This window comes from Phyllobates terribilis, unplaced genomic scaffold (assembly GCF_046119375.1).
Source record: "Phyllobates terribilis strain yellow unplaced genomic scaffold, ASM4611937v1 Scaffold_11__3_contigs__length_659146591, whole genome shotgun sequence".
Lineage (NCBI taxonomy): Eukaryota > Metazoa > Chordata > Amphibia > Anura > Dendrobatidae > Phyllobates > Phyllobates terribilis.
This window is the reverse complement of record NW_027362771.1, coordinates 194,991,033-195,279,390: the sequence shown is the minus strand read 5'-3', so window position 1 is coordinate 195,279,390 and position 288,358 is coordinate 194,991,033. Positions and strand designations below refer to the sequence as shown.

The window sequence follows — 288,358 nt, the reverse complement described above, 5'->3', positions numbered from 1 at the left end:
CTGTGCAGTGAACCCTCTGTATTTACTTTCATGCAGTCTTCTCTTTATGGTAGATTTGGATATTGATACGCCTACCTCCTGGAGAGTGTTGTTCACTTGGTTGGCTGTTGTGAAGGGTTTCTCTTCACCATGGAGATTATTCTGCCATCAACCACCACTGTTGGCTTCCGTGGGCGTACAGGTCTTTTTGCATTGATGAGTTCACCAGTGCTTTCTTTCTTTCTCAGGATGTACCAAACTGTAGATTTTGCCACTCCTAATATTGTAGCAATTTCTCGGATAGGTTTTTTCTGTTTTTGCAGCTTAAGGTTGGCTTGTTTCACCTGCATGGAGAGCTCCTTTGACCGCATGTTTACTTCAAAGCAAAACCTTCCAAATGCAAGCACCACACCTCAAATCAACTCCAGGCCTTTTATTTGCTTAATTGAGAATGACATAACAAAGGGATTGCCCACACCTGTCCATGAAATAGCCTTGGAGTCAATTGTCCAATTACTTTTGGTCCCTTTAAAAACAGGGTGGCACATGTTAAGGAGCTGAAACTCCTAAACCCTTCATCCAATTTTAATGTGGATAGCCTCAAATGAAAGCTGAAAGTCTGAACTTCAACTGCATCTGAATTGCTTTGTTTAAAATTCATTGTGGTAATGTCTAGAACCAAATTGGAAAAATGTTGTCTCTGTCCAAATATATATTGACCTAACTGTATGCTTCTGTCAGCTTTCCTGGGGACTCTTAGCCATTGCTTATGGAAAATGGCTTCCAGTTCACTATTATTCTTGGGTTTGCATGCTGCAACTGCCTTCTTTAAATCCCATCAAAGAATTTCTATGAGGGTCTAGTTTAGGCGACTGCGAAGGCCACATTAGAATCTTCTGGGACTTTGAGGTATACTTGGGTTCATTATTCTGTTGGAAGGTCCAATGACGCCAAGGTTTCAGGTTCTTTGAAGAAGGTATGATATTTTCTCCTATGATTTTCTGATGCTTGATTGAATCCATTTTCCCATATACATGTCATGTACATTTCAAGTGTCAGAGAAGCAAAATGTCATGCTAGGTATGGGAAGGACCCAGCATAAAATGAGGGGAAAAGAGGGGAAGCCCAGCAACTAGGGAAAGAGGGAGTGAAGACCCCTAGGTAGATCTTACAACACACTGACTCCCCTATTGTCCCTAAATAGGTTCCTCACCTATCACCAAGCAGCATACCTAATCCCTACTGACCCTAGAGCTAGGCCCTAGGTAGGGAGAGGAAGGGGTGAGCACTAGTCAGCCCCATTGCAACTAAAGACAAACAAGGTAAACAGACAAGGGGATACACTTAGCTTTGAGAAGACACCAGAGCAATCACAACAACGATCACAAAGGTACTTCAAAAAGAAACTAGCTGACTGCTAGAACTCCAGTCCTGAACAGAGGAAAATGCTTCTATCATCAGCGATTCTCTGGAGAAACTGGGTGTTTTTTAAGGTCCAGCAAGGGTGTGTTAATTAGCAACAGAAAGTAGAGCTCAACGCTGGGTCCTAGAGAGGGAAGGATGGTGAAAGGATCAAGAAAGTGTCTGCAAAGCCAAGCGCATCGACCTTCTACAGCCGGATCCAGAATGACTGTCTGTCACACCCGAAACACCCGTGACACAAAGTTGTCCCGGAGCATCACCGAGCCACTACAATTCTTCCATGTAAGCAATGTGTTTTTTTTCAGCATATACTTCATTCCTCCTCCAGCCATACCACTGATCCATATAGCTGAAAAGTTCCAGTTCGCTTTACATCTTACTTATATACTTTTGATCATGTTACAGACAGCGTTTCCTTTGCTTTTGGGACAATAGAAGTAGATGTTATGGAGTTTGGACATACTGTAGAATCCCTCAGAATTCAGTATGCGCTTTACTGTGCAAACTGAAATGTCAGTGTCTGCTGCAATCAAATTTGGCTGCAGGTTTTTACAGTCACTCGAGTGGTTTGGACCACCTGTCTCCACGGGAATCTGGTGGAAGCCAGTGACAGTTTTTTCTTTCTGTCATGTTTTAGTAGTGTAGCCAGTGTTTCTTTTACTTTGAATGTAGGACCTATTCTTCTAACCAGAGGTGCCCAAGCTCCAAGTCATATATTTTTCTGCCCTCCTCCTTCCAAAAAAGAAAATGTAAACAATACATGAATACCACAGATAACACAGTGATATCTCTCTGAGTATAGATAATGTAGAAGATGTTACTTGTAGTGTTGAGCGAGCATGCTAGACACTGCTCGGTACTCACCCGAGCATCTCACTACTCGGGATGTTCGGTGAGCACCGAACATTTTCGGGTTACTCGGGCGGGAGCTCGGGTCTCCACCCTGCACGTTTGGCGCTCTTTACAGAGCCAATGAACATGCAAGGATTGCCAGCCAGCCACTGTAATGCCGCAGCCATTTTGGTTGTGGGCATTACAGTGACTTGACTGGCCGGACAGCGTCACCTCGAGTATTTAAAACCGGGCGCCCCCATCTTGGACAGTGTCGCTCCGGATCAGACAGTGTAGGGAGAGTGCTGCTGAGATAGGGAGAGATTTATACTGCAAAATAGGTAGTGTAGGGTCTCTAAAGCCTGCAAAATCAAACAAACAGTCCTTCTGAGGACTAATATCCATCCCAGACATCAGGCAGGCAGGCTGTATAGGAGATGCAGTGGTTATACCAGGGGTCTTAAAACACGTGGCCCGCGGGCCGCATGCGGCCCCTCTGGCTGCTTCTTGCGGCCTGCAGGCACAGACCCCGTAACTATCGTGGCTCTCTCCAGCAGCCGCCGACATCAGCGCTGTAATGCAGTGTATTGCCGCGCAAGGACCGGCTCTCTGCATAGCAATACCAGTGTCAGCCGCCGGCCTATCAGAGGCCAGCAGCTGACCTCTGCGTCGCAGCGGCGTAGGACGTCACTGCCATGCGCAGATGTCAGCTGCTGGCCTCTGATAGGCCGGCGGCTGACACTGGTATTGCTGTGCAGAGAGCCGGTCTCTGCGCGGCAATACTCTGCATTACAGCGCTGATATCCGCGACTGCTGGAGAGAGCCACGATAGTTACGGGGTCTGTGCCTGCGGGCCGCACAGGTGCAGAAAGGATGCCGAGGGAACGTAAGACAGGTGAAAATCTTTTTTTTCTTTTTCTGTCATGCGAAATACAGCACAAGGTACCTGTGCACAGTATGGGGGGGGACGGGGACCCTGAGTGCTGTATGGGGGGACGGAGACCCTGAGCGCTGTATGGGGGAGGACGGGGACCGTGACCGCAGTATGGGGGGGGGACGGGGACCCTGAGCGCAGTATGGGGGGGACGGCCCTGTGCGCAGTATGGGGGGGGGGACCTGGATGGGGGACATGTCTGCAACATGGGGACCTGGATGGAGGACATGTCTGCAACATAAGGACCAGGATGGGGGATCATGTCTGCAATATGGGGGACCATGTCTGCAATATGGGGGACCTGGAAGGGGGACCATGTCTGCAATATGGGGGACCTGGATGGGGGACCATGTCTGCAATATTGGGGACCTGGATGGGGGGACCATGTCTGCAATATGAAGACCATGTCTGCAATATGGGGGACCTGGATGGGGGACCATGTCTGCAAAATGGGGGATCTGGATGGGGGACCATGTCGACCATGTCTGCAAAATGGGGGATCTGGATGGGGGACCATGTCGACCATGTCTGCAATATGGGGGACCATGTCTGCAATACTGGGGACCTAGATGGGGGGACCATGTCTGCAATATGAAGACCATGTCTGCAATATGAAGACCATGTCTGCAATATGGGGGACCTGGAGGGGGGACCATGTCTGCAATATGGGGGACTATGTCTGCCATATGGGGGACCTGGACGGGAGACCATGTCTGCAATATGGGGGACCTGGATGGGAGGCCATGTCTGCAATATGGGGGACCTGGACGGGAGCCCATGTCTGCAATATGGGGGACCTGGACGGGAGCCCATGTCTGCAATATGGGGGACCTGGATGGGGGACCGTGTCTGCAATATGGGGGACCTGGACGGGAGACCGTGTCTGCAATATGGGGGACCTGGAGGGGAGACCATGTCTTCAATATGGGGGACCTGGAGTGGAGAACATGTCTGCAATATGGGGGACCTGGAGGGGAGACCATTTCTGCAATATGGGGGACCTGGAGGGGAGACCATGTCTAGAAGATGAGGACCAGTTCAAAAGGTGTATAGAAAATAAAATGGTATCACTAAAAATGTCACTTTGTCATGCAAATAATGCGGCCCCCCAAATTAAATGTTTTTCCGTGTGCGGCCCATATGCCCAGCTGAGTTTGAGACCCCTGGGTTATACCAACAAACACTGCATTACAGTCCTGTGTGCTGCTGCTGCTCAAATTGCTAGACTTAGCACCAGGTCTCAGGGGCCAGGAAAAATCCTTTTTTTTTCATCTAAATACTCTTTTTTTTTTCCCCTCAGTCAGACTGTACAAATACCCATCTTATTAACCTTTTGGTATTTCCCCCCTCCCCCCCAAAAAATTGAGCGTGTCTGTGAGTGTTCAGACACAAATATATATGTTTAAAAAAAGAGAGTCTGGTTTCAGCCAGATAACTAGAACTGTGGTTTTGCAGTTCCACGGTTCAAATCTCTGTAATATCCACTTTTTTGCCTTTTTTCCATAAAAAAAACAGCGAGTGTCTCGCTGACTGTTCAGACACAAATATATCTGTTTAAAAGATTCTTGTGTAGGACAGAGAAATAGAACTGTGGTTTTCCTCTTCCACAGTTCTAATCTCCTTTTTCATTACCCTTTTGCCATTGATAGTGTGAGTGTAAGCTATTTTACTTCATTTACAATGGGCAAGGTGCGTGGCAAGGGCCGTGGAATTGGACGTTCTGGTGATTGTGCGTGCAGAGGACGGGGCTGTGGCCAAGGTGAAAATGTGCCACAACCAACAGCCACATCTTCTCGCTTCCAGTTCTTGACCGAATTACTAGGGAAGCACACAACAGCACCATTATTACCAACTGATCAGTGTGAACAGGTTATTAATTGGATAGCAGATAATATTTCCAGTTACCTGGGCACCACCACCTCCGGTCTGTCTTCCACACGGTCAACTCTTAGTAGCCATGAGTCTCGACCGCATACTCCTCCTCACCCTGATGCTCCTCCCTCTCACCATGCCGAGTGTTGTCAGACAGCAACTGATCCCACAGTTGGACACTCTGAAGAGCTGTTCATTGCTCCATTTCCATATTTGTGCCCCTCGCCTGCTCCGCTTGAAGTGGTGGAAGAGGAGATCCCATGTAGCGATGGCCAAATATTTGAACAGCCACGGCCACAGGAAGGCGACGCTGGCAATTTGTCACAAGAGGTGGATGATGATGAGACAATTGCCACGAAGTGAGGAGGAGGACCGTGGTGCGGAAGTGGAAGAGGAGGTGGTGGATGATCAAGTAACTGACCCAACATGGCAGGAGGACATGCAGAGCGAGGCCAGCAGCACACAGGGGGAGGGAGGCAGAGTACCCCAACAAGCAGTAAGCAGTGTGGTGGCCGCAGACAGAAGGCGGGCAACTGTTCCCCGTAACACCAACACGAGGGACATTGTCAGTACAACCGGTAGGTCTTCCAGAGTCTGGAATTTTTTTAAAGACTCTGCTGATAACACCAAAAAGGCCATTTGTACCACCTGCCAGGCCAGCATCAGCAGGGGTGACAAAACTACCAGCCTGACCACCACCAGCATGATCAGGCACATGTCAGCAAAGCACCCAACTTTGTGGGGCGAACACTGCTTCTTCCGCTGTTGTGCGCGCAAGAGAACCCCCTGTTGTGCGAGCAAGGCAATCCCCTGTCCATACTGCATGCAAAGATGCCCCCTCCTCTCAGTCTTCACTTGTTATGGCAGTTTCTCAAGAAACAGAATCAACGTCCAAGTCCACGTCCCACCCCAGGCCTTTGAACGAAAGCGTAAATTTGCAGCCAATGCCCCACAGGCCACAGTCCTAAATTCGCACATTTCACAACTGCTTGCGTTGGAAATGCTGCCTTTTAGGCTGGTGGAGAAGGAATCCTTCCGCAACCTTATGGCGGTGGCCGTCCCTCAGTGCTCGGTCCCCAGCCGACACTATTTTGCCCGGTGTGCCATCCCCGAACTACACAAACACGTGTCCCAAAACATCTGCCGTGCCCTCAGCAACGCAGTTACTGGGAGAGTCCACCTGACAACGGACACGTGGACAAGTGCTTGTGGCCAGGGACGGTACATCTCCCTGACGGCACACTGGGTAAACATAGTGAAAGCCGGGACCCAGTCAGACCTTGGGACGGAACACATCCTCCCCACACCGAGGATTGCGGGCCCTATGTCAGTCAGAGTTGCCACCACAGTGTACAGCTCCTGTGTATCATCCTCCTTCTCCTCATATTCAGCCTCCACCTCAGATATCACCACATCAGTTACAAGCTGGAAGCACTGCAGTACTGCCTCAGCCAAGCGGCAACAGACTGTGATAAACCTCACACTGCTTTTGAGTTGTGGACTGCTGTGAAAGAGAAGGCAGATCTGTGGCGGAGACCGCTGAACCTACATCCAGGCATGGTCGTGTGTGACGATGGCCGTAACCTGGAGGCGGCTCTGAGGCGAGGCGTGATCACACACGTACCATGCCTGGCTCATGTGCTTAACCTCGTGGTTCAGCGGTTTCTTAAATCGTACCCCGAGTTGCCAGAACTGCTCGTCAAAGTACGCCGCCTGTCAGCTCATTTTCGGAAGTAGTCTACAGCTTCTGCCGCCCCTGCTGTGTTGCAGCAGCGTTTGCAGCTTCCGGCACACCGACTGGTGTGTGATGTCCCCACACATTGGAACGCTACCCTCCACATGTTGCAAAGGATTTGTGAGCAGAAGAGAGCAGTTGTGGAGTACCAGCTGCAACAAGGCCATCGATATTCAGGTCAGACTCCACACATAAGACCTCAGGTGTGGACCTGGATGTCTGACATATGTACCATCCTGACAAACTTTGAGGAGTCCACCAAGATGGTGAGTGGTGATGACGCCATCATTAGCGTCAGCATCCCACTTGTCTGTCTTTTGCAATGCTCTCTGCAGAGAATTAAAGAGGAGGAATTGCAGCCAGAGTATGATGAGATGGATCAAGAAGCCGTAGCGGGCGATTACACACAGCCCAGCTTCATTTCATCCCAATGTGCATTGGAGGACAATGAGGGAGAGGAGGAGGAGGAAGAACAGGAGCTGGTATCATGCTCTGTAGACGGTAGTACCTGTACAACTGTCATACCGTCGGTTCAGCGTGGGTGGCCTGAGGACAGGGGGGAGGAGGAGGACGAGGAGGAGGAGAGCATGGTCAGTCGTCATCTTGGTGAGGACACGGAAGTCTTGCCTGTTACCAGTCTGGCACGCATAGCTGACTTTATGTAACGCTGCGTTAACCCTCGCGTTGTCAAAATGTTGGGTGACAGTCTTTACTGGTTGGTGACACTTTTAGACCCCCACTACAAGGAGAGCTTTCACTCTCTTATTCCTGTGGTGGAGAGGTCTACAAATATGGGGCAGTACCAGAAGGCCCTTGCTGCAGAACAATTAAAAAAATTCCCATCTGAACACGCTAGCAGCAGAGGTTACAGTTCGTTGCCCAACCAAGGCATACAGGTGAGAGAGACGCAACTCCAATCCAGCAGAGGCAGGGGAACACTGTCAACATTCTGGGACAGTTTTCTGAGACCCGCCCAAATTACAGGCCCTGAGACGCGGGGTACTCTCACAAGGAGTGGAAAGTTTCAAAAGATGGTGAGGGAGTACCTTGTTGACCGTACCAGCATCCTCCGTGATTCCTCTGTGCCTTTTAATTATTGGGTATCCAAGCTGGACACCTGGAATGAACTTGCTCTGTATGCCTTGGAGGTTCTGGCCTGCCCTGCCGCTAGCATGTTATCGTAGTGTGATTTTAGTGCCGCTGGGGGAATTATAACGGATAAGTGTTATGATCTGCAACATAAACTAAGGAAAGAATGGGAAAAGCTGTCCCTACAGTAAGACTAAGCTGGATCCCTATGATGTAGCGGGCAGCCTGTTCCTTGTGAACAGACCCGCCTTCGTCCTCGGCTAGTCTGAACGGAGACCTATAGAATAAAGGGAGGGGTCCCTAAAAGAACTAAGGACTGGGACAAAAATGGGACACCTCCTAACAGATGTTGCAGAGCAAAAAGACAAACTGACAAAAAGAGCTAGAGGTCCCAGAGGACCAAGCAAACTAGACAGAGATAGGCACCGAAGCACCTGGCTAGAGAGACAGGCAAAAAACACTGAAGTCCAGCAAAGCCAGAAGGGCGGAGCTGGAATATATAGGCAGCTGGTCACGTGACCGCAAAACACAAGATAGCAAAAACTAAAAGAAGGGTTCTAACAGTACCCCCTCTTCTATGAGGATCCTCCAGGCCCATGCCTATCCGGAAACCTCCTGTGGAAAGCTTTAACAAGCCTAGAAGTAGAGACATCATCCGTCCTAACCCAGGAGTTGTCTTCGGGACCGAAACCCTTCGAGGAGACAAGATACTGTAATATTCCTCTATGCCATCTTGAATTCAAAATACGAGAAATTTCATATTCACCGTCTTCCACCACAGGAGGAACTGTGACAGTGGCGTCCCTATTAGAAAAGTCAGCCTTTTCAACAAGGAAATATGAAACACAGAATTAATCTTCCAGGAAGTAGGGACATCCAACCTGACAGCAGACGAGTTAACAACCTGAAGCACTTTAAATGGACACAAACTTAGGACCCAGTTTTTTAGAGGGAATCCTCAACCGCAAGTTCTTCGAGGACAACCAAACCATGTTACCCACAGTAAAAAAAAAACTCTTTACGTTTCCTGTCAAAATACTTCTTGGACTTCTTGTTAGCCTCTTGCAGGTTACAACGTACATTAGTCCAAACTCTCTCCAAATCACTGGAAAAATTCTCCTCCTCCAGCACCACCGACCCCAATTTGGAGAACGAACCAAAAGACGGATGTCTCCCAGTGCAAAAAAAAAAAGGAGAACACCCAGCAGAGGAGGAAGTATGATTGTTAAGAGCAAATTCTGCGAGAGGCAGAAACTCAGACCACACCTCTTTATTGTCCGCCACAAAACAACGCAAAAACTGTTCTACATCCTGGTTCTTTCTTTCAATCTGTCCATTAGACTCAGGATGATAACCAGACGAAAATGACAAATAAACTCCCAACCTGTCACAAAAAGCATGCCAAAAGCGAGCCACAAACTGAGGTCCTCTATCAGAAACAATATCCGTGGGAACGCCATGGAGCGTGACAATCTCCTTAACAAACGCCTTAGTGAGAGTCTTGAAGCAGGGCAACTTAATGAATGGAACCAAATGACACATCTTACTAAACCGGTCTACGACCAGCCAGATGACAGTAAAACCCTCAGACACAGGAAGATCAGTAATAAAATCCATAGAGAGATGCGTCCAAGGCGCACTAGGAACCTCCAGAGGGCAAAGCAACCCCGCAGCAGGAGTATTTGAAGCCTTTGACCTAGCACACACAGTACACTGAGGCACCCACTTGATGACTTCCTTCTGCCATCCAGGCCACCAAAAACTGTGACTGATAAGTCTCTTAGTCTCCGAAACTCCTGGATGACCTGCCAACCGAGACTCATGACACTCCACAAACAAATCTCTCCTAAAGGCTCTAGGCACGAACAACCTCCCATGGGGAGTGTTAGATGGAGCATCATCTTGAGCATTCAGGATCCCATTCTCCAAATCGGAGTCCAATGCCGCCACCACAACTCCTTTCTGTAAAATGCTCTCCTCCTCCTCAGCACCGACCATAAGAGAGAAGCTGCGAGATAAAGCATCGGCTTTAACATTCTTAGTACCAGGGATATAGGTAACAGAAAAATGACACAGAGAAAAAAAAAGTGCCCACCTAGCTTGACGGGCATTCAAGCGCATGGCAGCATCCAGATAGATCAAATTCTTATGATCTGTGAAAACCTGAATAGGAAGTGTAGCGCCTTCCAAAAAATTACGCCAATGTTCAAACGCAAGTTTAATAGCCAGCAACTCCCGATTTCCAACATCATAATTCAGTTCGGTTTCCGAAATTTTTTTCGAAAAGAAGGCACAAGGATGTACTCCACCCTTGTTCTCCTGAGACAAAACTGCTCCGACCCCCACCGGTGAAGCATCGACCTCGACCGAAAAAGGTTTGGTCTCCTCAGGCTGTATAAGGATAGGGGCAGAACTGAACCTCTCCTTGAGATACTCAAATGCTTCAATGGCCTCAGTAGTCCACTGGGTCGTATTCGCACCTTTCCTGGTGAGATCGGTTAGAGGTTTAACAATTACAGAAAAATTCTTAATGAATTTCTTGTAATAATTGGCAAAACCCAAAAACCTCTGTATAGATTTCAAACCAATAGGCCTAGGCCATTCCTGCACAGCCTGAACCTTCACAGGGTCCATCTCAAAGCCCTCGCTGGAGACAATGTAGCCCAAAAACCTAATTTTCTGCACAGCGAACTCACATTTCTCCAGCTTAGCAAAGAGTGAATTGTCACTCAATAACTGCAAAACTTCACATACACTCTGCCAATGGGACTCTAGATCTGGTGAATAAATCAAAATGTCATCCAACTACACAACCACATTCTTACCAATCAAAGGTCTCAGGATGTCATTAATAAGGTTCTGAAAAAATGCAGGTGCATTGGTAAGACCAAAAGGCATCACCAGATTCTCAAAATGACCTACTGGAGTGTTAAAAGCAGTTTTCCATTCATCACCCTCCTTCACACGTAACAAATTGTATGCCCCTCGGAGATCAATTTTTGAGAACCACTTGGCTCCCACTAACTGGTTAAACAAGTCAGGAATTAACGGCAATGGGTAGGAATTGCGTACGGTAATCTTATTAATTTCACGAAAATCCAGACATGGACGTAAACCGCCGTCCTTTTTTTTAGCAAAGAAGAATCCGACTGCGACAGGCGACTTAGAAGGCCTAATGTGACCAGCAGCCAGGCTAGTCTATGTACTCCTCCAAGGCCTTTCTTTCAGGGATAGTAAGATTAAACAAGCGACTTTTGGGAAGAGTAGCACCTGGAACAAACTCAATGGTGCAATCATAATCCCTATGAGGAGGTAAAACTTGCGACTCCTCCTCCGAAAAAACCCTCCAAAAATCTTGAATATGTACAGGTAATTCACCTTTTTCCACAGCCGCAATGCGACCATTACAACATTTATCATAGCACTTCGGACTCCAAGACTTAATCACATTAGTAGACCAGTCCAACAAAGGATTGTGCAGTTTTAACCAAGGCAATCCTAGAACATCTGGAGAGGGCAAATTATCCAAAACAACCAAGTCCAAAATTTCTTGGTGAACACCATTGATAGTGAGAGGAAATGCAGCAACCTTATGAGTAATACATTTCAAGGGAGTGTTATCAATTGCAACCACAGAAATAGGAGATGACAAAGGTTTGGATTTCAATTTAAGTTTTTCCAAAAACCCTTTATCAATCACATTAAGTGTTGAACCACAATCCACAAATACCTGAAATTCAATCAAATCTCCCTGCAGAGCGTAAACAAGCTATACGGGCGTAACTGACCTTTTTTTTTCTTTACCTAAACGACGCTCCCAATATTTAATCAAATGATCAGCTTTACCACAATAAAGACACAAACCTTCGGCGAATCTCCGATCTCTTTCTTGAGAGCGGAGTGACATCGACCCAACCTGCATTGGTTCTCCACTGTCAGAGCAGATTTTCTGGAAACTAGGACCTGAAGTTACAGGAGTTTTTACATCATTGACCCTGGACCTTATTCTCCTGTCCACACAAACAGCTAACTGCATAGCTTCCTGCAGAGTCTCAGGTGCAGGGAATGCAATTAGCAAATCCTTAACCCTTTCACTCAGACCAGCAAGAAATAAACTTTTCAGCGCAAGATCATTTCATTTGACTTCTGAAGCCCATCTCCTGAAGTGTGTGCAATAAATTTCAACATAATCTGACCCCTGATTCAAACGTCTAAGTTCTGATTCAGCAGATGAGATTCGATCAGAATCGCCATATAATAGCCCTATAGCAGAAAAAAATTCCTCAACAGAACTTAAACATGGATCATTAGGTTGGAGAGAAAAGGCCCACCCCTGTGGTTCTTTGCGCAAAAGTGACATAATAAAACCAATGCGCTGTGATTCATTCCCAGAGGACCTCGGTCTCAAACAAAAATATAACAAACAAGCATTTTTAAAGGAAAAAAAATTTTGCTGTTTACCATAAAAAATATCAGGCAGTCCTACCTTCGGTTCCACAAAGTGCGCTCCAGGACTCACGTGTTACTGAAGCTCAGCCACCTCCAGAGACAATCCCTGCAGGCGTCGAGCCAACTCCTTTACGGAAACCATATTGATCCCCGAATTTCTTTCCTTTTAGTTTTTTTTTTGGGGGCTGGACTTACTGTTATGATCTGCAACATAAACTAAGCAAAGAATGGGAAAAGCTGTCCCTACAGTAAAACTAAGCTGGATCCCTAAGATGTAGCGGGCAGCCTGTTCCTTGTGAACAGACCCACTTTCGTCCTCGGCTAGTCTGAACGGAGACCTATAGAATAAAGGGAGGGGTCCCTAAAAGAACTAAGGACTGCGACAAAAATGGGACACCTCCTTACAGAAGTTGTTGCAGAGCAAAAAGACAAACTGATAAAAAGAGCTAGAGGTCCCAGAGGACCAAGCAAACTAGACAGAGATAGGCACCGAAGCACCTGGCTAGAGAGACAGGCAAAAAACACTGAAGTCCAGCAAAGCCAGAAGGGCGGAGCTGGAATATAGAGGCAGCTGGTCACGTGACCGCAAAACACAAGATAGCAAAAACTAACAGGAGGGTTCTAACTAGTGTTGAGCCACCCCCGTAGTGTTTGAGTTCGGTTCGGTTCGTCGAACACCCGTGTGTTCGCCGAACACCTTCGAACACCGTTAAAACCAATGGCAGGCAAACAAAAACACATAGAAACACATAGAAAACACCTTCAAAAGGTGTCCAAAAGCTGACAAACTGCTCAGAAGACATAACTAACACATGGAAAAGTGACAAGTACATATAGTCATGCGAAAATAAAAGAGGTGGAGGAGTATAAGGAGGGGCAGACACAGATATAGGCATGTCATGCCCTTCTAAAATCCAAAAAGTGAGAAGCCGACACGGCCAGTCCGTTCCTGCCCGTGCCACCTCCGTGTCGCCGGGTTTGTGCCAGAGCCGCGGTGAACCTTGACGGCCAGCCCCCCTCTCCCAATACTGGTGCCTGTCCGCTGGTGAGTCGAGCGAGCCCCCCTGTGGTGGAGGCAGCTCTAAGCTTTTTAATTTAAATTGTCTCTCTAATTTGAATGAATACATTTTAAATCCATTTACAAGGATCTATTGGAGGGCAAGTCTCATGCCAGCAGCCGCGTAATTCCAGCTCCAGTAGCGTCCACTAAAGCTGCTGCAGTTAAAAAGCTTTTATAAGGATCGAGCTCGGCTGTCCACCGCAAGGCATCCTACTGCCAGTCCCAGCCCCTATGCCTTGGGGTGCCTCCTGATGCTCTTCACTGAGTATCCCGTGGTCCCGAAGCATTTCCTTTGAAAAAATTAACTGTTCAAACTACAGGTGGTGTAGCTTGCTTAACAGCCGGGATAATCCGCTGACTAGCAGACACTGCTACTAGGCACAAAGTATTTCCTGGGCTCGATGCAGTTAAAAATTTGTAATTAGATACTCTCGTTGGATGCTGAGAAAGCATTCCATAGAGTCTCCTGGCACGCCATATATTATTCTCTTAAAGAGCTTGGGGTAGGGGTCTAGGGGACCCTTTTATAGCCAAAATCACGGCCCTGTATCGCAATACGTCACCTAGGCTGAAGATAAATGGAACTGAAGCACCCTGAGGGCTCGGTTGCTACAGAGGTATTGCACCTCACCCAGAGGTGTGATATCTCACTCTCAGGTAAGGATGGAGTGTGGATCAGGACCCGACACCTGCATGCATTACACCACATTGCCGTGGGGCAGGGCAACCAATATGCCCCTGAGATGGGCACGACAGTCCCTGTCCCTGGCTGGAGTGGGGGGAGGGAACACTGAGGAAGGGGAACCCTGTAGTGCAGGAGCAGGGAGGAAGCAGTTCCTGGGTGCATTGAGAAGGGAGTAGAAAAGGTGGGCACCATCTTAGTTCAGTGCAGAGAAGTCTGAGCAGAAGTGACAGGGAGCAGGGGCTCTGCATGAGCTCTGCTCCGGAGGCGGGCCTAGTAACAGAGGCCCAGGCCTGGAAGAGGGAGAAGGAAGGAAGAGGAGCGGAGAAGGCTCCAGGAACAAGGAACAAAGGGATCCCAGGGGTGCGGAAGGGCGAGTCGCCACCGCACGCCCGAATCCACCTGCGTGGAGGGGTCAGGCCAAAGGGGGAGACCGGTCCCCGAAACTAGTGGAGGCGGGAAACGACCCTCAACTAGAAACCGGAGGCTGTGACATTTTATGTGGCGCAGCCCCTCGCTACACCCGCTAGGAAGGCACCACATAGGGTCAGGGAAACTGGCGCCAAGTTTACCAAGAGGAGGCCCGAGGCAGCCGGACAGAAGGGTTGGTAAGAAAGGCCAGACAAAGGACACACAAAGGGGGTCCTGTGAAGCGCTCCAAAGTTATCTGGAAGTTGTCCGAGCCCCTCACCTGGTGAGCACAGTCCGACGTGGGCAGCCGTTACCTGCAGACGTGGTCTGGATAATAAGAACTGTGAGTAAAGGCCCTGAACTGCATCACTGACTCCGTGTCGTTACTGCTGCTTCCCTGCACCATCACCCCCATCCTCCGCATACACTGCCCTGAGGCTATACTTCTCCCGTGGGGAGTTATGCTACGCTCTGCTGCACCCACAACACCAGCCTCAGCGGTCTGCCCTGCAGCGGCGGTTCACTCTGACCGCAATCCACGGGTGACGTAGTCGGACATTTAAACATCAAAACCACATAAATAGTTCCGCCACTGGTTTGACCGCCCTGAGCCACGGAACCGGGTCGCCGCCACGGAGACTACAACCACCAGCATCCACCAAAAAGGGTCGGGTTCCGGGTGTCCCAAGGCCCAGGGGGCGCGTCAGAACATTTTCATCACCTTTCATAATCACCAATGGGACAAGGCAGGGATGTCCTCTGTCCCCTCTCTTATACATCCTAGTGACGGAGCACCTGCCCTCATCAATTCGCCATAACCCCAATATTAGGTGGATTGAGGTGGGAGGCACCGAGTACAAGTGCCCTCTATTTGCTGATGATGTCCTAGTATATATCACTCAATCACATATATCCATCCCTGCTGTTATGGCTGAAATAGATCACTTTGTTACATGGTCAAATTTTAAAATCAATGCAGCGAAGTCTGAGGCCCTCGATGTCTCCCTCCCCAAATCCATATAGGATTCCATCCAGTCCAACTTTCCCTTTGCCTGGCCCTCACAGGGTATCAAATACTTAGGAATTCCTATTCATAGAGACCTCTCCCATCTATGTTATCTTAATTTTGGGCCCCTTATTGAACAACTCCATACAGACCACGGTTGGCAAGTTAGAACTGTAAGATTCATTACTGGTGTTTTGTGGAAAAACACATGTACACTGTGTTCCAAATTATTATGCAAAAAGTGTTTAGGAGTGATAAGGGAAGAATTTGTTTGTTTGTCAGTTAAACTCATTGATGGTGATGTGTGTCAGGGCTCTTTATATCACTGTAAGCAATTGCAGACACCTGTGCTAATTAGTTTGGCAGGTGTGTCCAATGAAAGGCAAGACTACTTAAGAAGGCTGTCCCACATTATTAAGCAGCCTACATTTTCTGCCAAAATGGGAAAGAAAAAGGATGTGTCGGCTGCTGAGAAGCAACAAATTGTGGAGTGTTTAGGTCAAGGCATGACTACAATCAACATTGTGCGATGATCAGGATGAAGTGTCTTGGCAATCAAGAAGTATGTAGCTGATTCACAGTACACACGTGTGCGTGCTGATAAGGGCAAATTGAGGACTCTTTCCTACAGGCAATTACATCAGGTTAAAAGAGCAGCAGCAAAAAAGCCGTGTCATAGCAGCAGACAAGTTTTTGAAGCTGCTGTTGCCTCCAATGTCCCCCGAACAACAAGATGCAGGGTCCTTCAGAGGTTTGCAGCTGTGCATACGCCATCCTGTCGACCTCCTCTATCCACTTCACACAAGCAGAAACGGCTCCAGTGGGCCAAACATTACATGAAGACTGATTTCAAAACTGTTTTGTTCACGGATGAGTGCCGTGCAACGCTCGATGGTCCAGATGGATGGAGTGGAGGATGGCTGGTTGATGGACACCCCACACAAACACGGCTACAGTGCCAACAAGGAGGAGGTGGAGTAATGTTTTGGGCTGGAATCATGGGGAGAGAGATTGTCGGCCCCTTTAGGATCCCTGAAGGGGTAAAGATGAACTCCATAATGTATGTGGAGTTTCTCAAACAGCACTTCCTGCCATGGTTCAAGAAGAAGAACCGTGTATTCCACAGCAAGATCATTTTTCTGCATGATAATGCACCGTCTCATGCTGCACATAAAACATCTGCATCTCTGGCTGATATGGGCATAAAAGGGGACAAACTTATCGTGTGACCCCCATGCTCCCCTGACCTCTACCCCATTCAGAACCTCTGAAGCATCATCAAAAGGAGTGTCTATGATGGCGGGAGGCAGTTCACATCTAAGCAACAGCTCTGGGAGGGTATTCTGTCCTCATGCAAAATAATTGAAGCAGAAACCATCCAAAACCTGACAAATTCAATGGACGAGAGAGTTCAGAAGCTCCTTTCGAACAAGGGTTCCTATGTGCAAATGTAACATCACCTAGAATAAAGTTTAGAGTTGAAAACTGTTTGATTTCAGTTTCTAATAACCTGCTAATGCTTATAATTTCAAAAATGACCATTTTTTTGGTCTTTATTAAAATTGAAAGGTTGATCGAAGAGTGTGGGGGATCTAAGAGTGTGGCAACCCAGTAGTCAGGATTACTTCGAATTCTGACAATCTGAGGGTCATGTTGCAGGTAGTGCAGCAAGAAGGCACTTATGTGTCTTGCGCATCTCGGAGCCCCAAAATTATTTTCCAGGCTAGATGCAGCTAAAAATTATTATTAATTTTAAATCTGGTGGAGCTTAGTATAGATGGCCTAATAGAATCCGTACTGCACACTGCTACAAAGCCTAAATAATTTTCCATCCAAGATACAGATAAACATGATTAGTAATTTGAAAGCTTAAAATGGTTGGTGAGGTGAATTTAACCAATCATCAAGCTTTTACTCTCCCCAGGATGACAAGGGTAGAAAAGTCGTTTCGGATCCATGATTTGTTCATCTTTATAAACGTGAGTCTGTCTACTTTATCAGTGGAGAGCCGCGTGCGCTTATCTGTCAGCACACCACCAGCAGCGCTGAACACACGTTCAGACAGAACGCTGGCTGCGGGGCATGACAAGATCTCCAAGGCGTAAGTGGCTAGCTCCGGCCATTTATCCAGATTGGAAGCCCAAAAAGAGCAAGGGTCCAGTGACACAGTCATGGCTTCAATGTTTACTTGGAGATACTCCTGTACCATCGTCTCTAGGCGTTGACTATGTGTCAGACTTCTTGTCTCCTGTGGCCTTGCAAAGGATGGGCTAAAAAAGTGGTGAAATGATTCCGCAAAATTGATGTTACCAGCAGATACTGTGTTTCTGTTACGGTTTAAGTGCTGAACACTCGACGGTCACAAGGTTGGCAAGTTGGAACTGTGAGATTCACTACGTGCACCACTGGTATTTTGTGAAAAAGCACATGTAAGATTCTGCAACAGTCTCTGCTGATACTCCTGCATGCGTGCATCCCTTTCTATGGCAGGAATAATTTCTGCAAATTTACTTTTGTACCGGGGATCTAACAGTGTGGCAACCCAGTAGTCAGGATTATTTCTAATTCTCACAAGTCGAGGGTCATGTTGCAGGCAGTGCAGCAAGAAGGCACTCATGTGTGTTGCGCATCCAGGAGCACCAAGTCCCTGTTGTGTTGGTGGCGAGGTAACAATCATGCTTCCTTCCTCTGTCCTCTCCCCCCAACCTCGCACAACAGAAATGTGATCAAGGTCTCCCTCATCTGATGAGTCTTCCATCAGTTCTTCCTCCACTTCTTCCTGGGCTCCTGCACCTTCCTCACTAGTTTGGCTGCTACCATGCGCCCTGGTAAAACCATCTCCCCCACCCTCACATGCCTGCAGCCTTGGTGCTGCCGACCGTCTGGACCTTGCAGATGTTAGCCCTTCCGCATACAACTCCTCCTCCTCTACTTCCTCCACCTCCTCTTGTGCCACCACCTGACTCCGAATTCTGTTTAACATGTGCTCCAGCATGTAAATCACCGGAATAGTCATGCTGATAATGGCATCGTCAGCACTAAACATCTTCGTCGCCATTTCAAAACTGTGCAGAAGGGTGCATAGGTCCCTGATCTGAGACCACTCCTCCAGCGTGATTTGCCCCACCTCTGGATCTCGTTGGCCCAGGCTATACGTCAGAACGTATTGCACCAGGGCTTGTCGGTGCTGCCACAGTCGCTGCAACATGTGCAGAGTTGAATTCCACCGGGTAGGCACATCGCATTTTAGCCGGTGAAGTGGCAGGCCCAACGACTTCTGTAGAGATATAAGTCGCTGAGCTGCGGGATGCGAACGGCGGAAGTAAGCACACAGCGACCATGCCCTCTGCAGAAGGCCATCTAGTCCGGGAGAGTGGGCTAAAAATTGCTGGACAACCAGGTTCAACACGTGAGCCATACAAGGCACGTGTGTGACATTGCCCCGGCGAAGGGCCGCACCCAGGTTTGCAGCATTGTCGCACACGGCCTTCCCTGGTTTCAGGTCCAGTGGAGACAACCATTCATGAAATTGTTTCTCCAGAGCTGACCACAACTCCTCAGCTGTGTGACTCACATTTCCCAGATATTTCAAAGTAAAAACCGCCTGATGATGTTGAGCCCTACTGCCAGCATAGTAAGGAGGTGTGCAGGATCCCTTCTCAACAGTTAGAAAGCTTGTGGCATGACCAGACAGGCTTTGGGTGCAGGTGGAGGACCGAGAGGAGGTTGAGGAGGCAGAAGCAGTGGAGGAACTTTGAGATAAAGAGGATTGACGCACAACTCGTGGGGACGGCAAGACTTGGACAGCAGCCCCTTGTCCTGCTGTCACCATACTTACCCAGTGCCCAGTCAGAGACATGTAACGCCCCTGTCCATGCCTAGTCGTCCAAGTGTCTGTGGTGAAATGCACCCTGTCACACACAGAGTTTCTCAAAGAAGCGGTGATGTTGTGTGCGACATGCTGGTGGAGCGCAGGCACACCTTTCTTTGAGAAGTAGTGCCGACTGGGCATCTGGTACTGGGGCACTGCGACGGACATAAGGTCTCGAAAATCCTCTGTGTCCACCAGGCAGAAAGGCAGCATTTCTGTAGCCAAGAGCTTGCAGATGGTGAAATTCAACCTCTTAGCTTTCTCATGGCTAGGAGGAAATGGTCTTGTCCACATCTGAGGGACCGAGGGCTGGCTATTGTGCTTAGACGGGGTTGATAAGGGTGTCCCCGGCAAACTGCCAGTCTGAGGAAGATGCAGGCGGACATGTTAGGTTGCCTTGATCCAAAGGTGGTGCTATCGATGTCGGACAGCTCTCAACACCAGCTGGTGTTACCACCTCCAAAGAAAATTATGACCTGCCAATCACGCTGGCTGTTGCGGGTAAAGAGGTGGCAGGTCTGCGCCCCAAAATAGGTGTGACTGCTGTCCCCCCAGTCACAGAGGATGAAGAGGCCGCGGATGCACAAGATATGGCAGACGGTGGTTGGCCCGGCCGGCTAGGCCGCATTGTAGCACAGTGAGCTTCCAACTGCAACTTATGCTTCATGTCCATGTGCCGGTTCATGCATGAAGTACTCAAACTATGTATTTTTTGGCCTCTACTTAGCTTTTGCTGACAAATGTTACAGATAACACGAGTTGGGTCATCTTTATCGATCTGAAAAAATGCCCAGGCTATGCAAGGCTTAGCACCCATGCGACCTGAAGAGCCACCACGACTTGTGGTGAGAGGCAGAGTTGTGTTTGAGGATGCAGTTGTTGACGTGCTTCCAGTACTACGTCTCTGTCCAGGAAGGCGCAACCTGACCTCGTCGTCACTAGCATTCTCCTCCACCTCCTCTGCTGACCTCATCTCTTGGCTGACTGTGGGTTGACAGTAAGTGGGATCTCCAACCTAATCATCATCACCCTGTGTGTTATCACACCCGTCGTCCTCAGAGCCAACCTGTTCCTGTCCTGACAAAAAACAAAAGTTGTCGCTCCAATCAGGTATTTGAGTCTCATCATCGTCTTCCTCATTGTCTCCACCAACAGGAGTTACAGTTTGGGAATGAGGGTCTACATTATGGTCAGAACCTTCAGCGTCTGGTCCTGGATCCGACTCATAGATTCTGGGCATCAGTGCAGATCATTTTCTCGTCTGGATCCACAGAAGCAATGGAGCCGACCTCTGATTCCCAGGCTATAGTATGAGTAAACAGCTCTGCAGACTCAACCATCTGTTCTACCTCATACTCAGACGGGCAGCTGGAGATTTGGGAGCTGTGAGGAAGCAAGTGCGATTGGGGTGACACCTTTGAGGACTGGAGTATTTGTGATGTTGAAGTTGATGTGGAGGAGAGCCCACTTAAAGGAACACTTGATATCCGTTGAAGCACCTGCTGTTTTTGTGCCTCATCTGGAATTTGTAGCGATTGGCGTGGCAGTAAGAAAGGGATCTTATCACATTGTCCGCTAAAAGAAGTAGACATTTTTGTTTGGCTGGAAGATGGTCTTTCTTCTGCAGATGTTACTGTTGCTTTAACACCTACCCCATGGACACAACCTTTTTTCCCCTTCCCAACACGCCTATTCCCCTTTCCACCAGCAGCAGGCCTTTTTCCACTCATTTTGGTGGTTAACTAATTCACAACTCTGGAGTTGTTTGCACAAAAAAACAATGGATGGGAACCGAGCAGAGCGGAGTGGCCAAACTGTGGTATTAGGCCAAAACTATTGGCAGGGTTAGATGCAGAAAAAAATTATATTCAATTTGCAACCTGATGGAGGTCAGTATAGATGGACTAATAGAACAAGTCCCACACACTGCTAGAAGGACAAATATTTTTTCAGAGCTAGATGCAGACAAAAATTATATTCAGTTTGCAACCTAATGGAGGTCAGATTAGATGGACTAATAGAACAAGTCCCACACACTGCTAGAAAGCCAAATATTTTTTCAGAGCTAGATGCAGATAAAAATTATATTCAGTTTGCAACCTGATGGAGGTCAGTATAGAAGGACTAATAGAACAAGTCCCACACACTGCTAGAAGCCCAAATATTTTTTCAGAGCTAGATGCAGACAAAAAATTATTTTATATTTGCAACCTGATGGAGGTCAGTATAGATGGACTAGTAGAACAAGTCCCACACACTGCTAGAAGGACAAATATTTTTTCAGAGCTAGATGCAGAAAAAAATTATATTCAATTTGCAACCTTATGGAGGTCAGTATAGAACCTTATGGAGGTCAATAATATGATGCTATGCCCAAAAGGTTTTACTTCACTAGGTGCAGTAAAAAAATTGGTATTCTATACACAGGTGGTATATCTTGCAACACAGATCGGCTACTCCACTGACTAACACACTCTGCAATAGGCCAAAAAGGATTAGCTTTGCTAGATTCAGCCAAATGCTGTGAAAAAAAACTTGCACAGCACTGGCACAGACCTGCCTGGCAAAAACTGATAGGAACTGATGTAACTTAGTCCTGAAAAGGACTGCAATTACAATTAGTCTTTACTCCCACAACCAAATCTATTTAAGAGCACAGACCAGCCTGATAAAAGTCTTAGGAAATGCCGTAACCTAGTCCTTAAAAGGTCTGCAATCACAACTATTCCCTACTCCCAAGCTATCTGTAGATTTGTGCGAAAATTGGCTTGAAATTAACAAGGTATAGCACACACAGCAACAGCGGTGCCATCTAACATGCAGCTGCAGCAGTGAGAAAATGGTGGCGACGGGGAAAATGGCTGGGTCTAATAGGGCAAGGACATGTGACATACACTGCCAATGACACATGCCCTTGCTTGTGTGAAAAAAAGCACTTCGCTCCGTGTGTGCGCTGCTGATAGGCTGACAGATTGCACCTCCCCACTGTAAATGCGGGAAAGAGAAAAAAAAATGGAGATCTTCATTATTTCTGCAGAGATCCATCCCCTGCCCCTCCCCCCCCCCCGCTGTACACTCAAACTGTGTATTAACATTAATTTTCATCATTACTGAGAAAAAATCCAGTTATGATTTTGGTGCACGAACAGTTATCGAACATAACCTCGAACAGCCGAATTTTTCTCAAATCGTTCGTGTTCGCCGAACGGCTCGAACACCGCCCAAAACAGCTCGAATTTGAGATTGGCTAACAGTTCGAGTCGAACAACGCTCATCTCTAGTTTTAACAATAAGCGCACTCGCCTGTCAACTGACAATGCTGACAAGCTGATCCTTATCAAAATGAACAAGGGCTGGATTGGGCCAGACCGCTCATCACCACCAAATGACAGCAGAGTAACAAAGTCAAATCCACTGTGTTATTTCGGGAGGTGTATTCCCATGCACCACTTCACACCCACACACGGGTATATGCTTCCTCATTTCGGCTGTTTTTTGCTCTGGTCTTTATCCTCAACCTCCAACACCACTATACCACCAGGGTGACCGTGGTCTGTGTTGCCAGCATTGCAAGTTCCTCAGTCCTAATTTTTGGCAGCTTTTGCTTGGATGGCATAGGCAAAGACTATGGGAGACCCACTCCCAAAAAATGGGAATAATGTTTTTAATATGCAGTACTGCATGGCTCTTGTAAGGGGCATTAAAATCGTCTTGTTAAGCTACTGTGACCTCCACGTCTCTTCCAAGGAGCATTAAAACCGTATTGTTAAGCTACTTTGACCTCCACGTCTCTTCCAAGGGGCATTAAAACAGTCTTGTTAAGCTAATGTTACCTCCATGTCTCTTCCAAGGGTCATTGATATTGTCTTTTTCGTCCACTGGGACCTCCACCATTCTTCCAAGGGGCATTTATATTTTCTTTTTATTCCACTGGGACCTCCACGTCTCTTCCAAGGGGCATTAAAACCGTCTTGTTAAGCTACTGTGACCTCCATGTGTCTTCCAAGGGGCATTAAAACTGTCTTGTTAAACCACTCTGAACTCCACAGCTCTTCCAAGGGGCATTGAAATGTTGCTTTTAACTACCTCTAACCTCCACGACTCTTCCAACGGGCATTGCATTTCCTCCTAATTTTAGTCAGCTTTTGCTTTTCAATGCATAGGCGAACACTAAGGGAGACCCACTCCCCAATAATGGGTAGAAGGTTTTAGTACGCTGTAATCTACGTCTGTTTCAAGGGGCATTGCAGTTCCTCATAATTTTTGGAAAGCCTTCCATTCACTGCTTAGGCCAACAGTGTACAGGAGACCCAGTTGCTATAAAAGGAAAAAACGGTTTAGTTAAGGCCCTCTGACCTCCATGTCACTTCCAAGGGGAATTGGAGTGCCTCGAATTTTTGGTAGACATTGCACTCACTGTATGCCCTATAACTGTGTAGCCGAACCGCTCCTTTTGGTACAGAAACATATCCTACAAGACGTGTGGTTGACTGACCTGATATTGATGTGAATGGTCCCTGTTCCTCTTGCTCTTTCTGTTACGCTCGCGCTCGGACTGACTGGCGTGAGCGTGATTAGTGATCCCACTGTACCATGAACCGAGGAGTGCCTGGAGGGGCGTAACTAAGTATCAACCCGATCCGACCAAGGTCGCATGGCCGCTCAGTCGAATCCGTGAACCAAGGACGAACTGAGCAGAGGGACCAGGTGCTACTCCAGGTCAGACCCCAGTCACAGCTATTGACCCACACCGGGGAATACAGGAACAGGCAGGTTAGACTGGCATACAGACAGGTGGGTATTGGCAGGCACGGCTGGTATGCAGACAGGTGGATACTGATAAGCACGGCTGGTATGCAGACAGGTGGGTACTGGCAAGCACGGCTGGTATGCAGACAGGTGGGTACTGGCAAGCACGGCTGGAGTGCAGACAGGGAGATACTGGCAAGCACAACTGGGGAGCAGACAGGGAGGTACTAGCAGGTTGGAGCGTAGGCTGGATAGGGTCCAGTACAGACTGGGAGACAGGAACAGAGCCACAGATGCGGTAGACAAGCAGAGTAAAGCGAAACCGCCGGAGCGGAGAACAAGGCAGAGCAGAGCCGCCGGAGCAGTGAGCAAGCAGAGCAGAGCGAAACCACAGGTGCGGTGGACAAGGCAGAGCAGAGAGGAACTGCTGGTGCGGTGAGAAAGACAGAGCAGAGGGAAACCGCTGACGCAGTGAGCAAGCAGAGCGGATCGAAACCGCAGGTGCAGTGGACAAGGCAGAGCAGAGAGGAACCGCCGAAGCAGTGGGCAAGACAGGGCAGAGGGAAACCGCTGACGCGGTGAGCAAGCAGAGCGGAGGGAAGCCGCAGGTGCGGTGGACAAGGCAGAGCAGAGAGGAACCGCTGGAACGGTGGGCAAGACCGAGCAGATGGAAACCGCTGACGCGGTGAGCAAGCAGAGCAGAGCGAAACCGCAGGTTCTTTGGACAAGGCACAGCAGAGAGAAACCACCGGAGTGGTGGGCAAGACAGAGCAGAGGGAAATCGGTGATGCGGTGAGCAAGCAGAGAGGAGCGAAACCACAGTTGCGGTAGACAAGGCAGAGCAGAACAGGGCTGAAGGTGCAGGCAGAGAGGACAGGGCTCTGTTCACATGGAACAGACTGGAAAATGCAGGAAGATGGCTAGAACACAGGAGGTAGATACGGAGGAAGGGAAAAGGGACAAGCAGAATCAGATACACACAAGGTACTTACTATGAAGTAGCGAGTGGACACAAAGCTCACAAACAGAAGTACAGAGACAATGAGTTGGAGTTAGATGCAGGTTCAGATACTGCAGGAAAATGGAAGGTACAGATATAGAGACAAACAGGTAACAGGCTAGGATACAGTTCAGACAGGAACTGCTGCTGCAACGAGATACAAGAACGAGCCTGGGTATACAGCCCCCAGAGTGGCGGAAACAGACTAGAAGTCAGAGATAACAGGTCTGGGTATGCAGCCCCCAGAGTGGCGGAAACAGACAAGATACAGGACAGGACCTGGCAATTCATTTGCAAAGACTAACTGAGTGATGGTGTTGCTCAGGCACCTCCTTCTGGGTGGAGGGGGTTTAAATATCCAGTGACTCACAGCAATAGGCTGGGGACGCATTAGGAGCACGCCCAAAGCAGCTATAAGAATCAGGAAGTAACCGGGCCGCCGCCCTAAGCAATCAGACAAGAGACATGCACACAGCATGAACTGGAGCAAGGTTTGCAGGCTGGACTGACAGGTAAGATTGCGGTCTTGCACAGTGGGAGGTGGTGCACTATGCAAGCATGCCGCAAGGGATGTTACACTTTCTCTTTTGCCATCACCTCATCCATCATTCATCACCTGAAGATGGGAACTGGGATAGTAGCAAGAAAACATCCAGCAATCCTCGGAGGAGGTAGGATATGCGCCAAAATGCCAGTTGCACTGAATTGGGTTCTTAGTGTTGAATTTGGAGAACCCGCTTATTATATCAGTTGTGTTGAGTAATTAAAATTGTATTTGTTTGATTGCTTTATTAGATAGTTTGTAAATTTTGCTAATTAACCCCTTCACCCCTCAAACTGTTTTCACCTTCCTGACCAGGACAAATTTTACAATTTTGACCAGTGTCGATTTATGAGATGACTCTGGAACATTTCAACGTATCCCAATGATTATGAGACTGTTTTTTTAGTGACACATTGTACTTCATGTTAGTGGTAAATTTAGGGTGATATTTTTTGCGTTTGTGAAAATATCAGAATTTTGATGAAAATTTAGAAAATTTCACAATTTTAAACCTTTCTAATTTTTATGCCCTTAAAATGGATAGTTATATCACACAAAATAGTTCATAATTAACATTTACCACATATTTTTTTTTTGTTAGGAAGTTAGAAGTGTTAAAAGATTATCAGCAATTTCTCATTTTTCCAACAAAATTTACAAAACCATTTTTTTAGGGACATCACATTTGAAGTGACTGAGTGGCCAATATAACAGAAAATACCCCACCATTTTAAAAGCAGCACCCCTCATTCAAGAAGTTTATTAACCCTTCAGGCGCTTCACATGAATTAAAGCAATGTGCAAGGGAAAAATGAAAATTTTCACATTTTGCATTTTCAAGGGTAACAAGAGAAAATAGACAGTGCAATTTCTCCTGAGTACACCGATTCCCCAAATGTGGTGGAAAACTAGTGTTTGGGCACACGGCAGAGCTTGGAAGGGAAGGAGCACAAAATTCGCTGGAATAGATAGTGGATGCCATCTCGCTTTTGCAGAGCCCCTGATGTGCCTAAACAGTAGAAATTCCCCATATGTGACCCCATTTTGGAAACTACACCTCTCAAGGAATTCATCTAAAGGTATAGTGAGCACTTCGAACCCACAGGTGCTTCATAGGATTTTATATTGTTGAGCTATGAAAATAAAAAATCATGTTTCCCACAAAAATGTGGCTTTAGCCCCAAATTTTTCATTTTCACAAGGGTAACAAAAGAAAATGGACCAAAATTGTTGTGCAATATTTCCTGAGTACATTGATACTCCATATGTGTTGGTAAACAACTGTTTGGGCATATGGCAGGGCTCGGATCGAACAGAGCACCATTTGACTTTTGTAGCGCTAAGTTGGCTAGAATAGATAGTGGACGTCATGTTGTGTTTGCAGAGCCCCTGATGTGCCTAAACAGTGGAAACCCCGCACAAGTGACCCCAATTTAGAAACGACACCTCTTAAAGAATTTATCAAGAGCACATTGAACCCAAGCACCTTGCACAGATTGAGAGCTTCAAGTGCTGAGCACTGGTGGGCGGCACTTGCGCAGATTGAGAACATCATTGCCGATAGATGCTACTGCGCATGCACCGCCACCATTTTGTTGGAGCAACATTTTTTTTAAGATCACAATATTAACCCCTTTCTGATGTGGAGCGTAATAGATCCTCCTCTTTGGTGCGCTGAGCCCACTCCTTTCCGGGCACATGTCAGCTGATCTATACATACATGTGCCCGCAACAGCTGCGGGTGGAATCGCGATCCACCTGTGGCTGTTAACTAGTTAAATGCTGCTGTCAATCTCTGACAGCGGCATTTAATTTGCGCTTCAGGGAAGCGAGTCATTGGGCCCACCCATCGGCGACCCCGTCACATGATAGCGGGTCGCCGATGGGTCGGTATGACAACCCGGGGTCTGCAGGAGACCCCTGTGGTTGTCACTGCCAGATTGCTATGAGCGCCACCCAGCAGTCGGCATTCATAGCAAGTGAGCAAATCTGCTACACACAGGTGATCTGATCATCGCTAGTGTGTAGCAGAGGAGATCAGACAAGAGCAGCTTCAAGTCTCCCATGAAGACTACTGAAGCATGCAAAAAGTGTAAAAAAATGTTTTAGATTTTTTTTAACCACTTAAATAAAAAAGAACCTATACATGTTTGGTGACTACAAACCCGTAATGACCTAGAGAATAATAATGGCAGGTCAATTTTAGCATTCAGTGAACGTGGTGAAAAAAAAAAAAAAAAAAAAAAACACACAACTGTGCAATTGCACTTTTTATGCAATTTCACCGCACTTGGATTTTTTTCCTGTTTTCCAGTACACGATATGGTAAAACCAGTGATGTCGTTCAAAAGTACAACTTGTCCCTCACATGGCCATATTGACGAAAAAATAAAAAAGTTATGACTCTGGGAAGAAGGGGAGCAAAAAACGAAAACGCAAAAACGGAAAATGCTCTGGGCATGAAGGGGATAATGCGCAGACACAGTATGCGCAGTTCAGTGATCTGTCATTTAAGCCCAGAATGATGACGATGAGGCTATAGCACCAAAAAAAGACCCTCCCACAGGCACGCCCGAGCATCTCATTAACCACAAGACGGATTTCTTCAACCCAGGTATCATTTTAAATCAGTGTAACAGCACCAACCTGACAATGCTTGTAGTTTACTTAGCAAAAGTTGAGCCGTGAAAATAAAAAAAAAAACATTTTTCCCCAAAAAATGTTGCTCTAGCCCCAAAATTGTTCATTTTCACAAGGGTAACAGCAAAAAAATAGAAAAGAACAATTTGTTATGCAAATTTTTCCTGAGTACGCTGATACCCCATGCAGTATGTGATGGAAAACTACTGTTTGGGTGCACGGCAGGGCTTGGAAGGGAAGGAGCACCATTTGACTTAAATGGCTGGAATAGACAGCGAAGTCCCTGATGTATATAAACAGTGGAAATCCCCCACACGTGACTCCATTTAGGAAACTACACTCCTCAAGGAATTTATCTAGAGGTGTGGTGAGTACCTTGAACCCACAGGTGCTTCTCTGAATTTTATTTAATTGAGGCGCAAAAATAAAAAAGTCTTATTTTGCCCCCCAAAAATTGGTAATTTTCACAAGAGTAAGATGAGAAAATGAACCATATAATTTGTTGTGCAATTTATCCTGAGTATGCTAATGCCCCATATGTGGGGGGAAACAACTGCTCTAACCCTAAATTGGTAATTTTCACAAGAGTAAGATGAGAAAATGAACCATATAATTTGTTGTGCAATTTATCCTGAGTATGCTAATGCCCCATATGTGGGGGGAAACAACTGTTTGGACACATGTCAGGGGTCGGAAGTGAAGGAGAGCTATTTCACTTACCCCCCCTCCCCCCGAGTTCACCAATATTCTATATGTGGTAGTAAACGTTTTTTCAGACACAGTGCAAAGCTCAGAAGGGAAGGCACACCATATTGAAATGCAGATTTTGCTGGAATGGTTTGCAGGTGTTATGTCACATTGGCAGAGCCCAGGGCCGGCTCCAGCTTTTCGTAGGTCCCGAGCGAAAGAGTCTTAGTGGGTTCCTTTAACACGTACCACAATTCATGATGCAAAGACACAGCAGAGAAATATATATATAGTACAATGCCAAAGATTTCACTGACTTCTTACATTACATGAGTGATATCTATTGTAAATTCTACAATAGCTCAGAAACCGGTGAGTCCTCGCAGTGCACAGTGCAGACCAGACAGTATAGTCCTCCATACAGTATTGTGGGCACCACATAGTCCTCCATACAGAATTGTGGGCACCACATAGTCCTCCATACAGAATTGTGGGCACCACATAGTCCTCCATACAGAATTGTGGGCACCACATAGTCCTCCATACAGAATTGTGGGCACCACATAGTCCTCCATACAGAATTGTGGGCACCACATAGTCCTCCATACAGAATTGTGGGCACCACATAGTCCTCCATACAGAATTGTGGGCACCACATAGTCCTCCATACAGAATTGTGGGCACCACATAGTCCTCCATACAGAATTGTGGGCACCACATAGTCCTCCATACAGAATTGTGGGCACCACATAGTCCTCCATACAGAATTGTGGGCACCACATAGTCCTCCATACAGAATTGTGGGCACCACATAGTCCTCCATACAGAATTGTGGGCACCACATAGTCCTCCATACAGAATTGTGGGCACCACATAGTCCTCCATACAGAATTATGGGCACCACATAGTCCTCCATACAGAATTATGGGCACCACATAGTCCTCCATACAGAATTATGGGCACCACATAGTCCTCCATACAGAATTATGGGCACCACATAGTCCTCCATACAGTATTATGGGCACCACATAGTCCTCCATACAGTATTATGGGCACCACATAGTCCTCCATACAGTATTATGGGCACCACATAGTCCTCCATACAGTATTATGGGCACCACAGTCCTTTATACAGAATACTGGCCCCCATATAATGCTCCATGCAGAATACTGGCCCCCATATAATGCTCCATGCAGAATACTGGCCCCCATATAATACTCCATGCAGAATACTGGCCCCCAAATAATGCTATATGCTGTATGGGCCCCATATAAATGTTCCATGCAGGATGGGCCCCATATAAATGTTCCATTTAGGATGTCCCCATACAAATGCTCGATGCAAGAAGAGCCCCATATAAATGTTCCATGCAGGATGGCCCCATATACAGTACAGACCAAAAGTTTGGACACACCTTCTCATTTAAAGATTTTTCCGTATTTTCAGGACTATGAAAATTGTACATTCACACTGAAGGAATCAAAACTATGAATTAACACATGTGGAACTATATACTTAACAAAAAAGTGTGAAACAACTGAAAACATGTCTTATATTCTAGGTTCTTCAAAGTAGCCACCTTTTGCTTTGATGACTGCTTTGCACACTCTTGGCATTCTCTTGATGAGCTTCAAGAGGTAGTCACTGGAAATGGTCTTCCAACAATCTTGAAGAAGTTCCCAGAGATGCTTAGTACTTGTTGGCCCTTTTGCCTTCACTCTGCGGTCCAGTTCACCCCAAACCATCTCGATTGGGTTCAGGTCTGGTGACTATGTAGGCTAGGTCATCTGGCGTAGCACCCCATCACTCACCCTCTTGGTCAAATAGCCCTTACACAGCCTGGAGGCGTGTTTGGGGTCATTGTCCTGTTGAAAAATAAATGATGGTCCAACTAAATGCAAACCGGATGGAATAGCATGCCGCTGCAAGATGCTGTGGTAGCCATGCTGGTTCAGTACGCCTTCAATTTTGAATAAATCCCCAACAGTGTCACCAGCAAACCACCCCCACACCATCACACCTCCTCCATGCTTCACGTTGGGAACCAGGCATGTAGAGTCCATCCGTTCACCTTTTCTGCGTCGCACAAAGACACGGTGGTTGGAACCAAAGATCTCAAATTTGGACTCATCAGACAAAAGCACAGATTTCCACTGGTCTAATGTCCATTCCTTGTGTTCTTTAGCTCAAACAAGTCTCTTCTGCTTGTTGCCTGTCCTTAGCAGTGGTTTCCTAGCAGCTATTTTACCATGAAGGCCAGCTGCACAAAGTCTCCTCTTAACAGTTGTTGAAGAGATGTGTCTGCTGCTAGAACTCTGTGTGGAATTGACCTGGTCTCTAATCTGAGCTGCTGTTAACCTGCGATTTCTGAGGCTGGTGACTCGGATAAACTTATCCTCAGAAGCAGAGGTGACTCTTGGTCTTCCTTTCCTGGGGCGGTCATCATGTGAGCCAGTTTCTTTGTAGCGCTTGATGGTTTTTGCAACTGCACTTGGGGATACTTTCAAAAGTTTGCCCAATTTTTCGCACTGACTGACCTTCATTTCTTAAAGTAATGATAGCCACTCATTTTTCTTTACTTAGCTGCTTTTTTCTTGCCATAATACAAATTCTAACAGTCTATTCAGTAGGACTATCAGACTTCTGCACAACACAACTGATAGTCCCAACCCCATTTATAAGGCAAGAAATCCCACTTATTAAACCTGACAGGGCACACCTGTGAAGTGAAAACCATTTCCGGTGACTACCTCTTGAAGCTCATCAAGAGAATGCCAAGAGTGTGCAAAGCAGTCATCAAAGCAAAAGGTGGCTACTTTGAAGAACCTAGAATATAAGACATATTTTCAGTTGTTTCACACTTTTTTTGTTAAGTATATAATTCCACATGTGTTAATTCATAGTTTTGATGCCTTCAGTGTGAATGTACAATTTTCATAGTCATGAAAATACAGAAAAATCTTTAAATGAGAAGGTGTGTCCAAACTTTTGGTCTGTACTGTATATATGTATTATATATACAGTCATGGCCAAAAGTATTGAGAATGAGACAAATAGTAATTTTTCCAAAGTTTACTGCTTCATTTTTTGTAATGGCAATTTGCATATACTCCTGAATGTCAAAGAGTGATCAGCTTAGCAGAAATTACTGTACTTGCAAAGTCAATATTTGCCCAGAAAATGAACTTTAACCCCCAAAACACATTTCAACATCATTGCAGTCCTGCCTTAAAAGGAGCAGCTAACATCGTTTTAGTGATTGATCCATTAACACAGGTGTGGGTGTTGATGAGGACAGGGCTGGCGATCAATCAGTCATGATTATGTAAGAATGACATCACTGGACACTTTAAAAAGGAGGCTGGTTCTTGGTATCATTGTTTCTCTTCAGTTAACCATGGTTATCTCTAAAGAAACACGTGCAGCCATCATTGCACTGCACAAAAATGGCCTAACAGGGAAGAGTATCGCAGCTACAAAGATTGCACCTCAGTCAACAATCTATCGCATCATCAAGAACTTCAAGGAGAGAGCTTCCATTGTTGTCAAAAAGGCTCCAGGGCGCCCAAGAAAGACCAGCAAGCGCTAGGACCGTATCTTAAAACTGTTTCAGCTGCGGGATCGGACTACCAGCAGTGCCGAGCGTGCTCAGGAATGGCAGCAGGCTGGTGTGAGTGCTTCTGCACGCACTGTGAGGCGGAGACTCTTTGAGCAAGGGCTGGTTTCAAGGAGGGCAGCAAAGAAGCCACTTCTCTCCAGAAAAAACATCAGGGACCGACTGATATTCTTCAAAAGGTACAGGGAGTGGACTGCTGAGGACTGGGGCAAAGTCATTTTCTCTGATGAATCCCCTTTTCGATTGTTTGGGACATCTGGAAAACAGCTTATTCGGAGAAGAAGAGGTGAGCGCTACCACCAGTCTTGTCTCATGCCAACTGTAAAGCATCCTGAAACCATTCATGTGTGGGGTTGCTTCTCAGCCAAGGGAATTTGCTCACTCACAGTCTTGCCTAAAAACACAACCATGAATAAAGAATGGTACCAGAATGTCCTCCAAGAGCAACTTCTTCCAACCGTCCAAGAGCAGTTTGGCGCCCAACAATGCCTTTTCCAGCATGATGGAGCACCTTGCCATAAAGCAAAGGTGATAACTAAATGGCTCATGGAACAAAACATAGAGATTTTGGGTCCATGGCCTGGAAACTCCCCAGATCTTAAGCCCATTGAGAACTTGTGGTCAATCATCAAGAGACGGGTGGACAAACAAAAACCAACAAATTCTGGCAAAATGCAAGCATTGATTATGCAAGAATGGACTGCTATCAGTCAGGATTTGGTCCAAAAGTTGATTGAGAGCATGCCAGGGAGAATTACAGAGGTCTTGAAGAAGAAGGGGCAGCACTGCAAATATTGACTTGCTGCATTAACTCATTCTAACTGTCAATATAACCTATTGGTACTCATAATATGATTGCAATTATATTTCTGTATGTGATATAAACATCAGACAAACACTAATAAAAACCAGAGGCCAGCAGATCATGTGAAAATATAATTTTGGTGTCATTCTCAAAACTTTTGGCCATGACTATATACAGTACAGACCAAAAGTTTGGACACACCTTCTCATTTAAAGATTTTTCTGTATTTTCATGACTATGAAAATTGTACATTCACACTGAAGGCATCAAAACTATGAATTAACACATGTGGAATTATATACTTAACAAAAAAGTGTGAAACAACTGAAAATATGTCTTATATTCTAGGTTCTTCAAAGTAGCCACCTTTTGCTTTGATAACTGTTTTGCACACTCTTGGCATTCTCTTGATGAGCTTCAAGAGGTAGTCACCGGAAATGGTTTTCACTTCACAGGTGTGCCCTGTCAGGTTTAATAAGTAGGATTTCTTCCCTTATAAATGGGGTTGGGACCATCAGTTGTGTTGTGCAGAAGACAGGTGGATACACAGCTGAGAGTCCTACTGAATAGACTGTTAGAATTTGTATTATGGCAAGAAAAAAGGAACTAAGTAAAGAAAAACGAGTAGCCATCATTACTTTAAGAAATGAAGGTCAGTCAGTGCGAAAAATTCTGAAAACTTCAGTTGCAAAAACCATCAAGCGCTACAAAGAAACTGGCTCACATGAGGACCGCCCCAAGAAAGGAAGACCAAGAGTCACCTCTGTTTCTGAGGATAAGTTTATCCAAGTCACCAGCCTCAGAAATCGCAGGTTAACAGCAGCTCAGATTAGAGACCAGGTCAATGCCACACAGCGTTCTAGCAGCAGACACATCTCTTCAACAACTGTTAAGAGGAGACTTTGTGCAGCAGGCTTTCATGGTAAAATAGCTGCTAGGAAACCACTGCTAAGGACAGGCAACAAGCAGAAGAGACTTGTTTGAGCTAAAGAACACAAGGAATGGACATTAGACCAGTGAAAATCTGTGCTTTGGTCTGATGAGTCCAAATTTGAGATCTTTGGTTCCAACCACCGTGTCTTTGTGCGACTCAGAAAAGGTGAACGGATGGACTCTACATGCCTGGTTCCCACAGTGAAGCATGGAGGAGGAGGTGTGATGGTGTGGGGGTGCTTTGCTGGTGACACTGTTGGGGATTTATTCAAAATTGAAGGCATACTGAACCAGCATGGCTATCACAGCATCTTGCAGCGGCATGCTATTCCATCCGCTTTGCGTTTAGTTGTACCATCATTCATTTTTCAACAGGACAATGACCCCAAACACACCTCCAGGCTGTGTAAGGGCTATTTGACCAAGAAGGAGAGTGATGGGGTGCTACGCCAGATGACCTGGCCTCCACTGTCACCAGACCTAAACCCAATCGAGATGGTTTGGGGTGAGCTGGACAGCAGAGTGAAGGCAAAAGGGCCAACAAGTGCCAAGCATCTCTGGGAACTCCTCATGATTGTTGGAAGACCATTTCCGGTGACTGCCTCTTGAAGCTCATCAAGAGAATGCCAAGAGTGTGCAAAGCAGTCATCAAAGCAAAAGGTGGCTACTTTGAAGAACCTAGAATATAAGACATATTTTCAGTTGTTTCACGCTTTTTTGTTAAGTATATAATTCCACATGTGTTAATTCATAGTTTTGATGCCTTCAGTGTGAATGTACAATTTTCATAGTCATGAAAATACAGAAAAATCTTTAAATGAGAAGGTGTGTCCAAACTTTTGGTCTGTACTGTATATATATAATATTTTTTTAACTTTTTACTGTATTTAATAGTCCCCTTAGGGGACTTGAAGCTGCAATCGTCTGATCGCTAGTGCTATGTAGAGAAAATCATAATCTCCTTTCAACACCAGCCATGGACTGGCTTTCACAGAAGGATCGTTATGATAGGAACAGGGGCCATCAGCAGACCCTTGGCTGTCATGCCAACTCATTATATCACGGGTGCGTAGATGGGCACGTGCAACATTGTGCCCCAGCCGCTGTCAGAGATTGACAGCAGAATTTAATAGTTTAACAGCTGAGTGCTCCGCTCCGCTCCTCCCGTTGCTGTTAAAGGCACATGATGGCTGATTAAATAAAGTTATTCTGGGAAAGATGTGGGTTTGGTGTGCAAGCCCGTATCAAAGGCAGGGATATGACATATGATGTACATATACGTCGTGCCGTGAACGGGTTAACAATGTCATCCACATGCTACATAAAAAATCCACACTGAAATTTTTCCATGATGCATGGTAATTTATGTTGCAAATTTTTACCACAGATTTAACCCTTTGCAATTCATAGAGTAAAATCAGTGGTAATTCTGCTGCAAAGTGTGTGAAAAATTCATGTGTAACCCATAGAGATGAGCAAATTAATTGGCAGGGGTTTGATTTTGTGTCAAATTTTCTCAAATTCTCAGGACCTCATAAATTCGAACACTTTGCGATTCGATTCACAAGGATTAAAAAGAAAAATGTCCACCGCCATTTCACGCTGTACTGAAAACTCAAAACAAAAAGTTTAATGATATCAGGCGTGGCACTCCCTATAATGCCTTGAAGCAATCTCATCACATAATCTAGTGCCGATAATCAGAGGGAACTATGACAGTCAGTACAAAATATGAGGGTTGGCCAAGCAGTGCCATTTTAATATTTGAGGATAGGAGGACAGTGCGCACAGTTCATTCCACATAGGGATAGAAAAAAAACTACATTTTTTTTGTGGTGTGTGACTGCAGTGCTGAGGCACATAGAAAATAGGATTGGTTGACTCGGTCTGTGAATAATAATTCAAAGATTTAAGTGATATAGGGAGGAGCCATACATGTATAGCCGTTCAGTGTGACTGAATTGATTGACCTGTGATATACTGCAATAACAGCACTTTAAAAATACCATTTTGTTATTCTTTACACACTGCAAACATAGAGGGCAGTTTAATACCGCTTTGTCCTAATTTTGCTATAAACAAAAATCCTAAAACTAAGGCTTGTGCGTCACAGAAATTGTGATTATTGGTCATCTCCAAAATCCAGAAATTGAAACACAATTGTCTTCCTTGCAAAGCGTGCATTGTAAAAATTTTTTTTTGCACAATTCCTTATTGTACTAATCTAATATTAGACTCATATACCCAAATACAGCATTCTCTTGGATGTGCTTGCTTTTACGACATGAACCTACCTAGCGTTTCTTGTACTGTCCATTTTTCTAAAGAGCTGGGAGTGTTATATTTTAATTTAAATCTTGCAAAGAAATGCCACATTTTAATTTTTGAATACCTGTTTTAATAGTCCAATTAGCCATACACAAACAACTATACTACATTCTGGTGCCATATGTTCATAAAAATGTTCATTTCTGGAAGTGAATCTAAGCGTAGCTACTTAGCAACATAGAATTTTATGGTTACTTTGCATTTTTGTTCGAGGAGGAATAATTAAATAAAATACAAAAAAAAAGATTTGCAACTGTTTCACTAGTTCAATTTAACAACCATATACACCACAACTGGCTGTTGCCGCAAATTAAATTCTGTTACATGTTTTGAATTTTCATCAAAGGAGGGGCTATTTAACCAAAAAATCTATATTTAACCCATTTACGACCTTGGACATATAGATACGTCTGGATGGGAAGGGGTTCCTGACCTTGGACGTATGGATACATCCTGGCGATCGGGCGGGCACAGGAGCTGTGCCCGCATGGTTGCAGCTAACATAACAGCTGACATACGGCTCCTACAGCTAGGAGCGGTACCCGCACCGCCGACTGTTTAGCACCCTAAGTGCTAAAATTGTTTGCAAATATTTAGGAGGCTAGGAGGAGGAGGGGATTCTCTCTTCTGTCCGATCGGTGCACCCGCAACATCATCGCGAGGGTCGATTGTTGCCATGGTGACCCGAGGTTATCATGATGATATCCGTGTCACCAGACTATGGAAAGCCTGTTAGACTATGCTCAGAGCATGGTCTAATAGGCTTCTGTCAGTGCAGCACTGACAGGTATACCAGCTTTCAGAGAGCTAAAAGTTAAAGTCCCATAGAGGAACTAAGTAAAAAACAAGTAAAAGCAAATTGTAAAAATATTTTTTAAAAAATCCCAAAAATAATGAAAAAAAATTATACCCATAAATTTGTATTTTTATGTAAAAAATACAAACAAAAAATGTACACATATTTGGTATTACTGCGTCCAGAATGACCCGACCTACAAAACTATCACACTAATTAACCCCTTCAGTGAACAATGTAAAAAAAAGAGGCAAAAACTATGCTTATCATACCGCCGAGCGACAAGTGAAATAAAATGCGATGAAACAGACGAATGTAAATAAAAATGGTATTTCTGAGAACAACATCTCGTCCTGCAACAAAAAGCCGCCATACAGCTCCATTAGTGAAAAAATAAAAAAATTATAGCTCACAGAATACAGCGATGAAAAAATAATAATTTTTTATATAAAATAGTTTTTATTGTGTAAAAGCACCGAGACATAAAAAAGCTATATAAATCTGTAATCGCACCATCCTGAATAATAAAGTCATCTAATCATTATACAGCACGAGGAATGGAGCAAAAAATAAAAAAATAATTCTTCACCTGCTATTGATTTGTTCTTTCTGTCTCCCAAAGATCGCAGTAAGGTTCGGCTCCCATTTATCCTGTGCTCTATGCTGAGAGCTTACACCAGGATTTCCATGTAAATCTCTGAAATATATGATTCAGATGGAATCCCCAGCGGAAGATTCCCTATAATGAGGCAGATGAAGGCACTGTAGACTCTGCCTGGCGTATGTACTGTACAGCCTCATATGCGTATTGTCACGTTCAGCAGAAATTGTGTGACACTGCCCAATTTTATAAAATTCTGTGACACTAATATCAATATCAATGTGTCAATATGATCATTTCACCCTTTGATAAATTAATTGAGAGGTGTAACTTGTAAAATGGATTCACTTATGGGGGGGGGGGGGATTCTGCTGTTCTGGCAGCTCAGGGGTTCTTCACGTGGGTTCTGGCACCCGCAAACCATAACAGTAAAATCTGCACTATAATATAACGCTCCTACCCTTTTGAGTTTTCCACTGTGTATGAAAAGTAGTTCTCTATTACATGTAGCATATTGGCGCACTCACAACAAATTGTATAGCACGCTGTGAGGTCCATTTTTTCCTATTAGCCCTTATAAAAATTAAAAATGTAGGGCTAAAAAAACACTTTAGTGGTAAAAATGTAATTATTCTTTCTTCACAACCCAATGGTGTAAAATTCTGTGAGGCATACAGTGGTGGCCAAAAGTATTGGCACCCCTGCAATTCTGTCAGATAATACTCAGTTTCTTCCTGAAAATGATTGCAATCACAAATTCTTTGGTATTATCTTCATTTAATTTGTCTTCAATAAAAAAAAACACAAAAAGAATTGTCCTAAAGCCAAATTGGATACAATTCCACACCAAACCTAAAAAAAGGGGGTGGACAAAAGTATTGGCACTGTTTGAAAAATCATGTCATGCTTCTCTAATTCGTGTAATTAACAGCACCTGTAACTTACCTGTGGCACCTAACAGGTGTTGGCAATAACTAAATCACACTTGCAGCCAGTTAACATGGATTAAAGTTGACTCAACCTCTGTCCTGTGTCCTTGTGTGTACCACATTGAGCATGGAGAAAAGAAAGAAGACCAAAGAACTGTCTGAGGACTTGAGAAACCAAATTGTGAGGAAGCATGAGCAATCTCAAGGCTACAAGTCCTTCTCCAAATACCTGAATGTTCCTGTGTCTTCCGTGCGCAGTGTCATCAAGAAGTTTAAAGCCCATGGCACTGTGGCTAACCTCCCTAGATGTGGACGGAAAAGAAAAATTGACGAGAGATTTCAACGCAAGATTGTGCAGATGGTGGATAAAGAACCTCGACTAACATCCAAACAAGTTCAAGCTGCCCTGCAGTCCGAGGGTACAACAGTGTCAACCCGTACTATCCGTCGGCGTCTGAATGAAAAGGGACTATATGGTAGGATACCCAGGAAGACCCCACTTCTTACCTCGAGATATAAAAAAGCCAGGCTGGAGTTTGCCAAAACTTACCTGAGAAAGCCTAAAACGTTTTGGAAGAATGTTCTCTGGTCAGATGAGACAAAAGTAGAGCTTTTTGGGAAATAGCATCAACATAGAATGTACAGGAAAAAAAAAGAGGCATTCAAAGAAAAGAACACTATCCCTACAGTCAAACATGGCAGAGGTTCCCTAATGTTTTGGTGTTGCTTTGCTGCCTCTGGCACTGGACTGCTTGACCGTGTGCATGGCATTATGAAGTCTGAAGACTATCAACAAATTTTGCAGCATAATGTAGGGCCCAGTGTGAGAAAGCTGGGTCTCCCTCAGAGGTCATGGGTCTTCCAGCAGGACAATGACCCAAAACACACTTCCAAAAGCACTATAAAATGGTTTGAGAAAACACTGGAGATTTCTAAGGTGGCCAGCAATGAGTACAGACCTGAATCCCATAGAACACCTGTGGAGAGATCTCAAAATGGCAGTTTGCAGAAGGCACCCTTCAAATATCAGGGACCTGGAGCAGTTTGCCAAAGAAGAATGGTCTACAATTCCAGCAGAGCATTGTAAGAAACTCATTGATGGTTACCGGAAGCGGTTGTTCGCAGTTATTTTGGCTAAAGGTTGTGCAACCAAGTATTAGGCTGAGGGTGCCAATACTTTTGTCTGGCCCATTATTGGAGTTTTGTGTGAAATGATCAATGATTTGATTTTTGCTTCATTCTCTTTTGTGTTTTTTCCTTACAAGCAAATTAAATGAAGATAATACCAAAAAATTTGTGATTGCAATCATTTTCAGGAAGAAACTGAGTATTATCTGACAGAATTGCAGGGGTGCCAATACTTTTGGCCACCACTGTATGTGGTGTCAACATGCTCACTACACTCCTCCCTCATTGTGATGTGCAGTTTGAAAAATGATGTCAATTATGGGGAATGTCTGCAGTTCTGGCACCTCAGGGGCTTGGCCAATATGACATGGCACCCTCAAACCATTCCAGCAAAATCTGAACTCCAATAGGGTGCTTCTTCCCTTCTGAGCTTTGCACTGTGCCTCAAAAGTAGTTTTCAACCACATATGGGCTAGCGGTGTACTCAGGAGAAATTGCACAACAAATTTGTATGGTTCATTTTGTTCCTCTTACCCTTGTGAAAATAAAAAATTTGGGGCTAAAACAACATTTTGTGGGAAAAATGAGATTTTTTTATTTTCATGGCTCAATGTTATTTTACATAATGCATCTAGTAGTGCGGGACTAGATTAAATAGGAGGCAGGTCAGTGAAGGCACAGTGACCTGTCATAAGAGCATACAGATGAATATGTAAGCAGAGCACAAGATAGAGCCCACCCCACAGTTCCTCCCTGAAGCACGAGCATATCATTATCTCCAAACTGAAAGTAAAGATTACACAAGAATCACAGGACGGATTTAAATCAACCAAGGTATCATTTTAAACCGTGTAATGTCGCCCACCTGACAGTATATGTAGTTTACTGAACACAATCCTGCTGACAGGTGCGATTTAATATTCCAGTTTGGACACTGTGGGTATGCTCGACTGTGGGTAGAGTTATATCTTGGTGCTCCGGCACTACATCTGCCTCCTGTTTTTAAATGACAGGTCACTGATCCATTAGTGACCTGCCTCATAATAAAATGGCGCCGATTGCTCTGTCACATCCATATCGGTCGAATCCACATCATGATTTGTGAAAGTGGCTGCAGATGTGCTGCCAATGGCACTATTTTATTGCAGACCGATATGGATGTGACCTTGCATGTGCCGACGCTGGTGCAATTTTGCTGGAGACCTATTGTAGGCAACAGCGTCATGTTGAAAATTGGAGGCTGGTCACTGACTTATCAGTGACCTGTCATTCAAAAACAGGAACAAGATGAAGGGTCAGAGCACCAAGATACGACTCTACCCACAGTCTTACCCCGATTCACAAATATATCATTACAAGAAAACTTCAAACAATGATTACACAAAAACCATAAAACAGATTTCTTAATCACAGATATCACTTAAATCATTATGTTACCGCCAATATGGCCATGTCTATGCCATTACAAGGGCTCTGATTATATTGTGATGAACAGGATCACTCTCACACAAACTGTCACAAACTGTAGGCCAAACAGGGAAACTTCAGACCCTAGGCGAGGAGGGAGGTATCACCCTGGGGGTATCTATGTCCTCCACTAAAGATAAATTACTCATGCCTATGTCTGTTTTCTTTGGTTTCTCCGTGTTCACAAGTCAAGAATTCATTGATTCTGGAGCAGTAAAGAATTTTATGGATTTCCCTTTAGCCAAAAGACTGAACATTCCTTTTGCTTCCTTGCAGATGCTTCTAAAACTAATCTCCGCAAATGGCCCTGCAATTGCCGGTGATCGTATCTAATGTCAAACAGAGAAGCTAACTCTTCAGATTGGTGCACTTCACGTTGAGAACATTTATTTTTTTTGATTTTGCCACTTTCTGATAAACCAGTGCTTTTGGGACTTCTGTGGCTACAGCTTCATTCTCCGGTCATTGACTGATCGATGGACCAAATTACCCAGTGGGGTCAATCTCATTTTTGCAATTGCCTCAAAGCTCCACCCCAGCCACTTCCTCTGAAACTTTGTTCTGAATCAGCTGCCTCCAATTTGCCGGCTTCCAACCAGTACTTTGCAGATGTCATCTCCAAACAGGACACAGATGCTACCTCCTCATCAGCATGACTGACATGACAATGTGCATTTCCCTTCTTCCAGGTACGGAATCACACAGAGGGAGATTTTATCCTCTACGTCTCTCAAAGACTGAGGCAACATTTGCCTACATTAAAAAGAATATAGAGAAGGGATTCATTCTAAAATTTTCATCAACAACTTGCAAGTTTCTTCTTTGTTAAAAAGAAAGAGAGATCTCTGAGACCATGCAAAGACTATCGGGGGCTTGAATAAAATCACTCTGAAAGACCATTGTCCATTGCCTCTAATATCTACCGAATTAAAGGTGCTAGCATCTTCACTAAGTTAGACCTGCATGGGACTTATAACATAATCCGCATCAAGGAAGGCGATGAATGGAAGATGGCGTTCAACACTCATAATGGTCACTATGAACATCTAGTGATACCTTTTGGATTGTGTAATGTTCCAGCTGTGTTCCACCACTTTGTAAATGAGATCTTTTGTGATGTCCTGTAGTAGTATATCCAGTCAATCTGGCTCTTCCCAGAGTCCAGAGACTTGGACTCTCATTGCCTTCATGTCTGCTCCGTGCTAATGAGACTGCAACAAAAGCACTTCTATGCCAAGTTTGAGAAATGTCTGTTTGAGCGATAATAATTGCCATTTGTCAGTCACATCATCTTTTCCGGTGGTCTTTGTATGGACCCAGAAAAAATTTCTGGCATATTGGAGTGGCCACAGCCAGTCGGTCTCAAGGCTCTCCAAAGGTTCCTCAGCTTTGCTAATCATTACTGTTTGATGCTAGTCATTACTTACAGACAGACTGTGAGGCAGAGAAGTCAGACGTTCCCAGGTCAGTACCAAGAGAGCACATAGAAAACCAAGGGGATAGACAAAGGCATAAGTCAGGTCTTGATCCGGGGTCAATATACCAGGAAATAGTGGATCAATCCAAAAGGATAAGATGAAGGGATAGTCAGAACATGGTCCAAAGGGTCAGGCAGCAGAACATCAGAACTCAGCACAACAGAATCAGGCAAACACTCACTAGGAAGCAGAAAAAAAAAGCCCAGCACCTCCCAGTCACAGATTGGACAGTCGAGCTGTCAAAGTACTGACAGTTCAGCACGCCCATCACAAGATTGGACGGCCGAGCTGTCAATCAAAACACCAACAACTCAGCATGACCCAGATTTTATAGGGCAGCAAAACAGTCATTCACTGAACGGAGGAATCGTGACATACTGCCAGTTTTATAAAAAAAAAATAGTCTCCAATGATTGCCCTACTGACAGTCCTAACTTGAAAGGGTACTAATTCCCAGAATTGGTCAGAATCTGCTGTTCAAACCTTTCAAGAACTCAAGTCTCATTTTTTTTACTGCTCCAGTCCTGCACAATACTGATGTAGACAGACTGTTCTTCCTTGAAAGGGATGACTCTGCCTTTGGTGTAGGAGCAGTTCTCTCACAAAATTCCTCTAGAAGAAGAAATCAACCCAGTGGATTTTTCTCCAGGAAATTTTCTCCAGCAAAGCAGAATTATTCCATTGGTGATCGTGAACTCTTAGCCTTAAAATTTGGGCCTTCAGGAATGGTGGCATCTTTTTGAAGGAGCTACGTTCCTGGTGACTATCTATACTAACCTCAAAAACTTGCAGGACCTTCAGTCTGCTCATAGGCTGAATCCTCGCCAAACTCAATGGTCGGTCTTTTTGATTTGATTTCATCCTCACCTATTGTCCTGCTGGGAAAAACTGCAGGACTGATACCCTATCCAGGTCATTTGATCCATCTGATGCTGATGCTGATAAACCCTCACATGTAATTGAACATGAATGTATTGTTGCTGCCATCTCTTCTTCCTCAAATTCACCACCTAAGCGATGTTCTCTCGTTTCAATAGCATTCTGCCATAAATCTCTTATCCTGGGCTCATTCATTTCTCCTCTCTGATCACCCAATAGTTAAACATACTGCTGAACTGCTCTCGCGCTTCTACTACTGACCCAAATGGAGACAAGACGTCAAGGAGTTTGTAGCATTCTGCCATCAGTGTGCGCAGTTAAAACCCTCTCGTTAAGTGCTTCTTGGTCTTCTTCAGTCTCTTCCTATTCCACAAGAGACTTGAGATCGGATCTTTATGAACTTTGTTACTGAACTTCCCGAAGCTCAGGGGTTCATTACTATAAGTGGAATGATTTTCTAGAATGTCTTGTTTTGTGCTGTTACCAAGACTTCCATTTGCTCCAGACTTGGCTGAAGTGTTTTTTAAAGACATTTTCAGGTTTCATAGTCTTTCAGTTTGTCTACTCTCTGATTGATTTGTGCAATGTGTTACCAGGTCCTGAAAGGCGCTCTGTAAGAACTTAAAATTTTCCCTGGACATCTCCTAGCAAACATGCACAAAACAATGGGCAGACCGAAACATTTAATCAGTGCATCGAGCAGTATTTATGAATATTCTTCAACTCCCACCAAGATAAATGGCCAGAATTGCTTCCTTCGGCTGAATTAGCCCACAATAATTCTGTTTCAGATTCTTCTGGGTAATCTCCATTTATTACAGTGTTCGACCGAGAACTTCATCTCCCTCTGCCTAGCCCATCTAAAAGACTACTTCCTGCTGTGATCAGCGTCTATCAGTATGTAGCATCGGCGTCTCTGCCCACTGCTAGGCAGAGACGCCGTCCCTCTCAACTTCCCGCTCCTGGTGCGGCATCATCCTGCGCTCCCTTCATCGCTGCTGCTGGCGCGCGCTCCTTCCCGGGCTCTGTGCTTAGGGCGCGCGCGTGCTCCCCCTCTCTTAAAGGGACCGCGCGCGCCGTCCTAAGGAGTCCCCGGCCAATGGCAGGAGGACCTCCCATATATAAAGCACCTCCTCCAAAATGGAGGTGCCCGAGCAAAGTTGTTGCAAAGCATACTCACCTCTGCTTCAGCCCTCAGGTCCCATTGCCAGCCTGACTACCAGTCCTGTCTGCCAGCTTGTCTTCTCTCCAGCCCGACAGTCTGTCTCCAATCATCCACCAGTCTGTCTATGGGCGAGCCCACCTGCATACCAGGAAGCACCTGCCAGTTAACTGCCTGCTACCTGCCGTACCTATTAGCCCGCTCACCTGGGAGTGCACGTCTGCTACTCGCCTGCTGGCCTACCTGGAGGATCTGCCGTCACATGCTGTGACCTCCTGCCTGCTAGCCAAGAGACTTCTACCTGTTCTGCCGTCACATGCTGTGACCACCTGCCTGCTAGCCAAGAGACTTCTTCCGTCACGTACCGTGACCACCCGTCAGCTAACCCAGAGACTGCTGCCTGCCTGTTGTGTCCACCCGCTATACCGGTCAGTCCCAGCTATCTGACCCGTGGGAGCCACCTGCTCTTTTACAAGGCCGTCCCCAGAGTAGCACCTGCCCCTCTGGCTTCCTCCTTGTTCCAAGGCACAGAGGTTCCACCACCCGGACCCGTTACAGTTTGCTCAGGCCATGGAACCCGGTGGCACCCATGCTCCCTTGCTCTCTGACCTGTTCCACGAAGTCTCCCGTCAGAGATCCCAACAGGATTCCATCCTGAACCACCTGCGCAATGTCAACTCCCACCTGGACACACTGACTGCTCCACCAGGACCTGCCTCCAGTCGTACGACTCATGCCCCGGCAGCGCCGCTGCCCATCAATACCATGGTACCCGGTCCGGGTCCCCGGCTCTCTGCACCGCCTCGTTTTGGTGGAGACCCCGCCTTGGCTCGAGGCTTCATTAACCAGTGCACCCTGCACTTTGAACTCTTGGCACATCACTTTACCACCGACCGGGCCAAAGTGGCCTTCATCATGTCCCATCTCACTGGGGAAGCACTGGCTTGGCTAAATCCCCTGTGGGAGAGAGGGGATCCCCTGGTATCCAACTTGTCAGCTTTCCTCACTGCTTTCCGTAAAGTCTTCGATGAACCGGGACGAAAGACCTTGTCAGCCTCCTCTCTGCTACGTCTCCGCCAAGGGAGTCTCACCGTGGGCCAATATGTCATACGGTTCCGTACCCTCGCTTCTGAGCTTGCCTGGGATAACGAGGCCCTGGTGTCTGTCTTCTGGGAGGCCCTCTCCGGTCGGATTAAAGACGAACTTGCCGGTCGGGACATTCCAACCACCCTGGATGACTTGGTGACACTAGCTACCCGGATTGACATCCGGTTCCAGGAACGTACCAAAGAGACCACCAGTGAGAGGAGGTTTCCCCGCCTTGCTCCTACTTTCCAGAGACCTGTCTCTTCATCCGTCACTTCCCGGGTGCACTCACCCGAGCCCATGCAGATCGACCAGACCAAGATGGTCAAATCTCGCCAAGAGTCACGCCGAGCTGAGGGGAGCTGTTTCTATTGTGGCAGTAAAAAGCACCTGATCCGTTCCTGCCCGGAGAAGCCGGAAAACTCCAGTGTCTAGGTCCGCTTGGAGAGGTCGTCCTAGACAAAAGTAAGCCCTCTCCATCTCTAACCTTGTCTGTCTCTATCTCCTGGGGAGAGAATTGCCACTTTGAAATCGCCCATCAGGACTCTGGAGCTGCTGGAAACCTCATCTCCCAGTCTTTGGTAGAGAGATACCGTATTCCCACCAAGCCCCTGGCTGAACCATTGTCAGTCGCCTCCGTGGATGGAAGGCTTCTCCCGGTGACCATCCTGCTCATCACTGAACCCATAACTCTGCAGGTGGGAATGCTGCACTCTGAGGAAATCTCATTCCATGTGCTGTCCGGACTCTCTCACTCCCTATTGCTTGGTCTACCCTGGCTACAGATACATGAACCCATATTAAACTGGCGATCCGGTGAAGTACTCCGGTGGGGACCAGACTGCCATAAGACCTGCATGGTTCCGGTCCGCCCAGCTCGCCCTCAGCCTACTCCAGCTAATCTACCCGGTCTCCCGGCTCCATACTGGCCCTATGCGGACGTCTTCGGTAAAAAGGAAGCAGAGACGTTGCCACCCCATAGGCCATATGATTGCCCGATCGACCTGGTACCTGACGCCACTCCGCCCCGTGGGCGTATCTACCCATTGTCTGCGGCTGAAACCTGGGCCATGTCTGAATATATTGAAGAGAATCTGGCTAGGGGATTTATTCGAAAATCTACGTCCCCGGCTGGAGCCGGATTCTTCTTTGTCAAAAAGAAAGACGGCTCGCTACGTCCCTGTATTGACTATAGAGGACTCAATCAAATCACGGTAAAAAACAAATATCCCCTGCCGCTCATCTCCGAGTTGTTTGATTGCCTCAAAGGCACCAGGATCTTCTCCAAGCTGGATCTTCGGGGAGTATATAACCTGGTCCGTATCAGTCAAGGAGACGAGTGGAAGACAGCATTCAATACGCGGGACGGTCACTATGAGTACCGTGTGATGCCCTTCGGTCTCTGCAATGCTCCCGCCGTCTTTCAAGAACTGGTCAACGACATCTTCCGCGATCTCTTGTACTCCTGCGTGGTGGTATACCTGGACGATATCTTGGTCTTCTCTCCGGATCTCTCCACACACCGGAGGGATGTTCGTCAGGTCCTGCTTAGGCTCAGGCAGAACCTCCTCTATGCCAAGTACGAGAAGTGCTTCTTCGACCAGACCTCCCTTCCATTCTTGGGCTATGTTATCTCCCAGACAGGCTTGCGAATGGATCCCGAGAAGCTCTCTGCTGTCCTGAGGTGGCCCCGTCCGGAGCGGTTGAAAGCGATACAGCGATTCATGGGCTTCACCAATTACTATTGTCTCTTCATCCCACACTTCTTGTCCCGCACTACTCCCATATCTGCGCTCACCCGTAAGGGGGCTAATCCCAAGGTATGGTCGCCCGAAGCCGAGGAGGCCTTTCTTTCCTTAAAGAAAGCCTTCGCCTCTGCCCCAGTCCTGCACAATCCGGACTGTAATAAACAATTCTAAATGGAGGTTGATGCCTCCTCCTCCAGAGCCAGAGCGGTACTCACCCAAAAATCTTCTACCGGGAGAATGGTAACCTGCGGCTTCTTCTCCAAAATCTTCTCCTCGTCTGAGCGCAACTACTCCATAGGAGACCAAGAATTGCTAGCCGTCAAATTAGCGCTGGAGGAGCGGCGCTACCTGCTTGAAGGGGCTCTATACACGGTGATCATCTACACGGATCACAAAAATCTGGCATATCTCCAAAATGCCCAGAGACTTAATCCGCGTCAGGCCCGGTGGTCTTTGTTTTTTGCCCGCTTCGACTTCATCTTACATTTCCGCCTGGCGGACAAGAATGTCAAAGCTGATGCCTTGTCCCGATCCTTCCTGTCCTCCGATCAAGAGGAGGAGCCTATGCACATCATCGACCCCTCCAAGGTGATGAATGTGGCCCCCTTGGATCTGACTCGTCTTCCACCCGATAAGACGTTTGTAGCTGTACCAGATAATGAGAAGGTTCTTCGCTGGGGTCATTCTTCTAAACTAGCTGGCCATGCTGGCCAAAAGAAGACCTTCCTGCTCATTACCCGGCATTACTGGTGGCCTACCCTGCGTAAGGATGTTGTAGACTTCATCACGGCCTGTTCGTCTTGTGCCCGCAACAAAGTTCCCAGACATCTACCAGCCGGTCATCTTCTGCCCCTTCCCGTACCCGCTGCTCCATGGCAGCACATTGCTATGGACTTTATCACCGACCTTCCTGTTTCTGCCGGGTGTACAGTTATTTGGGTGGTCGCTGACCGCTTTTCTAAAATGGCCCACTTCATTCCCCTGCCTGGTCTCCCATCTGCACCCGAGCTGGCTAAGGACTTTATCCGCCACATTTTCCGTCTCCATGGCCTACCCCTCCACCTTGTGTCGGATCGAGGGGTTCAGTTCACCTCACGCTTCTGGAGAGCCACATGTAAGTTGCTGGACGTCACCCTAAATTTCTCCTCCGCTTACCACCCACAGTGCAATGGTCAAGTGGAGCGGATCAATCAGATTCTTACCAGCTACCTCCGGCACTTTGTTAATGCCCACCATTCCGATTGGGTGGACCTCCTACCATGGGCAGAGTTCTCTTATAATAACCATGAGAGCGAATCCTCTTCCAAGTCCCCGTTCTATATAGTTTGTGGCTAACATCCCCGGATATCGGTTCCCGTCTCCGCTTCTGTGGACAACCCTGCTGCGGAGTCTCTTGTCAGCAAATTTTCTACCATTTGGGAGAGTACTAGGTCGGCTCTTCTTCTGTCTTCCGAGCGGATGAAGAGATATGCTGATAAGAGACGTCTGGATCCGCCTCTATTTCGTCCAGGAGACAAGGTCTGGCTCTCCTCCTAACATGTGCGGCTCAAAGTACCCTCCAACAAGTTGGGCCCTTCGAAGTCCTCAGGCAAATTAATCCAGTAGCCTGCAAATTAAAACTCACAGCCACCCTACGCATTCCCAACTCCTTCCACGTATCTCTCCTCAAACCAGTTATCCTTAACACTTTTTCCAACAATCCAGGTACTCCTCCTGCTCCGGTTTCTGCTGAGGACGTCTTTGAGGTAGAGAGTATTCTAGCCACCAAAAGGGTAAGTGGGAGAACTTTTTTTCTGGTGGATTGGAAGGGGTTTGGTCCTGAGGAGAGAACGTGGGAACCCAGGGAGAACATCAACGCCCCGCTTCTTCTTGAGAAATTTCTCTCTGGCCTAAAAAAGGGGGGGCCTAAAGGGGGGGATACTGTAGCATCGGCGTCTCTGCCCACTGCTAGGCAGAGACGCCGTCCCTCTCACCTTCCTGCTCCTGGCGCGGCGTCCTCCTGCGCTCCCTCCCTCACTGCTGCTGGCGCGCGCTCCTTCCCGGGCTCTGTGCTTAGGGCGCGCGCGCGCCGTCCTAAGGAGTCCCCGGCCAATGGCCGGAGGACCTCCCATATATAAAGCACCTCCTCCAAAATGGAGGTGCCCGAGCAAAGTTATTGCAAAGCATACTCACCTCTGCTTCAGCTCTCAGGTCCCGCAGCCAGCCTGACTACCAGTCCTGTCTGCCAGCTCATCTTCTCTCCAGCCCGACAGTCTGTCTCCAATCATCCACCAGTCTGTCTATGGGCGAGCCCACCTGCATACCAGGAAGCACCTGCCAGTTACCTGCCTGCTACCTGCCGTACCTGTTAGCCCGCTCACTTGGGAGCGCACGTCTGCTACTCACCTGCTGGCCTACCTGGAGGCTCTGCCATCACATGCTGTGACCACCTGCCTGCTAGCCAAGAGACTTCTACCTGTTCTGCCGTCACATGCTGTGACCACCTGCCTGTTAGCCAAGAGACTTCTACCTGTTCTGTCGTCACATGCTGTGACCACCTGCCTGCTAGTCAAGAGACTTCTTCCGTCACGTACCGTGACCACCCGTCAGCTAACCCAGAGACTGCTGCCTGCCTGTTGTGTCCACCCGCTATACCGGTCAGTCCCAGCTATCTGACCCGTGGGAGCCACCTGCTCTTTTACAAGGCCGTCCCCAGAGTAGCACCTGCCCCTCTGGTTCCCTCCTTGTTCCAAGGCACAGAGGTTCCACCACCCGGACCCGTTACACAGTACACCTATAACGTCTGGTGTAAGGTACAAGCTAATTTAGCTGCAGCCACAGCAAGTCTTAAGAAGAGTACAGATAAATCTAAAAGCCCTCCCGAAGGTAAGGTATGGCTCTCCACTAAAAAACATCTGTTTGAAGACTCATTGCAAAAAACTTGCATGCAAGTTCATTGTCCCATTCAAAATTATTGAGCAAATAAACCTGGTCATCTTCAGTCTTAAATTATCCTCTACTCTGAAAATTCCTAATGCCTTTCATGTTTCTCTAAGACAGGTGCTTCTCACAAAATTAGAATATCAAAAAGTTAATTTATTTCAGTTCTTCAATACAAAAAGTAAAACTCATTTATTATATAGAGTCATTACAAACAGTGATCTATTTCAAGTATTTATTTCTGCTAATGTTGTTGATTATGGCTTATAGACAATGAAAACACAAAAGTCATTATCTCAGTAAATTAGAATACTTTATAACAGCTTGAAGTATGGAGTGTGTCAATGACTCCCAAATTTTTGAATGGTTTTTCTTAACAATCCTTTTAAGGCTGCAGTTATCCCGTTTGCTTGTGTACCTTTTTCTACCACACTTTTTTCCTTCCACTTAACTTTCCATTAATATGCTTGGATACAGCACTCTGTGAACAGCCAGCTTCTTTAGCAATGACCTTTTGTGGCTTACACTCCTTGTAGAGTATGTCAATGACTGCCTTCTGGACATCTCTCAAATCAGAAGCCTTCCCCATGATTGTAGAGCCTACTGAAACAGACTAAGGGACGTTTTTAAACGCTTCGGAAGCCTTTGCAGGTGTTTTTTGTTAATTATTCTAATTTACTTAGATAATGACTTTTGTGTTTTCATTGGCTGTAAGCCATAAATCATCAACAATAACAGAGATAAACACTTGAAATAGATCACTCTGCTTGTAATTACTCTATATAATATATGAGTTTCGCTTTTTGAATTGAAGAACTGAAATAAACTAACTTTCATGATATTCTAATTTTGTGAGAAGCACCTGTATATCCTCTGGTCCTCAATAGATTTGATTCTATGGTCAAGATTTTTCCTGCTTCTCCCTCTGATTCAGACAAGGAGTTTGAAATCAACCAAATTCTGGACTTCAAGAAGGTTTGTGGGAATCTCTTCTGCTTGTTAGACTGGAAGGGATACGGTCCTGAAGGGAGATGCTGGATGCCAAAAACTGACAAATGCTGTAATCTTGTTCAAAAGTGCAACGGGCTGGGTGATGAAACCATTGTGCTGAGGACCGGAGAGTGTCAGGAGGGGCGTGACTAGGGACCTGACCAAGTCCGACCTCAGATATACAGTGGCTTGACAACTCCGTGATCTGAGGAGAGAGATGAGGGAGGCGGGATCAGGTGCTACTCCGGGACTTACCTCAGGTAGATGGCAGCTGACCCCCAAGGAACAGGAGGCAGCGAACGGTAGAATTGGCAGGCACCGGCAGACACAGCTGATGGACAGGCAGGCTGGCAGACGCCGGTGTTATTAAAAGATTTCACGCTAGGCATTCACTTTCAGTGATCGTTGACTCAACTGGTAGAGAATCTAAGGGGGAAGTTTATTTCACACCTGTCACAGGTATCTCAGGCCCTGCTTCCTTCACTTTGGTCCACAGCCTTCTGTTGTGCTGTACTTTGGATTTTGCAGATTGCCTGGAGTGGCTCAGTGTCATCATTTACGTAATCCTATTTAAGACCCATTAGAATGAATCATAGAATCATAGAATGGTAGAGTTGGAAGGGACATCCTGGGTCATCTGGTCCAACCCCCTGCTCAAAGCAGGATTCACTAAATCATCTCAGACATTTGTCTGTCCAGCCTCTGTTTGAAGACGTCCATTGAAGGGGAACTCACCACCTCTCGTGGCAGCCTGTTCCACTCATTAATCACCCTAACTGTCAAAAAGTTTTTTCTAATATCTAATCTGTGTCTCCTCCCATTTAGTTTCATCCCATTGCTTCTAGTCTTTCCTTGTGCAAATGAGAATAAAGATGATCCTTCTACAATGTGACAGCCCTTGACATATTTGTAGACAGCTATTAAGTCTCCTCTCAGTCTTCTTTTTTGCAAGCTAAACATTCCCAAATCCTGCAACCGTTCCTCATAGGACATGGTTTGCAGACCAGTCACCATTCTGGTCGCTCTTCTCTGAACTTGCTCCAGTTTGTCTATGTCTTTTTTAAAATGTGGTGCCCAAAACTGTACACAGTATTCCAGATGAGGTCTGACCAAAGAGGAGTAAAGACCGATAATGACTTCACGTGATCTAGACTGTATGCTTCTGTTAATACATCCCAGAATTGTATTTGCCTTTTTTGCTGCTGCATCACACTGTTGACTCATGTTTAGTCTATGATCTATTAGTATACCTAAGTCTTTTTCACTTGTACTGTTGCTTAGCTCTATTCCTCCCATTCTGTATATGCTTTTTTCATTTTTATTGCCCAGATGTAGTACTTTGCATTTTTCCCTGTTAAAAACCATTCTGTTGGTTGCTACCCACTGCTCCAGTTTATTTAGGTCTTTTTGAATCCTCTCTCTCTCTTCTCTAGTATTAGCTATCCCTCCTAGCTTTGTGTCATCAGCAAATTTAATCAGTTTACCCTCAATTCCTTCATCTAAATCATTGATAAAGATGTTGAACAATACAGGTCCCAGGACGGAGCCCTGTGGTACCCCACTTGAGACATTCATCCAGCTGGATGTGAAGCCATTTACAACCACCCTTTGAGTCCGATCACTAAGCCAGTTATGAATCCACCTAACAGTTGCCTGGTCCATTGCATACTTGGTCATTTTTTCAATAAGGATGGTGTGAGATACTTTGTCAAATGCTTTGCTGAAGTCAAGATATACTATATCTACAGCATTTCCCTGATCCACCCAGTCAGTGATTCTGTCATAGAAGGAAATTAAGTTAGTCTGACATGACTTGTTAGTTACAAACCCATGCTGACTCTGGTTAATCACTTCATTCTTATCCATGTACTTACATACATGTTGTTTAATAATTTGTTCAAAGATCTTTCCTGGTATAGAAGTCAGACTCACCGGCCTATAGTTCCCTGGGTCCACCTTCTTCCCCTTTTTGAAAATAGGAACAACATTTGCTCTTCTCCAGTCTTCTGGGACTTCTCCTGTTCTCCAAGAATTTTCAAAGATTATGGAGAGTGGTTCTAAAATTTCTTCTACGATCTCCTTCAGTACTCTGGGGTGTAATTCATCTGGACCTGGAGACTTGAACTCATTTATGTAAGCTAAATATTCCCTCACAATCTTTCTGTTTACAGATAACTTGGATTATTCTATTCCTTTGAAAGGACAGTGAAGATCAGTTGATATTACATTTCCTTTCTGAGAGAAAACAGATGCAAAATAGGAATTAAAAAGTTCGGCCTTCTCAACATCCTCTCTTATCATTTCTCCATTTTCATCCTGTAAAAATCCTATAGCATCTTTGACTTTTCTTTTACTTTTGACATACCCCCAAAATTCTTTATTGCTTTTGACATCTCTTGCAAGCCTTAATTCATTGTCAGCTTTAGCTAACCTGATACGTGCCCTGCAGGATCTGCAGACTGCATTATAATCTTCTTTAGATATGCCTCCCTCTTTCCATTTAATAAACATTTCTTTCTTTTTAGCATGTGTTTAAGTTCTGTGTTCATCCATCCTGGTTTCCTTAAATGCTTCCCATTCTTCCTACTTTTCGGGATTGTTAACGATTGTGCTTTGAGAATCTCATTTTTAAAAATTTCCCATCCTTCCTGGACATTTTTGTCCTTAAGGACATCCAGCCATTGGATCCCTCCTATTCTCTGAGTCTCTTAAAATCTGCCTTTCTAAAATCTAACCTTAAAGTTTGAGTCTTCACATGTCTTCCTCCTCTAGTTATCCAAAATTCTATAATAGCATGATCGCTGCCTCCTAGGGTCCCAGCCACCTTTACCTCCTCAACCATTTCCTCCCTGTTTATAAGGATTAGATCCAAAGTAGCAGATCCCCTTGTTTTCTCCCCTACCTTTTGGAAGATAAAGTTGTCAGCAAGAGAGGATAAGAATTTGCTTGACCTGTTAGTTTTACTTGAGAGAGATTCCCAACAAATGTCTGGATAATTGAAATCTCCCATGACCACTACGTCATATTTTTTGGAGAACTTGGTCATTTGATACATAAAGAGTTCATCCATATCTTCAGCTTGCCCAGGTGGCCTGTAGTAAATGCCTACAATGGTGTCCTTTCCGTTGTTCTCTCCTCGTATTCTTACCCAAACAGTTTCCACAGAACTCCCAGTCTCTGAAGCTTCAATCTCTGTGCAGATATACGCTTTTCTAACATACAAAGCGACACCTCCTCCTCGTTTATCAAGTCTGTTTCTTGCAAATAAGTTGTATCCTTTTAGCCTTTTATTCCAATCATGTGTATCGTCCCACCAAGTTTCAGTGATTCCAATGACATCATATTTCTTTTCCTGCATTAGTAGTTCCAATTCTCCTTGTTTGTTGCCCATGCTTTGTGCATTTGTATAAAAACATTTTAGTTTGTGATTGGTTTCTCTTCCTCCCATATTTTTATTATTTAAATTGTTTTGTCTTTGTTCTTCCTTTCCACTTCCAGTAGCAGAGATCTCAATAGTATTTGTCAGCTGTATGGCTTTTTCTGGCCTTTTGCTTCCCTTCCCACATTGTTCTAGTTTAAAGCTCTCCTGATGAGTGTAGCAAGGCGACTTCCAAATACATGTTTTCCAGTCTTCGTAAGGTGCACCCCATCTCTAGCAAGTAGTCCATCGTATAGGTAATTCATTCCGTGATCCAGAAATCCAAATCCTTGTTGACGGCACCATCGACGTAGCCAGTTGTTCACCTGTAGAATCTTATTCCACCTCATTGTTCCATGGCCATCCACTGGGAGGATGGATGAGAAGACCACCTGCGCTCCCAATTCTTTCACTTTCTTGCCTAAGTCTTCAAAGTCACTGCAGATGGTTTCCAGGTCCTTTCTTGCGGTGTCATTTGTCCCCACATGTATTAGCAGGAATGGGTAGTGATCTGTAGGTCTGAAGAGTCTTGATATCCTGTCAGACACATCTTTAATTTTTGCTCCTGGAAGACAGCACATTTCTCTTGAGGTTATGTCTGGTCTGCAGATAGCGGCCTCTGTTCCTCTTAACAGGGAATCCCCCATGACCACCACTCTCCGTTTTTTCTTCACAACATTCTTCTTTCTCCATCCAGGAGGATTCTGAGGGCTTACAAGGTTATTCATTGCTGGCAAAGTCTTATCTTGCTGTATTTCTTCATGGTGCTCCTGCGAGAGAGCCTGGTACTGGTTCCTGAGCAGTATGGGTGCTGACTGCCTCTCGATCCTCCTGCTTCTGTGGGTCACATGCTTCCATTCCTCTGTTTCCTCAGGTGCAATTCGAATTTCTTCTCTTTCTGAATCATGAAGAGATAATTCTGCTCTGTCTAAGAACTCTTCACCTTCCTTAATGATTTTCAAGGTAGTTAACCTCTCTTCTAGATTTCGCAACTTTTCCTCCAACAGGGACACAAGCTTGCATTTCTGGCATGTGAAGTTTGGCTTTTCCACTGGCAAGTCTGTGAACATGTAGCAGGATATGCAGCTCACCAAATGGCTCCTGGACTCTTCCATGATCTTACTGTTAATGTTCTGAAAAAAGCTTCAAAATGCGCGCGCCTACCGGTGCGCGGTTTACCGATGTCCTATTTTCAGCTCCAACAGCCAAAATCCAGTGTTCTTTGAGCTCGCAGAGACTCTTCACTTACCCCAAAATGCAGTGGGAATATGCAAATTATCTCCTCAGGAGTCCTCCCCTGGTTTACCGATGTCCTCTTTTCAGCTCCAACAGCCAAAATCCAGTGTTCTTTGAGCTCGCGGAGACTCTTCACTTACCCCAAAATGCAGTGGGAATATGCAAATTATCTCCTCAGGACTCCTCCCCTGGTTTGAACATCTGTGCTTTTTCGATTTTTTTGTCTGTGATTGTTATGCAAATTTTCATCTGTGAGTTGCAGTACCAGCAAAGTGTATGAGAAACCAGAATTCTCTGTTCACACATTTTGCTTTTTGTTTGCTGCATATTTTCTGCCTTGCTTGTGTTTTTTGGAAAATAGAGCATGTCACTTCTTTCAGTGTTTTTTCAGCGTTTTTACACCCATAGGAAGTAATGGTTGGTGAAAAAAATGCTTAAAAAGGCATAAAAAAACGCAGCAAAATTTTTTTCAGTGTTTTTTTCAGAGTTTTTGATGGCAAAATATGGGTTCTATTTTGTGATTTAACCATCTTGTCTTGGTCACTGAGATGGTTGTTTGTATTAGGACAGTTTAAATAAATTAGCGATGTGTAAAGTGTAAACATTAGCTGACCTACATGTGAGATTGAACAATACATTTGGCCCAGTGAGGTGTGAAATTGAACAATGCCTGTGCAAACTGAATAGCAGACCCCATAGTGTGAAAGCAAATAGTGTCATACAAACTCAATGCATTGCCAGTGTCTAAACTATTCCTGAGCAATTCACATCCCCCACTTTGCCAAAACCAAAGTGATATTTTTTTTCATAGAACTTTATGTACATACATGAATAGAGACAGAAGAACAGTAAAAAAAAACAAAAAAAAAACGCATCAAAAATACACAAAAATGCAGCAAAACCTGTGTAGCAACTCACTCATAGGTAAAGCTAAAAACTGCAACTGACCCTGCTGGTTCCTGTACAGACTAGAGATCCAGACCCTGCGGTCCCTAGTGGTGCCTGCGTGACCTGAGATAGCCCTAACCATAGTACAGAGGATGGTAACTTGGATCTATGCAGCCTGAAAGGCTGTCGAGAGCTTCAGGTTCCTCCTAAAGGGAGCCGAAGGGCAGAGAAGAGTGTAAATTATCTGCAAAAGGGAAAGTGTGCTGAAGAAAGTAGAGATCCCAGAGTGAGTAAAATAAAACCACTAAATACAAAATTAAGTATAAAATACGTTCAGTTAGATAATATACCACCTAGTTCACAAAAAGGAAGCAAAGCTAGGTGCAGAGGAAAGAAACAGAAGCAGCAAAGAGACAAACCCTAGCTCAAATCTCAGACTGGTTTTAAAAGGAATGGCTGAACATCCAAATCAAACTATCACTAGCAAGTAATGCCAGCAGGGGAAAAGAATATAAAGCCGCACCCGAAAAGGTGATAGGGCAGACAAATGAAAACACCTTTGTCATGCTAAACAGAATACAGCCAAGATAACAGAACCTAAACTCCCAGAGAAAAGGGTGTATCTGCTGTGGCTCAGCAGGCAGAGAAGTCGACCACAAAACACAGGCTCAAGGGTTTGAACGCAGAAGCATGAGAGACTCTAGGGTTCCATGTTAGGTTTGCTCCATTACCTGTACTCGCTGTATTTTCCACTTGCTTCTGTCCCTTGTGGGTTCCACTCCATCTGTCTGAGTGCTCCTGAAATTTTAGACAGTTCAAGTCCTCGATTCTACATGTCCTCTGGGAAGCACCAACAATGCCTGGAGTCAGTGTACCACCTCCGGATCAAAGGCTTAGCGGACCTCTCAAAATAAGCCTTACAATAAGTCATGGATATCTCTGCTCATATAGACAATGAACTATAGCTCTCCATCAGCACATTAAGTGACTTGCTCGTTTGGGGAAAGCAAGCTGGCCAGCAGTCAGAGCAAGCCTCTAGCGGTCCTCCTCCACCTCATTCTCATCTTCCTATCTGTTCCAGCAGTTTTTCATTTGGATTTTACGCTCTAATCTGTGCACTGCTCCATAGACAAACTGGAGCTACAACCATTTATGAGAAAGGACAATGCACGAGGTTCACAGCACACTAGGTGAATGTTTGATTTGCATCATTGTAACTGGGATAGGTGGTGAAGCTTCCGCTAATGAGCAACAACTGTTTCGACCACTAGGTGGCAATTATGTCCCTGCTTATAACTCCTAGATCCTTCTCAACAGAAATGAACCCACCCTCGACAGCCACAGGGGACAGCATTGATTCCAAATACCAAACTCAATCTTTTTGCTCATGCAGGGTAAAGTGCTGTCAAGCAGTTTTAAAATATGGCAGCATAGGGAGGTAAAAGCCATACAGCAGATGAGTTGCTGATATTCATCAAGTGGCAGCTCCTATGTTGGCTGGCTACCCATAAAATGCAGCTGGGAATTGTCATGTCACAATGCCAGGAACATTCTGAGTGACCTACGGCTGAGTAAAGTAGCTCATGTTCCCTTCATGGTACATATCCTGAATTTAATTGTGCAAAATTTCTCTTGAGGAAGGAGTTGACTGTGGCTAGCAAAATATCAATTGTTCTTATGTGGTAAAGCAGGCCCTTCTGACTTTGAAAGAACAGATAAGCTGCGTTACCTGCTCTGTGAAGTTTTCATGGATTGGACGATGGCCAAAGGCACGTCTGACCAGGAGACTCCATTTTGGTCTCCGCAGACCCAATTCTTACTGCCTGTGCTAGCATTAGGGGTAGAACAAGCAGCTGAAGCAGCAGCATCTTCAGAATATTTGACATAATGGACTAGATATTTTATCTGCAATTGCAGCAATCTGCATTGCTTCTGTCAGAGCTGCTGTTGCTGGCCATTCACTGCGATACATCTTTTGCCTACTTTTACTTTGCATCTTTTGCCACAGTTACTGCATCACATTACTTGGCTGCCCACAGAGCTTTACAGACATCATGGGCACTGTCCCCATTGCGGCTCACAATCTAAATTCAGTATGTCTTTGGAGTGTGGGAGGAGACCCACAGAAACACGGAGAGAACATACAAACTCCTTGCAAATGTTGTCCTTGGTGGGATTTAAATCCAGGACCCCAGCGCTGCAAGGCTGCAGTGCTAACCACTGAGCCACCATTCTGCCCCATATATGACACGTTCTTATCCTACACAGCTCTCCAGTCTGTAAAATGGCTGCTAGTGTGACCTGCCCATCAGTCTCCTCCAATAGAAAGCAGTTTTCTCATGTGAAGTTTTCAATTGGACAAGGCTGATGGACAGGGCTGGTCACATGCTCTTTCACCAGCAGCCAATTTATGAACTGGAGAGCTAGGCAGTCTATGAGGTAAGCTGGACTGACAAGTGCAAGAGACGAACCTATGTAATAGTGCCACAAAATCATGTCCCCTACACATCTGATTATCTTTATCTTATGTGCCAACCTGAAGCTAATGGGGCAAAATTTTACTTAAAAAAATGATTTTAAGCCCAATTTGCATGCAATTAAGTAAGAAAAAAAATATATCCAAAGGTGAACTACACTTTTCGTAAGATTACAGGCTTGTACCAGTGTTTTGGACATCAGTCTAAACTATTCAACCCAAGAGATGATATACAATAGTATATCCAGTCCCAAATCTATCAATGGGCACCACTGTGATAGATTTGGTGCATCTTCGAACTGCCTCCACTAAGTTTCTGCTGTCTGAATGTTGACAATAGTAAATATTCTCAAATATTTTAAATCTCAGATACCTGAACCTTTTGATTATTTCAAATAAAAACTTTGGATAGTAGTTCCAATATGTATTAAAGTGATATTTCTCTGTTGTATTCAACAACTTTTTAAAATTCATGAAATTATTAGATGAGCTAAAGAACAATGATTAAACTGTAAGCTTTACTGAACATATAGTCGGGTAGCAACTTGAAAAACCAAGCAGTTCCTTCAAGTCTTAATGTGTACCATTAGTGGTTGAATCAGAAACATTCCCTTTAAGTTAACAGCTGGCTTCCAGCCCTTAAAGAACTACTCATTACAGAACAGTATAGAGAACTGTATTAAATGCTCCTCTGTATTATAGCCAACTTCTACAGCTGCCAAATTTCTGTGATGTGAAAGCAAGCTTTCAGAATAACTTTGCTTCAGTTGCTAATGGTGCTTAGATACCATTTGAGTAAATAACTTTGGAAAAAATGCCAATTTAAGTTGAAATGCTAAAGTTACGATTCTATTTAAGCATAAAAAGAATGCAAGTGCACACTTTATGTTCACCCATATACTGTAACAGATTTTATCAAAATGTTCAACATGTCCCTTCATGTTATGTAAAAGCCTCACACAGTGCCTTCATTATAATACAGAATGTAAAGTTTATTAGCATATACACCTTTTAGAATAAAAAAATGCTTCTTAGCTGGCAGCTGATATCCAACTGCTGATGTCATATGAAATGGAATATACAGATATTTTCCTATGAAACTAACAATTGGTTAATTGAATCATTTGCAGAATTAGACTGTTATGGCTTTGGGATAATATGATTTGAATCTATAAGGTAAAGACATGATCATTTCCCTTTGACACCAAGTTAATAATGTGATCCAGATGCTTGGCTAAGAGGTTAGAGGTAGTGATGTGTCACTCTCTGCATGATCTCCATGACCAGCTCAGTCACTACTTCAGATATAAAACTGTGTTCACATCAGCATTGGGGGTTCCATTCAAAAAATCTGTTGCAGATTCCATCATATTTGCTGGAACAACTAGTATAGCATGCTGCAATATTTTTTCCTAAGTATCACAATGCAGGGGGATAAACCAAATCATTAACCACTTCGCACCAGAGCCTGTTTTTGCCTTCGTGACCGGGCCAATTTTTTCAATTCTGACCACTGTCACTTTATGAAGCAATTACTCTGGAACGCTTCAACGGATCCCCCTGATTCTGAGACTGTTTTTTCGTGACATATTGTACTTCATGATAGTGGGAAAATTTCTTTGATATCACATGCGTTTATTTGTGAAAAAAATCGGAAATTTGGCAAAAATTTTGAAAATTTTGCAATTTTCAAACTTTGAATTTTCATACCCTTAAATCAGAGAGATATGTCACACAAAATAGTTAATAAATAACATTTCCCACATGTCTACTTTACATCAGCACAATTTTGGAACCAAAATTTTTTTTTGTTAGGGAGCTATAAGGGTTAAAAGTTGACCAGCGATTTCTCATTTTTCCAACAAAATTTACAAAAACATTTTTTTAGGGACCACATCACATTTGAAGTCACTTTGAGGGGTCTTTATGACAGAAAATACCCCAAAGTGACACCATTCTAAAAACTGCACCCCTCAAGGTGCTCAAAACCACATTGAAGAACTTTATTAACCCTTCAGGTGCTTCACAGGAATTTTTGGAATGTGGAAGAAAAAAAATTAACGTTTAACTTTTTTCACAAAAATGTTACTTTAGACCTAATTTTTTTTATTTTCACAGGGGTAACAGGAAAAAATGGACCCCAAAATTTTTTGTGCAATTTCTCTTGAGCGTGCCGATACCCCATATGTGAGGGAAAACCACTGTTTGGGCGCACGGCAGGGCTCGGAAAGGAAGGAGCGCCATTAGACTTTTTGAATGTAAAATTTGTCTGAATAATTAGCAGACACCATGTTGCGTTTGGAGAGCTCCTGATGTGACTAAACAGTGGAAACCCCCCACAAGTGACACCATTTTGGAAACTAGACCCCTTAGGGAACATATCTAGATGTGTGGTGAGCACCTTGAACCCCAAGGTGCTTCACAGAAGTTTATAATATTGAGCTGTAAAAATAAAATTTTCACATTTTTCCCACAAAAACGTTTTTCATCCCTTAATTTTGCATTATCATAATGGTAATAGGATAAATTGCACCATGAAATTTGTTGTGCAATTTCTCCTGAACACGCCGATACCCCATATGTGGGGAAAACCACTATTTGGGCGCACGGCAGGGTTTGGAAGGGAAGGAGCGCCATTTGACTTTTTGAATGTAAAATTTGTCTGAATAATTAGCAGACGCCATGTTGCGTTTGGAGAGTCCCTGATGTTCCTAAACAGTGGAAACCCCCCACAAGTGACACCATTTTGGAAACTAGACCCCTTAGGGAACTTATCTAGATATGTGGTGAGCACCTTGCACCCCCAGCTGCTTCACAGAAGTTTATAATATTGAGCCTTAAAAATAAAATTTTCACATTTTTCCCACAAAAAATGTTTTCCTTTCCCTAATTTTGTACTATCATAAGGGTAACAGGATAAATTGCACCATGAAATTTGTTGTACAATTTCTCCTGAACACGCCGATACCCCATATGTGGGGGAAAACCACTGTTTTGGTGTACGGCAGGGTTCGGAAGAGAAAGGAGCGCTATGTTGGCTGGGATAGTCAGCAGACACCATGTCACATTTGAAGAGTCGCTGACATGCAGAAACAGCAGAAACCCCCACAAATGACCCCATTTTGTAAACTACACCTCTCAAGGAATTCATCTAGGGAAGTAGTGAGTATTTTTTAATTTTTAAATTTATACCATTGGGCAGTGAAAAAAGCATAATTATATTTTTACCACAAAAAAATGTTTTACCCTCAGATTTTACATTTTCACACAGGACAATATGTAAAAATGGTGCCGAAATGTGTCACACAATTTCTTCTAAAAGTGCCAATACCCCATATGTGGCTGTATCGTACCGCTCAGCCATATGGCGAGATCTGGGGGGGACGGAGTGCTATTTGACAATTGGAGAACAAATTATTGTAGAATAGGCATTTGGATTTGGGAGCACAAAATTTTTTGAATTTCTTTTTGGGGGCAAGGGCCATTTCGCTTTTCCAGAGCCTTTCTGCTACCAGTAACTTGGAAGTCCCTTATATTTTTAACAGATGATGGACCTGAGTGGGGACTAGCTTTTTTTGAGGACTGAGTTGAAGCTTTTATTGGGAACATTTTACGTAACATTTCTCCGGCGCTCTAGGCTGAGCACTTACATCGGGGTTTCCATCTAAATTTCCAAGTGATGTAATTCAGATGAAACCCCTGCGGGATCCATTCACTGTAATGAGGCAGCAGAGTTACTCGGGACTCCGTCTGGCCTCTGTTTAGTGGTGTCCTTTTTTTCAGAAGTGCACAAAACTGTGGCCAACCGCACTTTTATGCACGCCTAAAACAAATGACACCGTGGGATCACAGGCCAGACGGCATCCACAGTGGCCTATATCTGCCTCATTACAGGGAATCTTCCGTCATGGGTTCCGGCTGAAACACATATTTCAGAGATTTACATGGAAACTCTGGCGTAAGTGCTCAGCGCAGAGCGCAGGATAAATGTGTGCCGAGCCATACTGCGATCTTTGGGAGACATAATAAACAAATCAGTAGCAGGTGAAGAATTGGTTTTATTTATTTTTTTACGCCATTCCTCGTGTGATATAACTGATTAGATTACTTTATTCTTCGGGTCGGTGCGATTACAGAGATAACAGATTTATATCGGGTTTTTATGACTGACAGCTGTCACACACTAAGAGACGCTTTTTTTTTTGCAAAATCTAGTTTTTGCATCGCCATATTTTGAGAGCTATAATTTTTCCATATTTCGGCCGACAGAGTCATGTGAAGGCTTGTTTTTTGCGGGACGAGTTGACATTTTTATTGGTACCATTTGTGGGTACGTGACATTTTTTGATCGCTTTCTATTCCGTTTTTTTGGGAGGTAAAATTAACAAAAACCAACAATTCAGGAATTGTTTTTTGAGTTTTTTTTTTATGCCGTTCCTCGTGTGGTAAAAGTGATCAGGCAGCGTTATTCTTCGGGTCGGTACATTTACAGCGATACTACACTTACTGTATATTTTTTTATGTTTTGGTGCTTTTACACAATAAAACAATTTTATAGAAAAAATATTTTTTTTGCATTGCTTTATTCTGAGAGGTATAACTTTTTTATTTTTTGGCTGATGGAGCTGTATAGCGGCTTGATTTTTGCGGAACAAGATGACGTTTTCAGCGGTACCATTTCTATTTCCATTTTGCTTTTTGATCGCATTTTTTTCCACTTTTTGTTTGGCGATATGAGGAAAAAGCATAGTTTTTTGCTCCGTTTTTTATTTATTTTTATTACGGTGTACACATAAGGAGTTAATTAGTGTGACAGTTTTATAGCTCGGGTTGTTTCGGACGCGGCAATACCAAATATGTGTACTTTTTTTATTTTTGCATAACTATATGGATTTATCGGTTTAATATTTTATTTATTTATTTTTATTCATCAGTTTCAAAACATTTTTTTTGACATTTTTCCTTAGTCCCTGTATGGGACATTAATTTTTATTTTTCTGATCCCTGATCTCATGTAATGTAATAGACATATATTACATTATATGAGATCTTCACTGACTGTTTCACAGTCTCTTGTCTGGCATCAGCTACAGGCTGAAGCCAGACAGGAAGGACACCATATATGGCAGAGCTGGAGGCGGTCATGTGACCTCCAGCTGCCATAGCAATGCCAGGTCCTGAAAGCAATCAAGGGGTCGTCAGAGAGGTAAGTGGACGACCCCCTCTCCTCCTGCTGTCTCCTATATGCCGCGATCACTATAGATCGCAGCATATAGAAGACAGCAAAGGGTTAACATCACTGGGACCTGATCTAATCAGGTCCCGATGATGTTCCCTGTCAGAGCTAATGCTCTGCACCGCTCTCACAGCGCTTGCAGGACCCAGGGGGTCCTGAGCACTGCGAGACCACCCACCGTTTTTAAACGTCCGCGCTGCACAGAGCCCAGGCAGCGCGGACGTTTATCTACAGTGGGCGGTCGGGAAGCGGTTAAATGTGTTGTTTCATATGCTCTTGGTGTCTGACGTGATGTATCCTGTTCTACATCATTTTTATTCTTCTGCTTCTGGAACAGAAAACTGGAAATATGAGAGAATCTGAATAAAGTCCATTTCCTGATTTTATGTGATAAATTTGATAAGAGCAAATTGTTCACAAATACCAAATTTGCTATATACAAAGAATGCTCACATTACTGTAATTTAGCTCATGAGAATGAGAGATCACACAGTACTTATGTAGCTATAGGGTATGTGCACACGTTGAGTATCTTGTGTGCAGAAATTTCTGCATCTCTTTGCAGAAAAACGCAGCCTCAAAAAATGTGCATTTTTCGTGCGGTTTTGGTGCATTTTTGCCTACGCGTCTCCAACCATGTGTTTGTTTTTTTTTCTTTAAATGCAAGCAATAAAGCAGCAAATCCGCAATCATTTTTTTTAGACCTGCGTTTTTCTAGCATTTTCGACTGACTTCATTGAAGTCAATGGGTGAAAAACACTAGCAAAAACGCACACAGAATTCACATGCTGCAGATTTTTTTCTGCACCAAATCTGCAAATCAAATAAACGCAACGTGTGCATGAGACTTCAGGTTTCTCATTCACTGTGCTGGCATCAGGTTTTGCTTCGGATTTAGTTAACAAATCCGCTCGGGAAAAAAAATAAATGTAAAAACGCAACATGTGCACATGCCCTTAATTGGATGACCTATTTTTGTGTTTACCTGACGGACATTACTTCTGAACAGGAATCGTGATTTTTTTCCTGCATGCTATACTAGGCATAATCCTTATTTTTATAAATGACTCAAAGTGAAAAAAAAAAAGTTTTCTAGTACAAATGTTATTGTGATGAATTAATGGGTGCTGCCCCTGGCAATTGTTTGGATGAAATATTGAGAAAACCACTTCATTTGTTGTCAACTTGTTCTTTCAAACTGAACTTTATCTTCTGAAAAGTTATGTATGTGCTGTGAAGCACTAGATGGCGTGTGATGGTATGTGTGTGGGGGTGTTGGTAAGCTTTACAGTATGTAGACTTCTGAGCAGAGTTGTGTAATGGCTGCTAACTTCGAGAGTACAGCAGCCCTATGTATCTGTATATTTGTCCTCTGATGAAGAAAACTGCATATTGAACTGCAAAATACCCATGACCTGCTGTGATGTGCTTCTGCGATTCACCCTGTGGGAACAGACGTTTAAGTATGCAAGGCAAGATATAACAGAGCAGAAGACCTGAAGAAAGTTTTCGTCTTGCAACAGATGAAATAACGTTTGTGTGGCATCGGTACAGTATAATTATATACATACATTCGGAGCTACAGGAAACTTGCAACGCCGAACTTTGCTGGACATCGAGAGAATTGTGCAGTAAGTACGGTACTTTGTTATAAGTCTGTGATACCTAGGAGTATGAAATGTATATCTTCAGAGGCATAACGCTGCTCGCTCTGGCTGGTTATCTCTAAGAATACTGGCGTCAGCATATATTCACTTAAAGTGAAAATACCTCACGCAAAAAGGAACAATTTATTGTGAAAAAGGAAGACAACAAAATGACGACTATATATTTATTCATATATATATTTTTTCAGGAAAACAGCAATAATCGATAAATTCATGATGTTAAATGTAGGAGGTTCTCCAGGGCCACATAATGGCTTTTACTGGTTACCGCTCATATGTTGCTAAAATGTTCCTCTATGACTATTCGGTACACAGACTCCTATGGACACGTGTGTATGTAAACATACATTCTTCCCTAGATTCCAGTTCCTGAGATCTGAGCTGCCACATGAATTGCAATAGAAAGCTACAGCACTTTGCGTGCTAGGATAAAACAGAGCCGTTCTAAAATCCCGTTTGTGCTCCAGTGCTGGACAGAGAATGTATTTAATGACGTTGACCCTGTTCCCTGTGGGATTCATCAGTAATAGATTTCAATTAATTTCTACTAATGTAAAACACACCTATTTGTCTAACTGCATTTACCGTATCGTATGACATAGGCCTTCACACTTTGGGACATAATTTACGAAAAAAAACATACAGAGCCTTACAAACTCCACCAGTATTACATTACCAAACCACATCTGAATTCTTGTACCTGGAAAGCTGAGTGCATAATTATATTGGGCAACTATTAAATGACGCAGGCGATGTTATAGGCATAATTAACTGAATGATACAGCTTTTGACCGTAATGGAAAGTGGAAGCAAAAAAAGGAACTATTAGTCTCAGATGCACAACAAAAACGTAAAAGTAATATGTTAGGAATTATGGAAATGACAGAGGTTTTCTATTTTGATAATTTGCACTTATTCCATTGCTCATTTTTCTTTACTTGTAGTAAGATATGCAATGTGTGTCTGAACGCTGCAAAACAAAACAGGGAGCAATCAGATGAAATACATGGACACTTCCCAAAACATAGTGCCATAATTACATGAGTACAGGCACACATAAATGATGTCTTCATTAAACCCAAAAGCTCAATAAAATGCTTATACCTCTACAGACAAGATCCGACACCAACTTTTCTGTGGAAATGTTACCATGGGGTTTTCTTAACAAGATAAGATCAAGTAACAAAATGAAAAACATAATAAAAATGAATATTATTAGAGCGGTTTTCCAGGTCCATGAAGTGTTTGATCACATACAATGCTATGAACATACTCATCCCCTATCACTCCCATGCTGATATTTTCCTGGTCCCCCGCTGATCTTTTTTCACCCAAGTCAAGCCATGTCATGTCATCTTCACACGTGATTGCTGGAGCCTATCACTGGTCAGAGTGGTGACCTCAGTGGTGTTGGTTGCAGGTATCATGTGTCGACACACCATGTCATCACTGGAGCTTTGTAAACAGGCACTGGCGGGGAACCAAGGAAGTATTGGCACAGGTGTGCCAGGAGATTCTTAAGGAAGTAGTAGTCTTATTATTCTGTTCCTTTGTCAGCTGTTTATAATGAAGACTTTAATGTGCTGAAACTCCCTTCAATAATAGTAAAGTTAGATGTTCCTATACCCGTGTTGATGCTGCTTAAATTCAGCTGCCCGTTCCCTTCCATTCTGCACTCCTGACTTCGGTTGGCAGATAATTTAATTAGAAAACAAGTACAACCGCATCTTATTAATCACTCGACTCTCATTTCCTTCTACTGGCACTGTGCAACTACATTTTCTTTGTATTGTTGTGTCACTCTTTCATTTTTCATTGGTGGTGGTAGAGTTTAAATTGAAGCTCTTTAAGTTACATTTGTTAGTTAATATGTTAAAGAGTTTCTGCTCCTCACTCTACTGAAACTGCCCTTAGTAAAGTCTCTAATGATCTACTAACAGCTAAATCTAATGGTCACTACTCCTTGCTGTTCTCCTGGATCTCTCTGCAGCATTCGACACTGTGGATCAGCAGCTCCTCCTCACAATGTTCCGCTCTATCAGCCTGAAGGATACAGCTCTCTCCTGGTTCTCCTCCTACCTCTCTGACCGCTCCGTTACTGTATCTTTTGCTGGCTCTTCTTCTAATCTTCCCCTTACTGTTGGGGTTCCTCAGCGTTCAGTCCTAGGCCCTCTCCTACTCTCCATATATATTGCCCCTTATAGGACAAACCAGCAGTAGATTCAGTTTACAGTACCATCTATATGCTGATGACACCCAATTATACACATGGTCTCCTGATATTACATCTGCATTACTACAAAATACCAGTGATTGTCTTTTTGCCGTCTCTAACATTATGTCCTCCCTCTATCTAAAATTGAACTCCTTGTGTTTCCTCTCTCCACTAACCTACCTATGCCCGATATTGCCATTTCTGTGTGTGATTCTACAATTACTCCCCAGCAATAAGCCTGCTGTCTTGGGGTCATATTTGATTCAGATTTTTCATTTAACCCCTACATGTGATCACTCACTTGCTTAGTTAGCTACACCTCAAAAATATCTCTTTTCTTTTTCAAAAAAATCTTACTGTTGCTCTTATTCATTCTCATCTATTGCAACTCTCTACTAATCGGTCTCCCTCTTACTAAACTCTCCCCTCTCCAATCCCTCCTGAATGCAGCAGCCAGGCTCATATTCCTGTTCAACTGCTACACCAATACCTCTACCCTGTGCCAGTCATTGCACTGGTTACTCATCTGCTAGAGAGTTCAGTATAAACTTCTCACTTTCACACACAAAGCTCTACATGGTTCAGCACCGCCCTACATATCCTCCCTCATCTCAGTCTATCACCCTACCTGTGCCCTCCGTTCTGCTAATGACCTAAGACTAACATTCTCAATAATCCAAACCTTTCACTCCTGTTTCCAAGACTTCTCGCGTGCTGCGCCACTTTTGGAGTGCACTACCCAGGTCAATTCAATTATTTCCCAAAAAACACAGTTTTAAAAACGCATTTATTTAGACTTGCCTATCGCCTCACATCACTTATCTAATTATCCCCATTTTGCCCATACAAAAATGTCTTCAAAGTCAGGACCCTCGTAGCATATGTTCACACACTCTCCATGCACTTAATAACACTCTGCATCTGTACTGTATAGATATTAGCTGGTGACTGGTTCATGCTGCGTTATGTGAATATCCTATTTATTATACTTATAGCTGGATCATACTATACAAGCACGTGTTACCACTTACCTTTCGTGTCTCCCCTATTTCCTCCTAGATTGTAAGCTTGCGAGCAGGGCCTTCACTCCTCTTGGTATCTGGTGAGTTATGTGTTATTCTGTAATGTTTTATTGTCTGTGCAAGTCCCCTCTAAAATGTACAGTGCTGCAGAATATGCTGGTACTATGGAAATAAAAATTATTATTATCAAGGGTTACTACCAAAATTGTAATTTATCCCCTACCCATGGGGGCTAACTGATCAGTCTGACCGCTGATTGTAAGAACAGGACACTTGATCTTGGGAATCGGGCTCAGAATGTAGCAGAGTTGCTTATGCTCAAGATTAGCTCTATTCCCATTCTTGGGATTGCTGGAGGAATAACCATTTAGTATTAGCATGTGCCTCACTGCAGGTACGGTCATTGAAAGGAAGGAGGCAAAGGGATTCTCCCACAAAGAATATTTATCAATCTACAGGAAAGGTCATAACTGTATGCTGGCTAAGAACCCAACATTTGGAGTTTAAATAAAGTGCAATCAAGGGCACCATTTCAGTCTTAGACTACAGGAATGCAAAAACCTCTAAAAATATCAGTCGGATTTTGCAAGTATTCCTTGATTTACCTAGACAGGAGGAGTATTGATGCACCATTGTAGTGGTTCTGACTGAAATCGCTGCTTAGTTCCATTTTTAGAAAATGGGACTTAGCTGCAATATCAGACACAGCCACCAATAACATGTGGTGCTGTACCTTGTAAACAATAAGTGGGAGGTGTGGCTCATTTAGCAATTGTAACATACCTGGCGGCGTCCTTGCATATTGGTCCATCTCCCACTGTGCAAGAGCGCGCACTTGATCTCCAGTCCTGTCTGCTAGCCTGGCTTCCCCCCATGCTGTTTGCTTGCCTCTGTTTCTGCTGCTTAAGGGCGGATCACTTCCTGTTTCTTGTAGCTGCTGCGGGCACACCCCTTGTGCGTCCTCAGCCTATTGCTGTCTGTCATCTGGCATTTAACCCAGCTCCTCCCAAGAAACCCTGCCTGAGCATTGTGTTTCATTCAGTGTGCTCTTTCACTCTGAGGGTGCCAGGTCCCTTTCTGTGTTTGCTTGCCTGCCTTTCCTGGAGGCTGTATTTCCAGGCCTGTCTGAACACGCTCCTAGCCTGTTCCTTCCGCCTTCTAGGGGCTGCATACCTAGACCCGCTCCTGTATCTTGCTACTGTGTCTGTTCTTGTCTGAATACTCTTCTAGCCTGTTTCCTGTTTTTCTCTATGTCCATACCTTTCCTTTTTCTGCAGAGTCAGAACTCGTACCTAACTCCTGCTCGTTGTCACTATACTTGCGTTTGTGAGTTTGTGGTCCACTCGCTACTTCACTGCAAGTACCCTGTGGGTATCTGGCTCTGCCTTTCCCTTCCTGTCTGTTCCGTGTGTACAGAGCCCTGTCCCCTCTGCTCTGACCCTCTTGCTCGCCGCTCCGGGCGGCCTCGTCCTGCTCTGACCCTCTTGCTCGCCGCTCCGGGCGGCCTCGTCCTGCTCTGACCCTCTTGCTCGCCGCTCCGGGCGGCCTCGTCCTGCTCTGACCCTCTTGCTCGCCGCTCCGGGCGGCCTCGTCCTGCTCTGACCCTCTTGCTCGCCGCTCCGGGCGGCCTCGTCCTGCTCTGACCCTCTTGCTCGCCGCTCCGGGCGGCCTCGTCCTGCTCTGACCCTCTTGCTCGCCGCTCCGGGCGGCCTCGTCCTGCTCTGACCCTCTTGCTCGCTGCTCCGGGCGGCCTCGTCCTGCTCTGACCCTCTTGCTCGCCGCTCCGGGCGGCCTCGTCCTGCTCTGACCCTCTTGCTCGCCGCTCCAGGCGGCCTCGTCCTGCTCTGACCTCTTGCTCGCCGCTCCAGGCGGCCTCACTCTGCTGTGTTTGTCCACCACATCTGTGGTTCTGTTCCTGAGTCCCAGTGTGTACTGGGTCCTATCCCGCCTGTGTTCCTACCTGCTAGTGCCTCCCTGTCTGCACTCTAGCCGTGCTTGCCTGTACCCCCCTGCCTGCATACCGTGCTCGCCAGCATCCACCCGTCTGTATTCCAGCCGTGTCTGCCTATACCCACCAGTCGGTGTGCCAGCCTAACCTGCCTGTTCTAGTTTTCCCCTGTGTGGGTCAACAGCTGTGTCCGGGGTCTGACCTGGAGTAGCACCTGGTCCCTCTGCCCGGTTCCTCCCTGGTGCACTGGCGTCGTATGCCGTCGTGCGACCTTGGTCGGATCAGGCAGATACTTAGTTACGCCCCTCCAGGTACTCTCTGGTTCATGGCACAGTGGAATCACTACATATACACGCACACGCCGCTCAGCCCGGGCGTGTGCATTACAGTAGTTGTTGTGCCCGGTACTTCAGCTGTCTAATTTAAGTAAATGAAACACAGCTACAACTACTAAATTTATGGTGTTCTGTCTGGAAAACAATAAAGGGGACAGGGCATTAGTTTGGAGTACCGCTGTCCTTTAAGCCAGCTAATTGGTGGGATGATTAACTGCGTTTATAAGCATGCATTCCCACTAGGAACATTTCTTCTAGAGAAGAATATCACCGTATTTACGACACACTGTCTAGCCTGTATGGCAGTACAAGGAGGCCATGTAGCTCAGTTAAAGAGAGTAGTACATACATGTATCTGCCTCGTGCTCCATGTACAGTTGCTGCGTTCTTACTCAAATCAAAGCTTCATCATGTGTGAATTCAACCTTAAAGGGGTTGCCCAGTCTGCTGGGCAACCACATGCTGTGTGAACGCTGTCAGGATTCAAAATGCATGTATGCTTTATAATACATGGATGACTATGGGCAGTGCATTATACTACATGGATGACTATGGGCTGTGCATTATACTATGTGGAGGAATATGAGATGTCCATTATACTATATGAAGTACTATGGTCTGTGCGTTATATTATATGAAGGATATGGGCTGTGTGTTATACTAATATGGAGGACTGTGGGTTGTGAATTAATATATATGGAGGAATATGGGCTGTGCATTATACTACATAGTAACATAGTCTTCCTTCAACCTTAAAAACCAAGTCCATCTAGTTCAACCCATAGCCTAACATGTTGATCCAGAGGAAGGCAAAAAAAAAAAAAAAACATGTGGCAAACACTAAGCTCCACATTGGGGAAAAAAAATTCCTTCCTGACTCCATACGAAAATCAAGGAATCTAGTATATATAACCTGTAATATTATACTTTTCAAGAAAGGCATCCATGCCCTTCATAAATTTTAGTAGTGAATCACTCATTACAACATCATGCGGCAGAGAGTTCCATAGTTTCACTGCTCTTACAGTAAAGAATCCGCGTCTGTGATTATGAGTAAACCTTCTTTCCTCCAGACGTAGAAGATGCCCCCCCCTTGTTCCCGTCTCAGGCCTCAGAGAAAAAAGGTCAGTAGAAAGGTCTTTGTACTGTCCCCTCATATACTTGTACATATTAATAAGATCACTCCTAAGCCTTAATTTTTTCCAAAGTAAATAACCCCAAGTGTAATAACCTGTCTTGGTATTGCAGACCCCCCAGTCCTTTAATAACCTTGGTCGCTCTTCTCTAGCTATGTCTTTCTTATACACCGGAGACCAGAACTGTACACAGTATTCTAAGTGTGGTCGCACTAGTGACTTTTATAGAGGTAAAATTATGTTCTCCTCACGAACATCTTTGCCTCTTTTAATGCATCCCATTATTTTATTTGCCTTTGCAGCAGCTGCCTGACACTGGCCACTAAACGCGAGCTTGTCGTCCACCAACACACCCAGGTCTTTCAGTTACAGTTTTGCCCAGTGTTTTACAATTAAGTATATAATTATACATGTTATTTCCTCTGCCCAAGTGCATTACCTTACATTTATCCCCATTAAAGCTCATTTGCCATTTATTAGCCCAAGCTTCTAGTTTACATAGATCCTCCTGTAATATAAAATTGTCCTCCTCTGTATTGATTACCCTGCAGAGTTTAGTGTCATCTGCATTTATTGAAATACTACTCCGTATGCCCCCTACAAGGTCATTAATAAATATGTTAAAAAGAAGTGGGCCCAATACTGACCCCTGTGGTACCCCACTGTTAACTGAGACCCAGTCTGAGTGTGTTCCATTAATAACCACCCTTTGTTTCCTGCCAGTTCTTAACCCACATGCATACATTTTCCCCATTGTTCTCATTTTATGCATCAACCTTTTGTGTGGAACCGTATCAAAAGCTTTTGAAAAGTCCATATACACAACATCCACTGCATTTGCTTGGTCCAGTCCGCAACTTGCCTCCTCATAAAAGCTGATCAGATTAGTTTGATAGGAACGGTCCCTTGTAAACCCATGTTGATATTGGGTCATGAGGTTATTCTTCTTCAGATACTCTATTATAGCAGCTCTTAGAAAACCCTCCAGGATTTTACCCACAGTAGAGGTTAAGCTTACTGGCCTATAATTTCCAAGTTCGGTTTGTCCCCTTTTTGAATATGAGAACCACATTTTCTATACGCCAGTCCTGTCATACATGGATGACTATGGGCTGTGCATCATACTACATGGATGACTATGGGCTGTGCATCATACTACATGGATGACTATGGGCTGTGCATTATTATATGTAGGAATATGGGGGGTGCATTATATTATATGGAGGACAATGGGCTGTGCATTATACTATAAGGAGGACTATGGGATGCATTATACTATATGTATTGTATAATTTACAATAGATATCACTCATGTAAAATCTTTGGCATTGTACTATACCTATATTTCTCTGCCACATCTGTGCATAATGAATCGTGGTAGGTGTTAAAGGGGCACACAGACTTTCGCCAGGGGCCCACGAAAACCTGGAGCCGGCCCTGACATGGAGTGACAGCAGACTTACTAGGTCACTAGGTAGATTACTAGGTGCTTTTTTATTGACGTTTTAGCTACCAATGCTTAATCCCTGCCATGTGCCATACGTCATAGATTTTTTTTTTTTTTTTTACACTAACCCTCTGAACACCAATAACTTGGTTTTGCATAGTTAGTAATAAAACAATGTTGTTCAGAGGATTAATGGGGTTTTACCAAGATTTATTCTATTGAGTGCACATAAAGTATAACTTATTGATTGCTAGACTGCTGGGACTCCCAACGTTCAAGAAAATGGGGCTCTTAGGGGGCGCGAGCACCGCACTCCACTTCTATTACATCGCTCAGTTCTCAGAATCGGTAATGGTGCAAGATTACAATAAGCAAGTTATCCCTTATCTCTACAATCTTGTGACAACCCCTTTAACTTAACAAGAGATGATGATAAAAGCTAGCAATTTTTGTTTAGCTTGTGTCTACGTAAGGCTAGGGCTATACATCGACTTTCGTCATGTGAGAGCATTTCCCAGACAAGTTGTGTAACCAAAAACATTTGTCCAACTTGTAAGTAACCAATCTAGAGATGTGATTTGTACAGAAAAACAGCAAAATGACAAACAGGTTTTATGTCAGTAACAAGTGAGCGTACAATAGGGAATGAATACTGCAATGACAATGATAGAGGCAAAGAATACCATACAGTATAGAAATCTAAGGCAATGTTCCCACCATGATCTTTTGGTAACTTTTTGATTTTGCAAAATTTCTGAACCAAATATTTAACCTCTTTCTGACATGAGACGTATCCATACGTCCATATGGCCTGGTACATATGGATACATCTAGGCGATTTTGTGAGCACAGAGGTTGTGCGTGCGCGATCGCCGCCGGGTATTAGCTGATTCTGACAGCTGACAACTGGCACTCACTGTCAAGAGCGGTGCCAACACCGCTCCGCACTGTAACCCCCTAAATGCTGCAATCGCAGAATTTAGCGAGCAGGCACAGGGACAAAAGCCCCTCTGCTCTTGGATCGGAGACCCCGCAATGTCATTCTAGGGTCCCGATCATTGCCATGGTGACCTGATGTCATGATGATAGCCGAGTTACCCGGCACTAGAAAGGGAGTTAGATCATGTGCAATGCATGATCTAACTAACTTGTGTCTGCAGGGCTGACAGCTATAAGGCATAGAAGTGATCTTGCATTACTATGCCTTATAATAGTGATGAGACTTGTAGGGATTTGTACTCACTGAGCCGCGTTGGAGGTAGGCATGGGTTCACACAGTGATGCAGTCCACGGGTTCAAACAAACTGGTGGTTTATTTAGTGTCCATACACCAGTTAAGAAACAAAAGTAACAGCCTTTTCCAGACACAAAAAGGAATAACAGAACAAAGCTCAAAATAACAAGTCCATGCAGCACGGCTTCAGACGTTTAAACAAGGTGTTTTTCTCTGCCTCCTGCAGAGTCTAAGAAGCACCAGCAAGGTCTGCTCACCTTGCCCAACAAACACAGACAGACTGAACAGGTGCAGCTGTCTTAAATTGGCCTTCCAAGACCTGGACTGGAGGTAAGTGAGCAGCTGTTCCCCCCCAGCTCTTTCAGCTGCTCGTAAAACCCAGCCCTGTAATCCGGGCCCATTAAATTCCTCTCAGCACTATGTGTGCTGGAGCCTGCTTCTCCGGGTCCTACATCACCGAAGCTTGGCACTTCGGAGACACATACCTCCCGTCCACGACCTGTCCGGCAGCCACCTTACAGACTGCAGAAAGTGAAAGTCCCATAGTGGGACTAAGTAAAAAAGAAAGTTGTAAAAAATTTTTTTTTTAAAAATCACACAAAAAAAAAAAAAAAAATATATATATATATATATATATATTGTACCCATAAATAAATAAATATTAGTATAAAAAAAACAACAAAAGTACACATTTGGTATTGCCGTGTCCAAAACGAACCAACCTATAAAACTCTCCCACTAGTTACCCCTTTAATGAACACCGTAAAAAAATAAAAAACAGGCAACAAACTATGCTTTATCATCATACCGCCAAACAAAAATTGGAATAAAACACGATCATAATAACGAATTTAAATAAAAATGGTACCACTGAAAATGTCATCTTGTTCCACAAAAAAACAAGCCACCATAACCCTTGTTCTGGCCTGTGATCCCACGGTGTCCGTCTTTTTAGTAGGCGTGCATAAATGTGCCGTCGGCCACAGTTTTGTGAACCTCTGAAAAAAAGGACCCCGCTAAACTGATGCCAGATGGAGTCCAGAGTAACTCTGCTGCCTCATTATAGTGAATGGATCCCTGGGGGGTTTCATCTGAATTACATCACTCGGAGATTTAAATGGAAACCCCGATATCAGTGCTCAGAGTAGAGCACAGGATAAATGGTAAACATTTTACATAACATTTTGAATCAAAATAAAAGTTTTGACTCAATCCACTCAGGTCCGTCATCTATTAACGTAAATATAGGGGGCTTCCATGTTACTAGTAGCACAAAGGCTCTGAAAAAGCAAAATGGCTTTTGCCCCCCAAAAGAAATTCAGCAAATTCTGTGCTCCCAAATCCAAATGCCCACCTCCCTTCTGAGCCCCACAGTGTGCCTAAACTGCAGTTAGTGTCCATACGTTTGGCATTTCTGCAGCGATGAGAGCCCATCTAATGTACGGGTACATGTCTCCAGAAGCACGAGCTGGGCATAAAGTACTGGTCACTACAACGTACTGGTCACTACAATGGCAGTTTACAATTTTCACTCAGCAACATCCGCTGCTGCTTGTTTCTGGAAAACATCCATGTAGTTAAAATCCTCACCACACCTGTAGATAAATTCCCAAAGGGGTATAATTTCCAAAATTGGGTCACTTGAGGGGGGATTCTGCTCTTCTAGCACTTAGGGCCCCTGTATATGGTGTCCATATTATTCTAGGAACATCTGCACTCCAGGAGGCAAATAGCGCTCCGTCGCTCCCGAGTCTCGCCGTGTGACTTAAACAGTACTGTACAGTCACATATGGCATAAAATCTGGGGCTAAAAAAACTTTGGTGGTAAAAATGTAATTCATCTTTCACCGCCCAATGGTGTAAAATTCAGTGAGGCACATAAAGTGTCAACATGCTCACTGCACCCCTAGATGAATTCATTGAGATGTGTAGTTTCCAAAATGGGGTCTCTTATGGGGAGTTCTGAGTTCTGCGGTTCTGGCACCTTAGGGGCTCTGCCAATGTAACATGGAACCGTCAAACCAGCCAAGTAATATACAAACTCCAATACGGCGCTTCTTCTCTTCTGAGCTTTGCACTGTGCCTCAAAAGTAATTTTCGACCAAATATGGGGCATCGGCGTACTCAGGAGAAATTGCACAACAAATTTTGGGGTCCACTTTCTCCTCCTATCCTTGTGAAAATGAAAATATTGGGGGCTAAAACAACATTTTTGTGGGAAAAATATATTTTTTTCATTTTCACAGATCAACGTTGTAAAATTCTGTGAAGCACCTGTGGGCTCAAGGTGCTCACCACACATCTAAATAAATTCCTTGTGGGGTCTAGTTTCCAAAATGGGGTCACTTGTGGGGGTTTTCCACTGTTTCAGCACATCAGGGGCTCTCCAAACATGACATGACACCAGCAGGCCATTCCATCAAAGTCTACGTTACAAACCGTCACTCCTTTTCTGAGCTCTGCAATGCGACCAAACAGTAGTTTTCCCTGCGTACTCAGAGGAAATTGCACAACAAATGTTGAATTTCATTTTCTCCTGTTACCCTTGTGAAAATAAAAATATTGGTGCTAAAAGAGCATTTTTGTGGGAAAAATGTGAAATTTTTATTTTCATGGCTCAATGTTATATACTTCTGTGAAGCACCTGGGGGTTCAAGGTGCTCATCACACATCTAGATAAGTTCCCTGAGGGGTCTAGTTTCCAAAATGGTGTCACTTGTGGGGGGTTTCCATTATTTAGGCACATTGGGGGCTCTTCAAACGCAGCATGGCGTCCGCTAATTATTCCAGCAAATTTTGCATTCAAGAAGTTAAATGGCGCTCCTTTCTTTACAAGCTCTGCTGTGCATCCAAACAGTGGTTTTCCCCCACATATTGGGTATTGGCTTACTCAGGAGAAATTGCACAACAAATTGAATGGTGCAATTTCTCCTGTTACCCTTATGAAAATGCAAAATTTGAGGGTAAAAAACATTTTTGTGGGAAATATGTGAAATTTTTATCTTCACGGCTCAATGTTATAAACTTCTGTGAAGCACCTGGGGGTTCAAGGTGCTCACCATACATTTAGATAAGTTCCCTGAGGAGTCTAATTTCTAAAATGGTGTCACTTGTGGGGGACTCTCCCTGTTTAGGCCCATCAGGGGCTCCCCAAACGCGACATGGCATCCACTAACTAATCCAGAAAATGTTGAATTCAAAAACTCAAATGGTGCTCTTCCCCTTCCGAGCCCTGCCGTGTGCCCAAACAGTGGTTTCCCCCCACATATGGGGTATCAACGTGCTTGGGAGAAATTGCACAACAAATTTTGGTGTCCATTCTTTCCTAGTACCCTTGCTAAAATAAAAAATGGGTCTAAAGTACCATTTTTGTGAAAAAAAGTTAAATTTTCATTTTTTTCTTCCACATTCCAAAAATTCCTGTGAAGCACCTGAAGGGTTAATAAACTTCTTGAATGTGGTTTTGAGCACCTTGAGGGGTGCAGTTTTTAGAACGGTGTCACTTTTGGGTATTTTCTGTTATAAAGGCCTCTCAAAGTCACTTCAAATATGATGTGGTCTCTAAAAAAATGGTTTTGAAAATTTTGATTGAAAAATGAGAAATTGCTGGTCAACTTTTAACCCTTATAACTTCCTAACAAAAAAAAATGTTTCAAAAATTGTGCTGATGTAAAGTAGACATGTGGGAAATGATATTTATTAACTATTATGTGTGACATATCTCTCTGATTTCAAGGTTTGAAAATTGCAAAATTTTTGTTTTTTTTCACAAAGTAACGAAATTTTACCACCATCATGAAGTACAATATGGCATGAAAAAACAATCTCAGAATCAGTGGAATCCGTTGAAGCGTTCCAGAGTAATTACCTCATAAAGTGACAGTGGTCAGAATTGTAAAATTTTCCTGGTCATTAACGTGCAAACCACCTTCAGTGGTAAATTACTTTACTTGAAGGTTTTCATTGCGTTTTTTCTATAAATCCCATCTACTTTGCTGGAACTGTAAGATGCTGTGTTTTATACACAGCAAAAATGCAACAAAAACTCACTGTGGGAACAGAGCCTAAATAACTGGGCACTTTAACTCTTTCCTTTCTGCATGGCGACCCCGTTGACAATCATTAGCTATGATGATGCATTACCACACGTCATTGTAGCCCTGACTATTTAACTATAACTATTTAGTTGTTTGGTAACTTAAAAAAATAAATAGCTGTTGCAGACCTGGTCATACAGTGAGGCCAGGGGCTGGTGCTGCTGGAACCTGTGGGCCCATAGTAGTGCTAAGGGATGCCACTAATGGCAGACACTGCTGCGCAGGGGTTAACAGCACTCCACCACACTGCAGCACTGTGCTATCAGTCAGTCACAGAAGGAGGCCCACCCGAACTACTGGAGGCATGTTACTGAAGTCCTGAGGGAAATAAAGCCTCCTATCTATCCACCTCCAGTGACCAGTACTGCGTGTGAGGAGGCAATGGACGTGTGAGAGGAACCTGCACCATGCTGAGGAGATGAGAGGGTGACTAATCGTCTAGCCCGGGCCTCAGCACTGGACGGACAGGATGGGTGTGGAGCCTGCTAGTCACTCACTGCAGGGCTGCTCTCTCATGACTTGTCCTCGCACCTCAGCACAGAAGTGAGAGCACCTCTGGAGCCGTGAGGAGGGCGAGGAGGCGGCGGCAGCAGCCCGAGCCTCCTCCTCTGTCTGTGGAAGGGTGGGCTGACTGCTGCTGCCACAGGGGGATGATTCTCACTCTCCGGAAATGATGAAAATAAGGATTGAAAACGAGAGAGAAGAGTGAGGGAAGGAAGCAAGGAAAGTTTCTCCAGTGAGGTAAAGTGAGGCAAAAGTGTCCGCTCAGTGCAGTGCTGTCCGGCCGGAGCGCGGTGTCTGCATTCCGTCACACTGAGAGCACCACTGCCACTGCTACTCTCCAGCTAACTCCGCTCTGCTGCTCTGCCGGCTCATACCACACTGACACTGCTGTGCTGCTCTGCCGGCTCATACCACACTGCTGTGCTGCTCTGCCGGCTCATACCACACTGCTGTGCCGGCTCATACCACACTGCTGTGGTGCTCTGCCGGCTCATACCACACTGCTGTGCTGCTCTGCCGGCTCATACCACACTGCTGTGCTGCTTTGCCGGCTCATACCACACTGCTGTGCTGCTCTGCCGGCTCATACCACACTGCTGTGCTGCTCTGCCGGCTCATACCACACTGCCACTGCTACTGCTACTCTCCAACTAACTCCCCTCTGCTGCTCTGCCGGCTCATACCGCACTGCCGTGCTGCTCTGCCGGCTCATACCGCACTGCCGTGCTGCTCTGCCGGCTCATTCCGCACTGCCGTGCCTCTCTGCTCTGCCGGCTCGTGCCGCACTGCCGTGCCTCTCTGCTCTGCCGGCTCGTGCCGCACTGCCGTGCCTCTCTGCTCTGCCGGCTCGTGCCGCACTGCCGTGCCTCTCTGCTCTGCCGGCTCGTGCCGCACTGCCGTGCCTCTCTGCCCTGCCGGCTCGTGCCTCTCTGCCCTGCCGGCTCGTGCCACTCTGCTCTGCCGGCTCGTGCCGCACTGCCGTGCCACTCTGCTCTGCCGGCTCGTGCTGCTCTGCCTGCTCGTGTATCACGTCTTCTCAGACCAGTATAATGAGGCTATGTTGTATCAGGATCTTGTGCAGTAGTAAGCTCTGAATTGTACAGGTGCAAAGCTGAGTTTGTCATTTGGTGCATCACCCTGCATATAGGTATGTGCACACTGTTTAGAGCCGCCTGCGGCCCCGACACAGCGGAATAGCCGCCGCCACCATTTATGCAAATGAGCGGCGCCATTTTTTTTTTTTTTTTCACCTGCGGACTTTCCTCATAGAGATTAGGTCTATGGGGAAAGTCCACATGCGGACCCGCCCTAAAAATTGACATACTGTGGTCTGGAAAGATGCGCCGCATGTCAGTTTCCGCGGGTGTGCCGCAGACGCATAGTGGACTTGGGATTTCTAGAAATCCATCCACTATGCTGTAACATCTGGCCACTGCATAACACGCTGCTTCAAACCCGCAGTGTCTCCTGACTGTGTGCACATACCCTTAAGGCCCCGTCACACTTAGCGACGCTACAGTGATTCCGACAACGATACGACCTGTCAGGGATCGTTGCTGCGTCGCTATGTGGTCGCTGGTGAGCTGTCAAACAGGCAGGCTCACCCAACGATCAGGGGAGCAGCGACATCGTGGAAAGAATCTTTCCACGATGTCCTGCTCCTGGTTACCAGCCTGCTGAAGCAGGAGCAGGCAGGTAACCATGATAAACAGCGGGTTACTAGGGGCACACGCGCACCTAGTAACCCGCTGTTTATCATGGTTACCACTCTGCTATGGTGAGCGGGAGGTTACCGCTCACTTTAGCAGGTTCGTAACCATGATAAACAGCGGGTTACTAAGTGCACGTGCTCCCCTAGTAATCCGCTGTTTATCATGGTTACCAGCCTGATCGCTGATCCCGCTTGTAACACACGGCGATGTGTGCTGACCAGCGGGAGGGCAAAGACCAAAAAAAGGTCCAGGACATTCTGCAGCGGTCAGCGACCTCACAGCAGGGGCCTGATCGCTGCAAAGTGTCACACATAGCGACATCGCTGGTGAGATCGCTGTTGCGTCACCAAAACCGTGACACAGCAGCGATCTCGCTATGTGAGACGGGGGGCTTTAGACTACAGGGAATCCTACTGTCTAACAGATTTTCTAGTACAAAGGTCGCTGCTGCAATTCTGCCTGAGGAATCCCTGACATTAGATAAGTCTGCTGAGCTCCACCAGTGTGGGCCTGATGAGATAACTGTGTGACTGTGGTAGGCAGCTTGTCCTACATGGGAGGGGAGGGCTGGTCATGTAGGACATCTGCCTGCCACAACCTTCTGCTGTAGATGTGCCTGTCACTAACTTATTCCTAACAATCCTAAAATAGTGTTTGACATCTGTTTTAGGCCTCATCCATGTTTCTTTTTACATACGTGTTCTGTGGTTTTCACAGATAAACTAGATTGGGTAGATGTTCTTTGTGACTGTTCACATTCCCGTATTTTATTGTGCATCATGTGTTTGTGCAATTGTCCATATTTATTTATTTATTTAGATATATTTTTTTACCAGCATCACAGAAGAAAAGTACTAATACAAGTCTATGGGTCCGTGGAAATCATGGACAGCACACGGATGGCATCTGTGTGTAATCCATGTGCTGTCTGTGATTAAGACTGTAATGTATAGGAGAAGCTTTGTCATTTATCCATACACTAAAATCACTCATGGTAAAAGCTGACACCCTGATGAAACTGATTTAAAACACTGATGACACTCGTACCACTTTTATTTTAGCGTACGTGAACAAACATGGTACGAGTGTCACCTCTGAATGAGGCCTTGCATGTATATTCCGAAGAATTATGGTACCTACTTTCATCTGTAGACCTGTATACAATGACGAGCAAAAGGGGTAACAAAGTTTTAACTTTCAGATGCCATATCTCACCATCCACTGCTACTTCGAACATGCATTTTATAGACAATCACCTTGGCTGTCTCATAAATAAACTTAACTTGCGACTATGATTAGTTTTGCAGATTCTTGTCATGTCACTGCATTGTTACCATTTTGCTCCTGGTGGTGGAAAATAAATTTTTATTATTTTGTTAGTATTTTGTAAAACCACCTTTTGGCTTTCAACACTGCTTGAATCTTTCTGGGTATGCTCTTGATCAGATTCAAGCATGTCTCGACCGAAATCTGATCTCGGGTCTCTTCTACACGTTCTCAAAGTTGATGCATACTGGTCAACTCAACTTGGGTATGTCTACAACTTTTTCTTCAACTCTACCCACAAGTGTTCGATTGAGTTGAGGTGTGGGGGCCAATGCTGCACCTCTACTTCATTGTCTTTGAACCATTTCTTCACCAATATCAACATATGCTCCTTTTCATACCCCCCATAGTACTTCAGTGTACGAAGTAACTCGTCTTGTAGGATACTCACATATAGCTCAGCATTGAGACCACCATCGATCTTGGTCAAGTATCCAAAGCCTTTGGCTGTGAAACAACCCCATATTATCAGGCTTCCTCCACCAAACTTGACAGTTCCTTCAATTTCTCGATCCGTTAGATCCGTCGATCCGTTAGTTTATTGACTTTCGTCTCACCACTCCAAATCACCCATTTCCAATTTTCTATTATCCACTTTTTATACTTTTTTTGCAAGCCCGAGCCAATGCTTAAGTCGAACCATCTTCACCTTTTTTTGGGTGAACCCAAGTCACCATTCCAGACTTGGATAACATTCGTCGTACGGTGCTTGCATGGATGTCTATGATCCCACTATTATGCAGCACACAAGCCACCTCCACTGCCGTGTTTGTCGCGCCAGAACTGATTGCGAAGCACACAAGCCACCTCCACTGCCATTTTTGTCACGCCAGGACTGATAGACCTTGTAATGAGCCGACTTGTTGACTCAGATATTTTGCCTGGATGCCCACTTCTTGGCTTTTGAATGGATGGATGGACTTCATTTCATATTCTTCCAACTGTCATAGCACTCACATGATGCAGGTTGGTAATTTTCTAGGCCGAGAGACCGCTATAGATGAGCTGCATGATGCTTTTCTTGGGAAATCCTCTTCATGGCTGCTCCTCGATTTGGACCAGTGACCATTCGCTTGGGAATCTACCTGATAACACACTCACTGAGCTATTAGGGAATATGAGAACAGGTTGTATTTTGTAGTAATACAGGAAGAAAAAGATTTTTCCACCACCAGGAGCAAAACCGTAACAATGCATTGACATGACAAGAATCTGCATAACTAATCATATGCTAAATAGTTGCTGGTCAAATTTATGTAAGAGATGGTGAGATATGGAGCCTGAAAGTCAAAAGTTCAAAACATTGTTACCATTTTGCTTATTAGTGTATATATGACATTGATGGCTCACATGAGGTACAATGTCGCCCCCGTGCTACGCATGCATATCTTGGATCTAAGGCCACAGCCCCACTATCAGTGTTTGGTCAGTATTTTTTCTCAGGAGTGGGAGCCAAAACCAGGAGTGGGTGATAAATGCAGAATTGGTGACTTGTTTCTATTATACCTTTTCTCTGATTGTTCCTCACCTGGTTTTGGCTCCCACTCCTGAGAAAAAATACTGATTGGTAGGCCACGGCCCCACTGTCTGTGTAATCACCTGGACTACTATAACATCATAGACTCGCAGCTGTAATACCTGGGCAAGAACGTGCCCATATTCTGCTCAGGATACCCTCTTTATACCCATTTGGTCCCCTAAACAAGATGATAAAAGCAAAGAGGGTTCCAGGAATAGGGGTCTATCCCAGCAATCTACTAAGAATTTATTCCTAGGGTATAGTCAGATCGTTGTTCTGTGGCATGAGACGACACTGGACTCTACATTGTGCCCATTGCGGCCCCCTTCATCCTGGCTGTGAGTGAATTTAGTAAGGCTTCTATCAGACTGCATGAGCACAACATGAACTGGAAAGGAGAAAATAAGGATTGCGATTATCCGCCTGAACGATATCCGCCTTTTTTTTCTGCTTTCCAGTACGTTTCCATCGTATGCCCCGGAGGTTTGTGGAACCAGCGGTCGATGTGGCAGCGATTGTATGGGATCCCTTCTTTACATTGTTTCCAGTGTTGTGCCTGTCTGAGGCGAGCAACACTTTGTTTATTGTGAAATCTATCCTTCCGATTCACACAAGGAGCGCTTTTCTCTTTTATTTCTTCACATACATGAGCACAACAGGTACACTCAGGCTTGCTGCTGGTCAGCATCATCGGCCCAACGCACAGTACGCTCCCCACACACAGGACTTGTGCCATATGGTGCCCATCCTATTCCAGGAAGGATTACTGACAGAATAACAAAATGGTAGCCATTTTAATGTACTTTCTAGACAAAGTAAGTATTTAGGAATTTATTTCCATGTTTTTTTCTCTTTTTTTTTTCAAGAGAATCAAGTTTAAAAAAAAAAACAAAAAAAACAACCCAAATCATTCTAAGGCCACATTCAGACATCTGTGAACCACAGTCTCTGTACGGACTGTGATGCACGGACCGACCCCGGGTGTCCTGACCTGAACTTGACAACCTTGTTAGGCATATATGAGGCTGTTGAGTTCTGGTTGAGAGCCCTGTGTGTTTCATGGACGTCTGAATTTGACCTGATGGTTAAACCCACTGTCCACTCTTGAGCTCAAAATGACATGGAGTTCTGTAGTCATAGGTGAGCAGTGATCTGTGATTCAAGGTCCCCATTCACACCAGACTAAAGATGAAAATGGATGACTTTATCCATAACATTTTTTCAGGTGAGATTTAATGATAGCTTCCAGGGTGTCATTGATCAACTAAAATTATCTGTTTTAATGTATGCTTCACCTAATGCCATTGTGTATTCTATAGACCGTTATATCAGTTACATATGGCACCATTAAATCTTCGCTACAGGCAACCGCACAGATTAGATAAAAGGCCGGTGAACACGCTAATTTTGGAATGAATGAATGAATGAAAGATCATCTAATGTATGTGGCGGCCTCTCTACTGTCCCCAGACATAAGGATTGAATATTTACTCTCCTGATTCTTATGTTCAGCTGGGAAATAAACCACTGCTGGTTATTCTGTTACTGTATTTTCTATTAGAAAACTGCTAACGCTTAGCCAGGAAGAACGATTCAGGAGAGATAACTGTCATAGAAACGATCTGATTTGTATGCACTACTTTAAGGGAACCTATCCACCATAAGAAACGCTATTAACCTGCAGATAAGGTGTTAATAGTGTTTCTAACCTGCCCGGTGCCTGCACTTTGCTGACGCTCCGGGGAGAAATTGAACTTTATTCTCCCCAGCAGCGTTTGAGTTTGAGCCAAGGGGGGCGGTCTCTGTATACACAGAGTGGCTGCTGTTACCGCACCCCCGACACTAACAGCCGGCCTCAATGCTAAGCCAATGTCGGTCAGGGCCGGGGGTGCGGTTATGGCCACCCCTCTGTATACTAAGAGCGGAGACTGAACTGGCGTCGCCCTCGTGACTGAACCCGAAACACTGCGGGGGAATTAAAGTTTATTTTCTCCCCACAGCGTTTGGGTAAGTTAAGATTAACTCCATATCTGCAAGTTCATAGCGTTTTTTTCTGGTGACAGGTTCCCTTTAGGCTGTGTGCCAACTATCCTTTTTTTTTTAAGCGTTTCCGCAGCGGCAATTCCGCTGCAGAAATGCTTAAAAAACGCTTGGTAGAAGGTCTGCCATGTTCCCCAATGATAATCCACATGTGCTGCGTACATGCGGAGGAAATTTCCGCTGCGGATTATCATTGCGGAAAAAAACGCAGCACTACCAATTATTTTGCGGAATCGCTGCGTTTTCGCCGCCATTGACTTGCATTGAATCGCATAATATCCACATCACTACATGTGCACATGCGGATATTAAGCGATTCAATGTGCGGATGGTACCCGGGTTTGGAGAGGAGGAGACTCTTCTGATGGCCCCCGTCCTCCTCAGCGATCCGTCCTGGCTTCCCAGCAGCTTGCGATGGTCTAAAAGGACCTGCCATGACGTCATTTAGTCATGTGACCGCTGACGTCGGCGGTCCCGTGACCCGTCACATGACTAAATGATGTCATGGCAGGTCCTTTTACACAACCGCGAGACACAGGGGAGACCGGACGCATCGGATAAGGACATCGGGGGCCATCGGAAGGTGAGTATAATATTTTATTTTTTACCATTCTTTCGGTCACACTGTATAAATCCATGCCGGTTGCATGGATTTATATAGTGTGACCAAGTTGACAAGCACTTTCCAAGTGATGCTAAAATCACTTGGAAAGCGCTTGTCAACCCGCATGCAGAAATGCATGCAAAAATGCTTCACTTCCACTTTTCCCTGGCAGGAAAAGTGCTTGTAAAATCCGCGTGCGTTTTTTCTGCCAGGGAGATGCAGAAACGCTCAGGAAAAAAACGGAGCATTTCTGCATCGTGGGCACATAGCCTTAAGACAAATCACCAATACCATCGTTGGATTAGACAGCTGCTCTCACTTCTGCTTCCCCAGAGTAGCTGCTGAATATAGCTGCAAGCCTATCATAGACTCAGCAGGAAGACAAGTCACGTAGAGCTGACTTGTATTAGGGCTCGTGCACACGAGGGTATAAATCAGGCAAGTGCTATCTGATATATATTTTTTTTTTCGGATAGCACAATGACCCATGTTTTTCATTAGACAGTGCAGAAGGACGATTTTTTTTTTCACTGACCTAATCTGTGAAAAAAAATCACAGCATGCTGCGATTTGACTCTTAAATCGGATAAGGCTCACCCATTCAAGTCTATGGGTTCAAGAAAAAAATGGGATGCAATAGTATATTATCCGATTTTTACAGATATATTGCAATTCTAGAACATAGGAAACTGTAAATGGTCCAATAAATGATAGCTGCTACTGTAAAAAAAAAATGGATTGCATACTGTCTGGGATGACAAGTGAAAAAAAAACTGTCCCACTTTTCTGGATGTTCTTTATTTTTTTTTATACTGTTGTGTGACCCTAGACTTATAGCGAGTTGTACAGAATATAAAATACAGACAGCTGAACAAAGAAATAAACAGCTGATTGTTAGATACTTGTCACACACATACAGAGGCAATTAAACATTAATATGGGGGAGCCTAGATGTTTCCTTTAACAACTGTGAAACTGAATTAGAGGGAACCTATCTCCTCCAAAAATGAATTTTTACCTACACATGTAGTGGTAATCTGCAGGTAAGTAGCATTTAAATCATGTCTGACAGGCTTACCTTTCAAAGTGGCTACAGGGAGAAAGGGAAGTTGTATTCTCCCTGCAGCTGCTCGCTTCCAGTCATCATGGAGTGGAGTGGTAGTTACAGTGAGCATGCTGTGATCATTAACCTCCCCCACACCCGTCTTGACTGACAGCCACCTCTGCACAGACACACTGCAGAGCAGGCAGCACACTCAGTATAGTGAACAGTGACTGTAGCCTCTTTGCACTACCCAATGATTGGAAGTAAATGGCTGCAGGGAGAATATAACTTTGCTTTATCTGTGTACCCGCTACTTTTGTATGCCTGCCAGACATGATTTTAGTTTTGTTTTCCAGCAGATCACCACTATATCTGCAGGTAAATGGAGTATTTGTAATTGACAGGTTCATTTTCAATATTTGGCATAAAGTTTACTTTTTATTAGGTTTGAGACTTATGTCCTAAAAGATACAAAAGAGATGAGTTCAGGGGCATAGCTGTAAAGGGTGTAGCTCTAGCTTTCCCACCCGGGCCCACCTTTCCAGGGCTGCTAAGGTTACAGTTAGCTGCATTCTTCTGTTTGCAAAATTCTTCTAAAGTGTCTCTACTAGTTCAGGCCGCCTAGTAGTTGTAATATGCAGTAGACATATTAATGTCTTTATGTGCCACTATTGGCACATTCCAAGGTCAGCTCAGTGCCCAGGTCTGTGTAGATGTTGCTTGCTGCACATAGTACAGCCATGTACAACAGTCTGATTTATATACTTCAGAATTTAATTTGCCCTTTACCATTAGCTTCAAGTCTCATATTTTCTACAGATCTGCTTACATCATGATTTCAGCCTCTTCTTGGTAGTCATGTTCACATACTGCGATGTGAACATGTATAATATTTAAGACAAATGGTTGTCTATATCCTGTCTTCCACATGTGAAATATCAGAGTACTCATTCTGCCCATCATGTCTTGTTGACTTGACAAGAAACCTGTTTGTTTTAATTTGGTCCAATCAGAATATATCCTTATTTTCTAGACTATAACTGTAACTCTTTAAAGAGAACCTGTCAGCAGCATTTTAATAAGTAAAGTACAGACAGGGCCATACTGGCACTGTCATACTGATTTAAAATGATACCTCAGGAGAAGAAATCCGTCTTGTAGATTTTCTTTAATCTTTGAAGTTTCCTTGTATTCATATCTTCTTGCATTGCGGCGGGACAGTGAGTAAGGTCTTCAGCTCTGTTCCATCCTCTCCCCTGTGTCTGGGGGTCTCTTCTTCTTGGTTATTTAAAATTTTGCGCCTGCGCTGTCCAAGCCACGGGTGGTGCTTGCGCAGATTGAGCTCTTGGAAGTCTTCAGGAAAATGGCGGCTGCGCATGCGTAAACTGCTCAGCAAAATCTACTTACATGTTGATCTATAGACCTATATCGACTAGATGTGTGCGGCCTTGCTCAATCCAAATTCATTGAGCAAGGCTGGACACGTGTAGTTGGAATGTGGCCAGAAGTAAGAAAATTGCATATTTGAGATCACATGACACTCCCGTCACCGAAAAATCCTCACAGCATGCAATGTGAGGATTCACAAGTCTGCAGTCACATAGAATGACTGCAGACTTGTAGCTTGAGGTTGGAGAACCTTTCACAAACGTTTACAATGTACATTCCTACCTATGTATGGCCGCAATTCATAACATTGTTTTTTCTTTTTTTATCTCCTCTCGGTTATGAAGGTACAAGGTACTGACATTACTGGCACCTTATGGGTTATTGCCACTTTGAAGCTCTGATGCCACTGTATGCCTTTGCTCCCACCGGTTCACTGACCACGAGTGTCGGCAGGTAGACGTTCCCATTAAAGACGTGCTTGGAGCGGAGGCTGTGTCAGCTCAATCATGTGAGACAAGGCCTCATGTAGCCACGCTGCCTTAGTTCTGACATCCCTGTGGGCGGTTTATTTCAGTAAGGGCTGTGGGTGTATACTTTTCCTAGGCTTTTTATGATTGGACAGTGTGATAGTGGGTTGAAAGTACATGTCCGCAGGGTTGACTGAAATAAATAGCCCAGGTGAATGACAAAATAATGAACCCATAATGCGTCAGTAATTCCACGCCTTGTATCTCCACAATGGGGTGGAGAAAAAACCCCAGAAACAATATGGTCTACATTCCTCTAGGAATGTACAGTTCATAATGTAAAAGTTTGTGAAAGGTCCTCTATAAAGGGGTTTATTGGGGAATTTTTTATTTCTGATACAAAATTGAGTGGCAGGTTAGACGCTGGTCCCCCACTCCATTCATTCTCTTTGGAGATGCCGGAAAAAGTCAAGTACATTTTTTGTCATTCTCATAGAGAATGAATGGAGCCATGGTTGAGCATGTTCACAATCGATCCAGTCTGATGGGGATAAAACTTAATGGATAAGTGAATGGTGCACTGAGCCTGTTGGCCATTGGCATATCTGATTAAACTTCAGTTTCTACAGAAGGGAGACAGCGATTAGAGTACTAAAGATGTGATATTTATAGAGGCTGTTATCCTTACAATGCTGTTCGCTTCTTTTATATTGTCAGTTTGGGCTGACTTCCTTTTAAATGGGTTGTCCGTCATTGGTCTACAAGTCTGCAGTCACTCCATATGACTGCAGACTTGTGAATTCTCACATCGCATGCACTGCGTGCTGTGAGGATTTGCCGGTGCCTGGAGCGAGTGGTCATGTGACTGCCAATATGCGATTTGCATGCTTCCGGCTATCTTCCAAATAGACGTGTCCGGCGTCGCCCAATGCACTTGCATTGAGAAAGGCCGCACACGTCCAGTCGGCATGCGACTGCCTGTATGCAAATCACATACTTGCAGACACGCGCGCACTGCAACTGGCACAGGAAAATCTTCACAGCACGCTGTGCACACAATGTAAGGATTCACAAGTTTACTGTCACGGGTGTGTCAGGTATGACAGACAGTCGCTCTGGATTTGGCTGTAGGTCACTGCGCTTGGCATTGCAGATGCCCTCTTGATCCTCTATACTACAGAGATGAGCTATATACTTCTCCCTTTAGGACCCAGCACCAACCTCCACCTTTTTCTGCTGATTGACACACCCTTGGTTGGTAGTTAAAAACTGCTTCTCTAGAGAGTCGCCGGTGATAGTTCTATGTATCTCTGTGCAGGTTTGGAGTGCTAGCAGTTGGCTAGTTTCGTCTTTGGTGCCCTTGGAGGACAGTTGGCGTTCTCTCTTGTGTTTGCTCAAGCTAAGTGTATCCCCTTTGTTTGTTTACCTTATTGTCTTTAGTTTGTAGTGGGACCTGACTAGTACTCACCCCGTCCCCTCCCTATCTAGGGCCTAGGTCTAGGGACATTCAGGGATTAGGTACATAACCTATATAGGTACGATAGGATAGGCAGGGTGATATTATATCTGCCTAGAGGTCTCCACTCCCCCTTTCCCTAGTTGTTGGGCTCCCTTCCCCCTCTTCCCATCTGTGTACACTTATTCCTTCCCTCACCTTGCGTGTCATCTACAGTCACACAAATGGGCTACAAGTCTGCAGTCAAAGGCTGGACAAGCCCTTTAAGCAGTGTACATCTTTTTATAGTCAACAGAATCTACAGTACATTGATAGTTTATGCCGGAATGTTTTGCCTACCTATAGCAACCACATACTAACAAAAGCTATGCTTTGTTTTAACCCCAGTTTGGGGCGAAGATCTGGACAGTGTGTAAACCTGCAGCTGCAGTCTGTTCTAGTATCTATGCAACTTATATTGTGTTGTACTACACTATGTATCACATTGGTTTATTGTTACGGCTTCTGGCTGTATGAGTGGTATGCATGTGTTACAGCATGGTACATGTACCAGATTTTATGGAGCATGCTCAGAGAGCTCAGCAGAGGACATTGATGGAAGGTCTGGAATGCAGGGGTTGGAGAGACTGGGTGGGCGCTTAGGAAAGATGGCTAGGAGCTTCCCTGTGGTAGGGAGGAGGAAAGATTACATCCAGATCCCTAAAGGGATGTGAGGTGTAGGTGTGAGAGGCTAAAAACTGCTGGCGCTGTTCACACTGATATGTGGCTGGTGGGAACTGAAAAAAACCCTATGTCCCCCGATGAACTAAGACTAGTGTTTCCAGTGTTAATAAGATGAGCCAAATTCATTAAGAGGCGCTGTGAACTTTTAGCTGAGATGAATCTGTGCTACAATAAATTTATCACTTAAACATGAGCCATGTATGAGAGAGTCAGAGTTGGAGTCAGTGTCATGGAAATTGAGGGCCCTGGCTGTGAAGAATATTCAAGACAATCCCATGACCATCACTATGCACTGTGACAGGCTTTACAGAGATCTCCATGTACAGTGTAATTCGACACTGCAGCTTGCAAAGGTGGGGACCAACAGGCCATGAGTGACACAGCCCCCCCACCAGCAGCTGTGCAGCTGCTGCAGCTTGGCCATGTGTTCCTTTGTTTAAGAACCTATAAGTCAACACCGAGTTATTGAATACGATATCTCTGAGATAAACCAACACGATTTTTGGGAACCTGGGATAATGGGGGAATATCACCGTAGCTCTCAGCACACTTCAGCGCCTACGGATGAGGAGATACCTTGCGGGGGCCCCTAGAACCCCGGTGTTTGGTATTCACGTGTAGCATGGGCCCAGCTGGATCCGATGACACCAGAACCGGCTCTCTAGGACTGCCCATTAAGGAGGTATGGCCCACTTTAGTTTTTGGGAGTTTTAGCTGAGAGAGACCAGGGGAGGAGATTGGGGCACAGCTAAGAGGCAGGAGTGGAAGTGATCCAGAGGGGGGGTTAAAGCTACGGCCGACCTGGCTCCATTGCCTTTTTCCTTGGGAGGTTGTGATGTCAAGTCGTATGGGAAAAGTCCTGCAACAACAAAGAAAAGGCCCACAAACCTCCTATGTGGTAGCCCTTCCCCCGAAAGCCAGATCGTCCATCTAACCTGTAACTTGACTTGTAATAACTGCTTTTATATCTTTTGTACCCATACTTTTGTGTTTGGAACTCTGACCACTGTGTATGTATAACCCTTATGTATATAGCGTATTGTGTAGTGTGCCCCTAAGGCGATTAAATATATAATTTAACCTTGGGCTGTTCTTTTATATCGATCCACTAATTGTACGTCCATTGTTCGGTCCACCGAACCTGCTACCGGGCTGGTTTCTAGCGCGATATAAGTCCGTTATATCAAATAGAAATTGGTGGCAGCTCTCACAGGCCGACCAGGCTCTGCTTCACTGGAGCTAGTGAAAGAGCCTCTCAGCCTGTCAGGGGTGTGAGCGAGTGTTGTGCCAAGTCAGTGACTGAGTGAGCCTCCTCTTCTCACTCCCTGGTGCCTTCCTGTACCCAAGTGGACAGGGGGTGTCTGTGCAGAACGGTACCAATCTGACCTTGCGCATCCACGAGATGGGAGCGGTGCGGAACGTCATGTAGGTGCAGAGGGCATGTCCATACCATGTGCTCCGTCTGACGTAATTATGACGTTGGTGTCGGAGTGTGGGTCCATCACAAGTGGTGGCAACAGCGAGATTCAGCTGGGTCTCTCTGTTGCCGTTTCATCACAGACGCACTCCTATTAATAAATTTGGAGCATCTTATCAGTGACGTGTCTCAATGCGCCTCACCAGAAATGTTACTCCAGTTTTTGCAACTCTAGTAATTTTGTCAGTGTTGTCATGTTTTTGCCACAAAGTTATACTGATGTATCGTCAATAATGTGACTATTTCAAAGCATCATTTCTTTAAAGGGAATCTGTCACCAGATTTTTCCTACCCCAACTGAAAGCAGCTTAATGCCTAATTCCAGTGATATGTCACTTACTGGGCTGCTTGATTTATTTTTGACAATATCACTGTTAATCAGCAGACTTTCACTAGTCGACGAGTAATCCTGCTGCCATATAGTCCTGCCTATTCGTGAGTTCTGTATAACCCGCCTCCACCACTGATTGGCAGCTTTCTATCTACATTGTCCATATGCAGAAAGTTGCCAATCAACCCTTTTCTGAAGGGAATTGGTGGGGTTTTTAACCCGCCCACAACATTGGATTTTCTAAGATTCAGCTAATGGCGTAGTTGGCAGCTTGGCCATGTTAACACGAACAAAAGATTCACATGCAGCAATTCTGCACTGAAAATCTGCAGCAAATACTTTCCATGTGAACGTGGCACTGCAGGTGCTGATAGACCAAAGTAGTCACACTTATATTTGTATACTACATATGGATGGTGGTGGTCCATGTGACTACTCATTGTTTTTTGTATAATCAGTCCTGTTTTCTTTTCTTTCTGTCTTTTTTTTTTATGCAGTGCTTTCTACAGATTTGTCTTTGGTTACATTGTGTTTCTTGGGGAGAGACCTGGCAGATGTCCCAAGTGAAAGAACCTTTTTCTCCAGGGCCTACAGGGCCTGAACAAGATACTTCAGCTGAAGACAGCCTCTTGATCTCCATCCCCCTGGGTAAATCTCTGAAACATTTGCATGCATGTCTTGTCTTCCCTGCTTTGTTTGTGCACTTCCTTGAAACTTATATACATTTAACCCTAAAATATGTAAGGGAGTAACTGCCGTCACAAGGGAAAATTAGGTAGCCAGATTGACAAGGTGTAGTTGTTAGCTTCCTGTCACCACCATGCGGTTTGGACCCAACAGTAACAAAGTATGTCAAAGTTTGACAAAATCACATTGTGTGTCTCGTAAAGTATAATAATGGCGGACCTTGGAATTCTGCATGGTATCGCCCCTCTGTTACTTTTTCTGGAAATGTATGCATACATGGATGGCTGAGTGCTACCATTCTCCTTGCCAGTAGGGTGTATGCCTATACTAAGCTCTTATTGGATATTGGAGTTTGTATGGATGTGTACTTTTGTGAAGAAGAAAAATAATTAATACCTTTTTATCATTTAATTCATATACTTCAAGTAAAAATAACAGAGGAACAGCACAAAGTTCTTATATAAGAGATTCCAGAAATCTATTTTATGGGGAAATATTTGCTAAAACAAACAAGTCTGGAGATAATATAAGGACTACAAGGAGATGGGACAATAACGAACTGTTTTAGCTGGGGTCAGGGAGTCTGTTTTGAATGCCTCAGTTCTTTCTATTTTTTGCTATTTGCGATTATCTCGTACCCGTTGAGCACCACGTGTGACTATGATAGAGCTGACTCAAAATCTAAACAGCTGAAGGTATGTGCACGTACATCTCCTATATACTCTAAGTTTGCTTCATTTAGTAGTGCCCAACCATTTCTTTTATTTGGTGCTATTTTCATTTTGGTGTCAGCTTGGTTATTTAAATCCTTAAAATACATCTGCTGGTAGCTCAGTTTCTTTAGGACCTGTTATCTAAAGCATAGTGCTTGTGGCCTAGTGGCTTTCCTAAGGCGCAGACAGAATGCCGTATAACACGGACCACGATCGCATCGCAATGCATAGAAGTACAGGCTGTCACGCTCGAGACAGGAGAGCCGGCGGCCAGTCCGAGAAATGCGATGTGATCGTCATCTGTATTATACAGCCTCCTGACTGCACTCTTAATTTGTTAATTTTTACAGATTGGGTGGTCAAGGCTTATCCGGGCAGCAGGTTGTCTCATGGCAATTTCCCACTAAAGAAAAACCCGTAGCCTGACATTTAATATCATGCTGCCTTCTTCTTCCATATTTACCTTGGTATATGGAATATGTTAACCATTCTCTACATCACAAAGACAATACCCTCTATAGTTTTTTCATTACTTTTATGAATTGACCATTTTAAACTAGACCTAAAGGGTTAAGGTATATCACTAAATATTTCATTGATGCCGGTCCTACTTCTGATACCCACACCTCTGTAAACAGTAGTTTTCAGCCATCAACATACGTAGATTTAGAATGGATGGAGAAGTGACCACTTGTGCACAGTTCTCTTCATTAATTTCTGTGGGAGTCACAAAAAACAGCCAAGTTGGCATGCTTTGTTGTTTCCTTAAAGGGAAAGATCCTATCCCAATATGTAGTAGGTGCAGTAATAATAATAATATTAGTAAATGCCTCCAATCAGAAATGTAGTATAGTTTTTCTGATTCGCTATGTCTCTTTCCTCATGTGCAGGCATTGCAGGACCTTAGGTATCCATGGTTACGACCACTGATATAGTGACAGCTGGTTGCTATTGGTCATAACCATGGATACCTAAGGGCAATGTCTGCATGTGAGGAGAGAGACATAGAGAATCAGAAGAACTATGCTACATTTCTAATTGTAGGTATTTGTTGTTATTATTATTTTATTATATATTGGGATAGGATCTTGGAGATGGGAATACTCCATTAAGTCCCATAGCAGTGAGGACAATGAGGCCTGCACATGCGCATTCATTCACAGCCTGGATGTGGCCACCTCTCTGGGTTAACCAGGCTATCAGGTTCATAAATAAGTAGCACCCACAGCTGTAGTATTAGATGTTGTCTGGTACGTACACCATAAATGTCTTTTTTTTTTTTTTTTTTTTTTTATCCTGAACATTTAATAAAATAACACTTGTTTCTTGGCCTCATGGCTTTTATTGCATTGTTAACATTTGCCCTCCATCTGGGTGACTGATGTAACTTTGCAGTGTTTTTAGCACTTTCTTTTCCTTGCAATGTAGTTGTTCCTGACTTTCTTGTTTGGCATGTATGTGTACATTATCTGTTTTGATAAGCAAGTTTCTGGGCTGATTTTATCACACCTAATACTAACAATGTTTTTTTTTCTCCTAAAATATACACATACTGAAGATTTACCTCTGTATAGTTTACAAGACGTGTCCTCTCAATAACACTGTTCAGGCAGGTTGTCCCATGTGTTAGTTTATATGCCATCATGTGCAAGCCATGGACACTGCACACTTTTCCACAAATTCATCTACATTCATGCACGACATCCCCCACATCGGCATATTATTACTAACTAGGGGTAGTTTTGACTTGGAGGATTATATAAGATCAGATGTAAATGAAATCTAAAAAGTGTATATCATCCATATTGTTTTATTTTTGGTTTGGGGCTTTTCATGTTCATTTAAGTCTATGAATAAGGTTAAAAATTGACATGCATTTTCATATTCTGCATATGACATCATTTTAATCCATTCTCAGATCCACCTCGGAGCTAGAAGAGCTCTTCTTCCCGTAGGTTTCTACAAGTGCGTATCTAACTCCTCATTCGTTCCAGCCTTTTTGTAGCAGTGAATGGGTCATTGTTTTGACATCTAAAAAACAGTTCTATATGACTTCTTCCTTTGACCCTTTAATTGACCCACAGAGCCTCCTATGGATTGAGTGAATAGATCAAATGTTGTTTGTATTTAACCCCTAATGTCTGGAGTAATTTGGGCTTCACTGCTTGAACTGTGAGATGTGCTGGTTCAGTGTCTAGAACAGTTCTCCAAGTGATCTTTCATTCTCTCTGCTTTCTTAGCTACATGCACACATTGTATTGTCTTCTATGAATAAGATATGTGATCTAGTTATCTACTATCTAATCTGTTGGTATTCCTGGAAAATGTTGTGTGAAATTGAATAAACTATAGCTTCACACATGTGCTGTGACGTGTTCATGTGAAAGTCTTTCTGCCGGTTTGCCGCTCAGCCCCTTCAGTTTGGAAGGCCCCTCTGGCAGATCTACTGTGCAGTGTGAAGTCATGAGTTAATGTCTTTTGGCTTCCCAGTCGCTGATTATAAAGCTGAAATGCCAGATGTGTACAGGAAATAGTCGTGAATATAAAGTGTATCATTTTCTGAAACAGTGGGGCATTTTTTGAACAAAACTTCATTTTATTATTTATTTACCGGGCTCCTTGTCAAGTTGCTTTTCAGAATGTTTTGTTAACTGCTCAGATTTACACAAGACCTCAGTGTCCGATTTCTGCAAGATAGTTGTTATTACGCTGCTTCAATGGCAGCTCTCTGGACTTTGTGTTTTTTGGCCATAGTTTAGAATGTTGATGTAGTATAAATTATTTTGTGCCTTTTTTTTGTATTTTTTTTCTGAAATGTGTACTCTGTTAAAGTATATTTTAACCAATTAACATCCTGCTTTGAGAACTTCTTTCACTAACAAGGTATAAATTGATATGTTCAAGTATGAAGCCCAGTAAAGTTTGGTAACTACAAAATTATAAAAAAAAAAAAATGTAAAATGAGTTATCCGGAACTTTTTTTTTTTCTTCCTACGGGGGCTAAGAACTTATCGGCAAGTAGTTGCTGACCACTGGCCTGTTCTTCCCTGCAATTGTCTCTCCCAGCTCAGAGCAGTCACAGACCACACCTTGCAGCAATTTTCCTGCATTCTTAGGCATCGACAAAGCAGTTCCTTCTTTTCTGCTTTGCTCTGTTGATGGGTGTCCCTGCCAATGTCATGTTGATTGACACCTGATTTCCCGCTGCATTAGCTGAGCAGGCTGTCAATCAGCATGATGTCGGCAGTGGCATCCTGTTGCCAAAGCAGCGGAGCAGAAACTACTGTTGTCTTAACTTCATGAGAGGCAGGAAAATCGCCACCAGGACTATCCATGACTGCTCTGATACAGGAGAGATGGTTGAATGGCAGAACAGGCGACCGACTACCTGCCAATAAGTTCTAGGCAGCGCTATGGAATCTGAGTCGTGGAGTTGGTATAAAATGGACCGACTCCGACTCCTAAAATATATAATAAATTTGGTACAGTAGTTAAATGCAGTTTGTGGGGAATATTTTTTTCATAAGCATTTTGGAAAGAAATGAAATGTCCTATTCCTGATCTAAGGGTCTAGACTTTTAGCTGAGATGAATCTGTGCTACAGTAAATTTATCACTTAAACATGAGCCATGTATGAGGGAGTCGGTGACATGGAAATTGAGGAGTCTGAGTCAGAGGTTTGACTTGCTGACTCCACAGACCTGCCATAGGTTAAAAAAAAAGAAAAAGTCCTGAATAACCCCTTTAAGTGTACATTTAATAATTATTTTATTGTAGTCGTATTTTTGTGGCTGTTTGACCTCCTGCCTTTCCTTATAACCTAATGTTTTCATGGCATATGTCACACCGATATGGGGAGTGACAGCAGGACATATGTGGTGCAGTTAATGGAGGGTAGTGTAGTCTATCAGGGCTTTGAAATTGTTTTCGGCTGGTTAGTGATGATACCTACCCCCCTACGAAGAGACCCTGAAGGGAGAGCTCTGATGATCCTCCAGTTCTCAAGGAAACATTTAGGGAAAATAGACTCCTGGAACTGACGAGTTTACATGGGTCCTAGGTAGTGATGAGCGAGCATGAATTGTTAACCCTTTCGGCAAGCACGCTCGGGTGCTCGTCGAGTATTTGCGGCGTGCTCGGCATCAATGTTAGTGTTGTCGCGGCTGCATGTGTCACGACTGTTAAACACCTGTGACACATGCAGTGATTGCCTAAAAAAACAGGCAATCCCTGCATGTGTCACAGGTGTTTAACAGCCGTGACAAGACTAACATTGATGCCGAGCACGCCATAAATACTCTGCGAACACCCGAGCTTACTCGCCGAAAGGGTTAACAATTCATGCTCGCTCATCACTAGTCCAAGGGACCGTCTGTGTTTGAATTTATCTGCTTTTCCTGGTTCTAAAGGATTATATTGCATATTTGCCCATGTATTTGTATGTTTGTTTGATCCATATGATGGATTAGTGTCTGATGGCCTTCTTATCAAGATGTCTAGTAGTGAAGAGGTAAGGGACAGATTAGAGCTACTAGGTATCAGAGGTCGATGAGTGTGAGCGCAATGCTTGTTGTTTTGCAATAGGGTGCCAACCTCCACGGTTAGGAAGGGTGTTTACAAGTTTCTAATAGGGAAAACGTTTATTATTCCCATTACTTTGCCTTTTTCTACTCTACATTGCCTCAAGAGGCTCGTATGTTCTGGTCTTGTTGAATATTTTGAATATCCTGGTTTCATTCCCTGTAAAAAAAAAAAAAACACCACAGGGGACCTCTTTAACTAAATATATTATTGCAATAGATTTGGTGGCAACATATTTTTACTGATTTTAATGCCTATGTAATAGAATTAAGTTTCAGTTGGTGTTTTCTCAATGTGTCATTTATTTTTGTATGGTATACGTTCGCCGTAAGCGTATGAGTTATCATTGTTAGAGGATGCGGATTGCTCAGATCTCACTTCCAGCATGCTTGGCAAACATGATGGCCATTCATTTAAATGGCTGCACCTGTAATGGAGGGACAAAATTAGTTTGCCAAATTAAGAGAGACCCGACTCTATTATGTCTATATGCCCTAGCAAGACATATGTAAAGGGGATGTCCTCATATGTGGTGTCAGCAGGTTATCTGTAAGGTTAGTATTAATCAGTTTGCATAACATTCTAAGCTCTTGATAAATATTTTAAGTGTCTGTACGACCCCTTTACAATTGGTATTACTGTTACTAAATTTTTTAAGTTTTGGTTTCCAGCTTGCTGGCAGTCGTTCCACCAAATTAATTGAGATCGCCAGACTCCTACTCTGTAAGGAACTAAGGGAAGGGCTTAATATGTCCGTAGTGCGAGGCGGGGATGTATGAGCATGGGCATGAAGCACCTGACTTAATACAGTGTGTGACTCCATCAATAGGCTACTTTACTAATTGCAGAGCAGAAGCACTTGGGCAGCTTCATGCCCCTCTGTTTATAGACTGCTCTCTGTGCCCACCACCTCTTCTCACAGACTACTCTGCATGCTGTCTTCTCTCTGTTTATCTTGGCCTTCTCTCACAGACTGCTCTTCATGCCATCTTCCCTCTATAACATACTTTTTATCTTGGTATTACACGCATGCCGCTAGGTTCAGATAGGGGCGAGACTGGTTTCATTAATTCTTTGGAATCCTGGGGGAACCGTTACTCAGGGCGACCATAGGCTGCAGTATCTCTCAGGCACACAATGGATTCAATTGCTGACCAGTCACATCTGACGAGTCTTTTTCAACAGTTTAACAGTGGAATTTAATCTGAAGCACGGCCAGTGCAATTCAGGGATATTACAACGACAATATTCATTACAGTACAGTCTGAGTTTCTTGAGCAACCGGCCCCAGTAACAATACAGTAGTTTCTTCACAAGGCACAGTATTACAGTCTCTTCAGTAGAATAATTCAGCATAGATTAGATCTCTTAGCAGCACACTTCTATGCTTACACAGCCACAGGCTTTTCCTTCACAAGGACACAATAGTACACAGCATTCTTTATCTGCATGGAGATAGAGGGGGGGAGGGTTTGATGAGGGAGATGATCCCTGTGACACAATTCCTTCCAGTCCTTATCATCCTGCCTGATACTCTGCACTATTAGTTCAGGGAGTTTATTATCTGACCTGTGTTTATTTTCTCTCCTGATCTGAATCCTGTTCAGTTGCGTACTGTCAGATCCAGATAACACACCACCTTTGTCTTCGGCTGCAGCCAGACTACAAACAAGTTCCCCACAATCCCCCTGGGGCTCTGCTAAACACTCCCTGTTTCCCGTGACTGTGTTAACCCCTCTAGTTACTGGATGCTTCTGAAGCACAATACTTCCGGTCTCTTGTGACTGTGTTAACTCTTATAGTTGCAGAAGTAGTGCTGTTGCTTCAAAAGTATCCAGCATGTCACATTGGCCTTCTCTTTCACAGACTGCTCCACGTGCCATCTTCCCTCTATAACATCCCTATATATAACATTTTATCTTGGCCTGTGTACAAGTGTAGAGCAGGGAACTTGTGCGCACGACTGCGCACAAGTTCCTTGCTCAACAAGGATACAGACAGCAGGGAAATAACAGGTGAAGTGCGCGGGATCCGGCCATGGGAACTTCACCTCACAGGCACTGTGACGGGCAGTGGAGGGGAGAAATATTTTAATTAAACAAATAGGCGGGATCTCTTCCCGTCCCCCGGACAGGAACACAGCGTAACCCACAAGTAATAAAAAGCAATTTCACAGCCAAAAGACCACTAATATTGGACATACAGGTAAGTATAGAGTCACATTTCTCTCACCTGTATGCCCATATTAGCGGTCTGATAACTCCCAGGGGGGTGACAGATTCCCTTTAAGGGTGCAGATCGGGTGTTGTGTACTTGTCAGGGAATATTTGTAAGACCTAAGGTGCAGGTTTAGTATGGATAGATACTCAAATGAGTAAGTGCAGAGCCCTTCAATCAGCCATAAAGTAAGAAATTGCCAAAAGGAAGCATAAACCAAACAGTCCAGTCACTTGACTGGTACAGCACTAGAACTGAACATAAATGACCATCTGACCAATTATAATGCATTTTAGTACACCCGTTCACTCCACAGTTCTCAGGACGTGGAACCCAGATATGCAGGCTGGATAGCCACATCTCAATTCACAGCATCCTTACACTTTCTAACTTGCTGCACTTGAGGAAATCTGGACATGCCAGCAACTCATAGGCCCACTATTTGTATACACTATATGGACAAAAGCACTGGGACACTTAAATATTACACCTACAGTAGTTTTTATGACAGCCCATTGTAAATCCGAAGGCGTTAAAATGGTGTTGGTTCTACTTTTCTTAAAGATGGGTTTTTTTTAACAACATTTTGATGCGTGTCTGTGGGAATTTTTGCCCATTCATCCAAAATAGCATTTGTGAGGTTAAACACTGAGGTTGGGTGAAAGACTTGTCTCACAATCTCCATTCTAAAGCATATTGAAAGGTCTTGAACTGCTGAAGCATTAGAGGGATTCTTTCCGCAAAGAATGAGTGACTGTTTAAACCAAGTACAGGCACTTGGTGCACCCTTGGCGTGGCCAGACATTTTAGTGAACCGACCCACCTCTAGTTCCGCCCTCCCTTAGCTCTAGAAAGCCAAAGCTGGCAATCAAAGAAAAGGGAGGGGGGGGGATAGAGGGTGCATTTAAATGTCTGGCCACGCCATGATGCACCGAGCGCCTGTACTTGGTTTGAGCAGTCCTTCTGTGCTCCCTTCAAGATTTCTCATTACTGGAACTAAGGGTCCTAGGCCAACTCCAGAAAAACAACTCTATAGCATTATGCTTCCTATACCAACTTTACCGTTGGCACAATGGCAAATGTCAGAAGATTGTTACCTGCCTGATCACAAAAACCCAGGCACATCCATGAAACTGCTATATATAGAAGTGCGATTCATCACTCTGCAGAACATTTCTCCAGTCCTCCAGAGTCCAATGCTGAGGTTCTTTACATCACTCTATCAGACTTTTGGCCCTGTCCTGCAAGACTTGCATGCAGCTGTTCGGACATCTAAACCTGTGCCATGAAGCTCCCAACACACTGTTTGGAGCTGATGTTGATGCCAGAGGATGTTTGGCATTCTGCAGTTATTGAGTCAGCAGAACTTTGGAGGCCTTTATGCACTGTGTTCCTCAGCACTCTGGTCTGCTTCAGCCTAGGTAATAGTGTACAGTTTGTGCAATGCTATGTTGGTGCTCCCATTAATACTTTCCCATTCTTTGAGTTCACCCACACTGTTTTATGGCTCTAATTCATTAGAATATATTCTTTTACCACTCTAAACCAGTAGATAACTTGTTTGTCCTTATGTCAAAATGTATGGTTTTTCACTGTACGCTTTTCATAAAAAAACACAATATAAATATACCTGTATATAATTATTTTTATAGTTTCCTATGTTAATTTTCATTCACAGTACCTTGACAAATGATATGTCTGCCCTTGGACCCCAGTATCTGAAAACTCCCAACTTTTCTCTTGACAGATGACTCACCTGAGTGGTCACTTATTTTTGATGGGTTGAGGTGATGCTTTTATTGGTATCATTTTGGGGTGCATAACATTTTGGATAACTTTTAAAGGTAATCTGTTACTAGATTTTTGCTCCCTCATCTCAGAGCAGCCTAATGTAGGGGGAGAAACCCTGATTCCAGCAATGTATCACTTACTTTTTACTGGGTGCTGAGTTTTGATTGAGAACTGTTTTATCTGCTGTAGAGCTACCAGTTCCATGAATGTTGAGCTCTGTATAACCCCGCCAACACTACCGATATGCAGTGTACACAGTAAGCTGTCAAAGTAGAAAGTTGTCAATCAGTGGTGGGGGCGGGGTTAGACTACATCGCAGCAGGTTTACTTGTCCTATAGTGATATTTTCTGCTGATAAATAGTAATTTTATAAAAAAAAAAAAACTACAGCAAACAGCCCAGTAAGTGACACACTGGTGGAATCAGGGTTTCTGTCTCTACATTATACTGCTCTTATATTAGATAGTAAAAATATAATGACAGATTCCCTTTTAAGACTCGGTTCATATTTATCTAGTGCTTTACGCTAAGCACTTGAATTGTAGTTGCTGTCTAAATCTTGGTAATACGTGATTCACCCGACCAATCCATTTGCTATATGAGGTAGGCAGAGTTTCTGTTGACTCCTCTGGACTCCGCCTAGCTTCTGTTTGGTGATGTCCAACTTTTCAGAGGTACCCATAACTGGTCGACAGCACTTTTGTGCATGCCTATATAGACGAACACTGCTCATTCATAGACCAGAGTCCAAAATGATTCCATCTGACTCATTTAAGTGAATATTCCATTTAGGTTTTGTTGTAATCCTGTTTTTGAGATTTAGGAGGAAACAACCCCAATGTAAGTGCTCAGTGTGGAGCACAGGAAAATGTGAACCGAGCCTTAGGCATCTTTCAGACATGACTGTGGAGTCGGAGCCTGAGCCCATTTTGGTGGAGTCGGTATAAAATAGTCCGACTCCTAAAATATATAATAAATTGGGTACAGTAGTACAATGCAGTTTGTGGGGAATATTTTTTCATAAGAATTTGGGAAAGTTATGAAATGTCCTATAAATGTCTGTCCTATTCCTGATCTAAGGGTCTAGACCAGTGTTTCCCAAACTCCAGTCCTCACGGACCCCACAGGCCATGTCTTCAGGATTCCATAATATTACACAGATGATGGAAGTATCATCAAGGCATCAGGAATTCTCTCACCTGTGCAATACTATACAAATCCTGAAAACATGACCTGCGAGGACTGGAGTTTGGGAAACACTGGTCTAGACTTTTAGCTGAGATGAATCTGAGCTACAGTAAATTTATCACTTAAACATGAGCCCTGTATGAGGGAGTCGGAGTCATGGAAATTGAGGCGTCAGAGTCAGAGGTTTGGCTTACCAACTCCACAGCCCTGCTTTCAGATGTCCGTGAGTCACATATGTGTTCTGCGTCTATCACAGATAGAACACATACCCATTATAATCCATGTTCACCTGTCTGTAGGTTTTTTTTTTTTGTGTACCAAACGATATGGCTGCTTTTGATTCTAGTCACATATCCTACTTACCCATATAAGTTTATAGATCCATGATTGACATTGCAATAAACATTAAAAACTTTACAATTTAGTTGTTTTTCATCAGTGAAAATCGCAGATGAAGCAATGATTATGAAAGCGAACACGCTGTCCACACACTAATCAAACTCTGTTTTCACTTACGAGAAAAATCACGGACCTCTGAATGAGGCCGTTTTTGGGAGACAGAATGAATAAATTCACAGCAGTTCCAAAATTGCATTATTTTTTTTTTTTTTTTTTTAAGTAGTAGAAGACAGGGAAGACAGCTTTATTCTTTTGGGTCAGTACGATTACAGTAATTAAATGATTTATATCTTTTATGTTTTGGTATTTTTATGCACACAAACTTTTTTTTTTTTACTCTGAAAAAATTCTTGCATCAATATATTTTAAGAACTCATTTTTTCTGTCTACATAAAAAATCATCCTTCATGTATTTCCTTTTACCATTTTGGGGTCCATAGCAATTTTGCTGCATCACTTCCGATTCCGTGAAGCAGAATGAACACAAAATAGCAATTTAGGAATTATTATTTTTTTTTTCTTTTTTTTTCTTTCGTCGTTCATCCGGGCAGTAAAAGTAATGATGGCTTTATTCTTTGGGCCAGAACGATTGCATTGATACCAGATTTATGTATATATTTTATATTTTTTTATTTTTTGTTTTGCCACTTCTGCACACACAGAACTATTTTATGGAAAAAAAAAATTTTTGATTATATATTGCCATAATCTGAGAGCTATTACTTTTTTATTTTTCCACTGATGGATCTGGTTAGGGGCTTGTTTTTGGTGAGATCAGTTGATGTTTTCAGGGAAATATGTAAATAAAAATTGAGGCTATGTGCACACTGTCAGGAGCTGCTGTGGGTTTGACGCTGTGTGTTTATGTAGCGTCAAACCCGCAGTGTCCAGATGTTACAGCATAGTGGATGAGATTTCTAGAAATCAGGAAAAAAGAAAAAAAAAATAATCCAGCGAAATGGGCATGTAGAAATTAGCTAAAACTTAGCTTTTATTAGCTATATAAAATATTGCTCCATTTGGTGTTAAAGGCAAGGTGCAACTGTGCAAAGATAAAGTTCTACGTGTTTCAACAACAAGTCTTAATCATGGCCTAGCTACTGTGCTCACGCGGATGCCTAGCTATTGCGCACGCGCGGACGCCATTTTGCTTTTGGAAAAAAAAATTTGCCTGCAGCAATATGGCCCCCGTACTTGGGTATTGCAGGGTATTAGACCTGTCAGTGTTACACTGAGAGGATGCCTGTTAAGCCCTGTTTCTGGCAAGGTTTAACAAGCCACCAGGCCTGGAGGTCCTTCCTTGAACTCAGGTGGCCATGACAATTGGCTCCCCAGGATCACGTTGTGGGTAGGCAGATTGGGTGAGCAAGTGAGCATTCTCACAATCTATTGATTGCCATGATCACCTTTGATTGGAGTATGTAGAGAGTCAAACAGCTAGGTACAGTGCTCGCACCAGCCCTTGGAATTTATTGCAGGAATTTGGTTGTTAGTTAATGGGGTGATCGCATTGAGCAAACGCTCTGGTGCCTGCATAATCACTAGGACATACCGGTGTGACAATTTGTGGGAAGACCCTGCATAATAGGACGTACCGATACATCCAATGCCAGGATGAAGTTTAAAGAAAACTGAAAAAGACACTCCTCTAAGTGTTCTCACTGTAAACTTGCTAGGATTTTTCAAAATGAAGATATTGTGGTGATATGTAAAGACAGATTCTTCAGAATTTTTCAATAAATTTCACCAAAATCTGTAGTTCTTCCATTGTGTCCAGCTTTTTGATGTTTACACACCTTTTACACTTGACAGTTTTTTTTTGTTTTTTTTAAGGGGTAAGAGAAGTTGTAGAAACTGAAAATGCCCACACCTAAAATCTCTGTTGTTCACCTCTCACAATATAGGATGGTCTGGTGACATTCATAATACTAGTTACAAGAATGCTTGTACATAAACTGGATTTTTTGTTTATTACATTTTTGTTTCCACATTGAGTTTAGAGTTATTGACTACCTCAGGCAGTTTCATTTGTAGCTTCTCATCACATGTAAGATTTGTTCAGACCTGCCATTGATGAACTTCAGCTTTGGTGTTATTTATGGCTGTAAACAATGTCATGGAGCATAAGTGAACTACCCCATGTTCCCCATGCTGTTATACCAGATTTAAATCTGCTCGCTATTTTAATGTTGAGTGTCTTACTCCATATTTATCAAACATCTTAGACATTTTTGATCCTTCATAAAACACCCAAGGCAGTGCTATATATCTTTAAGAAGGAGTGTAGCAGTCAGAGGAGGAGGTTTGCTAATAACAGGTGTGCACTTATTTATCAATGTCTAATGACAAACCGAAAAAGCTAGAGCAGAGCTGTCTGTTTTAGAAGTCTCTAGTACCAGACATTCATCAATAATACAAATATATTAATGAGTTTTTAGAATGTTTGGCAAGTATAATGCCAAAACTTGACCTGGCTATATTATGGATACTGCACATCTGCTCCATTTTTCAACGCTTATTTTGGCCATAAATATTTGTTATATGGTATTTTCAACTTTAGCAGAAACCTTTGAAACTATGTATATTCCAGTCACCTGTGTTTTTTTTTTTCTGTAGCATCTTCAAACCCAGTTTGGTTGTATGAAACTGTCAAAGAAATTTGTGCAAAAAAAAAAAATTGCCATGTATGGATATACTCGCAAATCAGATCTGAGGCAAGTGTATTTACTTTCAAAACCCATATCAGAATGGCTGACAGATGATTAGTGATGCGCAAACATGCTTGGATAAGGTGGGTGTTATCCGAGCATGCTCAAGTCCTAACTGAGTATCTTCGGCGTGCTCGCAAAATATGTTCTTGTCGCTGCGGCTGCATGTCTCAAGGCTATTTGGCAGCTGCGAGACATGCAGAGATTGCCTGACTAGTTCAGGGTATGGAGGAAGTGGTTCGTAAGTGGCGAAAGAAGCACATTCCTCTGATAAGATAAATCACAAAGTTTGTTCTATTCTCTTATATTATTGATTTTATGCAAAGTTTATCGAAACAAGAGTGACCTTTAAAATTGTTAAATGTCATTAGAAAAAAAACTTTGACATCCTAGTGACATATCTGAAGAGTTGTCACTCGTGTACTGAGAACCTCAAAGTATCTGAGACTTTGGGGCAGAAGTGTTGAGCTGAGTGGTGATCAGCTGTTATTCGATCTGTTCATTGGTTGGGTCTCCTGAGGTAGTCTAGCGTAGCCATGTTCTAGTCCATAGACTCCCTGATCAATTTAGTACCAGTGGGGTTCTCAGCACTAGGACTGCCATGATGTAAACCTTTAGACATGTGACTATGATGAAAATCTTTTTTTTTTTTAAACCTGTTGTACACTTTAAGGTGGTTGGTGCTGTTTATCTTGATTCTTATGTGCTTCTATTTTCCATGTTACTGTCCTTTTGAAGCAATGAAAGTGTCTGGTATATAGTGGCCGCTGGTCTTTCCAATAGAGTTAGATGCATACAGCATTTTAAAAGTGAATTTTTAATAACAAGTTAATTGCATGATTGACTAAAGTTGCTCTTTGACTTGCAGACAGAAATCGGCCTTAACTGTTCTACCCGGAGGCTGGCAATTATTAAGATACTACAAAGTTGACCACTATGCCTAGCATCATGTGCTTTATTATCCTAGAAAACAAGTTCCCTTCAGGGTACACTAATTATATTTGTTGTTGGTCTCTGGCTGAAATTTTATGATGGAGTATAAAATCCACAAAAACATTTTGGAGCGTTTTATTTTTGATGTTTTGCAGGCTGTTTTCTAGTACAACCAGATTTGCATCCAAAATGCTTTTAATCAAAGCAATGTCCATATGATTCTCCTTATGTCTGGAGGAACCTATTTACAACAGATATTAATTATCATACCTTCTATGTGACTCATTCCATCTAAACAAATGCAGCTTGTGTTAAACACAGGAAAGTGTCTTTTGGAACAATTTAGTTGATTAATTTGTATTTGCTTAGTTATTCTAAATACCTGGGGGCATTAGCTAAGTCCTCACTGAAGTGTTATACTGAGAGTTTGCAGCCCCTGTATGCCTCACAGCAGAGACAAGCATTTTCTTTCCTTTTTTCTTTTTTTGGTAGCAAAGCAGCAAAAACAAATGTATAATACAGCTATTTTGCAACAATATGCCAAGTCGCCTTTGACACACTTATTATTTAGCAAGAGAGCAATACATTACTGCAGTAGGAGCCACACCTAAAGCACATGATGTGGTTCACTTCACTTTTACACATCAGTGTTTTACTAATACATTCATCATCAAATTACATTTATATTGGACCTTTCTTAATTATCTCTTGCTATTATAAAAATAAAGGCTAATCCAATAATACTGTACTAGGCTGTTTCCATCATTCCCACAGATGTTCTGGTGATCAGCAGAGGTCCCTATGGGGGTATTTCATGAATAGGTTCTAATGTCCTTTATACAACCACCCCTCTAATACTTGTCATAATAGTAAGGTGTCTGACCAAGCTGCAATGCACTGTGTGCTCATACTAATCCCTGTCCACCACCGAAAGTTACTACAGTGGATGTTACTTTCTGAACGGGGATTCACCAGTTTCTGAGCCGGGACCGAAGGGTATGTATGAGTTATACATCCTCCCAGCCAGAGCCTGTCCAGTGGGCGTGGTTTCGCTCCATACACTTGTGGCCACCTGCGTCACTATACGGGGTGTGGCCTCGTTCAATTCAAGTGTATGGAACGAGGACACACCCACTGGAGGGTTCTGGCCTGGAGAATGTATAATGCATACATACCCTCCGATCCTGGCTCAGAAACTGGCGAATCACCGCAGTGCACAGCACGTGCTCTCTCCTTCTCCAGTCTGATTCTGGTCGATTTGGACCAGACAACCCCTTTAAGTGACTAACGTTTTCTTTGGGATCATGTGGATTCCGGATGCATGCAGTTACTGGGAAAGAGATGGCACCAGGTTGGACTCTTGGAGGAAGGCAATTGTGATGCTTTTGATAATGTTCTGTTGACAGGCCTTGGCAGCCATGTAGATGATACTGTGATGCCTGTCAGCTACCTAAACTTTAATGCAGACCAAGAACACTGATTCATGGCAGCGTATTCCCTAAAGGTAGGAGCCTCTTTCACCAGGATAATGTTTCTTTTCACAGATCCTGTTGGTTGAGTATTTTAGTTTTTTTTTTTCTGCTAGTTTCTAAATTACACTAGTCAAACTAATATCCAGCCATATATACAAAAGTGCCTGAATAATATAAATATTAAATTTTATTAATTACATGATAACATACATAGTAAAAATTAAACAAATGGTGTGCAAATAAAAGCGACAAACCATAGCAGGAGAGGGTTGGCTATAATGCAAAAACACATACTTTGTAAATTTTTAGTTTGTGTGTCTGTGTATATTTATATCTCTATAGAGATATGAGATGGATATATACACACACACACACACACACACACACACACACACACACACACACACACACACACACACACACACACACACACACACACACACATCTCACTAAATTAGAATACCATCAAAAAGTTAATTTATTTCAGTTCTTCAATACAAAAAGTGAAACTCATGTATAGAGTCATTACAAACAGAGTGATACATTTCAAGTGTTTATTTCTGTTAATATTGATGATTATGGCTTACAGCCAATGAAAACACAAAAGTCATTATCTCAGTAAATTAGAATACTTTATAACAACGGCTTGAAAAATGTTTTTAAAATCTGAAATGTTGGCCTACTGAAATGTATGTTCAGTAAAAGTACTCAATACTTGGTTGGGGCTCCTTTTGCATCATTTACTGCATCAATGCGGCGTGGCATGGAGGCGATCAGCCTGTGGCACTGCTGAGGTATTATGGAAGCCCAGGTTGCTTTGATAGCAGTCTTTAGCTCGTCTGCATTGTTGGGTTTGGTGTCTCTCATCTTCCTCTTGACAATACCCTATAGATTCTCTATGGGGTTGAGGTGAGGTGAGTTTGCTGGCCAATCAAGCACAGTAATACTGTTATTAAACCGGGTATTGGTACATTTAGCAGTGTGGACAGGTGCGAAGTCCTGCTGGAAAATGAAATTTCCATCTCCGAAAAGCTTCTCGGCAAAAGGAAGCATGAAGTGCTCTAAAATTTCCTGGTAGACAGCTGCGCTGACTTTGATCTTGATAAAACACAGTAGACCTACACCAGCAGATGACATGGCTCCCCAAACCATCACTGATTGTGGAAACTTAACACTAGACCTCAAGCAGCTTGATTGTGTGCCTCTCCACTCTTCCTCCAGACTCTGGGACCTTGATTTCCAAATGAAATGCAAAATTTACTTTGCATTTATGTATTGTCAATGGCTGCCTTCTGGACATCTGTCAAGTCAGCAGTCTTCTCCATGATTGTGGAGCCTACTGAAACAGACTAAGGGACCTTCTTAAATGCTTCGGAAGACTTTGCAGGTGTTTTTTGTTAATTATTTTAATTTACTGAGATAATGACTTTTGTGTTTTGCATTTTAGAATAAATTTTATCATATAACAAAGTCGCCTATATCCATCTCCTCCTGCTGGAATGGCGCCAGTCCCCAACGTGCGTTTCGGCGCTTAAACTTCTCTAACTTTTGTGAATAGGCCCTTTAATATCCAGTATATTTTTATTGGTTTTGTTGTATTCAGCAGTATTAAAGAATGATATGGGCAGGGTGTATTGCACTAAAGTCTTGATTTAATAAAATTTATAAAGAAAATTATAATCTAATTATACAAATATTAGTACTAAATGCATTATGTAAAATACGAGGCAGGTCAGTGAAGGCACCAGTGAGCTGTCATAAGAGCATATAGCTGAATATATAAGCAGAGCACCAGATAGAGCGCCCCCCACATTCCGCCCCGAAGCACACGCATATTATTATCTCCAAACTGAAAGTAAAGATTACACAAGATCCACAGGACTGATTTCATCAACCAAGGTATCATTTTAATCAGTGTAATGTTGCCCACCTGAAAGTGTATGTACCGTATTTTCCGGAGTATAAGACGACCCCCAACTTTTCCAGTTAAAATATAGTTTGGGATATACTCGCCGTATAGAGAAGGCGGTAATACAAGGGTGGGCCAGACGAGTGAAAGAGGCGTGTTTTTCTGGGTGCAGCACCGCTCTCTCTTTTCCATACCCCGGGCGTCCCGGACGCCTGCAGCTTGCTTCACTTACATTCCCCTTGAGGCGCCCCCTCACCTCAACACTGCAGTCCTCAGGAGCGAGATCAGAGAGGCAGAGAAGGAGGTACCAGTAATAGGATACAAGGGTGGGCCAGAGGGATGTGCTACCGCTCTGATAGTCTTGAAGACAGGGAGGCTTATAAATTACCATAAATACTGTATTTTTCGGACTATAAGACGCACCTAAGTTTTAGAGGAGGAAAATAGAAAAAAAAATTAAGCAAAAAATGTGTTCATGATGCACTTTTAAGGGGGAGGGGGGTCTTCTGGTGACGCTGGTATACGGGTAATGTCCCCCAATTCTGACAATATTCCCCATCCTGGTATGTATGCCCCCCCCCCCTTCCTTTTATACGTGGCCCCCATCCCCATCCTGGTATGCCTGGCACCCAAATCCTCCATCCTGGTATGCCTGGCATCCCTCCATCCTGGTATGCCTGGCATCCCTCCATCCTGGTATGCATGGCACCCCTCATCCTTATCCTGGTATATGCATGGCACCGCTGATCCCTGTCCTTTTAAGCATGGCACCCCTCATCCCTGTCCTGGTATGCATGGTACCCCTCATCCCCATCATGCTGCACATGAAAAAAAAAATAAACACTCCTACTCGCCTTTCTTCTCTCCTCTAGCGCTGCCTCCTGTCTGCCCGCACTGATCTCGCCATGTGAGCCGTGCATGGCGTCACTGCCATGCGCGGCTCACGAGAGATCAGCTGCCGGAAGTCACTGCTCCCCCACGTCTGGACTGTGTGCGTGACTTCATGCTCCTTAATAGCCGGCACACAGCGTAGCCGCAGCGCAGCTCTTGCTGCTGCCGGGCAATCGCGTGTGCCCACTATTAAAGGGCATAAATATTCACCCCTGCCCACGCCCATGGACGTGGAGAGAGGTTGAATATTCATGCCCTTTAACAGCGGGCACAGGCGATTCCGGGAGCAGCAGGACCCGCGCTGCGGCTACACTGTGTGCCGCTATTAAGGAGCATGAATATTCAGTGCCCCGCTCCTCCGTGGCTACCCCTCCCTGCACACACCACACATGTGTGTGTGTATATATCTATCTATCTATCTATCTATCTATCTATCTATCTATCTATCTATCTATCTATCTATCTATCTATCTATCTATCTCTATCCTCCCCCCAACATTCGGACTATAAGAGTATACGCCCTATAAGATGACACCCGGCATATAATACGACTCCTGACTTTTGAGAAGATGTTCAGGGGTTAAAAAGTCGTCTTATACGCCGGAAAATACGGTTCTTTACTGAGCACAATCCTGCTGACAGATGCACTTTAAGGTCTATTGTAGTAATGGTCCTGTTTGTTATGCTTGATATCTGCTATATTTGCACTTGACATTGTATTAGAGATACTCTTTTGAGTGCCATTACTGGTGTGACATGTACTATGCAGGCCCCACGCCATTTATTACTTTTTCACTTATTTATACATCATTTACCCAATGCAGATGAGCTTTACGAGTGGACATCACATCAAGTGAATTCTTTATTTATTTTTAGAGCACCTTTAATTCCAAGGTGCTGTATGTATGAAAAGGGCTACATACATATTACGTGCAGAAAGTTCCCTACCTTCTTGGGAATCGGGGGTTTATAAATCTCAACCAGGACTATATGCAATTATATAATGGATACAATTTAGCACAGACACCTCCTCTCGGCACATCTACATATCAGCTATTTGCTGTGTCCCCTTTATTGTTTAAAGTGCTCTATACCACAACTTGGTACATTTAATAACAGATATGCTGGGTATTGCAGCTTAGCCAAGGAAAGACTCCTTAAATAAATTTAGATCCTGAACTAGATCACCTAAAGTAAGGCTTTGTGCCCACGATGCGTTTTTTTAAGCGTTTCTGCAGCGGCAAAAACGCTGCAGAAACACTTAAAAACCGCATGGTAGAAGGCCTGCCATGTTCCCCAATGATAATCCACATGTGCTGTGCACATGCTGCGGAAATTTCCGCTGCGTATTATCATTGTGGATAAAAACGCAGCACTACCAATTATTTTGCGGAAGTGCTGCGTTTTCGCCGCCATTGACTTGCATTAGATCACATGGATTACGCATCACTGTATATGTAGATGCGCATTCCATGCATTCTAATGTGCGGATGGTACCCAGGTGTAGAGGAGAGGAGACTTTCCTCCGGTCCTGGGTACCATAGAAAACTGTAAAAAAAAAAAAAAAAAAAAAAAAAAAAAGAATAAAATAAAAAATAAATATATACTTACCTTCTGGCGGCCCCCGCTGCACTCGTCCTTTCATGCCGGCAGTTCGCGATGGACTGAAGGACCTGCACTGACGTCAGTCATGTGACGGGTCACGCGACGCTGACGTCGGCAGGTCCTTCATTGTACCGCTGCCGGCAAGGCAGAACGGAGGGAAAGCAGGACACCGGGGGCCATCAGAGGGTAAGTATATATTTATTTTTTTATTTTTTACCATTCTTTCGGTCACACTATATAAAAACAGTGCTGTTTGCATGGATTTATATAGTGTGACCAAGTTGACAAACACTTTCCAAGTGATGGTAAAATTGCTTGGAAAGCGCTTGACAACCCGCATGCGGAAATGCATGTGAAGAACGCTTCACATCCGCTTGCCCCTGGCAGGAAAAACGCATGTACAATCCGGATGCGTTTTTTTTCTGCCAGGGAGATGCAGAAACGCTCAGGAAAAAATCGTGGGCACATAGCCTAATACTGACTACAGTTCAGACCCCCTAAAAAAAATAGACTGCTGAACAGACCCCTTAAAGAAATGTAGACTTAAGACCAGATACCTCTAAAGAAAGCAAAAACGCTTCTACCTACTACAGACACTACTTATTCCAGCACTAGACTTTCCTGAACATCTTGTCTTTTACAGCTTTCTAGAGGCAATAAAACAAGACTCCTGTCTGTGAATGTAGCTGAAGCTTAGTTTGTTTTACAGTATTTGCCATTTAGTTTGTTGTCCTGTTTAGCCACAGTGTATAATCTGTGATATTTTTTGCCCGTTTTCTGTTTTTTGAATTTCTTGTGTGAGTCATAGTCAGACCGCACTAATTTTTTTTGTTTTGCATTGTGAGCATTGCAGTAAACTTTACAAGGGGTTATTCATGAACTTGTTTATTGCTGGACTATGTGGACAGATCTGAATTAAAAGACAAGCATTTTCCGCATAAAGCCTTTTGTTGTTCTAGAAAAGAATTTCTCAACAATGCCTGGCATTGTTAAACATGGTGGAGAAAACAGATTTATTACTGTAAAGGGTAAAATATTCAACAGTTACTGGACCTACCGTGACATTTGCTGAAAATCCGTACTATCGAAATGATGGCAGATGATATTGATTCATACTGCCTTTCCTAATATAAAAGCTTGTCTACAAATTTCCTGATATCCTCCCTTTCTAGAGGGTAGAGCAATAGCAGTGTTATTTTTTGTGGCTGATTTAATAAAGGTCTTATTTTAGGGAGATTTTCAAGTGCTAGCAGTCATTCTCATGTTTTGTAAGTCTAGGTTTTTCTATAAGCATAAAGGTGTCAAAAGACGTGGGTGAAATTTCAAAGTTGTGTTGAGTGACTCATTTTCCGCCACTTTTCCACTGCGTCAATATATTAACGTATTGTAAATGCCATCTTTGAAAATAATTTTTGCCCCTTTTATTTATTTATTTTACTCACTTATATAGTGCCATTAATTCCACAGCGCTTTACAGACATTATGGCCACTGTCCCCATTGGGGCTCACAATCTACATTCCCTATCCATATGTCTTTGGAATGTGGGCAGAAAGCAGAGAACCCAGAGGAAACCCACGCTAACATGGGAGAACATACAAATTCCTTGCAGATGTTGTCCTTGGAGGAATTTGAACCCAGGACCCCAGCTCTGAAAGGCTGCAGTGCTAACCACTGAGCCACCGTGCTAGTTTTTTTGGGGTATCTTGCTTTTTTGTTTTATAAATCATAGCATGCTTTATTGCAGGGCTTCTCAAACTTTATTTATTTGGACCTCCCCAACCAGAGTTGGTCATTTTGGTCATTGTCCATACAAATTTAATATCATAACTTTTTTTTTTTTTTTTTTTTTTTTTTTTTTAGTCGCCTGAATCAATTAGATTATCGCACAAAAGTGGTCCATTATGATGCATGAAGGGGTTGTCCTCTACTCTGACAACCCCTTCTAGATCCCTGTGTTTCTCCCCATTAAAATAACACCTATACTACCCTCTGATGCCAGCGCCATTCCAGCGGTGTATGCACTGGCTTTCGCAGGGATTGCGTGACCTTGTCATGTCCTGTGATCCCTGCAGCCAATCAGTGCTGGCTTCACTCTCCTACAGAGAGCAACTCTCTGTTTATCCGGATGTCTTAATTTGCCCAAAGGAGGGGAGAGTGAAGTCAGCACTGATTAGGCACAGGGATTGCGTGACATGATGTCACACGAGCCCTGGGAGAGCAAGTGCCAACATCCCCGGAATGGCTCTGGCACCCAAGGTGAGTATAGGTGTTATTATTTTTCTTAGGTGACATATAGGGATTCAGAAGCAGTTGTCTAAGTAGTGGAGAACCCATTTGAAGGGTTTTTCCACATTTCGAAAAAGTAGACTGAAAGTAAAAATGAAGAAATGAATGACTATGAAAGTAGATGTTGTGAAATTCTAGAAAATATTCCTACAAATACTAAAATGCCATTTTACATGGTCTTTTTTTATGTGAGATTCTCTCACAGCGTTTGTGGTGCAACACCATTTGTGATCCTGGCCTTAAAAGAAAAAAGGGAACCAAGTAAAAACAGGCCAGGGCTTGTATCTATTTTAGAACAGTCTCAAGAACTAGACATTTTATCATGCACATTAGCAACCTTTAGACATCACTCATATTAATAACATGTTTTACACATGGTGCCAGAACTTGATAAATCTGCTCCCTTCTGTTTTATTAATTGCTTCACCATTTTCTGCAGAGATTACTTTCTTTTTGGAAATTTAAAAGGGGTTATCCAAGTTAATTAAAAATCATCTCACAGGCAGCAATGTTGCTAAAACAAGTGAAAATAACATGCAGTTGCAATCCAAATTATTCAACACCCATTGTCAATTAGGTTTATTAGCAGAATTTACAAACTTTCCACTGTTTGCAATAAACCAATGAAACAAAAAACACTTAAATAATTCAACACAACTAATATAACAAGTGTTTCTCCAAATTCACCACAAAATGCCATTTTTACCGACTACTTAAGCTTCAAAACTATTCAACCCCCTGAATAGAATTCATCGTAAGATCACACATTTTCACATTGCGTTTTGTCTCCAGCACAGCTAATGTAATAATTAAGGGCTTCATAAAGCAGGTCAAGTTCCTGGACTCACTAGGAGTTTGACTATGATGTTAGAAGTCTAAAGAGTGGTCCAAAAAATCATCGCTTTGCACAAAAAGGGTTCAAAAAGATAACTAAGGCATTGAATGTTCCTAACGATTGAACTTGCGAACTATGCTTCCAACTCTAAGTTATAGGAACCCTGGCTACACTACCTATACATGGTAAAAACAGGAAGCCATCAACAGCTGCCACAGATTCCTGAGGAGAAAGGTGGTCAAAAATCCTTGAGTGATTAAAAAAAAATCCTACAGTAAGATATGGTGGCAACAGGCACTGAGGTTTCACTTTGCACAGTAAGTAATTTGCATACTAATCTTTTAGGTCTCATACTAAACTTTAGGTCTCCATGTTCAAAATCCAATATTTACACTTCTACTGAACCAAAATTAATAGAAAAGTTATCTCCAATATTCTCAAAACCATAGCAGTAAGCCACATAAGTTTTGTAATGCTGCTCTGGCGTGCAATGAAATAAATTTGAAGGTTTTCGGGTCTACGTATCAGTGGTATGTCTGGAGGAGAGAGAATGCAGCATATGCTGAAAAGGACACCCTGCATACAGTGAAGCATGGCGATGGCTACGTGATGCTTTGTGGCTGCTGTGCTTCCTCTGGCACTGGAACATGCAGCATATGGAGGGTAAGTGTAACATACCTGGCGGCGTCCTTGCATAGTGGTCCATCTCCCACTGTGCAAGAGCGTGCACTTGATCTCCAGTCCAGTCTGCTAGCCTGGCTTCCCTCCATGCTGTCTGCTTGCCTCGGTTTCTGCTGCTTAAGGGCGGCGCCCGATCACTTCCTCCTTCTTGTAGCTGCTGCAGGCACACCCCTTGTGCGTCCTCAGCCTATTGCTGTCTGTCACCTGGTATTTAACACAGCTCCTCTCTGGAATCCATGCCTAAGCATTGTGTTTCATTCAGTGTGCTCCTTCACTCTGAATGTGCCAGGTCCCTTTCTGTGTTTGCTTGCCTGCCTTTCCTGGAGGCTGTATTTCCAGGCCTGTCTGAACACGCTCCTTGTCTGTTCGTTCCGCCTTCTAGGGGCCGCATACCTAGAGCCGCTCCTGTATCTTGCTACTGTGTCTGTTCTTGTCTGAATACTCTTCTAGCCTGTTTCCTGTTTTTCTCTATGTCCGTACCTTTCCTTTTTCTGCAGAGTCAGAACTCGTACCTAACTCCTGTTCGTTGTCACTATACTTGCGTTTGTGAGTTTGTGGTCCACTCGCTACTTCACTGCAAGTACCCTGTGGGTATCTGGCTCTGCCTTTCCCTTCCTGTCTGTTCCGTGTGTACAGAGCCCTGTCCCCTCTGCTCTGACCCTCTTGCTCACCGCTCCGGGCGGCCTCGTCCTGCTCTGCTCTTGCTCACCGCTCCGGGCGGCCTCGTCCTGCCCTGCTCTCGCTCACCGCTCCGGGCGGCCTCGTCCTGCCCTGCTCTCGCTCACCGCTCCGGGCGGCCTCGTCCTGCCCTGCTCTCGCTCACCGCTCCGGGCGGCCTCGTCCTGCCCTGCTCTCGCTCACCGCTCCGGGCGGCCTCGTCCTGCCCTGCTCTCGCTCACCGCTCTGGGCGGCCTCACTCTGCTGTGTTTGTCCGCCACATCTGTGGTTCTGTTCCTGAGTCCCAGTGTGTACTGGGTCCTATCCCACCTGTGCTCCAACCTGCTAGTGCCTCCCTGTCTGCACTCTAGCCGTGCTTGCCTGTACCCCCCTGCCTGCATACCCGCCTGCCTGCATACCAGTCGTGCCTGCCTATACCCTCCAGTCTGTGTGCCAGCCTAACCTGTCTGTTCCTGTATTCCCCTGTGTGGGTCAACAGCCGTGTCCTTTGTCTGTCCTGGAGTAGCACCTGGTCCCTCTGCTCGGTTCCTCCTTGGTGCACTGGCGTCGTATGCCGTCGTGCGACCCTGAATACTTAGTTACGCCCCTCCAGGCATTCACTCTCCGGCACGGTACAGTGGAATCACTACATATACACGCACACGCCGCTCAGCCCGGGCGTGTGCATTACAGTAAGATTGGTTCAATCAAGTGTCAGCAAATCCGAGAAGAAAATGTCATGCTTTTTGTGAGAGCTGCTTTTTTTTATGCAAATTAAAAGTTTTTTTTTTTTTACAGTACCAGCAAAAGCTTTGAGATTTCAGAAATCTCATGCACACACACTTTTTTTTTCCTGACTAAATTGGAAAACTGCAGCATGTCCCTTCATTCAGCTTTTTTACAGCGTTTTTTCACCCATAGAAAGCAATGAGTAAGTATAAAAACACAGCAAAAAATGCTGGTATCAGATTTTGCTGCTTTTTTTGGTGCAGAAAACTCAGGAACAGCAGGCACTAAACTGTATCTGCATGCACAAGAGATCAATGTACCTGAAAAATGCAGCAAAAAAACGCTGCAAAACCTTCTTTTTGTAAGCAGCTTCCTTACTGCCAAGACAGCAGGTTTTGACTGCAAAAAAAAACGCAACGTGTGAACAAAGCCTTAGGCATCATTAGACTTTCCAAAAGAATAATGAATAGTGTTGAGCGAGTATGTTCTGTTAACCCTTTCGCCGAGTTTGCTCGGGCCGAGCTCCGAGTATTTACAGCTGCTCGCTGATGTGTTTGAATCGCTCCCGTGTGCATGATTTGCGACTGTTTGACAGCTTTATTACATGTGAGGAATGTCTATTTCTTACACATTCCTCACATGTAATAACAAGATAGCTGTTGATCCAGGTGAGGACGCACACGTCAGGAAAACTGTAAGGAGAACATTCCAGAAGATGACACCAGAGGATGACGTTGAGGCGTTCCTGACTATTTTTGAAAGGGTGGCGGAACGGGAGGAGCAGTGGGCGGAGGTTCTGGCACCATATTTGACCGGGGAGCCACAGAAGGCCTATTACGATCTGACTTTACAAGACACAAAAGAGTACGCAAAATTAAAAACCAAGATATAGGCATGCTCAGGAGTGACAATGTCTGTCAGAGCGCAAAGGGTCCACCACTGGGCTTATGCTGGCGACAAACCTCCACGCTCACAGATGTTCGACTGGTTACATCCAGAAGTGGCTGCAGCCAGAGTCTTCCACTCCTGCCCAGATGGTTGAGCCTGTGGTGATGGACAGGTTCATCCATTCCCTACCCACGCCGGTGCAGACCTGGGTTGCCCAGGGCGACCCTCGAAATGCAGACGACCTTGTTGGCCTGATAGAGAGGTACCAAGTGGTCGAAAAATCCCTAGGGAAACCCGACATAGTCACCTCCCCCTACTGGAGTGCCCAAAAGGAAGCGGGTTCACCATGGAAGGGGTTCAGAGCCACAACTGGGGGGCGTCCCACTTCCACTGAAGGTGCCGCAAGGACTGTTGTTAAGGATGTGATCTGTTGGCAGTGTCGCAATCCGGGACACGTAGCCGCCCAGTGTCATACATCTGCTGAGCCAAAGGACTGCAGCCTAGCCAGACGATGTTCATATTATGCTTACCCAGCCTGCAGTGTGGACTGTCACGCAGGTGGTAGAGAATGATGTGCTAACAGAGCCGCATATAAGGGTGAACCTGAAGCCATACAGGATTCCTGAAGCACGCTGGGAAGTGATCTCGGCCAAGGTGAAGAGGATGTTATACCTCTGTGTAATAGAGGAGTCAAAGAGTGGATGGTCGAGTCCCATCGTCCTGTTGCCAAAACCCAATGGTGAGTGGAGGTTTTGTAACGATTAACCCCGGTTGAATGAGGTGTCCAAGCGTGACGCGTACCCGATGCCCCGCGTCGATGAACTCCTCGAGAGGCTTGGACTGGCGAGGTACATCACCACTCTGGACCTGACGAAGAGCTACTGGCAGATCCCCATGTCCCAGACGGCCAAGGAGAAGACGGCTTTCTCAACACCTGATGGGTGCTTCCAATACACTCGGATGCCATTCAGACTACAGGGTGCCCCAGCCACCTTCCAGAGGGCTATGGATCAGAACCTAGCCCCACATAAGAAGTATGCCGCAGCCTACCTTGACGACATTGTAGTCTTTAGCCCATACTGGGAAAGTCATCTACCTAAACTACAGGCCGTTCTGGATGCTCTAAGAAAGGTGGGATTTACAATAAATCCAAAAAAAATGCACCGTTGGAAAAGAGGAGCCCAAGTCCTTGGGCTATGTCGTTGGGAGAGGCGAAATGAAGCCGCAAGTTAATAAAGTGGAGGCAATCCAGACCTGGCCAAAACTGCTCTCCAAGAATCAAGTGAGCTCATTCCTGGGAATGGTATGATATTACCGGCGGTTTATCCCAAATTTTGCAATGATGGCCGCGCCACTGACGGATCTCCTAAAAGGCACCAGATCAACCATGGTAAAGTGGACGGAGGAAACAGAGACTACCTTTCAACTGTTGAAGTCAGCACTGTGTAAACAGCTGGTCCTGGTCGCACCAGACTTCAAGAAAGAGAGTTTGTGGTCCAGACAGATGCTTCAGAGGTTGGTCTAGGAGCCGTACTCTCTCAAGAGATAACTGGAGAAGAACATCCCATTCTCTATCTGAGCCAGAAGCTTTCGTCCTGCGAGAAAAACTATGCGATAGTAGAAAAAGAGTGTCTAGCCATAAAATGGGCCGTAGATACACTAAGATACTACCTACTAGGCCGGAAGTTTAAGTTGGTATCAGACCATGCCTCATTGAGATGGTTGAGGGAAAAGAGGGGTAAAAATGCCAGGGTAACTAGATGGTTCCTAACTCTTCAGTACTTCAACTTTCACGTAGAGCATAGGCCCGGGAAGTTACACGGGAACGCTGATGCCCTTTCTAGAATTCCCTGTCTGGTATTGGAAGGTGCCCAAACCATCGGCTTTGGGCAGAGAGGGGGGAATATGTGACAGAGTCACTGGTATGGTATATGAGTGGAGGTATGTGTCGCACAGGTTGCTAGCCTGTGTGAACTGAAACCAGTGGACTTTCTGCCAGCATGTTATATGCTGATGGGTTAACTTAAAGGGTGTGGCTGAGCATCATTTAAAATGTTCAGTCCTGTTTTTTTTTTTCTTTTGTGTTGTGTTTGGAGAGGCAAGGTCTCCAGACTGGACAGCCATAGCTCAGGAGGAAGCTGAAGGCTGGGCTTAGCTTGTGTGTGCGACCCGCACACACATATATGGACTGTGCTATAGTTTTTTTTGTTTTCTTGTTTAGCCAAGTAAGGCTGTATTAATTTTGCTGGAGTGCAGAGCTTTGTGCTGTTAATAAAGCCTGCAAAGAAAAGCCGGGTTCCTGAGTCTACTTCCGGAAGTGGCCAAGCAAGTCGTCATACCAAAAGTGTGTGTGTGTGTGTGTGTATGTATATATATATATATATATATATATATATATATATATATATATATATATATATATATATATATATATATATATATATATATTAAGACTTATTTTCAGTTGTTTCACACTTTTTTGTTAAGTATATAATTCCACATATGTTAATTCATAGTTTTGATGCCTTCAGTGTGAATATACAATTTTCATAGTTCTGAAAATACAGAAAAATCTTTAAATGAGGTGTCCAAACTTTTGGTCTATGTATGTGTGTGCGCATATATATATATATATATAATATATATATATATATATATATATATATATATATATATATATATATATATATATATATATATATATATATATATATATATATATATATATATATATATATATATATATATATATATATATATATATATATATATATATATATATATATATATATATATATAATATTTATTCTAAAAATTTAGTTTTTTTTTTACTTGGACCTGCAATTGTTTGATCTCATTTACTGCAGTACTTCTGTATCACAGTATACAGATTAAAGAGGTTGTATGGTCTAAAATGAAAAGTCTGTAGTGACTGTGTGACTGCAGACTAGGGAATTCCCCCAGCACATGGAGTGTCTGCCCCGGAAACAGGGGTCAAGTATTCAGTATGCATACTCCCGGGTGGAACCCATCTAGCGGGTGTATTGAGCGAGGCTGTGCCCACTAGACACTTTCTGGCCAGGAGTATGCATATTGACAACCATTCCCCAGGGCAGACACCGGTGAATCCTCAAAGCGTACAGTGGGTGTGCTGGCAGGATCCACAAGTCTGTAGTCACACAGTGATTGCAGATTTGTCATCAGTCAACCCTTTTAAGGGCTCATTCAGGCGAGTGTATGAAATGACCATGTGCTGTAGCATATGGACAGCAGAAAGACCAATGCAAGTAAATCTTTGAGCCATATTTCATATCAGACTTGCCGATTATAAGTCAATGGGTTCGCCGTCTTACAGTTGTTTTAACATTAAATAGAAAAAGGTAAAGCTCTTGGTAGAAGGGGAGGAAAAAAATCAAAGCACAAAGACTGAAAACACCTGTTATTAAATGGGTTGATTCAGAATAGTTTTTACTTTTAGTGCCTCTCCCCCCAGAGGTCACATAATCATTTTAACTAGTGTGTGGGGTAATGGAGTTCACTGTTTTGTGATATATTAAGGCTTTGGCTCTAGCGGAGCCATGACTGTCTTTTTACAGGTTTCGAGGCGACTGATATAAGAAATTTCAGAGACTGACAGGGTCTGTTTAACAACAGCTTAACAGCTGGATGACGGTCTCTTTTCTTTCAGATGTACCGAGTTCCAGAATTATGACTCACGTGCATAAATCTTAATGACATTTCATTACAGATGCAAAAGCCTTCCTGGAACTTAATGTAACCTCTTAAGTGCTAAGTAACGTTTTAGTATCACACCCTTCTGACTACTTGCATTTATTTTGGAGCGTAGCATGCTGTAGTTCAGTAAATTGGAAATATATGTATCTATCTTTCTTTCTGCTTATAGATTCTCTTAATAATCATTTATTCATGTTTCAAACAATGACCAGATGATATGCACTCCTGAAAGAGGTCTTCCTCTTCCTCATTAGTAACTTTAAATTCCTCTCTTGATCTTTACTTTTGCTGTTAGGGATAGAGAAGTATAAACCACACTAGATGGTGGCCCGATTCTAACGCATCGGGTATTCTAGAATATGTATGCGGCCGACCGGGCGCAATCAGCAGAACGTTGTTTAATTTTGGCGCCAAAATCACTGATTGGTCGCGGCCGCCGGTCACGACCAATCAGCGGAGCTGTGTTTAAATTTGGCGCCAATCTCGCTGATTGGTCGCGGTCGGCCGCGACCAATCAGCAGAGCGTTGTTTAAATTTGGCGATAAAATGCCTGATTGGTCGCGGGCAGCGTCCACGACCAATCAGCACAGCAGTGTTTAAATGTGGTGCCAAAATCGCTGATTGGTCGCGGCCACTGCCCGCGACCAATCAGCACAGCGGTGTTTAAATTTTGCGCAAAGATCACTGATTGGTCGCGGCCAGAGGCCGCAACCAATCAGCGAATCGTATTGGTGAGGACCGGGGAGCGGAATCGTATTGGTGAGGACCGGGGAGCGTCGCTGCCTGTGTGGCTACTTCCGCTGCGAGAAGCCGGGAGATGAGAGGTCCTCCCTTGACACCCTAGCCGCATGGAGGTCAGCGGCGCCGCCGCCGGTCGGGATACTTCTGCTGCTAGCTGCCGGGAGATGAGCGCCTCGCGCCGCCTCATCTCCCGGCTGCATCGCCGCTGACCTCCGTCCGGCAGATGAGCCGCTAACGGCCGCCATCTTTTTCTCAAATCCCACGTCGCTGATTGGCCGTGGCCGGACCAATGAGCGACGCGGGATTTCCTGGACAGACAGAAAGACAGACAGACGGGATAAGACGATTATATATATATATAGATGACAGATGATTATGGAAAGCATTAAAGAGGACTTGTCACTTGCATAAAAAAAAAAAAAAAAAAAAATTGAATTGCCTACATTGTAAAAATCCCTGATTTCCCCCTGATTCTGCCACTTTTTTATTTCTTGCACTGCGTCAGCCCATTGAAGAGATGCACATTTAGAGATGAGTGGATCGCTTCCCGCAATGCTTTCTGGCCGTGGACAGAAGCTGCATGAATTTTCTGAATTTCCCAATTCCTCGGCATGGCGTTTGATTATCCAGCTTACCATGACGTCATCTCTGTTGCGTGCGGCGCACAGATGACTTCTTGCCAGCCCGAATAATCATATACCGAACTTGAGGTTCTGGAGGGTAAGGAAATCTGTGAAGCACATATCCATGACCAGAGATCATCAACCTGGATTGAGGTTACGTGAACCGATTCTCTCATCTCTGTATACATTTGTTGCTTTTGGAGCTCAGTTTGTGAAATTTCTGCCTGCTGACCAATTAGGCGTTTTTTTTCACAGATCTTCTCTGGGTGCATTTGATTTCACGTCTCCCAGCCAATCATAGCTCAACAGCATCTGCGACCGCTAGATCAGTTGCCAAGCTATGATTGGCTGTGTCTGAAAGGAAGGAGTGAAAGCCCACAAAGAATGTCCAGTTGGTCTGCAAGTAGAGATTTCACAGACTGTGCTTCAAAATCAACAAATGTGGATATATCTGCAAATGGAGTGATGCAGGGCAAAACAGAAAATAGCAACAGATTTGGGAACGCAGGGATTTTTACAAGGTATTTAACTATTTTTGGAGCAAGTGATTGGTCCTTTGGTGTCCTGATAGCAAGAGCAATTTGAGCACTGAGATCTATTGTTCACATGGAAAGGAGTTTGCTGCTCACCAAGTAGGCATTTCCTGGGGCAGATGCAGGGGATAATAGTAACATAGAGGTAGAGTAAATTGAGGCAGCTGGCAGGGAAGAGGAAGGATTTTGACCTAGGATAGTCCTGAACACACGCCGTGTTTTCCAAATTGGCCAATGACATTGGCAATGTCACTTTAGAGTTGACAATGCTGCAGTAGGACACTTCCTACAAAAGCCTAAAGTAAAAGCCAAAAGCTAGCTAGACAGTTGCTGATAATGGGGGAGCCGTCTTTTAACAAAAGACAAATCAGTCTGTTGCAAGAGCCAGGATCATCGAACACCATGTTTCTGGTGCTAGTGTGTGTTGGATTACAAACTGAAGAGGACCCATTGTCATGGTGCACATTGGTGGATGGAAGTCCTCTACCTCTTCCCATTAAGTCAATTTTTGTTTCTTCCCCGTTTTTTGTTTTTTTTCCAATAATTTTCCTTTTCTGCTGACATAGCTGCAAGAGGGATTGTTTTTTGAGGGATGAGTTTAGATTTCAACTATTTAATTTATTTCTTAATGTATTGGGTGGAATGTTGAAAAACAGTTCGGATTTGTTTCTTGGGTTTCATTTTTACGGCTTTTCTGTGCAGTAAAAATAAACTGTTAACTTAGGTTTGCAGGTCTGTATGATTATAATACCACTTTTGTATACTTTACTGCAAGAAGGGAAGGCAATGGATTAGGGAACTCACTGGATCTATAGACCTGTTAGTGATATGCAAATTATGAAAAAATGTAAACCTTTTTAAAACATCTCTACATAGTATCGAGTATGAGTACCTGTAATACAGGCCCTTACTCATTTTGTGATACCATCATTGAGGTTATTAATGGTTGTCTAAGAAATGTTTTGCCTCACTGCATAACTTCATCAAGATCTACTGCTATCAGCTCTCTCTGCAATCTGACCAGTGATGCCCCAGATGTGCTTGATGGGAGTTAAGTCCTGAGATGCTGCAGGCTGTGGTAGCATGTTTAGGCCATGCAAGCTGCTCATAGTAGCACAAGCAAAAATGGCTGTGCCACTGGTTCCATGACTAAAACAATGTGTTGCAGAGCTTTTGGTGTACCTGGAATGAAAACTAGAGGGATCTGGCTACTGTACATTATGCTACCCCCTACCTAATCTAAATAATAGGACTGGCGTGATATTCCCTCGTCTACAGACCATTCTCTAGCTAACATTGCATGCAAGACAAAAGCTTTGCTTATTGCTGAAGAGGATAGCCTCCATTGCTATATTGCTCTGCACCATAAAGGCCTTTGAGAGCGGTGGCGTAAGGTTAATGGAACATCTGTAGTTGGATATCTGGCTCCTAGCCCAATGTCATGCAAATATTTTCTGATGTAGACACTATTTGATACCTTAGGCTTGGTAAGTGATGTCCAATTTCACTTGCAGTACAGAATGGATCAATAGAAGAATCCGTGGTATGGCCATTTCTGCAAAATATCCCAGGAGCTCTTTATTGACACGACAACGCTAGGCCACAAGTTACTCATGCTAGTGTGATTTGTCTACATGCCCTAAACATGCTACATTTGCCTGCAGTGTCTCCGGACTTGTCTCACATCAAGCACATCTAGAAAGTCATTGATTGGCAATCGCCAAGGGAGCTGTTATCAGCTTATCTTGTTGATTTGTGTGCTAAAGTGCAATTAGTGTGGTAGCATTGCCAGACAACTATTAATAATAACCTTGTTAATAGCATGCCAAGGCGTGTACAAGCAGGTATTTCTGCATGTGGCACTCATGCTCAATACTGTACAAATGGAGATGTTTTGAAAATTAAGTTTCTGTTTTTTCAGAATTGGCATATTAATAGGTTGTCTATTGGTGTTGCAGTTGAAGAGTGAAGTTTAATGTTCTACCGCTTTTAAAAAATAAAACACATTGGCCCCCAATCATCACTTGCGGGGTTTTTAAATCACTTTTTTTTTTCATCTTGTGGTATTTAACTTTTTTTTTTTTGTGCCGAATTCTTCAATATGTTGCATGTGGTTCATGATTTTTTTTTCAGGTGTTTTTGACTTTACAGTAGAAGTCAATGGGATGGCTACAAAATTGCTTGAGTGTTTTTTTGTTTTTTTTTGTGTTTGAAAGCATTTTTTGAGGCGTTTTTGCTTGAGGCGTTTTATTCATTGCTTAATGGATTTAAAAACACCTTAGTTAAAGAAAACGGATGAGAAAAACTGTAACAAAATGCTTTAGGAAACGTTAACAAATACACTTGAGGACAAAAAAAGCCTCAAGAAAACGCGAGAGTTTCCTGAATTGGTGCCTGCATGAAAGTCCTAGTTTTTCACTGTCAAAAAAAGCCATGTGGACATACCCTTACATAGCCGGCAATCTGCATGTAACTTCAGCGGCCAAGGCTGACTTTGATTTCTGCAGTTTAACCATTTAAATGCCGCTGTCAAACAGTATTTAAATTATGCCATTGTCGGCAGCTACTCCCATCAGCCATCGGTTTACCATGGCAGCAGTGGCTGTTTAAAACAAGTTTTCACATGAATAGGTCAATGGAGAAATAAAAAAGGGGAGAAAGAGTAAAAATGAAAGTGGTAAAATGTATGGGTCTTTAAAGTGGTTTTAAACTCCTTTTGAAAATCTGCCAGAGGTAAATGATAATTTATAAAATAAAGTTTTACTTATCTGCTGCATCAGCACCTTCACTTGACATCACTTCTGTACAGTCACCAGACCGCTGAGGTCATTGATTTGCTGCAGGGTTTGGTGATTGATGGACAAAATGTCACAAATTCCATTGGGATGATGCTCTGTCCATTAGTCACACGACCATGCAGCTAGTTATTACTTGCCTGTGACCAGTTATGAAAGGGGTGGTCCAGATAAGAACAGGACAGAATTGTAGAGAAGGACGACCTTGATGAGGATGATTGTGGATACAGTGGCAGGGCGATGCACAGAAGCAAGACTAAGTGTAGGGGACATATTTGGTTTACACATCTCTGAATGAAACATTGCTGGACTTTAGGGCTCTTGATTTTTTTTTCACTCACCTGAGGTGGCAACAAGTACCCCTCATTTGAGAACTGCTGCTGTAGGAAACCATTTTACATCAAGTTTTGGAGATCTTAAGGTGACATATTGAAACGCATCTATCCAGATCTATTTCATACAAGCTCTGTAAATATGGTTTATTGTGTGCATGAGGCTTTATAAAGGGAAAGCTGGCAAACAGGGAAGGGTAGGCTAGGCTGACGCTTAAAATATTATCAGGCACAATTCTGAATATGAAGTAGAGGTCTGCTACTGTCGATGTTGTGGTAGGGTTGAGGGAAGACGCCTGCATCATCTTCCTTCTTGTGAACCCCAGGTTGCGAGTCTGGGAAGAAGTCTGTTACTGCCTTTACTGATTGCAGGTGCTTCAGGGACAAGCCAGGCCGTATATATGCTGTTTGCACAATGGCTGGGTCTGTTGTGTGCTGCTATGACTCGTCCGTGTGTGCTGGAGCTCAGACAGGAGCTTCCAGATCGCGGCCCGCCAGGCTAAACCCCCTATAAGTACACTTGAAATCACAGTGGATATAAATAGGCAGATCATTAGAAAAATTATTTCTAATGTCAAAGTGAAAACTAATCTCTACAAACTGATCTGCATTCATTAGTTAATAACTGAATGTGTAATTATTCATCCCTGTTGCTATGACACCCTAAATCATTACCGGAATGGTTTTAGAAGTCAGAAAATGAGTCAAATGTTTCATGTGTTTGTAGTAGAAATACAACATTTGGGAGTCAAAACTGCTGATGAGTCACTTTCCTGACAAAAATGACACCATGAAAATAAAACTACACCGCAAACAACTCTGTGGCAGAACTCTACTTAGGGGAGGGGTACAAAAGTCTTTCGTGTACAGAGAAACCAGTCTTTAAAACCTACAATGATATGGCTGTATATCTGCCCAATGACTGCTGTCCTGAAAAGCTGGCATACCAGCAGGCTACAGTAATATTACATGTGCACCAGTCGATTCCTGAGTACACTACCATGTACAGGCAGAGCCTTCAAGTCATGCTTCTGTACTGATGCTTCATGCAGGAATCTACCACAGGATGCAATGACCATTGTGAGATCGATTGATCAACCTCTCACCATAATTCTTCACCAGAGCAGGAAGGAATGGCATGGAAAAAGTACATGCATCACTATTAACAAATTTATAGACAAGGGCTATATATCCCTTCCCAGCTCCACTTCCAGGTACCATAGACACCACTCTACACCATTCTGTTTCATGCTATGCAGAAGGTGGGGGTCACTTTGTATTATGCTGTATGTACCTTAATTGAACTAAGTTAATTTATGAAAAAATGTAGGACAGATTGTGGTAATAGTATACACTTAACTGCATTCAATTCATTTTGGTCTATAATTTTACATAGGTGTTATGAGATCTCTTATTTGACTTTATTGGTCACTTTCTATTTTAGAAAAATGTGAAAAGAACAGAATGGATGTGGAAACCACAAGTCAGAGTCAGTATTTCAACAAAGGCGTACAAACCGATTTAGAAGATTGTTCTATTTTGGCAAATAAGGCAGATGCCATTGTTAACAGTAAGTATGTTACTCTTTATTATGTGGTGTTATAAGACAGTATCTAGAATGTCTTGTGCGTGCACGCAGAAGTACAGATATGTCCATCCCTACCTTTCCACTTTGTCCAATGTATATCCTCAAATGTGTGGTGTGGAATTGTCAGCTTTTGAAAAAATAAAAAGATTGTGTTTTAGTCTTACATTGACCTATATATCTTGTGAAAGAGTATTTGTGGTGGTGATGTGAACTGCAGTCTGTAAAGGGTTTTTCTAGCCGATTATGATATTGAAGTAGATGAGTTTTTTTTCGGTTTCGGAAAACCCGTCTCCTGCTGCAGATTTCATTGAAAAAAACAAACTTTTACAAACTTGTCTGCCGCCCTGACGTCATGTCAACAAGGGCTGAGCTCAATTTCTGGCTGCACCACTGTCAGCGTGATGTTAGCGCTGCAGACAATAACAGACTCCAGAAGCAGTGGCGGAGACTAAGTTCTGGACCAGGGGAGGGTTGTTAAAGAAAACTTAAGCCAGGAGGCAGAGAAACTCTAGTCCTTAACCATGATTCTAGAAATTGTGAGTGGAAACTTCTGTAAATGGCTGTTATTTTCAGTCACACTCATGGATACTTGAAAAAAACACTAATCAAGACAATAGAAAAATAAATGACATTAATAAATTTGTGAGAAATTTCCACTTCTTGTTAATCCTATCATTTCCTACATTACAATAAATATAGAGAAATATGTTTCCAGGGAGATCAGCTATGTTCATTCTTACCTCAATTCTGCAATAGAAGACCAGGAATTACATGCTCCACCCCTTGACTCGGCCCTGTCCTCAACACCGCAATGATCTGTCAGCGTAAGGCCATGTTCACACTATCAGTATTTGGTCAGTATTTTACATCAGTATTTGTAAGCCAAAACCAGGAGTGGGTGAAATATACAGAAGTGGGGACATATTTCTATTATACCGTATTTTTCGGACTATAAGACGCACCGGACCATAAGTCGCACCTAGGTTTTAAAGGAGGAAAATAGGGGGAAAAAATTACGCAAAACATGTGGTCATGATGCTCTGTTATGGGAGAGGGGGTCTACTGCTGACACTGGTATTGGGGTAATGTCCCCCAATTCTGTTAATATCCTCCATCCTGGTATGTATGGCCCCTCCTTCCTGGTATAAGTGGCCCCCAACTCTTCCTGGTATGCATGGCACCCCTTTATCCCCCATCCTGGTATGCATGGCACCCCTTTATCCCCATCCTGGTATGCAAGGCACCCATCTTAGCCCCCATCCTTCTATGCATGGCACCCATCTTAGCCCCCATCCTGGTATGCAAGGCACCCTCTGAGCCCCCATCCTGGTATGCAAGGCACCCTCTGAGCCCCCATCCTGGTATGCAAGGCACCCTCTGAGCCCCCATCCTGGTATGCAAGGCACCCTCTGAGCCCCCATCCTGGTATGCAAGGCACCCTCTGAGCCCCCATCCTGGTATGCAAGGCACCCTCTGAGCCCCCATCCTGGTATGCAAGGCACCCTCTGAGCCCCCATCCTGGTATGCAAGGCACCCTCTGAGCCCCCCTCCTGGTATGTATGGCACCCTCTGAGCCCCCCTCCTGGTATGTATGGCACCCTCTGAGCCCCCATCCCGGTATGTATGGCACCCTCTGAGCCCCCATCCCGGTATGTATGGCACCCTCTGAGCACCCATCCCGGTATGTATGGCACCCTCTGAGCCCCCATCCCGGTATGTATGGCACCCTCTGAGCCCCCACCCCGGTATGTATGGCACCCTCTGAGCCCCCATCCCGGTATGCATGGCACCCCTCTGAGCCCCCATCCTGGTATGCATGGCACCCTCTGAGCCCCCATCACGCTACCTACAAAAAAAAGAACAATCATACTCGCCTCCTCTCTCCTCCAGCGCTGTCCCGCTCTGCTGGTGACACACTCACTGTGTGAGCCGCGCATGGCTGGGCGCGCATGGCGTCCCTGCCATGCGCCCTCACACAGTGTGAGACGCTGTGCTGGAATAGTCACTGCTCCCCACGCCGGGACTCTGTGCGTGGGGAGCAGTGACCATTCAGTCTGTTCAATAGCCGGCACACTGTACCGCAGCGCGGCTCCTGCTGCTGCTCTGTGGTCAGTGTGCCTACTATTAAAGATCATGAATTTTCACTACAACCCATGAGAGTGGGTTGTAGCGAATATAACTGAGCTTTAATAGCGGGCACACTGACCACAGAGCGCAGCAGGAGCTGTGCTGCGGTACAGTGTGCCGGCTATTAAGAGAAATTAATATTCATTGCAGGGAATATTCATTTTCTTTAGTAGCGGGCACAGCTAGGCCGCAGCAGGCGGCTGCTGCCTCCTGTGCCCCGCTGATCCCCCGCTGCCGCTCCCCCACACCCACCACCATGCGACCATACAATAATATAGTATTCGGACTATAAGACGCACCCCCCACTTTCCTCCAAAATTTTGGAGGAAAAAAAATGCGTCTTATAGTCCGAGAAATACGGTACTTTTCCTCTGATTGTTCCACTCATGGTTTTGGCTTACAGATACTGATGGAAAATACTGAGCAGATACTGAACATGTGAACGTGACCTACAGTTGATTGGAACAGGATTTTTGTCCCATTTAAAACGCTTTTTGCTTCAGTATAAAGCATTTCTTGGTTTAGTATTTAGTATACATAAAGTATTTGTATGGAGTCCAGTAATACTGTAAATGTAGCGTAGAATTGGCAACAACATCATATAAACTGCTCTGGCTCTTCTCTGCTTTTGTATATTACGTATATTTTATAAAGCTTAAAAACTTTTATTGGCTTTTTAGCAGATGGCATCACATTCTTAGGTTCTCAATACTTTCTCCTTATTCCTCTTAAATCCAAGAAGCAATTTAAAAGCCTCAGTGTTTTCTGCAGAGCCATTACTGAATATCAACTCCCATCTGCATTTGACTCATGCCAGAATGCAGACCCTCTAGCGAAAAAGCTGGAGCAACGTTGAAAGTAGTTCCAAATTTTATATATCCATTTACAGAAACCAGTTTTGTACTTTGACAAGAGGCGGGAACAAAACTTGAACCCCTTTCTGACATTTGATAATGTTTGTGGCGGGCTCACGGGATGCTTGCTGTGATATTCAGCCAGCATGTTCCTGTAATAGCAGCTACTGACAGTGGCATCTAAATGGTGTGATTGTGGGGTGCCGATGGGTTGCTGTAGCAGCCGGGGGCCAGCTAAAGGCCCCTTTGGCTCCTATCCTAGTCCTCCTGAAAAGCCCAGCCTGTGGGTGGACATCATAGTAGAGCGTCATATTAACTATATAGTGTAATACAGTAATTTTGCAGTTTATACATTCCAAAACATTGAATTTGCAACACCAAAAAAGAAAAGTTGTGGAATTATAAAAATGTTAGGACCGATAGACCTGTTTGATCTATAAATGATGACAAAATAGAAAAAAAACATTTTTAAAACAGCTCTATTTATTCATTGAGTATGAGCGCCATGTGCTAAAATGCATGCTCTTAAATGCCTTGGCATAACCTCAATGAGGTTAATAATGGGCGATTTCAACATCCCCACTGACACTCGCCAGTCAGCAGCATCCAAACTCTTGTCACTTACTTCATCCTTTGGACTTACTCAGTGGTCCTCCTCAGCCACCCACACAGACCGCCACACACTACACCTGATCTTCACCCGACTCTGCTCCCTATCTAACCTCACAACCTCCCCCTTACCCCTATCTGACCACCATCTACTCACATTCTCATCCCTGTCCTCCTCACCTGTCACCCATGTCCTGCAACTAGCACACCCCCGCAGAAACCTTGCACATCTAGACACCCACACACTCTCTGACTCTGTTCTACCACTGACATCCATATCCTCACTCCATGACACAGACAGCGCCACTGCTTTCTACAATGCCACTCTGGTATCAGCTATTGACTCGGTCGCCCCTTTTGTGCATGGCAGAGCGCGACGAACAACAGGCAACCCTGGCACAACAACCTCACTAAACAGCTTCGACAAGCGCCCAGGGTTGCGGAGCGGCGTTGGAAGAAAACACATACTCAAGATGCCTTCACTGTATTCAAACAAGCAACACTTGCATTCAAATCAGCACTCACCTCTGCTAAACAGGCCTACTTCACAACTCTCATATCCTCCCTATCCTACAACCCCAAACAGCTATTCAACACTTTTAACTCTCTCCTCCGCCCTCCACTGCCCCCTCCGACCTCAGTCATCTCTGCTGAAGAGTTTGCCACACACTTCAAAAACAAGATTGACCAAACACGGCAAGTCTTTACTGTCTGACTACCACAACCCCTTTGTTTTCCACACCATTTCCCTACCCCCATAACCTCCCTTCCCAACATCATGGAAAGAGACCTTACTCGTCTCCTCTCCAAATCATACCTCACCACTTGTACACTTGACCCCATCCCATCCCACCTCCTCCCCAACCTCACCCCCACACTCATCCCATCCCTAACCCATCTCTTCAACCTATCACTATCTTCTGGTACTTTCCCCACTGCCTTCAAACATGCCACAATCACGCCCATCCTCAAAAAGCCATCCCTCGACCCAACCGCCTTGTCCAGATATCGCTACTCCCATTTGCCTCCAAACTCCTTGAGCAACACGTTCACGCTGAACTTTCCTCCCACTTTTCATCTAACTCTCTTTGACAACTGACAATCCGGCTTCTGCCCCCACCATTCCAATGAAACTGCCCTTACCAAAATCACCAATGACTTACAGCCAAAGCTAACAGACAATTCTCTGTACTCCTTCTTCTTGAGTGATATCTGTATTTGGTATGTAACCCCTTCTTATGTACAGCGCCATGGAGTCAATGGCGCTATGTAAATTAATAATAATGATAGATGAGTAAGGAATATTCTGCCATGCTGAATGCACTTCGGCACGTTAATCTTCAAGATTCGGTGCTGGGAGCTCCCTCTAATTGCTGAGTAATGGCGTCCCAAATGTGTGCAATGGGAGACAAGTCCAGAAATGCTACAGGCCATTTTAGCATGTTTAGGTCACGTAGACTGCTCATAGTAGCACAAACAACATGCAACCTGGCGTTGTCGTGTCGAAAGACATCTCTTGGGGCACTTTGGAGAAAGGTCGTACTACTGATTCCATGACCAAATCCATGTAACACTGGGTATACCTTGAATAAAAACTAGAGGGGTCAGATTATTGTACATTATGCCTCCCCACATCCTAATTCTGGAAGTAGGAACAGTGTGATGTTACCTTCTAAAGGCCTCCTCATGGCATCACACTGCCTCTCTCAAAGGCTGTCAGGATGCCGAGCCACAATTGCTTTATTATGTACTGCAAGTGAAATTAGACTAGTAGAAAAAGGAGATTAATATTTTAGAGTAGCTGCTGTATGAAGGAAGCAAAGTGGAATAGCAATTTTGCAATTTTAATTTTTTCGCATTTTGTGCTCACACCGAGCTCTTTTTCAAAAAACAAACTACATAGCACAGTCAGGGTTTTTTCATAACCCCCTCTCCCTGCGCTATGTAGTTTATTTTTAAAAAGGAGCTCGGTGCGAGCATGAAACATGTAAAAATAAAAACTACAAAATTGCTATTCCACTCTGGAACTGCTTACATCATACAGCAGCATGATTTACTTTGAAACGTCAATCTCCTTTTTCTGCTAATAATCAATATGCAAAACAGGATTTTCCTTCATTTGCCAATGGGACTGCAATATCTGTAATATTCATGGGCTATTATTGGACAATCACAATCTTTTCAGGTGAGCAACTCTATAACTCCCTTTTCATCTCTACCTTTCAATATCACCCTACGTGCACTTGTCTCCCCCATTTTTTTTTCTCTACAAGTGAAATTAGACATCACCTAAACCATCAGAAGGCTTTTATGACATTTATACTACTAGCCAGACACACCGCACCAGATGTTCCCTTGACCTCACGCCACCGTTCTCAAAGCCTATGGAATTTGTCGATCCTCTTCAGTGAGGAGTCAAGCTTTTATCTTGGATGCAGTGATGGCCAGAGATTGGTTTGGAGACCACATGTGCAATTTCATTAAGAGGCCTTCATGAGGAAACTTCAAACCAGTTCTACTTCCGGGATTCTACTCTTTGGATTATGGTGTGAATAATGTACTGTAGGTGGAATCTTCTAGTCTTCTTTCCAAGCACAACAGCAGCTCAGTTACATCGATTTGGTGGTGAAACCAGTGATACTGCCATTTCACCAAATGGTCCCAGGAGCCGTTTTCCAAATGTTGCTCATGCTACTGTGAGTAGCCTTGCATGACCTAAACATGCTATCCTGACTATCCATCATCTCCCACTGAGCACATTTGAGTTGTATTTCATCAGCAATTGCAAAAAGAGCTGCCAGCAGTGCATCTTGATGATTTTTGTAACGCTGAGTCACTACTCAACGGAAAGCCGTGAGACAAGGAAGTCAAGGAGTCCAGGATCAAAAACCTGGAGAGCACGTCAAAGGCAAAAGGGTAAGGCAAAGTTCAATGTCAGGCAACAAAGATCAGAATAGCAGAACTCTAAGATCAAGGCACATACACCACCAATCAAAGCTACAACTGGCAATGGTCTGATCATTGTCAGTCAGATAAATAGCCAGGTAATCACCCTGAATGGGTGACACCTGGAGGAAACCCGGCAGGCCTGGCCAGATTGGGCAGCTAGACTGTCACTCATAATACTGACAGCCCAGCACGCCTTTGCCTCTGACTGGGTGGCTGGGCTGTCACTCACACTACTAACAGCTCAACATGCCCCTGATCCTATAGAGCAACTGAGCTGTCGCTCACTGAATCCCTAGGACACTGTGAGTGGTAGAACTGTGACAATTTGCATGCCGAAGTGCATTGAGAGTGACAGAAAATTCCTTATACAACCATTAATAACCTAATTTATAGTAAGTAAGTGTAAGTACGTGTATTTCTGCGCAAGGTGCTCATACTGAATAAATCAATATTTGGATGATTTTGTTTTTATTATGTCATCATTTACAAATCAATAACATGTCTATCGATCCTGTGACTGCTATAATTTCACGACTTTTCTTTTGTAGTGTTGCGATTTTAATAGTCAGTCAGGATTGTAGATGAAGTGAACAAACGTCATGTAAACATACGCTTATATAGCCAGCATCTGAGTGTAACTGCAGTGACTGGAGCTTACTCCTATCGCTGCAGATTATCTGTTTAAATGCTGCTACCAATCAAACGAACAATAGCATTTAAAATGATGCAATTGCAAGCACATCAGATCCCATCAGCCTTCCGCGATGCGACTACGGGAAGCTGATGGGTTTCTAATAAAGCCAGCGCCTTGCTGAAGGCTTCCATATCAGACATTGTTCACTTGTGAAGCTGCACTTTATAGGTTCCAGAAAATGTACTACAAATACTGATCTCAGGTTCAAGTCCTCCAAGGGGACCAAAAATAAGGTAAAGAAAAAATATATATATTTATTGATAAAATATATAGATTCGAATCACTGCATTAACGCTTTCCCTACATGGCAATTTTATTTTTTTGTGCTTTCATTTTTTCATCCCCTTCTTCCAAGAACAGTAACATTTTTTATTTTTCCGTTGACATAGCTGTGTGAGAGATCATTTTTTGCAGGGCGAGTTGTATTTTTAAATGATGCCATACATTTTATCATGTGATGCATTGGAAACCAGGAAAAAAGTTCCAAATGTGGCAAAAAAAATTAATTCTGCAGTTTTTTTTTATTTTGTTTTTACATGTACATAAGCTAAAAATGACCTGGCAATATGATTTTCCAGGTCAGTTCAACAACGGTGATACTAGACACACACCGTTGTTTTTTTCACTTAAGCAGTAAAAAAATAAATAAAATTTCCGAGACTCATAACATTTTCAATTTTCGGCCAATGGGGCCGTGTGAGGCCTTGTTTTTTGCTCCACTGAGCTGACATTTTTACTGATACCATTTTGGGGTAGATATAGTGTTTTTTGATTTTTAGATATATTTTTTTCAGGTGTTTCAGCGTCTGAAAAAACGCAATTCTTGCAGTTTGATTTTTTTTTCTCATTGCAACGTTTACCAATTGGGTTAATTTATTTTATATTTTGATAGGTCGGACTATTATGGGCACAGTGATACCACATGTGTATTTATATAATTTTTCAAATTTCTTTATTTTTAATGGGGGACAAGAGGGGTTTATCTAACATCTATTTTTTCTCATATTGTGAAAAACTTCTTTTTTTTTCCCCCGATTTTGTTGTATTTTGTTTTTTTTTTAGGGGACTTGAACCCCTAAAACCTTGATCGTCTGATCGCTTATACTGTACACAGCAGTACCACAATACTACTGTATATAGCAAAAATCATGGTCTGATATCTACACCAGCCATAGGCTGGCTTTCATAAGGGTACTGTCATGACTGTCATGGGTATCTTCAGCAGACCCCTGGCTGTCATAGCAACCCATTGGCACCCCGCAATCACATCGGGAGGGTAGAAGAGCATAATGGGTTGCACACAATTATGCTGCTGTTTCACAGCTGTATTTATTAGGTTAGCGGCCTCAGGCAGAGCACCGCTCCACTAAAGGCTGTTAGAGGCAAATGATCACTGAATAACACAGCCATGAGCTGCTAGCAAAGATGCAGGCTCAGTTCCTAAGTCTGCATCAAAGAACGGGACCCGACATTGATGTACCAGCTCGTATGTCGTGAAGTGGTTATTAAAGGGAACCTGTTACCAGAAGTAATGCTATTAACCTTCAGATATGCGGCTAATCTGCAGGTTAACAGCGTTATTATGCTGCCCGGTGCCTGCATGCAGCCGAATGCAGTAGCAGAAAATGAACTTTATTCTCCCCGCCAGCATTCGGTTTCAGTCATAGGGGCAGGGGCGCCGCTGGTTCCTGATTGGCCAAGTAATCACCCTGTTCCTGCCTGGCTCTGCATTGCGGCCTGCTTTCAGTGTTAGTCAGGGCCAATGGCGCAGTTGCAGCTGCCGCTCTGTATTATTACTGACCCCATGGCGCCCATCCGAATGCTGGCGGGGAGAATAAAGTTCATTTTTTCCCCTCTGCGTGCAGGTGCCGGGCAGCATAATAACGCTGTTAACCTGCAGATTAACAGCATATCTTCAGGTTAGTAGCGTTATTTCTGGTGACTGGTTCCCTTTTAAGAAATTAAAATAATTAAAAATGCATGTTTTGGTATTTCCAGATCTGTAAAGTTCAATTTCTGAAAATATAAAATTAATTAACCTGTACGTTAAATGCCATAAAGAGAGAAACATCAAAGCACTAGAATTGCTGGGGGGAGGGAGAGGTTGCAACACCGCCATAAAAATTGTAGTAAAAAGCGTTCAAAATTTCATATGTACCCAAAATGGTTTCAATTAAAACGTCAGCTAGATATTCCATCAACGGAAAAATAAAACAGTTATTGGTGTCAGGAAATGACAGTCCAAGCCATTTTATTTCCAAATCTATGAATTTTTCTTCACCCTTTAAATAAAAAAAAATGCATGTTTGGAATCGCTGTTATCGTACTAACCTGGAGAATTGGGTGACCAGTTCATTTTTACCACACAGTGAACACTGAAAAATCAAATGAATGGTGTCATTAGCATCTAGAACACCTCCCGCAAAAAAAAGGTTGGAAAAATCAAAAAGTTAGGGCTCTGGGGAAAAACAGAAGCTCAAAAACGAACAACTCTTTGATGCCATTTTCTCTTTTACGCCTGACAGTACCTGTGAACAATCCTACAGCCAGGCTCTGGTTCATGCTGCCCTTGGTTTGGCATATGAATCGAGTGACAGGTTTCCTTTAATGAAATAGCCCTGTTAAGTGTGCAAACCTTCTTTACCATGTTGTGAAACTTGTAGCTGCAAGTTCTAAGGCATTCTGTGCTTCTCACATTCCCAGAGTAAACTGATTGTATTTTGGCTTAAACAACATCCTCTCCACTTTTCTCATGCCTGAATAAAAGATCTTGTTTGTATTTTTCTGCAGCACGTACATTAGAAACTGTGTATGCAATATGATATTGGTCCTTTTGATTTTGTGCTCAGAATGGTTTCAGCTGTACAAAACAGACCTTCCACATCAGCTAGAATGTTACGTTTTTCCAAAAATGTCAAATTGCACATCGCAACATATATTTACTCATTTACAGGAGGAGTGCAATTTCACAATCCCATAAAGGTTGTCCAGAATTAGAAAAAATAAACAATAAAAAGGTAATGTGCTAAAATTCTAGAATGGTCATTACTGATCTGCTCAAACTCATGCTGTTCCTGTACCTCACTGACAGGAGACCAGTTGCGGGCAGGGTATATGGAACAGAGGCAGGAGTGCTGTATGTGCAGTGCCCGCCCAATGCACTTGTCTCATTTCAATAACAATTCAACAATACATTTCTCTGATATCTTTATTTAAGAAATCTGGGTTTAGATTTTAATGTAATCCACATTAGTTTGGGTATAAAAACCTGATGATAGGATTCATTTTTAAATTTGCATAACCAATTGTCCAGCTCAGAATAAGGGCTCATTCAGACATCGTTTTTTCTCGCACAAGTTCTATCCATGTGTTTCATGGTAAGCACGATTACCTTTTACAGTCTATAGAGTCGTTCACACATTTGTGTGTTTTTGGGACCAAGTGATCCGCTCAAAATCACAGACACATGTCCGATTTTTATCATAGTCTCATATCAAACTCGACAAATGCAAGTATATGGGTCTGTGAAAAAATTAAACTGCTCTCGGATGCCGTACATGTGCTCTTAGTTTTTCACTGACTGTTTCATAGGAGAAGCTTGACAAACCTTCATCAGTTAATTTTTTCATCTGAGAAAAACTGACCAAACTGACACACTGATCAAACTCTGATGGTAAGAAGCGACACACTGACCAAAACTCTGATGGTAAGAAGCGACACACTGACCAAAACTCTGATGGTAAGAAGCGACACACTGACCAAAACTCTGATGGTAAGAAGCGACACACTGACCAAAACTCTGATGGTAAGAAGCGACACACTGACCAAAACTCTGATGGTAAGAAGCGACACACTGACCAAAACTCTGATGGTAAGAAGCGACACACTGACCAAAACTCTGATGGTAAGAAGCGACACACTGACCAAAACTCTGATGGTAAGAAGCGACACACTGACCAAAACTCTGATGGTAACAAGCGACCCACTGACCAAAACTCTGATGGTAACAAGCGACCCACTGACCAAAACTCTGATGGTAAGAAGCGACCCACTGACCAAAACTCTGATGGTAAGAAGCGACACACTGACCAAAACTCTGATGGTAAGAAGCGACACACTGACCAAAACTCTGATGGTAACGAGCGACACACTGACCAAAACTCTGATGGTAACGAGCGACACACTGACCAAAACTCTGATGGTAACGAGCGACACACTGACCAAACTCTTATGGTTGGATCTTTTTCACATACAAAAAAATCACTGGCGTCTGAGCGCTAAGGCTGCATTCACATATACGTGTGAAGTGTGAGTGTGCTGTCTGATTTATTTATCTTTTAATCGGACCAAGATAGGACATGCTGTGAGCCTCACAGATCTCCCACTCAATTCTATGATTTTCACGGATTTGTGAATAAATCTATGATACTCTATGGGTTCTTATGCCATCTGATAAAAAAAATAGGTCACCAAATGTACATTTCATACCTATGTGAATGTAGCCTAACAAGTAGGAGGGTGTGATGGGAATGGAGTTAAAATAACAGTAAACACAGAAATTGTGGAAAAAAATTTAAACAATTATTCCAGCACTTCCTAACTTAAAGGGAACTGGTCAGCGGCTCTTTAAACATTCTCCATTCATCCACCACCAAGAAGCGCTGTACATGTACAGCAATTGCTGTTAAGGACTTAAAGGGTTTCCAATGCTAAACGAAAGAGTCTCCTTTAATTTTAAACACTACATTTGGCCGTGTTCACGCAATGTGTTCTCACTGTTTTTTTGTTATGCAATTTAAAAAAAAATGCAGTAAAAATACGCCCTATTTTATCCAGTAGCTGTGTCTGGCATTGTGGTTTAGATCAGAGATAAAGGCCATAATTACCGATGCAAGAGCTGGTTTTATGTGATTTTTATATAACAATAAAACACAGCTAAATCTGTAATAGATGAGGTGTTCTCCACTACTTTATACTGTGCTTGCTGAATAATAAACATATCATGTATTTCCTCTATATAACATACCTCTCACCAAGCCAACCTGTAGCCTACTCTGAACAGAAGAGAAGCAAGAGCTATGTGTTGGGGTAGAGAGTTTGAGTAGGGGGGATGCACGGGAGAAATCTTGCATGCGATTGTGGGAAGAGGAGATAAGAGGGGAGTAGAGAAGGAGATCTTGTGAGGATCGGAGGTTGCTTGCAGGTAGGTACCTGGAGACTAGGTCACAGATGTATGGAAGAGACTGGTTGTGGATGGCTTTGTATGCCATGGTTAGGGTTTTGAACTGGAGTCTCTGGGCAATGGGGAGCCAATGAAGGGATTGGCAGAGATGAGAGGCCGGAGTATAGCGTGGGGACAAGTGGATTAGTCGGGCAGAAGAGTTTAGGATAGATTAGAGGGAAGGCCACAGAGTAGGAGGTTGCAGTAGTCAAGGCGGGAAATGATGAGGGCGTGCACTAGTGTTTTTGCAGATTCTTGATAAAGGAATGTGCGAATTTGGGAAATATTTTTGAGTTGTAGATGGCAAGAGTTGGAAAGGGCTTGGATATGTGGTTTGAAGGAGCGATCAGAATCACAAGGGCTATCCCGAAGCAGCGAGTTTACGGGACTGGATGAGAGTGAGCAGCCATTGATTTTGTTGGATAGGTCATTTGGGGGGGTTGCTAATTAACTGTTGCTGACATATGCCTTTTTATGACATTACTTATGACATCAAATAAACTTCTAGGGGAGGATTAAGTCCACCCTTTTTCTTTTAATCTTTTTGTCTGTGAGACATTAGTTCACGCTCAGACTTGCTGCTATGCAGAAAGCAGCACAGTGTATTTACTGTGTGAATGACCCAATAAATACTCATTGCCTATTGCTGGTGTAATTAATAATCACTTTTGTGCTAGTTTGTCAAAATGGTGTTAGAACATGGCATTTCAGTAATGGTCTGCAATCATGACTCCTCTGTATTTATACCAGTTGATTTTATTTATTTTTTTTATAATCAAATAAATCGACATTATAATTATTGTATTTTAGGATTTTGATGTTAATAATTTCTATTCAAGTATTTTTTCTTCCAGCACGTCTAGTACTTTTTATGGAACACTGCCATCTATTTATGTAAAAGTTCCGAATTTGCTGCTATAACTGTTTTTATGGCCACTTTGGAGTTGTTCATGTTCCTTCTGCTGAAACAGTACAACTGCATCTGAGCTGGAAATCAGAGTCATCTATTTTCATTACAAAGCAGGGAATTTTTTTTTCTCCTGGAACAAATTGGAGAGTCCTTTCAAGTTTCTGTTTTTTTGTACCTGAACACTTTTCTGGAGCGTTGCAGTGTGATAATGTTACTGGTTGCTTTGTTTTCTTATTAAGATCAGAAAGGCATAAAAAATTCAGTGACTAGGAAAATGACTTAAAGGATTGTGCCTAGTTATCATGTTAATGTATGCTTTCAGTGTTATAGAAGATGCAGGATGTGCTATTTACCGCATTGAATATGTTCAAAAATAATTGCTGACAAAAGATACTTCACAAAGCAACTTAAAGCAACCTAGATGCTCACCTTCTAATTTGAATGTTAATGTCTTGGCTGTTCACGCTCACCTATTGATGTGGTTTAAAGGAACATGAAATACACCACTATTTATTATTTCAAAAGTGCTAGGAGAAAAAGGGATTCTTCCTCCTAATTCTATTGTTCTGTATGGAAGTAAAACAGAATAGGAATAATAACTAAACTAGCAATAATAATTTGTAGTTTACTCTTCACTAACACTACGGTGTATACTGATGTATACATGGAATTTAAGGCTGTTATGGTTTCTGCATCAGTAGGACTGTTGTATAAAAAATATATGTACATAGTATAAATATATATATGTATATGTATATATATTTTTTTTTTTACTGGACACCAATATAAATTGGCTTGCTAAGGTATTCACCCCACTGGCTTTTTGCCTTTTTTGTGACATTACAAAATAGGTTTTAAACATTTTTGTAATCCGATTTGTTTGTGCTGCATCAGCACTAAATAGTCTAAGTTGGTGAAGTGAGAAAAATATAAGCATGAATTAAATGTATGGGATCAAATAACTAAAAATTGGCATGTGCATATGTATTCACCGATGAAGTCCCTAAAAATTTCTGGTGCAAGCAATTACCTTCATAAATCACATGCTTAATGAAAAGAAGTCCACCTGTGTGCAATCTAAGTGTCACATGGTCTGTCACTATATACAGTGTGTAAGGCGGCGGTGTTCACACCATGCAGTAACTGAGGCAGTGGCCCAAGCAAGTCCAACATAAACAGCTTTTATTCAGCAACTTACGGGTAAGCAGAAAGTCCTCCGGTTCGCAGCCGGGTTAACATAAGTCCATAAATAACGGTTGCCGTGGGCAACGGCCGCGCCGGGCTTCTTAGAGCCTGACATGTGCGGAGCCTTCCCAGGCGTGGGTTCAGCTACTCACAGGCCCGCCGAGCTTCCCTGCTATGCTCCTAGCAGGTTCCAACACTGAACAACACTAATTCTTAATGCAGGGTTTTTAAAGGACCTGTGTCAAGAGCCAATGGAAAACCCGGGTTGGAGGGAGGAGGCCGCCCCGCTGCTTTCCTGTAGCCTCCTCCAAGAAATGAAGGCCCTACCAGGTTTTGCTAATCTGCCTTAGCCAGATAGCCTGACCAGGTCAATACTCACCTTCATTCCTGCATTGCAGCCGCAGGTGTGTCTGTGAGTGAAATGCACTCCAATGGATTTAATAGGTCTCTGTACACATTCTGGGGGATATATAACGTCCCTCATATACGATCCCAATCACTGCCTCACAAGCGGCATGTAAAAGTTTGGGCACCCCTGGTCAAAATTACTGTTACTGAACAGTTAAGCAAGTTGAAGATGAAATGATCTCTAAAAGCCCTAAAGCTAATTTTCTTTGTATTTTAGACAAAATCAATATATATATATAATATTATATATATTATATTTTACATTTTAAAAATTACAAAAAGGAAAATGGGCCGATGCTAAATTTTGGGCACCCTGCACGGTTAGTACTTAGTATCACCCCCTTTTGAAAGTATCACCGCTTGTAAATGCTTTTTGTAGCCAGCCAAGAGATTTTCAATTCTTGTTTGAGGGGTTTTCATCCATTCTTCCTTGGAAAACTCTTCCTGTTCTGTGAGATTCCCGGGGCCGTCTTGCCTGCACTACTATTTTGAGTTCTAGCCACAGATTTTCAATGATATTCAGATCAGGCGACTGTGAGGGCCATTGTAAAACCTTCAGGTTGCCCATTTTGAGGTAGTCTGTTGTGGATTTTGACGTGAGTTTAGGATCATTTATCCATTTGTAGAAGCCATCCTCTTTTTAACTTCAGCTTTTTTAGAGATGGTGTTATGTACATCAATAATTTGTTGAACTTTCATTGAATCCATTCTTCCCTCTACCCATGAAATGTTCCCCATGCCATTGGCTATAACAAAACCCCAAAGCATGATTGATCCACCTCCTTTCTTAATGGTTGGCGAGATGTTCTTTTCCTGAAATTCTGTTCCCTTTTTTCTCAACACATACCTTTGATCATTGTGGCCAAAGAGTTTAATCAGGCTTGTTTATATGTTCTTTTGCATACTTCTGATGCTGAATTGTATGGTGAGGATGCAGGACAGATTTTCCTCTGATGACTCTTCCGTGAAGGCCAAAATACATGTGGGAGACTCCCCAAATGTATGGAGGAAAGTTCTGTGGTGAGATGAGACCAAAATTGAACTTTTTGGCCACCAAGGTAAATGCCATGTCTGGCGCCATACAGCACATCACCCCAAGAAAACCATCGCTATAGTGAAACGTGGTGGCAGCATCATGCTGTAGCGATGTTTTTCGGCAGCAGGGACAGGGAAAATGAATCGTTCGAATCGAGGGGGAGATGGATGGTGCGAAATACAGGGATATTCTAGAGCAAAACCTGTTTCAGTCTGTCAGTGATTCTTGACTGGGTCGAAGGTTCACCTTTTAACAGGACAATGACCCACAGCATACTGCTAAAGCAACACTCGAGTGGTTTAGGGGTAAGGGTATGTGCACACGATGCAGAAAATTTCTGCATCATTTCTGCATCTCCCTGGCAGAAAAAACGCATGCGGATTGTACATGCGTTTTTCCTGCGGAATACATGCGGATTCACATGCGTTTCCGCATGCGGATTGACAAGCGCTTTCCAGGCGATTTTAGCATCACTTGGAAAATGCTTGTGACAACTAGGTCACACTATATAAATCCATGCAAACAGCATGGATTTATATAGTGTGACCCGAGAGAATGGTAAAAATGAAAAATAAATGTATACTTCACCCTCTGATGGCCCCCAGTGTCCTGCTTTACACTCCGTTCTCCCTTGCCGGCAACATTGAATTGAAAGACCTGCCGACGTCAGCGTCACGTGACCCTTCACATGACTCTGACGTCAGCGCAGGTCCTTCAACTCACTGCAAAATGCCGGGAACCAAGCAGGAGCGGTGCGCGGGCTGACAGAAGGTAAGTATATATTTATTTTTTATTTTATTCTTTTTTTACAGCTTTTTTATGGTACCTGGGTGTGGAGGAGAGTCTCATCTTCTCCACACTCGGGTACCATCCGCATATTAGAATGCGCCAATAACGCAAGTACAAATGCAGTCTTGTGGAATTGGCGCGTTCTAATGCAAGTTGATGGCGGCGAAACCGCCGCGTTTACGCAAAATTAATTGACATGCTGCGGATCTTTGAGCACTGCGTTTACGCATACAGTTATTTTGTCCTATTGGTTGTTTGCTTCACAATAAAAAAAAGAAAACCAGATGTTCACAGTTGTAGGCATGTTCTTTACATTAACTGATGAAAACCCTCAAAAACAATAGTTAAATTCCAGGTTGTGAGGTAGCAAAGCACAAAAAATGCCAAGGGGGTGAATAATTTCGCAAGCCACTGTATAGCTCTAGAAGGTAGGCCAACTTGGCCTATGATTAGTGAATATGATTAGCTATATGTACCTGGAGCTTTACGATCACATTTTTCTTAAGTTTTTTTTTCTTAAATGTGCTAATGTTTCCATAAAATATTAAAGTACAGTTGTTTAATTGATTTAAAGTTAAAGGTTTATGAGAATTCTCACTGATTAGGATAGGCTATCTGGAAAACCTGTTTCCCATAAATAAGAAGAAAAGCTAGTAACTATGGGCTATATACAGTTGAAACCAGAAGTTTACATACACTATATAAAAAGACACATATGCATGTTTTTCTCAATATCTGACATGAAATCAGAACAAACCTTTCCAGTTTTAGGTCAATTCGGATTACCATAATTTTTAATACTTGCCAAATGCCAGAATGAGAGCGAGATAATGTTTTAAGGGATTTTTATTACTTATTGCAAAGTCAAAAGTGTACATACATTTCATTAGTATTTGGTACCATTGCCCTTAAACTGAATGACTTGGGTCAAACGTTTGGGATTTCCTTCCACAAGCTTCTCACAATAGTTGGTCGGAATTTGGGCCTGTTCCTCCTGACAAAACTGGTGTAACTGATCCAAGTTTGTAGGTCGCCTTGCTCGCACCTGCCTTTTCAGCTTTATCCATACATTTTCAATAAGATTGAGATCAGGGCTTTGTGATGGCCACTCCAAAAACATTGACTTTGTTATCCTTAAGCCACTTTGTTACAATTTTGGCAGTATCTATTTTGTGAAATGCACTAGTCCCTTGACTATCTTGAAATTGTACCCAAGGATGAGCCAGACTTGTTCAAGTCCACAATTCTCTTCCTGATATCGTGGCTGATTTCTTTAGACTTTCCCATGATGCTACACAAAAAAAGCAGTGCGTTTCAGGTGTGCATTAAAATACATCCACAGATGTGTCTCTAATTAACTCAGATGTTGCCAAAAGTGTCTATAATTGTTTAAAGGCATAGTAATCTTAGTGTATGTAAACTTTTGACTTTGCAGTAAGTAATAAAAATGCCTTAAAATATTCTCTCTCTCATTATTCTGGCATTTGGCAAATAACCATAATTTTTAATATCTTAAATGACCTAAATGGAAAAGGTTTATTCTGATTTCATGTCAGATATTGAGAAAAACATGCATATGTGACTTTTATATAGTGTATGTAAACTTCTGGTTTCAACTGTAATAAGAAATACATATAGAGGTATAGCTAAAACAAATTCTCAGTAGATACTACCAAACAGGAAAATGACTGCTGTCGTGATCACTACTTTATTTTGAGAAATTCAGTTTACACATTTGTACATTAAATTTTCAAAGGCCTCTTGCCCAGCTAGCCATTATGCTACTCTGCGCCAAGAGACCAGACTCTGAGGTGACGTTCACATGTTCAGTATTTTACATCAGTATTTGTAAGCCAAAGTGAAAAAACATAGGGAGGGGAGAAAAAGGAAGTATTCAGCTCACCAAGTGCAGATGGTTTGAAGCCTCAATATGAAGAATGCGTTGCACGGACTCCAGACCGGCAGCTGGGCTGTAGCAGAGGAAAAACCGACAGGGTTTCAGCATCCGCCAATGATTAGAAGTTTAGACCTGTGTCCTCTTTATCGCCGTCCCCCATCTCGCCCCTTCTCCCACTTCATCGACATGTTTTTGTACAAAAAACTTTTAATCAGATTGAAATTTTAAAAAAGTAATGTTTTAAACTTCTAATCAATGGCGAATCCTGGAACCCTCTCGTTTTTTCCATTTATAAGCCAAAACCAGAAGTGGTGACGTGTTTATATTATACTTTTCCTGTGACTGTTCCACTCCTGATTTTGTTACACATTTTCTGCACCTATTATATAAATTAGGTTTTTTTTCGTTGCGTTTCCTGAGTGCGTCTTTTTATGTGTGTTTTTTATCACTTTTTTTGTCTCTTGTTGGTATGCCATGCTTGAAACAAAGCTGCTTTGTTTTTGATACTTCCTGGTAAATGGCTTTGACAACTTTATTTGTATAGCCATGTGCGGATTACATGCATTTTTGGCCATGGAAACACACTAAAAATGCATGTGCTTTTTTTATTTGCAGATTTTACACATCTAATACAAGTCTATAGAAAATCACAGTGGGAATCAGGGCTGTGGAGTCGGAGTCGGTGCTCATTTTGGTGGAGTCGGAGTCTGTATAACATGGACCAACTCCTAAAATATATAATAAATTGGGTACAGTAGATCAATGCAGTTTGTGGAATATTTTTTCATAGGAATTTGGGAAAGTTATGAAATGTCCTATAAATGGCTGTTCTATTCATGATCTAAGGCTACATTCACACACAGCGTTTTTGCTGCATATTTTGAGGATACGTTTTTCAGCTGCAAAAGCAGATCAGCTTTTTAAAAAACCGTATCACCTGAAAGGTTTTTGAGCTCATAGATAATGTTTTCAATAGAATAAGCAGATTAGAAAAACGCTGAACAAACTGACATGCTCATTCTTTGTGAGGATCCGTTTTTGAGCCCAAAAAGGGATCCTCATAAAACGATGTGTCTGAATGTCATATCTTGAAACCCATTGACTTTGTTGGAATGCCCAGAGACGCTGCATTTTACTGCAAAAAACGGATCCGCAAAAACACTGTGTGTGAATCATGGCCGTAGCCAGCGAGGGGCAGGGGGGGGCAGCTGCCCCCTAGAAGCAGGGGCACGCACCTATCAAAACTCACTTGTATGCTGCAGTGCTCCCGTCCTGCACTGGCTCCAGACTGTTGCCGTGGGCAACGGCCGCGCCGGGCTTCTTAGAGCCTGACATGTGCGGAGCCTTCCCAGGCGTGGGTTCAGCTACTCACAGGCCCGCCGAGCTTCCCTGCTATGCTCCTAGCAGGTTCCAACACTGAACAACACTAATTCTTAATGCAGGGTTTTTAAAGGACCTGTGTCAAGAGCCAATGGAAAACCCGGGTTGGAGGGAGGAGGCCGCCCCGCTGCTTTCCTGTAGCCTCCTCCAAGAAATGAAGGCCCTACCAGGTTTTGCTAATCTGCCTTAGCCAGATAGCCTGACCAGGTCAATACTCACCTTCATTCCTGCATTGCAGCCGCAGGTGTGTCTGTGAGTGAAATGCACTCCAATGGATTTAATAGGTCTCTGTACACATTCTGGGGGATATATAACGTCCCTCATATACGATCCCAATCACTGCCTCACAAGCGGCATGTAAAAGTTTGGGCACCCCTGGTCAAAATTACTGTTACTGAACAGTTAAGCAAGTTGAAGATGAAATGATCTCTAAAAGCCCTAAAGCTAATTTTCTTTGTATTTTAGACAAAATCAATATATATATATAATATTATATATATTATATTTTACATTTTAAAAATTACAAAAAGGAAAATGGGCCGATGCTAAATTTTGGGCACCCTGCACGGTTAGTACTTAGTATCACCCCCTTTTGAAAGTATCACCGCTTGTAAATGCTTTTTGTAGCCAGCCAAGAGATTTTCAATTCTTGTTTGAGGGGTTTTCATCCATTCTTCCTTGGAAAACTCTTCCTGTTCTGTGAGATTCCCGGGGCCGTCTTGCCTGCACTACTATTTTGAGTTCTAGCCACAGATTTTCAATGATATTCAGATCAGGCGACTGTGAGGGCCATTGTAAAACCTTCAGGTTGCCCATTTTGAGGTAGTCTGTTGTGGATTTTGACGTGAGTTTAGGATCATTTATCCATTTGTAGAAGCCATCCTCTTTTTAACTTCAGCTTTTTTAGAGATGGTGTTATGTACATCAATAATTTGTTGAACTTTCATTGAATCCATTCTTCCCTCTACCCATGAAATGTTCCCCATGCCATTGGCTATAACAAAACCCCAAAGCATGATTGATCCACCTCCTTTCTTAATGGTTGGCGAGATGTTCTTTTCCTGAAATTCTGTTCCCTTTTTTCTCAACACATACCTTTGATCATTGTGGCCAAAGAGTTTAATCAGGCTTGTTTATATGTTCTTTTGCATACTTCTGATGCTGAATTGTATGGTGAGGATGCAGGACAGATTTTCCTCTGATGACTCTTCCGTGAAGGCCAAAATACATGTGGGAGACTCCCCAAATGTATGGAGGAAAGTTCTGTGGTGAGATGAGACCAAAATTGAACTTTTTGGCCACCAAGGTAAATGCCATGTCTGGCGCCATACAGCACATCACCCCAAGAAAACCATCGCTATAGTGAAACGTGGTGGCAGCATCATGCTGTAGCGATGTTTTTCGGCAGCAGGGACAGGGAAAATGAATCGTTCGAATCGAGGGGGAGATGGATGGTGCGAAATACAGGGATATTCTAGAGCAAAACCTGTTTCAGTCTGTCAGTGATTCTTGACTGGGTCGAAGGTTCACCTTTTAACAGGACAATGACCCACAGCATACTGCTAAAGCAACACTCGAGTGGTTTAGGGGTAAGGGTATGTGCACACGATGCAGAAAATTTCTGCATCATTTCTGCATCTCCCTGGCAGAAAAAACGCATGCGGATTGTACATGCGTTTTTCCTGCGGAATACATGCGGATTCACATGCGTTTCCGCATGCGGATTGACAAGCGCTTTCCAGGCGATTTTAGCATCACTTGGAAAATGCTTGTGACAACTAGGTCACACTATATAAATCCATGCAAACAGCATGGATTTATATAGTGTGACCCGAGAGAATGGTAAAAATGAAAAATAAATGTATACTTCACCCTCTGATGGCCCCCAGTGTCCTGCTTTACACTCCGTTCTCCCTTGCCGGCAACATTGAATTGAAAGACCTGCCGACGTCAGCGTCACGTGACCCTTCACATGACTCTGACGTCAGCGCAGGTCCTTCAACTCACTGCAAAATGCCGGGAACCAAGCAGGAGCGGTGCGCGGGCTGACAGAAGGTAAGTATATATTTATTTTTTATTTTATTCTTTTTTTACAGCTTTTTTATGGTACCTGGGTGTGGAGGAGAGTCTCATCTTCTCCACACTCGGGTACCATCCGCATATTAGAATGCGCCAATAACGCAAGTACAAATGCAGTCTTGTGGAATTGGCGCGTTCTAATGCAAGTTGATGGCGGCGAAACCGCCGCGTTTACGCAAAATTAATTGACATGCTGCGGATCTTTGAGCACTGCGTTTACGCATACAGTTATTTTGTCCTATTGGTTGTTTGCTTCACAATAAAAAAAAGAAAACCAGATGTTCACAGTTGTAGGCATGTTCTTTACATTAACTGATGAAAACCCTCAAAAACAATAGTTAAATTCCAGGTTGTGAGGTAGCAAAGCACAAAAAATGCCAAGGGGGTGAATAATTTCGCAAGCCACTGTATAGCTCTAGAAGGTAGGCCAACTTGGCCTATGATTAGTGAATATGATTAGCTATATGTACCTGGAGCTTTACGATCACATTTTTCTTAAGTTTTTTTTTCTTAAATGTGCTAATGTTTCCATAAAATATTAAAGTACAGTTGTTTAATTGATTTAAAGTTAAAGGTTTATGAGAATTCTCACTGATTAGGATAGGCTATCTGGAAAACCTGTTTCCCATAAATAAGAAGAAAAGCTAGTAACTATGGGCTATATACAGTTGAAACCAGAAGTTTACATACACTATATAAAAAGACACATATGCATGTTTTTCTCAATATCTGACATGAAATCAGAACAAACCTTTCCAGTTTTAGGTCAATTCGGATTACCATAATTTTTAATACTTGCCAAATGCCAGAATGAGAGCGAGATAATGTTTTAAGGGATTTTTATTACTTATTGCAAAGTCAAAAGTGTACATACATTTCATTAGTATTTGGTACCATTGCCCTTAAACTGAATGACTTGGGTCAAACGTTTGGGATTTCCTTCCACAAGCTTCTCACAATAGTTGGTCGGAATTTGGGCCTGTTCCTCCTGACAAAACTGGTGTAACTGATCCAAGTTTGTAGGTCGCCTTGCTCGCACCTGCCTTTTCAGCTTTATCCATACATTTTCAATAAGATTGAGATCAGGGCTTTGTGATGGCCACTCCAAAAACATTGACTTTGTTATCCTTAAGCCACTTTGTTACAATTTTGGCAGTATCTATTTTGTGAAATGCACTAGTCCCTTGACTATCTTGAAATTGTACCCAAGGATGAGCCAGACTTGTTCAAGTCCACAATTCTCTTCCTGATATCGTGGCTGATTTCTTTAGACTTTCCCATGATGCTACACAAAAAAAGCAGTGCGTTTCAGGTGTGCATTAAAATACATCCACAGATGTGTCTCTAATTAACTCAGATGTTGCCAAAAGTGTCTATAATTGTTTAAAGGCATAGTAATCTTAGTGTATGTAAACTTTTGACTTTGCAGTAAGTAATAAAAATGCCTTAAAATATTCTCTCTCTCATTATTCTGGCATTTGGCAAATAACCATAATTTTTAATATCTTAAATGACCTAAATGGAAAAGGTTTATTCTGATTTCATGTCAGATATTGAGAAAAACATGCATATGTGACTTTTATATAGTGTATGTAAACTTCTGGTTTCAACTGTAATAAGAAATACATATAGAGGTATAGCTAAAACAAATTCTCAGTAGATACTACCAAACAGGAAAATGACTGCTGTCGTGATCACTACTTTATTTTGAGAAATTCAGTTTACACATTTGTACATTAAATTTTCAAAGGCCTCTTGCCCAGCTAGCCATTATGCTACTCTGCGCCAAGAGACCAGACTCTGAGGTGACGTTCACATGTTCAGTATTTTACATCAGTATTTGTAAGCCAAAGTGAAAAAACATAGGGAGGGGAGAAAAAGGAAGTATTCAGCTCACCAAGTGCAGATGGTTTGAAGCCTCAATATGAAGAATGCGTTGCACGGACTCCAGACCGGCAGCTGGGCTGTAGCAGAGGAAAAACCGACAGGGTTTCAGCATCCGCCAATGATTAGAAGTTTAGACCTGTGTCCTCTTTATCGCCGTCCCCCATCTCGCCCCTTCTCCCACTTCATCGACATGTTTTTGTACAAAAAACTTTTAATCAGATTGAAATTTTAAAAAAGTAATGTTTTAAACTTCTAATCAATGGCGAATCCTGGAACCCTCTCGTTTTTTCCATTTATAAGCCAAAACCAGAAGTGGTGACGTGTTTATATTATACTTTTCCTGTGACTGTTCCACTCCTGATTTTGTTACACATTTTCTGCACCTATTATATAAATTAGGTTTTTTTTCGTTGCGTTTCCTGAGTGCGTCTTTTTATGTGTGTTTTTTATCACTTTTTTTGTCTCTTGTTGGTATGCCATGCTTGAAACAAAGCTGCTTTGTTTTTGATACTTCCTGGTAAATGGCTTTGACAACTTTATTTGTATAGCCATGTGCGGATTACATGCATTTTTGGCCATGGAAACACACTAAAAATGCATGTGCTTTTTTTATTTGCAGATTTTACACATCTAATACAAGTCTATAGAAAATCACAGTGGGAATCAGGGCTGTGGAGTCGGAGTCGGTGCTCATTTTGGTGGAGTCGGAGTCTGTATAACATGGACCAACTCCTAAAATATATAATAAATTGGGTACAGTAGATCAATGCAGTTTGTGGAATATTTTTTCATAGGAATTTGGGAAAGTTATGAAATGTCCTATAAATGGCTGTTCTATTCATGATCTAAGGCTACATTCACACACAGCGTTTTTGCTGCATATTTTGAGGATACGTTTTTCAGCTGCAAAAGCAGATCAGCTTTTTAAAAAACCGTATCACCTGAAAGGTTTTTGAGCTCATAGATAATGTTTTCAATAGAATAAGCAGATTAGAAAAACGCTGAACAAACTGACATGCTCATTCTTTGTGAGGATCCGTTTTTGAGCCCAAAAAGGGATCCTCATAAAACGATGTGTCTGAATGTCATATCTTGAAACCCATTGACTTTGTTGGAATGCCCAGAGACGCTGCATTTTACTGCAAAAAACGGATCCGCAAAAACACTGTGTGTGAATCATGGCCGTAGCCAGCGAGGGGCAGGGGGGGGCAGCTGCCCCCTAGAAGCAGGGGCACGCACCTATCAAAACTCACTTGTATGCTGCAGTGCTCCCGTCCTGCACTGGCTCCAGACTGCAGGGGGCACTCTCCCCTCCTCTGTCCTGTCTTCTGCCGTCTTCACCAGAGAGAGTATTCCAATAAATATATATTATGTTCTATCTAAATATCTTGATTATTGTATCATAAAAATGATTAAATGTCTGATGTTCACATTGTACTACAATAAATTTTTCACGTAAATATAAGCAATATATGTGGGAGTCGGAGTCGGTGTAAGTGAAATTGAGGAGTCGGAGTCGCAGGTTTAGCTTACCGACTCCACAGCCCTGGTGGGAATGAGATTTCTATAAATCCCATGCACTTTTCTGCAAGCTTAAGATGCTGGATTTTTAATGCAGTGTCAAAAACTCACCAAAAGCTCATCGTGAGTGCACAGCCTAAGGGCTCTTTCTCATGTCAGTGTTTTGAGTACGTGTGTTGTCCGTTTCCACACGTACTGGAGACACTTACTTACATACGTAAGACCATTCAAATGAAAAGGCCTGTGCACATGTCAGTGTGTTTTCACAGAACGTTTGTCCGTGGGCAAAACACACTGACACGTGTGTTTTTTCCCCGCAGCACAGGCCGTAAAACGGAAATGTGGACACTGACACACAGATTTGTGTGACACATACCGGCGACTGGGAATCAGCGGTACATTTAGCGTTGTTCCCAAGTGCCAGGTGCTGAACACTGCTCTCATCATTGTCCCCTGCTTGCTGTGATCTTTGCGAGCAAGGGACAATGTTGAGAGTAGTATTCTGCTCACACTTTGTCCTGGTGTAAAACTAAGAATAAAATAAGAAAAATCCTTATACTCACCTGTCCAAAGGTGTCCCCCACTGTAATCCATCTGACCGCTGGAGCCAGGGAGAATGACTTAGCTGCAGCGAGCGGGCCCCTGCACTGTGCTGAGCTCAATGAGTGACAGGACACCGCTCGGTGAGCTCCGCACAGTGCAGGGGCCCGCTCGCTGCTGCGAGTCATTCTCCCGGGCTCCTCAGTGTGGGTGGTCAAATGGATATCAGCGGGGGACACTTTCGGACAGGTGAGTATAAGGATTTGATTTTTTTATTTTATTCGTATTTTTACACCAGGACACAGCGGGAGCAGAATACTACTCTCAACATTTTCCCTTGCTCGCACTCATCGCAGTGCAAGAAGGGAGCAATGATGAGGGCAGCGTTCAGCACCCGGTGGTTTGGAACAGCATTAACTGTACCACTGATTCCCAAGCACTGGTATCTGTGATCCTGATGCAGCACATGGTTGCCACTCGTGTGCCACACAGGTGCACATGGACACGGATATCTGCGGTACTGGTTTTTCCAGTACCAGAAATATCCGGACGTGTGAAAGAGCCCTAAAACAGCTGCCAGTGAATTGGTGTCTTTTAGTTTTGGAGAAGACTCCGCTCTGGCTAAATATCCTAAGTTTAGTGACAAGTTTCAGTAATAGGCCGAAATTAGCCTATATAGTAGCTGCCTCTAATCAGTGGTACTATACATGAAATTATAGTTTTGTAATATTAGTACTTACTCAACCTTTACTTTTCTGACCATTTACCACATTTTCCCACTATAGAAATGTATAAAATATGCACTGGATGTTGGGAGAGCAGGAGTCCTCGAACTCTTGTTTGCCCAGTTAAGGTGGCCATTGCATCCAGAAAGATTAAATAGAATGTTTGGCTATTTCTGTAACTCTCATACACTTAAATGGAGAGAGACGTACAGTTTTGCGGCTATCTTTCAGCTAAAATAAGAATGATTTTGAGGTCTTCATTACACCGTATTTGCTGTTAGTTCCAGCTATACTGTCACCATCTATTTGTAGATTGTGAGCCCTTGCGGGCAGGGTCCTCTCTCCTGCTGTACCCGTCAGCAACTTCTATTGTCTAAGATTATTGTACTTGTATTTGTATACCCCTTTTCACATGTAAGGCGCCATGGAATAAATGGCACTACAATAATAATCTATGCTTAAAAAATTAATTTGGCATGTTCCTTCTGGTTGGAGGTTTTTCAGCATATTAGCCTCTTCCAATATTTGAAACTGCTGTTTTTAATTTTAAATCGTCTGAGATACTGAAAGCTCAGGACTCTGGTTATATATTAAGTAAAGCCGAAACTAAATTGGAGTTTTTCCATCAATTTGGGAGGTATACGATTGGTACCTTCCTTGTGGTTTTCTAATATTCTAATCATTAATAATGTTTTGTAGAACATTCACTTTTAACTCCTTACCACCAAAGCTAGTTTTGATCTTCCTGACAAAGCCCCATTTTTCACATCTGACACAATCTGTGTCACTTTGCGGAAATAACTTTGGAATGCTTTTTTTATTTATTTATTTATTTATTTTTTATTACACTTTTGTACTTTATGATAGTAGGAAATTGAGGCCAGTAAACTTTAGTTTACTTTTAAAAATTTTATCATTTTGGTGTTTTTTTGACACATGATATTTTCATAACTACACCCTTCGTAGTATGCAAAACCTGCATTCAAGAAATATGAACCTTCTGTGCTTCACAGGGATTAATACTAGTTGGAAAATAAAAATTACATTCTTTAAGCTAAAATGTTGTTGTAGCCTCAAATTTTCATTTTCATAGGCTGTAATGACAGAAAATGCACCCAAGAATTTGTTAAGCAATTTCTGCTGAATGCGGCAACACCCCATATGTGGTTGAATGCTACTGTATGGGCACACTGCGTGGTATGTGCGCTATTTGATTTTTGGAGGTCAAATTGTACTGGAATATATTGTAAAGGCAGAATTTGAAGAGTCCTGGAGGTGCAAAAGCAGCAGAAACCCCGGCAAGTGACCCCATTATGGAAACTAAACCCCTCAAGAAATGTATCCAGTGGCGTAATGACCATTTTTACCCCACAAGTATTCCACCGATTCCTTTACCATTGGACTCTGTGAAAATTACAATTTATACTTGTTACAATAATAAGTAGATTTGGAATCAAAATTTCTAGAATATTGACGTAAAAGCTTTGATAAATCGGGCCTGTAGTGCCTAGCTTGTGCTTCTGGAAATACCCCATAAATTTGTTAAATGTGTTTTCCAGCACTTTACAATTGATGACTAGTGTTGAGCATTCCGATACTGAAATATCGGGTATCGGCCGATATTCGCGGTATCGGAATTCCGATACTTAATTCCGATACTTTTACAATATCGAATACCGGAATCGGAAGTTCCCATAATGCCTGCGCTCTGCAGTGTCTCTGAAGGATGACAAGCTGGATGGCAGCGCTCAGCTGAGATCCAGCCTGTCATCAGAATGCCATCCCAGCGTGGGAGAATTCTCCTGATTGTTTAAAAGCCGGCACGCGGTAAAAAGCCGCCGGCTTTTAAACAATCACACAGCCCCATACTGCTTCCCCGCAGCCTTCCACCCCGATCCTCCGCTCCCCTCGCCACCTCCCATCCCGATCGTAAGTTAGGACCGGGCGGGAAGCGCAGCACCAAGGAGCGGGGAGCGAAGAACCCGGGCGGGGAAGCCGGCAGTGAAAAGACTTCATCGCCGGCTTTCCCGTTCTGTGCTGCGCTTTCCCGCCGGTTATTTCAAATGAACAGCTGAGGTATCAGGTGATGCCGATCAGCTGTTCATTTGAAGTCGCTGCGGTGCCCTCAGAGGGTTCATGTGAGTTCATGCTTGACTGCATTGCATGAACTCACATGAACTTTCCCACGGCCGCACAGGTCAGCCTCACCTCCCAGACCGGTCATGATTGGTGTGTGTGGGTGTCTGTGCGGGTGTGTGGGGTGTCTGCGGGTGTGTGCGGTGTCTGGGGGTGTGTGCGTGCAGGCAGACATAGGCCGATGTGACACTACTACTCCCATCGGCCTATGTCTGTCCCCCGTCCACTCGTGCCAGCAGGATCAGCTCGATGGGAGCAGTAGTTCCCATCAGCCTGATCCTGCTATTTAAATTGCCCTACTGTGTCCCCAATAAATTTTAAATACATGTCATTGGTGGCCAGTGGTTACCTACAATAAATTAGTTCATACATTACCTGTCCCCGCCGATCGCCACCTAAAATAAAGTAAAAAATAAAAAACTACACCTATACTCACCTAGACACCTAATTCCCCGAAGCCATCGATCTCCTGTAATAAAATATAAAATAATAAACCACAACCTTATCCTTACCCCTCCGTAGTAGTCCACGAGTGTCCCACGAAGATCTCCAGTTCAGAGCAGCCACATAGAATGTGACCGCTCTGAACCGCTGCCGCCGCTAGAATGATGGGGCCGTAAAGCAGCCCCGTAATTGCATAAGCGGGTTCGCCGGAGTTCAGGCAGCGCTGCTCCGGTCAGCTCCTTTACGGCCCTGCTGTATCGTGAGAAATTCCCACGGTACAGCAGTGCCGTAAAGGAGGTCTCCGGAGCTGCGCTGCCTGAATGCACTCCGGTGACCTCAGTCAGTGGCTCCCGCTGCCGGGAGCGGACGTGTTCCCGGCAGCGTGAGCTTACAGCAGCCATGCACAGCTGTTACCATCTCCAGATGTGACAGCTGTGCATGGGAGATCAGCGCAGGAACGTGGACAGGTAACTATTTTTTTTTTAGTAAACTAAGAATTAAATAAAATGGTGTGTTTTATTTCAAATAAATTATTTTTTTCTGGGTGTAGTGTGTGTTTTCTTTTTAACACTTTGTAGGTTAGTAATGGTGGTGTCTTATAGACGCCCATCATTACTAACCTGGGCTTCATGGCAGCTGGCGCTGACATCAACCCCAACCCTATTACCCCACTGCCACCGCACCAGGGCAGCGTGGAAGAGCGAGGCTAAGTGCCAGAATTGGCACATCCTATGGATGCGCCATTTCTGGGGCGGCTGACGGCTGGTGTTTCTAGCCTGGGAGGGGGCCAATATTCATGACACCCTTCCTGGCCTATTAATATCAGCCCCCAGCTGTCTGCCTAGCCTTTGCTAGCTATTAAATAGGGGGTACCCCACATCATTTTTTTGGGGGGGTCCCCCATTTTAATAGCTAGTAAAGGCTAGGTATTCAGATGGGGGCTGATATTAGTAGTCTGGGAAGCTCCGTGGGTATTACCCCCTTCCCAGGCTTCAAACATCTGCCCCAGCCGTCTGCTTAACCTCCGCTAGAGACTAAAATTATGGGGCATCCCACGCCAATTTTTTTTTTTAAATAAATCCTTTATTTTAACACTAAATGACATTTGAGGAGTTAATAAAGATGCAGTCCCTAAATTATTATTTATTTTTTAATTAATTTTTCCCAAAAATGTTGACGTGGGCTTTGCCATATTTTTGTATGCCAGCCAGGTACAGCATCCAGCTTCTATGAACGCGCCATTTTCTGGGGTGGCTGCGGACTGCAATTTGCAGTGGGGGGGAGGCCCAGAAAGCTTGGGTCTCCCTGCGCTGCAGATTCCATCCCCCAGCTGCCTAGTTGTACCTGGCTGGACACAAAAATAGGGAGAAGCCCCACGTATTTTTTTTTTAAATTATTACATTAAATATTTTTTTTAAAAAAAGGGCTTCCCGATATTGTTGTGTTCGGCCAGGTACAAATAGGCAGCTGGTGGTTGGGGGCAGCCCGTTCCTGCCTGCTGTACCTGGCTGGACACAAATATAGTGCGAAGCCCCACGTCAATTTTTTTTTAATTATTTCAGGAAATTCATGAAATAATTAAAAAAAAATTGACGTGGGGCTTCGCACTATATTTGTGTCCAGCCAGGTACAGCAGGCAGGAACGGACTGCCCCCAACCACCAGCTGCCTATTTGTACCTGGCCGGACACAACAATATAGAGAAGCCCTTTTTTTCTTAATTATTTCATGAAATAATTAAAAAAAAAAATACGTGGAGCTTCGCCCTATTTTTGTGTCCAGCCAGGTACAACTAGGCAGCTGGGGCTGGAATCTGCAGCGCAGGGAGGCCCAAGCTTTCTGGGCCCCACCCGCTGCAAATTGCAGTCCGCAGCCGCCCCGGAAAATGACGCGTTCATAGAAGCGCCATTTTCTGGCGCTGTACCCAACTCATCCAGGGCCCTGGTGCGGTGGCTCACTGGGTAATAAAGGGGTTAAGGCCAGCTTGGCATTATCAGCTGGCCCTAAGCCCGAAATTCATGGGGTCACGCCAATATTAGACATGACCACCATGAATTTCTAGTAAAGTATTTAAAAAAAACACAACACCCAGAATAAAGTCCTTTAATTGAAATAAACACACAATTCTTTATTGTTCTAAATTAAACCATACTTACCATCACGCCCATTCCAGCTGAAGCCAACGATCTCCTGCAATAAAAGAAAAATAATAAACCAACCTCATCCTTACCTTTCCATGGTTCCCACGACAGCTTCAGCTCTGCTACATCGAGATGACAGGCTGGACCGCAGCAGAACGCTGCCATCCAGCCTGTCATCCCGCAGACACTGAGAAGCGTAGGCATGCTTGCGCTCCTCAGTGTCTCTCTGTGACGTCATCCAGATGAGCCGAGTTCATGTCCAATGAACTCAGCTCACCTCATGCACGTCACTGACAGCGTGGGAAAATTCCCACGCTGTCAGTGACGTGCATGAGGTGAGCCGAGTTCATTGTCGGCTCATCTGGATGCCGTCACAGAGAGACACTGAGGAGCGCAAGCATGCCTGCGCTTCTCAGTGTCTGCGGGATGACAGGCTGGATGGCAGCTTTCTCCTGCGGTCCAGCCTGTCATCTTGATGTAGCAGAGCTGGAGCCATCGTGGGAACCATGGAAAGGTAAGGATGAGGTTGGTTTATTATTTTTCTTTTATTGCAGGAGATCATTGGCTTCAGCTGGAATGGGCGTGACGGTAAGTATGGTTTAATTTAGAACAATAAAGAATTGTGTGTTTATTTCAATTAAAGGACTTTATTCTGGGTGTTTGTGTTTTTTTTTTTAACTTTGACTATGGGATTAGTAATGGGGGTGTCTTATAGACGCCTCTCCATTACTAACCTGGGCTTGATGTCAGCTGGTATTATAAGCTGACATCAACCCCAGCCCTATTACCCCACTGCCACCGCTACAGGGCAGTGGGAAGAGCGAGGCTAAGTGCCAGAGTTGGCGCATCCTGTGGAGGGGGCCAATATTCATGGCACCCTTCCTGGGCTATTAATATCAGCCCCCAGCTGTCTGCCTGGCCTTTGCTAGCTATTAAATTAGGGGGAACCCCACATCATTTTTTTGGGGGGGTCCCCCATTTTAATAGCTAGTAAAGGCTAAGTATTCCGCTGGGGGCTGATATTAGCAGCCTGGGAAGCTCCGTGGGTGTTACCCCCTTCCCAGGCTTCAAACATCTGCCCCAGCTGTCTGCTTAACCTCCGCTAGAGACTAAAATTACGGGGAATCCCACGCCTATTTTTTTTTAAATAAATCCTTTATTTTAACACTAAATGACAAGTACAGTAAGCAACACTGTCACTGTACTTCATATATATGTGACTGACATGTTTCTATCTATCTAATCTATGTGTGAAGCTCTATTCTGTCTGTTATAAATTGTCGGGTACCGCTGCTGAATTGCCGGCCGGCTTTTTTAAAGAGACAGTGCATGAAAACACTATTATTTTTTTTAATAAATCCTTTGCACTAAATGACAAGTACATTAAGCAACACTGTCACTGTACTTCTTATATATGTGACTGACATGTTTCTATCTATCTAATCTATGTGTGATTCTCTATTCTTTCTGTTGTAAATTGTCGGGTACCGGTGTATGCGCTGATGAATTGCCGGCTTTTCGCATAATACATTCTACATTATTCTTAGTAGGAAAGAAAGGGTTTATTTTCATTCCGATATTTCTGTCCCATTGACTTGCATTGGTTTCCGGTATCGGAATCGGCGATATCCGATACTTTTTGAGTATCGGTCCGATCCAATCCGATACGATATTTCCTGATATCGGAAGGTATCGCTCAACACTATTGATGACCTATCTCAATATGACATTGGTAAGGTGATAACAACAATCAGCTGAAAACCCAAACAAAGAGATGTATGGGCAGAACATAGCAGTACCGTGCTTTGCTTAGTGGCCTCTGAGTATTGCTGTACATTTATTTTAATGGGAGATAAAGCTATTCTATATATAATGTTATAGGTTGGCTCGCTGCTTACAGAGGTAGACACAGGAACTTGTCATTTGTATCTTTTACTGGCTTATTAAAAAGGTGTGGCATAGACCAGGAAAAGATACAAATGAGAAACGTTCCTGTGTTTACCACAGATGGTGGAGAATGCAGGCATCGATCCCGCTACCTCTCGCAGTGGTAAAGAGAGCTGAACCCTGTTGTGTTTTATTTCCCTGAGCGGGCGGATCCCCACAGCCATATGGACTGTGCTATATGTTCTCTTTTGTTTTCCCGTTATGCCAAAGGCCTTGTTTATTTTCCTGAACTTTGCACTGGTTTATGCTGCACCTTTTTAATGAACCAGTAAGACTTCTTGCTTACTTTTTAATTCTATAATTGTGTCAGTATAATGAGGCTTTATTTTTGCTTTTATTTACTTTTTATAGTGTTCAACCTATGGGTTGAATACCTGTACTGTTTTATTTATAGCTGGTAGTGATACCAATTATAAACACTTGTATTGGTTGCATTTATTTTCACTCATTGCTTGGCCTGGGGCTTCCATGGCAACCATTAGCACCTTGTTGGGGTTCCAATGGGGTAAAAGACGGAGCCCCCTACCTCTAATCACCATTTATATGGCAGTCACTATTGACAGTGACATCTAAGTGGTTAAATGTCTGCGATCAGTGCTAGAACTAATTGCAGCCATTTCAGCAGATGTCAACCGTAATATGCAGCTGACACCTACTGATGATGAGGCAGGCTCTGCTTGTGATGGTGGTTTGCCAGAATGCATTGCCCATTGTGCCATACAAGTACAATGGATTTCAGGAAGGGGTTAAGAGTTATTTGTTGTCCTAGCTCATTGCATTTAACCTGTTTCTGAGCTAAAATAAAAAATTCCTTTGCTTCCCTTAAAACCTTCCTCATTGATCTCATTTTGTCTTATATTGCAATCAAAATTGATAAATCCAGTTCTACAATGTGAGTCCCATGAGGTACAAAAGGAGCTTAACCTAATATCTAGGCTTCACATTTCCATCAGCGACATATACAGTGTATTTTATTTACATAAATAATTTTATGAAATCTACGTTTCTAATGTCTATTCTTTTTTTTTTCTCTATCGGTTATTTATGCTCAGAATGAAACACAATGGATTTAATTATTTTATTGCTAAATGCAGTTATAACCCAAAGAGTTCCACCACAGTAGTCTGTATATTAAAATTACTCACAAGAAAGTTCCACCCCTGTTTAATTAAGCCAGCTATTAAAGTGTAAATGTCCATATGAAATGGAGTAAAATATGTCTTACTGAGTGAATGAGTTACTATTTCCTCAGATTAAAGTCTTAGTTTAATTGAACGGTTAAATGAGTTCCTTAGTTTCGATATTTTGTTTACTGAACTAAACACTTTAACCATTCTGGAACCTCCTCTATGAGCCAGAATGGAGAGCCACTTTATAATAGCTGGCTGCCATAAAATACTACTTGCTTGGCTGGCTACGTTTTTCCTAAAAATCAGCTGTTTGCACAAATTGGATGCCAAGCCAACCAGCTGATTGTCTGGGTGGTTGCTCTTTTAATGTAACATAGTAACATAGTCTTCCTTCAACCTTAAAAACTAAGTCCATCTAGTTCAACCCATAGCCTAACATGTTGATCCAGAGGAAGGCAAAAAAAAAACATGTGGCAAACACTAAGCTCCACATTGGGGAAAAAAATTCCTTCCCGACTCCATATGACAATCAGACTAGTTCCCTGGATCAACGCCATATCAAGGAATCTAGTATATATAACCTGTAATATTGTACTTTTCAAGAAAGGCATCCATGCCCTTCTTAAATTTTAATAGTGAATCACTCATTACAACATCATGCGGCAGAGAGTTCCACAGTCTCACTGCTCTTACAGTAAAGAATCCCGTCTGTGATTATGATTAAACCTTCTTTCCTCCAGACGTAGAAGATGCCGCCTTGTCCCCGTCTCTGGCCTCAGAGTAAAAAGATCAGTAGAAAGGTCTTTGTACTGTCCCCTCATATACTTGTACATAGTAATAAGATCACCCCTAAGCCTTCTTTATTCCACAGTAAATAACCCCAAGTGTAATAACCTGTCTTGGTATTGCAGAACCCCAGTCCTTTAATAACCTTGGTCGCTCTTCTCTGCACCCTCTCTAGTTCAGCTATGTCTTTCTTATACACCGGAGACCAGAACTGTACACAGTATTCTAAGTGTGGTCGCACTAATGACTTTTATAGAGGTAAAATTATGTTCTCCTCATGAGTATCTATGCCTCTTTTAATGCATCCCATTATTTTATTTGCCTTTGCAGCAGCTGCCTGACACTGGCCACTAAACGTGAGCTTGTCGTCTACCAATACACCCAGGTCTTTTTTAGTTACAGTTTTGCCCAGTGTTTTACAATTAAGCATATAATTATGCATGTTATTTCCTCTGCCCAAGTGCATTACCTTACATTTATCCCCATTAAAGCTCATTTGCCATTTATCAGCCCATGCTTCTAGTTTACATAGATCCTCCTGTATTATAAAATTGTCCTCCTCTGTATTGATTAACCCGCAGAGTTTAGTGTCATCTGCAAATATTGAAATATTACTCTGTATGCCCCCTACAAGGTCATTAATAAATATGTAAACCCCTTCAACATACCCTACATAAGGGTATGTTGCCACGTTCAGAATTTGAAGCAGAAATGTCTGCAGCATTTCTGCATCTCCTTGACAGGAAAGACGCTGCTGAAAAACCGTGCGGTTTTGATGTGTTTTTTGAAGCGTTTTTGTACATCAATGACTGCTTTTTGGAGCTAAATAAAGTTATTTGGTGGGAACATTCTTTTAACCCTTGGATTACCATCAGAACTGGGGTGAGTATATTGGTTAATTTAAATGATTTAAAGAATGTGTCTGTTGTATTTTAAATAAAGTGTTTACTTTGTGTCTGTGTGTTTTTATTTAACTCTTTACTTTAATTAGGTTTCATGATGAAAGGGTCTGATTGACACCTTGTCATCACTATACAAAAGAGCTAGGTGTCGGCTAATCCCATTCACCCAATCTTCATTAGCATTTCTATTCATATAATTTCTGAGGCAGATGTGAGCTGCTATTTTGGCCAAGATCAAGAGCCGCTACAAGTTTGATTCTGCGTGTTTATACAGCGTCAAACCCGCAGCGTCCAGATGTTACAGCATAGTGGATGGGATCTCTAGAAATCCCATGTCCACTATGCGTGCATCAGAGGCTGCGAATCACCCGTGGACACTGACATGCGGCGCTTCTTTCAGGACCGCAGTATGTCAAATTCTCTTGCAAAGTCGCTAGTCTCCGCAAAATAAATTTGACCACTAGAATGTATTGAATACGATAAATCCGCATGGCTCAGTGAACACATGCGGGTTTACCTGCGTTCAATAGAATGCAACGTTTTGGACGCAGCAAAAATATTCTGCATCCAAAGCACTGATACGTCAGAATGGCACAGAGCCTAAGATTTAAAAAAATAAAAAAAAAATGGCGTGGGCTCCCGCGTTATTTTTATACCCAGCAGAGGGAGAGCCGACCGCTGGGGGCTGATATTAGTAGCTAGGGAGTGGGCCATTAGCCAAAAATGTTCCCTGGCTATTAATATCAGCCCACAGCTGTTTGCATAGCCTTTACTGGCTAGATTACAGGGGAACCCCAGAAAAAAATTGACGTAGGGTCCCGCTATAAAGTCTAACCAGAAAAGGTTAAACAGACAGCTGCGGGCTGATATTAATAACCAGGGAAGGTGCCATGAATACTAGCCTCCTCTGCAGCTAATATCACCCCTCAGCAGTCCAGAAATGGCGCATCCATAAGATGCGCCAAATCTGGCGCATAGCCTCCTCTCTTTCCACTGCCCTGTAGAGGTGGCGAGTGGGGTTGGGGTTCACGTCAGCCTTGTATTGGTGGCTGACGTGAAGCCCAGGTTAGTAGTGGAGGGCGTCTATAAAACTCCACCATTACTAACCGTTTACTAAGTTTCCGATACTTTATTATGGCCGTGAATTTATTGAAAAAGCATTTTAATGAAATAAAAAACACATTTTTTTTATTATACTCACAGTCCCCAAATCCCTCGATCTTTTGTTTAAAAATAAAAAACAACCATATCCCTCACCTGTCCGGCGTCATGACGTAGTCTACGATTCTGTCACAATTGTCCCTCGGCGATCCGGGTCACTTCTACAGCAGTGACATCAGCAATCACTAATGTCACTGCTGTAGAAGACAGCAATGTATGCTGACAGGAGTGTAAAATCACTTCTGTCAGTGTACATGCTGCTGCAGGAGTGAGGTCACTGGGGTTAATCAGCTGAAGATCAGTTGATAAGCCACCGTGACCTCTGCACCAGTACTGGTGGGAACATTCTCCAGAATGTTCCCACGCAGCATCGGTGCCGTAAAGTGAGGTCATGTGAGCTCTCAGTTGATCTTTTGCTGAGAGCTCATGTGACCGCAGCTCCCAGCAGTGAACCGCCAGCTGCCGGGAGGATGACCTAGCCGGACAGGTGATAATAGTGTTTTTTTATTTTATTTTTTACTTTTTTTTTTCTTTTTTTTACACCGCATAGTACCCAACTCGGCTGAGGAGATTACTGTTCCCCTCAGCCGCGCCACTCTCGCTGTTATCAGCGGGAGCGGCGGTCGGATAAGGGGAGTAGTACTCCTCCTCTGCAGACCCGGGTATCACCAACAGCGTTTCTGCAGCGTTTCACCACCCATTGGCTTTAATTGAAACGCAGCAAAATAAATAATATACCTGCAGATTTGCTGCGGTGCAATTAAAGTCAGTGGGCGGTAAACGCTGCGTTTTTTTCCGCAATGGTAATCCTGAGAGGAAATTTTCGCGTCATGTGCACAGCACATCAGGATTACCATTGCAGTAGCTGGCAGACCCATTACTAAGCGTTTTCGCTGTGTTTCTGCGAAAACGCATCAAAAACGCTACGTGTGCACTTAACCTCAGGAAAGTTTTTGAACAGCTGCATCTTCCATATTCCTCAAGAGCTTTTATCATCACCTTGGAAATCCATAGGCATTGGTATTAAGTTGATTCCACCTTTTCAATAAAAATAGCTTCCACTCTTCTGGGAAGGTTTTCTACAAAATTTTAGAGGCTGTCTGGGGATTTCTGCCCATTTATACGAAAAGCAATTTGTGAGGTGTTGAATTGTTGAAGGTATATTGCTCACAATCTCAGCTCTAGTTGATCCTAGAGGTGTTTGTTGGAAGAGCATGAGTCCTGACCTCAACCCCATCAATCTCCCTCAACCCCATCAATCTCCCTCAACCTTGCCTTTATGGACCTTGCTTTGTGTACTGGGGCACAATAATCCTGGAACAGAACAAGGCCTTTCGCAAACTGCTCTTACAAAGTTGCAACCATAGAGTTGTACAAAATTTCATACTATGCTGACGCATTAAAGCGAAGCTCACAGCTGATACTTGCTGCCATATTCATGGGCAGCATATATCCGATGCTGGTTGTATGATTACAGCCAGGTATGCTTGACTCTGAAATGTTGCAATGTTTCAGAGAAAAACATAGTTTAAAAAGCCGACAAGAAACAAGCCACACTTGAGACTAGCCAGACAGGCGGGTCCTGGGAGAAGCCCCTGGCGGCTTTTTAAAGTGTTTTTTTTTTTTTTTTTTATGAAACTTTGCTGTGTTTCAGAGTCAAACATACCTGGCTGAAATCATAAAGCCAGTGTGTGATCCTTGCTGCCCATCGTTTGGGCAGCATGTATCTATTGTCAGGTTCCCTTTAAGATTTCTCTTAATTGAACTTAGGAGCTTAGGTTAACCCCTGAAAAATAAAATGCCGTCTGGAAGGTAATGTTCTCCTTTAATTTGACAATCCCAGACCTGTCCAACAGACCAGTCCAATGGCGGCGTGCTTTACACCGCTCAATCTAATGATTGGCACTGTGCTTAGTTATGTAAAGCTTGCATATAGTTGATCAGCCATTCAAAACCATGCCATGAGGCTTCCAGCTCAGAGTTAATGTGTTAACCCCTTACCGACATGACATACTAGTATGTCATATGCCGACTCCCTGAATTATTCAACCATTATCTACCGCTAACCACTGCGGCTGGAGCGGAGCCTGTGGCTATTAACCTGTTGAATGCCACTGTCAATCTGTCAGTTTTATCGTATAGTGAACATGGCAAATAAAAAATTGTGGAATTGCACACTTTTTTGCAATTTCAATGCAATTGAATTTTTTCTTCCTGCTTTTCAGAGCATCACTTGATAAAATGAATGGTGTCATTCAAAAGTACAACTCTCCCCGCAAAAACAGGCCCTCATTAGTGCTATGTGCATGGAAAAATGAAAATGATGGCTCTTGGAAGAAGGGGTGGATAAAACGGAAAAAAAAAATGGGGCTTCCATTTTTATTTTAGGAAGGAGTGGGCTGCCTCAGACTGGTGAATTCTCTGAATAACACCTATTAACAATAGAGGTCACAAATGTCCATAAAGGGGTTTTCCTACAAACAAAAACCTTCTAATCAATAGATCTTTGAATAAGAAGTTCCACAATTGGATGTGTTTAAATAAAATTTTCCTGAGCTGAGATAATCTTATAAATGTTCCCCTGTGTAATGGCCGTGTCTGACCGTGTATGGAACAAGGTCTGATCATACCACATCTCCTGGGCAGGGGAGGACACAAAAGAGTATACAGACATTACAGCAGGGGATCACAGATGATTCTTTCTTTGACGTAAAATATTGTTTAAAGACAGGCAGTGAAATATTTTACTTCACAAAAAATCAGCTGTGATCCTGTGCTGTAATGACTGTATACTCTTTTGCCTCCTCCCCTGCCCAGGAGATATGTATGATCAGACCATGTCCCTGTACGGTCCGACTCAGCCATCAGACACCACAGCACAGAAAAAAGTATTTTTTTTTTAACACAACCAATTGTGGAATTTATTTTTATTCCAAGATCTATTAATTAAAATGTACTTTGTTCGTGGGAAAACCCCTTTAACGTCCCACAGAAGGACCTGACTTTCCAGCAAAAGTGGGTTCTGAATGTCAGGGCTGTGGGATCCCACCATGCAGACTGCTCGTTGTAAGAACTCTGCGCTGCTGCACACTTTACTATGGTAACATCATTAGAGCAATTACAGTTTAGTAACAGCTTTGTAAAGTGTGCGGCAGTGCATGGGTAATGAAAATAGTGAGCTCTATCACCTTCACAGCAAGTAGGACTACAGAAGGTTGTAGAATCTGGGATCCGTCAACCTGCAAGGTTGAATCTGACTTTTGGTAAAAACTCTAGTCCTTCAGGGGGACATTAGTGACACTTCGGACCTATTTTGTTAATTAGTGTTATATAAAGAAATTCACCTGTCTGAGGCTGTCCACTCTTTTCTTAAATTAAAAGGGCAGGTGATAGGTACTCTTTAATGTTCATAACTGCAGAATACCAAACCTCTTTCTGCACTGAGTCAGCAGAGTGACTTTTATGTTCTATGCGCCTCAGCACTTTGTGACTGTGGATGTGGTTACTAAACGCTTCCACATTTTAATAATAGCACTCACAGTGGATTGTGAAATATATTGAAGGGAAGAAATATCAAGAACTGACTTACAACTGTAGCATCCAAATGCAGTACCAGGCTTAAATTCAGGGAGCTCTTTAGAATGAATCCATTCTTTCACAAGTGTTTGTAAAGGCAGACTATATGGTTAGATTTTATACAATTGTGGCAACAGGACTGCATGAAAAACCTGAGTTCAGTGATTAACTCCCTTAATGACCTTAGATGTACATGTTCATCTCATGTCAATGCAGGGTGTATGGAGCGGGCTCAGGCGCTAAGCCTGTCTCATTCGCGGCAGATGTTGGCTGTGTTACTTCTGAAGTTTTTCCAGAGGCTGAGCTTCTTAAAGACGCACCCCTTTTTTTTTTGAAGACCAAAATTTGGTTTCACTCTATCAAGTGAGTAACCGAGCTACATGTCAGCAACCAGCTTTGATTGTCTTATCTTTTGTAATAACATTAACAGTTTATATAGTTTTGTAGTAGCATCTATTGTTCAAAAATATAATATTTTGCATGTTAAAAAGGATGCAAAAATCCGTGGTGTGCGGAGTTTGAACCAAACTTATAAATATAGGGAGCATTTAAACATTCTCTATTTTTGTCTATAAAATAATTGTATACAGAAATATTTATTGTGTATCACACTGCTATGTGGATTGTGCTATTCCGCTTTAGCGAGACAGATTTGTGGCTAGAATACAGCACTTAAAGGCGTGCAATGAGTCTTTTAAATTAATTCTATATACTTAATCCCAATTGTGTAGTCAGTGAAGTATAAAATATTGAAATCAGCTGGGTATACTGTGTTTTTCTTTAAAGCTTTTTTTAATAAAACATTTGAAACTGTTCATTGTGAATGTCAAATGGGAATCTTTTCTCTTCTAATATGTAGGAAATTGTGAATTCTCAGTAATAGTGTATAGCCTGTCTTTTGCTGCAGATGCTCTGTGTTCACACAACTGTTATTTTCCATTCTGACATGCACTGCATTTGTTGCTGAATAGTAAGAATACAATTTTTGCTTGTACGAAAGAGTGTAAATGGGATCTTTTGTAAAAGGGAATAGTCTCCTAAGAATGATATAGCAAATGTTGAAAGTTAACATAAAAATGCCACTTTTTGAAAGAAAAGGTTTGTCAAAAAGTTTCTTTGTGCATTTAATGTGTGCGATTATGTAGCCTAAAATGCAGAGTTTGTAAAAATTTCTTGAATATACAGGCAAAATATGAATAATTCAAAACAACTCCTAAGTCCAACTCTGTATTGTGTCTTTTATATCTCTGACTGAAGATAACATTGTTCTCCCAATAGAGCTGAATTTGCACAAGTTACACCTCTGAAAATGCCAAATGGTCTTTAGTCTAGTTTTCAGAGCCGTCACGTGTATAAAAGAAAGACTACTTATTGAGAATAATAGATCAATAATGTTCCATTCCACTTGTCTGTTGAATCAGCCCTATAGCCCCTTCATTTTGTCTATGTATTTTAAGCAGTATCTTTTATGTTTTTTTTAAAAGGACGACGCTCTTTACTGCTATCGGTAAAATAAACCCTTATAAATTAATTTTGCGTTTGATTATAGCTATACCTTGGGGTGCAAAATGGATCTTCAGCTTTTTGTTAATGCATGTGGTATTACTACTTAGGAACAAATTCCATTATAATGAGTTATTGTTTTTAAATTAGCAGTTATTCTACATTTAAGTCATAACCTAATACTATTCTGTATTTTACATAACCTACTGTACATTTGTTTCATTGGTGACCTACATACCAAAAGTATACTATAGATGATGTATTCTCATTTTAAGAGGTAACCAGAATATTTTATTAGTAAATCTTTATGTGCAGCAATACAGACAATCGTTCTTCAAATTTATTAGTGTTTTTTTTTAACTAAACAATGTGCAACCACAAAACGCAGAATAAGTAACACAAGCAATGAAACCCAATGAAGTCCAAACATTAAAGTCTGTTATTTTGTAAATCTCTATATGCAGCTAGTTTACTACATGCAAAATGTTATATTTTTGTTTTCTCATTGGCCAGTGACCAGCTAATGTTTCTCAATGTTTTATATTACATTTTTTATATGCACATTTTTTTCCAACCATGCATTAAATGTTTTGGAGAGTTGAGAAGGTTTTTTTTATATATATTAAAATTTCTACTAATTAATTCATCATTTATTCTGTCGTATTTATTGATGTGCTTATTAGTTTTGGATGGTTTGTGCTCCTTTTTTTTACTAATGTTTCGTATACCAGTAAAGCACCCAAATAATTGACTATTTTAGATCATTTGGAGGACTAAAATTTCCTTAGGTGGGGCTTGTTATTTTTTCTGTTTTACTTTAAAACACGCAGAATTTTACAGTTTTGTGCAAGTACTTTTTTGGCACAACTAAACATATTTTTTAAAGGGTGTGTGCAGAATTGTAACTATTTTTTACTGATCCAGTGCATACAATAAAAGCAAACAAGTCCTTATATTAAAAGCCAACCCACTCATTAGCTTCTATAAGTTTCTGACCTTACCTGAGGATGCCACTGCTGTTTATACCGCTCACCTGCAATAGCCACTAGGGAAATAATGTAGCATTCTATGACAGCCATTTAAATAAATTGCCTACTATGTGTACTATGTATTAGATGGGCCCATTTGATTCCTCTAAACAATAGACCCCATCCCATTTTATGAAGTCCATATGCCCTACTAGCACATAAGGCATCATTTTCTTACAAGTAAGATTTTTCTTTTGTTATGCTCAAGGAAATGTTGAAAAGAAACTTTCATGGCAGGGCTATACTCAGGAATTGCCATCTACGGACCAATTCAAAGATACAGTATAATTGTTTGCAACGCCTCTAGGCTCCTAAAGAAATTGTGTCAGCGCAAAGTGACTGTTCATACCAAGCGCGTGCACCTTGGGCTTGGTTCAGTGCAACTTCCCACTTACTTGTTTTCCATCTATCATCAGCTTTCTCCGGCTTCTGAAGCGACAGAGCTATCCATCAAGGAAAGGAAGGCTGAGCTGAATGTAAAATAATTAGGTGGGGAAAGTGCACTGAACTGCCTATACTCGCCAGGTGTCTATCAAGTGCCTGTGCTTAATTTGAACAGTCAGTTTGTGCTGACAGTTAAAATAATTAAGCTTTGTGGATTAGTAATAATCTATTTTCGTATTGGTAGAACATACCATATTTCCAAGCAGTGGGGCAGAATCTGATTTTGTTAGTGATCAGAATTGGCAGACTCTCCCTGTGTAATATTTACCCACGAGAACGTAGATTAAGGCTTGGGTAGTACAGATTTTTTTTTTTCCCTGTTACTAAAGGGGTTTCCTCTTTCAGCAAAGAGGCCCCTGAATGCCTACAGGCCAGTAAAATAACCACACCTGAATGTATTCCCTCTTCCCCACTCTAGCACCGTCTTTCCACCACGTCACATTTACAGCACATATCACCACTGTAGCCAATCACTGACCTCAGCGGCTCTGCCAGTGCAAACAGCCTGAGCTGTGTGATGAGCTGCAGCCGCGATGTGCGCTATCCATCTGACATCACTGCTAACTGGTGCAATAGCTGGGGACACTGTGTACCATCGGGCTTTATTAAACAGGCCTGCAAGTATTTGGGGTCCAAATTGCCAAAAAGGGAAAATCCCATTAAATGCATTAATGTGATTAATCCGCTTATTGTTTAGCTTGTTCCATTTTGGTTCATTTTTATGCGCATATTCAATTTTAGAACAAATAGAAAAAGATGATGAAAGCTGCACTCACCTTTTCTTTAAAATCAGTATTCCTTTATTTCATATATTGAATAAAAAGTCAGTGGAAGGCAGGGAGTGCGGGGAGGAGAGACTGATGACAGCCGTTTCGGTGAGTGCAGCTTTCATCATCTTTTTCTATTTGGCATATATCACTATTTTTTAAGTTTGCACCAATATGTTCTTAATCCCCGGTTTGTGTGCCCTTTATATCAGGTGGGGTCTATAAGTTGCCTGACAGATGGTGTGGACATTCTGTTTTGTATATACAATTTTAGCTTTACGATTGCCTACTTTTTACATTTACCTGAATATACTTTTAATTTACAAATATGTCCATTTTATAGTATACGATATTTGTGGTTGCTTTCCTGCTGCTGATTTTATTCATTAGATGGCTTCCATTGTCATAGTATCAATCAGTGAACCTTTATACAAAAGCTACGATCTGCCACAAAAGAGTTTCCTTTCCTAATTAATCTACATCCACAATCCATTTATAATATCTGAAATTCTGCTACATACATAAATAAAGATGTGATAATTCGTGCAGCAGGAGGATGTTTTTCTCTCTAAAATATCTTCTAGCCGATTTCCTCTGGCTGTGGTTTTAGAGAATTCAGTTTAATCTTTTTATCTTTCCTTTTTTTTTTCTCTCTATGTTTAAGCCCAACCTCAGAGCTTGCCTCAGCCAAATACTTCAGCACTGGAACAGAGCGAGGAAGAAACTGGCAAGATACAAAATGGTCATGTAGGTCTGAGTAATATCAATGGAATCCACAATGGGGTCAAACATGTTGCTGCAGATCATAGAAAGTTATCAGCTCCCGTTTCTCAAAAAATGCACAGGAAAATCCAGTCCAGTTTGTCTGTGAGCAGTGATGGCAGCAAAAAAAGCAAAATGAGTTCAACATATTCTCAAAAACCTGAGGCATCACCAGAAGGTAAACCGATTCCTTATTTATCTAAACATGTTTACAGTGCACGGAGTAATCTTTCATTGTCATCTGAGGATCCAATTTTGTGTGCGCTGTCATTGTATTACTTTAAGTAGCGTGCTGTCTGCAGAGTGTCTGGCAATTATAATACAGTATTTTAGTAAAGTTGTATTATTACTATTATAATTACTTTTTCCAAAACTACTAAGGGCATATGGATAAAGAAAAGATTCAAGCAGTGTTTTCCATACTTGGCTTGTTTAATTTTCTAAATAATTCCCTGGCAAAAATGTACATGTCATTGCAATTTAAGTTCTATGATTGCACCAAAAATTTTGTTGGCACACATTCACGTACGGGAAAGAGGAATAATAGGTCTAGCAAATCGTTGTATTTTTTGGGACCTGTTCCTCCAACAGTAACGAATACAATATCTGTAGCAAATGTAGATGTGGAATGATAATCAAATTTAAATGTATTAAGTCTAAAAAATGGTTAAAGGAAAACTCACATTTACATAACTATAGGCGTGAAAGATAATGTTGCCATCCCTAATTAGTGACTTTCGAGAAGGAAGGGGCTGCAAATTTGCGGAGTCTCTTAATCACCACGGTGGGATTGAGAAGTAGATGCACATGCAGTTCCATAATGGAGAACTGGAAATTTCACAAAATCTGAAAAGTCAGAAAACCTAAGGGGCATAGTGCTGTGTCTTTATAGACCAAATAGTCAAGAGTAGATTTTGAGAGCCACTTTTAACATCTTAAATGTTAAGCCCTTCCCAAGACAGCAATCTTGTTACTCCACTTTCATTTTTTATCCCCATTTTCAAATTGTAATAACTTTTTCATCTGTATGCATTACTATATGAAGGTTTGTTTTTGTTTTTTGCCGCCCAATTATAGTTTTGAATGCCACCATACCAATTGTATGGGCGGAGGTGAGGTGACCAAAAAATCAGCCATACTGACTTTTTGATATATATCTATATAGACTTGAACCTGCTATCGCTTAATCGCCAGTTCAGTACCCAGCAATACTTGTATTGTAGTGTATTACCCTTTGAGTGATCTCTTAAGACTTGCCTGTAGCAGGACTTAATAAGAATACTAAGATGGCTCCATAATTATGAACTCCTCCTCATTACTTTGAATTGTTACCAATTGCCCATGCAAATATATTAGAATGTCTGTCATTTTTCTATATATTAAGAGGCTCTGACATGATTTTGTTCCTGATTGATTTCTACTATATGACTACTGCATGTCTGCTTGTCTTTACAAATCATCCCTTCGATCAGCTTCAGTAAGCAATGGTAATTTTAAAACCTCATATTCACTGGCTGCCTTTTATCTTAAACTCCTTTCTGAAACTTTACCAACTACTGTTTTTATATACTATAAAGAATTATCATTTGCTCCCATTCCATGTTCAAAGTTTGTAAGATCAAATAACTTATCAATTATGCCTTTTATCGAACTTGCTGAATATTTTACCTTTTGCCTTCTTATACATCCAGTTTATTTGAAATTGTCAAAATCTGCATTATATCCACTTAAAAATAGTCAAATTGTCCTTCTGTTTATAATAAACTGTTTAATAAAGAGGTATTTACAGAACAGTCATCATAATATTTCAGTGTAAACATTCTGTCGATCACCCGATGAACGAACATCTTGCTCATTCATCCGGGGAAAAGATCTTTTGTGCAATCCCTAAGATAATCATTCTCGGTGGTTCATCGTCCTGTGTAAACATGACTCGTACTGCCAAGAAAATTGGTAACCTATTCGCATTGTTCAATCTACTACAGATAATTTGGTGTGCTTGATTTACCACAGTCTACCTGTGAAAACAGGCTATCAAACAACTGCTGATCAATGCAGGTTTACTGATCAGTGATTATTTAGTGCTGCCAGTTTGTGTATACCTGTGTAAGGCTGTGTGCCCACGATGCGTTTTTGCAGCGGCAATTCCGCTGCAGAAACGCTTAAACGCTCGGAAGAAGGTCTGCCATGTTCCCCACTATTAATCCACATGTGCTGTGCACATGCTGCAGAAATTTGTGCTGCGGATTATCATTGCGGAAAAAAACGCAGCACTACCAATTATTTTGCGGAAGCGCTGCGTTTTCGCCGCCATTGACTTGCATTGGAACGCATGGATTATACATCACTGGATCTATACATGCGGAATCCATGCGTTTCAATGTGCAGATGGTACCCGGGTCTGGAGGAGAGGAGTCTCTCCTCCGGACCCGGGTACCATAGAACCTGTAAAAAAAAGAATAAAATAAAAATTATACTTACCTTCTGATGGCCCCCGGTGTGCTTGTCTTCGCTTGCCGGCAGATCGCGGTGGACTGAAGGACCTGCGTTGACGTCATTTAGTCATGTGACGGCAGGTCCTTCAGCGTACCGCGAGCTGCTGGCAAGCCAGGACGGATCGAATCAAGACTCCGGGGACCATCAGAAGGTAAGTATAGATTTATTTTTTACCATTCTTTTACGGTCACACTAAATAAATCTATGCCGGTTGCATGGATTTATATAGTGTGACCAAGTTGTCAAGCACTTTCCAAGTGATGCTAAAATCGCTTGGAAAGCGCTTGTCAACCCGCATGCGGAAATGCAAGTGAAGAACGCTTCACATCCGCTTGCCCCTGGCAGGAAAAACGCATGTACAATCCGCATGCGTTTTTTCTGCCAGGGAGATGCAGAAACTCTCGGGAAAAATCCAGAGTATTTCTGCATCGTGGGCACATAGCCTAAATCTTCTAGATTCAGTTATCATTAGATATTATAAATCAAGACAATAGGGGTCTGATATGTACGAGTCTGTCAGAATATATTTCATTTTATTCTCTGATAGAAAATGAAGGCATAATATACAGTTTAGTCTCAAAACCAGTTTCCCATTTTTTTCCAGTGATTTTACCTGGATGCTTTAGACTACTGCTTAAAGCATTCTGATATCTTGGTGTAAGGAACATACAATAGGTTGTTTGGAACCATTTGAGATCCTTTAGTGGCAACTCCACTACTTTAGGGACCTGTCAAAATAGATAAGCTTCAGTCTTTTAGAAAAGGCAAACTAAAAATTCATATATTTTTTCTTATTACATATTTCAACTGCATGTGACTTTATCATCACAGTTCAACCAGTTACAGAGTATGGAAACCAGTGGCTAGACTTGAAGTTCGTGGGCCCAATGCATAATCTAACAAGGCCCCCTTCTATCATAGTTTTTTAATAGCATTGGTCTTTTGGCAAAAAAAAACCTTTTGGGCCAACTTAGGCTTCAGGGCCCAGGTATGACTGCAACCCCTGCCACTATTATAGTTATGCCCCTGATGGAAACTAATCTTTTAATGGCTTGTGGTGATGAATGGTAAATAGTCTTTTGAATTGACCATTACTGCCCGATAATAGAGATGGCAATTTTCCTTTCAACCCACCAGGCTTATACCACAGACTGTTTCTGTGAGCTTTTACTCTTTCTCCTCTTTGACGCTGGTCAGTCAAAACACCGCCGAATCATAGAAGAGAAAGGGAAGGTCACAGATGAGATTTGTCTCATGTTAATATGATGAGAAGTTTGCAATCTCTGCTTTCCTTCCAGCTATTGAAGTGCAGATGCACAGGCGATCAGGAGCGCTGGAACATCGTCCCAAATGTGTTACAAGCGATGTGCTCCTGGTCTTGTATTCTCCAGCACTCCAATAACAGGAAAGAACATGGCAACTGCGGAGTTCTCAACGTGTTCACGTAAAAAAAAAAAAAGTCTCGTTTACAGCCGTGAACTTCCTGGTGGAGGTTTGCTTTTTCCCCTCTAATACCCGGCCGTGTAAGATTGACCAGAATCATAGAGGTAAAAAATCAAACGCTCACACAGAAGTTCTGTGGTATACAGTTGGCTGAAAGAAAAATTAGCTTCTTTATTTTCAGGAGGCACACCATTCTAATGGAGGTGCACAGAGGGGAAAAAAGAAAAACTGTTCCAGAATTAGTAAATTTATGACTATTAAAAAAGGTACTCAGTTTTATATAAATAATAGAAAAAAAACATAAAAGGTCCCCTTTAAGTCATCAATTATATTTTGACATAACCATTAATTATTTAGTATTTTGCTTAATAGTCCTGCAAAGAGTAATTATTTAGCAAAAAAATTTGTGTTCATGGATATCTCATATATAATATTATCATAAAGAAACACAATGTTCCAAAGAATAGAAACTATATTGTATTGCTTATTGTATGTACATCTTTTCCAGGGTTTAATGAATATTGCCTACAGAAATAAAATCTATTCTATTGTATTTAGTAGAAGGATAATGATTTTAGCTTCTTTCTGCATTGTCTAATGTGTACTGCAGTTGATATTTATGTATCGCTTGTTATGTATTTCTTATTTTTCTAGTAGTAATCACGCACATAGGCTATTGTTCCTGAGTCCGCATGTAAAGGCATTGCTATAGGAACCTTTCAGAACAGTAACAATTGATGAGCTGAATGACATTAGGAATGCATGTTGATGAGATGAATGTAATTTACAATATGATGTGCCATTTGTGCTTTTGTTTTGCAATATTGTAAAATAGTGCAGTATTTGTTTCACTCAAAACAGCGTTCCTCAGTAAGAGAAAATAATTAATATTTCATGGAACTTATAAAAATTGTATTCCATGTTGTGTTTTTTTTCTTCCTACTTCATCCTTTTCTGTCTGTCTCTGTATCATCTTTTTAGATTTCATTCTTTCTTGTTTGTATTAGACTGCTGTGCTTCTTTGATTTTGGCCTGTCTCTTCTGTCAGTGCACTGAGTTCATCCTTGGCCCACATCAGGTTTGCTCCTGTCTGCATGAGGCCTGTAATTCCTGCTGTGGCTACTGTTCCAATGTCTGTGTGGGCCTTGAGGAAATTCCCGCTGAGGACCTCAACTTCCACTTTGATTGTGACTTTGCCCTCTTTGATTCTTGCTGTGAGACAGCTGAGTGCCTGGAGATCTGTTTTGAGTGTTCTGAACTTTGTGAATATAGCTAGCTAAAAGGATGACCAAGGTCAGTTCAGTAAGTGCATTTATTTACTGTTTCACTTACATCACATTTACATCAATGCTTAACCATTAATTAATACACTAGTTTTTACTTACCCTCAGCAGAAAAATGTGTTGCTCATGCTAACTTTGAGTATACAAGCCTTTCATAACTAGTCTGTGAAAGTCTGCTGTAACATGTTCATATATTTGGGTACAACTGACAATATCATATTAGTAAGACATAGCAAGTTACCAGTTTTCTATGAACTAAGCAGTATCATTTTTTACTTATGAGATCTAAAATATAAATGAACACTAGTCCACATGATAATCAGTTTTTGATATTGACTTGTTTTAAGTATAATGATTTTTTTACATATATTAAATTGGACAAAGGATAGATTTGTTTGCATTGTGTTGGAGACGTGTGATGTTTTAGAAAGTAAAGCATCAGATGAGAGTTGTTAAAACCACTCCATTTCTGGGTGCTCCTTGCTTTCTATAGTTGAGTCCCTTTCAGAGAGACAGTTTTTGATACCAGTTTGCTAGTTTTCAGTAATGCTATATCTGCTGTCTTTTTTTATAATATTTTGCAGATATGATAATAAACAATTCATCTTCTCTTTATTAAAACATCTTTTGTGTTCAGTATAAGAATTTTAAATGTCACCAGTATTCTTAAGCCTGATTTGTTGTGAGGCATTTCCTTTGTTTCTTCGATTTAGTATTTAGTAATGGTAGTTGGTTTAAGGTAAAATAGACACTCGTATTACTTTTTAGTTGGGACAAGGAGTGTTATCCTGCATTCTTTTGCTGCATGAGCCAAGCTTTTGCCTTGCAATGGCTTGCATAAGTATTCACCCCCTTGGCATTTTTTGTTTTGCTACCTCTCAACCTGGAATTTTACAGTTTTTTTTTTTGTTTTTTTTTGAGGGTTTGCATCAGTTCATGTAAAGAACATGCCTACAACTGTGAACATTTGCTTTTCTTTTTATTGTGAAAAAACAACAAATAGGACAAAATAACTGAACACTTCAGTGTGCATAACTATTCACCCCTCTAAAGTTTAGTACTTTGTCGAGCATTCTTTTACGGCAATTACAGCTGCAAGTCTCTTTGGAGTTGCCTCTTAACATACCAGTCAACTTCTCCAGACCATTGATTTCGATACCGAAGTTAGCGGCTCACCTCCACCCCCCCATCCTTTTTTTCCAGACTGAGTCCTGTAGAATCACAATGCAACGGCACGATGCTCAGTACAGAGAGCGTGGTGATGTTGGGTGCCGGGTTCAAATGCACGGTTATCTCTATATGCAAATACAGTGATAACTGTGTAGACTCAGAACAAATCATTGATCGCTTAATGTATTACAGCAGAACTTGTGCTGAGCTTTATAGTTCTCCTAATTCTACAGTTCTGCTACTCACCAGAGCTGTCACTCATGAATGAGTGCCTGCCCCACCAGAAAACAGGAAATAAATAGCAAAGCTGTGAGGTGCTAAAGATACAACTTTAGAATATCCCTTTTAATTTTCCTTCTTTTCACTTCTCTCGTGTGTTTAGCTGTTTTTTTTTTTCCTGCTTATCTGTAACAGTCTTCTCCACGTTTTATCTCCAAACATCATAGCCCTTGAAGCAATGAGGGGGAGCTGCTGTTTCTGTAGTAGCCAGTTTGCTGCTCTTAGCAGGGGTTAGGCTCTGTTCACACTAACTTCATGATTATCATCTGTCTGGCTGTGGTTTGACCAACTCCTCTCCTCCAGTGACTTATAATGGGTCTGTCAAGTATTCTTTTTTTTGTTATAGAACACCACACATCATGTTACACTAATCTAACCATCAAAAATCAGAAAGCTAATGGAGATTAATGCAAGTGTGAATAGAGCATAATTTTTGTGTAAATATTTAAATTCCACTATTTTTTAGGGTTTTTTTTTATTTGTAAAATAATCTGACAACTGATAATTTACCACCCTCACGGCACCGCTTACGCTTATGAGATTTAAGACTTCCTGCTCCAACCTTCCACAATTTTGGTGTTTATATTTATTGAATGCAATAGTAGGATTCATTACAGGCTAAATTTCCACTGCACTTCGTGTTAATATTTAGCAGGACTGCTTGAAAGCTTCCCTTTAAACGCATGGCCAGATGTATTTAAATTTATTTACTGTATTTTTCGGACTACAAGACGCACTCCCACCCCCCCATCAAATTTGGGAGGAAAATGGGGGTGCATCTTATAGTCTGAATGTAGTTTGCCAGGTGGGCAGCGGCAGAGTGGGGTCACAGGAGGCCGGGTCATTGCTGCAGAAAGCCGGCGGCGGCACGAGTGGGGCGATGCTGCGGGCCCCTGGCTGGGAGGAGGGATTGTATCGGCTGGGCGACGCTGCGGTTCTGGGCTTCAGAAAGACAGTGAGGCAGGAGTGGAGTCACCACTGTGCCCATTGATTTCCCAGCGGTGGGCTTCTGGAAAATGACCGCCGGAGACAGAGAATGCGCAGATTTATACCTCTGCTCAATAATGGGCCGAGATCTCAATCTGTGCATTCACTGCTGGAGAAGGACAACCCCTGCAAGCCCGTCCTCCCAGCCCGGGAGCCGCAGCATCGCACAACTCCTGCCGGCTTCCTGCAGCAGCGACCATGCCTCCTGTGTCCCCCTCTCCACCGCCGCCGCCCCTTTCATCCCACTCTGTTAAGATACTGCAGATTCAGAGTATAAGACGGAGCCACCTTTTATAAAAAAATAATTTTTTTTCAACTTTTCTTCCCCAAAGTTTGTAGTATGTCTTATGGTCCAGTGTGTCTGGTAGTCCGCAAAATACAGTATTATACATTTGTTTAAATCCTCCATAAGAATAGAAAAAGATACAAGCATATATGTATTTAACATGTGGTATATTGTCTTTTGTGTACAGTTCTATTCAAGAGTGTATTTGACTGATCCAGACATTTTTCTAGCCACATGTATTATAACCGTAAACCTGTTTAACATACTTGACATTGTGGACATGTACAACCCCTGGCAAAAATTATGGAATCACCGGGCTAGGAGGATGTTCATTCAATTGTTTAATGTTGTTGAAAAAAAGCAGATCAGACATGGCACAAAACTAAAGTCATTTCAAATGGCAACTTTAGGGATTTAAGAAACACTAAAAGAAATCAAGATAAAAAATGTGGTACTCAGTAAGGGTAATTTTTTTCAGACCAAGCAGAGGGAAAAAATTATGGAATCACTCAATTCTGAGGAAAAATTATGGAATCATGAAAAACAAACACACAAAAGAACACTCCAATACATCACTAGTATTTTGTTGCACCACATATGGCTTTAATAACAGCTTGCTGTCATGGACTTAATGAGTGACAAACAGTACTCTTCATCAGTCTGGCTCCAACTTTCTCTGATTGCTGTTGCCAGATCAGCTTTGCAGGTTGGAGCCTTGTCATTGACCATTTCCTTCAACTTCCACCAAAGATTTTCAATTGGATTGAGATCTGGACTATTTGCAGGCCATGACATTGACCTTATAGGTTTTCTTTCAAGGAATGTTTTTACAGTTTTTGCTCAATGGCAGGATGCATTATCATCTTGAAAAATGATGTCATTAACCCCAAACATCCTTTCAATTGATGGGATAAGAAAACTGTCCAAAATATCAATGTAAACTTGGACATTTTATTGAAGATGTAATGACAGCCATCTTCCCAGTGCCTTTACCTGACATGCAGCCCCATATCATCAATGACTGTGGAAATTTGCATGTTCTCTTCATGCAGTCATCTTAATAAATCTCATTGGAACGGCACCAAACAAAAGTTCCAGCATAATCACCTTGCCCAATGCAGATTTGCGATTCATCACTGAATATGACTTTCATCCAGTCATCCAGAGTCCATGATTGCTTTTCCTTAGCCCATTGTAACCTTGTTTTTTCTGTTTAGGTGTTAATGATGGCTTATGTTTAGCTTTTCTGTATGTAAATCCCATTTCCTTTAGGCGGTTTCTTACAGTTCGGTCACAGACATTGACTCCAGTTTACTCCCATTCTTTCCTCATTTGTTTTGTTGTGCATTTCCTGTTTTGGAGACATATTACTTTAAGTTTCCTGTCTTGACGCTTTGATATCTTCCTTGGTCTACCAGTATGTTTGCCTTCAACCAGCTTCCCATGTTGTTTGTATTTGATCCAGATTTTAGACACAGCTGACTGTGAACGACCAACATCTTTTGCAACATTGCGTGATGATTTACCTTCTTTTAAGAGTTTGATAATCCTCTCCTTTGTTTCAATTGACATTTCTCGTGTTGGAGCCATGATTCATGTCAGTCCACTTGGTGCAACAGCTCTCCAAGGTGTGATCACTCCTTTTTAGATGCAGACTAACGAGCAGATCTAATTTGATGCAGGTGTTAGTTTTGGAAATGAAAATTTACATGCTGATTCCATAATTTTTTCCCTCTGCTTAGTCTGAAAAAAATTACCCTTACGGAGTACCACATTTTTAATCTTGATTTCTTTTAGTGTTTCTTAAATCCCTAAAGTTGCCGTTTGAAATGGCTTTAGTTTTGTGCCATGTCTGTGATCTGCTTTTTTTCAACAACATTAAACAACTGAATGAACATCCTCCGAGCCCGGTGATTCCATAATTTTTGCCAGGGTTTGTATATGTTCAGTCAGTGGCACACACACAGAAGAAAGCCCGTGTGCAAAAACAATGTATGTATGGGAATTTGCAGTCCAATAGCTCATCATAATGCTCAATTTCACCTTTGGAGGTGGAAGTGGGTCCCCTTGTCTCTTAGGCCCCTGTGCAGTGCAGACATTGAAAACAATACTCTGAAGGATGCCATAGTTTATACCAAGCAAGTCTAGCAAGCTTCTTATATTTTTTAGCTAAAACCCCACTAAATCACTGCAATGCATTGAAAGTCTGTTTGAACATACCCTAATAGTTGCAATTATCTCTGAAAGTGTTTCATGACAGCAAACTTTTCAGACCTATGAATGAACTACTTTCTTTCCTCTCTTATTTCTCTATGCAGCTTTGCTCTGTACATTTTCCCAATAATTGCAGTATCTATGAACCTGTCAAGCACTTGTAATTGGTATACTGTAGGTTCCTTGAATGGAGATTGCAATTAGCGACAACATGGATGAACTGACTACATGTGCACCTAACACAGACTTTAACTGGCGACCAGCACTCATCAGCAAAGGTTGTACCTACTGGCATGTGAAAACTTTGCACAGTTGGAGATATTAAATTATCCAATAAATTGTTACCCCAGAAGTAATGGCACAAATATTCTGTATGATATCTATGGAGCTTGCCAAGCATGTATACTTAATGTGTGATTTTTCTTTCCCTGAAAATCATTGTGCATGTTCACGCAAAAAGAATTTTGTGAATAATTGTTCGTTTGACCATGCAAAATTGTCTACTGTTTAGAATTAAATACCTAAGCAAATTAGTTAAAGGGATTGTGCGGTACTTTAGATTACCCACCCATGTACCCCCTCCCCCAGGTCCCTAAGAATTTTTGTAAATACCTTCTGCTGTTGACAATGCCTGTGAGCGGCGCTATCAGTGGCCGCTCACATGCATCACGTGACCCCCCGGCTCTGACATCCGCTGATGTCACAATAAGTGCTGGCAGCAGCCAGGGGTCACGATCTTCCTGGTTCCAGGTGGATGCCAGGCAGTGGGCGGGGTTACACACGCATCACACCCGGCATTCACTGTGGGCTCTGCCTCTCCCCATTCATTGGGAAAGCGCGCGGTGGATGCCGTGTGTGATGCGGGGGTAACCCCGCCCACAACCCAGCAGCCACCGCGGGGACCCCAGCGCTGAGTCACGCGTCACTTGTCGTGACGTCGGTGCTGGGGTCACGTGATGCCTGTGAGCGGCCACCGATGGTGCCGCTCACAGGCATTATCAACAGCAGAAGGTATTTACAAAAAGTCTTAGGGACCTGGGGAGGATACATGGGGGTGTAATCTAAAGTACCGCACAACCCCTTTAAGGAAAACATTGGACCTGTCCTGAACCTTAGGATGCACATGCACTTGTGTTAAGCATACAGTAGATGTTACCTTCTGTTTCATTCTCTTTTTTTAGGTTATGTTAGAGAGCTCCTCTTTTTAGGTTATTGTCCACTATGGAGAACAGATTTTTGGCATACTTATCAGCCGTGTTCACTTGAGCAATCGTGGAGAAGGGTTCCATACTTTCCAGTTCTTTCGGCAACTTGTCAAGCAGTAGCTCTTCATTAGCTCTTTACATATGCTTTAATAAGGATGACTCCACAAGAGTTGTCTTTAAGCTATTTTATGACATAGAAAGATTTGTATATAATCACAATCTGACAGCAAGAGCAAGCATAATGTCATCTTAATTAGTATTCAAACAATACCCGAGAATATGTGCCATGGCAGATATTATTTGTTCCTGAAATTATCCTCAAATCATCATCAATATGATAACCATTGTAATTAAACAAATCTTTTTTCCAAGATAAAGGGATTAACCGGATAGGAAAAAAATGGGAAAAGGATTAGGCCACGTGCACACGTTGAATATTTGGTGATTTTTTTTATTTTTACATCAGTATTTGTAAGTCAAAATACTGAAGTGGTGACTTGTTTCTTTTATACTTTTCCTCTGATTGTTCCTCTCCTGGTTTTGGCTTACAAATACTGATGTAAAATACTGAATGTGTGAACGTGGCCTTTGAATGTTTTAAGAATAAGAGATGCCTCATTTTCCTCCACTGTCCCAATTCGATGCTTACCCGGTCACCTTTGCGGTTTACTTCCTAGTCTGAAAACACAGGAAATTGCTGAATAGGCCCGAGCTACCAATCATTGACTGAGTTGGGTCATAGTATAAGTTTACACTATATAAAAAAAAAAGTTGTCAGAAAACATAATGCTTTACATTAAATCTTTTGTCAATTATTTGTTCAAACTTCTCGTTCAGACATTGCTGATTTTTCTCCTAAAAAACAAAGAAACAAAAACTGGATGTGGTTCGTGGGCTTTTGCCTATGACTGGATACTGCAAAGTTATTCTACTAATGTTTTTTTGCTGGTGTGTTATGTGTTTTGCTTTGCTATGCTATAAATTTCTTAACAAAATGACTAAATTTCATATTAAAACTGTATAAAACAAATTAGAACTAATAAATGTGTGCCTATTAAGAATTTTCCTTAAATATTTTTGTATATGTTTGTATTGTTTTTCTTCTAAACAGTAACTCATTTTTATCTTGTACATACATTTTATTTTCTAGTGTTTGCTGCAATAGTTTATCCTAATAATTAATTTTATATATTTTTTTCTCTTATTTTTTACATTTGTTCATTGACTTTTCATCTTCATCTGCCTGGACGACCCACTTCATACGAAGATTGCTGTGTTCACTGTATCTTAGCTTGCTTATTTTGTGAGTTTGTCACACTCTGTAACATAGTATTAGGGACAGCTTCTTGTGGCATCTGTACTTCTGAAGCCTGTTGTTGCTGTTGTGGAGAAGAAATGGGAGATGACTGCAACTGCCCTTGCGATATGGATTGTGGAATCATGGACGCCTGTTGTGAATCTTCAGATTGCTTGGAAATTTGCATGGAATGCTGTGGAATTTGCTTTCCTTCATGAAGCTAATTATGACTTTTATCTTCAAAAACTGGAGTTTATATTTTAAACTGAAAATGACTTATAGGTTTATCGAACTCCTCCTTTTTGCACTGCTATTTTATTTTTATGCAATTTTACTGGATATTAAATTTGGAAAACTATAAACAGGTGAGAAAGTATTATTATGCTGCCATTTCTATTACAGAGGTATTCCAGTCATAGCAAGTGTTCATTTGATTATGCTATTGCTTGCTGATTGTGGAGGTCCAAATAAGGCCATGTTCCCATGTAGCATAAATGCTTCAGGTTTTATCTGTGTTTTTTCTTTTTTCCTTCAGAAAATCTGTGTTTAACTGTCCATGCAAACCAGACACGATTTCACGAAAAAACTCATACCTTCTGTGCATCTCAAAACGCTCTTGAGTTATACATTTTTTGGTGCGTTTTATCCCTATAGGCTTCTATGGAGCACCTGGGAAAAAAAAAATATTTTGAAGACAAAAAAAAATCAGTTGAGTTTTTAAGTGCAGAATCAAAGTTCCTTTTGTTCCTAAAAATGCTGCTTCCAATCTGCACCTAAAACATCACAAATAAAGAGGAAAATACAGTAAAAATGCAGTTATCATAAAAAATAGTTTGTGGTACGGACAACTTCAGAAAAAAAGCTTGTGTGTTCATGTTCAAGTAAATGCCAGTACCTACACAGATACGGTTGTGGCACAAAATATCAAAAGGAATAACACTTCATTTATGTACTGCTTGCTGGCGGTCTTAAGAATTGAACCTCTTTCTATCAGTTTGGTAATATCAGTAACTGATAGATGAGGTCCAATCTATGGGTTAAAGAACAAATGCAATGTTGTACGTTTTTATTACCAATCCAATTTGATATTCTAGCAGTAGATTATTTGCTTCAACCAGCAAACGATTATTTGTGTAGTCCCATATAAGCGTTATAAAATGTTGTTTTTAGACCAACCTCAAAACTGAACCTTGCCTTTTAATGCAATTTTAGGGTATGTATAAGCAGTGCACACTGATCTGCCCAGTTCCTTTTTAGGAGCCTTAAGGTTTGATGTCAATTCAGTCCGTGATCTGAGAGGCTACTAATAGCACTGTGAAAGTGAGAATGTGGCTACATTGGTGACTTAATAGTCATAAGTATATGAAATGCAAGCATAAACAAAGATTTCCCCTCTTGAATTTTCCCACAAAGTATATAATTTTTAATTAGGACAACATTTCGTAAGCACATTTAGTTAGAATTACTTAAAGAAGTTGTCCAGGCGCAGGACAAAAGTCTGCAGTCACTCTGTGCCAAGTCGTGACCATGTGCAGGGCAATTTGCATACTTGCAGACAGGGGCCAACAAGACTACACCACCTTCTCTCAATAGAAGAGAATTAAGAGAAGCCAAACATGTCTAGTCAGCACATGACTGTATGTATGCAAATTACATATATGCAGTCACATGACCACCTAATCGCACCATGAATTCCATAAAATTGTCACAAAGTGCACATTGCACGCTGCCGCGATTTGGCAGTCTGCAGTCACATAGACTAGCTGCAGACTTTTGTCATAAGCCTGGACAACCCTTTAAAGCGAGTCTGTTTTGATCCTGCCAGATAGGAGGAGCTCTAAGAGTTGTTTAAACTTACTTCTATTATACTGTTTAGGGGAATTCTCTGAAAATCCTATAAAATGGCATACCTGATCTAATTCACACTGCAGTCTGTCCTAGTCATTTGTCATTCCGGGCTGTAGACTGAAGACTTACAGCTTCCAAGACTGGGGTCTCAACTGACAAGAGCTGTATCACACATACCACAGTCGGCAGTCAGGAGTATGGCTGTCATATGTGAAGTTATCTTCAGCTTCATCCTCCTCAATATTTGTTTTCCAGTTGGTCGCAGTCAATCTCCATTCAGTGCTATAAAGCTGTGAAACTGCTGGAGGAAAAAGATGAAGCTATAGATCTTCTTGCCGAGCGCAATGTAGGCTAAAACATTATTTCTTCACATGTCACAGCCGTGCTTCTGGCCAACTGAGGTATGTGTGATTCAGCTCTTGTCCATTGAGGCACACATCTCAAACTGCAAGTCTTCTGTGTGCACTTCCGATCCTGACAAGTGACTAGGACAGATTGCAATATGAATTATATCAGGGACCCCATTTTATCTAATTGTTGAAGGATTCCTTTTAAGCAGCAGCATGAATGAGTGAGTAACTTTATTCTGATGTGTGATATTCCTACAAGTGCATATTGTTTGTTTCAAAACACTGAAATGCTCTCCACTTTCTTTTATAAGCAGTCTATAACTCCTTCCCTTTGCTCTTGAGTAACAACTAAAGTGGGATCCAGGTTGTACCTCACAGTCCTCATTCAAGAGCAAAGGGGATGAGTTGTGGAGAGCTTATTGCAGACAGCACTTCTTCTTTAAGGATTGCAGAAAGCAAGTATGGGAACATCACAGACCAGAATAAATCTACACTTTCTCATCATGTTGCAGCAAAAAATCCTACATATAAATATATTTAAACATCTCTACAAGTTTCTTGTTTCTCACTGCTGGCAGTTTTGAGTCACATTGTGCTGACAGACTTTGATTAAAAAATGGCAAGCCCCTTATAAATCAAACTATCTCACAAAATATATGTCATATTGATGCTGTCATTCATGATGTGATCATACACCGCGTTTTGCAATCAATTTGAAAAATTTAGATTTTAGAAAAAAAAAATCAAATCAAGCATTCTTTTAGCCCAGTTGAGGCCAGGTGGACCATGCTTTTATATTTCCATAAAATACAGAGACCACAGGAACGGAAGCCAAACACAGTGCAAAGGAACTCCGTTTGATTCATTATAACGAATGACACTGTCAGGTGAACTGTCTGAATTACATTTTTTGAATCACATTTTTGGATCATATTTAGATTAGTGGTAGTTGAAAGTTTTGAACCATTCAGAATTTTCAATATTTTTCCATCAATTTGACCAAAAACGACATCAGATTTTCACCCAAGTCCTAAAAATTGATAGAGAACCAAATCAACCAAATGAATAAAAAATATTAGACTTATTGAATTATTTTTCTCATTTAATATCACAAGTCTGTTAGTGGCCAAAAGTGTGTGAACCTTTGCTTTCAGTATCTGGTGTGACCCCTCTACACCACCCCCTACTATGTAGCAATAACTGCATCTAAACATTTTAGCCCATTCCTTTTTACAAAACAGCTGAAATTCTTATGTTTGTGGATCATTAACATTATGTGAGAGAGGACTTTAGTTACTTAGAGGTAACCTTGAGTTCTTTTGTGATTTTGTGTACTATTCTACATCTTGCTCTCGGAGTGATCTTTGTTGGTCAAACACTCCTTTGGGTGGTAATAATGGTTGTGAATTTCCTCCATTTGTACATAATCTGTCTGACTGTGCATTGGATGAGTCCAAGCTTTTCTAGGCTGATTAGCATCAACAACTCTTCTGAGGTTGTCAGAAATCTTCTTTGTTCATGCATTGATACACGCCACAAACAGGCTTTGATGGATCTCTGCTAAAAAAATAGGTCACACATTCTCACCTGATTGACATCTCATTAATTGAAAACACCAGACTTTAATTTCACCTTCAAATTCTGTACTAATTCTAAAAGTTCACATACTTTTTGCTACGCAGTCATGTAATATCATATAATTTTCCTTATTTGAAGTGTCTAATATGTTTTTGATTTGTATGATTTGTCTCGGTCTATTTTTAGGACGTGTTTGAAAATTTGATGTAGTTTTAGGTCACATTTATGAAGAAATACAGTTGTGCTGGAAAGTTTGTAAACCCTTCAGAATTTTCTATATCATGGTTTTCTGAAATTCATTGTTAATTTGTATTATGCATATTGTACTTGGATACAGTCCTCGAGTGACAATTTTGTATAAGTGCTGTAGGAACAAAAATGTTTGGGATTTGATATGTTTTGCACATCTGAAAAGGCATATTTAAACTACTTTCTACCAGCCATCGCTGTGTTTTTGTGACATTAACAAACATGACAAATCCCGTCCAATGGTTGATAACAACTGGCCACTATATTGGATTTTTGGGTTCTGTAATTGAAAAGTTGTTTTTGCCGAATAACAGATCTGCATCCCATCAACAGAACCCAGATTACTTAATTACTAGCAGCAGAAATTGGCAATATGTCGCATTAATGTGGGTATATCGTTCAAAACTACATCCTTCACATTTCAACCATAAACAAGAAGTCATTCAGAAAATGGGTGTTTCATTTTACTAATGAATGGGAAGCCTAACTGGTTCTTAACCTGTCATTAATTATCTGAGTACTTGTAATGATGATATAACACTCAAAATGACTGTAAAATATATATTTAACTTTTTGTTGAAAGGTTTGTAATAGAGACAGCTTGGCCACTGGAAAAATACAATATTTAAAGGTACTGTGTCAGCACAGAATGACTGATCAAACAAAGTACAGGCACTTGATGCATCATGGCGGGGCCAATAGTTTAACTACACCTTCCCACCTACTTTTTTTCCTTTTTTCTCCATCCTCTCCCTCTACTTTGACAGCTATGGCTTCATTGAGCCAGAAAATGGTGGAGATATATAAAAAAGTTTGTAGATACAGCTTCTTCTCTTTTTTCTGCATTTATCATCCCCCTCTTCTTCTGAATCAGCTGCTCTGCTCCTCCCCACTGCCAAAGACTTGTGCAGTGACTCATGACTTGTGCAGAAAAAATTGACCTACTGTTTCTAGTTTAGCTAGTCAGTTTTTAATCACATGATGTCATAGACCGAATTGAAAACAGAAGAATTAATGGGTAGAAAGGCAAAATGAGCAATTGTAAGAATACAGTACTATATAATATAACCATTGCAATATATTAAGAGGATAACAATTTTGATGCAAGTGCTTTTTTAAATGTTTCGCCATGCCATAATGTATAAAACGCCTGTACTTGGTTTGAGAAGTCATTCTGTGCTGACAGTTTCCCTTTTAAGGGATATGGACTCCATGGGGGGAGGGACTTTTTTCTAACTTGAATTGTTAACTTGAATTGATGTATATTAGGCTATAGAAGGTAAACTGTTAAATCCAATTTCAAAAGTTTTTTTAGCCAATGTGTTTCATTGTTTAATGCTAGCTGCAGAATGAGTTAACCGAGGATGTGTCAGAGTTTTTCTGGCAGGAGAGTTTAGAACTTTTATCTGTGTCTTAAAAAAAAAAAAAAAAGCCCCAACGGCCAATGTGAAAATAGCAAGGTTTCTAAATATTTTTTTTATAAAGATTTTTATATGATGAAGAAAAAATTGCCCTTTTTTACTTTTTAAATACATTTAACACAAAAACCTTTAAATAATATGTAATTAAGTAAAAATAAATAAATTAACCAAAAAGGTGTCCATATCCTTTAATTTATTATTAGATGGAGATAATAAATGAAGTAAATAAATGCTGTCTAACAGAAAAAGTAACACCAGCAAAAATCATTACAAAAATTGTATTATTGTGGGCCTTTAAATATTTCTGAAATGATTTCACAACGCACAGTAAATTTTTACTTCATTATTTGTGATTTTTACCTGCTAGCTAAGAAACAAGAGACAGTCACTGCCAGGGTGGTTTCACGCTTATTTTTTTTTACTTGAAAAAGCTGCATTTTTTTGTGGCATTTACTCTTGGCCGTTTAAAAATAAAAAATAAACACTGCATCAAGTTAAGAAAATCTAAAATGAAATGCAATATAATTTTTTGGGACATTCAGATACAGTATGGCCTGGGTGTAGCGTTTTTCTCAATCATTTTCCCATAGGCTTCTTTGGAGAACTTTAAACAGTGCCTTAAGAAAAATATCAAATATATGAGTAAAAAAAATGTCACAGAAATTTTTTTTATAAATCCTATAAGAAAGATTGGCCACACTTTATGGGGAATAAAAATATAATGGTTATTAAATAATACTAAAAACATATCATATTAAAAGAGGTTCTAGAAAAGTCAAGATAATAAGCAAATTAGTAAACTGAGAATATAGGACTGATGGTGTGTACGTAAAAAGAGGATCCAGATCACATGAGTAGCCATCCCAAGAATACAAACAAAAAACATAAATATCATAAAACTGAAGTGCAAGTGCATTTATATATTTGGATCTGATCATGAATAAAATATCCATAAAGTCCAAGTGCATAAATAAATATATTCAAATATGATCATTTACAAAGAAGTACATTGAAAAAATCATAATTGTATAGGAGAAAAGCATAATTCATGACCCTTCAAATGAACATATAGTACAATTATAAAGTCAAATGGATGTAAGTAATGATATATAACTCATACAAGTCTCAAGGCACTCACGCCCCTATGCACGTTTTGCACATAGCTTCCTCAAGGAGGTCCTGGTCTATGATCTTTTCTATTTACTTAGTTGTACATGATCATGTTTGAATATATTTACTTAGATATATATTTCACTTGGACTTTATGGATATTTTATTCATGAACAAGTCCAAATATATGAGTTGACTTCATATTCATATTTATGGTTTTTGTTTGTATTCATGGGATGGCTACTCATGTGATCTGGATCCCTATACAGTCCTATATTCTCAGTCTGTCATTTGCTTATTGTGTTGACTTTTCTGGAACTTCTTTTGATATGATGACATATATTTTAGTATGATTTAATAAATACTCTATTTTTATTCTCCATAAAGTATGTCCAATCTTTCTTGCAGAATTTGATTTAGTTTATAGCCCACTGTTATCATTTTGTGAATCAGTAACAAGAAAAAAATCTTTGTAAAAAAATAAAATAATTGTTTTTTTTGTTTTTAAACTGTAGCTTACCTGGCAGCAGTAGTTTTGAAATCCCACCGAAAAGCATGTCATAGTATGAATTGGCTTGCACCTGAGCTTACAGACAGGTTACAATGTTGGTAGGAACCACATAGGTTAGAATTTGAGGGTGATATGGGTGCCTCCATTCCAGGGCAAAATCTATATTTTTAGCTTTCCCTCATATGCCTTGAAAAATGATCGGAACAGTATTTTTCCAAATTAAGGATAGAAATTGTTTGTTCTATTGAGGGATGTTTTTTGGTGCATTTCTAGATCTCCATTTACTTTCTTGTAAATAACTTGAAAGGAACATAAGGTACTGTGCTTTTTGGAAATGTGTTCATAATTACTATTTATATCATGTTTAGAATTTAAACAATTCGATCTGCTTCTTAGGAGATACGGTAACTACAAGCACATCGGTAAGATTATCTCTGTTCCATTGCCTCTGAAGATCCTCGTTTTTTTTTTCTCTACATGATTGCCTATTAATTACATGCAGTGTTAGATGAGAAGAATTCTCTATGAAAGTAGAGAGACTTCAAAGAGCTATATATTTTACTACTTACTATGGGTTTCTTATTATCTACTTCCCTATCATAACAAAGGTCTTCCTTTGATATTAGCAGAAAAAAATATATAGATAGGGGGTTCACAATTCTTTGTCTGTGCCAAAACGATCTTGAAAGATTGCACAAGGTGTTTTTTATAGTGAGGTTAAAAAAAATCTAATATTGATATTTTATAGAGTGTATATCAGCCTTAACGGCTTCCTGGTTTAGGGATATTCTGTAATGCAGATGTCAATATATATTTGTTACTGTCTTTTGTTTTCCCATATTAAACATATAAAAGCTGATTCTTATTACTGTAAATATCCAAATATTAGTCACATGTTCTGTAATAAAGCGGTTACAGTTAATCTGAAATGGTAATTAACATGGGATTTATTTCTAAATAGCTTGTATTATGCTAGTATTCTGCACTAGAATTTATTATCAAGTGTGTTATAAATATCTCTGCAGCAGAGAAAACATATACTAAATACTTTGTTCATATTTAATTTGTGCTTTCCTTTCTGGATAAAGTGTATTAAGTAATACACGCAGAACTAACATCCTAGTGAGCAGAACAAAATTTAACAATGTGAAAATGTAACTCTTTAACATAGATCCAGATCTGACGGACTATCTACATTTAATGTTTTTATTATTGTTTGTTTTTTTGTTTAAAATACTTTAATATCACAACAGATATTCTATACTAAAACGATACATTGAGTTGTTTCCGTTAACTGGATTTATGTTATTTTAAAAATAAAGAATTTTATTTTAAATATTGGATTATGTTGTTGTGCTTTTTTTTTTTTTTGCTTTGATTGGGCGACTTTGCGGTGGCCATGTAAATAGAATTGACATTATGCCGCTCCTTTTTTTTTATTTTTTTTTATTTTACATTAGCGAGTGAATGCTGTCTGTGTACACAGTCAAGATGACTCACTGCAACGATATTAATGGAAAAATACTGTTAGAAACAAGTTGCAAAATAATTTTGTAGAATTTGAAAATAAAATCAGCTGTTTAAGCAATTATTGGGTTTTCCACATTTTTGCAAAATTTGCCCATAACAACCATTAATTTGAAAATTGAGAAATCCCTAGTCTTCCACTGCCGAGTCCACAGTACTCTTGGCTATTTTTTTTCTTTTTATTGGTTATCTAGCTGCTGTGATGTGCAATATGCCTCACATGATATCTGCAGCCAATCACTGGCTGGGATATGTACAGCACAAGGTATCTCCTTTTTAGTAAGCACTAGTAATACTAGAAATGTATTACGTCTTGATGCAGCAGCTGAATAATCCAGATTCTTCTTCTAGACATCAATCATCCAAGTAAAAAAAAAATTAAGAATTAAAAAGTCTGTTGAAAATCCAACACGTAACAAACCATGTATTGTCCTCTGCAAAGGACGAGTGTCTGGGTTATGCCATATATCTGGACCAGAAATATTTATTTACACTAAGCCATAGAAAAAAAAAAAGTATGAATAAAAACCTATAATTTGTCTGTATACAGTAGCATGTAAAAGATTGGGCACCCCTGGTCAAAATTACTGTTATTGTGAACAGTTAAGCAAGTTGAAGATTAAATGGTCTCTAAAAGGGCTAAAGTTAAAGATGACGACACATTTCCTTTGTATTTTAGGCAAAAAATATATTTTCATCCTTTTACATTTTAAAAATTACAAAAAGGAAAATGGGCCAATGCTAAAGTTTTGGCACTCTGCATGGTTAGTACCTAGTAGCATCCCCTTTTGCATGTATCACAGCTTGTAAATGCTTTTTGTAGCAAGCCAAAGGTCTTTCAATTCTTGTTTGAGGGATTTTCATCCATTCTTCCTTGAAAAATTCTTCCAGTTCTGTGACATTCCTGGGTAATTTTGCATGCACTATTTTGAGGTCTAGCCACAGATTTTCAATAAGGTTCAGATCAGAGGACTGTGAGGGCCATTGTAAAACTTTCAGCTTGCGCCATTTGAGGTAGTCTATCGTGGATTTTGACGTGTGTTTAGCATCATTATCCATTTGTAGAAACCTTCCTCTTGTCAACTTCAGCTTTTTTACAGATGGTGTTATATTTGCATCCACAATTTTTTGAAATGTCATTTAATCCATTCTTCCCTGAAATGTTCCCCATGCCATTGGCTGCAACACAGGCCCAAAGCATGTTTGATCCGGCCACATGCTTAATGGTTGGCGAGATGCTCTTTTCCTGAAATTCTGTGCCTTTTTTTCTCCACACATACCTTAGAACTCTTTGGCCACAATGATCAATTTAAGCCTCATCGGTCCACAGGACTTGGTTGCAAAATGCATCAGGCTTGTTTTGATTGTTTTGCATACTTCTGAAGCAGAATTTTATGGTGAAGATGCAGGACAGATTTTCTTCTGATGACTTCCATGGAGGCCATATTTGTGCAGGTGTCTCTGAACAGTAGAACAATTTATTCACAACTCCAGAATCTGCTAAATCTTTCTGAAGGTATTTTGCAATCAAGCAGGGGTTCTGATTTGCCAATCATACAAGCAACTCTCACTGAAACTTTTGTTTTATTTTCCAGACCTTAGCTTGACCTCTACTGTTAACTGCCATTTCTTAATTACATTTCGAACTGAGGAAAGGGCAACTTGAAAACGCTTTTCTATCCTCTTGTAGCCTTCTCCTACTTTGTTGGCCTCCATTTTCAGCGCACTAGACAGCTGTTAGAAGAACCCATGGCTTATATTTTTTGGCGCTATGTTAGAGGAGGCTGGGTTTTTTATAAAGCTGGGAGATTTGCATCACCTGGCCTTTCCTAACGATGATAGTGAACTAGTCATAACCCTAACAGGCTAGTTAAGGTCTGAAATCTTGGTCAAAGTTATCTGAGCAGGCAAAGCTCCAAGGGTGCCTGAAATTTTGCATTGGCTCATTTTCCTTTTTGGAATTTTTAAAATGTAAGAGATGAAAATATTTTTTTTCCTAAAGTACAAAGAATATGTGCCATCTTTTAACTTTAGCCCTATTAGGCAAGTTGAAGATAAAGATAATTTCATATGTTCACAATAACAGTGATTTTTACTAGGGGTGCCCAAACTTTTACATGCCACTATAGTCCATAGAGAATAGCAATTGACTTTTAAGTAACCCTTTCTGCTTATCTAAAGAGTGTCCAAATCCAATCTCACATTGATATAATTCAGCAAGTACCTGAAATAAAAATGTTTTTATAGCTTTGAAATGTATAATGTACATGGCTTGTTAAAAACGACAAAGGTACACTTAGGGCATCACTCTTGTTGCACTATTTAGAACCAACAAAAAGGTTAGGCTAACCAAAAGAAGTTGTACAGAAAGCATGCAGAATTATCAGAGGTGCTGCTAGACATCCATTGCTAGGTCTGCTGTGGTCCTCAGTTCACGTAGTGTGATCTAATCAAGAGCACAAAGGTGAAAATAATGAGTAGAGATTTTGTATCAATTTCACAAATTTCTTCAATCTTTAGACCGTGCACCATGCAATGCAGTCAAGATTTAAAAATGGTTTATAGCACCAAAAACAGGACACAGGAGCAGAGTTATGGGTGTAGAATGTCTCACAATTTGTGCATTATAAGATTACAAAAACGTACGATTTGGTACACTTTGGCAGAGCTGGCCAGGACTGGAGTAAAAATGTCAAGTTGCAAAATTATGGCGTAACTTCGAGCTGCTCAAAAATTTTCCAAAGTTTCAAGGTGTTTTATGCAAAACAAAAAAGTACCTTGATGAATCAGGCCAAATTTTTTTTAAGGCGATCAAAAATGACAAGTTTTATAGTGGAAACTGCTTCAGCAAACACTTCTTTTGGGAGTTTTTTGTATATTGAAGGGTGTTTCTTGAAATATTTTTTGCAGCTTCTTGATTGGACCGTGTATAGTTTAGAGATGAGATGATTCATAGAAATGACCTGCACTTTTTCTTCTACCAGACGTTTTTCAAAACCTGAAGTGGAAAAAAAACTCTGAACCTAGGCCCAGCAAGTAATTTTACCATATAAATAAACAGAAAGCGTCTTTCAAGCTTTTTTTCAGCATTTTTTCAGGCACACTACCCAATACCTGCTTGGACTTGCATGCTTACAGTGTGAAATCTCAGGTGGCTTGTTGCTGTAAGGATCGGAAGGGAACGAAGGACAGCTGCTATTACAAACTCCAGTAAGGGTTCTAAAGGAAAATCAGTGAGAACATTTGTGAAACAAAAGCCTGTATCTGAGCAAAGAAACAATCTGAAAAGTCAAATAATGAGTAGGGATGCACTAACCCGAAATGTCAAGTTCAGGGTTTGTACCAGACACTTAGTGTCCGGTACTGAACACTGACTTCTTACTGTATGTCCGGTTAACGGTTTGTGTTTGGCGGACTAATAAACTTGTTGAAAAGGCTGCAGTGCAGCAAATAAACAAGCTCTTCCGGTGTGGGTACTTTTGGCCCCATCGCAGCCAAGTATTGTCATGGCTGTGATTGGCCGGCGCACCATGTTAGGAAAAAAAAAAAGATGTGGGGTCCCCCCTATTTTTGATGACAAGCTCAGGTAAAGCCCTCAGCTGTCTCTCATATTGGTGGTTATCAAAAATAGAGGGGTCCCCATGCCATATTTTTTTTTAATTATTTAAACAAATAATTTAAAAATACGGCGTTGGTTCCCTTCCATTTTTGATAACCAGCCAAGGTAGAGAAGACAACTGGGGGCTGCTATTCTCAGGCTGGGAAGGTCCACGGATATTTAGCCCTCCCCAGCCTAAAAATAGCAGCCCGGAGCCATCCCAGAAAAAGGTTTATCCATTAGATGCTCCAATTCTGGTGCTTTGCCTGGCTTTTCCAGCTGGCCCTGGTGCTTTGGCAAGCAGGTTAATATTTGGGGTTGATGTCAGCTATGTAATGTCCACTGACATCAAGCCCAGAGGTTGGTAATGGGGCGCTGTCTATCAGACACCCATATTACTGTGAGTGAATAGTTAAAAAAAAAAAAAAAAAAAAAAAAAAAAAGCACAGACACGCAGGAAAAAAATACTTTATTTGAGTAACGACTCCCCCACACTCCCTGGATTTATTTTTAATTAATAAATGGGTAAACGAGAAAGTTCCGACGGTAATCCAATAGTGAAATGTCCCACGATGCCCATCGAGTCCTATGGAGTCTCGTGAGAAAGTTCTCAGAACGACACTTCATAGTTCACTCCCATTCAGCGTCAGGTACGGAAGTTCTCATGCTCCTGCTTATTGCTGACCTCGAGTAACTCTATGGAGTCTCGATCTGAGGCTCAATAGGTTAACTCGCTACCTTAAGGTTTCCGGGCCTCACAGCTGCCGGGAGACCCGGTGGCTGTGTGCTCTGGTAAACTTTCTGCACTATTTCTGGGGTGGCTAAGGGCTGGTATTATTAGATTGGGAATGGGCCAATATCCATGGCCCTTCCCAGACTATTAGTATCAGGCTTAATCTGTCTGCTTTGCCTTAGCTGGTTATTAGAAATAGATTAGTCCCCACGTCATTATTTTTTAGGGTCCCCCCATTTTTAATAACCAGCAAAGGCAAAGCAGACAGCTGGGGGCTGATATTATTGGTTGTGACAGTCCGTGGATATTTTCCCCTTCCCAGAATAATAAGACCAGCTCACAGCTGTCTGCTTTTCCTTGGCTGGTTATTAAAAATAGAGGGGACCCATGTCGTTTTTTGCATTTATTAGTATTTTTCATTTATTTATTAGTAATAAATAAATGAAAAAAATGGCGTGGGGTCTCCCCTATTTTTAATAGCCAACTATGGGAAAGCAGACAGCTGTGTGCTGATAGTAATAGCTGGAAATGCCCATGGTTATTGGGCCAATCCCAACCTACAAATATCAGCCTACAGCCACCCCAGAAGTGGCGCATCATATTTTATGTGCCAATTCTGGCGCTTAGCCTTGGCTCTTCTCGATTTCTCTGGTGTGGTGGCAATCCGGGTAATTGTTTTTTGGTTAGTAATGGAGAGGTGTAAATCAGACTCCCCCATTACTAACCCAGTAAAAATAAACACACAGAAAAAAACTTTATTTGATTAAAGACTCCCCCACACTAGCCCTCGGTCACACATTTATTAATAAAATGATCACACAAAGTAATCCAAGTCCATCTTCTTGTTTGTCTCCCGGGCTTGTGGATAGCAGTATGCATAGGCGCGGGCTGATGAATACTCTCATCAGCATCGCCTGCTCTTGTGCTATTAGCTAGAGCAGGAAACGCTCAATGCCAGTAGTAGTCATCAGCCGGCGCCTGATCGGCGGTAATCTTGTCACTGCTGGTCACAGATGATGGCTCACTCGCTGTCCTCTGTGTGACAGTGTAGTGCCGGCGTCCCTGCCCTCTGCTAGGCAGGGACGCTGTTCCCCTCACCGCTCTGCTCCGTGCCCAGCGTCCCTCTCCCGCTCTGCTGGCAGCGCGCGCTCCTTCCCGGCCACTGTGCTTAGGGCGCGCGCGCGCGCCCTCCCTCCCTCTTAAAGGGGCCGCGCGCGCCGTCCTAAGGAGTCCCCGGCCAATGGCCGGAGGACTTTACCATATATAAGGCACCTCCTCCAAAATGGAGGTGCCCGAGCAATGTTGTTGCACCGTTCTACTCTGCTTCAGCCCTCAGGTCCCGTTGCCAGTTACCTGCCAGTTACCTGCCAGATTCCTGCCAGCTTGCTGTCCTAATCCTGCCTGATTTCCTGTTACCTGCCTGCCTGCCTGAGGTCCGACGGTCTGCCTTACAACTCCGGTCAGTCTGTCTAAGGACCAACTTGCCCGCTCACCTGGGAGCGCACATCAGCTACCTGCCTGCTTGCCTGAGGTCCGACGGTCTGCCTTACAACTCCGGTCAGTCTGTCTATGGACCAGCTTGCCCGCTCACCTGGGAGCGCTTCTCCGCTACCTGCCTGCTTGCCTGCCCGGAGGCTCCGCTGTCACGTGCTGTGACCACCAGCTATTCCAGACTCTTGCCCGCTCACCTGGGAGCGCTTCTCCGCTACCTGCCTGCCCGGGGGCTCCGCTGTCACGTGCTGGGACCACCAGCTATTCCAGAGACTCTTGCCCGCTCACCTGGGAGCGCTTCTCCGCTACCTGCCTGCTTGCCTACCTGGAGGCTCCGCCGTCACGTGCTGTGACCACCTGCTATTCCAGAGACTCTCGCTTGCTCACCTGGGAGCACACATCCTCCATCTGCCTTGCTAGCCTACCTGGAGGTTCAGCCATCACAGGTCGTACCTACCCTTTACCTAGAGACTGCCCCGGTCACTTGCCGTGACCTCCAGCCCGTTCTTCCAGAGACTGCCCCGGTCACTTGCCGTGACCTCCAGCCCGTTCTTCCAGAGACTGCCCTGATCACTTGCCGTGACCTCCTGCCCGTACACCCAGAGACTGTCCCGGTCACCTGCTGTGACTGCCTGCCTGGTCGCCACCCGCTCCCTTACAAGGACCGCTCCCTTGTATAGTAGCCCAGAGGTTCCGCCTCCCAGACCCGTTACAGACAGCGTGGGAACCATGATACCCAGCGGCTGTCACCAGCGGTGATTTTAGTAAGGTTACCGCCGTTCAGAGCTGCTGTTTCCCACGTTGTCACACAGAGGACAGCGTGGGAACCGCCGGATGTTCGGCCCCCCCATTGACATGAATGGTTCTGGTACCTGAACCAAGCTTTTTTTTTTTTTTAAAGTTCAGACGAACCCGAACATCCACGGGTCCGCTCATCTCTAATAATGAGGAAAGTAAATTAGGATAGATTAAAAATGATGTACTTCAGTATCAACCTCCGTATACATTATGCATTGTGCTACCAGCAGTTCCCTACTTAGTTACTTTTGCCCTGATAGGATTCCTTTCACAACTACCTTCTAATCAGCCATCTGGATATTTATATCAGAATACTAATTCTATCTGCTCAATCTGATGTCCTCATCTAAAGGCTTCTGAAGTACTGCAAGAACCGGATAGCCAACGCAGACCCTATTTTTGCAAAAGGAGACAAAATACAGGAGATAAACTCTATAGTGAACTGGGAACCGTTTAACACTGCATCAGTTTGCACAATGACATCAATATCATATTTCTTTCAAATCTATTAAGTTGAACGTAATTATTAAAGAGGCCTAAAAATAACTAAAAAAATCCTCTTAGAGCAAAAGACAATGGGCAGTAAGCCATTACCCTGGCCTGGGCTAACTCTCCATCACCATCCCTTTCCACAAAAGACAATTTAGTTTGAACCTCAGTAATTCCAGAAGGTGCAGAGAGGTGGACACCTGCTATAAAAAATAATAAAAGACTAAACATTCCACCGTCCTCTCAAAAATGGGGGAACTAACAGACAATTTGTATACATTTGATGTTATAAAAGTAAATCAAATAAAAAAGGGGAACATGAATTAATAAACCAATCCCTTTCGGATTTAATCCAAATCCTCCATAACTTCACCTTTAAGGTATGTGCACACATGCCGTCTTTTTGCAGAGTATTCGAAGCAGAACCGCCAAGCTCTGAGGAAAATTTTACGCTCAGTTTTTACTCCAAATCCACTCCAAAATCCTCCGTGGGCACATAACCTTAAGAGCCATTTCAAAATTACATCCACCAAAACTGCTCACTACAAGCCAAAACACTCACATCCACCAAACATTCAGTGCAAATCATCTAGAAGACAGGCCTTTTTCACCAAAGTGATTTGAATTTCTTAAATTTTACCTGGTTAGATGTGTTTCATTGCCAGTTTATCAGGTAGTCAATGACTTGGGCTACATGGAAACATCCATTTTATTATGCACAGACAATCTCACCCTCCAAAGAAGGAAAGCTGTTACCATTAAAGATGTATCATCCTTCGCACATCTGACAAGGAAGGCAAATTAGGAAAAAGAAGCACAGTATTCTGTCTGACAGTCAATATTGTAAAATTCTTTTAACACATCCTACACAGAAATAATGAAGGGTCTCCAGTGATTAACACAGAGTATAACTTTACCTCTCAAACAGTTTTTAGTGCAGACCACATATTCCTGATAATGTTTTCAACCTTTCATTCTGCAGTGCAGGTGCAGCTTTAGCTTTATATAACTCTGTTATCTATCCCTCTAGGTCTTGCCGAGGCCACTGGTGCCACAACAAAACAGCTTGACTCCTATTCATAGTTGTGATTGATCACCTTAAAGAACCATTTAACACATTCCTGCAAATGGACGTAACTATGCCTAGATTGCTGGTAATTTCCCACAATCAGGTGTATGGTTATGTCAGATGAATGACACCGGCGCAGGAGTTGTGCCTATGCCATCTACAGCAGAAGATGGCTGTTTGGTCACGGCCTCATTATCAGTATTTAGTCAGTATTTTGTCAGTATTTTTTCTCAGGAGTGGGAGCCAAAACCAGGTGTAGAACAATTAGATAAAAGGTATAATAGAAACAAGTCACTAATTCTGCATTTATCACCCACTCCTGGTTTTGGCTCCCACTCCTGAGAAAAAATATTGACCGAATACTGACCAAATACTGATAGTGGGACCGTGGCTTTTTACACAGCCAGGGTCCTGCTGCTTTAAACTGAGACCATAATCCCGATCACAGCACGTTAACCCCTCATATGCCACTGTCAGTAATGACAGCAGTATGTGAAGAATTTGACAAAGGGACATTGATCCCTTCGTCAGCCTATCAGCTCCCCTGTAACAAGACAGTGTGGTGCTGATGGGTTGCAATGGCAACCAAAGGCCTCAAAATGGTTTGCATATCTGCCATAACCCTCAGTCACTCAGACCCTGCAAAGAGGGAGAGCTTATTCACTAATTTTCAGTCAAAGATTGTCAGGGGAGAAAATCACTCTGGTGCATAAGTAGATTGCAAGCTTGTGAGCCGGGACCTCACTCCTAATGTAACTTTAAACTGTCTTAAATTGTATTGAATTTATTGTCTGTACATGTCTCCGCTTAATTGTAAAGTGCTGCGGAATATGTTGGCGCTATATAAATAAAAATTATTATTTTTATTATTATTATTATTATTATTATTATTATAAGTACTACAGTACTTTAAGAAAAAAAGGTTTTCAGGTGTTACAAAAATTAAATGTAAAAATCATAAAATGATTGGTTTTAATAATAAACGATGGTTTATCTGAAAAAAAAACAACCCCTGTAAAATGATCACATGTTTAGTTTCACTGCATTCATAACAACCCATGTTATAAAACTATCAATTTTCATCCCATTTTCTGAATGCTGTAAAAAAAAGTATATGAAAAACTATACCGTAGTTACCATTTTTGTTAATCTGAGAAAGAAAAAATTAAGTGATCAAAATATCATATGTATTCCATAATGACACCAATAAAAACTTAAACTACACCTCATCACACATGAAAACAAAGCACTATATAGATCTATAAACAGATCTTTGAAAAAGTTAGAGGTCTTACAAAATGATGACCCAAAAAAATTGATTTTGGAAAAGAAATGTTTTAGAAAAATACGATTTTTCTTGTGAAAAATAGTAAAACATTAAAAAAAATAAATTTGGTGTCAATGTAATTGTATTGACAAGTCGAATAACAGTAAAATGTCAATACAGCTAAATGAACTCTGTAAAACATAACAAACAATTCCAGTTTTAATTATATTTGTTCATTCTTACTAGAAAAGCATAATTAAACAGTGATCAAAAAAGCAGTATGTACAGTATGAAAAAGTGGTACCAGTGAAAAACAAGCCCTCAAGCTCCACATATGGAAGCATAAAAAAGTTATGAGTGAATACTATGGCCAAAAAATATATTTTTTTGTAATTAATTTTATTGCACAAAAGTAGCAAAACATAAAAAAACTACATACATTTGGTTTTATTAACCGACGGAATAAAAATAACATGACAATTATTCTGAACAGTGACTAGTTAATTAGTCAGCAGGTTTTGTCTCTATAATCTGAAAGCACCATAACGTAGGAGTAGAGCCCCGGATTACAGTGATGTCACTTACTAGGCTGTGTTTTGCTGTTTCAATTCAACCAGTGTTTTATCAGCAGGAGATCATCACTAATGGACAACTGGCCTCGTGTATCCCAGTCCAACTACACTCCCATCACTAATTAGCAGCTCTCTGACACTACAATTTACACAGAAAGCTGTGGTGTGAGCTTTGTTATACAGTGCTCAATAACTGAGCTCTGCTAGATCTGCAGCAGAGAAAACTGTGACTCTATCATAAATGCTCACTCCCTACCTCATGGGGCTGTCAGATTACATAGGAAAAACCTGCTGACGGTTTCCCTTTAAAAAACATAGAATTGCTGTTTTTTTGTTATTTTTGCTTCTTAAAGAGTTTAAAGGGAACCTGTCAGGTCCCCCGTTCCCCCAGAACCACCAGCATATGTCTGCATATATAAACACCCTGCCTAGCAGACCCTGTATTACATTACACACATAAACAGATCTTTAGAAAAAGTATTTCCAAAGTCCGTTTATGATATGTAAATGAGGCCTTTGACTAGTCGAATGGGCGTTAGTGTCCCTAGACTAGCCGGCCCACTTAGCATATCATCACGCCCCTGTGGGCATAACAACATGACTTACAAACGCTGGCGTCATTGCAAGCGATATACTTACCTCGCGCATGTGTGCGGCTTCTTCCCCTCTCATCATTGATCCTCTGAAACCAGATGTACGCGTCCCGGCTTCAGAGAGGTGCACTACACATGATCGGAAGTCTTCTTCACTTCTGATCATGCGCAGTTTGTCTCTCTGAAGCCGGCATGCACACATCTGGCTTCAGAGGATCAACGGTGAGAGGGAAACAAGCCACGCGCATGCGCTAGGTAAGTAGAGCGCTGACGATGAAGCTAATGCTGGTAAGTTATGTTATCACGCCCTCGGGCATGATAATATGCTATGTGGGCCAACTAGTCTAGGGACACTAACGCCCCATCGACTAGTCAAGTGTACATATGCAGACTCAACTGCTGGTGGTTCTGGGGTCACAGTGGGACCTGACAGGTTCCCTTTAAAGAGTTAATAATTAAAGATGAGCGAGCATTCTCGAATAGAGGAGCTGGCATGCTCGAATCAAATGCTCGAGTAGCCGTGGCCACATTTATCGTTGCTGATATACTGCTGCTAAACATGCAGAGAATGCCCATGTATCTGGCGTTCTCTGCATGTTTAGCGGCAGTGTATCAGCCACAGTAAATGTGGCCATGGCTAACTGAGCATTTGATGCTACATCATAGTGCTGTTGATCTCCCCCATGCATGCACTGAACCCTCCCGAGTGCCATGACACCCGTAAACCCAGGACTAAAGATTCCAGCGGCAGAGAATCAGAAGATGTGGTGAGGACCAGATATGTAGTGGTGAATAGCAGAGGGGCCAGAGAAGTGAACGAAGGGTGAGGATAACGATTTACGTTATGTTTTACATATTATGTTTCTTATGCTCTGGGGTCTGGAGAGACCCCAGAGCATAGTAAGGGACATTAAATTTGCAGAGAATAACTTCTCCGCTAATCAAATTTTCCAGGAAAAAATGTGTGAACAGACAAATTCAAATTTTGCCTTATCCGCTCATCTCTACCTGTAAGATTAGGTGAGTGCAGGAAAACAGTAGAAAGACCCCAGCACTTCAAGGATGCTGCAGTTAAAAGCCACATAATCACAGTTGCATGTGTTTTATATTATTTGTGTAGTATTATTTTTTTATATGCAAAAAAAAATGTTTTCTAAAGAAAGCTTCTCATCATAACTGCACAAAGAAATTACAGTAAATTATTTTCTAAAGACTCAACACCTGTCTGGAAATTCAGTCTTTTAAAAACAGGTCTCAGATAATGAATATTATTATGAAAAAATCTGTTGAAAAAAATCTGATGTATTTTCCTAATAGAATAGAAATTCTGAATAGCTATTTTAAGAGATCTCAATTTACTTTTTTGTCTTCGTGATTTCATGAAGACTACTTGTTCATTATTAAGCAGGTAAAATCATACTGTAAAATCTTATTGTTCATAATTATTTTCTTACCATGAAGGCTGTAAATGTAATGTATACTATTTTACATCTGTATGTCATGTCAAATTATTTTCTGTTTGGAAACATAAATGTACAATACATTCGGCAATGAAAACTATTTTAATTTCTTCATCTGAGCCAATTTTTTTTTCTCTCCTTCTCCATAGAGCCATTAACTAATTTATTTTTTGTCAGTATAGTGGGCTCTTATTTTTTACAGGATGAGTTGTAGCTTTGATTGACACTATTCGCATTATTACATACAGTTAGGTCCATATATATTTGGACAGAGACAACATTTTTCTAATTTTGGTTCTAGACATTACCACAATGAATTTTAAACAAAACAATTCAGATGCAGTTGAAGTTCAGACTTTCAGCTTTCATTTGAGGGTATCCACATTAAAATTGGATGAAGGGTTTAGGAGTTTCAGCTCCTTAACATGTGCCACCCTGTTTTTAAAGGGACCAGCGTGATTATGTTAATGCTAAACTTGTATAGTTTTTTTTTGTTATATTTTAGTGGTTAAAGAGAAACCAAAATTTCTTCCAAATTTTTCTTATTTAGTAAGCACTTGAATTACCTACAGATCAGAGTGTGGGTCATGAGATGCCCATCAATCGCACAGTAGACCCCCAAGAAGGGCGCAGATCAGCAAATAAGTGTGCACATTTCCTGTCTGAGCCCATTCAGAGACTGGAGTAGAAAGAATAAGTTATGAAACATAGGCTGCGAAACATATGCTTTCTAATGAATTTATACTCTGGTCTGTGTGCGCACTTGGAGAGGAGCTGTGTGATCCTGTCTGCCGAGCTCCACACTTTTTAGTGGTCTGTTTTGCGATCAATGGATATCTCATGATGACCCATACGCCCACCATTTTGCAGGCTATTCAAGTGCCTACTAAATATGAAAATCATACATGAAGCTTTAGATATTCTTTAAAAAAAAAAATTCAGAAAAAAATTATATTTTTGTTTGTGTTGCTATTTTCTGAGTTGTAGAGATAAAAAACATCAATTTTGCCATTTAGGTATTTTTCTCTTTCTGAAGTTTATTTTACTTATGGACTAATTAATTTTATATTTTCATTGATCAGACTTTTACAGACACAATGATACCAAACATTGTTATTTCTTAACTGGGAAAAGGGGAATAATTTAATCTTTTTTATTTTTTAATGTTTAAAAACATTTTTTTATTCATTTTCACTTCATTTTTTGGTCCACCTTTGGGACTTGAACCTGTAATGATTTGATTTTTTTGTTCTATATCCTGCAAAAGTACTGTACTGCAGTATACAGTACACAATCTCCTAAAAAGCCTGTGACTGAGCTTCATTTGAGTACAAAGATGGTGGTGATGCAAACCTTCTGTAGTTCCTTGGCAGCCCGTCAGCTGTCAGAGATTGTAATTGGCATTTAATTAAATAGCGGCAATTGGAGTTAGCTCCAATCGCTTCTGTTAGAGCCAAGTACCTGAGTCAGCTCTGTACACCTTCACCTGGCAGCCAGTGAACAGTCATGTATTGGAAGTTGGAATAATTGTCTACCTCCATATTGTGATCGATAGACAATTGGAGCAGAACATCTCCAAAATTAAATTTTTTGGTAGGTGTTTTTAAGTGCAGTAGTTAGTACCAGCTAAAACTGGTGTAAGAAAAAGCAAAATGGTGACAGGTTGATGGCCACCCAAAGCTCATTGATGTACATGAAGAACAAAAGCAAGCCAATTGGTCCGGTGCCAAGGAAAAGCTACTTTAGGAGAAATTGCTAAAAATAGTTAATGCTGACTGTGTTAGAAAGTTGTCAGAACACACAATACATCAAAGCGTGCTGCAATCAGAGCTTCCTTGCTGATCCATCCCTTGCTGCACCTTAAACCCATTCACGCCATGGCCATTTTCTGTTTTTCGTTTTTTCCTCCCCTTCTTCCAAGAGCCATAACTTTTTTTTGCATTTCCATCAATATAGCTGTACATGTACTTGTTTTTTGTGGGATGAGTTGTACTTTTGAATGGTACCATTGATTTTACCATGTAGTGTATTGGAAAATCTGAAAAAAATCCAAGTGTGGTGAAATTTCAAAAAAGTGCAAGTCCACAATTGTTGTTTTGGTTTTTTATTTACCATGTTCACTGTATGTGAAATTGAACTGGCAATATGATTCCACAGGTCAGTACGAGTATGCAGATACCAAAGATGTATAGTTTATTTTTTATTTAAGTGAACAAACATTCCGAAATTTGTATGAAAAAAGTCTTTATATTTGTCACCATTTTCCGAGACCCGTAGCATCTCCATTTTTCAGGATATGTGGCTGTGTGATTGCTTTTTTTTTGCATCCTGAGCTGACATTTTTATTGATACCATTTTGGGGTAAATACAATGTTTTGATCGCCTCTTTTTGCATTTGATTGCAATGTTGCAGCCTCCAAAAAAACGTAATTCTGGCATTTTGATTTTTCTCTTGTTACGCAGTTTACCAATTTGATTAATTTATTTTATATTTTGATAGACATTTCTGAACTCCTCATTACCAAATATGTGTATTTTTTTTAATTGTTTTATTTTTAATAGGGCAAAAGATTTGAACTTGTGTTTTTTATTTTTTTCATAGTTTTAAAAACTATTTTTTTTATTTTTACTGAATTTAATAGTCCCCTTAGAAGACTTAAAGTTGCGATCATCCGATCTCCTGTGCTTGACATAACAGTGCTCCTTTTTTTATCAGAGTGTCATCAGAGTTTGGACTATGTGTTAATTTTCACTATAATAGTTTGGTTGGAGTTTCATCAGTTTTTCTTGAATGCAAAAAAGAAAAAAGGTTTCTCATCTTTCTCATATCAAACAGTCAGTAAAAACAGACAGCACATGGATGGCATCTAAGTGCTGTCTTATTTTTTTACTGACCCATAGATTATAAGTGGCGAGAATGATTTGTGACTTGGATCAAAGTTGAACAAGTCTCCTTGATCTTATGCAGACCACTCAGTCAGCAAAAAATGCACAGACATGAGAACAGCCCCAAAAACTATAATAAATACAAGTTTTATCAATGTAAAAACAAGGATACCAGTCATACGAGAAAAACCGACTGCTGTTTGAGCCCTTATAATGGGAAAGGGGGACTTCACGGTATTACTTCTTTTAATATTATGGCTGATCGATATCTGCTCTACTTGCTGATCCTTCACATTAAGCCATTGTCATGTCGAAGAAGTTGCCACTTTTTGTCCTCAGAAAGGGAACCTTCACATGGAAGAAAAGAAAACAAGGAACAGTGGAGATGAAAACTCATTCAGGGAAGGACGATTAGGCTGCTGTGACCAGATTCTTTGGACTACATTAACCCAGTCATAGGGGGCACATGTAGAAATGCATTCTTACTGAACTTTTGGTAACCCATAAGACAGCCACACATTGCTTCATAGCTAAATACAGATTTTTATTTAAAAGTACCATAAACAATACTATTATTATTAAGTCTTTTGATCTTTGCTAATATCATTTGGAATTAGAATAAGTTAAATTTGATTTTAGAACATGTGTAATTCTGTAAACTTTAGAAAATGCTAAAATTTATGTCTTAAAATGTTATTTAAGGAACACTTAATATATATGCTTTTTGAAACTTCTTTTCCACTTGATCAATGTTGCAGCTACGTGCCTGCAGAACTGTACTTGCATGGACCCATGGTAGCTTTTGATGTACTGTAATTTCCACTACTGTAATATTATTATAAGCACCATCCACATCAGTGTCCACATTCTATACTTTGAATTGTGACAGTTATAGGACAACATGTCCGTGTGATAAGGTTTGTCTTCTCAGGGGACAGAATAGGTGGTACTGTCATGGAGACACAGTAGGATAAGCCATCAAAAAAGTCAGCGATTAAAGGAAAAACACATTTTTACTGCATACTGAATGACTTTTAGATTTCATTTGTAATGGTTCCTTAAAATAAGTGTAATTTACTTGTAAAATCTGGTTAAATATACTGATCACATCCTAAGCTATGTTAAAATTTAGGCTTAAATAATCCATTTCGAACACCATTACAGAGTAAAATGCCATTTTAGCGGGAATGAACAGTAAATTGTTTCTCATTCTAAAGAGTAGAGAAATCTGTGGAACTGAGCCAAGCCCCATTAGACTTTTTTATACATATAACAATATGCTTATTTAAAAAAATAGCTTCAAAATTGGCAACATATATCATTAAAATTTTGATTTTTTTATTTTAGCATTAATATTGCGGTGAAAACACTTGTCTGCCATTTTAATGCCATCTCTAATTGGCTGTCTTTCATACCCCCCAAAATAAATGTCTTTAAGCAATTTTAGTAACGAAATGGATTATTTACTGTCAATTAAGTGCAAATTTATGGAAACCAGACACAACACCATCATGTAGAAATGAAATCCCAGCTGCTGGAGAGACATGGTGCAGGCCACAATGAGAACTACACATTAGGTAAGTAAAGATGTGCAGTGCATAACAGAATGCCTTTATTCACACTCTGTGCTTAAAAAAAGAACAAATCCATCATCTTGAAATTTGACTTGTAGCTTGACATTAAAAATAATATGAGTAGAATTTTCAGTGGGCTAAGCACAAAACTAGTTCAAGTAGTGTCACTCTCAATTAATGTACTCAGGTGGTGTGCCCATTAAAATTCCCACATGTGGGTTCAGCTCACTATGCAAATGGGGTCATTACCTGGAGAACTTAATTGGGAATGACATTGGAAGTATGAAAATTTCTTTCAAAACAAATCTCTAGTACGCATTTAGTATACATTTGATTGTCATATGTATAGAACTTTGTTTTGTTTTACTAAAAAGATATTCTTTAATTAATTAGCCAAAAATATTAGAACCAAAAATATTTAAAATACCTATGCCAAGTGAGGCTTTATGTACAATAGTTGTTGGGCACATATAATGTTTTGTCAAGCTACGATGAGTCTTATTTTTTATTGAAAGGCATAGTTCTAATAATGTTCAAGATTAGTAGATAAGCTAATAACGACCCTGAAATTAAAAGTAATATAGTATTTTTTATTGTATGTTAAGTTTTTAATATACTCAAATGCTTTTCTACATATCACCAGCCCAAAAAATAATGAACATGTGTTTCCCCTTTTGGGTTTATCAGATCTTTTTGAAGGTTGAACAACCAATGGCTTCCATGGTTCTAGATCAGACCATTTTAATCTGTGCCCATTCTTTCTTGGGCTAAAATAAATGCCAGGACCATTTAATTCAGGGCTTTGTTATAAGCCGATTGGATAGCTGCCACATTCTTCCAAGTCTTCAGTTAGTTTTAAGACTACATTGGCTCCGCAACTTGTGAGATCCCCAGTAGAAAATGATTCCCAAATTGACAGCTCTTTTGTCCAGATCTGTTCTACATGGAGTCTTTGTTGTTATGATAATGACTCTCAAAGAGGGTAGTTCAGTGCTGTATACACATGGAGCAATTCATCTGTATTCTCATGGTTCTTGCTGCTTAAAGAACATGATCTGAAAAGCTCTAAAATTACACTCTGAAGCATAAGTAATGTCTAAGTGAGCAAATATGTTGGTTTTTTTTGTATTTTAGCCATGTTTTTAGAAGAAGACTAACTGGCAAATAATAGTGAGCTTTTATTATGTTTTCTCCACAAAGCTGCTCTAATGCCCTCATAGAAACAAGAATTGTGCATTCATCATGAGATTAGAAGTGGTGAATATGACTTTTACATTACATATATTGTTACATTTCAATATATTGTCTTCCATGTATGACTTTAATCTTTTTTAGTACTTGTTTTTGCAAAGGTATTTTGATATTTCGTAAACAGTAGAAATTGCAGTCTCTCTTGTCTATAGATGCACACATATATATATATTGTACATGTACACGTGATTTAAAGAAAAAAAAGCACCTATTTGGAAACAGGCACATTCATCTAGTCTTCTGAAGTTTTTCTGCTTCTCTGTGGTTTGGCAATAATTATACATAATATCAGATATCTCAACATTTTGGAAATTCTGTCCAGATATTTTTGGAATTCGTGTACTAAACAAACAAGATCATCCTCCATTTAAGAGAAAAAGCAAAAGACTCAGAAAGAGAGCATATTTTAATCTCGAGTTTTGTACAAAAAACCTTTGATTTAATATAACATTGACTGTGCAAAATATAGTTATTGAAAGTAGAACAATAAGACAATTGTACAGGTCATTTACCATCAGCCTATTCAAGAAGCTAATTTAATTGGGAAATTAATACAGTCTAAAATGCTATGAACCTAATACCTTTAAACCTGTAGAAATGAGAAAAAAGTATTTTGCATTCAATTGCATATTCCTCCATTTGCTACAAGTGAAAAAAAAACAATGGCACTCCTCTAAGGTAGTATAAATTGGTGAAACAAAAATAGACAGCTGCTCACCTGTATAAGTTCTGCTAAAACGTCTAGGCACAATTCTAATGAAGCATATTAAATACTTTCCTGGCTGCACCTCCTTGTCATGATCTTTAGTCCAAGAAACATCCTATCTGCAGAGTGGCAAAATGAGGTAGCTAGGCACCAAGGATGGTAAAAGATAAGCTATCGCAATAACAGGCAATGCCTTTTAAAAGCGGACTGCTTTCATCATCAGGTCTGCAGCACATCTGTGTCACAATAGTGAGCGGTGCTGTGAGCGGTGACTAAATGCGCTCCCCCATGACTGAAAGCCATGTACACCCCCATGACTGAAAGCCATGCTAAAAGTAAAGCGACCAGGCAGCATCACAATGTTTTTTACCTGCAGATTAACCCTATATCTGCAGGTTAATAGCATTTTGCAAGGTGACAGATTCCCTATAAAAATAGAGGAGGGATGGAATTAAAAAAATATGTATTAACATATAACGTACAGTAATGGCCGAAAGTGTTGACACCCTTGAAATTGTTCCAGAAAATGAAGTATTTTTCTAAAAAAATTATTGAAATTACACATGTTTTGTTATACATATGTTTATTTCCTTTGTGTGTATTGGAATACCATAAAAAAACAGGGAACAAAGGCAAATTGGACATAATTTCACACAAAACCCCCAAAATGGCCCAGACAAAATTGTTGGCACCTGTCCAAAATTGTGTGTAAACAACTTTGTTTCAAGCATGTGATACTCGTTCTAACTTACCCGTGACAATTAACAAGTGTGGACAATATGAAAATCACACCTGAAACCAGATAAAAAGAGGGAGAAGTTGACTCAATCTTTGCCTTGTGTGTCTGTGTGTGCCACACTAAGCATGGAGAACAGAAAGAGAAGAAATGAACTGTCTGAAAGCTTGAGAACTAAAATTGTTTAACAATATCAGCAATATCAAGATTACAAGTCCATCTCCAGAGATATTGATGTTCCTTTGTCAATGGTGTGCAGCATAATCAAGAAGTTTACAACCCATGGCACAGTAGCTAATCTCCCTCGACATGGACAGCAGAGAAAAATTGATGAAAGATTGCAACGTAGGATAGTCAAGATGGTGAATAAGCATCTCCAATCAAGTTCCAAAGAAATTCAAGCTGTCCTGCAGACTCAGGGTGCATCAGTGTCAGTGCAAACTATCCATAAACATTTGAATGAAATGAAACACTATGGCAGGAGACCCAGGAGGACCTCATTGCTGACACACAGACATAAAAAGCTAGACTACAGTTTACCAAAATGTATGTGAGTAAGCCAAAATCCTTCTGTGAAATCGTCTTGTAGACTGATGAGACCAAGATAGAGCTTTTTGGTGAAGCACACCATTCTACCGAAAACGGAATGAGGCCTAGAAAGAAAAGAAAAGAGTACCTACAGTCAGATATGCTTGAGGTTCAAATATATTTTGGGGTTGTTTTGCTGCCTCTGGCACTGGCTGCCTTAACTGTATGCAAGGCATCATGAAATCTGAAGATTACCAAAGGATTTTGGGTCACAATGTAGTGCCCAGTGTCAGAAAGGTGGGTTTCCATAATAGGTCATGGGTCTTCCAGCAGGACAATGACCCTAAACATACTTCAAGGAGCACCCAGAAATTGATGGAAACAAAGCGCTGAGAGTTCTGAAGTGGTCATCAATGTGTCCAGATCTAAATCCCATTGAACACATGTGGAGAGCTCTTAAAATTGCTGTTGGGAGAAGACACCCTTCAAGTTTGAGAGACCTGAAGAAGTTTTCAAAAGAAAAGTGGTCCAAAATTCCAGTTGAGAGGTATAAGAAGCTTGTTGATGGCTATAGGAAGTCATTTATTGCAGTTATTTATTCCAAAGGGTGTGCAGCCAAATATTAAGCTGAGAGTGCCACCAATTTTGCCAGCCCATTTTGAGATTTTTATGTGAAATTATGTCCAATTTGCACTTTTTCCTCAGTTTTTTTGTGTTCTTCCATTACACCCAAAGGAAATAAACATTTGTATAAGAAAGCATGTGTAATTGCAATCATTTTCTGGGAGAAATACTTCATTTTCAGGAATAATTTCAAGGGTGCAACACTTTTGGCCATGACCATATGACGTATACCTGCAATTTTTAAAGTACAATATGCTGGAGATGCTAGTATATTATCAACTGAAATTACAGTGATATATTGTTTACTAATTCAGTGCACATATATCAAATTAACCCTATAGTTGAGTGGCAGGAATATGGCAGCAGCCTATATTGTTTGTACTGTAAAAACTTAACAATGGTCAAACAATACTTTGGCAACTCTATGTCATTTTCCCATGCAGAAATAGACTACAATGAAGTCCTATTCATTTATGGATTGCCACTTGTCAGCTCTGCATGGTATTTTATTAATTTGTATCGTAAATTCAGTTTCAGCTTGTGAAAAGTCACCTTAATCAAAGGGATACTACTGTTGTGCGTTTCTACGACTGAATGTCACTTTGGCAGAGCCTTTAGAAAGTGTCTGAGGATGTGAAAAAATTGTTACTGTTGCAAATTTGTCTCCAGGAATATATCCTATAATGCACTTTATATCTAACTAAATAAATGGAATTTGTGGATGAAGCAACCCTTCGTGAGTGCCATGTATATACACTGCTCAAAAAAATAAAGGGAACACAAACAACAGAATATAACTCCAAGTAAATCAAACTTCTGTGAAATCAAACTGTCCACTTAGGAAGCAACATTGATTGACAATCAATTTCACATGCTGTTGTGCAAATGGAATAGACAATAGATGGAAATTATTGGCAATTATCAAGACACTCTCAATAAAGTAGTGGTTCTGCAGGTGGGGACCACAGACCACATCTCAGTACCAATGCTTTCTGGCTGATGTTTTGGTCACTTTTGAATGTTGGTTGTGCTTTCACACTCGTGGTAGCATGAGACGGACTCTACAACCCACAGAAGTTGCTCAGATAGTGCAGCTCATCCAGGATGGCACATCAATGCGAGCTGTAGCAAGAAGGTTTGCTGTGTCTGTCAGCGTAGTGTCCAGAGGCTGGAGGCGCTACCAGAAGACAGGCCAGTACACCAGGAGATGTGGAGGGGGCCATAGGAGGGCAACAACCCAGCAGCAGGACTGCTACCTCCGCCTTTGTGCAAGGAGGAACAGGAGGAGCACTGCCAGAGCCCTGCAAAATGATCTCCAGCAGACCACAAATGTGCATGTGTCTGCACAAACGGTTAGAAACCTACTCCATGAGGTTGGTATGAGGGCCCGACGTCCACAGATGGGGGTTGTGCTCACAGCCCAACACCGTGCAGGACGCTTGGCATTTGCCACAGAACACCAGGATTGGCAAAGTCACCACTGGCGCCCTGTGCTCTTCACAGATGAAAGCAGGTTCACACTGAGCACATGCGACAGACGTGACAGAGTCTGGAGATGCCGTGGAGAGTGATCTGCTGCCTGCAACATCCTTCAGCATGACCGATTTGGCAGTGGGTCAGTAATGGTGTGGGGTGGCATTTCTTTGGAGGGCCGCACAGCCCTCCATGTGCTCGCCACAGGTAGCCTGACTGCCATTAGGTGCCGAGATGAGATCCTCAGACCCCTTGTGAGACCATATGCTGGTGCGGTTGGCCCTGGGTTCCTCCTAATGCAGGACAATGCCAGACCTCATGTGGCTGGAGTGTGTCAGCTGTTCCTGCAAAATGAAGGCATTGAAGCTATGGACTGGCCCATCCGTTCCCCAGACCTGAATCCGATTGAGCACATCTGGGACATCATGCCTCGCTACATCCACCAACATCACATTGCACCACAGACTGTCCAGGATTTGGTGGATGCTTTAGTCCAGGCCTGGGAGGAGATCCCACAGGAGACTGTCCGCAACCTCATCAGGAGCATGCCCAGGCGTTGTAGGGAGGTCATACAGGCTCGTGGAGGCAACATTCAATACTGAGCCTCATTTTGACTTGTTTTAAGGACATTACATCAAAGTTGGATCAGCCTGTAGTGTGTTTTTCCACTTTAATTTTGGGGGTGACTCCAAATCCAGGCCATAAATTTGATTTCCATTGATGATTTTTGCGTGATTTTGTTGTCAGCACATTCAACTTTGTACAGAACAAAGTATTCAATGAGAAGAATATTTCATTCATTCAGATCTAGGATGTGTTATTTGAGTGTTCCCTTTATTTTTTTGAGCAGTGTATTTATATGAGAATGACTATATTTTTTTCCTTATTGACAGGGAGCACCACTGTTGATAGAATGGTAACCTGTGGATTTTGCTATCAGATGCTGCCGATGTCAGCGTAACATGTCATATGATCGCTGACATCAGTGGAAGGTCCTTTTACATTATCGGTACCCACCACGGAGCCAGCAGTGATGCCGGGAGCAGAGCGGGGGCCATCGGAAGGTGAGTATAAGGTTATTTTTTATTTTAATTCTTTTTTTACTTACAGATACTATGGTACCCGGGTCTGGAGGAGAGTCTCCTCTTCTCCAGACCCGGGTACCATCTGAGCATTGAATCGCATAATATCCCCATGTGTACATGTAGTCATGCGGATATTATGTGGTCCAATGCAAGTCAATGGTGGCGATTTTGCCGCGATTCCGCACAATTAATGGTTGTGCTGCAGATTTTTCCGCAATGATAATCCGCAGTGGAAATTTCCGCAGCATGTGCACAGCGCATGCAGATTATCATTGGGAAACATGGGAGACCTATTAAGAAGCGATTTTAATCAGTTTCCGTGGCGGAAATTCTGCTGCGGAAACGAATTAAATCCGCATTGTGGGCACACAGCCTTAAAGTTTGTTTTTGTCTGTAGCTACACCTTGAATTTTTAGCTCAATAGAAATATTATTTGATAAACCTGTGAAACATATCCATATCTCGTAAGGTGGTCTTTATTTAAAGGGGTATGCCCATCTCCAAGATCCTACCCCAATATGTTGTAGGTGTAATATTAATAATATTAGCAAATGCCTCCAATTAGAAATGTAATATAGTTTTTCTGATTTGCTATGTCTCTTTCCTCATGTGGAGGGCATTGCAGGACCTTAGGTATCCATGGTTGCGACCTTTGATCTAGTGACAGTTAGTTAGCTAGATGCTAGTGGGCATAACCCTGGGATGCCAATGAACTGACTGGACTGGTCGAGAGATACCAGGGGGTTGAGGGTTCTTTGGGAAGGCAGCCCACTAGATATTGGAGGTCCCAACAATGGGCGGAGGCCCAAAAGGGGGTGGGGCATACAAGGTCCAAAGGGTTGGGGGAGGTAATGCCCAAGGTCAGCAGGTAACAGCACTGCTAGACTCCGGGAGTCTGGTGACCCTTGTGAGGTCCCCTCTTCCTCTCCTACTGATCCCGGGAAAAAGAGTTGGGGTATGATGCATTCATGTTGATGCTAAGGAGTACCCCATTGCCAGAGTGGACATTGAAATGGCCCCCGGTACTGAGGCCCACAAGGTCGGTGTCATTCAGGACTTGTTGCGCCCTATTATTATAGGCCGGGACTTTTGTTAATTTTGGGATCTTTAGGGGAAGAGTTCAGGGTTCGCTGGCATGGAAAAGAAACCAGTTAGCCAGCAAGAGGTATCACCACACCCAGAGTCAGACGAGTTTCCCTTTTGTGTCCTTGTGGGGGATAAGGAGGTAGTGTCCCCTGAGTCTGACATTCCGGAGTTAGGGGAGACCAGGGAGAATTTTGGGTCTGCCCAACATAGGGACCGAACTCTGAGGGAAGCCTTTAATAATGTCATGGTCATAAATGAGGTTGCACAAGATCCGGGGGCTGACACAAGGTTTCCACATTTTTTGATGAGTGGGGAGTTGTTGTACTGTGTTACAAAAGTGAGGGAGAAGCTTTTGGAACAGTTATCGGTGTCGGAGCCTTATAGACGGAAGGTGTTTGACATGGCCCATTTACATATCTTGGGGGCACATCTGGGAGTGGAAAAATCGCAGGAACGGATCGTGCAGAGGTTCTATTGGCCCGGGTGTCACCGGGAAATATTAAAGTATTGCAGGTTCGGCCTTATGTGCCACCTCTCACTTTCGAAGTCCCCTCGTGCCATTGCCCGTTATTGAAATGCCATTCAAGAGAATTGTTATGGACTTGGTCGGTCCCCTGATGAAATCTGCTCATGGGCATCAATATACATTGGCCATCTTGGACTATGCCACCCGCTGTCCTGAAGCGATCCCTCTGAGAAACTCCTTTGCCAATAGTATAGCTCTGGAGTTAGTCCACGTTTTCTCTCGGACAGTGTTGCCAAAGGAGATCCTGACCAACCAGGGAACACCTTTTATGAGTAAGGTGATGAGGGAATTGTGCAAGGTCCTGCAAATCTCCCAACTGAGAATGTCAGTATACCATCCTCAGAGAGATGGCCTCGTGGAGAGGTTTAACAAAACCCTGAAGAGTATGCTGAGGAAGGCCATAGAAAAGGATGGGGAGACTGGGACTGTCTCCTGCTGTGTCTGTTGTTCTCTCTCTGAGAGGTCCCACAGACCTCTACTGGGTTCTCGCAATTTGAACTCCTGTATGGCTGACATCCGCGGGGTCTCCTGGACATCGCAGAGGAAACCTGGGAAGCCGAGATCACGCCGCTCAAGAGCGTCATCGAGCACATAGCCCTGATGCAGAAGAGGATTGCGAAGGTGATGCCCATCATAAAAGAACATGTCCAGGCACAGGAGGCGCAGGCCAGGGTCTACAACCAGTTAGCCAGAGTGCGGCAGTTCAATTCTGGTGACAGATTCCTCTTATTGATTCCTACCATGGAAAGTAAGTTTTTGGCAAAGTGGCAAGGGCCATGTGAAGTGGTGGAAAAGGTTGGTGACGTGAACTACAAGATTCATCAACCAGGACGAAGTAAGCCATACCAGATATACCACGTCAACCTCATCAAGCCGTGGCAAGAAAGAGAGGCGGTTGAAGCTCCATGCTTGCTGGTCAAACCAGAAGGTGAGGTTGGAGGAGTCGCAATAGTGGAGACTCTAATGAAAACAACCCAAAAACAAAAGTGTCGAGAGTTGCTGCAGAAGAACAGGGATCTGTTCTCAGAATTGCCAGGCTGCACAAGGGTCATAGAACATGATGTTCTGACAGAGCCACATGTGCGGGTGAACTTGAAGCCCTATCGGATACCGAGAGTTGATCACCAAAGAGGTGGCTCATATGCTAAAAGTCATTGAAGAATCCAAGAGCGGTTGGTTGAGCCCAATTGTCTTGGTCCCAAAGCCCGATGGTGAATGGAGATTCTGCAATGAATATCGGAAGTTGAATGAGGTCTTCAAATTCGACTCATATATTATGCCATGCGTCGATGAGCTGATCGAGAAACTTGGGCCAGAAAAGTACATAACCACCTTGGATTTGACGAAGGGATATTGGAAGATCCCCATGGCACAGGGAGCCAAGGAGAAGACTGTGTTTTTTACACCAGATGGATGCTTCCAGTATGTCCAGATGCCGTTTGGGCTGCAGGGTACCCCTGCAACCTTCCAGAGAGCCATGGATCGAATCCTTACACCCCATAAAAAATACGCCACAGCATACCGGGACGATATTGTTATCTTCATCTGGAAAAAGGTCCAGGTGGTGTGTGATGCTCTAAGGAAGGTGGGGTTTTCAATAGATCCGAAGAAATGTGCCATGGAGATAGAAGAAGCCAAATACCTGGGTTATGTAGTGGGTATAGGCGAAATAAAACCCCAAATCAGTAAAGTGGAGCCAATCCAAACCTGGCAGAGACCACTGTCAAGAAAACAGGTTGGAGACTTCTTGGGGATTGTGGGATACTACAGGAGGTTCATCCCAAACTTCGCCATGATGGCCACACCCCTGACTGACCTCCTTAAGGGGACAAAATCAGTTATGGCCAAGTGGACTTCAGAGGTGGAGATGGTCGTTTAAGAAATGAAAGTGGCTCTGTGTAGACAACGGGTTCTGGTTGCCCCCGACTTTAAGAAAGAATTTGTACTTCAAAGGAACTCCTCAGATGTCGGTTTGGGATAGGTCCTTTCCCTGGAGATTCACGGGGAGGAGCACCCTGTTCTCTACCTGAGTAGGAATCTGTCCTCATGTGAGAATTATTCAGTCAGAGAAAAAAAGTGCTTGGCCATAAAGTGGGCAGTGGACACGTTACTGTACGATATCTGTTAGGACATAAGTTTTGATTGGTATCCGACCATGCTCCACTCAGATGAATGAGGGAAACAAATGGTAAAAATGCTAGGGTCACCCACTGGTTTTTATCCCTACAGGATTTCAATTTCCATGTAGAACATAGAGCAGGGAAGCTACATGGTAATGCCCTCTCGAGAATCCCCTGTCTAGTGGTAGAAGGTGCAAATGTCACGACACAGCTGTCGAGTGACCAGCGATCAGGGGCTCCTACCCTGTCCTTAACACTGGGGGGCACCCTAGCTCGCACTATTCCCCGGGATACCTCTGAAGGTAAGGATGCCGGGGCCTCCACCTTCGTCCTAACTCCTGAGTAAGCCCTTCGTCTGTTCACCTCCCCACCCAGGGAAGAGGGGCACTACTGTGCACCGTAGTACACCAACCCGACAAACAAGGCAACACAGACAGGGGTTAACAGAAAACTCCAGGCGCACAAAATATTCGCTCACATATAACAGAGGAAAGCACCAGGTTGAGAAGGTAGGGGGATAAACCAAAATGGAGAAGGAATAAGGAATTTCCATGCATACAATCCAAACAACTGTCACAAATAATTCCTCCTACTCTCCTTCTCATAAGTAGTCCTCTCCCTCCGTTAGCCATGCAGCTCTGACAATGACTCCAAGCCAAAGCCCAGTATATATAGAAGCGGGGCGTGGCTAACACTGAGCATCTAAGAGGCTAAATGAAAGTAAGCTTCCAGGAGCTCACCACTGAGCAGTTTAACCCCTGCACTGCTGAAAGAAACCTGCACCATTTAATATGAAGGCCAAAGGCTTCTAATGAGTGCAGGAGTGGGAGGAATTAGATGCTGTGGTCTTCTGGCTCCTCTCTGTCGCGGTAAACCCGTGACAGCCAAACCCCACCTCTTTAGGCAGAGGGGGGAGGTATGTAAGGTAGCTAATGGTCGCATAGTTGATGGGAGGTATGCATCACAGAGATGGCTGTCCTCTGTGATGTAGCCCTGAGTGTTTCTCTAGTGCACGTGAGCACTAAGAGGCTGTTTGGTTCACCTGGGAACAGGTTATGGATAGCTTGGAGAGTTGGGTGGGTCCAACCTGCCCACATACCTCACCTCTGGGTGTGGTTAATAGCCTATAAAATGGAAGCTGTTGTTTGGCACATGGTCTGTGTGTCTGGAGAGAGAAGGCCTCCTGTGTGTGGTTGTCTCCAGACTGGGCTGTGTACTGATGCCTACCAGCCTTAGTGACCACAGGACTGGCGAACCAGTGACTGTGCTCAAAGGACTGTTTTCTTTGTTTTTGCCTGCACTAAAGGCTGTTTGTTTGCATTTTGCTTTTGACCGGTTTATGAAGCAAATAAACTGTTATGGACATTTAAAGGAATATGCCTCCTGTTTGCCTCCCATCGTACCGTACCCAAGTGAGGACAATCCCTACAGTGTGCATATATACCCAGCAGTTGAATATTTGGGGTTGAAAAGATTGTTAAAAGTTAATTATAGTTTTGGACAAAATGTATGGTAAAAGAAAAAATATCAAGGGACAAGGTAGTATAAAGTAAAAAAAAAAAATGACCACAGCTAAGAATATGGTAGCCACTAGCAGCAGCAGAGGCACCACCACTAGGACTTGCTCCCATTGTCAGTAGTACTTCCAAATGCAGGCACAGGCAGTAATTTTTCTCCTTTTTCCCCCCAAGTGTAATAGTGGGGAAGATGTGGAGTGGGTTATGGAAAATATTGATAATGTTACCTCTAACAGCAACAGAGTCAGTTTGATTCAATATTTTCCACCGAATGGTCTGCCTGATCACAAATTAAAAGTTTTTGGGCTATTTTGTATTTAAAAAACAAAACAATACATGAAACATCTCTGTCAGTGCAATGCATTATTAAAGAGAATCTGTCACCATGTATGTTACCTCATCTGTATTTTATCTGCTGCAGATCTATCAGTTCTCTGACTGCTGAGACCTGTATAACCCCGCCCACACCACTGATTGGCAGCTTTCTACGTACACTGTACATGGGTAGAAAGCTGACAATCAGTGGTGGGAGTGCGATTACTCAGGGCTCATGTACATGGAGGACTATATGGCAGCAGGACTACTGGTCATCTAATGTTATTATTCTGTCCTGCTGATAAAACAGTGATTTTATCAAGACTACAGTAAACAGACCAATAAGAGACACATCGCTGGAATCAGGGTCTCTGTTTCCACATTGTATTGCTCTCAGATGACGTGGCAAAAGCTTGATGACAAGTTCCTTTTAAATGAGCTGTTGGTTATTACCGGGTTACCATTCATTTCTACGTTGAGGTCACTATGACATTACTAAGGCAATGTTTGCATTAAAGAGATTTAAAGGGGCTGGATACAGTCCTAAGAGACCTCAGAGTGTTACACCCATTTTTTCAGAGGCAATTGAAATACCTGCAAATTTATTCGTCATGAATTTAATTTTTTTTGTTTTAATTCGCCAAACCTGGTGAATTTGAATTTGAAAATAATCAATCATCTCTAAAAGTAACCTTCGACCAAAGTATAAATACTCTCATTTTTCACAAAACCTCAACTTCTATCCACACAACATGAGGAGATGTGGAGAGATAAAAAAAAATTGCAAGTCGTTTGTCAAATCCAAATACGCATTTCTGCTCTGTACATGTATTCTAGAAAATACTCTTTTCAAGAAACTTAATTCTGATAACTATATGTTTCTATTTATTCACAGCTGGAAATATTTTGAATAACTATTTATACAAGATCATCAATTTAGCCAAAAATGATCACTTATATACTAAATCAAAATTAAGACAAAACATTATTACCACCCAATAATCATAAGATTGGACCATATAGGATCACATTAATACTTAGTATTTTAAATCGATCTCAAATCATTAAAATTATTACATTTTAATAGAGATAAATCTTAATTAATGAAAAGTATAATTATCATAATCATTTCTTTATCTTACTACAGTTTCGCCTGTAGTAGGAATAAATACTATGTTATTGATTATGAACAGTGTATGTCTACTACAGACACATATGTAAGTCATTATTTTGCTTATTTTAATGAAGTTAAAAATTCCCTCATATTTTTGAATGTCATACATCTGGTGTCACGTTATTAATGCTTTTTGAAGGGGAATCAAGACTCCTGATCTCAGCAAATATCTCAGTGAGTATACTTTTGCTTTGGGGCAAGCAGAACTCAATATTCATAAATCTTCGAATGTAGAGACAGGACGTGAAGAGAATCAATGTGGATTCTCAAGTATTATGCATCCAGGCTAAATATCTGATGTGAGCCAGTGTTCATAGGATTTGCAATATTATTAAAGTATAATGTGAGAGCTAAAATAAGTTTTAAGACTGCCTTGAAAAAAAGAATGGTACAAGTTGACATTTTAATAAAAAATGGCTAAGGAGGAATATATTTTGTCTAAAGGGATTTCACTAGCTTTTTATGGAATTGAAATACTAAAATAGATAACAGGAGAAAGCAGATGAAGTGATTAGTTTAAGAGTAGATTACGAGTCTAAAATGAATCACTAAAACAGCAAGCTTTAACGGGAATGTTATATAACCTTCAAGGACTGTGATTTATAATTGACAATAAATGTATTTGTTAAAAATATGTTTAGTTGTTCTTTGTATTTGTATTTTGAAAGGTTTCCAAAACTCAAGTAATCAGCTCTTTTCCCAGGACCAAGTATCTCCACTTTCAGCCTATATTCAACTCTGGAGAAAGCTTCTTCTGTCAGCACATGACTACTGCTATGAAATAACTTATCCCCCTTCAAATACAGAACTAATAAGTTTCCAATAGAAGAAATGCTATCCTATGTGGAGCACAAGCTGTAAATGGAGATGACACCTGGGACTGCTACTGATCAAGAGAGGGGAAATTGTAACATTACAAATATATTAGCAAGTTGTATATCTTTATAATAGGAACAGAACAAAAAATGTTTTAATTGGTCAAGCTGTTTAATCTATTATCCCATGTATTTTTTTTAATTCTTAAAGCTAAACAAATTTGGAATAACCTGTTTTAGCTTTTGTGGTCGAGCGAAAAATTCTAATAACCTAGCAGATTTACAATACTGTGCAAAATTGTTTGGCAATTGTGGAAAAAATACAGCAAAGTAAGAATAGTAACATAGTAACGTAGGTTGAATAAAGACCTAGGTCCGTCCAGTTCAACCTTCCTCCCCCAATTGTACTCCCTACACTAACTTACTGGGACTAGGCCTCACAAATGTATCATTACCATTTTTATTATTGCTGCATCATTACAATGAAAAATTAACCCGTTTATAATTTTTGATTAGTTTTATATTTTGTATTACTCTTATGATTCTAATAATGGTATTACTAAAATCCCTATGCCTAAATCTGCTGATCCAGATGAAGGCAAAAAGCCCAGGACACATTCAGCCAGTTTGCATTACAGAGAAAAATTCCTTCTTGACTCCAAGAAAAGGCGATCAGTCCTAGAACCCTGGATCAAACCTAATTATGATACTAGTTATGTAATTACTATTATCGTATTAAATGTACTACTATAGTTGTAATATTTTGTCTAATTTAACTGTAACCCACAATATTATATTTATCGAGAAAATCGTCCAGCCCTTTTTTGAAAGCTGTTATAGTCTCTGCCATTGCTACCTCTTGTGGTAGTGAATTCCACAGTCTAACTGCTCTTACTGTAAAGAACCCTTTCCTATTTAGGCGCTGGAATCGCCTTTCTTCCACCCTCAATGAGTGCCCCAGGTCCTTAGTATAGTCTTTGGAAGGAATAAATCATGTGCCAGTCCTTTGTACTGACCACACATATATTTATACATGTAAATAAGATCTCCTCTGAGGCGTCATTTTTCTAAGCTAAACATACTCAGCTTTTTCAACCTCTCATCATATGGGAGGCCTTCCGTCCCTTGTAACAATCTAGTTGCCTTTGAACTGACTCTAACTTCTGAATATCCTTTTTAAAATGTGGAGCCCAAAACTGGATCCCATATTCCAGATGTGGCCTCACCAATGATTTATAAAGGGGTAACAATACTTTAGGATTGTGGGATTTTATTTTTATTTTTATACATCCTAAAATCTTGTTTGCTTTTGTGGCTGCTGCTTGACATTGAGTACTGCTGCTCAACTTACTTGTAACCAGAATACCCAAGTCCTTCTCCTCTTCTGTAGTCCCGAGTATACTTCCATTTAATGTATATGCAACAATAGGATTACTCCATCCTAGGTGCATTACTCTACATTTATCTACATTAAACCTCATCTGCCAAGTGTTTGCCCATTCAGTCATCTTATCCAGATCGTTCTGCAATATCGTAATGTCAAGATCAGATTTTAGTATCCTACATAGTTTGGTGTCGTCAGCAAAAACTGACACTTTACTCTCAATCACATCCCCTAGGTCATTAATAAAGAGGTTAAAAAGAATCGGTTCTAGCACAGATCCCTGCGGCACCCCACTACTGACTGTATCCCATTTAGAGAACGTACCATTTATGACGACATTAATGCTTTTAAAAATTGAAGAGTCAATAGTTTATTTTTATCAATTAACAAAATTAAAAGTGAATGAACAAAAAAGAGACATTGAAATCACATCAAAATTGGGTGTGACCACGCTTTGCCTTCAAAATAACATAGAGTAAGTTCTTTTAGGCACACTTACACAAAGTCAGAGGTTTTCTAGTATTACTGTCAGGCATATGGGTAACTTATTTTAGCAAACGTGATGTAATTTTTCAAGGAGAACACCGGAGAGATCACGCAGATCCCACCATTGCCACCAATTTGTCAGGGGACACAACTCCGCTGCCTCCAATCATCAGGACAATTACGCAATTGACTGATGAGTGATGGCCGCAGCTGTTTTCACTGCTAGGCCGGTTATTAGGGAACTCACTGTGAGTGTATGGTATATACACCTCCGATTCCAAAGCATGGAATATACAATCATGGCCGAAAGTATTGGCATGCTTGAAATTGTTCCAGAAAATGAAGTATTTCTCCCAGAAAATTATTGCAATTACACATGTTTTTTATACACATGTTTATTTCTTTTCTGTGACTTGGAACAACACAAAAAAACAGCGAAAAGGGTAAACTGGACATAATTTCACACAAAACCCCAAAAATGGCCCGGACAAAATTGTTGACAACCTCAACTTAATATTTGGTTACACCCCCTTTGGAATAAATAACTTCTATTAATTGCTTCATATAACCATCAATAAGCTTCTTACACCTCTCAACTATAATTTTGGGCCACTCTACTTTTGCAATCGCACTACATTCCCAAAAATACCCAATACATATCCAAAATCCTTTGGTAATATTCAGATTTTATGATGCCTTGCACACCCAGTGCCAGAAGCAGCAAAACAACCCCAAAGCTTCATTGATCCTCCACCTTATTTGACTGTAGGTACTGTTTTTTTCTTTAAAGGCCTCATTCCATTTTCGGTAAACAGAATGATGCGCTTTATGAAAAAGCCCAATCTTGGTCTCATCTGTCCACAAGATGCTTTCCCAGAAGGATTTTGGCTTACTCACATGCGTTTTGGCAAACTGCAGTCTAGCTTTTTGATGTCTCTGTGTCAGCAATGGGGTCCACCTGCCATAGAGTTGCAATTCATTAAAATGTCGATGGATAGTTCGCACTGACACTGATGCACTCTGAGCCTGCAGGACAGCTTGAATTTCTTTGGAACTTGATTGGGGCTGCTTATCCACCATCCAGACAATCCTGTGTTGCATCCTTTCATTAATTTTATACCTGACACTAGCTACAGTGTCATGGGTTGTAAACTTCTTGTAAACTGTGGACAAAGGAACATCAAGGTCTCTGAGGATCAACTTGTAACCTTGGCATTGTTGATATTGTTCAACTATTTTGGTTCTCTAGTCCTCAAACAGTATTATTCACCTTTGATTAGTATGGCACACACAGACACATAATGCAAAGATTTTGTCAATTTCTCCCAATTTTATCTGGTTTCAGGTGTGATTTTCATATTGCCCACACCTGTTACTTGCCACAAGTAAGTTTGAATAAGCATCACATGCTTGAAACAAAGTTGTTTACTCACAATTTTTGGAAAGGTGCCAACAATTTTGTCCAGCCCATTTTTTGGGGTTTTGTGTGAAATTATGTCCAATTTGCCTTTTTTTTCCTTTTTTTTGTTGTTGCTCCAATACACACAAAAGAGATAAACATATGTACAACAAAACGTGTAATTGCAATATTTTTTTGGGGTGAAATACTTCATTTTAAGGAACAATTTCAATATATTTATATACATATACCTTGATACAATCATTGCCAACTCCATAATAACAAAAGGAACTACTAGTTGCCACCACCAAACATTTATACTGGCAGATTGGACACCCGTTATGTGTAGCATATTGCTTCAGGGGTGCAGTTTACAGAGTAAGAGGAACAGAGCTATTAAATTTTATATCTTTAATCTGGAAAGGTAAGCAATGTTTATAAAAAATCTACAAAGATAATACAAAATGGGAACAAAACAATACGGTATATACAATTACATAAAATAAAAGGCATTACAAAAGAAAAAGTACTAAACCTATGTCGCGGAAATGGCTTAGAGTTTAGTGGAGGGAGCTACTCCTTAGGAAAACACAGAGAACTACAACAAGCTGTACCTTCCATGACTGACAAATGCCAGGAACCCAAACTCTGATTTTTTGAGTGATATGTGAGTAAATGCATTATGCTTATCCCTTTTCTACGACACCGAAAATATATCTCCCATAAATATCAAATCTATGCAAACCCCAATATTTATCACTGACATCATTGCTCAAGAGAGTATGAGATAAATCCTTTGATTTATCCCCTGTACTTCTCTAAGTCTGAGTATAGGAATCTTAGCCTTGTTGGCTGGTTCTCATTCCCCTGTGATAATTATCTGTTCACGGCAGGAGGTCCAATTTCAATGGAGGTTGAAGTGTCAGCTCTTTCTCACTTGCCCAGATTTAATTAATCCCAATGTTCAATATGAGGGTGATATGTCCCCTCTCCGGAGATGTCTTGTGGATTTTACAATTTTTCTCTATGACATATTGTTCATAATTTTCATATGTAGGTTGCTTTTATGCTTTTTTTTTTTAAATCAAAAACGGTGTTTACTAAGTACCCAATCTATTTATATGCACTATTGCGTTTGTTTATTTATTTACTTACAGTAGGGTATATGTTCATTTTGTTTCTGTCTTGGGTTACTTCATCAAGTCTGTCTGGGATTAAATACAGACAGACAAACCACAGATCTGTAGCGACATCTATAGATCTGTAGTTTGTTCTGAAAGATGTTTGCAACAACCTCTCTGCCGAGTTTCTTAAAAATAGTGTTCAAGTGTATGTGGAAAATTTGATGTTGTTTTGAAGACAAACGGCGGTCAAATCAAATATTGATTTGGTTTAGATTTCTGTTTTGTTCATTCACTTTACATTTTGTTAATTAATAAAACTAAACTATTAACATTTCTATTTTGAAAGCATTCATACTTTACAGCATTTTTTTCCATACCTGCCTAAACCTTTTGTACAGTACTATATGATTAGAACATTTGTCACAATAATGTTTTTTCTCTGCTTGGAGATCAGTTTTATTTATAAGTTGATATACAACAGCAGAATTCAAAGGATGTGTGGATTTTAACAAAACATTAGTGACCAGACAATACATGCTTGTTATTTTTAATATTTTCAGATAGAACTATTATGCATCATACAATAGTATAAATATTAAATAAAACAAAGTAAGACAGGAGATAATAAAAATGTTTTGCTCAAAAGTTTGCATTCCCTTAATTTTGGCTTTTTAACCTCTTACCACCGAAGCCTGTTTTCATTTTCCTGACAAGGCCAAATTTTTCAATTCTGACCAGTATTTATATGGTATATGGTAATACTTTATACTTTATATGGTAATAACTCATGTTAGTGGTAAATTTAGGTCAATATGATTTGCGTTTTTAATACAGATGGTCATACCACTAAAAATAATTAATAAGTAACACTTTACACATGTTAGAAATGTAGAAGGGTTAAAAGTTTAGCAGCAATTTATAATTTTTTCCAATTTTTTTTTACAAAACTTATTTTATTAGGAATGACTTCCCATTTATAGTTATTTTTAGGGGCATATAAGTCAAAAGACACTCAAAAGTGCCAACATTTTAAAAATTGCACCCTTCAAGTTATTTAAAAACACATTTTGGAAGTTTGTTAACACTTCAGGTGCTTCACAGGAATTAAAATAAAGTGTAAACAATAAATGAAAAATGTGTTATTTTCCACAAAAATGTTGCTTTAGCACCAATTTTTTCATTTTTACAAGGGTAACAGGACAAAATGGTACAATTTGTTGTGCAATTTCTCCTGAGCATGTGGTCAGAAACTACTGTTTGGGCGCATAGCATGGTTTGGAAGGAAAAAAGCGCCATTTAATTTTGGAGCACAATTTTGGCTGGAATATATTGCAGATACTATATTGAATTTGCCAAGCCTCACATGTGCCACAACAGTGGAAACCCCCCACAAGTGACCTCATTTTGGAAACTACACCCCTCAAGGAAGTTAAGAAGGTATGAGGTGAGCATATAGAACCCACAGTTGGTTCAAAGAATTTTATAACATTGCTATGTGAAAGTGAAACATTTAATTTTTTACACAAAAATGTTACTGTAGCCCTACATTTTTCATTTTCACAAGAGTAACAGGAGAAAATAGACTGGACAATTTGTTGTGAAATTTCTCCTCAGTACGCCGATACCATAAATGTGGTCAGAAACTACTGTTTGGACACACGGCATGGCTTAGAAGGTAAGGAGTGTCATTTGAATTCTAGAATGCAATTTTGTCTAAAATAGATTATGGATGCCATGTTGAATTTGAAGAGCCCCTGACATGCCAAAACAGTAGAAATCCCATGCAAGTGATCCCATATTGGAAATTACATCATTCAAGGAATTTATGTATGGGTATTGTGAGCATCTAGGTCCCACGGGTGCTTTATAGAACTTTATCGCCAAATTTTTCATTTTCCTAAGAGTAGAAATAGAAAATGGATCACACAATTTGTTGTGCAATTTCTCCTGAGTACGCTAATACCCTATATGTGGTGGGAAACTACTGTTTGGGCACAAGGCAAGGCATGGAAGAGACGAAGCGCTATTTGAATTTTGGAGGGCCATTTTGTCTGGAACAGATTGCAGATGCCATGTCACATTTGAAGAGCCCCTGACATGCCAAAACAACAAAAACAAACCCAAGTGTCCCCATTTTGGAAACTACACCACTCAAATAATTTAAATAAGGATGATGTGAGCATATTGAACCCACAGGTGGTTCACAGAATTTTATAACATTGGAATGTGAAAATAAAAAATGAAATTTTTTTACACAAAAATGTTACTGTAGCCCTAAATTTTTCATTTTTACAAGAGTAACAGGAGAAAATGGACTGTACAATTTGTTGTGCAATTTCTGCTGAGCATGACGATACCCCAAATATGTTCAGAAACTACTGTTTGAACATATGGCGTGGCTTAGAAAGTAAGGAGCACCATTTCAATTCTTGAACGCAATTTTGGTTGGAATAGATTGTGGATGCCATGTTGCAATTGAAGAAACCCGCTGACATGCCAAAACAGCAGAAACCCAACAAGTGATCCTATATTGGAAACTACACTCCGCAAGGAACTCATATATAGGTATTGTGAGCATTTAGGTTCCACAGGTGCTTCACAGAACTTTATGATATTGGGACATGAAAATGAAAAAAAAAATTTTCCACAAAAATGTTGCTTTAGCCCCACATTTTTCATTTTCCCAAGAGTAGAAAGAGAAAATGGACCACACAATTTGTTGTACAATTTCTTCTGTGTGCGATAATACCTTATATGTGGTCAGAGACTACTGTTTTGGCACACAGCAAGGCAAGGAAGGGAAGAAGCACTATTTGAATTTTGGAACATCATTTTAGCTGGAATACATTGCAAACAACATGTCACATTTTAAGAGCCCCTGACATGCCAAAACAGCAGGAATTCATCTAGTGGTGTAGTGAGCATTTTTTGACCCTCAGGCATAACATTGGGCTGAGTAAATGTAAAATTACCATTTTTTCTACTAAAATGTTGCTTTGGCCCAAATGTTTAATTTTTAAAAGAGGTAATAGTAGAAAATGAATGCTACAATTTGTTACACAATTTATCCTGAGTACACCAATACCTCTTGTGTGGTTGAAAACTACTTTTGAAGCACAGTGCAAAGCTCAGAAGGGAAGAAGAGCCATATTGGAGTTCAGATTTTGCTGTTATGATTTGCGGGTGCCATATCACACTGGCAGAGCCCCCGAGGTGCCAGAACAGCAGAACCCACCTATAATTGACCCCAGTTTACAAATTACACATCTCAATGAATTCATTTAAGGGTGCAGTGATTTTTTTGACACCACAGGTGTGTCACAGAATTTTATACCATTGGGCGGTGAAAAAATAATAATTATATTTTTACCACAAAAATTTTGTTTTAGCCACAGATTTTACATTTTCACATGGAGAAATGGGTAAAAATGACACCAAAATTTGCCGCACAATTTGTGTCTTTTCAGCACTGCCACACGGCAAGACTTGGGAGGAAGGAGCACTATTTGACTCTTGGAGCTCAGATTTTCTTAACATGTTTTGTGGACTACACATACAGAGCCCCTAAGTGCCAGAACAGCAGAACATCCTCAAGTGACCCCATTTTGGAAATTACTCCCCTCTGGGAATTTATCTATAGGTGTAGTGATGATTTTGACTCCATGGGTGTTTTCGAGAAACAAGCAGCAATGGATGTTGCTGAGGGAAAATTACAAATCTGCCATTGTAGTGCCCAGTTTATTGTAGTACCCATACTTTGTGCCCAACTCATGCTTCTGGAGATACGTACCCGTAAACTAAGTGGGCTCTCATCACTACAGTACTGACAAACATTTAGATGGTAAATGTGGTTAAGGCACACCAGGGCTCAGAAGGGAGGGCAGCATTTGGATTTTGGAGGGCAAAATTTGCTGGATTTCTTTTGGTGGGACGAGGAGCCCTTTTGCTTTCTCAGAGTCTTTATGCTGCAAGTAACATGGAAAACCCTATGTTTCTATTAACAGATGACAGACCAGAGTGTGGACTTGTTCTTTTTGTGGATTGAGTTGAAGCTTTTATTGGGAACGTTTTACATAAAAGTTTGGATCACATTTATCCTGTGCCCTAGTCTAAGCACTTACAATGCCATCTAAATGGTATCCTTCTTTTCAGAGGTGCACAAAGCTCTGGTCCACCTTGTTTTTATGCACACTTAAAATAATGGACATACTGGTGCATCTCACTAAATTAGAATACCATCAAAAAGTTAATTTATTTCAGCTCTTCAATACAAAAAGTGAAACTCATATATTATGTAGAGTCATTACAAACAGAGTGATCTATTTCAAGTGTTTATTTCTGTTAGTGTTGATGATTATGGCTTACAGCCAATGAAAACACAAAAGTCATTATCTCAGTAAATTAAAATACTTTATAACAACAGCTTGAAAAATATTTTTAAAATCCGAAATGTTGGCCTACTGAAATGTATGTTCAGTGAATGTACTCAATACTTCATTGGGGCTCCTTTTGCATCATTTGCTGCATCAATGCGGCGTGGCATGGAGGTGATCAGCCTGTGGCACTGCTGAGGTATTATGATAGCCCAGGTTGCTTTGATAGCAGCCTTCAGCTCGTCTGCATTGTTGGATTTGGTGTCTCTCATCTTCCTCTTGACAATACCCCATAGATTCTCTATGGGGTTATGGTCAGGCGAGTTTTCTGGCCAATCAAGCACAGTGATACTGTTGTTTTTAAACCAGGTATTGGTACTTTTGGCAGCATGGACAGATGCCAAGTCCTGCTGGAGAATGAAATTTCTATCTCCAAAAAGCTTGTCGGCAGAGGGAAGCATGCAGTGCTCCAAAATTTCTTGGTAGATGGCTGCACTGACTTTGGTCTTGATAAAATACAGTGGACCTACACCAGCAGATGACATGGCTCTCCAAAACATCACTGATTGTGGAAACTTCACACTAGACCTCAAGCATCTTGGATTGTGTGCCTCTCCACTCTTCTTCCAGACTCTGGGACCTTGATTTTCAAATGAAAATTGGAACTCTGGGGCCTTGTGGAGTGTGTCAAAGACTGCCTTCTGGACATCTGTCAAGTCAGCCGTCTTACCCATGATTGTGGAGCCTACTGAAACAGACTAAGGGACCTTTTTAAACACTCAGGAAGCTTTTGCAGGTGTTTTTTGTTAGTTATTTTAATTTACTGAGATAATGAATTTTGTGTTTTCATTGGCTGTAAGCCATAATCATCAACATTAACAGAAATAAACACTTGAAATAGATCGCTCTGTTTGTAATGACTCTATATAATATATGATTTTCACTTTTTGTATTGAAGAACTGAAATAAATTAACTTTTTGATGATATTCTAATTTAGTGAGATGCACCTGTAGGTATTGCCTCCTTTTGCCCCATGGTTTATGACTTTGTGATAATTGTAAAATTGTAAAAGAGTTTTTTTTTCTCTTGGTAAAAGTCCTATTAATAATGTTAATTATTTGTCTAAATAGAATAAACTGCTTAAATTCTTAAATTATCCCATAAAGTACTGCAATAGATGACTTGTTTGTATGTTTTGAATCACTATCATGCTGGAATGTCCAATTTGATTAAATGCGCTATACTACTGTAGCTCACCACCCCACACCCAAAAACAAACAAACAAACAAACAAACAGATTAACCTTTACAAGTAAAGCAAGCCTTTTCAATGTGATTATAGATTTCTAATACTGTATATAGTCAATGTACCTTATGGCTTTTGCTCTGCTGCTCCTTCATGGCCAAACTGGCTGCTGAGATCAGTTTCCTCAACACACTTGAAAAGGTAAGTTGGCTTGTCTTGCCTGGAAAGCAAATTATTGGCACAAAGTAAGCGAACTAATGTGTGGTATAATCATAGACTACACAGTATAGAGATCTGCTAAATTTTTCAAACAACATAAGCTAATGTGATAAATTTGTCACATTTTAAGACTGCAGTATATAAAGATGAGACAATCAACCCACGGAAGACCGAGTCGAATTTCATTAAATTTGTGGTTTTAAGTGAATTCAAACACTTTGTGATTAGTTTTTCAAGGATCGCAAGCAAAAAAAATGCACAGCCACCATTTTGGTGAACTGTAAAGTGTTGCAAATGGTGCAAACCCCCCCCCCCAAAAAAACTAATACTCACCTCACAGCTAACCTCTCCAGCCTGTTTACTGCTCATTGTCCTCTGTCCAATCCTCTGGACCTCATCTTTAAGCTATTGTGCGCCTTATCTGCTTGTTCTTCACTATGGTCCAAGACTTCTGGGTGCCTGTTGTAAGGTCATGACATATGCTGTCACCTTACAATGCAGAGTGACAGCAAAGACTGGTCACAACCAAAATTCCCAACCTATACTGAAGAACAGGCAAATGAGGAGCATTAAAGGTGAAAGAAGAGGCTCTGGATGGCGGCAGCAAGCAGTGTGTCATACACAGTGTAGGAAAGACAAAGTGCAACACAAAGGGATGAGGGGAAGGGAGCCCAGAAACTAAGGAAAGAGGGCGTGAAGACCTCCTAGGCTGATCTGATATCACCCTGTCTTCCCAACCTTCCCTATATTGGTTTCTCACCAATCGCCTATCAGGAACCTAACACCCTGTATCTCCCTAGAGCTAGGTCCAGGCTAGGGAAGGGGGGATGAGTGCTAGTCAGTCCCCACTAACAACTAAAGACAGCAAGGGGAGACAGACACGGGGGAAGTAACTTAGCTTGAGCCGACTTCAGAAAGATTACACACATGGCCTCTTAGCACCAAAGAGGAAATAAGCAGACTGCAACAGCTCCAAGCCTTCACAAAGTGTTATGTGAATATCACCGGCACCTCCCCATAGCAAAAAGGAAGCATTTAAACACCCAGGCCTGGGTGTCAATTAGCCGGAGGGAGGTAGAAACTGGGTCCAAGAGTGAGACAGATCTAAGAAGGTGTCTCTAATGCCAAACAAAGAGATCTCCCGCAACCAACCTCAGGACGACTGTTTGTCACATCTGACACACCCGTGACACAGGGAGGTAAGGAGAGTACCTTATTTGATTTTTTTCTGCTTTTTACATCTTGCATTTAATATGCCTGGTGGTCTGAAAAGACAATAATTATAATAATAATAATAATAATAATAATAATAATAATAATAATGAAGAACACTAAATTTGCATCTAATTACTTTGGTTCAAATTGAAATTCAAATTCGTCAGTTTGTGTGGATTTCCCTGGAAAATTCAAATGATTCGCTCATCACTAGTTGATTAAGATTGCACTGTCTAAAAGTTAAACCATCTTAGTATATCTGTCCCATTGGTTTTGGTTGTGCACTTACAGTAAATTTTAATTTTTTTCTCATGTCTCTAGTGTTTTAATGCTTGCCAATTTGTGACTTTATTGTAGCAATGATGTTTTCCTGGCAGCTCTACCATGTTTAAGTATCTTGATCTAAAACAGCCACTTTACTTTTATGAGAAGTCTGGATTCCAGTAGGAGTTGCTGGTGAATTATTCTTTGCGTTATATCACAAATTTTTCTGACAGTTGTGTTTGAGCTTACTTGTTCTATCTGACCGTGGCTTGATATTATCAGAATCCATCATTCTACACTTGTTGATCAGAATTTGAACGGAAATTATGTAAAAAGTTGAACTACTTTTGGTCACAGATCTTTCACAATTCTTCTGCTTTTTCTATATATCAGTAATGAGCAAAGTCAATGCAGCCAGAATGAAATGTACAAGAGTTTCTCAAGAGCTAAGAAACACATTGATTATTTATACCCAGACTCTAATCAGAGAAGGTGTGGATGCATGTATTCCATTTCTATTTCAGCTTTTGTGTATCAGCTTGAGTGCATCATCCCTAATATTCAAGGGCATATAAACTTTTAATCAGGGTATAAGATTGTGGTGTTTCCCTCTGGGCACATACATAGTTTCTTCTCTTAAAAACTGTTAATAATAACTTTTCTTTCAAATTCCTGAAAGAGTTTTGTTATGTACTGGTCCTTTAGGACATCAAGCAGAGGGCCCCGACTGATCTTTAATGTTATTTATAAGGTTGTTTTAATTTCTGCTATTGAAGCTTCATCTCTAATAGAAACTGAACATTCAGGCCCAATTCCCATTTCATAGTTTAAGAGGATTACCAAAATTGTATCAAACAAAGATATCAGGTCTAAACTATTAGATAAACACTAGGGAAACAGATCGCACTAGACCATAGGGTGATACCCGTATGAAAAAATATACTAAAACCAGGTACTCTGCTCACCTGAGCGAGTTGTATAGGCATAACTCCTTTGAAAGCTCAATAACGGTTGCTGCTGCCCCGTGGTTGGGAAATGAGCTCCACCAGGATGATTGAAGGAAAAAACAATTCACTGTTTGGGTTTCGCTAACCAAAATGATGATCTTTTATCCAATATAATATAATGAAGAAGCGGTTTTTATTCTACAACACGTCTCCACTCAGTTACCAAAATTGTATCAAATGAAAATATCAGGTCTAAACTATTGGGAACAATGGAATAAAAATTTTTTTTAGACAGTCTATCCCACACGAAGTTTGAAATTAGGCCAAACAGCCACGTCCTTCTAGATCTTAAAATTGTAAGATCAAAAGAATCTCTTTTGTTCATGTGTTTCATCCCTTTGAACATAAGATCTATATGTATATTCAACGGCATTGGTCCATCTTCCTGAGGGGCTATCCCATGGTTGAGGAGTTTCATCATCCATTCCTTTATTGTTATAAAAAACCCTTGAGTTTGAGTAAGAAACTTTTACGAACAGAAGAAGGTTCCCTCATCTACAAAGCAACTCAAGAATATCCCCAACAACAGCGTATTGGTACCTTCCGCTCCTTACATTGCACACAATGTAATAATGTTCTCAACGGAAATAAAATGTATCACCCTCATACTGAAAATAGGATTAAAATTAAGGGTTATTTTACCTGTGACTCCAAATTTGTGCTTTATGTAATCAAATACCATTAAGCCTCTTTATGTGTTGGTGAAACCATTCAGCATATAAGGCATCACATCTCCAATCATAAATCTGACATTCACTGCAAAAAAAATTACTTACCAATACCTGATAATTTTCATAAGGCGGGTCATGATATCTCACAATAGAGGTTTCAAGTTCTTGAGCATATACCTACTCCACAAGGAGAGGGTGATTGCATTAAAATTCTGAAATATAGCGAGGGTAATAAGATACACACCCTTCAAACATTAGAGCCAAAGGGTCTGAGATTTCGACATACTATGTTTTTTATAATGACCTTGTAACATATATATCTTTTTTTTGTTTTTCCCAGGCTCACTAATTTGTCACCTGACACTGGATTTAGTCACATCACTGGGGTATTTTGTTTACTTTTCCTCTTATTTCTATTTTTTGCTAATTTTCTTAACTTTAACTATCATTCTTATTTCCCTTATCTCTAATCCACTCTTCATTTTCTTTTAGCCTTTTCACTCCTATTTTCATATTGCCTTTCTTTTTTCATTGGTGGATCTGCCATTCACCTACCAACCATGGAACACATCACTTCCTGTCACTGGGATCATGTTATCTCTCTCTGGTATTGACATTCAAATTGCCTCTCAAAGAGGAACAGGTCTTGAACTCTAGTGCCAACTATTGGAAGTGGCAATCCTAAAAATATTGATTCCTTAACGAGCCTTGCCATGTGACTTAATATAAAGGCCAAACCGGAATCTAAATTTTCAGACATGTTTTTTGTAGTTTTGCTCCTTCTCAGTGCAAAACAAATATGATTTGGCTGTATGAGAGTGTGACTGGGGTCTAAGGAGTAACGTCTCTCCTTGTGCAGAGTGATAAAACCTAACATGCCTGTGTAAGGAGACTTATGTGCCATGCAATGCTCCCCTGGGAAATTAAATATGCAAATTACCTCTTTAGGGAGGAAGAGGAATTGAACTCTAGTTTTATCTATTGGAAGTAGCAGATATCTCTTATACAGCCAAATCAGATCTAATGCTTTGCACAGAGGAGTGGCAACACCCCAAAACATGTGTATACAAATTGAGATTCTGGTTTGGCCTTCATCTTAAGTCATATGGCAAGGCTCATTAAAGGGTTGATATTGACTTTTAGGATTGCATTTTTAATTTCCCAGAGGAGCATTGCATGGCATATAAGTCTCCTTACACAGGCATGTCATTCTACACAAGGAGATACATTACCTCTTAGACTTATGGGATTGATGATATGGGCAGCACTTTCTCCTATCACCGACCCCTGTTACAGTCAGGCTCCTCTCCCATCAACATTAGGTCCCAAAGGGGCCTGTCTCTGTCACTTCAAGCTTCCACTACTATGGCCGGATCAAACAATGAGTCAGCTCTCACTTGACAGTTCTGATGTGCACACCAGATATGACATATCTTGTCCACTTACTAACCATCAGAAGGTTGGAACACACCTTCCTATAGCAATGGCATCACCACTTCCATTTGTGCCTAGCTGAGCTTTCACATGTCTGCTATTGATGCTGTTTGGTAAGTTTATGATTGTTTTTCTTTTCTTTTTTGCAGCTCTGCATTTGTGAATATAATATACAAAGTTATTTTACACTTCTCCTTCTTTGCCTAACGGAATTCATGGATTTTGATATTTTGATTTTGGCTCATACATTTTTTCCTAGTGTTGTTCTTCCAATTTTTCCTCTATGTCATTCAATGGGAATTAACTAGTACATTGGTTATCTATTAATTTAAGGATGTCACAAGCTTAATATAAATGCAACTGCTAGATATTAGTGTTGTGGACTTCTAGCCATTACGTTTCTTTTCTGTTCATAATATATGTTTTGATGTGTGTTGCAATCTTAAGTTGCACTTAATACCATTGTGTAACTTATGTAGATCTCATTTAAACATATTCAGACATTGAATTATTTTCAGTGTAATCTGATGAAGTTTTGGGTGACCGAAACATCAAAAAATTAGAAAAACAAAAATATACACTGGATTGCAATAAAAACGATAACCATTGTTGAGCAACACAGCAGTGCCGTGGTACTTTTCTATTAATGGCTATTGGAGTGACATCCTACCCGTACATCCTCTTTGCACCCATAGTAGAGTGTATCTTCTTAACAATTCATCAAGATTGGCATTGTTCGTGCCAGTTTTTATAAGGACCGAAACTGTTGTGAAAACACCAATAATCGTCAAATGTTTTTGCAACCTCGCTTTGCACAAAAAATGTGCAGCTTTTCAAAGTGTTTTACACCAGATTTTTAGTTTAAACAATTGTAGGGATTAACTCTCTCTGTAGGCATTAGGCTTTAAATAGAGTTCACACAGGAAATGCAGTTTTAGTCCAAACACGTGCAGTTTTTATTGCTTACCACAGGTTGCACAACACCAAAACAATCTCAAACATAAATCCCTAGCCTTGTGCAGACAATAACTAAACAGAACAGACCATGGCTACTCATACACAGCTGAGCTAGCCCCACTCAGTCAAACAAAACAGTTATTGTCCATAGCAATCACTAATACTTGCAGTTCTCTGCCCATGGCTTGTGCAGACTCTTCTCAGAGAGGTATTCTGGCCTCAAGACACATTCAGTCTAGTGCCCACGGTCTGTGCATTCACCAGCTAACACATTTGCCTCTGCTACTGTAGAGAGATGGACAAGAGAGACTAAATAACTGTAAGCGAACATCACCTTCTGCTGGAACAAACTGAAAGTGAAATAAAGAATTGTGCTAACTGGAACCAAATGGTGCTAGGAGATTTGCAGGGGGAGCAAATTTGTGTGCTGGACCTGATCAGGTGATCCAGAGGATTTCCTGGGTATAAAAGCCCTGTGTGCCAGATCGCAGGGGGCTTTTGTCGCCAAGAGAACGCAAGGTGCGGAGAAGATGCTGCAGCCAGAGTGACAGGCAGCAGCAGGAAGCATGAGCCAGCAGGGTACTGGCTGCTTGCTGACAAGGTCCAGACAACGCCCAGTGAGACTCAAAGTTCAGATTGTGCCGGTCAAGCTCAGGACCTGCACTCTACACCGGTCAAGCCTCAGAGACCAGACATCACCTATCAAGAGGCCCAGTCCTTTCCGTCCCAAGCCCAAACAACTTTCGCCGATGGTCAAGCCAAGAAGACCCGTGAGGAGTCTATGCCGGAAGAGACACGCCTGTGATTGCAGAAAGACAACGAAAATGAGCAGGGCCGTCACTTCCAGCTATAACCTACTGTACCCGGGTCGGCTGGGATTAGGACAATAGGTTGGGAGGGGGCCAGTTGGTGCATGGGAGGCTCAATGTGCTTTCATAGACTACGTCAGAAAGAGACTTGCGGCCTAGCGGGAAAATGAAACGGGACCTGGTAAATGCTAAAGAGGCCCAGAAAGAATTATTAAACTTTGGTGGGGCCCGGAAAGCCACAAGGGTGCCCTAGAGACTGTTCCCACCAAATACGGCATTTTCCCCTTCCCGGTTAGACCAAGGTTGTAGACCCTAAACTGATCTCGAGGATATATCTCTTGTAATGTACTAACCAATAATTAGCAAAATAGCCCAAATATTAGAAAGTGGGTGTAAGCGGGGGAACAGAGTCCCCCCCCAACACCCTCCTATACCGACTCAAAAGCAACGTGCGGGGGACGCACATGGTTTTTTATCTGAATAGCCTACTGACAGCCTGTTATTTTTGGTAAGACAACTTTCTCCCTTATGCTAATCTTGGTGATATACTTCCCCTGGCACTAAGCCTAAGAGTAAGAAGAGGTTATTTTCCTCTCTTCTTTGGGGGGGGGGGATGTGTGTAGATGTTCTCCTACCTGCATAACTTTATATCAGTGCAAATATGCACGCTGCACCTTATTTGACAAGTCTGGTTTGGCTGCTTTTTAGCAGTGCACTATAGAGTGCGCCACCACATGGTTGGTTCAATAATAGCTTGTCAATCTTGACATCATGTTGTACCTTATTAAATTTTAGGTCTATTACTTATATTTTTATAATCTTTATTCTATTGGTCAAGAATTTGGGGTGCAGGGTTTTTCTAATTTCATGGTAAATTTCTTTTCTATCTGTAAAGTTATGTCAATTTGACTGAGTATCTAGCACTGATGCAGGCTTTGCTTGGCTAAATTGGATATTTTGTTGTCCACCTTGCTCCTCACTTTGTTTTTGGGTTATATTTTTTAATCAATGTCTCAATAAAATATGCATTCCTTTTTAAACCATGATGACTCTGTTTCCCTCTTGTTAAACCAATATATATCTATGTATATAATTGCCTGTAAATGATACTGTGAATATTGTTCTTGTGCGATTTATCTGTGACGATAATCCTTACTGCATTTAACCCTGTTAAGTGAATAAAGTAGAAGTAGATTGTTGATTCCTCCTGTTGTCTCTGCTGTTGCATTCAGACACCTGCATTACACTACATCCAACAGACTGACTGACAACTCAGTCACGCCATTCAGAGATAGACCCCGGCACGTCTCTCTCAGCTAAAGCTCACATCTTGACTGGTCCCTCAGTAACCTTCACACAATTCACTCTTCTTCATCCAGCCAACTGACAGTCCCTCAGGAGACTGCCAGACAATGAATCTACTTTCTGCTTCTTAGAGAAACCATGCAGGTGCTTCTAATCAAACACTGCAGAGCTGGGATTTAGCTCTGTCCTTCCCACCTATGCTACACACTTTGGTGATTCGGGCATCAATTTTTTTCTATGTACCCACTTAATATTGTCTAACTGAATTATGCATAACATAGGGCATTATGGAATTTGTATGATCTACATAATAAACATATAAAGATGCAGCGAAGCCACATTTTGCAATTTTGTTACCTGTATTTTTACATAAGACTTCAAAGTTCAGTACTTCAGATGTTATTCCAAAGTTCCTGAAAAGTACTGTACTTGGGTCAGATCAATAGTGGTAAAAAGTGAATGTTGTTTAACATTGGCTACTTAAGTAAAATAAATTCATCTTAAACTTGAAGCAGATAAATGTAAAAATTAAGATTTTATAACTTTCAAATGCATCATTAGGGACGTTTACTATAATCATAAATGTAATTATGTTTCATGTTTAGTTCTCCTTTAATTAATATTATGCTACTGGCTACATTCTGATAATATCAATAATTAATATCATAATTAAACACTATCCTTACATGTACAGCAGAAGATTTTGAACACAAACAGACATTTTTAAAACATATGTGATACAAATCTTATGCAAAGAATTGAAATATTATTAAAATACCCACAGTGTAATGAAAATACTTTATATATAAATTGAAACCATTATAAACTTTTCTTCAGAAGTACCTCATGTCACCAATATAAAAAAATCAGCTAAAAATATTAGAATAGAAGATTACAAATTTAAAAAATATATGCTGTGTAGTAATGCTGACTAAGTAAATATAGTTGTCTATGTAGGTCCCAAGAAGTCATTGTCATGAGCTGCCTGGAAAAATGTACAGGAAATAACTCAGGGCATGAAATGTCTTGCACATGCAGACCTCCATGGATCATCTGAATGAAGAGGACTAGGCAAGGATTATAATACCATTCAAAAAGGGAAAAAAAAAAGTTATCATTAAGACCAGTAGGTCGAGACTTGTAAATTAGGCTTTGTCGCCCTGCCATGGTGATATTTTAAATGGATTTCTAATAAAGTGGATGAAATTTTACCGGAAATTTCAGGATTTTTTTTTTAATGGGATTATATTACATGCCGTAGCCAAAGGGCTTTCTGAAGATTCGGAGCTACATGCGGTGGTGGACAAATAACAGTGGTGAGCAAAATCTACTTTTTTTCCCCACTAGGCCAGTATACCATTGTGGAAAGTAGCCTTCCTTTCAAGTAATTGCTCAAATATTAGATTTCTACTAGAGTTTAACTGTATTACTTATATTAATTTGTTCATCTTTAATGTGGGAACGTGAACAATTTACAGTTGTGAAGATACTATAGAAGAGAAAAAAGGGGTGATTTTGTCCAATTTTAATATAGGGGAGAAAATAGTAATGATTCTCAAAATCTGCCATTTCCATTGTTATTGAGGATATATTTACTGTGTAACATGTACTATTTTGTTCCACCTTGTGTATAAAAGGTGTATAGTAGAAATTAATTAATTAGAGTAGAATTGAATTCTACTTGAATATACAAAAAATCAGCAATTTTGAGATTATGGAATAGGTGTAAATTCGCTTTGCATGACGTCAGCAAAGCAGTAGCTGGCTGTCATTTAGCAAAACTGTAGATGACCGGAAAAAGTAAAAAACAAAAAAACAAAACATATACTCACCTCACCGCTCACCTGTCTATTCCCTCTGCTGCTTGTTGCCCGCTGTCTGGTCCTCAGAACCTCATTACCGGCCTGTTCATTCTAGGCCGGGATTTCCGGCTATGACCAGGCCCCAGAGATCACTGCATGTTGCACATCGTGACATCACGGACATGGTAGTGGATGGAAGTCCTTGCTGAGAGTGAACAGGTCGATAATGTGACAGCAGAAAAAGAGAGTACTGAAGGGTGGGCAGTGCTGCTCGCTTCCCACCACCTTGACTTAAGGATCTCTTTTTTCTGCCATCATAGAACTGATCTATTCACTCATGGCCAGAAGTCCTGGTCACGACCAAGCCTCATAGGTGACTGCACTTCATACACCTACAGTGGCTTCCAAGCCTGGTCATGGCCAGAAGTACTGGACAGACTGGGAGATGCAGCTCATGAAGGTGGGAAAGAAGAGGCAGCTCTGAGTACCGTACAATCGAGTGGTGTTGTGAGCATTCTAATTTTTTTTTTTGCTTTTTTAAATCTTACATTAATTATGCTTCGGGGTCTGGAGAGATCTCAGAGCATGATATAATTACAGAATGTGCCATAAGTATCTCATTTTAGGAGTCATCTGTTTGGAGAATATTGATCCCCTGTCTTTCTTGTTGAAGTGGCTTGCAATCGCTGCACCAATCTGCAAGCTACAACAAGAGGTGGCTAGACAAGCTTGGCTCTCTGTTAGCTTCCATAAACTTGAAATAAGTGAGTTGAGACCCCACCTACTCGTGAACGTTCCACGAATGTCTGAGATGGCCATACCCAATTAATTATTTTGCAGAGATAAAATGTAAGTTTTTTTCTAAAACCACCACACATATCTAAACATTTAGAAAATCAAATAACTAAAATATGGTCAAATTACTGATCTCCCTCTCAGCTGCTCCTCTTTCAGTGGTCAGGTGACTAGAATGGGATATTCTCTAATGTGCATTGGGGCACATTTCATTCCAGTCAAATGCCCTTTACAGCTAATCACAATTAATTAGGTTACACTTGCCCCTTCAAGAAACATTAGTCTTAGGCTATGTGCTCACGATGCAGAAATGCTCCGGATTTTTTCCTGAGCATTTCTGCATCTCCCTGGCAGAAAAAACGCATGTGGGTTGTACATGCGTTTTCCTGCCAGGGACATGCGGAAGTGAAGCGTTCTTCTCATGCATTTCCGCATGCGGGTTGTCAAGCGCTTTCCAAGCGAATTTAGCATCACTTGGAAAGTGCTTGACAACTTGGTCACACTATATAAATCCATGCAACCGGCATGGATTTATATAGTGTGACCCAAAGAATGGTAAAAAATAAAAAATAAATATATACTTACCTTCTGATGGCCCCCGGAGTCCTTGTCTTGGCTTGCCGGCAGCTCGCGGTAGACTAAAGGACCTGCCGACGTCAGCGGTCGCGTGACCTGTCACATGACTAAATGACATCACGGCATGTCCTTTTAGTCTACCGCGAGCTGCCGGCAAGCCGAGACAAGGAGGCTGGGGCCCATCAGAAGGTAAGTATAATATTTATTTTTTATTTTATTCTTTTTTTTACAGGTACTATGGTACCTGGGTCCGGAGGAGAGTCTCCTCTTCTCCAAACCCGGGTACCACATCCGCACATTGAAACGCATGGAATTCGCATCTGCAGATGCAGTGATGCGGATTCCATGCGGTCCAATGCAAGTCAATGGCGGCGAAAACGCTGCGATTCCGCAAAATAATTGGTAGTGCTGCGGATTTTTCCACAATGATAATCCGCAGTGGAAATTTCCGCAGCATGTGCACAGCACATGCAGATTATCATTGGGGACCATGGCAGACCTTCTACCAAGCGTTTTTTAAGCGTTTCTGCTGCAGAATTGCTGCTACGGAAATGCTTAAGAAAACGCATAGTGGGCACACAGCCTTTTGCTTGCTTTTATATGGTCATTTTATACAGTCATGGCCAAAAGTGATGGCATCCTTAAAATTGTTCCAGAAAGTGAAGTGACGCACCCCCTGGGCCATATTCTTTAGGGGAATACCCGGAGCCGGATCAGATGGGGGTTGTAGTCTTCCGAGTGGCTGTGACCCGGTCCGTGCCCAGGGTGTCAAACTCAGTTGTATGTGGCAGTCCTACAGATGTTATTAAGTTCTTAATGTCGACTACGCCACCCGTTGTATTGCGGTCACTATGGCCGCCGCTGCAGCAGGGTCCGCTGAGGCTGATGGTGTTGGTGCAGCTGTTGGTGGTATAACCCCCAACGGGTGGGGTATAGCCTCAGGGGGTCAGGTGCAGAGGATGGGGGTTGTGGTGGTGCAGCATAGATGGTAATGAAGACAGAGTCGGGTTGTGCAGTTTAGGGTATTTACTCACTGCTGATGTTCCGGTCACTCCAGCTTCAAGTGACCACCCGAGCCGTGCTGCGTCCACCAGGTCCTGGATCCAGCAAACCCCCAAACAAGTCCGGAGCGTGGCCCTGAGCTCTCCTTCTGTCCTTTCCTCTGGCCGTCCCCACTAGTGATCCACCTAGGTCCAGCTCCCTTGGGCCTTCTGTTGGGAGACCCTTGGCCTTGGGTTCCCTGACCCTCCACGTGGTATGCCTTCGGGGTGGATGTGGTGGGTGGCCGTGGCAGACGCTGCCCACGGCCTCCGGTCTCTGGCTAGGGTGTGCTTTTGCCCCCACCAGCTTGGGATCCGGTACCCAATTGCCGACTCTTCACCCGGGGATTGAATTTGGGTTCTTAGAGTCCTTTCTTTTTACCCCCTCTGGGTCTCTCTTTCTTCTCCTCTCTCACTCTGGCTCAGGCCGCTCTGCTCCTCTGCTCTCCTTACTGACTCTGACAGACTGACCCTGATCTTTGATGGTGCCCACCTTATATACTCCCTCTATGTGTGAGCTCAGGTGACCAGCACCCAATGAGCTCCTATCTTTACCCAGGCTGCTCCCCCTATCTGCCCCTACACTACTTGGGATGTTCCACCCCCCTCCCACTCCAGCCAGGAACAGACTCGGTCGTACCTGCACATTTCTAAGTGGGAGTACCGTTGGTCTGTTCCCCGGAAATGGGATGTGTGTAGTGCATGCAGCCTACCGAGCTCAGTTCCACTCTCCATCCTTATCCGGGAGTGGAATATCACACCTCTGGGTTGAGGTGCAATACCCCTGTAGCAGCCGAATCCTCAGGGTGCTACATTCCCCCCTGGTAAACCACAGCACGTCCTCGGGCTGTAAGAACAAAACACCAAAACATACAATTTTTTTTTTTTTCATAAACATATAAAACATCATACAAAACATTATATATATGTATATCAATAAAACTTTTTCATATAAAACATTCTTGTAGACTTTTCCTCGCTTCTAGCTCCTCCTCCGGTCACTGTGCAATGCGTGACCGGGTAAAGTGCGACAGTCTTTTCTTGAAAAATGGTTTTTCTATAAAACCGGTAGGGGGCGCTTTAGGACGCGCAACTATATACAAGGAAAGGTGGCCGCTCTCAGTCATCGGCCAGGTATTAGGGAGGAATGACCGCTCTCAGTCCTCGGTCAGTGGGATTTAGGGGTTAAACGGGTAAACAGTTCAATTTGCTGGTCCCAACGGGGACTATAATAGCAGCAACAGTTACAGTTCACTGTGCCCCGACGGGCAACTATATACAGCTTCTACTCCGCTGTACTCAACGACGGCGTCCTCCTGCTCTTTCTTTGTGGTTACCTTTAACTCTAGTTTCAGACCCGTCTGGGTCCTCTTGTTCTTCCTCCTCACACCGCAGCTCTTCCTCCGTCAGGCGATGCACATGGAGGGCGTAGGGTCCTTTGGCACACTTGTGCCGGGTGAAGGTGACCTCGTCCCCGATGTAAAGGTCACGACCTCTGTGTCCCTCCGGTAGGTGGGACTCAACGTCTCTCCTGGTCACGAAGACGTCACCTGGGGTGCGGTGGTCTCGGATGAAGCCCCACCCATGCTGCATGTTAAACTTAATCACAGTCCCGGTGGTGCGGGGACTATGCGCTGCACGGGGGTCTCTCCTGGCCCGGCTCTTCTGCTCCGCGCTCCTTACTTGAGCTTGCTGTTCCCGGACCCGCCTCTCTCTCCGCTCCCTCTCGAAGACCTCGAGTTGTTGGCGGCAGCACTCAGCACGCTCCGCTGCAGCTGCCCGAGTCTCCTGAGTGAACCCCATGAGATCTTCTCCGGTGGGGTCCCAATCAAACTGCGCTTCTGCTAGCGGGGGCGAGATCCTCTTGACGGGCTTTGGAGCCGGGATCAGGGGTTCATCCAGGGGTCTCTCTCTCCGGAGTCGGGGATGGTGGAACTCCGGTGGCCATATAAATGGCTGCCCATCCGGGCACGTATGCTGGGCGTACAGGTCCTCTCCCAGATGCGGCACTCTTGGTCTTATGGGCGCGGTGGTGTTAGCGCCCGGGTTGTCCGGGCCTTGCGGCCAGGCCTGGGGTATCTGGAAGGTGAAGGGCACCGTAAGGACGGCGGCACCCTGGGCTACCTGGCCCTGCGACCAGGCCGGGGGCTCCGCGGAGGTAGGGGGCGCTGTTGGTATTGCGGCGCCCGGGGGTACTAGGCCTTGCGACCAGGCTGGTGGTACTTCCTGCTTGGTCACGCTCGGGGTCGAGGCGTGTGACGTCACAGGGGTCGCGGCTCCCGTTTGAGGCCTAGTCTGCGGCGGTGACGTTGCAGCGACGGGCACGGCAGGATAGACTTCGGGCTCTGCGACGGGGAGCTGGGGCAGGTACGCGGTTTCCCGGTTTGGGGTATAGACGTCCCCTTTACCTGCCTCCACTCGTTCGGCTATCTTCTCGGCGCCGTCTCCGGCCTTCAGTCCTCCCGCGCCATCCTCAGAGGCGGTCTGTCTCCTCGTCTTGGGTGGCGTGCTCCGCTGACAGGTCTCGGTCTGCTGGGCCATCTCACGGCTCCACTCCGCCAACGTCTCTCGCTGCACCCGGGCCATCCTCCTTGCGAGGCCCTCCAGAGCGGTCTGTGCACACTCCCGGTCTCGGGGGAGCTGTGCTAGGACCTCCACTAGGCCTAGTGGGGTCGTTGTTTCCAGCAGGCTCCTGACCAACGGGTCGGTGCTGCTCTGCTCTCCCTCCTCCTCCGTTTCTAGCAGGCTCCTGGCCAACGGGCCGGTGCTGCTCTGCTTTCTCGCCATCTCCGGGTAAGCTCCTCCGATACTCTTCTCCAGGCTTCTTGCCTCCGGGTGCGCTCTCTCCAGACTACTCCAAGCGACACCCATCTTTGCTCTTTCTTTTCGTCTCCTCCCACTTCGAGGGAGGTCCCGGGGCCACTTGGTGATTGTCAGCTCCAGGGGCAGTTCTTTCACGCTGACAGACACCTCTAGCATCACAGTCTCTGTTGGTGGGGGCGGTTTCCACTTTTGGCGCCATTTTCGGTCCTGGCCCACGATGGGAGGCGGCCTCTCACCACCCTCTGGCACGCCCATAATGGCGTCCGCTCTTCCAAGGCGGGAAACCTTTGGAAATGGCGGGAAAACGCTGTTAATGGCGGACAACCGGCGGGAATCGACCTGTGATGGAGTCCAATGGCGGGGACCCTCCGGAACCGGCGGGAGACTTCTTTTTGAGGTAAACTTGCACTTTTCTTCAGGCACGCAGTACCCGGGTGTTGCGGGCACGTAATCCTGCCGACTACGCCAAAGTTGACGCACCCCCTGGGCCATATTCTTTAGGGGAATACCCGGAGCCGGATCAGATGGGGGTTGTAGTCTTCCGAGTGGCTGTGACCCGGTCCGTGCCCAGGGTGTCAAACTCAGTTGTATGTGGCAGTCCTACAGATGTTATTAAGTTCTTAATGTCGACTACGCCACCCGTTGTATTGCGGTCACTATGGCCGCCGCTGCAGCAGGGTCCGCTGAGGCTGATGGTGTTGGTGCAGCTGTTGGTGGTATAACCCCCAACAGGTGGGGTATAGCCTCAGGGGGTCAGGTGCAGAGGATGGGGGTTGTGGTGGTGCAGCATAGATGGTAATGAAGACAGAGTCGGGTTGTGCAGTTTAGGGTATTTACTCACTGCTGATGTTCCGGTCACTCCAGCTTCAAGTGACCACCCGAGCCGTGCTGCGTCCACCAGGTCCTGGATCCAGCAAACCCCCAAACAAGTCCGGAGCGTGGCCCTGAGCTCTCCTTCTGTCCTTTCCTCTGGCCGTCCCCACTAGTGATCCACCTAGGTCCAGCTCCCTCGGGCCTTCTGTTGGGAGACCCTTGGCCTTGGGTTCCCTGACCCTCCACGTGGTATGCCTTCGGGGTGGATGTGGTGGGTGGCCGTGGCAGACGCTGCCCACGGCCTCCGGTCTCTGGCTAGGGTGTGCTTTTGCCCCCACCAGCTTGGGATCCGGTACCCAATTGCCGACTCTTCACCCGGGGATTGAATTTGGGTTCTTAGAGTCCTTTCTTTTTACCCCCTCTGGGTCTCTCTTTCTTTTCCTCTCTCACTCTGGCTCAGGCCGCTCTGCTCCTCTGCTCTCCTTACTGACTCTGACAGACTGACCCTGATCTTTGATGGTGCCCACCTTATATACTCCCTCTATGTGTGAGCTCAGGTGACCAGCACCCAATGAGCTCCTATCTTTACCCAGGCTGCTCCCCCTATCTGCCCCTACACTACTTGGGATGTTCCACCCCCCTCCCACTCCAGCCAGGAACAGACTCGGTCGTACCTGCACATTTCTAAGTGGGAGTACCGTTGGTCTGTTCCCCGGAAATGGGATGTGTGTAGTGCATGCAGCCTACCGAGCTCAGTTCCACTCTCCATCCTTATCCGGGAGTGGAATATCACACCTCTGGGTTGAGGTGCAATACCCCTGTAGCAGCCGAATCCTCAGGGTGCTACAGAAGCATTTCTCCCAGAAAATTAATGCAATTACACATGTTTTGTTATGCACATGTTTATTTCCTTTGTGTGTATTGGAACAACACAAAAAAAAGCAGAAAAACAAGGCAAATTGGACATAATTTCACAGAAAAGCCGGAAAATAGGGCAGTCAAAATTGTTGCCACCTTTCCAATATTGGGGGTAAACAACTTTGTTTCAAGCATGTGATGCTCATTCAAACTCACCTGTGACAAGTAACAGGTATGGGCAATATGAAAATCACGTCTGAAACCAGATAAAAATGGGAGGAGTTATCTCAATATTTGCATTATGTGTCTCTGTGTACAACACTAAGCATGGATAACAAAAAGAGAAGAGAGCTGTCTGAGGACTTGTAATGCAAAATTGTTGAAAAATATCAACAATCTCAAGGTTACAAGCCCATCTCCACATATCTTGATGTTCCTTTGTCGACAGTGCACAACATAATCAAGAAGTTTAAACCTCATGGCACTGTAGCTAATCTCCCTGGAAGTAAACGGTAGTGAAAAATTGATTGCAGATTGTAATGTAGGATAGGCCAGAGGGTGGATAAGCAGCCTCAATCAAGTTCCAAAGAAATTCAAGCTGTCCTGCAGGCTCAGGGTGCATCAGTGTCAGCGCAAACTATCCATCGACATTTGAATTAAATGAAACGCTATGGCAGGAGAACCCAGTAAGGCACCTTCTGACACAGAGACATAAAAAAGATAGACTGCAGTTTGCCAAAATGCTTGTAAGTCAAAATGTTGTGGAAAGTGTCTTGTGGACAGATGAGTCCAAGGTAAAGATTTTAGGTAAAGCACATCATTCTACTATTTACCGAAAATGGTATGAGGCCTACAAAGAAAAGAACACAGTAACTTCAGTTAAATATGGTGGAGGTTCAAAGATGTTTTGGGGTTGTTTTGCTGCCTCTGGTACTGGGTGCTTTGACTGTGTGCAAGGCATCATGAAATCTGAAGATTACCAAAGAATTTTGGGTCGCAATATAGTGTCCAGCGTCAGAAAGCTGGGTTTGCATCCTAGGTCATGGGTCTTCCAGCAGGACTATGACCTCAAATATACTTATAAAAAGTACCCAGAAATGAATGGAAACAAAGTGCTGGAGAGTTCTGAAGTGGCCAGCATTGATCCCGGATTTAAATCTCATTGAGCACTTGTGGATAGATATTAAAGGGAATCTGTCACCCCCTGGGAGATATCAGACCTCTACTATAAGCATACAGGTTATAGAAGAGTAAATCTATACATGTCTGTATGGCCCATAGTAGAGGTTTGATTGCAGAGAAAAGTGTTTTTATAAACTCCATTTTGCACAGTCAAGAAATCCCGCCTATCTGTTTATTATTCCCCAAAATCTCGCCTATATGCTTAGCTACCATATTCCCCCCTCCCCTGCACAGGCAGGGACCTGTGACATGCACTGTACTCCCTGACTTCCCGGGCATGCGCAAAGCACCGCTCACTTAGAGTGCACTTTGCTTCATCCCGACCTGTCTCTCCGTGCACTGCGCCGCAGGGTTCTATTGCGCAGGCGCCGGGGAGTCACTGTCACTTCCGGGCGCCTGCGCAATAGATTCCTGCGGCGCAGTGCACGGAGAGACTGGCTGGGATAAAGCAAAGCATGCTCTGTGTGAACGGCGCTTTGCGCATGCCCGGGAAGTCAGAGAGCACAGTGCACGTCACAGGGCCCTGTGACGTGCAGGGGAGGGGGGCAATATGGTAACTAAGCATAAAGGCGGGGATTTCGGGGAATAATAAGCATATTGGCGGGGATTTCTTGGCATCCGGGGGACACCAAGCCTGTGCAAAATGGAGTTTATAAAAACACTTTTCTCTGTAATCAATCCTCTACTATGGGCCATAAATTTATGTATAGATTTACTTTTCTATAACCTGTATGCCCATAGTAGAGGTCTGATATCTCCCACGAGGTGACAGATTCCCTTTAAAATTGCTGTTGGGAGAAGGCACTCAGGGCCGGCTCCAGGGTTTTGTGGGCCCCGGGCGTAAGAGTCTCAGTGGGCCCCTTTAACACATACTACGGTTCATGATGCACAGATACCACAGAGAAATATATATATAGTACTAAGATTTCACTTCTTACATTACATGAGTGATATCTTGTAAATTCTACAATAGCTCAGAAACCAGCGAATCGCTCCATACAGAATACTGGCCCCCATATAACGCTCCATACAGGATACTGGCCCCTATATAACGCTCCATACAGGATACTGGCCCCCATATAACACTCCATACAGGATACTGGCCCCCATATAACGCTCCATATAGAATACTGGCCCCCATATAATGCTTCATGCAGGCTGTGCCCTCACATAATGCTCCATGCAGGCTGTTCCCCCCACATAATGCCTCATGCAGGCTGTTCCCCCACATAATGCCCCATGCAGGCTGTTCTCCCCCTTATAATGCCCCATGCAGGATGTCACCCCCCTTATAATGTCCCATGCAGGATGTCACCCCCCTTATAATGCCCCATGCAATATGTCAACCCCCCTAATAATGCCCCATGCAGGATGTCACCCCCCCTTATAATGCCCATGCAGGATGTCACCCCCCATATAATGCCCCGTGCAGGATGTCACTTCCCCCCTTATAATGCCCCATGCAGGATGTCACCCCCCTTATAATGTCCCATGCAGGATGTCACCCCCCTTATAATGCCCCATGCAATATGTCAACCCCCCTAATAATGCCCCATGCAGGATGTCACCCCCCCTTATAATGCCCATGCAGGATGTCACCCCCCATATAATGCCCCATGCAGGATGTCACTTCCCCCCTTTTAATGCCCCATGCATGATGTCACATCCCCCCTCGCTTATAATGCCCCATGCTGGATGTCACATCCCCCCCTCACTTGTAATGCCCCATGCAGGATATCACATCCCCCCTCGCTTATAATGCCCCATGAAAGATGTCACACACACCCCCCTCCCTTATAATGCCCCATGCAGGATGTCACATCCCCCTCCCTTATAATGCCCCATGCAGGATGTCACATCCCCCCCTCGCTTATAATGCCCCATGCAGAATGTCACTCCCCCTCCCTTATAATGCCCTATGCAGGATGTCACATCCTCCCTTGCTTATAATGCCCCATGCAGGATGTCACACCCCCCTCCCTTATAATGCCCCATGCAGGATGTCACATACCCCCCTCGCTTATAATGCCCCATGCAGGATGTCACCCCCCCTCCCCTATAATGCCCTATGCAGGATGTCACATCCCCCCCTCGCTTATAATGCCCCATGCAGGATGTCACACACCCCCCCCTCCCTTATAATGCCCCATGCAGGATGTCACATCCCCCCTCGCTTATAATGCCCCATGCAGGATGTCACACACCCCCCTCCCTTATAATGCCTCATGTAGGATGTCACATCCCCCCCTCGCTTATAATGTCACACACACCCCCTCCCTTATAATGCCCCATGCAGAATGTCACATCCCCCCTCGCTTATAATGCCCCATGCAGGATGTCACTCCCCCCTCCCTTATAATGCTCCATGAAGGATGTCACATCCCCTCCTCACTTACAATGCCCCATGCAGGATGTCACACCCCCCCTCCCTTATAATGCCCCATGCAGGATGTCACCCCCCTTCCTTATAATGCCCCATGCAGGATGTCACACACCCCCCTCCATTATACTGCCCCAAGCAGGATGTCACACACCCCTCCCCTTATAATGCCCCATGCAGGATGTCACACACCTCCCTCCCTTATAATACCCCATGCAGGATGTCACCCCCCCTCTCCCTTATAATTCCCCATGCAGGATGTCACACCCCCCTCCTCCCTTATAATGCCCAATGCAGGATGTCACACCCTCCCTCCCCACTCCCCATATAATGCCCCATGCCTCCATACAATAAAAGAAAAAAAATCAAATACCTCACTTCTCACCTGCTGCCACTGCTCTGGGCTCCAGCATCGCTGGCGTCTTCCCGCTCTGCTCTGTGACGGCTCAGGAGAGAGCTCATTGTAAAGACGTCACCACACCCTCTGACCTAGGACGTCACTGTGCAGCAGCCGCGGAAGAGACCGGAGCTGCTGCGGAGGCATGAGGAGAGGTAAGTATTGCGCCAGGTGCCTGGGCCCCGAGCAAGTGGGGGGAGCGGGCGCTGACACTGGCACCGCACCGCTCACAGGTCCCATATCTCAGCGGGGTGCCCAACGGCGAGTGGGTTCCCCCCGTCTGCTCAGGGCCCCGGCACTTGCCCAGGTGCGCCGGGTGCTGACGCCGGCCCTGAAGGCACCCCTCAAATATGAGAGACCTGGAGCAATTTGCAAATAGGAGTGGTCCAAAATTCCAGTTTAGAGGTGTAAGAAGCTTGTTGATGGTTATAGGAAGGGATTGATTGCAGTTATTTATTCCAAAGGGTGTACAACCAAATATTAAGTTGAGGGTGCCAACAATTTTGACTGGCCCATTTTTTTTTTCATGTGAAATTATGTCCAATTTGCTGTTTTTTCTGTTTTTGTGTGTTGTTCCAATACACACAAAGGAAATAAACATGTGTATAACAAAACGTGTAATTGCAATAATTTTCTGGGAGAAATACTTCATTTTCTGCAACAATTTCAAGGGTGCCAACACTTTTGGCCATGACTATACAGAGAGAAGTTCCAATTCTAAAACTCTTTCCAAATTATTATTGGTTAGAACAACAGCCCAAAGCTCACTATGAAACATTGAATTTTTTTAAACAATAACTTCAGAAAAAATGTGTGATTAGCAATTTTGCTAAAGCAGCTGGTTTCCCAATGCACTAATTAATGTATCTTAACTTTATTTCTATTTATCTATGAGGCATAACTCTTCATCTAATTTTAAATGACTGTCTAGTGATAGTGGAGGTGTGCAAAATAGCTTTCATCTAATGCTTAAAAAGCCTTTGGGAACAATTCACTTACAGTATTTGATAATTTTTCCTCAGTAATTAGATTTTTTTTTCTGAAAAATATTAAATGTATTCCTTTAGCTTTTTACCCATAACTCTATATTAAATTGATTGGTCTATTTATGCCCAGTAGATCACTACATTTTGAAGCTAAAAATAGGCAAATGGGTGTCCAATTTACACTGTTGTGTTTAAAAAAATGTAAACCATTAGTTTTATAGATATGTGACAATTCCTCATACTTATTTAGTATGTATATGAAAATACAATCCTCAACTTTGAAATTGCAACACTAATAAATTAATGTCATATAATTATGGAAATCACAGGATCAATAAACATGTTAATTATATGCAAAATGATGAAACAGTGGAAACAACATTTTCAAAGCATATGTTAAGTATCGAGTATGAGTGCTTTGTGCAAAAATACATATACTTAAACGCTTTGGCATGCATGCAATGAGGTTGCTAATGGTTGTCTGTTAAATGCTCTGCCACACTAAATGCACTTGGGCAAGCATATCAAGATCCACATCAGGAAGCTCCCTGTGCAATTGCCAGTCAATGGTGTCTCCAATATTCTCCATGAGAGACAAGTCCAGTGACACTGCCAAGGTAGCAAATTTTGGCCACACAGGCTTTTCAGAGTAGCATGAACAGCATTCGGATTGTTGTTGATGAAAAATGGATCCCATGGCTCTTTGGAAAAATGGCCATAGCAACGATTCCATAATTGATCCATTCTGCACTGCAAGTCACGTTGGACATCACATATCAAGCCTAAGGTGTCAGTTCCTACAAAAACCATCAGAAGGCATTTGCACAACTCTGGACTACAACCAAGACATCCAGCTACAGGTGTTCAATTGGTCTCAGACTATTTTTCTAAAAGGCTATCATTGTGCAAAGAAAGATTTCAATACAGACTGATTGAATATAGCTCTATTCCCTTCTATGAGTCCTGCTTTTGTCTTGGATGCGATGATAGAGATTGGTCTGGAGGCCATAATGGCAATGTTATACAGAGACTTTCATCACACAGATCCTACTCCTGTGGTTATGGTGTGGGGTATGGATTATGTAAGGTAGCCAAACCCCTATAATCTTTATTCTAGGTACAATAACAGCTTGGCGTTGCATTGAGTTGACTGCAGAACCAATAGTATGGCCATTTCACCACAGTGTCCCAGGAGACGTTTTTCTCATGATACTGTGGGCAACCTACATGGCCTAAGAGAGATGCCAGCAGCGAATCTTGATGATTTGAGTGCCCAAGAGCTTCCTGCATGGCAAAACATTCCTCAGACAACCAGTTACAATCTTATTGATAGCATGCCAAGGTGTGTAACTGCATGTATAACTACACGTGGCACTCATACTCAATATTGAATAAATGAAGACGTTTTGAAAATGTTTCCATTTTTTGTATCATATTAATATCATTAGCATATCTATCAATTCTATAATTCTCATAACTCCATTGCTTTTCCTTCTTGGTGTTGCAATTTACAATGTTGAGGAGTGTTTAAAAACATATGAAACCTTTTTACTAGGAACTGTTTTTGTATTTCTTTTAACAATTTTTACGGTTAAAGGGATGTTCTCATCTTTGAAATTTATGGAATTTTGATAGGATATGCCATAAATGTCTGGTAGATGTGGATCCCACCACTAATGACACACATGTATCTTAAGAGAGGAGCTTTGTTGTATGCTGTCGGGAATAGAGAGGTGGCTGTGCATGCACGACTCTCTACTGATGTGACTAACTGGAAATTGTTTTTAAGAGTAGTTTTCTTGGTCTAACATATTTATTTATATACAGGGCATTATTTAATCTTAGAAAAAGGAATCTCTTTCCAGCATACTACCTTTGCCTTTCTAAGAAAAGAATGGACATGAACACTGATGGTGAATGTCTTTTAGTTATCTCAGCTCACTTTTAAGTATCCATTTTCCTACATCATATTAAACTTTTTTTAGATAATAATATTCAACATGCAAAGAAAGTAAAGGAGGTATCTGACTAAAAGGTCCATTTAAAATAGAAGAATTAAAAAAAATCTTTTTATAGCAGATCAAATAATAAACACAATATATGATAAGAAAATAAACTTCTGAGTTTTAAAGTTTTCAAATTAAGGCTCCCATATTATACTGTACCTCTGATTTCACACAGAGGTTTATTTCTGTTGATGACATAATAAGGAATTGGAAGTAAAATAACAAATTGGGGCATGCTGTATCAGATGCCATATTAGGAAATTATTCTTTGTAATTTCTTGTCAAATTGATCCGCCATACTATAAGCCTTACCTTAGTGCTTATGAGTACATAGTACATACCTGTTCAGATAATTATGCCACGATTCAGTCTTACAAGGGGTCAAATGGTTTATAAGTAGAGATTAATTTTATATAAGAGCAAATAAATTGCAATTCATATTAAATTGTAATTTACTATATATTTTAACATTTTGTCTAAGGTCAGTAAGTAGCAGCCACAAAAACCACATGTGGTTTTGCCAGGTGATTCCCAACCAGATGACACTCTGCCGCTCTTATCTGCACTACATAAAACCAGTCTCAATATTTATATCAGATGAATTAAAGAAAAAAGTTGGGAAATGCTAATGTTTTTAGCAAAACAATTATAGGTTTCACTTATGTGTATTAAGTATAATTCACTGAACCCAGTCTAATTTGAATAGTAAAAATAACAAGCCTCATTAAATATAAAATACACGTCCGAGTAGATTTTGTATAGTGTTATCACATGTTAACTGTAATTTAATTATCTCTGTAGATGTAATTTACATATTTTACATCTCTGTGAGATCGTTCAGTGGCATGTAATGCTCAAATAATTATATAAAGTGTATCTGATGTGATCATTTTTAAATCATGCTTAATAAAAATCAAGAAATAATTTCTGTTGCATGGAAATGGCAATCCAAAACCTTCTTCAAAGCAAACTTTGTAGCGATACATCATGACAAATTTGATTGTATTATAGTATACAGCTAATGATTTCTGGTAATTTATATTTGCTAATGTACAAAAACATCTGCTCTGGCTTCAAAAGACTTTCATCGCATTCATACTGTCTTGTCGAATTACAATGCTTTTATTATATAATATTTGTTAAGTATTAAATGCCTTCAACAATTTTCAACTTTTTTGTACGATTAGCTGTAAAATATTAGCAGATGAGAAAAGAGATAGCCTTGCAAAAGTAATCACTCCCCTTCCCTTTGGCTGAAATGCTTATTTACAATGTTGTACTTGCTATCACATTCAGACCTCAGGATCCAACAATTTGGCAACACTTGATGGGCACCACATATATGGCTTTGAAATGTCAGCCTGCTACATTTAACATAATAATTTACATAATTAAGATATCAACATATAATTTACATATGAATACACATTGTTTCAGGGTCACTGAGCCTCTAGAAAAATCTCTCTCTTTCTAAGCTAATATCATACTTGTAATTTCTTGGACCAGTCTCGTCCACAAATTATAGAGATGATTGGGTCCCGGTGTGCTCAGGAGCTCTCTGCCATTTAAACTAGCATTGTCTCATTCACAAAACAGACGAGACCCGTACAAGCTCATTTACACTTGCCCAATGACTATTATGGTCACTGTGTCTGTTTTGCGCAAATGGACAGCACACTTTCTGAAAATATGTTCTCTCATACTTGTAGGCAAGATAAATGAACATACTATGTGCACTGTAAAATAAAAAATGCTGTAAATGGTCATGGTGCAATTCGCTAAAAATGAATTTTTTACTGAACATTTAATGGTATGGCTAGATGAAATGCCACAGAATTTTCACTTAGTTTTAGATACTTTAAACAGGTTTATTTTAATCGGGAAATTCCAGCAAAGGTTTCACTTCTAGATGAGACCTCACAAGGTTCCAAAATACCACCTTACCATTAGCCATAATATGGTAGCTGAAACTGGAATGGTCATTTCATCTTAGGGCAGTCTAGTTAGTTGCCATTGTTTCTTGAAAGAATACGAATGCATGTGCCTGGCATCTAACATATGGTACTATATTTTCAACAATACAGAGAATATAGTGCTGGTACATATATTAGCTATAGCATTATACCGCCTGCCTAATATTGTATAGTCCCCTCCCAGTCTTGACAAAACAGCTTGGCCCCTTTAGGTTGTTTTGTCAAGAACTGTGTAAGAGCGATTAAAGACTTCTAAGGTATTTGGCTTCAGGTTGCTGGCAGAAGTTGTGAAGTGGTACATCCATGGACTTGTTTTGTTTTAATGCATCTCACTTATGTTTGAATGGACCTAGATCTAAAGAATTTGGAGGTCAGGTCAGCATATAAGTTTATTCCAATTTTCTTCAAACCATTTTGCTTATGAAAAGGGCCACTGTGATTAAAACCCCAAATACTTTTCATTTATGTATCATTTATTACCTAGCATTTTATATTACATGTATTTGCTAAAGTGACCTAAAACCCCACATTTTATTTTTCATTTGCTAAGCACTAAGATCCTGATTCATTAAGACTGGTATTGTGTACTCCAGTCTTAATGAGGAGCATACAGGAAAAACATGTGCCAAATTCATTAAGAGATGCAACCACTTATTGAATTTGGCGCATCTTTTCAGTGATGTGCACCTGTGTGCTCCTTGACAGAAATGCTACTCCAGTCATAACCACTCTCAATCCTGCCCCGGGTCATTCCCAGCTCCACCCGTTTTGATAATGCCCAAAGCTGGCAAGATAATTCCGAAGATCGCTAAATTTTCGTCCAACTTTGCATTAAGCAAAAATGTTATAACTATTCAAAGTGTTTTATGCTAATTTTCTGGTGTGAACACTTTGATATATCGGCCCCTTAGGCTTATAGATATTGACAGGATCACTGTACATTATATTTTGTCTAATATATAGGATATTGAAACACTAATAAAAATGAGTTGACCATAAGTATCATTTTGAATCATCCAATCATTAAGTGATAGAGCCATGAAAAGATAAATTACTTTTTAGACTCACGGATTATGAAAATGTCAAATCTTTGTAGCAGATAAAAACACTTCATTAGATTTGTATTTGCAATTCTCTCTGTCATTAATGTTAATTATCAAGTTTGTTTAAACAATATTGTAAACCAATCAAATTATGTTAATTTGAATATGAAAAATAAAATATGAATCTTACAGCTTTATAGCTGTCAAATGCTTTAAAAACCACCAAACATAACTGTCTAATCAATGAATATAACTTTATTGCATAGTGTAAAAACAGTTATTGTTGAGTAATTGTGAACATTTCCTTCCTTATTATAGTTCAACTGACTCATAATCTGAGCTGCAAACAGGATGCAGCTGCTTGTCCATCCTTATTTATTTAAGGAATTATTTCTGTAACTGTATGTAACATTTTTTTTATTAAAAATAATGTATACCAACTGAATTTTCCATGAGAGTGCCATTAAAAAAGGAATAAAAAGTGACTAAGCCAGGTTATAATACAACTTGTGAACTTACAAAATACTAGTACATAAGAAAAAATAAATTTTGTGTTTTTAGAGCACTTTAGCAAATGCATATTATACATATAATGATATGTAAATCAAAAGCTTTCTCTTCTATGTTGTACATAGCTGCATGGCAAGTTATTGTTTTTTGTGTGCAACTGAATAAGAGTGCAACATTTACTTAAAGTGTCACTCGAGACCTCACAGTCACAAAATGAAAAATTAAGCACTGAACAGTGTATTTAGATGATACATTTACCTTGTAAACTTTCATGTTTTTGTGCTTTTTGTTATTTCACCTTCACCTTATCAGTATATTATCAAATCACTGCTGTCTCCTTGCTATTTATTTTTCCAAGCCAAAATGCCAACTACCTTTTTGTTAGAAAATTCCAGTAGACCAGCATTGCCAAGTTGACTTTTTATTTTTTTCTGGACAGCTTATAAAAAAATTATGGACACACAATATTTTTTATGGACACATTGGAAAACCATAATGAATCATTATGATTATAAGTGATACATGTCTACAGCCCATATTTCTGATCTATAAATATGTGAACTGTAAAATGATGAGAACTACAGTCAAAATATAATCCGCATTCGTTTCTTCAGCTTCAAAAAAATCACTGACACCTAAAAAGATTTTTAGGGATAGGGCAAAAAAGTGACTGCCTTGGAATTTCTGTACGGTTGGCAACCCAGCAGTAGACAGTTATACACACCTAGGAGAGTATTTTCCACTTCAGACGTCATGGCCTATGAAGCGGTTATATTAAATTTATCAGACACCTGCAGCTTCCATCTTTTAAAAAAAAATTGGTCTCCAAACTCTTGATCTGTTTTGCGAAGCTGCCACTGTATCCAAGCAGAAAACAGATGGAGAAGAGCAGTAAGCATTGATGAGAGAATGCTGCCTGGGATAACCTAGGACCAAATGTGGATACATTCTAAAATTCCTCTCTTGGGTTCCATAAAAGTTTCTTGCGGCCCTGTTTATCATCATGCCACCATCCATCAATTATTTTGCACTGAAGGAAATTTCATATAAATACATTTTAAGTTTAATAATTTATTAAAACCCCATTTGGTTACTTTTTTTTGTTTAGTTAGTTAATTTACATACTGTTTGAATGAAGATTAAATATTAATAAGTTCACATATGATACCAATAAAAACACGCGTTTTTAGTTTTCACATGCAGTTGGTTTGTGTTAACCAGTTTTATACCAGTTTTGTAACCATAAAATAGTTTCTATCTATTATTTAATAAAGGGAAACTATTTATTTGTCGGACTGTTGATATATACATCTTTAGTCATCTGAACATAAATAATTTATCGATTGTTAGCTACTCTGTCCATCCAATATACTGTAAAGGTAGTTTTAGTCATCTGTGAAGTGCGTTAAAAGAGAACAGTTCATCTGAAACAAATTGTTATTACATTTGCCTTTGAATGAACTACACAGAGAAAGGAAATGAAATGTGTAAGACTTGCCAAAGAGGCTTGTGCTAGAAAACAAGGGCAAACTGATGGATTACTAACAACACTTTCACAGCTGAACAACTACTCCGAATGGGAAAACCCTGTTGGTTGGGAAACAACAGGTAAAAACTTTCTCAGTACAAATAACAGTTCCTTGTAGATAGCTGAATATTTAATGAGTATAAAGTAGAGCATATATTTCTTAAAAGCTGTCATTAGGACAAATCTTCTGCCATGTTAAAAGAAGGTACATGGAATAACATGCATTACGGCATTGGGTTTTTACTGAAATAATAAAAATACAAAGCATATGGATGACTGAAGAGTCAGAGCGAGAATTTATTTAAGTTTGTGGGGAATGAAGAAAAAAAATATAAAAGTATATTAACAAATGTATGCAATTATTTCCTTGTTTAATATTTTTAAGGGATAAAGTTTAATTTACAAATTCTTTTGCTTTTAGCCTATTTTATATGCTACCTGCCATAAAAATGCTTTGAGTTACTACATCTTCACACACATTTTTTCTGATTTAAAACATATGCAAAAGAGTTACCATATTTTGCGGATTATAAGACACACCCGATTATAAGACGCACCCCAAATTTTGGGGTGCAAAATAGGAAATTTTTTTTTTTTTTTTAAATAAAATGGTGCGCCTTATATTCCTTTTTACCTGGGGGGCAGCGGTGGTGGAGCGGAGGCGGCTGCCGCAGGAATCGGGCGATGCTACGGGCTCCGTCCTCAGAAGAAGTGTCATTGATTTAAGGTGGTGGTGGTGGCGGCAGTAGCGGGGCGATGCTGCGGCCCCGTCCTCAGAAGAAGTGTCGCTGATTCAAGGCGGTAGTCGTGGTGGTGACGGCAGCGGGGTGATTCTGCAGCCCTGGTGGTGGCGGGGCGATGCTGCATCCCTATCTTCAGAAGTCGGTGGTGAGTGGAGACTCCCAAGATCTCAATCTCTGCATGCTCCGGCGGCCATTTTGCCGAAGCACAGCGCAGGGCTATGTATGGGATGGGGAACCTCGCCTCCGCTCACCGCCGACTTCTGAGGATGGGGCCGCAGCCTCGCCCCCCTACCGCCACAGCCACCACCAACCTTGCGTATCTGGGACCCCGATCTGACTTCGCCCCCCAAGTAATATACTGTAAGTTCGCATTATAAGACGCACCCCCTTTTTCCTCCCAAATTTTGGGGAAAAAAGTGCATCTTATATTCCGCAAAATAGGGTATCTATTTCATGCTTGTTAAATGGAACCTTGGAAAATACTATTTACCTGCAGCTATAGGGTTAATCTGCAGGCAAATAGCGTTACAATGTTGCCCAGGCACCCTACTAAAAGTGTGGCTATAAGGAGAAAATGCTCCTTTTTCTCCTGGGAGCCCCCAGCTTTCAGCCATGGGAGCATGCACGGAGTGGTTATGTGGCGTCCCTGCGGGTTCATTGTTTCATATGAAAAATGTTTTATAGATGTGAAGAAAATTTTATTGGAGAAAGTTTTATAATGTTTTGATAAAGAAACCTGTAACGTTTAAAAAGAGAGCCTCCCATAAAGGGAAGAAAAGTTATGATGTTCTTCTAAGTGAATGCATTCTAAAAAAAAATTTATGTCTAAAATACCTTGTTTTTACTCTGTTCCAGCCCGCAGACGTGCTGTGTTTTACCAGGGGGGTATGTGGCGCCCCTGCGGGTTCAGTCGCCACAGAGGTACTGCATCTCACCCAGAGGTGTGGTATCCCACTCTCAGGTAAGGATGGAGTACTGCCCGGGACCCACACACTTGCATCCATTACACTCCACTTCAGAGGGAAGGGCAAGATTGCTCCTAAGGGAGAGCACAGTCCCTGGTCCCTAACTGGAGGGTGGAACCATGTAGTGGGTGTGGGTGGAGGAAGAAGGACAGGGGAGCACTTCAGAAGGAGTATATAAAGAGGGAACCATCGTTAGAGAGAGAATTGAGTCAGTGGGGAGAGAGTGTGGAGCAGGAGCTCTGCTCAGAGGAGCGGGCCTAGAGTGACAGGCCCAGGAGGACTGGCAGGATGAGGAAGGGGGCAGAGGAAGGCTCCAGAAGTGAGGGGATCCCAGGGGCATGGGAAGTGCAGGAAGCCACCGGTGCGCCCGAATCTGCAGGAACATGGAGGGATCAGGCTGCAAAGGGGGCCGGCCCCTAACTAGTGGAGAACTACAAGGTTCAGCTAGAAACCGGAGGCTTCCGTAGTTTCAGGGTGCAGCTGCTCACAACCGCAACTACATAGCTAAAAAGGTAGCAACATAGGATTCGGGGGACTGCAGGTTGCCCGCCAAAATCTGAAGTTACTGGCTTGGGACACTGGTTGTGAGGCGCAGGGCAGGAGGGTGAGAGCCAGCGCAGGAAGACGACTGAGGAAGGCACTCAGAATGGGGTCCCGTTATGTACTCCTGAAATACCTGGGAGTTTGCTGAACCCCTGCCTTGGTAAACACAGGACGACGTGGGAGGTTACCCTGGTTGTGGTAGCCTGGAGTCTAACAACTGTGAGTAAACCTTGAAGACTGTACCCCACTGTGTCCTAGAATTATTATCTGCACCATCCCCTGCACTACACTGCACAGCAACATCTACCTCATTAATCTTCACTGTAGCATTGGCGTCTCTGCCTCCTGCCTGGCAGAGACACTGTCCCACTTACCGCCGCGGTCCTGCTCCGGCGTCTTCTGGCCTCCCTGCATCTGCTGCTGGTGCACGCAGCCTCCCCGGCTCTGTGCTTAGGGCGTGCGCGCTCCCTCCCTCTTAAAGGGGCCGCACGCGCCATCCTAAAAAGTCCCCGGCCAATGGCCGGAGGACTTCCCCTATAAAAGGCACCTCCTCCAATATGGAGGTGCCAGTGCAAGGTTGTAGCTTTGTGTGTGATACTCCGCTTCAGCCCTCAGGTCCCGCTGCTAGCCTGACCACCAGTCCATCCCGCCAGCCAGACTACTAGTCCAGCCCGCCAGCCAGACTACAAGTCCAGCCCGGCAGCCAGACTACAAGTCCAGCCCGGCAGCCAGACTACAAGTCCAGCCCGCCAGCCTGACTACAAGTCCAGCCCGCCAGCCTGACTACAAGTCCAGTCCGCCAGCCTGACTACTAGTCCAGTCTGCCAGCCTGACTACTAGTCCAGTCCGCCTGCTTGTCTACTCTCCAGCCTGACAGTCTGTCTTCAGTCCAGTCCGCCAGTCTGTCTATAGGCTCTGTCCATCTGCTTACCTGGAAGCACCTGCCTGTTACCTGCCGCGCCTACCAGCCAGCCTACCGGGAGGCTCCTGCCTGTTACCTGCCATGCTTACCAGCCCGCCTACTTGTAGGCTCCTGCTTGTTACCTGCCGTGCCTGCCAGTCCGTCTGCCCGGATCACTCGTCAGCCTGCCTGCCATGCTCATCTGCTGTACCGGTCTGTCCCTGCCTTCTGACCCGTGGGAGTCACCTGCTCTCATACATGCTCGGTCCTTTCCTGGTCACGGAGTCGATTGAGCCGCCGTACGGCCTTGGTCGGTCCGAGTTGATACCTAGTTACGCCCCTCTGGCCCCTCCTTGCACCGCAGCACAGAGGTTCCACCACCCGGATCCGTAACATGCGAGCTTTGACAAAGGACGCATATTGCGTTCGAAACGCATTGCTATGACTACCAAATTTTATATGAAATTGCCATTATATCAATAAACTTCTTTTATCCACGATGGAAGCTGGAACGCATTCTTAGTCTCTGTTTGCAACCGGTCTCTTGAGGTTCTGTGCTCCAGGACGTCTAGAAGTGTAGGTGAGGTGGATTCTTTTCTCTTTTACTGTTGCAAGAGGTGGATGATGATGAGACACAATTGCCAGAAAGTCAGGAGGAGGACCAGGGTGCGGAAGTGGAAGATGAGGTGTTGGATGATATAGTATGATATAGTAACTGAAGGGGGACATACAGAGTGAGGACAGCAGCACACAGGGGGAGGGAGGCGTAGCACCACAACAGGCAGGAAGAAGCAGTGTGGTGGCCACAAGGCGGGAAAGCGTTCCTGATAACACCAACACAACGGAAGTTGCCAGTACAACTGTTAGGTCTTCCTGAGTCTGGTCGTTTTTTAAAGACTCTGCAGATATCCCCAAAAAGGCCATTTGCACCACCTGCCAGGCCAGCATCAGCAGGGTATCAAAACTAGCAGCCTGACCACCATCAGCAAGATCAGGCACATGGCAGCAAAGCACCCGACTAAGTGGGCCGAACTCCAGGGTCCAGAAACAGTGTCTGCGAGTGACACCACTGCTTCTTCGGCTGTTATGCGTGCATGCCAATCCCCTGTCCATGGCGCATTCCAAGATGCTTCCCGCCCTGCACGTGTCGTTGCACACTCTCAACTAGCACCATAAGCAAGCACGTGGATGTCCTTACCCCATACTTGGAACGCAAGCGCAAATACCCAGCCAAAGCCCCACAGGCCACACTACTAAATTCACACATTTCATGACTGCTTGCGCTCAAAATGTTGCCTTTTAGGCTCGTGGAGATGGAAGGTTTCCGCAGCTTGATGGTGGTGGCCGTCCCTCGGTACTCAGTCCCCAGCACCACTATTGGTGGTGTGCCATCCCCGCATTACACGAGCATGTGTCCCAAAACATTAGCCATGTCCTCAACAACGCTGTTACTGGGAAAGTAACCATGGACATGTGGACAAGTGCTAGTGAGCAGGGACGGTACATCTCGCTGACGGCATACTGGTGGAAGCTGGGACCCACCACATCAGTTACAAGCTGGAAGCACTGGAGAGCTGCCTCGGCCAAGGGGCAACAGGCTGTGCTGAAGCTAATATGCTTAGGTGACAAACCGCACAACGCTGAAGACTTGTGGACAGCTCTGAAAGAGCAGGCAGATCTGTGGCTGACACTGCTGACCCTACAGCCTGACATGGTGGTGTGTGACGACGGCCAGAACCTGGTGGCGGCTCTGAGGCGGGGCGAGCTCACACATGTACCATGCCTGGCCCATGTGCTTAACCTCGTGGTTCATCGGTTTCTCATAACCTACCCGGATCTGTTTGATCTGCTTGTCAAAGTACGCTGCCTATGTTCCCATTTTAGAAAGTCAGCTACAGCTTCAGCCGCACTCGCCGTATTTCAGCAGCATTTGCAGCTTGCAGCACACCGACTGATCTGCGGTGTTTCCATGAATTGGAACTCTACATTTCAGATGATGGGAAGGATTTGTGAGCAGAAGAGGGCAGTTGTTGACTACCAGCATCAACAAGGCCATCAGTATTCAGGTCAGTCTTCACACATAAGACCTCAGGAGTGGAAATGGTGTCAGACATATGTACCATCCTCCAAAACTTTGAGGACTCCACCAAGATGGTGAGCGGCGATGACGTCATAATTACAATCACCATCCCGCTTCTCTGTCTTCTGAAATGCTCTCTGCTCACAATTAAAGAGGATGCATTGCAGGCGGAGCACGATGAGATGGAGCAAGGAATCATGCAGGGTGATTCCACACAGCCCAGCCTCATCTCATTCCAGCATGGATTATGTGACGATAAGGAGGAGGAGAAGGAGGAAAAACAGGAGCTAGTTTCCTGCGTTATAGACGGTACTACCTGCACAACTGTCATACCGTCTGTTCAGAGTGGATGGAGGAGGAGGAGGAGGAGAGCATTGTCAGTCATCCTCTTGGTGAGGACACAGAAGTCTTGCCTGTTAGCAGTCTAGCACACATGGCTGAGTTTATGTTATGCTGCCTTTCCCGTGACCCTCGAGTTGTCCAAATTTTGGGTGACAGTCATTACTGATTGGTGACACTTCTAGACTCACGCTACAAGGAGAAATTTCTATCTCTTATTCCCTTGCAGGACAGGCCTAAGAAAATGGTGCAGTACGAAAAGGCCCTTGATGCGGAATTATTTAAAAAATTCCCATCTGAAAAAACTGGCATCAGAGGTCACAGTTTGTTGGAAAACCAAGGAGTACAGGCGAGAGAAACACAAATGCAATCCAGCAGAAGCAGGGGAACACTGTCAAAGTTCTGGGACAGTTTTATCATATCCTCCCATCGCACAGGCCTGGGGTACTCTCCCAAGGAGGGAAAAGTATCGGTACATGGTGAGGGAGTACCTTGCCGACCGTAGCAACGTCCTCCGTGATTCCTCTGTGCCTTATAATTATTGGATATCCAAGCTGGACACGTGGCATGAAGTGGCTCTCTACGCCTTGGAAGTCCTGGCCATCCCTGCTGCTAGCGTTTTGTCAGAGCTGTTTTTTTGTGTCGCCGGTGGAATTATAACCGATAGGCGTATACGCCTGTCAGCTGAAAATGCTGACAGGCTGACTCTTATTAAAATGAACAAGGGCTGGATTGGGCCAGACTTCTCAACACCACTGAAAGCAGCATAACAAACTCAAATAGAGTGTTTTTTTGGGGGAGGTCTAATTCTATTCCCATGCACCTCTATATTCACGCCCAGAAATGGGTATACGGGTCCTGATTTTGTATATTTGCTCTTGTCTTCCTCCTTCTCCTCATCCTCAACCTCCACATCCTCCTCCATATCACCACCATATCACCATATCTACGTCTCTTGCAAGGGGCATTGGAGTTCCGCCAAATTTTTGGCAGACGCTGCATTCACTGCATAGGCAAACAGTATGGGAGACCCACTTCCAAATAATGGGAACATTGTTTTCAGGAGGCCCTCCGACCTCTACATCTCCTGCAAGGGACACTGGAGTTCCTCCACATTTTTGGCAACCATTGCATTCACTCCATAGGCACACAGTATGGGAGACCCACTCCTTTTTAATGGAAAAATGTCGTACTCGTTACTGTAGCCCAGCTCCATGTGTCTTTAAATATTTAGTAGGGTTTTTCTTAAATTTTGGCAGTCGTTGGACTCACTGCCTACCCTATAACTGTATAGCAGACCCTCTTCTTTCTAATGGGAACTTGTCGTTACTGTGGCCCAACTCTATGTGTCTTTAAATTGTTAGTGGGGTTTTTCCTAAATTTTGGCAGCTGTTGGTCTCACTGCATAACCCATAAATGGATAGCAGACCCTCTTCTTTCTAATGGAAACATGTCATTACTGTGGCCCAGCTCTATGTATCTTTAAATTGTTAGTGGTTTTTTTTCTACATTTTGGCAGCTGTTGAACTCACTGCATGCCCTATAACTGGATAGCAGACCCTCTTCTTTCTAATGGGAACATGTCGTTACTGTGGCCCAGCTCTATGTGTCTTTAAATTGTTAGTGGGGTGTTTTCTAAATTTTGGCAGCCGTTGAACTCACTGCATACCCTATATCTGGATAGCTGACCCTCTCCTTTCTAATGGGAACATGTCATTACTGTGGCCCAGCTCTATGTGTCTTTAAATTGTTGGATGGTTTTTACCTAAGTTTTGGCAGCCGTTGGACTCACTGCATATCATCTAACTGGATAGCTGACCCTCTCCTTTCTAATGGGAACATATCGATACTGTGGCCCAGCTTTATGTGTCTTGAAATTGTTAGTGGGATTTTTCTTAAATTTTGGCAGCCGTTGGACTCACTGCATACCCTATAACTGGATAGCAGATCCCCTCCTTTCTAATGGGAACATGTCATTACTGTGGCCCAGCTCTATGTGTCTTTAAATTGTTAGTGGGGTTTTCCTAAATTTTGGCAGCCGTTGGACTCACTGCATACCCTATAACTGTATAGCAGACCCTCTCCTTTCTAATGGGAACATGTCGTTACTGTGGCCCAGCTTTATGTGTTTTTAAATTGTTAGTGTTTTTTTTTCTAAATTTTGGCAGCCGTTGGACTCACTGCATATCATATAACTGGATAGCTGACCCTCTCCTTTCTAATGGGAACATGTAATTGCTGTGGCCCAGCTCTATGTGTCTTTAAATTGTTAGAGGGTTTTTTCCTAAATGTTGGCAGCCGTTGGCCTCACTGCATACCCTGTAACTGGATTGCAGATCCTCTCCTTTGTAATGGGAATATGTCGCTACTGTGGCCCAGCACTTTGTGTCTTTAAATTGTTAGAGGGGTTTTTCCTAAATTTTGGCAGCTGTTGGACTCACTGGATACCCTATACCTGGATAGCAGATCCTCTCCTTTCTAATGGGAACAAGTCGTTACTGTGGCCCAGCTCTATGTGTTTTTAAATTGATATCTTGCTGCAGGAGTTCAGTTAACCACAAAAATACAAAAATACCATAGATGTGTATGCAAACCGTTTACTGGCTTGTAGAAATGCAGTTACAATCAATAATAGCAGCAATGTATAGGCGAACTAGTAACTTTCTTGGAGAGATGCATCTACTCACAGGAATAGCCAGGAATAGCTAAGTATTATAGGCAAACTGGTAAGTTTCTTTCAAAGCTAGCAGAGTAGCAAATGTGTACAGCATCAGGTAAGCAGAAACAAGCTTGTTAACATACAGTGGGTACGTAAAGTATTCAGATTGCTTTACATTTTTCACTCTTTGTTTCATTGCAGCCATTTGGTAAATTCTAAAAAGTTCATTTTTTTCCCATTAAAGTACACTCTGCACCCCATCTTGACTGAAAAAAAAACAGAAATGTAAAAATTTATGTACTTGGCCGCATTCATGTTTCCTTCAATTGCAACCAGTCATCCTGTCCCTGCAGCTGAAAAAACACCCCCATAGCATGATGCTGCCACCAACATGTTTCACTTTTGGGATTGTATTAGGCAGGTGATGAACAGTGCCTGGTTTTCTCCACACATACCGCTTAGAATTATCACCAAAAAAATCTTCGTCTCATCAGACCAGAGAATCCTGCTTCTCATAGTCTGGGAGTCCTTCATGTGTTTTTGAGCAAATTCTATGCGGGCTTTGATATGTCTTGCACTGAGGAGAGGCTTCTGTCTGCCCACTCTGCCATTAGGGCCCAACTGGTGGAGGGCTGCAGTGATAGTTGACTTTGTGGAACATTCTCCCATCTCCCTACTGCATCTCTGGAGCTCAGCCACAGTGATCTTGGGGTTCTTCTTTGCCTCTCTCACCAAGGCTCTTCTCCCACAATTGCTCAGTTTGGCTGGACGGCCAGGTCTAGGAAGACTTCTGGTGGTCCCAAACTTCTTCCATTTAAGGATTATGGAGGCCACTGTGCTCTTAGGAACCTTGAGTAATGCAGAAATTCTTTTATAACCTCGGTCAGATCTGTGCCTTGCCACAATTCTGTCTCTGAGCTCCTTGAGAAGTTCCTTTGAGCTCATGATTCTCATTTGTTCTGACATGCCCTGTGAGCTGTGAGGTCCTATATAGACAGGTGTGTGCCTTTCCAAATCAAGTCCTATCAGTTTAATTAAACACAGTTGGACTCCAAAGAAGGAGTAGAACCAACTCAAGGAGGATCTCAAGGAAATGGACAGCATGTGACTTAAATATGAGCAAAGGGTCTGAATACTTATGACCATGTGATATTTCAGTTTTTCTTTTTTAATAAATTTGCAAAAATTTCTACATTTCTGTTTTTTTCAGTCAAGATGGGGTGCAGAGTGTACTTTAATGAGAAAAAAATGAACTTTTTTAGAATTTACCAAATGGCTGCAATGAAAAAAAGAGTGAAAAATTTAAAGGGATCTGAATACTTTCCGTACCCACTGTAACTTGACCACTATGAATTGCCAGACAGAGCTTGGAAGTAGCACCTGAAAGATGAATTGCAGACAGGAGTAGCTGTGAAGATAAATAGAAACCTGGCCAAGGAAGAGTCAAGAAGGCTATCTCCAGGAAAAACAAATGGTAGCAGGATGCTATATTGCCTGAATACTCAGGCAGTGAATGGCTTCCTGAGCCTTCCCTTAAAGACATAGGTTCATTATATTAGAGGTACTTGCTAGGCTGGCGATGGGGGAAGGAAGAAAGACCCTTCACTGAAGTCAAGTCAGGTGAGTAACACAGCCTCATATATGTGTATGAGGCTGTTACATCAGGACGGGAGACTAAGTCAACAACATTGTAATATCTAAAATAGATACCAATAATTGGATTTTCGAAAAATAATGAAGTGATTAATTTAAACGAGTATTAACATATCAGATATTTATCTTTTAACCACAGGTTAAATTCTGTCCATTTTTACTGGGATACATGAGGATTTCATGTCCAATTCCTTCTGAATTTATTCTGTTTTTACTTCCATCAGAAAGATAAATTGTCTTCTTGTTATTCAAGTGCTGCAAAAGTGATGAGTGCATGTGCCAAAATTCAAATTTGGCAGTTCGCTCATATGTGCTAGAAAATGTACTCAATACAAATTGGATGGGTCTTAGTATGTTCTGGTGTCTCCAGACCCAAAAGTAAAATGAACATAGTTGAAAAAAAATACACACCTTGCCACTTACCTGTCCCACTGCTGCTGTCCCCTATCTGGTACTCTGTGCTGCTCCCTTCATCTTATTCACTGCTACATCCAACATCCTCTTTCTCCATATTTACTATGTGTTGAGGTTTCTGGCCCCGGGTAGGCTGCTTTTAAAAATGAATACATTTTCTAGCCATGTTTTTGAAGTCATAAAGGGTTTTATAGCCTAGTTTTAAGAACTCAAATCCATACAGGGAAAAGAATAATAGTGAGTAGCCATTTATGTGCACAAGTAGATACCCCAGATCCTTTGTTCAGCAGGAGTAGCAGCATTTGACACTCACCAGTTGACATGTTAATGCCAAGCATACAAATGGAAGGTTGAACTTGTTTAATCTCTCTATTGTTCAGAGAATGCAGTTAGTTTGGGATTTATATAAAAAAAACTGCATGAAGAAACATATAAAAACGATATATTATTGCATGAAAGATGTAATATAAAAGATTGTTAATCCACAAATAGCGTCCAGAAGCATTTATATGATCACGAGTTGTATTACTCCTGAAAAACGATTAAGAAAGTTTTTGTTAGGAATATCTTCTGTAATTAACACTGTATTATGAAATGCATTTTGTGTTTTAAAATGTAGTTTGGTACAGATAAAAAATGATGACAATATAAAAAAAATCAAAACTACATCTTACATAATGAAGATTTGCATATTAATAATGCAAATTATTGAACTACCTTCCCAGCAGCATGACTTCTTTGGGGATTTCTCCTCAGGGACCCTTTATGATTTAAAAGACTCCTCTACTTTAACAAAACTTAGACCTTCGCCAGTCACCTTTCATGCATCATGGGGTTTCTCTATAGCTAGACAGATATGGTTCAGTAGCTTAGACAGAAAACATTACAATGGCTACTTAAAATCTCTCTTTCTGTGGAGACAATCAGGCAGTGCCTGGCTTGGAAAAGATCCGCACTAAGCTGTGTATAAGCACCATGATATTTAGGATTAGGTGTTTTGTAAAGAATATTTTATCATTTTAGGGGAAAAATATAGTAAACACAAATACAATTATGCTTATATATATATATATATATATATATATATATATATATATATATATATATATATATACACAGAGTGGGGAAAATATGTATTTGATACACTGCCAATTTTTCAAGTTTTCCCATGTTCAAAGAATGGAGGGGTCTGTGATTTTTATCATAGGTACACTTCAACTGTGAGAGACAGAATCTTAAAAAAAATCCAGAAAATCAAATTGTATGATTTTTACATAATTAATTTGCATTTTATTGCATGAAATAAGTATTTGATACAATAGAAAAACAGAACTTAATATTTGGTACAGAAACCTTTATTTGCAATTATACAGCTCAGATGTTTCCTGTAGTTCTTGACCAAGTTTGCACACACTGCAGCAGGGATTTTGGCCCACTCCTCCATACAGATCTTCCCCAGATCCTTCAGGTTTTGGGGCTGTTGCTGGGCAACATTGAGTTTCAGCTCCCTCCAAACGTTTTATACTGGGTTCAGGTTTGGAGACTAGCTAGGCCACTCCAGGACCTAGAAAGGCTTCTTACGGAGCCACTCCTTAGTTGCCCTGGCTGTGTGATTCGGGTCACTGTCATGCTGGAAGACCCAGCCACAACCTATCTTCAATGCTCTTACTGAGGAAAGGAGGTTGTTGGCCAAAATCTCACTATACATGGAGCCATCTATCCTCCCTGCAATACGGTGCAGTTGTCCTGTCCCTTTTCAAAAAAGCACCCCCAAAGTAAAATGTTTCCCCAACCATGCTTCACAGTTGGGATTGTGTTCTTGGGGTTGTACTCATCCTTTTTCTTCCTCCAAACACAGCGAGTGGAGTTAATACCAAAAAGTTCTATTTTGGTCTCATCTGACCACATGTCCTTCTCCTATGCCTCATCTTGATCATCCAGATGGCCATTGGTGAACTTCAAATGGGTCTGGACATGTACTGGCATAAGCAGGGGGTCCATGCATGCCTTGGAGTTTCCAACGGTAATGTTTGAGACTGTGGTCTCAGCTTTCTATAGGTCATTGACCAGGTCCTCCCATGTAGTTCTGGGCTGATTGCTAACCTGTTTCAGAATCATCCTTACCTCATGAGGCAAGATCTTGCATGGAGCCCAAGACCAAGGAAGATTGACAGTAATCTTGTGTTTCTTCTATTTTCTAGTAATTGTGCCAACAGTTGTTGCCTTCTCTCCATGATGCTTGCCTATTGTCCTATTGCCCATCCCCGCCTTGTGAAGGTCTACAATTTTGTCCCTGGTGTCCTTAGACTACTTTTTAGTCTTGGCCATTGTAGAGAGGTTGGAGTGGGATTGATTGAGTGTGTGGACAGGTGCCTTTCATATAGGTAATGAGTTCAAACAGGTGCAATTAATACAGGTAATGAATGCAGAGTAGGAGGGCTTTTAAAAGAAAAACTAACAGGTCTAACAGGTCTGTGAAAGCTAGAATTCTTGCTTCAAGTGCACCTACGATAAAAATTACTGACCTCTGAATTCTTTGAAGGCGGGAAAACTTGCAAAATCGGCAGTGTATAAAATACTTTTTTTCCTCACTGTATATATATATCATTAAGATTTGTATTAGCATCCAATAAAAAATACAATTAGTTGCAAAACAGTGTTTTAAATAGTAGATAAACACAGCTTCCATAAGTCCTATGTGAAATGAATTTACTAATACCCGAACACTTGATGCAAAACTATTTTACAGGAGGCAAGTTTTTTACTTTTTTGTTTGATTATTTTTCCTATATTTATTTTTTAAATTTTTACAAATTTTATGTATATATTCATTTATTTTTTTACAATAGGGCAAAGAACTATGCTGTCTCAATATACGTACAGATCACTGATAACAGCATTCTAATAGAAACACCCCATTTTTTTATTGTTACCAGAGAGCTATACTGATAGTGTCAAAAAGAACAGCCGGGAGATCACGCAAATCCCAGCACTGCTACCAATTTGGCAAGAAACAAACAAGGGGAATCATGCAAATCTCCCGGATGGTATCAGTTTGTCAAGTAACAACACTCCACAATAGACTGACGAGCGATGAGGCTGCGGCTGTTTTCACTACTAGGCCAGTTATTGGAGAACTCATAGTGAGCGTATAGAATATACACATCTGATTCCAATGCATGGAACCCTCCTGTTAGTTTTTGCTATCTTGTGTTTTGCGGTCACGTGACCAGCTGCCTATATATTCCAGCTCCGCCCTTCTGGCTTTGCTGGACTTCAGTGTTGTTTTGACTGTCTCTCTAGCCTGGTGCTTTTGTGCCTATCTCTCTCTAGTTTGCTTGGTCCTCTGGGACCTCTAGTACTTTTTGTCAGTTTATCTTTTGCTCTGCAACAACTTCTGTTAGGAGGTGTCCCATTTTTGTCCCAGTCCTTAGTTCCTTTAGGGACCCCTCCCTTTCTCTATAGGTCTCCGTTCAGACTAGCCAAGGACGAAGGCGGGTCTGTTCATAAAGAACAGGTAGCCCGCTACAACGTAGGGGCTCAGCTTAGTCTTACTGTAGGGACAGCTCTCCCCATCTTTCCTTAGCCTATGTTGCAGATCATAACTGTAAGTCCAGCCCAAACAAAAACTTTAAGGAAAGAAATCCGGGGATCAGTATGGTTTCTGTTCAAGATTTAGCTCAACGCCTGCAGGGATTGTCTCTGGAGGTGTCCGAGCTCCGGCAACACGTGAGTAGCTGCTCTGGAGCACATTTTGTGGAACCAAAGGTAGGACTGCCTGATATTTTTTATGGTAAACAACAAGATTTTTTTCCTTTAAAAATGCTTGTTAATTATATTTTCTTTGAGACCAAAGTCCTCTGGGAATGAATCACAGCGCATTGGGTTTATCATGTCACTTTTGCACAAGGAACCACAGGGGTGGGCCTTTTCTCTCCAACCTAATGATCCGTGTTTTAGGTCAGTGGAGGATTTTTTTTCTGCTATGGGGCTATTGTATGATGATCCTGATCGAGTCTCATCTGCTGAGACGGAACTGAGACGTTTGAAGCAGGGGTCAGGTGATGTTGAAAATTATTGTACACACTTCAGAAGGTGGTCCTCAGAAGTGAAATGGAATGATTCGGCGTTATAATGTTTCTTTCTTGCCGGTCTAAGTGAAAGGGTTAAGGATCTGCTGATTGCATTTCCAGCACCTGAGACCTTGCAGGAAGCCATGCAATTAGCTATACATGTGGATAGGAGACTGTGTGCCAGGGTTAATGATGAAAAAATTCCTGCAATGGCAGCTCCTAGTCCCCAGAGGGTCTGCTCGGACGGTGGAGAACCCATGGAGGTTGGGGCAATGTCACTCCACTCTCAGGAAAGAGATCGCAGGTTTTCCAAGGGATTGTGTTTTTATTGTGGTAAAACTGACCATTTGATTAAGAACTGTGAGCTTCGTTTAAGTAAAGAAAAAAAAAAGGTCAGTTACGCCCCTATTGCTTGTTTGAGCTCTAAGGGAGTATTTCTTTCAGGGAGTACCTCATTGCAGGAAGATTTGATTGAATTTCAGGTATTTGTGGATTGTGGTTCAACACTTAATGTGATTGATAAGGGTTTTTTTGGAAAAACTTAAATTGGAATCCAAACCTTTGTCATCACCTATTTCTGTGATTGCAATTGATAACACTCCTTTGAAATGTATTACTCACAAGGTTGCGGCATTTCCCCTCACTATCAATGGTATTCACCAAGACATTTTGGACTTGGTGGTATTAAATAATTTACCCTCTCCAGTTGTTTTAGGTTTGCCTTGGTTAAAACTGCACAATCCTTTACTGGACTGGTCTACTAATGAGATTAAGTCTTGGAGTCCTAAGTGCTATGATAAGTGTTGTAATGGTCGCATTGCGGCTGTGGAAAAAGGGGAATTACCTGTACCTATTCAGGATTTTTGGAAGGTTTTTTCAGAGGAGGAGTCGCAAGTTTTACCTCCTCATAGGGACTATGATTGCACCATTGAGTTTGTTCCTGGAGCTACTCTTCCCAAGAGTCGCTTATTTAATTTGACTATCCCTGAGAGAAAGGCCTTGGAGGAATACATACAGACAAGCTTGGCTGCTGGTCACATTAGACCTTCTAAGTCACCTGTGGCCGTTGGATTTTTCTTTGTTAAAAAAAAGGATGGGGGTTTACGTCCATGTCTGGACTTTCGTGAAATTAATAAGATTACCGTACGCAATTCTTACCCATTGCCGTTAATTCCTGACTTGTTTAACCAGTTAGTGGGGGCCAAGTGGTTCTCTAAAATTGATCTCCGGGGGGCATACAATTTATTATGTATGAAGGAGGGTGATGAATGGAAAACTGCTTTTAACACTTCGGTAGGTCATTTTGAGAATCTGGTGATGCCTTTTGGTCTTACCAATGCACCCGCGTTTTTTCAGAACCTTATTAATGACATCCTGAGACCTTTGATTGGTAAGAATGTGGTTGTGTATTTGGATGACATTCTGATTTATTCACCAGATCTGGAGTCCCATTGGCAGAGTGTACGTGAGGTGTTGCAGTTATTGAGTGATAATTCACTTTTTGCTAAGCTGGAGAAATGTGAGTTCGCTGTGCAGAGAATTAGTTTTTTGGGCTACATTATCTCCAGTGAGGGCTTTGAGATGGACCCGGTGAAGGTTCAGGCTGTGCAGGAATGGCCTAGGCCTATTGGTTTGAAATCAATACAGAGATTTTTGGGTTTCGCCAATTATTACAGGAAATTCATTAAGAATTTTTCTATAATTGTTAAGTCGCTGACCGATCTCACCAGGAAAGGTGGAAGGTCCAGTGGACTACTGAGGCCATTGAAGCTCTTGTGTATCTCAAGGAGAGGTTCAGTTCTGCCCCTATCCTTATGCAGCCTGATGAGACCAAGCCTTTTTTGGTCGAGGTTGATGCTTCTTCGGTGGGGGTCGGTGCAGTTTTGTCTCAGGAGAACAAGGATGGAGTATATCCCTGTGCTTTTTTATGCAAAAAAATTTTCAGAGCCCGAACTTAATTACGATGTTGGTAATCGGGAATTGCTGGCTATTAAACTCGCGTTTGAACATTGGCGTCATTTCTTGGAAGGTGCTAAATTTCCTATTCAGGTTTTCACAGAACATAAGAATTTGATCTATCTGGATGCTGCCAAGCGCTTGAATGCCCGTCAAGCTAGGTGGGCACTTTTTTTTTCTCGGTTTAATTTTTCTGTTACTTACATCCCTGGTACTAAGAATGTTAAAGCCGATGCTTTATGTCGCAGCTTTTCTCCCATGGTTGGTACTGAGGAGGAGGAGAGCATTTTACAGGAAGGAGTTGTGGTAGCAGCATTGGACTCCGTTTTGGAAGATGGGATTCTGAAAGCCCAAGAGGATGCCCCATCTATCACTCCCCATGGGAGGTTGTTTGTGCCTAGAACCTTTAGGAGAGATTTGTTTGTGGAGTATCATGAGTCTCGGTTGGCAGGTCATCCTGGAATTTCTGAGACTAAGAGACTTATCAGTCGCAGTTTTTGGTGGCCTGGGTGGCAGAAGGAAGTCATCAAGTGGGTGCGTCAATGTACGGTGTGTGCTAGGTCAAATGCTTCACATACCCCTGCTGCGGGGTTGCTTTGCCCTCTGGAGGTTCCTAGTGCGCCTTGGACGCATCTGGCAATGGATTTTATTACTGACCTTCCTGTGTCCGAGGGTTTCACTGTCATCTGGGTGGTCGTGGACCGTTTTAGCAAGATGTGTCATTTGGTTCCATTCATTAAGCTACCCTGCGCTAAGACACTCGCTAAGGCGTTTGTTAAGGAAATTGTCAGGCTCCATGGCGTTCCCACCGACATTGTTTCTGATAGGGGACCTCAGTTTGTGGCTTTCTTTTGGTGTGCTTTTTGTGACAGGTTGGGAGTCCATCTGTCATTTTCATCTGGGTATCATCCTGAGTCTAATGGACAGACAGAAAGAAAGAACCAGGATGTTGAACAGTTTTTGCGTTGTTTTGTGGCAGACAATCAAGAGGGGTGGTCTGAGTTTCTGCCACTCGCAGAATTTGCTCTTAGCAACCATACATCCTCCTCTGCTGGGTGTTCTCCTTTTTTTTGTTGTACTGGGAGACATCCGTCTTTTGGTTCGTTCTCCAAATTGGGGTCGGCTGTACCGGAGGAGGAGAATTTTTCCGGTGATTTGGAGAGAGTTTGGACTAATGTACTTTGTAACCTTCAAAAGGCTAACAAAAAGTCCAAGAAGTATTTTAACAGGAAATGTAAAGAGGTTTTGTTTACTGTGGGTGACATGGTTTGGTTGCCCTCAAAGAATCTGCGGTTGAGGATTCCCTCTAAAAAATTGGGTCCGAACTTTGTGGGGCTATTTAAGGTGCTTCAGGTGGTTAACCAGTCTTCTGTTAGGTTGGAGGTCCCCACCTCCTGGAAGATTAATCCTGTGTTTCATGTTTCCTTGTTGAAAAAGGCTGATTTATCGGATAGGGATGCCACTGTCACAGTTCCTCGGGTGGTGGAAGACGGCGAATGTGAAATTTCTCTTATCCTGAATTCCAGAGGGCATAGAGGGAGACTGCAGTATCTCGTCGCTTGGAAAGGTTTCGGTCCCGAGGATAACTCCTGGGTAAGGGCGGATGATGTCTCTGCCCCTAGACTTGTCAGAGCTTTCCACAGGAGGTTTCCTAATAGGCCTGGGCCTGGAGGATCTGGAGGATCCTCATAGAAGAGGGGGTACCGTTCGAACCATCCTGTTAGTTTTTACTATCTTGTGTTTTGCGGTCACGTGACCAGCTGCCTATATATTCCAGCTCCGCCCTTCTGGCTTTGCTGGACTTCAGTGTTGTTTTGATTGTCTCTCTAGCCTGGTGCTTTTGTGCCTATCTCTCTCTAGTTTGCTTGGTCCTCTGGGACCTCTAGTACTTTTTGTCAGTTTATCTTTTGCTCTGCAACAACTTCTGTTAGGAGGTGTACCATTTTTGTCCCAGTCCTTAGTTCCTTTAGAGACCCATTCCTTTCTCTATAGGTCTCCGTTCAGACTAGCCGAGGACGAAGGCGGGTCTGTTCACAAGGAACAGGTAGCCCGCTACAACGTAGGGGCTCAGCTTAGTCTTACTGTAGGGACAGCTCTCCCCATCTTTCCTTAGCCTATGTTGCAGATCATAACATATATATATATATACCCTGGTATGGTCACTGTCAACTTTACAATAACAAAAGAAACTATCTGCCACCACCAATCATTTATACAGGTCGATTGGACACCCGTTACAGATAGCATATTGCTTCAGGGGTGCCCTTTATAGAGCAAGAGGAATGAAGCTATTAAATTTTTATATATTTAATCCAAAAAAGTAGGCAATGTTTATAAAAATATACAAAGATGTTACAAAATGGACAGAACAATACAGTATAAAAAATTACATAAAATCAAACTATAAACAGAAGAAATTTACTAAACCTGTTGTCGCAGGGTTGACTCTGTCTCTTATGAAGGGGAGCGCTTTGTTTTTTGGGGGTAACGGTACAAAACCACACCGTACTGTGTGTCCCAGGACTGACACTGATCATAGTTTAGTATTTGCTTTTATTAACACAAGTCATGCCCACATATCTCCCCTCCAGCAACTTATAACAGGGCTGGTCATCGGATGTGGCTGGTCTTCATAAAATTATGGGATCCTGAGCTTAAATTATATTTTAGCCCCTAGAGGTCCCAGGCGGGAGATATCAATGTCATATTTCCTATCAAAATTTTATCTTTCTATAGGTAGCAAACATGGCATGGATATTGACTGATATAATTTGGAGGTGTTTCCGTCACCGTCCAGTGATGTAAGACAATGCTTTACATTCACCACTTCGTCACGACTAGAGATGAGCGTTGTTCTACTCGAACTGTTCGCCAATCTCAAATTCGAGCTGTTTTGGGCGGTGTTCGAGCCGGTCGGCGAACACGAACAATTTGAGAAAAATTCGGCTGTTCGAGGTTATGTTCGATAACTGTTCGTGCACCAAAATCATAACTGGATTTTTTCTCAGTAATGATGAAAATTAATGTTAATACGCAGTTTGAGTGTACAGCGGGGCAGGGGGAGGGGCAGGGGATGGATCTCTGCAGGAACAATGAAGATCTCCATTTTTTTTTCTCTTTCCCGCATTTGCAGTGGGGAGGTGCAATCTGTCAGCCTATCAGCAGCGCACACACGGAGCGAAGTGCTTTTTTTCACACAAGCAAGGGCATGTGTGATTGGCAGTGTATGTCACATGTCCTTGCCCTATAAGACCAAGCCATTTTCCCCGTCGCCACCATTTTCTCACTGCTGCAGCTGCGTGTTAGACGGCACCACTGTTGCTGTGTGCGCTATACCTTGTTAATTTCAAGCCAATTTTCGCACAAATATACAGATAGCTTGGGAGTAGGGAATAGTTGTGATTGCAGTCCTTTTAAGGACTAGGTTACAGCATTTCCTACGACTTTTATCAGGCAGGTCTGTGCTCTTAAATAGATAGATTGTGGGAGTAAAGACTAATTGTAATTGGAGTCCTTTTCAGGACTAGGTTACATCAGTTCCTATCAGTTTTTGCCAGGCAGGTCTGTGCCAGTGCTGTGCAAGTTTTTTTCACAGCATTTGGCTGAATCTAGCAAAGCTAATCCTTTTTGGCCTATTGCAGAGTGTGTTAGTCAGTGGAGTAGCCTATCTGTGTTGCAAGATATACCACCTGTGTATAGAATACCAATTTTTTTACTGCACCTAGTGAAGTAAAATCTTTTGGGCATAGCATCATTCTATTAGTCCATCTATACTGACCTCCATCAGGTTGCAAACTGAATATAATTTTTTTCTGCATCTAGCTCTGAAAAAATATTTGGGCTTCTAGCGGTGTGTG

General features: G+C 42.3%; 1 protein-coding gene across 5 annotated transcripts; it reads left to right on the top strand.

The window, feature by feature from the left end:
* The first annotated feature begins 66,346 nt into the window (after positions 1-66,346).
* On the top strand, positions 66,347-198,900 carry MDFIC (MyoD family inhibitor domain containing). 5 transcript variants are annotated; one of them, XM_073651925.1, is made up of 7 exons: positions 66,347-66,712; positions 70,023-70,065; positions 95,273-95,423; positions 132,150-132,275; positions 177,733-178,008; positions 182,777-183,062; positions 190,461-190,595. In XM_073651925.1, exons 3-6 carry the CDS (start codon positions 95,330-95,332, stop codon positions 183,043-183,045), a joined length of 765 nt encoding a protein of 254 aa, XP_073508026.1. In that variant the 5' UTR covers positions 66,347-66,712; positions 70,023-70,065; positions 95,273-95,329; the 3' UTR covers positions 183,046-183,062; positions 190,461-190,595. The 5 variants fall into 5 exon arrangements, with proteins under 5 accessions (XP_073508026.1, XP_073508027.1, XP_073508025.1 ...); XM_073651926.1 differs by lacking the exon at positions 70,023-70,065 and having other exon boundaries at positions 66,348-66,712; XM_073651924.1 differs by lacking the exons at positions 66,347-66,712; positions 70,023-70,065 and adding an exon at positions 80,432-80,923.
* Positions 198,901-288,358: the final 89,458 nt, after the last annotated feature.

Coding starts and splice junctions, on each gene's coding strand:
- MDFIC (XM_073651925.1), top strand. CDS start 95,330: ATGTCCCAAGTGAAAGAACCTTTTTCTCCAGGGCCTACAGGGCCTGAA. Junction 95,424..132,149: donor CTTGATCTCCATCCCCCTGG/GTAAATCTCTGA, acceptor TTTCTATTTTAG/AAAAATGTGAAAAGAACAGA. Junction 132,276..177,732: donor GGCAGATGCCATTGTTAACA/GTAAGTATGTTA, acceptor TCTATGTTTAAG/CCCAACCTCAGAGCTTGCCT.